The 270,270-nt window shown below is 43.1% G+C and overlaps 2 protein-coding genes across 6 annotated transcripts; both read right to left on the bottom strand.

The window, feature by feature from the left end:
• Positions 1-27,665: 27,665 nt before the first annotated feature.
• arhgef3.2.S (Rho guanine nucleotide exchange factor 3 S homeolog) lies at positions 27,666-206,148 on the bottom strand. 3 transcript variants are annotated; one of them, XM_041561862.1, is made up of 12 exons: positions 205,499-206,148; positions 148,677-148,743; positions 117,217-117,285; positions 46,690-46,797; positions 43,733-43,903; positions 40,349-40,411; positions 39,370-39,466; positions 39,200-39,276; positions 33,165-33,422; positions 31,904-32,074; positions 28,685-28,871; positions 27,666-28,385 (listed from the first exon to the last, which is right to left on the bottom strand). In XM_041561862.1, exons 1-12 carry the CDS (start codon positions 205,528-205,530, stop codon positions 28,045-28,047), a joined length of 1,641 nt encoding a protein of 546 aa, XP_041417796.1. In that variant the 5' UTR covers positions 205,531-206,148; the 3' UTR covers positions 27,666-28,044. The 3 variants fall into 3 exon arrangements, with proteins under 3 accessions (XP_041417796.1, XP_041417795.1, XP_018096676.1); XM_041561861.1 differs by lacking the exons at positions 148,677-148,743; positions 205,499-206,148 and adding an exon at positions 132,945-132,989 and having other exon boundaries at positions 27,667-28,385; XM_018241187.2 differs by lacking the exons at positions 117,217-117,285; positions 148,677-148,743; positions 205,499-206,148 and adding an exon at positions 66,465-66,764 and having other exon boundaries at positions 27,670-28,385.
• Positions 206,149-210,980: 4,832 nt separating this feature from the next.
• On the bottom strand, positions 210,981-267,006 carry il17rd.S (interleukin 17 receptor D S homeolog). 3 transcript variants are annotated; one of them, XM_041591134.1, is made up of 14 exons: positions 266,882-267,006; positions 260,301-260,511; positions 226,344-226,401; positions 226,003-226,128; positions 222,262-222,380; positions 221,955-222,075; positions 220,380-220,424; positions 220,017-220,168; positions 218,337-218,402; positions 218,056-218,110; positions 217,805-217,915; positions 217,461-217,645; positions 213,659-214,574; positions 210,981-212,905 (listed from the first exon to the last, which is right to left on the bottom strand). In XM_041591134.1, exons 4-14 carry the CDS (start codon positions 226,112-226,114, stop codon positions 212,805-212,807), a joined length of 1,983 nt encoding a protein of 660 aa, XP_041447068.1. In that variant the 5' UTR covers positions 226,115-226,128; positions 226,344-226,401; positions 260,301-260,511; positions 266,882-267,006; the 3' UTR covers positions 210,981-212,804.
• Positions 267,007-270,270: the final 3,264 nt, after the last annotated feature.

The raw sequence follows: 270,270 nt of genomic DNA, 5'->3' as shown, positions 1-270,270 counted from the left end.
GAAGGATGTAAATAATACTACCAGGTTACTGATATTTTTGTGCTTTAAGATCTTGGATTTATTTTCATATAAACATGTATAGAAGCAATCGCCAAATTGCTGCAAAAGAGGTGGGTTTAAGATATCTAACTTTAAAGGATTGAGGTGGCAACCATACAGGAGAATATTGGAAGTATAAAAAAAAGTTGTCAATAGTACAGGTTATCTTAAAACTGGATTATATTTATTGCAGTTAAATATATTTACAAAGATATGTTGTTTTAGTAGTTGTTTTCAGAGGACGCTTATTCCATATTTGGGCTGAACTACTGACATTTTCTGTCCATACATAAAGGACGATATCGGCAGCTTTAATCTGCCTTTGTATGGCCACCTTTAAACTCTCCATACATGGGCAGATTTCACCTGCTCATTCACTCCCTGCAGACTGAGTCGGCGGCTTATCTGTCCATGTATGGGCCTTCCCCAATGTCTTATTCGATAGATAGCTGCAGAACGCTTCTGCTTAGGGTTTTATTATATACTCTACATTTTTTGTATGACATGGACCCTTTCTGAAGTGTAACGGGTCCATGTGATCTGAAACATGTCTTGTATATAATAAAACACTAAGCAGCAGCGTTCTGCAGTTTGTGGCTTCCTTCACCTGTTTGATGAATCCTGGGTCTGTGCGGTGTGACCTTTGGAAGGTGAGCCTACTACTACGAATATTGGGGATACGCTGATGTATAGATATTTCTGACTATAGATATCCGGCCAGATATCTATTGGGCAGGTTTAAAAGTCCTACTGGGTGTCTACCACATTGGTGCACTGATGTGGTGATCTCCTGACTGGTCTTTATAGTCACCCATTAAGAGTCAGTCTTTGGCCCATAGGCCTAACTGCTTGATTTGTCCCAGAATGTTCGTAGATAAATTGGGCAATGTCCTCGCCAAACAAGCCGATTTTATTGTGTGTTACCAACTTTGATGTTCTGTGATTCACTAAAACCTCTCTAACTTTGTTTCCATTGCTGGGAATGCAGAGCAGTTCACATAGTTCCCTCAGTCTTCCAGATACATTATTTGTCAATAGATAGGAGAAGGGGAAAAAGAATCACAGAAATGCAAACTCCACCTCTGTGTTGCATGAAAATTCTGTCAGCTATTTGTACAAATAGGCGCCAGAACACAGAAGGAAAAACGCACAAAACCACCATTGAAATTTGCTGAAGATAAATGATGTGCCTACAAGTAAATTCTTAGCAAAAATGCAGTCAGTTGTGGGGTTGGGATTAAGTGCAAGTATCTAATAAAGTATTTTGGTTGTTAATGTTGGATGTAACTGCATATGCTTTACTAAGGCTACATACACAGGGTTGTACTGGGCCAGTGGGACACTTTGAAAAGGGCGCACGAGTTGAGAAGGATGGTTATTAACAGCATGGGTTGTGACGCAATGTCAACACAACTTGGCATATGTGTAGGGGTAGATGTCAGCAGGAGGGCCCTGTTGGTTGCAAAGAGAACCTTTGGTGTTCCAGCCAAGTCCGATGATGTAGTTACATCAGATTTGGCTACACAAGGTGACTTAATCTAACATGCAAGTTTGACCTTTCACTATATATTAATAGTTTTTATCTTGGAATTTCTACTTGATTGAATATTAAATAATGATCTTCTTCTGACCACCAGATTAAAATCTTTTATGCAAGATGTGTATGTGGTAACCCTCAATATGTTGCAAAATAATCAATTCTATCAAATGATAGAGTTGATGTAGTGACTGACCTTATCAGTCATACATACAAGAATAATTAGATTACTATGGTTAACTAGAGCTCCCGAATAACATTGCTTCTAATAGTTACTTTTATGATACATTCTATGTCACTTCCCACATACTGCAGCTCTATGCGAAGTAGATACAGCCACCCACTCACTTTACAAAACAGCACAAGTATAGACAAGCAGTTAAGTGAATGGTATATTGACTGTTGCTATTTTGCAAGCTTAGTGCTGCATGTTATGGACATTAAGCTCTCAAATCTGATTTTAAGAGGTGAGTTGAGTGGCAGCATGTTGTTTTTGTTTGAGATGGCCAAAGCCAGGCAGATGTAAGCTCTCCTTTTGGCCTCTTCAGATTGAGTTGGCAGTTTATATGCCCCTGTATGGGTCCTCCTTATCAGATATGGGGCCAAAAATTGGGCAGATGTCTCTCAGGCTGGCCTACAAATCTTGTGTGAGGATCATATCTGCTTGTTAATCCTGTTACTTTCATCTCTGTAGAATTGCATAGAAATCTGATTTTCCTACAGTTAGTGGGATACAAGTTATATTTTTGAATGTTAAATGGACATGTTTGGGCTTTTATTCATTTCAGTTCTTAAATTGGACCTTCCTGAATTGTGGCAAATTCTTACCATCATAATGTACAGTGTAAAGTCCATTTGACAGTTTAGTGCTGCATTTAATCTTTTAAATCTGCAAACGGCATATCATACAAAATTAATGTACATTTGTCTGAGACACACAAGCTTATTTAACTTTTTATCATATGTAAAATGTGTAAAATTATTCTTTTGTAAAAATCCTCAAATCGAAATATTGATGGGGCAAAAAAATGCACCTTCCTAAAACTCATAACCCATAAATATTTTTTTTTTCACCCAAGCGCAGCCACATTGGTTTGATAGCTTTATAGTACATTTTCATGGTGGTATATACTTATCTGCATGCATTTATTTCCCAAAGAGACCTATTCTCAGAAGTGACTACGTAATGGAGACCGTTAATTCTCTTAGAAAGTGATGAAAGATATTTCAACACGTTGCATCATTCCTTATTTTTCAAAACCAATTAAAAACTAGTGTTTTACCATAGAGATTCAGGAATTAGCAAGCACATGAGGGTATAATTGAAAAGGTATTCCCAAATTTAATTTACAAATTTACTATACAATCACATTTTGTCACTGCCATTGCAAAAAAGGCCATGCAAAGGTTTTCATGTGTGATTCAGAGGAAACATGCACAATTAGGAGGTTCATTTTCTCTCACTTATTTATTATTTTACTCTCAACCCCAATTCCCCTTAATTTACCAATACAAATTTTCCAAAAATGGGTGCAAAAAAATGAGAATTACTTTAAATTGTGTGACACTTTTGAATTGTCGCTCCAAAAACTTGACTTTATTGAATTGTCGCCCAGAAAAGGTGAATTTATCAGATTATCAACAGAAATATGATAAAGCCTGAAACGATCGAGAATCCTGAAGGTAAGAAACATGTTCCATTTGTTAAAGGGTCCATCCGCCATTGCAAAAAACGTTACCAAATGCGTTTGTCAATGCGCCAACATTTTAACGTGCGACAAATTGCTGAACACATTTTTTTACCCATTTGAGTCTGACCGTTTTTTTAGTGGGGGAAAACTGGTGAAAGTATTTTGCTCATCACTACCATTGATTTCTACATGATTTCAGCTAGAGTAGTTTCGGATTCAGAGTAAAATCTTGAAAAATTCAAGTTTTTTTTTTTTTCCCTCTAAAAATTTTAGGTTTTCTTCATTAAAAACTTGACCAGAAAAATTTGAGGGTTATAAAAAGGCCCCTTAGAGTTAGTTTAACCATGGATCGCTGGTGATTTTATTGGTGGCTGTATTTAGTTTTGGAGTCACACAGAACCTAAAGACCATAAATATGGTGGTAAAAGGAACAGTCCAGTTCTTGTGCATGCAGTCTTTGAGTTTATGTTCCAGGGCATCTAGCAGGGTCTGTGCAGAGGTACAAAGTGACACATGCCTGAAACCTGTGCAGGTACAAAGTCAAAATCCTCCATTTATTCAATGTGCTTGTTCTTTTTGCTAAACTAAGCTTGAAGCCACGTTTTCTCAAAGTCTTTACTTTGTCAGTAGGGAGCACTAGAATGAACTCCATAACATCTTTGATGAGCTTGTGGGTAATCCCTGATTTCCATAATTCTGGTTGACTCCCTCCAGCTGGTGCTTTCTTTCAAACTTTGTAACATACAGCTTAAACTAAAAGCTAAACTACACAGGAGATTTAGTAGGATGGTGTCGGATTGACAGATGAGATCCTACAAGTCGGATATAGTCGCACGGGTCAAGATATAATGAAACTGATGAAAATTGCACTGAAGAAAATCTCCGTTATAAACTACTTGGAAGATTTGCCGTCAATACACCTGTTCTAAGGGAATGCATGATGCATCTGTATTCCACTAGATAAAAATCTGATGGGGTTTGAAAGACTTTCTTCTCATTGAATTACTTTAAACATTGAATGTAGATGCAATGACCAAACACACTGTCCAATTTTAAATTATTCGACTTGCATTACAGATGTGGGTTCAGATTTTGAAAAAACCCAACAGAATTTTGTACTGTTGCATGACAAGCTTTTTGTGGGTCAGATAAAAAAATAACCATAAGACACAGCAGGTTGAGTCTTGGGATGATTTTATAAATTCACCATGATTACTTTATTCTGGCAGGAGTCCCAGAGTGACAGTGGAAGAGCAGACCTCTAGATCCAGTTAAAGCTGCTAAATGGTGGGACTCATCTTAATATGCTATTCACATGATGAGAAATCTAATGTTAAACTTTTATACAAGCTGGATCGTCTGAAGAGTTGCTCTTAAAGATACATACTTGATTGCCAGAATGACTGCAGCAATGTCAACTCCGCATTTGTGTGCATTTTGGCCTTGGTATGTGCCCTGTCAAGTCGCCATCCCTGCTCAGCACATCCACCATTGAGGTAAATTTGTGAGAACCGTAGTACCCAAAATAACATCTCCAAAGTGAAATTGGGTGCAAGATACAAGTCAGAGAGCATGGATCCCCACTGAAGGTGACATGAGAGATCATGCATGCGTTTATGAATATACGTGAGTGAAAAGCAGACCATTGTTCCTATTGGCATATACAGACAAAGCTCTCAATTGAGGTTGTAAAACTGCCCCTGTGCTATACCTTTGTAAGACCATACTGTGATTATTTTAGGTAATTTCAGATGGGGGGTAAAGGTTTTTCCAGCCTTTAATTCTTTAGTGCTTAGGTGCCTCGTCACTCAACCTCTTTTATCTCCTAGTCATTTATATCTACTTACTATATTCTTACATTATTATGTATTTTCCCCATAAAGAAATAGGGAGTGTCTGGATACTGGACTGGATGATTAGAAGCAAAAGGGCCCACTCACAGACACTGAGCTTGTTTCCCACTTGCTTAAGGAAATGGTTCTGGAGGGCCTGGAACAGTAGGTGAAGTGGCAGGAAAGATGTGTAATAGCTCACTCTAATAGTGAGAGGCAGGGAGAGGGTAGCTAGCACTGAGGATTGTTTCATCAAAGCAGTGAGTACTACCAATGGGTGTTGTCACACTATGCTTGTGTTTGAATAACATTTGATCTTAGGAAGTACTTGAAGCTTTTGCTAATTTATGATCGTTGGCACACAAACTAGAGTAATAAAGATCCTGTGTACCCCCTTGTCCCCTCGATGGAAGCCTGGGGCTGAAGTAAGCGCCAACCCGAATCTAGTCTGGACAAACGACTTTGCACGCACAGGCAGCCTGCAGGAGAGAGAACCCATCAGCAGGTTGGTGCCAGAGGGAGCACACTGAACCCCTTTAATACCTGGGGTAGCTTCCTTGTCCCCAGTGGCGTCCCAATATTCCTCCATTATAACAGCCACCTTTAAAGGAGCCCATTGGTGCATGATAAGAGAGGGCCCCACAACCTGCCTGATTGCTGCCCCCTTTTATAACGCAGGTGCACATTGCATGTGGTGAGAAAAGCTTTTGAGCTACAAGCTGGTTTCCCTCCACCCGGGAGTACCACTGATGCGACACACCTGCCTGCTGCATACAGCACCTTTCGTGAAAAGCCTGGGTCTACAAATGGCAATTCCTCTATAACTCACCCTGCTTATAACTGAGACATTCAATAACGCTGATATTTGTAATAGTATATGAGGCACTTTGGTAGCACTGAGTTTGGGCACAATTTTAAATTAATATATATATATTTTTTTTTTTGCAAGCTACCTGCATCACACTGCCCTGATTGCCCCAATGTCACGCGAAACAGGTGGAAATGTGGATGTGACCGCATGAGACCATAACAATATAGGTGTCCAGTGCATTACCCGCTACTAACTAAAATACACACACCCGAGGGCCTCCACTATCTGGATATATTCACTTGAAATGGGCAAATACGGCCCCAATCAGAGAACATTAGAGCAATTTGCAAAAAGATCTGACAAAGGCTCAAGCTCCCCATCCAGGGACACAGACGAGGGCGTAGGGGATCGTGAAACCCCTTCCCCAGACCCCCCATAGCAAGACCCTGGGGTCCAAATCTTGCTTGCTGCCATAGCAGAATATAAAACAGCTCTGTCTACACAAATTGAGGAATTAAAGTAGATGTCTCTTTACTCCGAGCTGACATTCAGACTGTCAGAGAGAGCGTGAACAACATGTAGGGACACGTTTCTGGGCTTGAGGACAGGTGTGACCCAATCCCAAATATAACAGCTCACTCAACAGCTGCATAACCATGCTGATCTCTTCGACGACTACGAAAATCGCCAACAAAGAAATAACCTGAGAATAATAGCAGAGGGCAACAACCCTGTGGCCTTTATTGAGAGCTGGATCAAGACAAACCTGGGCACTAACGCACTCTGCCTTTTTTGTGGTGGAACGGGCTCATCAGGTCCTGGGTAGACCCCCAATCCCTGGGGTACCCCAGGCCTTTCCTGTTACGCCTTTTGAACTATAGAGACCGTGACGCCATACTGGCCAAGGCGAGAGACAAGCGAGACTTCACTCATGAGGGCAGCAGGATAGCCATATACCCGTACTAATCCTCAAGTCTGCAAAAGAAACGCAACACCTTTGTGGGAGTCAAGCAACGGATGAGGAAGATACAGCTGAAATATGCATTGATGTATCCAGCAAAAGTGAGAGTAACCGACGACTCGCAGGTCCACTTCTTCACCTCCTCAGAGGAAGCCGGAGCATGGTTGGACTGTCGTCCACACCAGTCCCCTCAGGACAGCCCTAACTGCTAAAGGTAATGTGATACCACTCCCGACCTTTAACCTTACAGTACCCTGGGTATATATTACTGCACTGAGGGTCCCTTTCCTTTCCACGACTATAAGGGCTAAGATATTTTAACTATGGGCCAGACACCAACCAATGGGAACCCCATAATCTACTATAGACTTGTTCCCCTTTGTGTACCAACGAGCCTGTGGGGTTCTGTGATGCCATCGATTTAGCATTGATGCATTCCTAAAGGGATATAACAAAGACAAACTATGGTGCAGCTAAAACACCTCCAGGCGTGGGGGTCGGGTGGTAAATTATAATACCTAAGAACCTTAAAACCGATACATTTATTCTCCTGATGGTAATGCCAGCAACACACTTTAAGTTTTCATTACTTCTGTGTATTCATGTGTTACATCAGGTGGAGCACACTCCATGCTCAACTGCAGTTTTGGGAAGAAGCACACCAAGTTGGGTGGTCGGGCAGGGTGGGTTCGGGAAAGTTTAACTGTGTTGAAGTGTTAACTTTATTGTTTCCTCTCTCCTCCTCATATTACTCTACTCCCCTCCCTCCAAGACCGTGGGGATCCTTATGGAGCATATTCTGGGTCACAGGGAATAATGAGAGACCCCAGATGAAAGGAGCCCTCGTTGGCAAAGATATGCATGTCTGTTGGAGGCATGTGTTAACCCGCGGGAGCATATTATCAACAGTACTCATGGCTCACCTTAAGATTATTTCCTGGAATACAAGGGGTTTAAATTCCAAAATTTAAAGGGGACTTGTCTTTCAGTATCTTGAAAAACAGTCTCCAGATCTGGTATTACTACAAGAGAGACACCTTGTGGGCAGTAGGGTCCTGGCACTGAAAAAATCATGGGTAGCCATGGTACTTCACGCCTCCTATTCTACATACTCCCACGGGGTGGCCATCCTCATTGGTAAATCTGCTAATATACTGATTCAGCACATATGTACTGACCCACAGGGTAGATATGTTCTCATGAGGTGCCTATGGGGAACCAAACCTTACATTATTTCCAATGTTTATCTTCCTCCACCAGCTAAAATTAGCAGCTGGGACCCAGCACCGCTGATACTAATGGGCGACTTAAACCTAGTCCTGTCCCATACATTGGACAGGCATAACAGATGTGACCATTAGCTCACCAACCAATTGGTGCAACACATATAATTTTATAGACCCATGGAGACATAAATTTCCAACCCAGAAAGTGTACTCATGCTACTCAGCCTCTCACAATGCAGCATCTAGAATTGATCTTGCTCTAATTTCCAAGCCCTTATTGGCAGAGGTAGCCAGTACCGCTTATCTTCCAAGCGGTATATCAGACCATGCCCCCCTCTCGCTTACTCTACGGCCCCGGGGTGAAACCAATCCAGTGCAGTGGAGACTACACCCCAAGTGGTTACAGGTCCCAGAGTGATTAAAGAAATGGGGAATACTGGCCACTAAATGAAGGGTCAGTTTTTTACATTAACGGTGTGGAAAGCTTCTAAGGCATATTTGAGATGCTCACGTATTATGGCTGTATCCAGCCACAGAAAACGGCTCAACCAAAAATCAGAGAAGTTAGAGGCGGCCAAACAATTGGCAGAAGGGGAATTTGCTAGAGATCCCTGTCCAAATCACCATCTACAGGTGGCACAGGCTCATAGACAGTATTATCTTCACATACTTGACAAAGCAAAAAAAAAAGTTATACACTAATCACTTCCTTTTTGAAAAAGGTAATAAGGGGGGCAATCTGCTGGCCTTTTTACTTAGGGAATCCACTGCTCCCACCCCAATCACACAGATACAGTCTCCTATGGGTGATCTGCAGGATACCCCTACAGGCATTAACAAAGCCTTTGTATACTATTACCATAACTTCTACAAATCCACAGTCACTATGACGCACCAATCCCTAAGTGGTTTTCTGAGTAACATCGCCCTGGAAACCCTGACACAACATGAAAGTCTCTCACTGGAAGAGCCGTTATCAATCACCGAAATTATGGATGCTATCTCATCCTTCCCTCCGGGTAAGACGCCAAGAATGGTACAAGCTCGATCTAGACAATATAGCCCCTAGATTACTTCGCCTATATGAAATTGCACCAGAGGCCAGTATGCTACTCCATCTCTTAGGGAGATACTTATAGTTCTGATACCCAAAAAAGGTGGTGACCCACTGGACTGTGCAACTTATAGGCCCATCTTGCTTCTATGTAATGACGTTAAAATCCTGGCAAAAGTGCTAGCCAACCGCCACACCAAAGTAATCTCCTCTGTAGTGCACCCCGATCAGTGGTTTTATGCCTGGGCGGGCAACCAATATTAATACATGAAGATTATTCACCAATATTGACTTACCCCGACTGGGTGGCTACCCAGGAGTAATAGTCTCCCTCGATATAAGGAAAGCATTTGATTCGGTTGAGTGGAATTTTCTGTGTGGTGTGCTGGCAGCCATGGGCTTCAGCCCCAAATTTATAAGTTGGATACAACTGCTATATGCTAATCCGTCAGCTAAAATCCGAACTAATAAGTTGGTCTCCAACCCTTTTGGTTTAGGCAGAGGTACTAGACACCATACCTGTTTGTGCTGGCTATAGAGCCTCTGGCAACCTTGATACGTGCATGCCCACACATCACAGGCTTGTGCTTTGGTGGGGTGGAAGAGCAGATATCCCTGTATGCCGATGATGCTGTGGTGTTCCTAGCAGATGCTAGACAGTCACTTGGGGCCCTACTCCCCTGTTACGCCACTTGGGGCCCTACCAGTTTGGAGAATCCTCAGGGTTACAGGTCAACTGGCAGAAATCTACCTATATGACCATAAATCGACACCAGTCCTACCTGCAATCTACATCTGCTGAGTTGAAATGGGTAGAGACATTTAAATATTTGGGAATATGGGTATCGCCAGACCCGTACAAGTTTAAGGAACTAAACATTGACCCGGTAGTCCAGCAACTGATTGTGAACCTTACAAATTGGTAGGGACTCCCACTTAATCTGTTAGGGCGCATCAAAATGGTGGTACTTCCCAAGTTACTGTACCTATTTCACAATTCTCAAGTCCCCCTGCCCCTCAGCCTATTTACCAAACTTGACTCGTTTACATGCACTTTTATATGGAACAATAAACAACCCCACATAAGTCTCAAAAAAATTGACTGCCCCTAAAACACTTGGTCTGGCTTGCCCGCACTTTCTTTTGTATTATCTGGCGGCTCAACTAGTGTATGTAGCATGGAGCTTTAACCCATCAGCTGAGAACGGTGCTTTCCGTATCCTGGCACTCACCAATACTGTACTCCGGGAAACTACCCATAGGGGTTGTCCCCCCTCAACTCTAAAGATGCTATCTCCAATATGGGAAACAGCACTCAGGTATGACAAAACACACCAAATTGATGTCTCCCCATACACACCTGTATGGTGCAATCCTAAACTAAGACACTCTCTGACGATACCAGACCCAGTACTCTGGCCAAGATATAATATTAAATACATTGGCCAGCTCTATGACAATTGGGGATTTAAATCATATGCGGACCTGGCAACAGAATTTAACCTTCCTAAAAACATGTGCTCTCTCTCTCTCTCTCTCTCTCTCTCTCTCTCTCTCTCTCTCTCTCTCTCTCTCTCTCTCTCTCTCTCTCTCTCTCTCTCTCTCTCTCTCTCTCTCTCTCTCTCTCAATAAACAAAGGGGCAACCCTTATGCACAATATCATAATAAGTGGGTGCAGGACATACCACACTTAGACCTGGATGACTGGGACGATATTACACACTCATATTTGCTTTCAGTGATAGGTAGCAAAGACATCTTAATACAATATCGCATGATACATAGAACATACCTTACCCCAGCAAGGCTGCACTCCATGGGCCTTAAAGCTTTAAATGCAGGACGGAGCCAGGCACTTATCTCCACACCTTCTGGACGTGCCTGCAGATGGTTAAATTCTGGGATAAGGTGATGAACTTCGTAACACAAACTCTCAATATACCAAGTGTGCGGACACCGGAGGCATGCCTTCTGGGTCTGGTTGAAAACATTACACCATACATGTACTAATGTGTTTTATTAAGGTTGCTATATTTCTATGCAAGGAAGGCAATTACCCTAGCCTGGAAGATGCCCAGAGCCCCCTCCTTAAAACGTTGGAAATCCCTAGTAAATGAAGCTCTTCCCCTATATAAATTAACATATCTGAGTAGAGGTTGCCCAGACGAACTTGACACTGCCTCTGTGCAGGACAAAGTTTAATGTGTTACAAGCAAGATGTACTGCGTCACTTATGATGCACTGCCCTAGGCCTGCCCCCCCCTTTTCCTGTTACCACTCCATCTGTTAACACTGTTACCCTCTGTTAAAAGGGTTAAAAATGCTTGATCTATCTATGGCTGTCCCAGTGTAGGTCGATAACACGGTTGTGATAACTATATTTGAACTGTTTGTTACTGTTCATTATTATTCGTTATTGAGCTTGCATGTTCACTTTTGTAGAACACAAAGCAGTAAATATCAAACCTGTGCAGTTCAAGCGCTTCTTGAAGGTTTAGTCTTTGGTAAAGGTTTCCCATATTGATATTCCAATAATAAATTGGTTTATTTGTGCACTACTCAAACTGAATCAATGGAGGGCAGCAAAAGAGCAAACACTCTCCAATTTTGTTTAATAAAAGATAATAAGGCTTTATTGTCCCCCATGTCATAATACCTCCTGAATCCAAAGATCTACCATGTGATGTGAGATAAGTATCACCTCTTTTTGCCAATTAACTTGCCTGCTTGGTTTACTACTGACGACAATGCCCAGTCATGTGAGTAGATACCACTTGAGATTAAGTTTTAATTTATTCCCAGGACTGCTTCCTTTTCTTACCCTGATTCACTAACCCTGAACTCTTTTAATTTTCCTACTGCTTCCAGTCAAATGCCCCTCCAAGCATTTATGCTCCGTTGATCCATTGACTAAAGCATTGTAAAGTCAACTGGAGTCCACCAACACCCCAATCAAACCGTAAATAATACAATGCTCTAGAGTCTAGACTTAAACTCGATGTAACTGAAATCCCACAGTTCCTTTATTGAAATAATGTGTTAGGACCCATAGCTGCATATTTTTCATGGCTCATGCAACAAGTATGAAGCCCTAGAATGTTCTTATTGTCTACAGTACTAGATAAGGGCAGACATGGGGAGGCCAATTTATCAAAGGTCGAATTTTGAATTCATGTTACTTTTTTAAAATTCAAATATACTTACAATTGGACTGGGAGGTTAAGAACAAATTGAATGCCTAATATTCGATCGAACGGTTCCGACCCAAAATTTTCAATCGTATTCAATTCATACAATCTAACTTTTCTCCCGAAAAAAAAACTTGAATGTCAGGAAGGCTATTAACATCTCCAAATGGCTTCAGTGGACCTCTGCCATTGACTTGTACATGAGGACTGTTGACTCAACAGTCCTCATGTACAAGTCAATGACAGAGATCCACTGAAGCCATTTGGAGATGTTAATAGCCTTCCTGACATTCAAGTTTTTTTTTCGGGAGAAAAGTTAGATGGGATGTAGCGAACTGTTCGCCCGCGAACTAGTTCGCGCGAACTTCGACCGTTCGCGTCCGCCGATTGTTCGCGAACGTTTGGGAACGTTCGCAGTTTGAGTTCGCGTTCGATCGTTCGACCATTCGACCATTCGAATTCCTTCGACCGATAAAAATCGAACGATTTCCATTCGTTCGAACGATTGTAAGCATTCGATCCAATGAAAAGCATTCGATCCAATGGCTTCGATCGTTCGATTCGAATGAAAATCCTTCGATCGAACGATTAAAATTCTTCGATCGTTTGAATCGAACGATTTTAGCGGTGTTCGAAGTTCGCGAACTGTTCGCGAACGTTCGCATTTTTTGCCGGTGTTCGCGAACACCAAATCGGCAGTTCTCTACATCCCTACTGTTGAGGTGTGGTAAATCTCCCATTTGATTTCACATTCAAATAGGGGGGATTAAAATTCGAATGTGTGAATTTTTAAACTCAAAAATTAAAATTTGAATTCAAATTGACTATTCGACCCTTGATAAATCTGCCCCTAAGTGATACTTAGCAAAGTACCACCACAGAACAAGCATTCATACTGCCATGTACTGACTAATAAACCCCTTCAGATGGCCATTGCTTCCTCCAAACTCAGTGAGTGTCTTTTTAATCCCATCCCATACGCCCAATATGAACATGTCCACTCCAATGTCATGTGTATGCCATCACCTTTCCATCAGCCTTCAGTTTCCATCTGCATTTCTGTATGTCTCCTCTCTAAATCACCCTCTTGCCTTACAAAGGCAGACATGGACAATATCACTTTTATTGTACTTCTCTCTTGCTTCTAGGTCTCTTGTGTACTGCCATGTCGGAGGGGGTGATTAACTACAACTACTCTTTTATCCGTTTTCGGAAAAGTGTTTGTAATCCATGTTATTTTTGTGGCCTTTCATTTGTTTTCAGGCCCGGATATCAGCCTGGGGTGCCCCTAGGCCACATGGTCCTAGTGCCAGAAGCCCTCTCGAGCGCATCCCCAATGCTCCTTAGATTGCGGCTGGATGGAATCCAAAATCTTGCTTCCCTAGGCCCAGGCCTATGTGACCTCACCATAAATCCAGGCCTGATTGTTCTTTGTGAGACTGCCCTAAACCACTAGGACATCAAGTAGTGTAGTGATTGTAGTGATCTTCTGGCACATATTGATCCCACACCAATGTGATGCATTATCCCAATCACTTTATGATTACATGTCCCTCAAAGATGCCTGACAGTGTTTCAGATCTTGGGGTGGGGCTCGATTTATTTATTTAATTTCAGATCAATAGATCTGGAATATTTATTTATTTAATTCCTGATCTGTTGATCTGGAATTAAATAAATAAACAAGAAGAAAGAGTTGTCTGAAAACATGAACTAATCACATGGCCCAACCATGGCATCTTGGGCTCATACTACACAAATAGGGAAGATTTGACATAGGATTTAGAGGAGTTTCTTTTGTTTAAGAACAAAGTGTGATGTAGACAATGACATTCTAAAACCATTTGCAATTATTTTTTATTTTTTGTGCTTTTGACTTATTTAACTTATTGCTAGGGTCCAGTTTACTCCAGGCAGTGTTTTTATTTCAAGAGAAAGGGCCTGAATGCTCAGACAAATAATAAAGGGTAACAGTAACAATACAATTATAGCCTCACCCTAGTCATGTTTTGACTCTTGGAATCGGTAGATTTGAAGTACCAAGTTCTGCAATGTAATCTAAACTAGCCTATAATCCATTTTGGTGTCTGTGACAATACCAAAAATTTTGTGCAGGTAATTAAAGTCCTCGGTTTTCTAACTGGAACCCCAAAGTTTGCCACTACTCACTGAAACGTGCAAATCAATCATCATAATAAATTACCCTCCTGTTTTATTCTTTTCATTCAGTTATTTATTACATTAAGGTTACATAAGAAATAATTGTTTGTTAAATATTGCAATATTTCTCATAAATCAATATTTAAGTAATATTTTCCATGGTACAGAATGCTAACTATTCTTTTATGGATGTAGATCAGTGCTGTCCAACTTCTATGGTACCGAGGGTCGGAATTTTTCAAATCTACATGGTGGAGGGCCGATAACGGAAGCCAGTGTTAGCCACTCCCTGTTTTTAGACCACACCCACTTTAAACCACACCCATGTTACCGCAAGACCATGTCCACATTAAAAGCACACCAAAAAACCAAATGGTTGGTGCTCACTGCAGGGATCAGGGCTGGAACTAGGGGTAGACAGAGTAGGCGGCTGTCTGGGGCACCATCATTGAGGGGCGCACTTTTAAGGGGATTTTTTTTCGTTTTTTTTAAGCGTTTATTTAATAATTCGTTTCGGTAATCATGGTCACCCAGTTGGGTGGAATTCATCTCCTTCACCTTCTCCCTCTTGCCGGCAAGTAATAGCTCCTTCTGTGCGGTGCAGCGCGATGTGCGTATATGCGTCACTGATGTGTTGGGGGACAGAGAGAGGCAGAGAGCTGGGGGGCTGCTTGGTGTGACTCTCGCTGCTCTCACACTTGCACAGTTACACTGAACTGAAGACTTTCTTTCTATTACTGTAAAGTGTGAAGCTTCCTGCTGGCACAGCCACGTACAGATTTGGGGCCCATATGTTGCTGTTGTTGCTGGCACAGGTACATAAATACTGGGGGGCAATATCATGTGATCAGATTTATTTTTTGCTGCTGCTGACACAGGTAAAGATTGGGGGCAATATGATGGCTGCTGGAGGGCTGTATAATGAATGGCTGCTGAGCTTGCTGGTACAGGTACAGGGGGCAGTAATATAAATTAAAAAATGTTTTACACTTTCTTGATCTCTTTATTTAAAAACCATCATGGTAAGGAGGGAAATGGTAATGCAGGACAGGGGGGCACCGAGTAAAGCTCTTGCCTAGGGAGCCAAAGTCATATAAGACATACCCATAAATCCATATGCCTCCTCCTCCCCTGTGTATAATACAGTACCCCAGCATATGATTAAACACCTTAGGGGCCACTAACAATAATTTTCAAATGCTAACAAACCCCCAGAACAAATACCAAAATATTACACACACAGGGGTGATCCTGGACCCTCCGCCGCCTGAGGCAGCAGCAGTTGCTCTTAAAGTACCAGGAGCAGCATTTTTGCCGCCCCTGGTACCTAGTGGGGCGCTGCCGCCTGAGGCGACAGCCTCAACTTGCCTCATTGGTAAAGCACCCCTGGACACACACAGGAGCATAGGGCAGACGAGTATGGGACACACAGGGAGCATAGGGAAGGCAGAACAGAGCAGGAGACAGGAATCAGGAGCAGTCTAATATGTACTACATACAGTGACATAGTGCTGGTGCCCCATTAGCATTTTAAATAAGGTGTGAACAGGTGAACAATGTGGCAGTTTCAGTCTGGGTCTCAGGTGTAAACAGTACAGGGCTGTGGGGGTGTGCACAATAGAGGTGTCACAAGTGTGAACAATACAGGGGGGATCACAGGTGTGAATTCGAGGTTTAAACAATGCAGGGGCCAGTCAGTCTCTGTAGTAATACCTTTTAAATGTTACATATGGTAAGTAGACACAGCAGGCAGACTTTGATGTGGAGGGCCATAAAAGGGGGGGGCGCGGGCCGCTAGTTGGACAGCCCTGATATAGATCATAATAGGACAACATGACTTAAAGTAGACCTCGCATTAGTAAAGTATGGGCACTCGTGCTGTGGGGGATCTGGAAGAAAAGGACCATGGGGGTGCTTTGGGAGATACTTGCACTGCATTGTAGGGTTAATTATGGACTGTCAATGACCTGATTCCTCACCCCATGTATATATTTTTACTGAGTCTCTGATCTCAGGGCTTTGTATGGGCTTCTCTTTTTATTTGGGTCCTTGGAGGGACAGATGAGGATGAAGTCGTGTTTTTCTTGTGTGGTTTTTTTTCCCCTTAGGATCTGACTTTTTGCAAAATTTCATCCCAAAATGGTAATTGGCTAACTGCCACCCTGGTACGTGGGGAGCACCTGTATTCTAGGTTTATGCTCATTGGTGCACCTCTGTCTGTTATTGCCTGGAATACCCCATTGCGAAATGCCTCCCTTACCTTCCTCTTTTCATTTTGACTCATTCCCAATACTGCTTACCTTTGCTACCCAGAATTCAACAACCACTGACCTAACCCCTTTCATAATTCCTTGTCTATTCACCCCTTCATATTGTTGTTATGCTTCTGGTAGAGTCCTGCGCAGAAGCAATTAAGACCCGGACACGACCCGAACTGCAACCCGCATATTTACCCACTTTGATCCGCTACCTGACCCGGACCGGCAACTGCCTGACCCGCAACCCGCCGACCACCATCAAACAGAAAGTGATGGGGCTGCAAACCAGAAGTGACGTCACCAAAAGTGGGTGGGGACAGAAACAAGTTTTGTAAAACTTTAAAAGGAGTAAAATATAGACAATATTACATAAGATAAAAAATTTAGATGATACCTGCAACCTGATCTGCAGACCCGCAGCTATGCCCGCACCTGAAAATCCTCTCCTTATTCCGCAGGGTGCCCGCTTTTTTTGCCGGTAACCCCCGGGAAGATCTCTAAAGTGCTGTTTGGGTAGGCTTTACTGTAACATCATAATACCAAAAGTTTAACTTGATGAACTTGAAGCTTTATTTGAACCACATCTGCTATTTGACTATGTAATGACTATAAGTGGACATATGTGCTCATCACTCATTTTTAAACCATTAGGAAGGGGTGCAATGAGGCTGTGACCACAAATTTCATATATAAGAGGTCCTCTGCATTCAACCCATTATCAATAAAGGCTGTTGTTTCTCCTACTCAATGTAACTGAATGTGTCTCAGTGGGACCTGGATTTTTACTATTGAGTGTTGTTCTGACATCTACCAGGCAGCTGTTATCTGGTTACCTTCCCATTGTTCTGTGTTAGGTTGCTGGGGGGGGGAGGTACAGCAGTAAAGTGACTGAAGTTTATCAGAGCACAAGTCACATGAATGCACGACCTGGGAAACAAACAATATGTCTAGTCCCATATCAGATTTAAAAATTAAATATAAAACAATCCGTTTGCTCTTTTAAAAAACAGATTTCAGTGCAGATTTCTGTTGGACCGGCACTATTAGCTGAGGCGTTTTGGAGAAAAAATGTTTTCCCATGGCAGAATCCCTTTAAGGACATTGAGAATTTTGTTACCTAAAGCTACTAGAAAAATACCTTACCTTTAAACAAAACAGGGATTGTTTGTCCATATATTGCAATATATTTAAGATGGCCAACTACCTTAAATTCATCATTCCCTTGTGTCTCTACTTTCATCAGCAGGCTGGCACTTTGGCACCTTGTAAAGAATGGGTGTGGGAGCAAAGTACTTTTGAATAGCGCCAAGCATGTCGTTTTGCACCACTGTAGCGCTTTGCACTTGTGCTGGTGAAAATTTTATCTCATTTTTATATTTCACTAAAGAATAAAAACATCCTTCTACAAAAATCATTCATGTAATCGCCCTTAATGGGTCCTGCTTCTTAGACTTGTATTCAACTTTAACCTGCTCAAGGGCATGAAACAGCAACATTTAACAAGACGGCTTCCATTGAAGTGTGTCTAATCCAGGGCACATGCAGCCACAATCAGCTAATGGGCCAGAGTTTAACAATATCCTTGTTTAGCAGCAGGATTTATATTGAATATCCTGGTCACAATGATTGATGCCTTTGATGTAAGTATAAACTTAGCCTGTGCCCCAATCAATAGCTGCCTTCTATATAAAACAAATGGGGTCAGATCTCAGCCTGCACGCAATATTCCTATTAAAGGGTAACCCTCACGGCAACAAACATGCACCCAAATGACTGTGCGTAGATTTGGAGGATATGTTCTCAGCCGAAAACTTTGAAAAAGTTCTTTAAAAATTATTGTAATATCTTTAAAGGGACTCTGTTGTGATTTTTCTGGTGTAGTTGCTGCAAATAATTCACTCTATCATGTAAAATTTCATTCCTGAACCAATAAGCAGGGCTGTATTTGCGCTGAATTTGCGCGATTGGTGTCGAATTTGCGCGATTCGCCGCCGGCAAAAAAATTTGCAAAACGCCTGCAAAAATTAGTCGAAAATTCACAAATTTTTCGGCGAAGCGAAATGGCGCAAATTCGCCCATCACTAGTCGCAATGACATCACGTGTCTGCACGCTGATGTCACACACCGTATGCAATTACATCACACGGCGCGATCAGCGGAAGTGCCGTCAGCACCGTCAGCACCTTCACTTCTGCAGTCTTCCTCGGACCCCCTACCCCTCACCCAGGGGTGATCCTGGCCCCCCTCCTCCCCCGTGCGCTTACCTTTTTGCGCCTGAAGGGGTCCACAAGGGCAGCAGAGAGGGCCAGTGCACTAGCGCTAGAAGAGCCGAATTTCTGGTTTAAAAAACGGAAATTTGGCTCTTAAGTACCAGGAGTGGCATTTTTGGCGCCCCTGGTACCTAGTGGGGTGCTGCCGCCTGAGACAACAGCCTCAACTCGCCTCATTGGTGAAGCGCCCCTGCCCTCACCCCTTCAGCTCCGTCACCGGAGCGTGGGGAGTTTTTTTTTTTTTTTTTTAAAACCAAAACCGAAAAAATAGGCCGCCCCGCACTAGGCACGTGGCCTATATATAGATATGGCCCTGCCAATAAGTGTATTTTTTTCATAGTTGTAATATTGGTGTGTAGGTGCATCTAATGTCTTTTTGCCTGGTCATGTGCTTTCAGAAAGAGCCAGCACTGTTTCTCCTACTCAATGTAACTGAAGGAGTCACAGTGGGACAGTGTGAAGTTTATCAGAGTACAAGTCACATTACTGGGGGCACCTGGGAAACTGATAATATATCTAGCCCCATGTCCGATTTCAAAATTAAATATATAATAAAAAAAACAAATTTGAAAAATATATTTCAGTGCAAAAGTCTGCTTCAGCAGTATTAACTGATGCGTTTTTTTTTTATAAAAAAAAAACATTTTCTCATGACAGTATCTCTTTAAGCACCAACCTGTGTGACCAGGGCTGCATTTACATAGCAGACGCCCCTAGGCCCGCTGTCATTCGTCACCCCTCTCCCCTCCCATTTATTGAATCAAATTGTCATCATTGGGACAAGAGCAATGGTGATTGGCGTACAGGAAATTTTAAAAACTATCATATTTCCTATTGTGTTTGAAGGAAGGATTTAAAAAGTACAAGGCAGAGGATACAGGATCATATTTTAGGACCTATACATATTCCAAGAGCTTAAAAGCAACCGTCAAGAAGGTAGAGATTGAAAAAGAACAATTGGTTGCTTCATGTGCAGAGACCAATTCCAAAATATTTGTAAAGTATATAAACAGTGCATTATGTCACTCACTCTCTAGTAGTAGAGAAAGCTTAGTGCAGGCTGACAGATAAGGAGTAGGTTCCATATAAACAAACCTTTAACATGATGCTGACAATTGTATTCTGATAAATGTTGTTTGGTTGCTAGGGTCCAATTTACGCTGACAACCAGGCAGTGGTGTGATGGAGACATTGTAGGAGGAATAGTAGAGGTTCTTAAAGTGACAGTAACACTAAAAAAAGAAATTGTCTTAAAGTAAATAAAATATTATGTCAGGTTTCCCTACACTTGGTCTTGACTCGAGGCACATTTACTTAGCTCAAGTGAAGGAATAGAATAAAAAATCCTTCGAATTTCGAAGGTTTTTTTTGGCTACTTCGACCATCGAATTGGCTACTTCGACCTTCGACTTTGAATCTAATGATTCTAACTAAAAATCGTTCGACTATTCGACCATTCGATAGTCGAAGTACTGTCTCTTTAAAAAAGACTTCGACCACCTACTTCGCCACCTAAAACCTACCGAACCTCAATGTTAGCCTATGGGGAAGGTCCCCATAGGCTTTCTAGCCAATTTGTGATCACAGGAAAATCGTTCGATCGATGGATTGAAATCGAATAGCTCTGATAAACTTCAATCACTCTTTGCTGCTGTACTGCAAGTTGGAGTGATATCACCCCCTCCCTCCCCCCCCCAGCAACCAAACAAAAGAACAATGGGAAGGTAACCAGATAGCAGCTCCCTAACACAAGATAACAGCTGCCTGGTAGAGCTAAGAACAGCACTCAATAGTAAAATCCAGGTCCCACTGAGACACATTCAGTTACATTGAGAAGGAAAAACAGCAGCCTGCCAGAAAGCATTTCTCTCCTAAAGTGCAGGCACAAGTCACATGACTGGGGGCAGCTGGGAAATTGACAATATGTCTAGCCCCATATCAGATTTCAAAATTGAATATAAAAAAATCTGTTTGCTCTTTTGAGAAACTGATTTCAGTGCAGAATTCTGCTGGCGTAGCACTATTAACTAATGCGTTTGGAAAAAAAACAAGTTTTCCGATGACAGGATCCCTTTAAGAAGAAGAAATCAAATTTATTTATTTGGCACCACTGACGTTTTGGCTGGGGCACCAGCCTTTCTCAAAGTTGCAAAGGCTGATGTTTCGGCTGGGACACCAGCCTTTGAGAAAGGCTGGTGCCCCAGCCGAAACGTCAGTCGTGCCAAATAAATAAATTTGATTTCTTCTTCTTAAGACCTGTGAGTGTGGCTTTGTCTTTGAACTTTATATATATATATATATATATATATATATATATATATATATATATATATAAAAATGCAATAGTTGACAGCACTCCAAGGAAAATACACGATGCTTGAATAATCAAATAATGGAGGTTTTATTGAAATCCAACCTCCAACCTGCCTTCGTCAGGGAACAAACACACAGTGCACAGAACAGAGTTTAAATGAAGCCAAAATGGCGCCAAAACAGCAGGCATGAGACGCCTGTCAATCATCATTAAGAGGTTAAAAACAACAAACCAACTGCCATTTGTATGTATACCTTATGTATGGGGCCATTGTGTACGAGAGACCATGGGTGCGTCCTTCTATCCCCCTGTGAGTAGCCGAATGCCGTCGCTCTCCTTGGAAGTACCCGTCCTTCATGCTGAAGCGGTGGACCGGAAACACTGTGTTCCGTCGGGCTGCCGAGAGTAGACGCTTCACGTTGTTGCTAGGCAACCCAGAGCGCGCAACCGTAGCGGTATGCTTTGGACCCTAGCAACGCAACCAGTCCGACACACGGACTCCTTGCTTGCCAGGTAGGGTACAGGTTTGACAGAGGCCATCAGCAGGGACAAGTGGGGCAGACCAAACTAACCAATACCGCACCGGCTTTGATTTAGTCGGACCTTAACCCCACTCCCTCTGGCTGCCATAAAGTTAAACTAGCAGATAGGCACGGCGCTCTATTACTCAGGTGCCAGCATAGTAAACGCTACACTACCTCTCCTCTCTTAGGCTTTGTCCACATACAGCATTGGGTTCTGACAGGTCCTGTTATGCCTGCGGGGATTAATCGCTGTTACTTGCACCACCTGGTCATAGGGTAGGGAGCACATTTGAACCTGCTGTTTTGGCGCCATTTTGGCTTCATTTAAACTCTGTTCTGTGCACTGTGTGTTTGTTCCCTGACGAAGGCTCCTGTGTGGAGCCGAAACGTTGGATTTCAATAAAACCTCCACTATTTGATTATTCAAGCATCGTGTATTTTCCTTGGAGTGCTGTCAACTATTGCATTTTTGTATTTTTGACCCACGGACTAGCACCCAGGTTTTCTTACTATTATGGGAGTGCGTTCCATTCTGCTTGCTATATATATATATATATATACTGTACATGTGGAAGATTCCAGCCAAACACTATGGCGCAAATTAATCAAGGGTTGAATTTCAAATTCAGTTTTTAATACTCCCATAAACTCGAAATTGACCGATCTATATTTATTTAAAAAAATAGATTTTTCAAAAGCCGGGTGAATAGGATCGACCCCAAACCTCAAATTGAATTAGATTCTAGTTTTAACGACTCGATTTGAGTTTTTGCTCAGAAAAAAACTCAAATGTCAGGAAGGTTGCAAACAACTCTAAATGATAAATCTCGAAAATCGAATTTGAATTTTTTTAAAAAAACTCAAATTTAATTTTGATAATTTCCTAGTCGAATTTGATAGTTTTGGCCATAAAAAAAAGTCGAATTCGAATTTTCACTTCGACCCTTGATAAATCTGCCCATATGTATTTTTATATTATGTTACTCTATATTATGATTTTATATTATGTAACTTTGAGAATGGCTGGGGGTACAGCCGAAACTTTAGTGTGTCACTTATAATAAATTAATCTTTGATTTTGTAAGCCCTGTGAGTGCAACCTCTTCTACGAGGTATGATTGGTTCATGCACAGACTGTATTACGAGGAGCAGTGGAGAAACTGATGTTACTGGGCCCCACAGCAAATTCAGTGTAGGGCCCCTAAATAAGTGCGCTCCTTTTGCTTGGCCACGCCCCTTCCACAACATCATAGTGGGGACGGATTGGGTTCTATAAATTCGGAAGTGAGCCTGGCTAGGGTCGGGTACGGATGGTGGAGCAGCGGGTTAGGATCGGGGGTGCACATCACTTGCTGCTGCCCATGGGCTTTCGCCACTACGAACACATATGTATAAGCATAAGAACTTCGCCAATAGAATGACTCGCCAAATTAAATGGGTGGCCCAGGTGCTCCTGCCCCAGGCCCTCAGCTCAAGGGAGCGGACAATCCGTATGTAGAAAAACAAAATGTTGGAGCAAGGCACTCAAGTAGGTCACGCATAGGTCAGACATAGTAGGGAAAAATTAGAAATATATTTGTATAAACAACTCATGCCTAACGCGTTTCGCGTCATGGGAACACTTAGTCATAGGCTTGAGTGTCCCAGTGACAAGAAACGCGTTAGGCATGAGCTGTTTATACAAATCAAATATTTCTAACTTTCACCACAACACCATGTTACATTCTTGCTGGTGGTATAAATAGGGGTGACTCCCGCAAACCTCCCCCGTAAGTCTATCTCAGGCGAAGAAATGAGACAAAGAAAAAAAAACTGTTGAATGTGATTTATTTTTGCTTCCACGGTAACTTGAGGCCTTTATACAAAATATATATATAATTTCATAGAAAATATACGTCTTTTCCCACTGAACATGCATTTTCCTTCTGTACGAGACCTTTGGCAACATAACAGCACCTCTGTGTTCTATTACCTGTCCTAAACGTAACCAATCTAATCCCCAGAATCCAATGGGAAACCGTGCGACCGTTTAACTGTAATAGAAGCGAGCGCATTGCCCCATTTGCAGCACTCGGTGCAGACTCTGAAGCTAATAAACCACAAACCAATCACCAGATGCGTTTTTCACTATAAATAGAACATTCTAGAACATGTAAAATAAAGCACAATATTGTTGGGGTTTTGTTTTTTGTAAGGTGTTTTTTTTAGGGATGCACCGAATCCACTATCCACTATCCCCGAATCCTTGGTGAAACATTTGGCCGAATACTGAATCGAATCTGAATTTGCATATGCAAATTAGGTGCAGGAAAGGAAAAACTGGAAAAAAATCTTCTTTTGTGATGAAAAGTCACGTGATTTCACCACCCGCCCCTAATTTACATATGCAAATTCGGATTCGGTTCGGCTAGGGACAAGGGTTTCGGGCGAATCCGAATCCTGCTGAAAAAGGCTGAATCCCGAACCGAATCCTGGATTCGGTGCATCCCTAGTTTTTTTTAAAAAAAGCGCAACTGGATGCTGCGTCCGTATAACGGTGAAGTTGTGTGTTTCTTTGGTGTAAACAAACAGCAGTAGATTACGACAATAATTTTCTGCCACCAACAATAACACAGTCTCAGCTAGTGCCATAACATTATGCTTATTTACAATTGTTTACAGTTAAGAAATAAAACCCTTATTCCTGTGGGGCTTTATTCACAATCATAGAGTTCTGTTTTAGCCCACTGAATATATAATATTTATATTTATTTATGCCTGAATCCGCCAGTGTTGGACAGCAGAGCACCGAGCCATGTCTACTGAATTATAAGTGTACAGGTCAGAGATTTAAGAGAAGGAAAAAGTGACCCCAAAGTCCAGAATAAATGATTCATTCACAGTCTCTGGAAACACAACTTAATTCAAATTAATGCCACATTATATATAGAACCAGTGGAGCTAGAACCTCTCCCCTTCAAGGGGGCAGATTTACTAAAGGGCGAAGTGACTAACGCTGGCGACGATTCACCAGCGTTACCGCTTTCAGGTACTTAGCCGATTTAATAACGGGCGCAGGCGTAACTGACAGATGCTAGCGCTCATTCGCGCTCTATCGCCAGTTGAATTTTCGCTCTGGCGAATGGACGTTACTCCTCAAATTCACTAAGATGCGGATTTTACTGACCGTTACCTCTTTCGCCAGACTTGCCGTCACCAGCTCAGACCAGAAGAAGTGCATTGGAGTGCACAGATCTTCCTCATTCTTCTGTCACTTACATCATATTTTTAGTGGAAAAAAGTCCCAAAAAAGCTGGCGACTTTTCCTTTTTTCAGAGTGATAGGCTGCAAAAGTCCTTAAAATTTTTTTTGGGTAACCGGGTTCCCCTTACATTTTCTAACATACAGAACATTAACTATACCGTGAGCTCATGTGTAGGGCAATATAACAACTCTATTGTCTTTATTAAGGTTCCCTGGACGTGTGTAATGTAATGTATTTGCTGCAACATATACGTCCATTCAACTTTATCATTTCTTGCCTGAGTGAAGACCTCTAACAAAATCGCTCTAGGTATAATTGAACACTAGAGCATCTTTGCTTTGATTGCCGAAGTAACGCAAGCGAAAATTAGGCAGCGTTCGGCGCCCTGGACGCAACTTCGCATTTTAGTAAATTAGCATTGTCTGAGCGAATTATCGTCTGGCAAAGTGTTTCGATGGCTGCGAAGCCGTCGCTGGTGAATTTTCGCGGCTTAGTAAATTTACCCCTAGGATTGTACAAATGAGCAGACAACTGTTTACGGGAGGTTTGGAAAAAACTTCAGCTTGAAACCAGCATATGTGCTGTACCAGTTTCTGCCAACAGGTGGCAATGCAGAGCTGCTCAATTGGCCATTTCAAGCGTACGCAGCCTGCAATGAGTTGTTTTGTAAAGGTGGCCATACATGATACAATTAAGATCTTTCCCATGACCACTGATCGTACGAAATATCTCTCATCCACTCTACTAACGTTAAGAGCTGAATCATCAGATATGCAGGTAAAAACAAAAAGAATGCTTTAGCTCTGTTTGATGATTCAGCATTAACGTTGGGGAACCTTCAAAGGTGTCCGATCAAAATTGTCAGTCCTGCCCGTTTGACGAGACGACCAATATCCAAGGTCTTTACTGATATTGGTCTCCCACCATACACGCACTGATTAACGTACGAAAGATCTTTCGTACAAATAATATTGGTGCATCTATGGCCACCTTAAAGGGCATGTAAAGCCTAACATAGAATGAGGCTAGAAATGCTGTATTTTGTATACTAAACATAAACATGAACTTACTGCACCACAAGTCTAATTAAACAAATTATTTATACTTTCAAAGTTGGCCACGGGGGGTCGCCATCTTGTAACTTTTTTATACATCTTTGCAAGACCAAGACTGTGCACATGCTCAGTGTGGTCTGGGCTGCTTAGGGATCTTCTGCATGGCTGGGAAGTAAGGCGGGGGCTCCCCCTGCTGTTCATAAGTATGATTGTTTCCCTGCAGAGCAGTTAGGGACCGTCTGACAATTCCTATCCACAGCAGTAAATGAAGGGAGAATTTCACTGCATACAGTCAAGTTTCTTATAAAAACGGTAGACATTTATTAATTAAAGTATATTGGAGATAGATTTCTTTTTCATTAAAGAAAGTAAAAATGGGATTTTATTTTTTTGCCTTTACATGCCCTTTAAGAGCAATAAAGTGAGAGACCCTGCTGCACGTATTTCTAGCCAGGCTTGCTAGGTTGTGTAACATTGTATCACACAATTTGCACAAAGAGAACGGAACCAGTGACGCTGTTTATCATGGAACTGCAAGATTTCCCCAATATACTATACCCCAATATATTCCATTAGCTGGAAGAGCCCACATCCAACTTAATGCTTTGGATTTTTTTCTTTACTTTTCATTCCAAAATTCACCCTTCCTGAACAGAAATCTTTTCTCTCTCCGACCATAAGAGGATTAATATGAGAACCTTGTTTGGTATGCACCGAGCAGATTGTTAGCCTTAATCTGTTTTCTTCTAGACTTTATCTTATGACCTAAGGGGATTTTGCTTCCACAATGTTCCCGCTGTTCCTTATTCTGTATCATTGTGCCATATTAATAATTAATAGACCAACAGTCCAACAACTGGGCAGCAGTTAGGGACCTTTCTGACACTGAACATGTGGACCAGAACCTTCTTTTAAGACACAGTGTTAAAGGGATACTGTCATCGGAAAACATATTTTTTTCAAAAGGCATCAGTTAATAGAGCTACTCCAGCAGAATTCAGCACTGAAATCCATTTCTCAAAAGAGCAAACTGATTTTTTTATTTTCAATTTTGAAATCTGACATGGGGCTAGACATTTTGTCAATTTCCCAGCTGCCCCTGGTCATGTGACTTGTGCTCTGATAAACTTTAGGAGAGAAATGCTTTCTGGCAGGTTGCTGTTTTTCCTTCTCAATGTAACTAAATGTGTCTCAGTGGGACATGGGTTTTTACTATTGAGTGTTGTTCTTAGATCTACCAGGCAGTTGTTATCTTGTGTTAGGGAGCTGTTATCTGGTTACCTTCCCATTGTTCTTTTGTTTGGCTGCTGGGGGGAAAGGGAGGGGGTGATATCACTCCAACTTGCAGTACAGCAGAAAAGAGTGATTGAAGTTTATCAGAGCACAAGTCACATGACTTGGGGCAGCTGGGAAATTGACAATATGTCTAGCCCCATGTCAGATTTCAAAATTGAATATAAAAAAATCTGTTTGCTCTTTTGAGAAATGGATTTCAGTGCAGAATTCTGCTGGAGCAGCTCTATTAACTGATTCATTTTGGAAAAAATGTTTTTTCCCATGACAGTATCCCTTGAAGGGGTTAAATGTTTGCTAACAGCTTTACAGTAAATACATTTCATGTACAATACACCCATTGACAGTAGTTTCAAGACGGAGCCAAAATGCAATTTAAATCCCTTGTCATCTACTTTGGATGAAGTAGGATCAGTGGCCCATTTTGACTCCCAAAGTCGGTAGTGACTGCGTTCTGATCAGCAGACGATGTAAGAAAAGACAGAGCTGATATCTTCAAAGTGCTTCTCTAACGGCAACACAAACGGAATGAACAACACTATACAGGTAACATGTAGGGAGGCTTCCACAATATGGCGGCTGCCGCGTCAAACGTTACTTTCCACCTCTTTGTTGTGAGAGTTTGTTTGTTCCATTTGCTCACAGTCCATGCTGGTTTCGCTTATGTCCATGCTGCAGTCTGAAACACTGTCTGATTGGTCCATTTGCTCAAACCGCGCCGCCGCCTGAGAATCACAGGTCCCATTGGCAGATATCAATAACTGTCCGTCTGAGGTGGACGCGTCATCTCCCCCAGAGCTCACAATCGACTCTTTGGCTTGCCGAATACAGTTCAGCCATTGTTGTTTGTTGAATGTGTCGTTTGCTTGCAGACAGTGGCCTTGGCTGTGGGATCCATTTTTTAAACCCACTCTAAAAAAGTTCTTTACTGTAAAACAAAAAACATGACAATATTATGAATCTGCCTTTATTCTCTTATTATTCTTATTAGAACATTGTTTCTTCCTTCAGTTTCCTTTGACTGGTTAATCTGTATTTGGAAACTGTTACAACCAAAGCCCCAAACTGATTTTACCTACCTGTCTGTCTGTCCTCCGCCCGACTAAACCATTTTTAGGGCTTCTGGGAGTTGTACTTCAGTAACAATCACATGATCTGGTTCTGGTTCTCATCCTGGTTCTAAATCCTGCACTCTACACTACAGTATCCATTACAATTGAAACTTACTTCTCTCGTTGTTGCTAAAGGCACCACGAAGCGACCCAGCCAGGCGCACCTCCCCGTCCTGTAAATCGTCCAAAATGAGATCTTTTACGGGAATCGGTTGCCGATATACTTGATATTGAAGTGCCTCATTCTGGGTAATGGTCCTTGTTATCACCAAAACATCTTGTAAGAGGAAGACGTGAAATTTCTAGAAAGAAAAGAGAGAACTTTTGAAATGAAAGACCTGGAATTTGTCAGATCCAATACGATCCTCCTCTGCTTCAATGTCAGTATTGGAATTTGTTTTCAATATTTAAAATATCACAGGAACTTAACAGCTACATATGGTGACAAACTCCAGTACCACCATGTGCCACCAATACCACCTACGGAGAATTATTTGGTTAATAAAACATCACTTAGTAGTCAGATCATTTACAACGACCATCTCTAGTGTTCCCAGGCAGCTTGGTGATAAGGAGTTCAAAGGCAGAAGCTCAGAAGAATGAAAGGAGCTGATAATGTATCTTCTGTACACAGAACCCTATGGTCTTGTAATAAAACCTACCTGCCCTGGTGGTCTAGTGGGGGCGGCGGGGACGCCTGCCGCGTGGTCCTCTTCCTGCGCCATCTTGCCTTTCTTAGGGAGCCGCGGCGCGCCTACGTGTTGTTTATAGGCGCAAACACGCTAGCGCGTTTTGGCGCGAATGTGCACGTTTTTGGCACAAATTCTTTCCCCTATAAAAGGCCCATTCTGACTGCAGACAGATGCCTGTGATAGAACTTGGTTTCTAGTGGTTTCCTGAGCCTTGTGCATCTGATCTGTATCTGTTTGATTACCCGTGTTTGACCCAGCCTGTTCTTGACTACTCTGCATTCTGTATCCAGACCCTGCCTGCCTACGACAACTCTTCCAGCTTAACCCCTTGATTGACAACCCGGTTTGACCCTTGCCTGCCTGACGATTCTGATATCCGCCTGCCTCGACCCAGCCTGTCTGACCATCCTTCTGCCTAATTCTTTGGTACCTTGACCTTCGCCCAAAAAGACTTTGCTAACAGCCGTGCCCCTTTGCCAGCCAGAACATCTCGCCTTGTACCCCTCGTTAAGTCCAGGTGGCACCCAAGTAAGCTGAGGGCTCCTCCCCGAAGCCCAACGGTGGTCACAATACTGGTGAAGCTTGGCACTTGTTCTGGTATTGGGTGCCGGTCGTGACAGGTCTGGTCTACATGAGTGATTAATCTCATGGCATTAACTGTACAATTAAAGTATAATTATGCGTATGAGTATTTCAAATGGCATGTTACCCTAGTGGTTACCTCCAGCTGCTGACTGAAATAGCAGAAGGACTAATGCAACGTTATGGCTTGCCAACCCTACGTTATAACCTATCCAGTTCCCCGACTCAAGCTCTGTTGGAAGTATACAGAGATAGGGGTAGACATCAAGACAACATCAATGACAACTGCCTCTGTTATTTTAGGAATGCTAGTACCCAAGGCTGGCTGTCCCTATTCTAACTGCTTGCAATTAAATTGCCGTTACCACTTTGTTGTCACGTCAGATGTTTCTTTGCTGTAGTCATTCTGTTTGCATAAGACCAGCCGACGAGGTCCAGGAGCAAACCAGTCACCCTGATGTCACTGTTTACTTGCCATCACTAATGTAATCGGTACATGAGACAAAATAAACTGGTGGAAAGACCAGAAGCCACAAAAGTGCGTGATCAAAGAGCTTCTCTTCTGCTGCTGATTGTTCTCTGCTGCTGAAAGGTCAGGGAGAGAGGGTGGGGGTGCACCCTGAATCATGTGAAACGAGCAGGGAGAAATACAGAATGCAATGGTCTGCTGCTGTCATGTAAAGGCCTAACACATGGAAAAAAGGCTACTGACCTCTGCCGTGCCCCTTTTAAGCCGGCCATAGACGCAAAGATCCGATCGTACGAATCATCGTACGATCGAACTTCCCCATCTCCCGACCTGCCACTAACCATTCAGATCAAATAAAGTAGAAAAGAACAGATGAGCCGATGTTCTGCCCCTGACAATCGTACGATAGTTATGTCCGACCAAATCTAGTGACAGTCTCCCTCTGAAAATCGTACGATCGGCAATACACGCAGAGATATTATCGGCAGCCGACAGAAATCTTTTACCCTGTCTGATCGACCAAACAACCGACTCTCCACACACGGTCTGAACTCAAATGACTAGTGATGGGCGAATTTGCGCCATTTCGCTTCGCCGAAAAATTTGCAAAATTCGCAAAACGGCGAAAAATTCAGTCTCCCGTTTTTGACGCCGGCGCCCGTTTTTTTTACTCCGTTTTCCGAAAAAAAATTTTGACGCCAGCGAATTTTTGACGCGAATTTTCGAGAATTCGCGCCTGGCAAATAAATTCGCCCATCACTATAAATGACCATTTGAGTTCATCCTGCAGCCTATCTGCACCCACTGCCTCCATCTATCCTCTATTAATCATTACCCTTTTGTATTCCGCATATCAAATGTCATGGGAGGTCCTGGCCAGATATCAGATGGGCAGGAAAATCCCACTGGTGTAAGTACTCCATGCCGAGTTGAAGGGGTCCTGTTCCGATGGGCCTCTGTAGGACCCTGTTATGATCAAATACTTGGCCAAGGGGGCCAAACAATCAGATTATCCTTATTGGGCCCACTGAGTTGATGGCACAATCAGTTAAAAGCTCATTTGGTGACCTCACTAAACGAGCGGACCTTACCATGCATGATCAGCTCTACACAATTTCTTTCATCCCACCAACTGTGAATATCAAAGAACAGGTTGTCTGAGTTTAACTGGGGCTTTTTAATCTTTGGGTCAGGTTCTAAAAAAGTAAAAGTTGTGTGTGCTTCAACTACCTTGTTAGAACTTGTGAAGTGGGTGCAAAGAAGACTGGAAACCCTTGTCAGGGGTTACATAGACATCCAGGAAAGAAATACAGAAACATTGCCTGGTTGTCTGACCTAATAAATTTAATTTTTCACTTTTACAACTACAAGGTGTTGCAGTGGTATTTTTCTTCCAGGATCCAAAAAGGAGTCCCTTTGCTTTGTAGGTTCCTATGATCCTCATGAATGTATTCTCCTAAAAAATCAAATAGTAACTACAATGAGGTTTTGAAGTCTGAACCATTATTTGGGGTCCAAAGTTGATCCCCTGACTCCCTTAAGAAAAAAAAACCTATGAATCTCTGATAAAAGAGGTCAGTATTAGACTTACCGCTCCCCTGTTGTTCTTGAGCTCCCCGTGACAGCACAACGCTCGAGAGTTATCGATAAGAGGGTCTTTTTGGCATTCATCGAGGTAAATCAGTCTCTCCTTATAATAGTGGCACTCGGACTCGCCGGTCTTTATGTTGATTTCTGCCACAATCCCTTGGATGATATTAATCTGGCAGGGACAGAGAACTGTCATTAAAAGTTTATATGTGGCTGTTTCCATGATTAAGACCTCAGCGTATTCATAATTCATGGGGAAAGAATGTAAAATAGGCACATCATCATAAATCCTCTAGGGATAGAACAGGCGAAATGCAAGAACTCCACGTATATATTAAATATTTAAAAACAACAATTCAGATGATGACAGCATTTGTACGAAAGTTATGCCTGACAAATAGTAGTGACAGTCGCCCATTGATATGGTCAGATAGGCAATACATGCAGAGATACTATCCTAAACAACTCATCACCATAGTAAGAAAAATGTTGGGACGATCCACAAACCTTTGTTATGTATGACTTAATCTTTGCATCTATAGGCAGCTTTAGTGTAAGTTAGAGTAAACTTGAGTAAACCCTGACTTCTAATGGGAATTCAATATGGCCGCCACCTATAGATACAAATATACTGAAGAGGAATGTTCTGGGCACACAATAAGCTATACCCTCATACTGTACTGTCTAAGGGAATCAATATGGCACCTCCTCCTCCCATATGTATAAATACAAATATACAGAGAAGGAATGTTCTGGGCACACAATAAGCTATACCCTCATACTGTACTGTCTAAGGGAATCAATATGGCACCTCCTCCTCCCATATGTATAAATACAAATATACAGAGAAGGAATGTTCTGGGCACACAATAAGCTATACCCTCATACTGTACTGTCTAAGGGAATCAATATGGCACCTCCTCCTCCCATATGTATAAATACAAATATACAGAGAAGGAATGTTCTGGGCACACAATAAGCTATACCCTCATACTGTACTGTCTAAGGGAATCAATATGGCACCTCCCTCCTCCCATATGTATAAATACAAATATACAGAGAAGGAATGTTCTGGGCACACAATAAGCTATACCCTCATACTGTACTGTCTAAGGGAATCAATATGGCACCTCCTCCTCCCATATGTATAAATACAAATATACAGAGAAGGAATTTTTTGGGCTGTATGGCTACAAAAATGAAAAACCACCAGTCCAGCCAACCTTAAAGTTGAGCCAATCTGGCACATAACCATCACTTACGGCTTCTTCTAAGTGCTGCTGATCTTGGTGGCCATTAGGCGTATGCCTCAATATCTCTTTTAGCAACAGATGATACTTGACCAGGCGACTTCTGGGGATGTCAAGGAAATTCCACAAGTCTAGTTTACGACTGAAGGGAGATTCTAGGCACCTCTGCAGAAAGTCTTGCACTCGGTGGTCTTGTTTCTTATGATCCAGAAGCGCCTTTGCCGCCACTTGATTGCTACAGTAGCTGTCATAGGAGTTCAAACAGGGGAGCTAAAGGAAAACCAAATAAAAAGGGAAATAAAGTCACAACATAAATAAGTATATTTGGAAAAGTTGCCAAAAAATTAAATTATGCCGAAATACCCAAAGAGATGTCCTTGTATATGGAAACCAATTAAATATTAAATATTGAAATAATATGACTACTGGCTAATATAAAGCAGTTAAAGTGGGTGCCCATGGGCAGACTCATTACTTTTGCACAGGACAAAAGTCAGCAAAGACTCCTGTCCATGACGTTCATCTCTTTCAAACAGAGGAACGTTGAAAACAAACCCCCATCTGAATTTGTCTCCAGGCAGGAAAAGTCATGAAAGATAAAGCCGCCCAACCACTGATATCTGGGGAATATTCAGGATGATCTGTGCAAATTTGCATCTAATCCTTTCAAACACCCATCTCTGAACAAACACAATTGCAAACGTAATTATTTCTGGACTAGTCAATCTGCTAATGCGTCTATAGCAAAGTGCAGCCTATAATACGTGATTAGAATTCTACTGAAATCCAACATACAACAAAATAATAATAAAAAAAAAGACATTTATTATTAGGTACATCAAACAGGCTCAGATTTATATTCAATGAGTAATTCATGTCATTCTCAAATAGTTGTAAATATCTTGCAGTAAAAGCGACAAACAATCCATATTCTTGTTTTACACTTTACAAAATCGTCCTGAGTTGCATTAAATGAACAGTAAATATGCTGAAAACCGAAGGTTAAAGGGATCCTGTCATCAGAAAACATGTTTTTTTCAAAACACATCAGTTAATAGTGCTGCTCCAGCAGAATTCTGCACTGAAATCCGTTTCTCAAAAGAGCAAACAGATTTTTTTATATTCAATCTTGAAATCTGACATGGGGCTAGACATTTTGTCAATTTCCCAGCTGCCCCTGGTCATGTGACTTGTGCCTGCACTTTAGGAGAGAAATGCTTTCTGGCAGGCTGTTGTTTTTTCTTCTCAATGTAACTGAATGTGTCTCAGTGAGACCTGGATTTTACTATTGAGTGTTGTTCTTAGATCTACCAGGCAGCTGTTATCTTGTGTTAGGGAGCCGCTATCTGGTTACCTTCCCATTGTTCTTTTGTTTGGCTGCTGGGGGGGGAGGGGGTGATATCACTCCAACTTGCAGTACAGCAGTAAAGAGTGATTGAAGTTTATCAGAGCACAAGTCACATGACTTGGGGCAGCTGGGAAACTGACAATATGTCTAGCCCCATGTCAGATTTCAAAATTGAATATAAAAAAAACTGTTTGCTCTTTTGAGAAATGGATTTCAGTGCAGAATTCTGCTGGAGCAGCACTATTAACTGATTCATTTTGGATTTTTTTTTTTTCCCATGACAGTATCCCTTTAAGTGTTTGGCCACTATTTTCTGTATTTTTTAGTGGATAATTGAGTGGAGCGGGGTTAAGAGCAAGTCTGGCGGCTAGTTAGCACATGTCAGATGGTTAAACTCTCATAACCAGCTCCTTATAAAGAATGTTATGTCTAATTTATAAACCCTTTTAAAAAATGGATGAGGGTCGTGGAGATCAAAGGGAAATGTCTTGGAGAGAGAGAGAAAGAAAGGTTGCTGCTAATTCCAGGCTCTTTTTCTTCTCCAGATGATAATGTTCTGACATGTTTCATCAGTGACAGACTATAAACACATTGTCACCGGGGCTAAATCAAAGGCCCCCCCCTTCACCCTCCTCTCCTTTCACAATGTGAGTAAGAGGATCTCCACAAAGTGAGCCTGACAGCCCCATTCAATTCCCATGAACTGGCAAAACCCCACCGACCAGTGAGACACACTTTTGTGCACACATTCATTCAGAGATGGAGCCCTCTCATCATCCTTCCCTGGCCTCTTAATGTTTCTTTTCTTTAGCCAAGGCCCATTAGACGTGATGTTGGCTTTGCCAAAAGTATTTGCAATGAGAGGGCAAGTCACGTCAAGGATAACCCCACTTAGAAGACTGAGTTGATCCAAATTGCGCACTTGAGCCGCAGGGGTTTCTTGGATTTAATGAAAGGCAAAATTTTCTCTTAAAGGTGACAATAGATGTTTTTCTCTCCCTAATGACTAATTTTAGTGCGATCCAACGAATATGTCAAATTATCATTAGTGTGCACCTGAAGGTTTTTCGTGCGACAAAAAATCAATTGGACAGGTTAGAAAATGTGCATCGTTCACAAAATGTTTCCATTGTCCAATAGTTTGCAGGCCAGGCAGACGGCTACCCACAGTTTTCACAGCTTCAGCCAGATGATATCACTTGGATAAATTGTACATTTAGGGCAGAGACACACGTTCAGATTCGGGGAGATTAGTCGCCCGGCGACAAATCTCCTCTTCTTCAGGGCGACTAATCTCCACGAACTGCCTTCCTGCGGCTAGAATGTAAATTGCTGCTGGGATGGCACTCGGATCGCCTCGTTTTCCGAAGCCGTCCGAATTAAGGAAACTTCGAAAAACGAAGCGCTCCGAGTGCCATCCCACCAGCGATTTACAATCTATTGGTGAGAAGGCAGTTCGGGGAGATTAGTCGCCCTGAAGAAGAGGAGATTTGTTGCCAGGCGACTAATCTCCCTGAATCTGAACTTGTGTCTCTGCTAGGGTTGCCACCTGGCCCGTATTTTACAGGCCTGGCTAGTAAAAATGATGGCTGACCCCAATGTTATTAATAGGGAAAAAAGATAAATATATAGGAGATATATACCAGAAAACGTGGCAACCCTAGTCTCTGCACTTAAGCTTTGTCTTAACAAAAATATCTTTTAAAAATCTTAACATCTACGGCCACCTTCAGATGCCCATTTATCAACATTCCCATTTTAGTGGGTTTAGAGGTTTTTCTCTAAACCCACAAATGTCATGTAATTTATTAAACGCATCAGTTAATAGTGCTACTCCAGCAGAATTCTGCACTGAAATCCATTTCTCAAAAGAACAAACAGATTTTTTATATTCAATTTTGAAATCTGACATGGGGCTAGACATATTGTCAATTTCCCAGCTGCCCCAAGTCATGTGACTTGTGCTCTGATAAACTTCAGTCACTCTTTACTGCTGTACTGCAAGTTGGAGTGATATCACCCCCCTCCCTTTTCCCCCCCAGCAGCCTAACAACAGAACAATGGGAAGGTAACCAGATAACAGCTCCCTAACACAAGATAACAGCTGCCTGGTAGATCTAAGAACAGCACTCAATAGTAAAATCCAGGTCCCACTGAGACACATTCAGTTACATTGAGTAGGAGAAACAACAGCCTGCCAGAAAGCATTTCTCTCCTAAAGTGCAGACACAAGTCACATGACTTGGGGCAGCTGGGAAATTGACAATATGTCTAGCCCCATGTCAGATTTCAAAATTGAATATAAAAACATCTGTTTGCTCTTTTGAGAAATGGATTTCAGTGCAGAATTCTGCTGGAGTAGCACTATTAACTGATGCGTTTTGAAAAAAACATGTTTTCCGATGACAGTATCCCTTTAAAGGAAAACAAATGCATAAAATAAAAGGACTGAGATACAGGTATGGGATCCGTTATCCAGAAACCGGTTATCCGGAAAGTTCCAGATTACGGAAAGACCGTCTCCCATATACTCCGTTTTATCCAAATCTTTAAAAATTATTTCCTTTTTCTGTGTAATAATAAAACAGTCGCTTGTACTTGATCCCAACTAAGATATAATTAATCCTTATTGGAGGCAAAACCAGCCTATTGGGTTTATTTCATGTTTATATGATTTTCTAGTAGACTTAAGGTATGAAGATCCAAATTACGGAAAGATCCGTTATTCAGAAAACCCCAGGTCCCGAGAGTTCTGTATAACAGATCCCATACCTGTATTGGAAATCCTCTAAGAAATCAGCAGGAAACTTCTCTTCTACACAAAACTCAATTTGGACTGTTAAAACGACCTTTCCCCCTAAACTCAAATGCCGGCTGCACCCGCTATGGAGATATGCCAATTACATTAAATGCTGATTCAGCTCGCCCAGAGGAATGACTAATTACAGACTTCCTTGGAGGTAAAGACTTGTTATTAATGAAACTCCTTGACAAAGAACAAAATAGAAAAAGGTAAAAAAAAATCTAACTATAATCAATATATATTCATAGGCTGGAGAGGAGGCGTATTCACTTGCTGGTGCCGTGAGATGGTTCCTAGAATACGGAAGAAGCCCTGTTCCCACATCTATGCATATGCAAATTAGAATTACAGATGAAGGTAATAGGAACCTTTCTCTGAACAATGCAGCCCTAGGGGGGAATTTCTCAGAAACTGCATTCACATCCTAATCTTGATCTTATCAGGTTCTTTTCAGTCCAAAAGAGGAAACTAGAGCTATAATTTGCTCTTGTGTAGAGAATACGGGTCATACAGGCACTAGGGGGTTTTATCTAACGGCTGCTCCCTGCTGCTTCTTTCTGCAAAACCGAATGTAAATTGCACTAAAATAGATGAATTTGATGCAGGAAGCTTCTGGGCCTCTCACAATTCCTAAATGTGTTAAGGCGGCCATAGACCTAGAGATCCGCTTGTTTGGCGATGCCGGTTTGGTGGATGTCTCCCCGATATGGGCGATATTGGCTTGATCCGATCGTGGGTCCTAGGGCTCAACAATTGGATCATAATGGTAGGATCACGATAGGTAGGATCGTGGGACTGGATAGACGCACAGATTTTAACCTGCCTGATCAAGATCTGGCCGACTTTCGGTCAGATATCGATCTGGGAAGCCCATCAGATGGCCCCACACAAGGGCCTATAAGCTGCCAACTCGGTCTGTCGGCAGCTTTTATCGGCCCGTGTATGGGGGCCTCTACTCATTTAGCAGAAAGCACTGATGTGGGACTCAGTTCACTGATCTACTAGTCAGACAGCACCTTGTTCATGTAAAACCAGCTAACGCTGTGTTTTCTAAACTGGGGAGCTCAGCCTAAAAGCTTGTTTGGTTGAAATTTGGGGAGAAATCCTATTCACTCCTTTGGATTCATTCAGAAACCCAGCTTGAAGGTCAGCTAGTGTGAGATTTGGGATGAGCTCTTATTTACACCCTAGACCAGGGATCCCCAACCTTTTGAACCCTTGAGCAACATTCAGAAGAAAAAGGAGGTGGGGAGCAACACAAGCATGAAAAATGTTCTTGGGGTGCCAAATAAGTGCTGTGATTAGCCATTAAGTAGACCCTATGTGGATTGTCAACCTACATTGAGGCTCTGTTTGGCAGTGCACCGGGTTTTTATACAACCAAAACCTCCAAGCCTGGAATTTATAAATAAGCACCCTCTTTGAGGCCACTGGGAGCAACATCCAAGGGGTTGGAGAGCAACATGTTAGTCACGAGCTACTGGTTGGGGATCATTGCCCTAGACATTCTTGGAACAATGGCCAGTGTAAGTGTGGGGGGGGGGTCCTGAGCGCAGGTTAGATTACTATTGGAGACTTGAACCCAATAAGTCTAAAGCTTAGGACAAATGGGTCACTGGTGCGAACAGTGGTGGTATGGGAAATGTCTATGGCAGAACAAAGGTGCACATTGCATTTCTGAGTGGCATCTGCCTGTACATGTCTGCCATATGCAGTGGCTCCCAGGTGATGATGATGATGCTGCTACACAGAAATGGGTTGACCCTACCCACCCAACTTGAGAAGTATATAAACAACTTCAATTACAGATCTGTGTCTCTCCAACACCCTTTTTGTCATGTTCCAATGGCAAAATTATCCAGAAGCCATTACTGAGCATAAGGAATATTTACTTACCCAGCCAACTAAGATGTGGCCAACATTCTCTGTGGAACCATCCGGCTTCCGGACCTCACGGAGTCGCCTGAGGAGATCTGAGACAACAAGATGAATTAACAAAAATGTTACTCACTGGAAACCAAAATGTTTATATAACCACATTAAGATGAGGGAGACTGAGCTAGTACCTTCATGCAGAGGAATAAGTGAGTCCAGGGTCCCAAAGATTTGGGTTAACTCTTGTTCTGTCATTATAGAGAGCTTCAGCATTGGGTCATGATAAGCCTGAAGGGAAACAAAATCACAATAACACATCTCATACTGGAAACCGGAAGAGCCAGAAATATTCAGACTGAGTTGGATAGCGAAGGTCGAATTCATATGTTTTGTCTATACAGCCAGTCAGGCAAGTGTCTCCAGTGTAATGTCAACAAAAGCCAACGTCATGGCACTTGTCACATCATATGGAATCCGCATAACAATTAGTTGGTGTAAAGAGTGTCGGATGTGGCCATTGACTAGTCCAGTGATCCCCAACCAGTAGCTCACAAGGAACATGTTGCTCTCCAACCCCTTGGATGTTGCTCTCAGTGGCCTCAAAGCAGGGGCTTATTTTTGAATTCCAGGCTTGGAAGCAGGTTTTATTTGCATAAAAACTAAGTATAGTGCCAAGTTAAGCCTCCTGTAGGCTGCCAGTCCCCATAGGGGCAACCAAATAACTAATTACAGCCATTATTTGGCACCCAAGGGACTTTTTCATGCTTGCGTTGCTCCCCAACTCTTTTTACATTGGAATGTGGCTCAAGGGTAAAAAAGGTTGGGGCCCCTGGACTAGTCTGACCATTTGCTTTCAGACTCAACAGGCTGCCAGGCAGCTTCTCCATGAAATCCAGCAGCTGGAAGAACTTGGTTGACACTTGGTAGACAGTTGAAATAATTATCATTAATCCATTTTTCTAATGGTAACCTGCCAGATGAACCACAGTGTTGTGTATCTAGTTTCTCCCCAAGGCAAGGGAGCACCACTGCTTCCTTATGTTCCTCTGGGGGGCGCTGTAATGTGCCTTTAAACCCCATCCTGTCTCGTCCAATCACATTGCAGTTCTGTGGCTAAGGTAGCCCTAACTTAACACCAATTAAAATACGAATACAATTTCACATACAAACCTTTTTTGCTAACTTTAAATCTTCAATTAAGTCTTCCTCTCCCTGTGACAACTCGAAAATGGCCTGCGGAAGAAGAAAATAAAATATAAATTAAATTAAAATCGAAGTTGTCTTTAAAAACAGTGCTGGAACCTTCCCTTTTCCCAGGAAAGTCTCAAATAGATATTTGATCATTTTAATGCGCGGAAACCTGGCAGCATTTAAAGGCGAAAAAGCAAAGATCAATCATATTCAGCTGAGAAAATACCCGTGAAATCTGTTTTTTGTTTTGTTTTTTTACATTTTTTCTGACATTTGTATTTTCCCAGCCAATGAACGAGTAAAAGAAAATGTAAAAAGTATTTCAGAGGCAGTTTAGTAATGAAAACAAAAATTATAAAGAATATTCCGTGTGAAACACTGTTTTGAAAACGGGTTTCTTTTTAATGTATTACAAACACAACTTGACTCCCTTTCTGAACATTTTCTGTAGACTAAAGGTAAAAATGAAAGTGACTTGCAGACTAGAATGTGGTATTTTACCTGCCCCAGCTTCTGCCAAACAGATGGAGCCCATGAAAGGTCTCGTAACTTCGATTTGCTTGGCGAATTAACGCTAGCGCAACTTCGCAACCTTACGCTTCCCCTGAGCTCAACTTCGGATTTTAGTGAATTTGCGTAGCGCTGGCGAAAATACACCTGGCGAAGTGCGGCAAAGCGGATGCTGGCACAACTACGAATCTTAGTGAATTTGACCCATATGTGTTTGCCAGATGTTGGCTTGTAGCTGGGTTTCTTTGTGCAGGTTACAAATGTTTTAAACATCAAAATAAGGATATTTTGCTGAATCTCTGAATTATTGCTTGGTAGTTGGTCAGTCTTCTATGCAAAGGTCTTCGTTGCTTGTAAGGAAGTGAATGTTGTGTGCAGGGCCGCCATTAGAAATCACGGGGCACCGTACCACAAAATTTTTGGGGCCCCCTGGGCCCCGCCCACACTCACGACCAAGCTCCACCCCATATGCCGCCCACTCCACAGTTAAAAGACCACACAGACATCAGCGCTTAAAAAGTAACCCCCCCCACAAGTTATAAAAAGCTATTGATGGTCAGGGCCCCCTTATAAGTTAAAAAAAACTTGGGGCCCCAACAAAAAACTCCCAAAAAAAACAAACTGGTGCCAGGGGCCCCCTTATAAGTTAAAAACAAATTGGGGCCCCAAAAAAAATTTAAAAAAAAAAGTTTTTTCAAAAAAAAGTGGCAGGGGCCCCCTTACAAGTTAAAAAAAATTGGGGCCCCAAAAAAAATGTTTTACAAAAAGATTGGTGGCAGGGGCCTATAGAATATTAAAATAATACATTGGTGGCCAGGGGATTAAAAAAAAAAAAACACAAACTGGTGTTCAGTAGAATTGAACTCATGGCTTCAGTACTTCAACTTTGCCTCCTTTCGTGACTTCGGGTCTTTGCGCCGCTTCAGGACTTCGGCTTCGGCTGTTTTCGTGACTTCGGGTCTTTTCGGCGCTTCGTGACTTCGGGTCTTTTCAGCGCTTCGGGACTTCGGCTTTTTTCGTGACTTCGGGTCTTTTCGGCGCATCGGCTTCGGCTTTTCGGCACTTCCGCATTCGGCAACGCAGAGGGAGGACGTACGGCTCGGGAGCTCGTAAGGGGGGCCCGGATCTTCAAAAAATGCAGCGCTGCCGGGCCCCCCTTCATGCCCGGGCCCGGTACGCTTGTCCCCCCGTCCCCCCCTGATGGCGGCCATGGTTGTGTGTACGGTGAACAAGGTAACAAACAAAAAGATCCCAAAGAGAGTAGGGGGTTGTGTTAATTCCTGCTCGAACTGGGCACCGAGGTCACAGTTGTTGGAAATCCGTGCTTGTGTTCTAATGCCAACAGTACTGCGTTTAATTGTCTAGCGATACCATCTATAGTTTATCCACAGGTGGTGGCGCTGTTTTGTGGCTGTCGATGGCCGAGGTTGGCTAATGGAAACAGTTGAGAGGCGGTACTGCAACTGACACAGTAATCCTTGAATTACAAAGAAACCTCAGAAATTGCAGGTTTCTCACTGTGGGGTAAATTTATCAAAGAGTGAAGTTCCGCCACTAGAGTGAAATTCCGCAGCTCTCAATTCATTTCTATGGGATTTTGAAAGGCGTATTTATCAATGGGTGAAAGTGAAAGTTCACCCTTTGATAAATACGCCTTTAAAAATCCCATAGAAATGAATGGGAAGTGGCGGCATTTCACTCTAGTGGCGGAACCTCTTTGATAAATATACCCCTGTGTGTGTTCTGCAACTAGTGTTGATCTCAATTAACAGCCAATCATATGTCATGGTTGGGAAAGGCCAAATTGGGAGCCTTTGTGTAAGGACACCTCTACAGGCTGCAACAGGGAACAAAACCAAATCTAGTAGCCACAAGTACATATCACTTAGGTCAGTGAAAGCTACTTTACTATTAACACCAAACTTGTGCGTCTCTCACCACATCTCTGCTAACTAGAATATCTGCTCATCTTGCTTTAAGTTCCAGGAAAGCTGAGTCAAACCAAAAGATATCGTGTCTACCTTTAACTTCCTCTCTTTCACTCCTCGGTCGTGGGAAACTTAACCTGCTAGTAGGGACTTCCCCACCCCTGTAACTAAAAAATCTCCAGTAATTCATTGGAAAGGGGGGGAAAAAAAACAAAAAAGGGAGGTTGTTAGACTTTTTGAGATCATTGCAAGTTATGATTCCTGAAGATTACCAGCAGATACAGTCTAGTGATCTGTAAGTGCCCAGGGATAAAGAAACAGAGGGTACTGTTTACCCTGTATAGAACAGAAGCAAGAAAAGAATTGGGCACAGCAATGGTATCTGCAAGACTTACCCCATTGGGTATTCTTCTATTCTTGGATACCTCTGGTGAGCCCTATTCATGGGTTTTCTACCAAATTAAGATACCATTGATGAAACTTAGTGTTGGCTATTCTTCCAACCTTGGATACCACTGACGAGCCCTATTGTTGAGTATTCCTTTGTTCTCGTATACCATTCGTTTGCCCTATTGTTGGGTATTATTTTCAATCTTGAATACCATAGGTGAGTCCTACTCTTAGGTATTCTTCCAATATTCCATATAATGGTCATGAAACTCCAAGACGACTTCCAATATCCTCATTTTCCTTTATAATATTCATGTTTCAACGAGTCATCTGCTGTTAGAGACGGCACTAAAGCCTTATTTTAAGCAAACATTTCTTATTTTGCAAGTTATTCATGGCTTTTGTGTTTGATGAATGTCAGAGAAAACTGACGGTTTAAATTGATGTTCTCCTCTAATTCCAGCTGCCACTGATACAGGCTAAGAAACCTACTTTAAGTTTTCCTTAACAAGAAGTAATTCATTGAGGAGCCTACCTCCTGTCTCTTGATCTCTTGGGATGTGAGCACTTGATTGACGCAGACATCAAAGGTCTCGCTCCAGAGCTTGCTGTCTCTTCGCTTGGTGATAGGAGGGGGTGCATTTCTTGACCAGGGGCGCGGGGTGAACAAATCAGGCCGGCTGTCACTTCGGAAACTGATGGAGCGCTGGAAATGTAAAACAGTGATTTGTTGAGCATGTATAATGAGGCAAGCCTTCAGAGCCGGACTAATTGGCTGCTACAGTACCATGCGAACATACAAAGTATGGCTGGAAATTTAAGTACATTTCTTTTTTATTCTTGGTATGTTGCTGTTTTTTATGGTTTCTGATTATACAAGTGTTAAACAGAACAACAAGATGTAAACAGGACTGGAGTTGACATTGGGGCCCAAGATCTTTGCTGGAAGGCTGGGGTCCCAAACTAAGGGCAATATAAGTCCAATTGGCATCCCCCTATCTGTGTAGACTACATCTCCATAAGTCCTACCAACAGCTGAAGGTTTATTATCTCCCCAGTTGGGTGGAGGTGGGGGAAAGGTATTCTGAAGATGAAGGCAAGAAGGAACGCATAGACCACAACCCACCGTGGCCATGTCCCTGTTATGTCCCAACAATGACCAGTGTATCTGAGTATACTTGAGGTGCTTTTGGATGCTCAACCAGCTACAGTTCAAACCCAACCATGCAACTATTTTCAGTTTCAGGGCTGCACAGTTTAATATGTGACTTCTCCCCGGGCCGTACAAATGAGCCTTGAAGCAACGTGCACACTTGGCCACATGTTCTCAGGCTGCTGATTGTAAGTGAAAACAGATTTGGGAAAATTGCTCGCCATGAATACGTCTACTTTAAATCCTTAGGAAAAAGAAAACCATGGTGCGGGGCCCAGAGAGAACAGCTGTATGTGTGACGTTGCAGGGAAGTCTAGTCAAAACATCATTTGCTGAGTACACTAGGGGCTCACAACTGTAACTAATAAACTCTTTCTTTCAGAGGAAGGCATTTGACCACTTCAATAGAAAAGGATTAAATGGCAGGTCCCCAAACGGCAAGCTGAGAGGTCAGAGCTGGAGAAGGTGGAAACATTACAAGCCATTGAGAATATAACTCCTGCTGTTCTTGTCACGCAACCAAGCGCTCTCCCCATTAAACAAAGGCCGGGATGAGGTCAGCACCGTCCTGCCCCGACCGCTCTTGTATAAATGTCGGCTTTGTACAGCCCCCAAGAACACAACCATATGGCGCACAGGGATACTCGAATCCAACAAGCCAACCAAGGTGTACACTAAATTAAACACATCACAGGACCCACGGCTTTATGGGATTTCTCCCCCTTCACAGAAATAAGCTCAGTGAAACACTTGGTAAGATTTAGTCAAATGCTTCTGGCTTCCACTTCTGGCTGAAAACGAGACGTTATTTCATTGTGTATAATAAGGGCATGGCTGTGATCCTAGTGTTATGCTTAGCAGAGATGTTAAAAGGGGTTCCAAAAAGGGGCCCTGCCACAGGCCAGCAAGTAGACTGTGGGATAACAGGTAGGGAAAGATAGACCAGTAGGTCAGGAAAGTGACAGTAGCTCTAGACAGGAAGATCAGGGGACATAGCAGGACAAGATGGAGACAGTAGGATAATATGGAGACAGTAGAGCAAGATGGAGACAGTAGGGCAAGATGGAGACAGTAGGACAAGATGGAGACAGTAGGACAAGATGGAGACAGTAGGACAAGATGGAGACAGTACGATAATATGGAGACAGTAGGGCAAGATGGAGATAGTGGGGCAAGATGAAGACAGTAGAACAATATGGAGACAGCAGGCAAGATGGAGACAGTAGGGCAAGATTGAGACAGAAGGACAAGATTTAGACAGCAGGGCAATATGGAGACAGTAGGACAAGATGGAGATTGTGTGGCAAAATGAAAACAGTACGACAAGATGGAGACAGTAGGGCAAGATGGAGACAGTAGGGCAAGATGAAGACAGTAGGGCAAGATGAAGACAGTAGGGCAAGATGGAGACAGTAGGCAAGATGAAGAAAGTGGGGCAAGATGGAGTTAGAAAAGCAAGATAGAGACAGCAGGACAAGATGTTGACAGTAGAACAAGATGGAGACAGCAGGGCAAGATGGAGATAGCAGGAATAGATGAAGATTTAGGGGCAAGATGAAGACAGTGGGGCAAGATGGAGACAGTGGGGCAAGATGGAGAAAGCAGGGAAAGATGAGGGAAGCAGCACAAGATGGAGACAGTAACAGTAGTGGCCAAACAGGTAGAGAGACATAGAGACTTTCGGACAGATATCGATCTGGGAAGCCCATTGGAGGGCCCCACGCACAGGCCAATAAGCTGCCGACTCGTGTATGGCCAGTTTAAGATTATCACAGTTGGTCAACAAGGTCAACAGTGGGACAAGATGGAGATTGTAGGATAAAATGATAGTAGTGGAAGATTGTGACAGTAACATTTGATATCAGTGACACCCAACCTGCAGCATTTCAGTTGCAAAAGTACAACCTAAGACAAAGGGGCTGCTGTTTGCCCCAGGAGCCATGGCCCTGAAGACCCTGAAAATACTTGGGTGTGCTTGGAATTGTAGTTCAAAAACATCTGGAGGGCTGTGCTGTCAGCTATAGTTACCAATCAGTTGACTTGCTGCTGAATTATGAAAAACTTTGCACATTTTACTAAAACCTGAACAAGGTTATATCTAGTAACCCACAGCAACCAAACAACCGTAAACCTACAAGGACCTGGTGCTGTTAGAAGAATATAATTAAAGATCTGGTTCGTTGCTATGGGTTAATGGGCCAGGAGATACTTTTCCCCATTGGTTGCTGGGGAGAAAGGAGCTTGTGTTTCTTTGTTCCCATTACTCTGTTGTTGTCTCTAGTTTCCTCCGTTCAGTGTCCACATAAAGAATCTCTGTGCAGCCAACATGTGTTACTCACCTGGAGAGACTGGCTGAATCGTTTCAAGGGTGTCGGTTTCACAGGTGGGATAAGGTTCGCCAGAGACGTGACCCTTGAGAGAGGTTTAACCCGTTTTGTGCTTGGTTCCTAAAAAGAAACAAGGAGCAGGTCAATATACTGGCAAACACCAACAATTAAATTTGTCAAGGGAATTGACAGGACAGAACATTTGTAACAGTGAGACCTATCTCAAACCAGAGGACTAAAACATGGAACAGCAGATATGATGGAGACTTAAGGCAGCTATACACTGGCCAATCCCCTAAACTGTATGACTAAATGGCCCAAGAGGGGCTACACGCTACCTTTGTGTTATTCAAATCATGTGAGCTCTCTGAACAGTAGTAAGTAAAGCTAGAGCTCCTCTCTCCTTCCGCATCTGCTCATGCACCTTGTCCTGGTTGACTCTCCCTCATATGCCCAAGTCAGCAGCTTATTGTCCCATTTGTAGGGGCCCGCCTGATTGATATCTGCCCAGAGATCAGTCCGATATTGGTTGGGCAGTTTAGGGCTAGGGCTCCATCAATGTGTTGATGCATTTCTTCTATGATCCAATCATTGGCAACTCAAGCCAAAGGGGACCACAGGGGATGCCGAAGTATCTGGTGATCACTGATGTTTCATCTCACATCGTCATTAGCCTTACATGGTCATGAGATGCCTTGGTGACTTCTAATATTTTATATATAACAAAAATAGCCACAGTAGTCCTACTGTATATACATATTTATTTTGGCAGGAACCTGGAGAGCTCTCTGTGTACCAGCCGTCCCCACACTGTTGAGAAGGACAAACACGCTCTACTCTCGTATTGTTTCCTGGCCAATTTGACATTTAATCTTCAAAGAAACATTGTTTGCTGCTTGGTTTCCTTTCCAAGAGACTTCACTCCAGCTCATACATCTAGAGCACTGATCCATTCATGTGTCCGGCACAAGGACAGACTCCTTGGCAATTCCTCTTCCGACATCTCCGTAACTTTGTTTGATGAAGATAACGTACCCAACAACAAAAGAATGAGCCATGAATCACATGAAACCTGGAGCTGACGGTGCCCAACATCAGCCAAGCAAAGACAAGAGCGTAGATTTGTGCCCTCACCAAGCTCTTATCTTTGACCTCAGGACGCATTATATCCTTTTCCTTTGACTCATGAAAAAGCTCCACCTTTGGAGATGCTCCAGGAATCATTGTTCTTCAATGTTTCCTATTATTGTCTCAATTCATACTTTCATTCATTATGGCTTTCGATAATAGCTCCAGAGCAAATTTCTAGTTTATTGCCAGTTTGAAAGGCAATGTACACAAGTGGGGGAATACTGGTTCCTATGCAGGCATTACTGGTCTGGGCCTCCTAGAGCCCATGAGATAACTTGATATCTTGGACCCGACCCACCATATACTCTGCTTGGTATAAAATATACTGGATTAAACAGCTCTGTAATACAAATTATGGCATTTGTTTCAAGTTAGGCCCATCAGGATATTCCCTGGTATCCTGGCACCCCAGTCCGACCCCGGACACTGACTGTTTTCTGATGCAAGAGCCTCATGGCAAAAACAGCATTGAGTACCTGGATAGGGATAGAAGCTTAGGCTTTGCTTCTATAAAATGACATTAATTAAACAGAAAATGCATTTGCCTTGATGCCATGATCATGGGAGGTTGATTTGATTATTTTGGCGGATATTTGGGTAGCAATAGAGAGATCAACAAAGGCCAGAGACTTTTAAAACTCCCTTCTGTGTGAGTGACCTTCTATGAAATGACAGAAGACAAGCGTGAGATTTGTAGTTTCCTGTGGGAGAGGGGCCATGGGGGGAACCTGTTGCTCTGGGGCTGTTCATGCCCAAGTCTGGTGTATGATGGTGTGATCTGTAATACAGCAGCATCTGGGGACTCAGCCCTGATTTACATAACCCCTTATACAAATAATTACTTTGACACATGCCCCCATATCTCATTGAGCTGCCCCTGCAATGCCCTTCCCTTTGCCTGATCTATAGATACTCCTTGGGCCCATGCCATCAAACGCTTGGCTAGGGACCCCCTTTAGCTTATTAATACAAGGTCACAGATTGTGTGACTGTACAATTTGCCATCAATCACCCCATCTGCATCCTCTGCCTCAGGGGGGAATCTTCAGCCTCACAAACTGGGAACTTCTGCCATAGATATTTACAATTCAATACTCTGCAGCGACAGATTCAAATTGATGGGGGACCCATCCCCTGATTTCCATCACAAGTGCCAGCATGCCCAATAAAAGGCTCCCCCCCTTCTCATCTGTTTGCCCAGCAAGAGGTTCCACAGGGAGATGCAAACGAGCGCATGTTTAATTGCCATTCTTACACCATTTATTTGCTAATTCCCTTTGCAAAGAAGATGTCACATTCCATAAAGTGTCGGAGCGACACTTGCCTGAATTAACTGGGCAAATAGATGGGAACTGGTTACAAAAGATCTGCTAATGTATTCCAGACACCTAGGGTGCAGGGATTACCGGGGGGGGGGGTCCTTGTACAGATGTGATGTCTGCAAACACAACTGCCCCTAATCCACACAAGAGCTGATTTTGTCTAGGGAAGCACAATGTAGCACAACAACTCTATAATAAACCCTAGGGGAACAACTGGTGGCTGAAGAGTAGGTGCAGGGACATACTATATAGAGGCTACCTAGCCACATGAAAATAAAGCCGCATGTAATTAATAAAAGAATTGCCCATGGGCTAAATGACAATGCATCTCTTACAGGCCATGAGCATTGTGGGGCACCCAACAGGCACTTAAGTGCTTTGGGGGGAAGGGTTATTAGCTGGAAGCAAACTGTCAGCTCGGCTAAAATCACTTTCTCGTCACATTGATTGGCTGTCTATTGAATGTCACCCACCCCGGCCCACCCACAGCCTCCAATTAATGCACGCTAATGGAGAGCACACTCCACTCAAAGTCAAGTTTGATCTTGTTCCCATAAAGAAAAAGAGATGAACTCTGGCCCTTTCCTATTGTCTGTGGGAATGGGGAAAGCAGTGACCTTGATTAACGAGGGAATAAGCGGCCGGCCCAGGTGCCCCATTGTGAATCCAAGCTTTTCTCTTTATCCACCGAGTCAGTCAAGCACAAAGACTTCATTGGAGGCAAAAAATAACAAAGTTGCACTGATTGTCTGCACGGCTTTATGTTTCTAGTGCCAACACTTCATCGTGGGCCCCAGAAGGGCATCACTGAGCTGGTCGAACCACAAAACTGCAAAGTGAGTAATCAGGGAGTGCGCTCAGTAATTGTGTATCCCCAAAAATGCCACAATCAGTGACCACACACTTTTGGGGAGACAAAAAATGACTCTGTCCCCTAAAATGCACAGCACAGTGGGTGGCACCGAGTTTGATTCTAGCCAGGGCTCCTGGTTGCCCCTTATGTGTGTGAATGTATTAGGGAACTTAGATCGTAAGCTCACTGGGGCAGGGACTGTGAAAAGGACCTAAGAAAGGAAATGTGAAAGGGAACTTAGATTGTAAACTCACTGGGGCAGGGACTGATGAAATGTGATAGGGCCCGTAGATTGTAAACTCACTGGGGCAGGGACTGAGATAGGGACCTTAGATTGTAAACTTACAGGGGCAGGGACTTAGATAGGGAACTTAGATTGCAAGCTCACTGGGGCAGGTACTGATGGGAATGAGACAGGGACATTGGATTGTAAATTCACTGGGGCAGGGACTGATGAAATGTGATAGGGCCCGTAGATTGTAAACTCACTGGGGCAGGGACTGAGATAGGGACCTTAGATTGTAAGCTTACAGGGGCAGGGACTTAGATAGGGAACTTAGATTGTAAGCTTACAGGGGCAGGGACTTAGATAGGGAACTTAGATTGCAAGCTCACTGGGGCAGGTACTGATGGGAATGAGACAGGGACATTGGATTGTAAATTCACTGGGGCAGGGACTGAGATAGGGACCTTAGATTGTAAGCTCACTGGGGCAGGGACTGATAGGAATGTAATAGGGACCTTAGATTGTAAACTCACTGAAGCAGGGACTGATGGGAATGTGATAGGGATATTAGATTGTAAGCTCACTGGAGCAGGGACTGATGGGAATGTGATAGGGATATTAGATTGTAAGCTCACTGGAGCAGGGACTGATGGGAATGAGATAGGGATATTAGATTGTAAGCTCACTGGAGCAGGGACTGATGGGAATGTGATAGGGATTGTCATGAGGTCACTACTAGGATACCTGGGAAAGTCCAGGACGGAGCTTATTTATGCCCCAGGTTCCTAACAGAGTGGTTCCGGGACTGCTAGTCCAGCCCAGGTGTTTTGAGTTGTACTGAGGTATCTCAGGTGGTTAATTAAAGAGGCAGCTCAAGCCAGAGTGGAGAGTTCCTGGCTGGGAAAAGACACAGGAAAGCTGTATGTGTGAGAGGGATTGAAATCACCAAAAGGTTTGGGATTTTGTATATTCCTGTATGTTCTTTGTTTTGGGGAGACAGGCGGTAGGTCTTCTCCTGGTTAGTTAGGAAAACGGACCTGTATTAGTTAGAAGCCCATTAAGTGGAAAGGATTTTATTTTGAATTGTTTGTGTTGTTTTGCTGCAAGTGAAAATAAACTGCCAGAAAGGAACAACCCCGTTATGAATTCTGATTGTGCCGTGGGCTGCTTTACCCCCAGAAAGCTGATCCCAGCTACCTAAGTCCTTACAGGATATTAGATTGTAAGCTCATTGGAGCAGGTACTGATGGGAATGTGATAGGGATATTAGATTGTAAGCTCATTGGAGCAGGGACTGATGGGAATGTGATAGGGATATTAGATTGTAAGCTCATTGGAGCAGGTACTGATGGGAATGTGATAGGGATATTAGATTGTAAGCTCATTGGAGCAGGCACTGATGGGAATGTGATAGGGATATTAGATTGTAAGCTCATTGGAGCAGGGACTGATGGGAATGTGATAGGGATATTAGATTGTAAGCTCATTGGAGCAGGGACTGATGGGAATGTGATAGGGATATTAGATTGTAAGCTCATTGGAGCAGGGACTGATGGGATGCTAGATATCCATATAAAGCGACACTGATGGTTATTGATGTAAATGGGAAGTGTCTGGAGGCAGAGACGGGTGTTTGATGGTGGGACGTCAGTCACAAATGCCCAAATGCCCCGGCCTAACCCACTTCTCATTGTTGTTTTATTACCTGTATCACTAGAGTTTGTAACTACAACTTACAGACTGAGCCGCCAACCCCCCCCCCCCCCCAAAACCTTATTTGTGTTAGATACAGGGAATTCAATGCCTATTGGTTGGGGGGCTCACTATTTACAAGTCTAAATTTAGATCTTGTTAATGACTGGGGTGGGTGGGGTGCAGCGCCCAAGCTCTGGTTCATTCAGTCGGAGAACAAAATCGGGGTCAGAATGAATGAAGAAGATGTTATTTAACCAAGAGATTGGGTTACGGGCCAGAAGGAGAAGATAAAGGCGGGGACAGGAGGAGAGAGGTAACGGATCAGAATACAGAGGGGGCCCGGGCAGGACCACACCTTCCCCAAATATACACTCACTGCTGTTCTATCTCCCACGAGTGAAAGTCAAAACCTCACGGAAAGTCCTTAAATCTCAGAATGTGCAGAAGGCAAAGGAGAAACATGAGGAGGGGAAACCTCACCAGGTCCAGTTCCAACCTATTGCCAGTGTTGGACTGGGCCAGTGGGACACCGGGAAAAAACATGGTGGGCCCCGCCGGCCCAGACCCGCTTTAGTCCCTGCTGCCCCAAAATGCCTCCTCCTGCCCTGGTCCCACTTTGCAGAGTTTAAAAGCGCGCGCATGGGGGCGGGTAAGAGTGTGGGGTCGTATATGGGCCAGGGACCCAGAGGGGGCTTTGTAGTATGGGTGGGGGTCGGAGGGGGGCCCCTGAGACAGCAGCCCTGGGCCCCCCAGTCCAACCCTGCCTACAGCACAGGGCAATTGGTTCCTATCTCAGCTCTGATATGGGTTCTGCCCCCAGTATAAACAAACACCCCCTGATGTATCCAATCACCCCTCCCATAACTACTGCTCCTCCACAGATTTACGACTGGCCCACCCCACCCGGATACCAGGAAAAATCCCGCTGGGCCCAGGAGGCTATTTCATGGCCATTCCCTATTTCTTTTTGGGAAACAGGCTGAATAATGGAAGACTAGAGTATAATAAGTAGATATAAAAGTCTAGCCCTCATATGTAATAAAGGCACTAAGCTTGCCCAAGGGTAGTAACCTATATCAACCAATAAGATGCTTGCTTTAAAGCATGTGACTGGTAAATTCTACATGCTGATTGGTTGCTATGGGTTACTGCTCCTGGGCAAACTTAGTGCTAGCGATGGGCGAATTTGCGCGATTCGCTGGTAGCGAATAAATTCGCGAAACGCCTGCGAAAATTCACGGCAAAAATTCGCCAAAATACGTCAAAAACGGGCGCCGGCGTCAAAAAAACTTTTGCTAATTTTTCGCCGTTTCGTGAATTTCGCGGCGAAGCGAAACGGCGCAAATTCGCCCTTCACTACTTAGTGCATTTTATTACATAACCCTCTAGGAGAATAAAGAGGTTGAGTGAGGAGAGGAGGAATACGAGTTTGGATACCCGCGGTCTAAGGTTTTCTGGTGGCCCCTGTCATCCGACACTGCTCGTCCAGCTGCAACTCCCAGTATCCCCCGTGTTCCCGGCATGGGGTCAGTAGCGCTAGTGGATTGTAGGCCCAATAGATTGTTGTTGGGTGGCTGGGGGTTGAGTCAATTGAGAACAAGTACAAATGACCGTCCTTTGAGCACCTTGTTTGGGAAACACATCTGTCAGTTTTCCGAGGGCTCAGGTTTCAGTTCCCCTGACATTTCTTAAGCTCCTCATGTAGCGCAAGGCTGTGTATGAACATGGAACTGACGCTCAGCCCAGTTGGCCAATATTCTGGCAGCCGGGGATGGATAAAGGCACCAGATTTAGGTGAAATAGAGAAAGAGAAGTTGCTGTATTTAGTTGCACCTGCCCTAAACCCTAAGGGTAAGGTCACACCTGGAGATTCGGGGAGATTTAGTTGCCCGATTTGGGGCGACTAATGGGTTTCCTCACCAGTAAACTTTGTGCGTCTTCGGAAATCGAATCGGTGCAAGTGCATTGGCGCAGGTGTTTTTTTCATTGAAGCAGACGGAAGACACAGGGAAGCAGTTCAGGGAGATTGGTCGCCCCAAATAAGAGGCGATTAGTCGCCAGGCGACTAAATTGTCCCAAATCCCCAGGTGTGACCTTAGTCATTGCATTGTTGGGAGCCAATTATAGGGCTGGGAGGGGGGAGCAGATTTCATTGTCACTGAGCAAAGGGTTAGTGGGAGAGGTTCATATTAAAGGGGCTGGGGGGCCGGCAGACTGTCAGTTTTATGGGCAACTCTTTGTTTCACCAGTTCAAAAGCTTCTCCGTTGAGCCGTGGCCGGAGATAATTAGTGGCCGGGAGTTGTTTGAAGTCGTCTGTGTGAAAGGACAAGGTGCCGGCTCTGTGCACAATATATTGGAGCCTCATAATCGGGGGCGGGGGATATGGAAATCTGGGGGTGCTGAGATGTGGGATTCCATAACCTTATATTTACTAAAGGGGAAGTCGGCTTAAAGGGGAACTAAAATGATTTAAATATAAGCTTCCTCATACTGAAATAAGAAACTTTCTAAATACAATCAATTAAAAATTGTGTATAATTTCTGAAATCAAGTTTATATTCACTATTCCTCTCTCAGCATCTGTTTCTCTTCATTCTCTCTTCATGCAGCAGTTGGGTGTCAGATATTCATTGACAGTTAGATCCAATATATCTTATAGGGGGGCTCCTTTCCTAGCAGATGTATTAGAGATCACTCAAATAACTGATTCCAGTACAAACAAAATCTAACAAAATAACCGCCTTTTGCACAATTCCTGCATGTAGAGAGACATGATGTCTGGTGAGTTTAATAGAGTGACCTCTAATACATCTTCTAGGCAAAAGGAGCCCCCCTATAAGATATATTGGTTCTAACGGTCAGTGAATATCTGACACCCAACTGCTGCATGAAGAGAGAATGAAGAGAAACAGATGCTGAGAGAGGAATATATAAAGGTACAGAATATTTAATTGGTTGTATTTAGAAAGTTTCTTATTTCAGTATGAGGAAGCTGATATTACATTTTCATTTTCGCAATAGTTCCCCTTTAATATAAAATCATTCTATTTTATACCATGTCCCTGTCCCCTAGTCACAGCAGACATAGAAAAGATTGGGCTCCGTTTATTTTATAACTCCCTGCTGCCCTTTAAACCTCATGTACCATTTTTAGCCTTTCCGTGTGATCACTTTGCCTGTTTCTGTATAAATTCCGCATTCTCTGCAGAATAAGGGGCCAATCTGTCACCCCCAGACTATTAATAGCCAAATCCCTCCTGTCCCTGTTTGTTCTCTACTGCAGGTTCTATGAGAGGTGCTGATGGATCCGTCCTTCTGTGCCGTGTCTTTATCTGGATATGAAAGTGCCGGAGTCGCCTGCTTCCCTCTGGGAATTATCCTTTCCACTTGCTCAATGTGTGTAACTTGCAGCCTCCCTGCATCAGCCACAACTCCCTGCCAGCCTGAATGAACTGCACCTCCCTCCTCCCATATGTATAAATACAAATATACAGAGAAGGAATGTTCTGGGCACACAATAAGCTATACCCTCATACTGTACTGTCTAAGGGAATCAATATGGCACCTCCTCCCATATGTATAAATACAAATATACAGAGAAGGAATGTTCTGGGCACACAATAAGCTATACCCTCATACTGTACTGTCTAAGGGAATCAATATGGCACCTCCCTCCTCCCATATGTATAAATACAAATATACAGAGAAGGAATGTTCTGGGCACACAATAAGCTATACCCTCATACTGTACTGTCTAAGGGAATCAATATGGCACCTCCTCCTCCCATATGTATAAATACAAATATACAGAGAAGGAATGTTCTGGGCACACAATAAGCTATACCCTCATACTGTACTGTCTAATGGAATCAATATGGCACCTCCTCCTCCCATATGTATAAATACAAATATACAGAGAAGGAATGTTCTGGGCACACAATAAGCTATACCCTCATACTGTGAGGTTGTGTTTTTGAGTGTGCTGAGAGAGAGTGGAAATCCCCAGGCCCCGGCGGGTCTGGGGGTAGTTTATACGGACAAGTTTCTGTCCTTTATCCCTTCCTTTATTTTTCCCTCCTTTCCCCTCCCCCCCGGTGTCTTTTGTGTTACACAAATACACTTTATTTTTGTTTTTTGGACTTTATTTTTCTCTGCGAAAATGGGGAAAAAAACAAGTGCAAACACCACAAGCAATGCAAACCAGAGCACCCGCTTAAGAACAGGAAGAAGGTTTTCCGACGTGAGTATGGTAGTACCTGAAGAGAGAGCGAAAAGAACTGCAAAAGTAAGAGCCGAAAGACTAGCACCAATGGAGAGCGATCCCTTGCTTACAGAGGAAGCAGAGGAAGCGGCGGAAAGTCATCCAGTACCGGATCCAGACGCAGGAGTGACCGCAGGGAGCTGCGATACGACTGCGAAGGAGCCGAACCCGGAAGTGATGGAAGTCTCGTTGGCGAGCGGTGAGCAAACCACACGAGACTTCGGATCAGACGGAGGAATGGAAGACACAGCCGGCAAGATTGCGCTAGAGGTGGCAGAAAACACGCTGAAGGAGCAGGAAAGACCCATACAGGAAAACAAAGCGGTGAGTGACTATTTTGCTGCTGGAGATACTGAAAACATTGCTAGAGGGGAGGGGAGCCCAGAGACTGAGGTGATAGAGGGAACTTTTGGCGCCAAAATGAATGCTAACACAGCACAAAGGGAGAAAGGAGAAGGAAATGTTACAGATAAAAGCAGCAGCATTTGCAGTGATGTAACAAACAAAGAATGCATGGTGATCGAATATGATAAAATAATTGGATCATTAAATAAACTTAAATGTTTAGAAATCAGACACGCAACCTTAATAAAAGGTATTGATACACTAATTAAAGATTTGAAACTAATAAAAGGATCAAAGAGAACTGATGCAATAAAAGACTTGGCCTATTTAAACAAAGACTTAAAAGAAGTGGATGATCAAATAAAAAATAGTTTGGAACTGATTAAACCATGGAAAGAGTTATATCACAATAAAAAACGTTTTGAAGATATGGAAAAAAGGGGACAAAAATACGGAAGAGGAAAGACTGCAAAAAATTTCAGAACTGCTTAAGGAAAATATTACTGAAAATGTTTCCCAATCTGTTTTCCCTATTACAGAAAATGTCGAAAGCAATTTCTCTTTAAACAATGATTTGCCAACTAATGTTTCTTTGCCTAATGTGATATTTCCCGTACCTGAACAAATTAGTGATTTTTCTTCCATGAATGTCTCTATACAACATACCAAAGTCGTTAATCTGGTAAATGAGAAAGCTGTAGACATACTCTCAGCTGGTGGCAATCCTGCTCTCAATGAGTCCTGTCTCAACGAGAGGGGTGTGGTTTCTCCTTCTCTTTCCCTCCCCCCTAAGCATGTTACCAAACTTTCCTTTTCTGAAGCTTTGACCTCCGGTCATAAACAATCTAATGATAGCTCAGAACAAACTGTTAATGGTTCAGAGTCAAGTAGTAAGAAACATTCTTCAAATTGTGATATTACTCCTTTAAATGTTTCTTCCAGAGGGGATGTTCTTATTTCTCAGGGGGAGGGGGTTTCTTTTTCTGAACAGGTTAACAATGTCTCTGGAAATGGCCTTTCGGGGGAGGATGCCTCCTTTTCCAGGGTGGTGGGAAGTAGTGTGTGGGGAAAGAAAAAGCTTTTTGATAACTCACAAACAGGGGGACAAGAGGAGGATGATTATGGTAAACGACAAAATGCTGTAAAAATAAAATGGATTGGTGAAAGAGAAAACTTTCCAGGCAGGAAATTTGTGGCAAAAATTCTGGTGAAACAGGTCTTAGGATTCACAGTAGATGATGTCTATGCTATGCTTAGCTATACGGATATTGAATTTGACTTGAGCTTTAAACTAGCATATGGGCTGGAGGAATTCTGGAGACGTTACAATCTAACAAAACAAGCTAAAGAATGGAAAGATTTTAAAGTCACGCCCATTTCTAAACCCGAACTAAAAAATATCACAATTATAATGAAAAATGAAACAGTGCATCCTGAAGATGTTTTGATATGGCTTAAAAGACAATGTACAGTAATGTCTCCACTTGTTAAAATTTACGATGAGGAAGGATTCTGGATAGGGGGCTATAAAGTTCAAGTCAAATTGAATACAGACAGTTATTCACAAAAACACTTGCCCACATCCTTTTTCATCGGCAGAGATAGGGGTGTCTGCTATTATGTGGGACAGCCCAAGCTCTGCTTTAAATGTGGGGCAAGAACACACTTAGCAGGGAATTGTAATAAAAAAAATGTGCTTTTTGCGGAGAGATTGGACATATCAGTAAAGATTGTGAAAAACAGATTAAATGCAATCTATGTTTGGGAATAGGCCATGCTTTTAAAAATTGTCCAGAAGCTTGGAGAAATATTAAAAAATCCTGCCCAAATATAGAAGAACAATTGAAAGAAAAAATGGCTGACACAACTAAAGTAATCCCTGAAATACAAACACAAAAAGAAAATAGGAAAGACAGTAATGTCAGGACTAAAGAAAAAACACCCCCAGTAAAAGAAAGTGAATGGATATCAGTAGGAAAGGGAGCCAGGAAAAAGACAGGAAAAAAGGTAACTGGTGTAATGACTGTGGTCAGTCAAAATAGATATGAAATTTTGGGGAAAAAATCATGGGGGGATGAAGTGGAGAAAGCAGAGGAAATAGAAAGAATGGAGGAAGAAGAGGAAAGAGAAAAACGAAAAAACCAAGCCCAAGACACCAGCCGTAAAAAAAGTAGGAAAGAACCTGATAATGAGTCATTAGATTTAGAATGGGAATCGATAGAAGAAGAGGAAATGGAGACAAATCTATACCCTAAAATACAGGTAAAACGGATAGGGGATGAGAGTAAGGTTTCAAGCAAAAAAATCAAAAAATGAATCTATCAATTGATTTCTTAACCATTAATGTGTGCAGTATAAAGAATATTAAGACCAGATTTCTAGCATATGATTTCCTAAAAACAGTTAAAGCAGATGTCATATTTTTGCAGGAGACAAGACTTTCATCCTTGGGGGAAATAAGAGAAGCAAAAAAGGAATGGAGGGAAGGTTTATCCTTCTGGTCCTTAGCAACCAAACCTGCAGAAGGAGTTGGTATTCTATTCAAAGGAGACAAAAACATAGTAGTTAAAAAAACAGTAGATATTTCATTAGGACGATGTCTATTGTTAGACATAATGATAGAAGGAAAACTAGTGAGACTCATCAATATATATGGGGCTCACACAATTTCAGAAAGAAGGTCCATGCTAAATGATGTCAAACCTTTCCTTTTTACATCTATTCCAGTTATTTTTTCAGGAGACTTTAATCAAGTATTAGATGGGAAAGATAGGACGGGAAAAATAAATAAATATGAAAGTTTATTTTTTAGAAATTTGATTAAAGATGCAGGTCTGGTAGATCTAGCAACATACAATGGTAGAAATAGCCTCCACACATATAGATGTGGAACAAGGAGTAGCAGGATAGACTTCATTTTCATAAAAAATGGAGAAATCTTTTCTGGTTTTAAAGAAATTGTGGTTGAATTTTCAGATCACCTGGGACTAGCCTTCCACTACGGTGGAACAGGAGGTATGGGAGTAGGTAAAGGTTTATGGAAATTAGGAAAAGAATCCCTAGAGGGAGAAGAGATACAAACAGCTTTTCAGAATTTCTATAAGTTACAAATATCGAAAATTGATTTTTTTGACTCTGTTGTGGAGTGGTGGGAATCGGCTAAGGATTCTTTCCGGACTTTTTTCGCTTCTGTCTCTTTTAAGAAGGGGAGGGCTAAAGAAAAAGAGAGTCAAGCTTTAAGAAGGAAACTTGAGATCTGTATTTCGAAAGGGGAGGGGGGAGAAAAAGTAAACCGACTTAAGTACTTGTTGAGACAGCATCAGTACAACCGGTTTAAGTCCCTGGTTCTGGAGAGGGATTATGGGACCACGTGTTCCCCTGACCCTTGCCAGAATTGTAAGGAGATGGTTAAGAGAAAACTGGTTGAGGGCCTTTATAACCTTCAGGGTAATTTAGAAGTAACAAGGGAGGGTATTCTGGAGGTTGTGAGGTCCTACTATGCTGACCTCTACAAAGAAAGAGTTTTGGAGAGGGAAAAGACTCAAGAATTCCTAAGGGTAACCCCAGTGTCTCACATTGAACATTCGGACTTATCCCCGTTGGTGTCAGAAATAACAGAGGAGGAAGTGAGGCAGGCAATTGAAAAACAAAAAAAAAAAAGGCCCCGGGACCAGATGGTTTGACAGCAGAATTTTACATCACCTTCAAGGAAGATCTGGCCCCGGTGTTAACCCAAGTCTTTAATGCCTGCCTAGCAGAAAGACATTTAGCAACATCTATGCAGTACTCCTCTCTAGTTCTGATATCAAAGGGGAAGGATCCAAGGCAGATTGGGAATTGGAGGCCGATTGCCCTTCTCAATTGTGATAGAAAGATTCTGGCGAGGGTGCTTGCACAAAGGTTGGGTGAGGTGGCTGGCTCTCTTCTTTCTGACTCACAATTCTGTTCATTAGAAGGTAAAAGTATATTTGGAGTGGTCCTTTCACTAAGAGAAGCACTAGAAAGGTGTAAAACTTGGAGATGGGGTAAATACTTTCTATCCTTAGATCAAGCAAAAGCCTTTGATAAAGTCAATCATGAGTATCTATGGGCAGTTTTGCTTAGATACGGCATTCCGGAAGAATTTGTAACTTGGATTAGAATTCTATACGAAGGGGCAAAAAGCTTCCCATTGATTAGTGGTTGGAAAGGTGAAGATTTTCTGGTGAAGGCTGGCGTGAGACAGGGATGCCCTTTGAGTCCACTCCTGTATGTGTTCTCCTTGGACCCGTTCCTAAGGGGATTGCAGAATAGTGGGCTTGGGGGGGTTCCTTTTCCGTTAAGCAGATCCTTTAAGTCCATAGCCTACGCGGATGATGTCACTCTTGTAATATCTAAACCTGAGGAGGAAGGTGAGGTTTTGGAGTGTATCAGAAGCTATTCTGAGGCCTCAGGGTCTCAGATCAACCAAGAAAAATCGGAGGCTTTTTGGACTTTAGAGGAGGAACCAAGCTTTAAGCTTAAAAAATTTCCAGTGGCCCCAGACCTAGTTAAAATACTTGGGATAAAATTTGGGAAGGGTGATCTTGCTAAGGCAAATTGGGAAGAGAAATTGAATGCTGGTCAAGCAAAAGTTCAGCGATGGAAGGCATGGAAGCTGACCTATAGAGAAAGAATTGACATTATCAAGACTTTTCTGATTCCGATATTTCTCTTTGTCTCTTATGTGTTTTTGTTACCAGAATCTTTCTATACCAGGATCCAGAGCCTATTCTTCCAGATGCTTTGGGGGAGTAGGCTCAACCCAGTAAAAAGGGGAATAGCGTTCCTGCAGAAAAGAAGGGGAGGGTTAGACATGCCGTGTCCTGTGGGTTTTTTCTGCACCATCTTCCTGAAGTTTAACTTTGGGGGGGTAGTGCAGGGAAAAGAATCTCTGTGGGAAATCAGTGTGAGAGACTGGGCATTACCCTTTATTAAAGATTGGCTACTCGGAGGCAGAGTGAAAGAAGTGCGGATAAGAGGAGGCCTTGTTCCCACATATCTGCGACAATCAGTCAAAATTCTTAAAAAATGGAACATTAGTTCAGATGAATTAAGAAACTTGCTGAGAAAAGCCTTATATTGGAAAATTCTGGAATCCCAGTTCATAGTAAAACCAGCTGTAAAAGATTGCCCAGAAGAAGAGCTGGAGCAAAGCATAAAAATGTTAAATGATAAAAGACTACCAAAGAAATTCTGGAATATATCTTGGTTATCCTTACAAAATAAACTGTATGTAAGAGGTAACTTAAAGTACCTAAATGTGGTGGATAGGAATTGTCCCTGGGGATGTGGAGTGGAGGAGTCACAGGAACATTTCCTATTAGACTGTAAAATATCATGTTCCTTAAGAGAAAGACTGGCGGACAAACTAAAACTAAGCTTGATAAAAAACTTAGATTTTTCTGAATTTACATATGGCACCGTCAAAAATCATAGACTAATAGGTAAAGATAAAATGATTATGTACATCATTATAGCAGTGATACGATATCATTTGTGGCACATGAGGTGCAGACTAACCACAAGTCAGATCAGCCTATCTATAGAAACAATGACCGAGACAATATGTAGAGATATCACCTTTATTAAAACAAAAGAATGTGAAGTATCAGAGTTACATAAAAATGCTTGGGAATATTAATTATTGAAAACTTTACTCTTTGCATAATGTAAAAATGTAATAATGTAAAAATGTAACATCAATACAGCTGTAAATGTATACGTTAATTCCTTGTTTTCTGCTACGATCATGGAAATTGTATAACCGTTTATATTTATTGTAAATCTGCATATTTTAAATAAAATCCCTCCTCCCATATGTATAAATACAAATATACAGAGAAGGAATGTTCTGGGCACACAATAAGCTATACCCTCATACTGTACTGTCTAATGGAATCAATATGGCACCTCCTCCTCCCATATGTATAAATACAAATATACAGAGAAGGAATGTTCTGGGCACACAATAAGCTATACCTTCATACTGTACTGTCTAAGGGAATCAATATGGCACCTCCCTCCTCCCATATGTATAAATACAAATATACAGAGAAGGAATGTTCTGGGCACACAATAAGCTATACCCTCATACTGTACTGTCTAATGGAATCAATATGGCACCTCCCTCCCATATGTATAAATACAAATGCATGGAGAATTTAAGGCCACATTAACTGCCGATCACTAGCCAATGAACTGTAGAAGTGATATAAGGGGGTGGCGCATTGCACTAAACACGGAGACTTAGACTTTTGTCCGTTTATCAATGTGTCCCACCGCAGATAACAGGAGAGCGTGTGGTTAATATCACAAACACAGATAAGACTTATTATTAGCCACACGGGTGATATCAGGGGAACACGTTTATAGCACGACACGTGGTCTCCCCACCACTGGCCAGACATGGCCCCGGCACAGGCCAAAGATGGGCAGCCTCTCTCCAGATGTTGCTGAACTACAACTGCCAGCCATGACTAGTAGCTGCTACCAAGAGTTCAACTACTCCTGGGGGGCAGACACAAGAGACATTCACTGCACAACAGAAGCTTGTTAAGACACACAGATGCATTTGCCCGTAGTGCTGATAAACTGCCAGCTCTGCAGACACAGGAATGTTGCCTCCTTGGCTCCAAATACCTTCCTGAAAAACCTGTTGGTCCCTGAGACCTGCCGGCTGCTGCTACATGGCTACTGCTACACGTCTTCTGCTACATGTCTGCTGCTACACGTCTTCTGCTACATGGCTACTGCTACATGTCTGCTGCTACACGGCTACTGCTACATGTCTGCTGCTACACGTCTTCTGCTACATGGTTGCTGCTACATGGCTACTGCTACATGTCTGCTGCTACACGGCTACTGCTACATGGCTACTGCTACACGGCTACTGCTACACGTCTGCTGCTACACGTCTTCTGCTACATGGCTACTGCTACACGTCTTCTGCTACACGTCTTCTGCTACATGGCTGCTGCTACACGTCTTCTGCTACATGGCTGCTGCTACATGGCTACTGCTACATGTCTGCTGCTACACGGCTACTGCTACATGGCTACTGCTACACGGCTACTGCTACACGTCTGCTGCTACACGTCTTCTGCTACATGGCTACTGCTACACGTCTTCTGCTACACGTCTTCTGCTACATGGCTACTGCTACACGGCTGCTGCTACACGGCTACTGCTACACGGCTACTGCTACACGGCTACTGCTACACGGCTGCTGCTACACGTCTTCTGCTACACGGCTACTGCTACATGTCTGCTGCTACACGTCTTCTGCTACACGGCTACTGCTACATGTCTGCTGCTACACGGCTACTACTACACGTCTGCTGCTACACGGCTACTGCTACACGTCTGCTTCTACACGTCTGCTGCTACATGTCTGCTGCTACACGGCTGCTGCTATATGTCTGCTGCTACACGGCTACTGCTACACGTCTTGGAGCACTGGGGAAGGAGGGACAGAAGTCGTTCTGTTTCAGAAAGTCGTTGTGCACAGTGGGTCCAATCACAAAACCCAAATGTATAACAGCCTATCGGTTGACACATTAATAAGAGGGGGCGGAGCAATGATCCAACCAGTCAGGTAAGTGCAACCGGCATCTGATTGATGGAACGGCCCAGGGGAGTCATAGAGACGTTATATAACTGTTACTTCTCCTTATATTACATACAAAGCAAGGGAACAGTTATGTAATTACTGTAATGCTTATTATACAACCTCCTCATTGGTCACATCATTTCTCCCCGGCTGGAATAAAATAATCTTAACCCGTCTCTCCAGTTTGCCCCAAAGCACAGGGGAAAAATGCCTTTCTGCCTCCGCAAGGCAACAAGACCAGTCCTTGGATCAATACTTAACACCAGCAACTTTATATTTCTCGTTTGGTAAAAAGGGCATCTGACCCTTCCTTGAAGCTGTCCAATATATCCGCCATTATAACGGCTTTCCCCAGAGAATTGAGCCGAGCAGCAAAGCACTGGGAATCATTGAGTGGAATTGTGTATTTGGGTGACATTGTTGCACCGGAGCCCTAAGATGTTTATATATCGACTGGCAAGTACAGGGGAAAAGCAAATGATTGTGGCAACCGAATCAGCTGACTGGGCACAAGGGAGGGGCAAATATTCCCAAAAGCCCCGGTGATGCAATTCACTTCCTAGGGGCACAAGCGGCATTGAGGTGCACCCTAAATAATTCAACCCCAAACACCAGTTCTGAACAGAAGAAGCACCCCACTTTGAATGTATTTGAGGGGACACAAGGTGGGCTCCTATTAACCCCGTGCGTGTAATGGAATTTCAGTAAGAAGCATAGTGGGACCCTGAACATGATGGGAATCAGCCAATGACACCCCAATAGTGTCACCTCCATATATCCATGGTCTCTACTGTGCCCCGACTCTGATGATCCCGCTGTGCATGGAGGGAATGTGGAACACAAACACTATGGCAGCTCCCTCGCCTATAAAGAAAGTCAATACACCTTTATACCCAGTAACAACCCTCAGGTCTCCTTGTAACGAGCCATTTGCAGCTGAATGCAACACAGACTGTAGTGCAGGTAATAATGCATCAGCGGTGGCCGCGGGCAGGTAACATTACTCCTGTACTACTCACAGGCCACAAGGTAGAGTAACCCTTTAAGCTGCTGAGCTGTTACAATAACCCTGCACCAATCACAGGCGGGAGAGGAGACCCTGGACCAATCGGACAGAAGGAAATCCTCTAGGAATTCTCCTGACAAGTCTAATCTCCCCAGTGATGTGTTTGGGCAGGATTGGTGTTGCCCCTTCATATCTGAGCCTCAAGCATCACAGGGGTCCCTTTAGTAAGGATGCTGGGAGTTGTAGTGCAGCGACAGCTGAAGGTTGAAGATTTCTGAATTTTGTCATGGTGGGGGGGGAGGGGACCTGCATATTATTCTGTGCAGGAGTCGGGGCAGTGACACAGAAGCCCAGGCATCTGCTAAACTACAACTCCCAGCTAAGAACGTCATTATATTCCTGTTCTCTACCTCGAGTCTCCATAACCAGTTTGGAGATGTCTCATTTTACAACTTAGCATTTTTATTAAATTCCTGCATTTTTGTTTTGGTTTGAAAACTCAATAAAAACATTTAAGGGAGCCAGCACACGGGCAGATTTGGGGCGAGATTTAGTCACCTGGCGACTAATCGCCTCTTCTTCTGGGCGACAATCTCCCTGAACTGCCTTCCGCCTGCTAAAATGAAAAAAAAAAACGCCTGCGGCAATCCACTCGCTTCGATTTCCGAAGTCGCCCAAACTTTCAGATTTTTTTCATTTTAGCAGGTGGCAGGCAGTTCGGGGAGATTGTCGCTCTGAAAAATAGGCGAATAGTCGCCAGGCGACTAAATCTCCCCGAATCTGCCCATGTGCTTAACCCCTAAAGCACAAGAAGGCAGCTCAGTGGCCCCTGTGATTGTACAAACGGTGTTTCTATCAACCCCTCCCCTGCCAGTCCTGGGCCCCAGGGCAAATGCCTTCCCTTCCCTAATAGCAAACTGAGCCCAATCACAACAGCGCCCCCCATGGTTAGAACTGGAACAGACAAAACACTTGCTGAGCTTCACTGAGCAACAACATTGGGGCAAAGCGTCCCCCGCACATGGGAGTTCTCTGAGAAGCCACATTGTTGACTAAGTCCATAATGATTGTGTCTAATGAATGTGGGTTAATTATAAGAGTTTATTAGGGGCTGGAGGCTCATCCAGACTAACAGCCCAGACACATTGACTCATTCATTGCTGATTCCAGTTTGGATAGAGACGTCGGGCTCAGGGGGTCCCTGCTAGGAAGGTGCCTCTGTTTGTGGCTACACAAATCCTTCATATAAGGGGGGCAAGTGAATGAAATCGGACCCTGAATGGACAGTCAGTGACAGTTGAGGACATAGTCACTTACCTCTATCTCTTTAGTGGGGGTCCGAGCCGTCTTCACTTCCACAGTCAGATTCACCCGCTTGACAGTCAGATAAAAGGGATAATCCTTGGCCACCATTGTGGCTTCAGGGCTCGCAGGTTCACTGGTCACAATTAATCCCAAGTGTAAAAATGTCACTGGTTTAAAATTCCTCCTGTGCCCCAATCTCCACTGCCAGAGACCCCCAGACTGAGCGCTGCCTCCTCAGCATTACACTGTGTGACTCCCAAGCACAGAATGAGCAGAGGAGCGACTGAGAGGCTTATGTGTCAGCGATTGTAACTCTACTCCACACTCACTACACAACACCCTCCTACTGTGCAGGGGGGGAAATGGGCGTGATCTGTATCACTGGAAACCAGCCCACTACACAAACACACACACATCTATATACTCACATCTATATACTCACACATCTATATACTCACACATCTATATACTCACACATCTATATACTCACATCTATATACTCACATCTATATACTCACACATCTATATATTCACATCTATATACTCACACATCTATATACTCACACATCTATATACTCACACATCTATATACTCACATCTATATACTCACACATCTATATACTCACACATCTATATACTCACACATCTATATATTCACATCTATATACTCACACACATCTATATACTCACATCTATATACTCACACATCTATATACTCACATCTATATACTCACACATCTATATACTCACATCTATATACTCACATCTATATACTCACACATCTATATACTCACATCTATATACTCACAGCTGTATACTCACACATCTATATACTCACATCTATATACTCACACATCTATATACACACATCTATATATTCACATCTATATACTCACACATCTATATATTCACATCTATATACTCACACATCTATATACTCACATCTATATACTCACACATCTATATACTCACATCTATATACTCACATCTATATACTCACATCTATATACTCACATCTATATACTCACAGCTGTATACTCACACATCTATATACACACACATCTATATACACACACATCTATATACTCACACATCTATATACTCACATCTATATACTCACACACATCTATATACTCACATCTATATACTCACACATCTACTGTATATACTCACACACATCTATATACTCACATCTGTATACACACATCTATATACTCACATATGTATATACTCACACACATCTATATACTCACATCTCTATACTCTCACATCTATATACTCGCACATCTGTATACTCGCACATCTGTATACTCACACATCTGTATACTCACAGCTGTATACTCACACATCTATATACTCACACATCTATATACTCACACACATCTATATACTCACACACATCTATATACTCACACACATCTATATACTCACACACATCTATATACTCACACACATCTATATACTCACACACATCTATATACTCGCACATCTATATACTCACACATCTATATACTCACACACATCTATATACTCACATCTGTATACTCTCACATCTATATACTCACATCTATATACTCACACATCTGTATACACATCTGTATACTCACACATCTGTATACTCGCACATCTGTATACTCGCATATCTGTATACACATCTGTATACTCTCATCTGTATACTCGCACATCTGTATACACATCTGTATGCTTGCACATCTGTATACTCACACATCTGTATACTCACACATCTGTATAGGCGCACAACTGTATACACATATGTATACTTGCACATCTGTATACTCTCATCTGTATACTCGCACATCTGTATATACATCTGTATACTCGCACATCTGTATACTCGCACATCTGTATACACATCTGTATACTCGCACATCTGTATACTCGCACATCTGTATACTCGCACATCTGTATACACATCTGTATATGTGCACATCTGTATACTCGCACATCTGTACACACATCTGTATACTCGCACATCTGTATACACATCTGTATATGCGCACATCTGTATACTCGCACATCTGTATACACATCTGTATATGCGCACATCTGTATACTCGCACATCTGTACACACATCTGTATACTCGCACATCTGTATACACATCTGTATATGCGCACATCTGTATACTCGCACATCTGTACACACATCTGTATACTCTCACATCTGTATACACATCTGTATATGCGCACATCTGTATACTCGCACATCTGTATACACATCTGTATATGCGCACATCTGTATACTCGCACATCTGTACACACATCCGTATACTCGCACATCCGTATACTCGCACATCTGTATACTCGCACATCTGTATACACATCTGTATACTCGCACATCTGTACACACATCTATATACTCCCACATCTGTAAACTTACACATCTGTATACTCGCACTTCTGTATACACATCTGTATACTCGCACATCTGTATACTCGCACATCTGTATACTCGCACATCTGTATACTCGCACATCTGTATACACATCTGTATATGCGCACATCTGTATACTCGCACATCTGTACACACATCTGTATACTCGCACATCCGTATACTCGCACATCTGTATACTCGCACATCTGTATACACATCTGTATACTCGCACATCTGTACACACATCTATATACTCCCACATCTGTAAACTTACACATCTGTATACTCGCACTTCTGTATACACATCTGTATACTCGCACATCTGTATACTCGCACTTCTGTATACACATCTGTATACTCACACATCTGTATACTCGCACATCTGTATACTCGCACATCTGTACACACATCTGTATATGCGCACATCTGTATACTCGCACATCTGTACACTCACACATCTGTATACTCGCACATCTGTATACTCGCACATCTGTACACACATCTGTATACTCGCACACCTGTACACACATCTGTATACTCGCACATCTGTACACACATCTGTATACTCACACATCTGTATACTCGCACATCTGTATACACATCTGCATACTCGCACATCTGTATACACATCTGTATACTTGCACATCTGTATACTCGCACATCTGTATATTCGCACATCTGTATACACATCTTGTAAACACATCTGTATACTCACACATCTGACAGTTTCCCTGCCCCACTGAGCTTACAATCTAAGGTTCCTTTCACATTCTCATCAGTCCCTATCCCATATATTATAGTTCTCTGTCATTGTGTCTGTCCCTTTCTCTTCTCTGCACTGCTGCTTCTGACTCCTGATACAACTTCCTAATATCCATTCATTCCTCATTCTCACTGGGTTTATAGTTCTGTGTAACTGTCATTGTGTCTGTCCCTTTCTCTTCTCTGCACTGCTGCCTCTGACTCCTGATACAACTTCCCACTATCCATTCATTCCTCATTCTCACTGGGTTTATAGTTCTGTGTAACTGTCATTGTGTCTGTCCCTTTCTCTGCACTGCTGCTTCTGACTCCTGATACAACTTCCCAATATCCATTCATTCCTCATTCTCACTGGGTTTATAGTTCTGTGTAACTGTCATTGTGTCTGTCCCTTTCTCTGCACTGCTGCTTCTGACTCCTGATACAACTTCCCAATATCCATTCATTCCTCATTCTCACTGGGTTTATAGTTCTGTGTAACTGTCATTGTGTCTGTCCCTTTCTCTGCACTGCTGCCTCTGACTCCTGATACAACTTCCCACTATCCATTCATTCCTCATTCTCACTGGGTTTATAGTTCTGTGTAACTGTCATTGTGTCTGTCCCTTTCTCTTCTCTGCACTGCTGCTTCTGACTCCTGATACAACTTCCCAATATCCATTCATTCCTCATTCTCACTGGGTTTATAGTTCTGTGTAACTGTCATTGTGTCTGTCCCTTTCTCTGCACTGCTGCTTCTGACTCCTGATATAACTTCCCAATATCCATTCATTCCTCATTCTCACTGGGTTTATAGTTCTGTGTAACTGTCATTGTGTCTGTCCCTTTCTCTGCACTGCTGCTTCTGACTCCTGATACAACTTCCCAATATCCATTCATTCCTCATTCTCACTGGGTTTATAGTTCTGTGTAACTGTCATTGTGTCTGTCCCTTTCTCTGCACTGCTGCTTCTGACTCCTGATATAACTTCCCAATATCCATTCATTCCTCATTCTCACTGGGTTTATAGTTCTGTGTAACTGTCATTGTGTCTGTCCCTTTCTCTGCACTGCTGCTTCTGACTCCTGATACAACTTCCCAATATCCATTCATTCCTCATTCTCACTGGGTTTATAGTTCTGTGTAACTGTCATTGTGTCTGTCCCTTTCTCTGCACTGCTGCTTCTGACTCCTGATACAACTTCCCAATATCCATTCATTCCTCATTCTCACTGGGTTTATAGTTCTGTGTAACTGTCATTGTGTCTGTCCCTTTCTCTGCACTGCTGCTTCTGACTCCTGATACAACTTCCCAATATCCATTCATTCCTCATTCTCACTGGGTTTATAGTTCTGTGTCACTGTCACTGTCAGTTCTCTGGGTCTGACTCTTGACACAAAGTAGCAGAACTAATTCACGTCTCCTCCTGGTAAGACAAGTATATTATTCGTTTGGCTTGTGCTATATTGTTTCACACGTTCTAATGACCAGAGAGCAGCCTGGGACACAATGGAACATTTACAAATAACTTCAAAACCACTTAAGATTTGTAAGTGGAAAAACAGGTTTTCAAGAATTCCAGCAAAAGTTTCTGGGGAAGCCGCAGCCCCTCGCAGAACAGAGTTGTTGTAAAAGGCAACAATAAGGTGCATGGGTGGATGGGCGGGGCTTGGGTGGATTGTGGGCAGGGCTTGACATAATGGGCGTGGCTATAACTGTGCAAATCATGTTTTTTTCATTTTGGTGCCATCCTTTTTTTTTGGCTGGCGCCACTGCCCGGAGGTCTTGTCTAAAGAGCTGATAATTAAAGCCCATGCTGCTAATGTAGTACTGAGCCCACTTAAGGGCAGGACTCAATGATGCGTGTTACAACCACATTGATCCGACTATCGGATGAAAACTCAGTGTAGTTGTTTACGTGCGATTCTCCTTCTCTTCCGTTTTCACTAAACCATCTGACACGTCACATGCGTTTAGTCGCATTGCGACGTGTCGGGTCAAAACGCATCATCGAGTCCTGCCCTTATACTAATGGTAACTCATTTCATAGCGCAGGCAATATGGCAGCTCACACTAGTTAATAAATCTGTAAAGTGAAATAAAACTTTCACCAATATACAGTGAATTACGTCCTCAGATTCTCTTATACTGATCTGCGCCCACATGAGCACATTCATACGCGTCTTTATTAATATTATTTCTCATGGGTTTTTTCTTTGGTGCAGTCGATTTTGTTTAAGATTGTAAATAATGAGTAACAGGTGAATACAGTCTGATTAATAACAGTGACTGCCTTGTGACTGGGAGTTTGGGATTATTCAATCAATAAAATCCAGGTCTTGTACAGAATGTGTCACCCAGACATAAAGAACAGGAGGCTCAAATAAACTACTTAGCACTGGGGGAAATCAGACTCAATTGAGAAGTCCATATGTGCTAATTAGCCTGCTGAGGCTAAGGCTTTATATGGTCAGAACAACCCCTCAGTGACTTCTAATATCCTTATCATTTACAGTAGGGGGTACATTATCCCTTATAATACATGAGTGATACTCAGAGTTCCCTGTATAACTCAGTCTGCAGCCTTGTGCCTTTATATGGTCACAGAACAACCCCTGAGTGACTTCTTATATCCTTATCATTTACAGTAGGGGGTACATTATCCCTTATAATACATGAGTGATACTCAGAGTTCCCTGTATAACTCAGCCTGCAGCCTTGTGCCTTTATATGGTCACAGAACAACCCCTCAGTGACTTCTAATATCCTTATCATTTACAGTAGGGGGTACATTATCCCTTATAATACACGAGTGATACTCAGAGTTCCCTGTATCAGTCAGCCTGCAGCCTTGTGCCTTTATATGGTCACAGAACAACCCCTCCGTGACTTCTAATATCCTTATCATTTACAGTAGGGGGTACATTATCCCTTATAAAACATGAGTGATACTCAGAGTTCCCTGTATAACTCAGCCTGCAGCCTTGTGCCTTTATATGGTCACAGAACAACCCCTCAGTGACTTCTAATATCCTTATCATTTACAGTAGGGGGTACATTATCCCTTATAATACATGAGTGATACTCACAGTTCAGGACTGGCCCACTGGGATTTTGAGAAATAACCTGGTGGGCCCCAGTCACTGCTCTCCTGGTCCCACTGAGCCTGCCCTCCTCCCTCTATTTTGGCTCAGCCAACCACCACTGATCTGTCACCTCAGTTGAACCCCACCTCATGTCCTTGTCCTGTTGTTCGCTACCTTTTCTCCCCTTGTGGAGTGAACAGAAGTGAGAAAAATAAAAGATGGCCGTGCATTCCACTGTAGAACACACGGCCATCTTTAGTTTTCCTTCTGCCTTCCTGAATAAAATAACAACTGAAGCTTGGGAGAGAATACAGGGAATCATTCAAGAAGCAAGTCCAGGGCAAGTGCTTGTGTCACTGACGAAGTTACGGAGCCTCAGGAAGACTTCACTGCTGCATTTTACTTTTGTTGAGAACAAATACTTTGTTGGAATTTTTATTTAAGGTAAAATAAGGAAATAAAAAAGAGATTCAAATAATATAGTCCGTATGGCAGGTTCCCACAGAGTAATGTCAGGACAATTTATGGCAAAAAAAAAAATATACGGCTAAAATAAAATGGCAGAAAATTACAGACCTCTGAGCAGGTAACTGTGTGTGTACGTCTACATAGACTTCTATACGTTTGGTTACTAGACCTCTCTTTCAGTCAGAATTATATTATTATATTGTATGTATGTATTGGGTTAATGTGCTCCTAATCCGTATCTGCAGTGATCCTATTGGCATGTTGCTGGTTAATATCCCCAGTGTCCTTTTCTGGAATGATCTTGCTGGCATGTATAGGGTTAAGGTGTTCACAGGCCATTTCTGCAGTGATGTTACTGGCATGTCTATGGTTAATGCCTAAGAATTCATTTTCTGCAGTGATGTTACTGGCAGGTCTGGGGTTAATAAGCTCATTGTTACATTTCTGCAATAATTATATGGTCATGTCTTGGGCTAGAGCCTAAAGATGGGGAAATGGCTCCTATATAACCAGAGTGCATTTTTGGGGGGTCCCAAGTATAAATGTCCTTTTAGCACCCACATTTTCTCACAACACCCCTGTACATCTGTGTATATAGTGGGGGAGTGAGGGAGTTGCAGAAGCTGTGAGGGGTGGGGTGAACCCCTGAAATGAGGTTCTCTGGGGGCCCCAGGTATTCTGGTGCATTTTGGAGTCATTAGTATCAGGCAGGGCTGTTCTTGTTTCTTGTAGGCGGGGGTATTAGCCCATTACTATTACTCTAGTCTCTATACACCGAGAGGCAACTGAGCTGTAACTACTTGTCACTGGGCCCAAAAGACCCCGAAATCCTTCTGCCTAAACCTTTACTGGATTTCTTATCAGTTGGTTCCCCAATGGCCTCCGACAAAGTCTGTTTCCACTATAGTTCTGCCTGTACTGATATATATATCCATATAGATACATATTATAATGCCCAGGACACAAGAGATCTCACCATCAGCATAGGAAGGGGTTCTTTACTGTAAGGGCAGTCAGGTTATGGGATTCCCTACCAAGAGAGGGGGAATGAGTGATTCATTGGTGGGGAGGAAAGGAGATCTCACCATCAGCATAGGAAGGGGTTCTTTACTGTAAGGACAGTCAGGTTATGGGATTCCCTACCAAGAGAGGGGGAAATGAGTGATTCATTGGTGGGGAGGAAAGGAGATCTCACCATCAGCATAGGAAGGGGTTCTTTACTGTAGGGACAGTCAGGTTATGGGATTCCCTACCAAGAGAGGGGGAAAGAGTGATTCATTGGTGGGGAGGAAAGGAGATCTCACTACCCTTGTTCGAAGGGTTCCTTACCCCCAGAAGGGGAGGGGCTTCACCAGAAATGGGCAGGGTTTCAGGCAGTCCACTGTTATACCTGCCCACAACTGGGCGTGACCCTAATTATCTGTTGGTTGGTATGCGGCTGAACTTGAGGAAGGAGTTGACCAAACTGATTGTGGTTCTGCAGAATATGATGTGATTGGGCAGGTGCCCGGGTAACAGTTTAATGCCCTCGTCAATGAGCCCCGGCAGGGGCATCAATCACAACACACAGACGGACTCGATTCGTACGATAGGATCTTTGCGTCTATGGCCACCATTACACACAGATGAGATGGAGAGAGGGTCGGACTGGGCCAGTGGGATGTCTGGAAAAAACCTGGTGGGCCTCATTACCCCCCCGCTCCAATAAATGGAGGAAATGCAGAAGAACAGCAGGTATTGGCTGGAGGGATGGGGGAGGCGGGTGGAGGAGGGCTGCATTTGGCACTGGGGTGGCACTGAAGTTGGCGGGGGGGTCTGGCCTGGGGTCACCATGTGGGGCCCTTGTTGTGGACTGGGCGCCCCCAGTCTGACACTGGATGGAGGGTTGGAAGTAACGTCTCCCCATGTCATGTGTTACTTCTCACACTCGTGTAGATTGTCCCATAGATTTTGGGTGATTTGTCTTCCCTTGGGGGGCAGGCTCCTCTACCATCAGATGATTAATACTGTGGGATTGTGGGAAAGTTTGGGTTAGACAGATGCCAGGAGAACACTTTGTGGAACACTTTGGGGGGCCCTTTCCTGCTTAGTGCCCCCCATACTCAGAGCCAGGTCCATTAGCAGATGAGTAGTAGAATGGGTTTGCTGAGTCCTCAACCCAACTGAACTCCTGTGGGATGAATTGGAACCCCGACTGTGAGTCTGATCCCCAACATCAGGGCCCAACCTCACTCTTGTGGCTGAATGGAAACAACTCCCAGCAACAGACAGACAGACAGACATACATTTTCTCATTGCTCCTATTTGTTTTTCCGCCCAGTGAAATGCGACGAGGCCTCAGGCGCCTGAAATCACTTGTCGTCCAATTTCCATCCGACAGGTGAGAGGTCCCCCCCCCTCACTCAATCTGTTTAGAACTAATTACAGAGACAAAGGAGCCCCCCGGGAGTGATTAGCAGGTTGGATTAATCCTAATGAACGAGGTGTCGCCTCATTGTACAACATAACGACGGAGACAAAACCTTTACTGGGACAACGTCCAGCCGGATCCGACCTGCGATTCTTTTAGTCTCTTTATTCGATGGGAGGAGACAGAAATCGTTTTATTTAGTTGCCATATTGACTAGTAATGGAACAATGAATCAGAAGTCAGAGAAGAACAAGGAATAAAGTGTAACCCACAATCCTCTTCTCTCATTTGTTAATGTTCCATAAAGCAATTCCGGCTCCACGGGAATTCGACCAAAATCCATCTGAAACCCCCTGATTGGCGGGAGATTATTTCCATAGGACTCTGGATAATGGGGAGTAAGAGAAGAAGCGCAGAAGATACAAAACCCCTGTCTGGGCTGGGGGGGGGGTATCTCTATGATTTGATCTTGTTCATAAAAGTACAGAGCTTTATGTATCCCCATCCCTCATGCATCACATACGGCCGCAGCTTCATTTTATTTAACATTCTATGTCTGATAATAAGCTCGGGATTTTAGTATATTGCAGCCCCACTTAAAGGAACACTAACACCCCAAAACTTGTTCATGTAAAAAAAATATAGGACACTAAGGCAACTCCCATCCATAGGTATAAATGTAAATATACAGAGATAAAAACATTGGGGTGTTAACTTGCTATAGTTCTAGGGGTACCCAGGGCACAAATAAGCACTCACCCCAAATCTCCCCCTAACTGACCTTCAGACTGGGCCCCCTTAGCTCATAAAAAGGTTACAGATATAAAGAAACATTGGGGTGTCACCCTGCTATAGTTCCAGGGGTACCCAGGGCACAAATAAACACTCACCCCAAATCTCCCTCTAACTGACCTTCAGACTGGGCCCCCTTAGCTCATAACAAGGTTACAGATATATAGAAACATTGGGGTACAGTCACCCTGCTATAGTTCCAGGGGTACCCAGGGTACAAATAAGCACTCACCCCAAATCTCCCCCTAACTGACCTTCAGACTGGGCCCCCTTAGCTCATAACAAGGTTACAGATATATAGAAACATTGGGGTGTCACCCTGCTATAGTTCCAGGGGTACCCAGGGTACAAATAAACACTCACCCCAAATCTCCCCCTAACTGACCTTCAGACTGGGCCCCCTTAGCTCATAACAAGGTTACAGATATATAGAAACATTGGGGTGTCACCCTGCTATAGTTCCAGGGGTACCCAGGGTACAAATAAACACTCACCCCAAATCTCCCCCTAACTGACCTTCAGACTGGGCCCCCTTAGTTCATAACAAGGTTACAGATATATAGAAACATTGGGGTGTCACCCTGCTATAGTTCCAGGGGTACCCAGGGCACAAATAAACACTCACCCAAATCTCCCCCTAACTGACCTTCAGACTGGGCCCCCTTAGCTCATAACAAGGTTACAGATATATAGAAACATTGGGGTAACAGTCACCCTGTTATAGTTCCAGGGGTACCCAGGGTACAAATAAGCACTCACCCCAAATCTCCCCCTAACTGACCTTCAGACTGGGCCCCCTTAGCTCATAACAAGGTTACAGATATATAGAAACATTGGGGTGTCACCCTGCTATAGTTCCAGGGGTACCCAGGGTACAAATAAACACTCACCCCAAATCTCCCCCTAACTGACCTTCAGACTGGGCCCCCTTAGCTCATAACAAGGTTACAGATATATAGAAACATTGGGGTGTCACCCTGCTATAGTTCCAGGGGTACCCAGGGTACAAATAAGCACTCACCCCAAATCTCCCCCTAACTGGCCTTCAGACTGGGCCCCCTTAGCTCATAACAAGGTTACAGATATATAGAAGCATTGGGGTGTCACCCTGCTATAGTTCCAGGGGTACCCAGGGTACAAATAAACACTCACCCCAAATCTCCCCCTAACTGACCTTCAGGCTGGGCCCCCTTAGCTCATAACAAGGTTACAGATATATAGAAACATTGGGGTGTCACCCTGCTATAGTTCCAGGGGTACCCAGGGCACAAAGTGTTCTGGGGCCCAATTATAGTTGAAAGTAGGACTATCTGATCTGTGTTTGTAAGTTGTTGTTAAATTACAGCAGCCATTCCCTATGACTTCACCTCGCTCAGCTTGGTGGGTTCTGAGCATTGCACTGCACCTTGATCTGCCTTCACCATCTTGTCCTATAGTTGCCACCTTAACCTACTGTCACCAGCTTGTCTTTCTATCTCCATCTTGCTCTACTGTCTTTATCTTGTGCCTACTGTCCTCATCTTGCCCTGCTGTCTCCATCTTGCCCTGCTGTCTCCATCTTGCCCTACTGTACTGATTCCATCTTGTTTCTACTATCTCCATCTTGCCCTACTGGCTCCATCTTGCCCTACTGTCTCCATGTGGTCTATCTATCTCCATCTTGCCCTGCTGTCTCCTTATTGACCTACTGTCTCCATCTTGTCCCACTGTCTTCATCTATCTCTACTGACTCTTCTCTTGTCACAATCTTGTCCTACAGTTGCCATCTTGCCTTAGTGTTTCTATCTTGTCCTTCTGTTGATATATTGCCCTACTGTTTTTATCTTGTTCCTACTGTCCCCATCTTGCCTTTCTGTCTCCGTCTTGTCCTGCTGTCTCCAACTTGCCCTACTGTCTCCATCTATCTCTGTTTCTATCTTGTCCTACTGTCTCCATCTTGCCCTACTGTCTCCATATTTCTCTGTTTCTATCTTGCCCTGCTGTCTCCATCTTGCCCTAGTGTCTCCATCTATCTTTACTGTCTCCATCGTGTCCTTCTGTATTCATCCGGTCTTCATCTTGTCTTACTGCCTCCATCTTGCCCTACTGTCTCCATCTTGTCCTTCTGCTTCTTTTGTGTTCTACTATTTCCATCTTGCTGTAGAGTCACCATCATAATGTTTGAATCTTGTCCTGCAGTTACCATTTTTCCCTACAATGTTGCTTAGGTCCCCCCAGGAAAAATGGCTAACATCTGATGGACCTGAAGAAAGTAAATTGATTCTGGATTCTTTTTAACTTAGTATGGATCCATACAGGGGCGATCCTGGCCCCTCCGCCGCCTGAGGCAGCAGCAGTTGCTGCTGCCCCCCTCCCCCGGAAATTCGCTCTTAAAGTACCAGGAGCAGCATTTTTGCTGCCCCTTGTACCTAGTGGGGCGCTGCCGCCTGAGGCGACAGCCTCAACTTGCCTCATTGGCGAAGCACCCCTGGATCCATATGTTGCCCTGATGGGTGTGATTCTACCAGATACCCCAATAACACACTGTTGATTATTTGTGACTAATAGTTGGCAGGGAATGGCTACATCCTGGGGTCAACCTCTATCATTTTCCACCTTTTAGTAGTAGAAATTGGTAGTAAAATAAAAGAGATTGCAGTACTTTGATTTTCTGATTTTCTGTCTGTCTGAAAATATGGATTCACTTCCTGAGTGGATCCCAAGAGACAGAGGAAACAGGTGGCTCTGGTGCCAATTTTATAGGGCGACTCCTAAAATTCCACGGGGCATCCTCGTGGCTTTGAATTATGAAGACGAGTTCCTGGATCACTTAATATTTAATAGCTATTATACTGAAATCTTCTATTTTGGAACCTGGTGAGTCACACGGCAGCGCCCTACCATAGACACGGGGGGAAACCCTGCCCCGAATTATTTGACAAGTAAGATGATGGAAGTGAAACAGCAGGAAATTGAAGAGGGGGCCTTCTAGGCGTCATAAAAGAAACTGATGTCATCTCCATAGAGACAAGAAGAAAGTATTAACAGGGTTACCTCCTGCTCTGGTTCGTTACCTAATATATGAGGTTTTTCAATCTTTTTTTCATTGAAAACTTACAAGGAAATATTAACATAACTCAGACCGACATGCCGGCTAATGGTTTCCCGCTCATGACCAACCAAAATTCCCCCAATCAAGTCCAGTGGTGAGGAACTTGACAGTGGGACAGAGACAGTCTCAGTCTGATCAACAGTCTATGAAGAACGAAGAAGGACGAAGAAGAAGTAGAAGTAGATACATCCAGAAGAATTTGATGCTCAGGGTGGCCTGAAGGAAATCCAATGTGTTGAGCTTGGCCTGTCGCATGTAAGGACAAAGTCTAACACCTAAAGTATAATATAGGAGAGGCCTAATTCTTACACTTAAATTGTATTTCTGTGGTCAATGCCCCACTGCAAGTAAATATAATTTTTTTGGGCAGATATTTTGGTGGAACTATTATAGCAGAACGAGTCCAGGAGCTCATGGTGCTTATGGAGCTTTCGTCAGGGCCCCCCAGCTGTTTCCCTGGGCCCAGTAAGTCTGGTTAACAGAAAACTGAACACAAACACTCTTCACGTTTGGGGAATATGTTCCCTTTAAGACAGAGAGGAAGCCCAGCCGCACACATAGGAAATGCCTCGTTTTTGTTCTCCTGTAAATAAATTGTTCCATTGGGTTGGCAGAGGGGAAACCAGGAACAGAACAATCCCCGTCTCTCTCCATAGAACGATGAAACACAATGGAACATGGTTTGTAGTGAGATTACGGAGAGGTCTCTGTTTAACAGGGAGGGGTGCAAAAAATATAGAAAAACATACAAGTTTATTGCCGTAGACACCACAGTTACTGCACATGCCTATGTTCCCAATTTTTGACCCAAGGCCGGATCCAGCGTAACCACCTCTTGCGTCTTACTGGTGGTCCCATCCCTTCCTCTCTTTATATGGCACCAACATATTCCACAGCGCTGTACAGAGATTATACATCATTCCCATCAGTCCCTGGCCCAATGGATTTTACAATGTAAGGTCCCTATAACATTCCCAAACACTAAGGTCAATTTGGGGAGAACATACAAAGTCCCTGCTGATAGTGTCCTGACTGGAACTGAACCTTGGACTCCAGCACTGCCAGGGAACAATACTAACACTGATGCATCATTCTGCCACCACGAGACTGCTGGGAGATATAGTGAAATTATTCCAGCCCTAATCTGTTCTTCTTGTTTTATCGAGACTTATTAACATGGAGGTGATGGGAGTCCCAGAGTAATACTTGTTTGGGGAGGGGGGACATTTATAATATGCTATGGTAACGGGATACCCCATGCGTAGCCAGCATAAGCCCCTCCCTTTCCTGTAGAACAAGGTTGGATAATTGCCTCTGTATAACAAGCCCTTCCCAACCTCTGTGCTATCTGGGCTCTCAGCCACAAAGAGGTGTTTACAGACTAACTAAGGGTTCAGGGCACACAGAGCAGATTCGGGGAGATTATTCGCCCAACAAATAATCACCCCTAACTGCCTCCACTTGCACTCGGAGCGCTTCATTTTCTGAAGTTGCCTCATGAGGCAATTCGGACGACTTTGGAAAACAAATCCATCCCGACAGCAATTTACATTTTAGCCAGCGGGAAGGCAGGGGAGGCAGATCGCAGAGATTAGTCGCCCAAAGAAGAGGAGATTTGTCGCCAGGGAATTTATCTCCCCGAATCTGCCTGTGTGCCCTGACCCTAAAGTGGAGAGTTGAACCAAAGTTTTTCCTTTCCTCGCACAATCTTTAGAGCGCAGGCGGAGGGGACATAGAAGAAATACGGAATGTATATTTAAAAGATACAGTCAATTTTTTTTAACATTAAAGCAATTAGTTTTATAGGGTATTGGTTAAATTGAAATCTCCAGTTCCCCTTTAAATACACTGTCTGAATGTTCCACAGAAGGTGAATACCCACAAGAGCATCCGGAATAAAGTCCACCCGGATATCACTGGGGAGAGGCAGCCAATAAGCAAAGGGTGTCCCTACCTGTATTCATTATTCTCCAAGGGACAATTGAGAGAATCCATTCAGCATCTGTATCAGAGTCTGGTCTGTGCCTTATATTCACATTATACAGAGGGTTAGAGTTTCTGTTATATACAATGGAAAGAAGTGACATGTTGCACAATTATAGGGTTAAACAGCAGCCCCAGCAATAACAACTGACTAAAGCAAGACCAAGTGCAGAGCCGGCCATACAGGCCCAGATATATATAAATATTTGTTAGGCACTGGCCCAGGGGGAGTTGCAGAACAAGGTGTGAAAGAATTGTTTATCCCATCGCAGTTGGGAATGTTCTCGGTTTCAGAGAGATTATGTTCCGGCCAATTCCTCCGCAGATGATTATCTTACTATAAACAAGGCCAGAGGGGGGAACATGGGCTCATTTATCCCCAACCGTCCCGTGGAAATATGAGAAGGAGAAGGTGAGGAGTTCAGTCTCCCAGTAGATAAGGTCCCATCATGCCCAGACCCAGGAAAGGCAACCCATTTGGCTACTGAAGCGGCAGGACATTGGTGGCCCTCCGGCTGTTGTTAAAGAACAACTCCCAGATTACTGTGTGCACAATAACTCTTCTATCTATATCTATATAAATTCAAATCAATTACTCTTTCAGCAACTTCGGGGTTAACTGTATACAGGAGCTGACACTCTAAACTTCAAAGTGTACTGGTGAGCCAAAAACCTGGAATTAGCAGTCTAAAACTGCCAATATCTCAATGACCACTAAAAAGGGAAAAGTATATGAATTTATTATGGGTTGGGGGGTTACAATTCCCTTTAATAACCTGGTGTCCTGAGCTTTTGGGGAGGGGGAGGAATGTAACAATCAGAGGGAGAATAAAAAAAAAAGAAAAGCATTTTCAGTGCATATAAACAGTGAAAGGTAAATCTGACCCATTTCGCTTCGGCAAAAATTTACGGAATGGCAAAAAAGTCGCCAAACGCATGAAAGTCAATAGGTGCTTTATCATGCAACAATTTTTGAAACTGCAACCTTTTTTTCATATCCAATATAGTCTGTGGGCGTTTATTTCGGCACCAGGCTGCCTTGAGGCGACTTTCCCAATGCTGCACCCCTTGCTCAGAAATTTGGTGTTGGAGCAGGTTGAAAGGGGCAGCTTTGTTCTCTCGGCACTAGAATGGATGAATTTCTGCTTAAATAACTGGAATTGCCCGTCTGTAGCACTGACATTATGTTACCAACTATTTATACAAAACAGTCCATTAAGAAACTGAAAAGTACAGAAACAGCAACCAAATTCATTAAGGGAATAGACACGTAAGGCTACACTATGAGCCTTGACAAGGCCAGTCCATCGTTTGAGATATACGGAGGCACATTTATTAAAGTTCGAATTCATGTTTTTCTAAACTCTATTAAATTCAAAATTTGAACGGGGGTTATTTTTAAAAAGAAATTGAATATCCCCGAAATAGACCTGAAAACTTTAATTGAATTCAAAAAGGCGATGTCCAAATTGGTCCTTGGACCTCTCCCATTGATTTTTTACATGAACTCGGCAGGTTTTAGGTGGCGAATAGTCGAATTCGAGTTCTTAAAGGGCCAGAGTATGATAAATCTCAAATTTGAAATAAAACTTGAATTGAGTTCAACCCTTAATAATTCTGCCCCTAAGGGTCAGATAAATCTCAGTACAGAGGGCAGTCAGACCTGGTAGAGGGGGGCCCTTTATTGCCCTTCTGTCCAGAACCCCAAGTCCCAGCAAGATACATCAGCCCCCCGTAAATATAAACACACAGATCAGCGCTGAATCTCCACACGTTTCTCTCTGTTGAAGTAAAGCTCAAGCTGCTTCTGGGATCTCATTTTCCCCTGGCACCTGTTTGGGGAACAATATTTACCAAATACCAGTAAATGTCAAACAAACTCTCGGCTTAAAGCTCATAAATCCCTGGAATTGTGTCCCTGGTGGCTCCAAAAAACCTCTCTCCGATTCTGAGTTTATTTAACCAGAACTGTCTCTTTTCACATGAGGAGGTTTAGAGAAAGAACTGGAGCCGGATAATAAAAACGACCTGAACCTGAGCCGGAATTTGGAGGGGATTAAGGTCTCTCAGTAGAAGCCAACGAGAGGCAACATCTCAGCACAATTCTATTGTTCTTCATTGTCCAATAAGTTTCATGTGTCCAGCGTTGTGTGTGGCTCTCATTAGCCCCCGGGCTCGAACAGACACTGCCCCCCCCAGGTGGGAATTTATCAGATTTCTAACAAAATCCAGAGACGGGAGTCTGACGGGAGAAGGAAGAGATACAACTAGTTGTACCATCACTAGGATTCCATGCACTGAGCCTCCTTATATGGTGCTTTATGCTAATAAAAATTTTAAGCCTGCAGGTCACCTCCTTTTCATAAGATAGGAAAGGCCCCCAATTCTCTAAATTCTCTAAATTCTCTAAAAAAAAACCTTTTTCAGACATTCAAAGCAGAAAAAGGAGAAAAGACACAGGATACACATGAGATAACAGATAAGCTCTGCAGTATACAATGGGATTTTTCAGAACTTATCTGTTATCTACTGTGTATCCTGTGCTTGAATGGCCTCCCCCATGGCTACACAGCAGCTTGTTTATATAAACTATAGTAGTACTTATCTGTTATCTACTGTGTATCCTGTGCTTGAATGGCTGCCCCGTGGCTACACAGCAGTTTGTTTATATAAACTATAGTAGTACTTATCTGTTATCTACTGTGTATCCTGTGCTTGAATGGCTGCCCCCATGGCTACACAGCAGCTTGTTTATATAAACTATAGTAGTACTTATCTGTTATCTACTGTGTAGCCTGTGCTAGAATGGCTGCCCCCATGGCTACACAGCAGCTTGTTTATATAAACTATAGTAGTACTTATGTGTTATCTACTGTGTATCCTGTGCTTGAATGGCTGCCCCATGGCTACACAGCAGCTTGTTTATATAAACTATAGTAGTACTTATCTGTTATCTACTGTGTATCCTGTGCTTGAATGGCTGCCCCCATGGCTACACAGCAGCTTGTTTATATAAACTATAGAAGTACTTATCTGTTATCTACTGTGTATCCTGTGCTTGAATGGCTGCCCCCATGGCTACACAGCAGCTTGTTTATATAAACTATAGTAGTACTTATGTGTTATCTACTGTGTATCCTGTGCTTGAATGGCTGCCCCCATGGCTACACAGCAGCTTGTTTATATAAACTGTAGTAGTACTTATCTGTTATCTACTGTGTATCCTGTGCTTGAATGGCTGCCCCCATGGCTACACAGCAGCTTGTTTATATAAACTATAGTAGTACTTATCTGTTATCTACTGTGTATCCTGTGCTTGAATGGCTGCCCCCATGGCTACTTTGCTTGACAAAGGGGTGGAGCCCCGAAACGTTGCACCACCGCAGTAAAAATCTTTTGCAAGGGCTTGCCCTGCAGACACAAGCCTCGTGTGCCGGTGTTGTTCTTTTTGCCCCCATGGCTACACAGCAGCTTGTTTATATAAACTGTAGTAGTACTTATCTGTTATCTACTGTGTATCCTGTGCTTGAATGGCTGCCCCCATGGCTACACAGCAGCTTGTTTATATAAACTATAGTAGTACTTATATGTTATCTACTGTGTATCCTGTGCTTGAATGGCTGCCCCCATGGCTACACAGCAGCTTGTTTATATAAACTGTAGTAGTACTTATCTGTTATCTACTGTGTATCCTGTGCTTGAATGGCTGCCCCCATGGCTACACAGCAGCTTGTTTATATGAACTATAGTAGTGCTTATCTGTTATCTACTGTGTATCCTGTGCTTGAATGGCTGCCCCCATGGCTACACAGCAGCTTGTTTATATAAACTATGAAACAAATGACCAGATTCAGCACATACAGCTCATTCCATTAGTGTATAAGTTAGTGTGGGCTGGGGGGGGGTTAGCTCTCTCATTAGACAGACCTGAGCCGTGTCATTTGCCCCTGGGCTACAAGGAGAAGCCTGGAGATGTCACGCAACCCCGGCCAGACAACCTGATGACTTCATAGAACGACTACACTAATCACATTCTCTGCTACTCATCCCGGAATTCTGCTTCTCATTAGGGATGTAGCGAACGTCGGAAAAAAAGTTCGCGAACATATTCGCGAACTTGCGCAAAAACGCGAGCGGTTCGCGAACGGTTCGCGAACCCCATAGACTTCAATGGGAAGGCGAACTTTAACATCTAGAAAAGACATTTCTGGCCAGAAAAATGATTTTAAAGTTGTTTAAAGGGTGCAACGACCTGGACAGTGGCATGCCAGAGGGGGATCAAGGGCAAAAATGTATCTGAAAAATCTGCCTGTGTGTGCTTGGAAGAGATAGTGTAGGGGGAGAGCTGTTAGTGATTTCAGGGACAGATGATAGTAAGTTTGCTGGCTAGTAATCTGCTTGATACTGCTCTGTATTGGAGGGACAGAAGTCTGCAGGGATTTGAGGGACATTTTAGCTTAGGTAGCTTTGCTGGCTAGTAATCTACTGTTCTCTTTAAACAACTGCCATACGTTGACCTTGTAGGCATTGTTTGCCCAGTTTTTTTGGACGCAGCCACTGAAGCACAGTTGCCAGAAAAAATATGCCATATAAATGCTGAAAATAGTCATTTTTCGCCATACGTTGACCTTGTAGACATTGTTTGCCCAGTTTTTTTGGACGCAGCCACTGAAGCACAGTTGCCAGAAAAATTATGCCATATAAATGCTGAAAATATAAATTTTTTTGGTTGCAGCCACTGAAGCACAGAGGCCAGAAAAATTATGCCATATAAATGCAGAAAATATGCATTTTTTTGGTCGCAGCCACTGAAGCACAGTTGACAGAAAAATTATGCCATATAAATGCTGAAAATATAAACTTTTTTGGTTGCAGCCACTGAAGCACAGAGGCCAGAAAAATTATGCCATATAAATGCAGAAAACATGCATTTTTTTGGTCGCAGCCACTGAAGCACAGTTGACAGAAAAATTATGCCATATAAATGCTGAAAATATAAATTTTTTTGGTTGCAGCCACTGAAGCACAGAGGCCAGAAAAATTATGCCATATAAATGCAGAAAATATGCATTTTTTTGGTCGCAGCCACTGAAGCACAGTTGCCAGAAAAAATATGCCATATAAATGCTGAAAATAGTCATTTTTTGCCATATACGTTGAGTCAACGTATGGCAAAAAATGACTATTTTCAGCATTTATATGGCATATTTTTTCTGGCCTCTGTGCTTCAGTGGCTGCGGCCAAAAAAACTGGGCAAACAATGCCTACAAGGCCAACGTATACACTACTACAGCGGTGGATACGGATTACGTAAAATATATGAATGCTGCTTGAAAAAAGTGACTCCGGTGTTTTTTCTGGAGACGGTAATATTATGGATATTTAGACAGAATGGGAACAAGGTCACACAGCTCGATGGCGGGTTGAAGAAAACAGTGTGCAAATAATGCCTACAAGGCAAACGTATACACTACTACAGCGGTGGATACGGATTACGTAAAATATATGAATGCTGCTTGAAAAAAGTGACTCCGGTGTTTTTTCTGGAGACGGTAATATTATGGATATTTAGACAGAATGGGAACAAGGTCACACAGCTCGATGGCGGGTTGAAGAAAACAGTGTGCAAATAATGCCTACAGGGCAAATAATGCCTAAAAGGTCAACTTATACACTACTACAGCGGTAGTAAAATAAAAAAAGTAAAATAAAAAAAAAATTAATATTAAAAAAAAAAAATTAAAGTTGGTGCTGCTGAACTACTAGGAGCAGCAGATTAGCACACCAGTCCCACTCCCCAACACTGCTAGACTAATAGCACTGGGCTCTTATAGTAGTAGTAGTAGTAGTAGTAGTAGTAGTAGTAGTAGTAAAACAACAAAAAAATAAATAAAAGCAGTCCTTACAAGGACTACTGTTATTGCAGCAGTCAGCAGATGAGATCAGAAGCAGGACAGCTGCCCACTGCAGCTACATACAGAGCACTGCAGTAGAAGGTAGATTACTAGCCAGCAAAGCTACCTAAAGGGATACTGTCATGGGAAAAAAAATTTTTCTCGAAATGAATCAGTTAATAGTGCTGCTCCAGCAGAATTCTGCACTGAAATCCATTTCTCAAAAGAGCAAACAGATTTTTTTTTATTAAATTTTGAAATCTGACATGGGGCTAGACATTTTGTCAATTTCCCAGCTGCCCCAAGTCATGTGACTTGTGCTCTGATAAACTTCAATAACTCTTTACTGCTGTACTGCAAGTTGGAGTGATATCACCCCCTCCCTTTTCCCCCCCAGCAGCCAAACAAAAGAACAATGGGAAGGTAACCAGATAACAGCTCCCTAACACAAGATAACAGCTGCCTGGTAGATCTAAGAACAACACTCAATAGTAAAAACCCATGTCTCACTGAGACACATTCAGTTACATTGAGAAGGAAAAATAGCAGCCTGCCAGAAAGTATTTCTCTCCTAACGTGCAGGCACAAGTCACATGACTGGGGGCAGCTGGGAAATTGACAAAATGTCTAGCCCCATGTCAGATTTCAAAATTGAATATAAAAAAATCTGTTTGCTCTTTTGAGAAGTGGATTTCAGTGCAGAATTCTGCTGGAGTAGCACTATTAACTGATGCGTTTTAAAAAAAACATGTTTTCTGATGACAGGATCCCTTAAGCTTAAATGTCCCTCAAACCCCTGCAGACTTCTGTCCCTCCAATAACAGAGCAGTATCAAAACGATTACTAGCCAGCAAACTTTCAACTGTCCCTGAAATCACTAACAGGCAGCAGCTCTCTCCCTACACTATCTCTTCAGCACACACAGGCAGAGTGAAAAAACGCTGCAGGGCTTCGGTTTTTATAGGGAAGGGGAGTGGTCCAGGGGAGAGCTTCCTGATTGGCTGCCATGTACCTGCTGGTCTGGGGTGAGAGGGCAAAAAAAAGCGCCAACAATGGCGAACCCAAAATGGCGAACGTCGCGCGACGTTCGCGAACTTCCGGCGAGCGCGAACACCCGATGTTCGCGCGAACAAGTTCGCCGGCGAACAGTTCGCGACATCTCTACTTCTCATCTGCAGCCAAGACTGGTGTGTAACACGGGGGCCAGAGACGACACTGCTTGGGGGCCCGGCGGGGCTCTGACTGATGTGCATGTGAGTCAATACAAGTCGTGCTTCTTTTTTTTCCTACAATTTAAGGGAGGGCTTTAAAAGGTTGTAACCCCAAAAGGTTGTGCAAATTGTGTATCTGCTGCTGAGGCACAAGCTGTGTATTAATAATGGTGCAAATTTGCATTGCAAGTTCAATCAGTGTGGCTGCTCCAGGACACCGTCCCCTGTTCTGAAACTGGTCATTAGTTTGGGGGGTGCAATACTGATGGAACCCCAAACTGACACCATTCTCAGGGGCATGGGAGGAGGCTAAGTCTTCCCAAATCTGCCTGGTCAGCCAAATTCAGCTACAAAACCAGCCCAAAACTAGCCAAGAGGATCTTCAAAAGTAGCCCAAAAATAGCACAATATGTGCAAAAGTCTAAAAAATTCATGAAGATATGTTGAAAATATGCTTTTTTTCTATTTTTCACTGTTTTGCAAATTTCTCCATGAAGTAAAATGGAACAGATTCACCTGTCAGTAGGGTCGTAACTACAGAGGGGGGCCCAGGAGTTTTAGGGGCCACATAAGGCCTAATACATAAACAATTTCAATAAATGTTGGTAAAACAGCTCAAACTCTAGACGTTTTGGTGGCCAGCTGATTTTTGCCACAAAATTGTCTGAAATTGAGGAAAGTCACCGGAAAGAGTGACGGGAGACTGGGGTACAGAGCCCAACATCTGGGCATGCTGGGTATTGTAGTCTTAAATGATTACATTTGTTATGTAAAAACTACATTACCCAACATGCACTGGGAGACACAGGCTCGGCACAAAAAAAACATTGTCCGGTTTCCAAAGTACAGACAAGACAAAGGCCCAAAAAGTAGCCCAAATCAGTACCTTGGACAGTTTGTACTTTCAAAACCAGCCTGGCCTTTCAATTAGTAGCCCAATTTGGCTGGAAAATGTAACTGTTCCTGGGTTGTGTGGGTCAGGGCAGCACCCAGGTACCGTTTTATCTTTATTCCTTTGCTTTAATTCCCTTCTGCCCCTTTCCCCACCAATCTGGTAACAGTAAAAAAAATAGTAGCGCTAGGGTTTTCCACCTTTTAGCCAGTGGAGACCGGACAGGGGGCGAGACGCAGATAGGGTTGCCAGCTGGCCGGTATTTTATTTCCAGAAAAGGTGGCAACCCTAGACGCAGAGGGGGTGGGCAGTGCTGTCGGCGGGGGGTGGGGCTATGACGCGGTGATTGGCCAATCGTTGTGTCAATCATAGGGAACCCTGCACAGTTTTCCTAATTTAGAAATCCTAGCAGGCAGTTTTGACCGGGTTTTTGAAGGGCTGTTCAGGTCAAAACTCACTGCCAGGTTTTCTAAATGGCAGGATTCCCTATGATTGACGCAGCGGGGGTGGGGCGTCATAGCCCCACCCCCTGATGGCAAAACCGGACAGGTGATAAGGTAATAAGTAGAGCATGCATATTAAGTTAGGGGAACATAGAGTCCGAGCGCAGAAATATGGAGGGGGAGCAAAATGCAAGGTTACTAGTCTGAAACACAAAGGGACCTGAGAAGAGATTGAAGAGAAAATGGATTGGGTAAATGAGAAGAAACAAGACAAAAGGGGGTAAAAAATAGAATCATCGTCTTTTAATTATATAGCAAGATACGCAGAGCTTTAGAATGTACAGGTATGACATGTTTAGTGTTTATAGGACACAAGGAAAGAGATAAAATCAAAGCATGCTGGCAAGGAATTGGTTAAGTGGCCTTTCTAAACACAAAAAACAGCCTCCGCCGGTGCCCAGGGGCAAGTTTTAGGTGGGGCACCCTGGCACCTATAACATTGCACTTTGCACCTCAGTTACACTGCGACTAAGGAATAGAAAGACTCATATAATAAACCCCTGGGCACAAGCACAGGAGCCCTAAATAAAGCAAATTTGCGCCCCATAAGACCCATCCATGGAGAACCTGCACCCACGGGAATTTCTGATGTAAGATGCACAATGCTCACGGGTGCCCCGTATTTAATGCCTCCCATAGGCCTGTACTGCTCCCTTGTCTATTGCACCCATAGTGGCCAAATGCAGACCCTTCACACAAAGTGCTGCACCCACAGGAGAGGCTGCAAGTGCAAAAAATCTGCACACCCTGTGGCACTTTGTCCCCGATTATTATGTTAATATAGTGAATAAAGTACCCCCTATTGTAAAATATACAGATATTATAAGTCACCTCGGAGTTCCATGTCTATTGCTTTTATACAGGTCATGGAACTCCGAGGTGACTTCTAATTACGGATGCACCAAATCCAGGATTCGGTTCGGGATTCGGCCAGGATTCGGCCTTTTTCAGCAGGATTCGGATTCGGCCGAAGCCTTCAGCCTGGCCGAACCGAATCCCGAATCCTAATTTGCATATGCAAATTAGGGGCAGGGAGGGAAATCCCACATCCCATAACTTTTTGTCACAAAACAAGGAAGTAAAAAATATTTTCCCCTCCCCACCCCTAATTTGCATATGCATATTCGGTTCGGTATGCGTCCGAATCTTTCAATAAGGATTCGGGGGTTCAGCCGAATCCAAAATAGTGGATTGGGTGCATCCCTACTTCTAATATCCTCATATTTGCCAACAAGGGATCCTTTATTTATTATAATACATACGTTTCAGTGAGTCATGTGACAAAAATGACATCACTACTCACCGTTTATAACTGATGACATCACTAGTCACCGTTTATAAGGATATCATTTACAAGATATTCATGGCTTTTGTGTATTATAATAACATCAATCTGCTTTACAGTTGGGGGTATATTTGCCTCTTTTATTTAATAGTCCTTTGGATAATATATCATTAAAGGATCCGCAATCTCCAGGGGTGTCCTTTGTGTAACAACAACCTTATAGTTGCGGGTTCCTTTAATGGTGACCCTAAAATGACGAGGCGACAAGTCCCACACGCTGATCAGCTGCTCCTGTTAATGCCCCTGCGGCTGCCAGTGACTCGTGCGGGGAGCTGACAGTCACAAGCTGTAATGTTGACTTTGTGCAGCAGACAGAGCTTGTGGCTGGAAATGAGGAGCTGACCCCAGACAGATAAGCAGTACAGTATTTTCAGGCACAATGACTTCACCCTGGGCTGCTTCTCATTACATTTCCTTTACTGTCATAATAACGGCTCTGGTGCTTTATTAGTGCAGAGCGCTCAGCCCCTTTGTGCTCCGCAACAATCACACAAGCTATTTGGGGATCAGGGGCCCCTAGAGAATAAGTCACTTCTTTTTTATTCTAGGAAATTTCTCCACCAGAAGGAACAATGGATCTTTTTTTCCTTTGTTTTAGCTCATCTGCCTTTCATATAGACTACAATCAATGTGTAATTCCTAGGGTTGATTTTAGCCACTGGGCCCCCGATATTTGAGGGCCCAATTGGGGAGAGAACATGCATGAAAGTGGCAGATAGCACCCATGGGTGCATGCCAAAAGAGCTGTGCCACCGTTGCCATGGATACAGAGTTGCATTCATGAAGGGGGGGCAGGGGTGGCATGTGGGCATTTGCCCATTCAGACACAAAGGGTTAATGAGACCTGTACTTACTGTATGCCTCACATTAGAGTCCTGCAGTGGGTCGGGTACCCGTGGGTAGAGGTTCCGAGTGCAGGTATAGACGCGGGTCGGTGGTTCTGCGGGTTTTCGGGTCGCGGGTCTTCTCAATTGTGATTTTTACTCATTTTTTCTGATCATGTCTACTTCCGATGATGTCACTTCCGGTTTACAATGACAGCACTTCCTGATTCTTGATGGTCAGCGGGTCGCGGGGTCCGGGTTGCGCATAAGGTACTTGTGGGTCGGGTAATGGGTCCAAGAGGGTAAGAATGCGGGTTGCAGGTCCGGGTTGTGGATTGCAGGTTGCAGGTACGAGTCGGGTACGGGTTCCAAAAAATGGACCCGCGCAGGACTCAATCTCACAGTCTTGCTTTATGGCATATACACACAAGACTGAGCACGTGTCTCATTGGCACAAACATATCACTATCAGGCCTGAATGTTCCATACACTGTCCTATACTAGCAGCTCCATTTAGCAACAAGCGGCAGTCAATAGAGCGTCAGCCCACCCTTAATTAATTACTTTATTACAGAGGCCATGGCTGTCAGTGCTAATTAGTCTCTGTGATTATTAGAGCCAGTAGAAGCCTGATAATGAGTTATTTAGGTTAACCGCTTGCCTGTTGGGCTGAGTGTGTAATGTAGGGGAACCACACTCTGTTCTCTGGATTCTAAGGACCCCCCCCCCAAAACCAAAACCATATCAATAGAAGATTCCTGCACTTTGGGGTGGGGACCCAACCACTGGCAATTAAAATGCAATCTATTGTATGGGAAATATGCTAATGACAATATTGTTTCTATTCAAATACATGAACTTTAATTGCACTTTTATGTCTATTCGCATTAGTCACGTCCCAGCGCCCCAAAACCTAAACAGCTAAAAAGCAGTGGCACCCAAGGGACACCGCATCGACACCCATTTTATATGTTGCAAGTTTGGGTTAAAAAAAAAAGAAAACAATCAGGTTCTGCCCTTCCAGCATCACTGACCCACATCAGGCACAGAACTGAGTAACCGCAGAGTATTTATATGACAAGTTCATCTGGAATCAGAGATATGTTACTGATCGCTTCCCATGTACAATGAATGTATCTCTGCCCCCCCCATGCCAAAAACAGCCTGCGCGGCACCAATGGGCAGCACCAACTTGGCTTCCTGAGGTGTCAGTGCGTTTCTTGTACGTGAAAGAGATTAATGCTCTGAATGCTACGACTTCCTTCCAACAAACTGCAGGAAATGGGTTCAGAGCATTGCATTAACCCCATGAATGGCAGAAAGGTCAATGCAGAAAATGGATTCACAGCATTGTATTAACCCCAGGCATGGCAGAAAGAGCAGTGTAGAAAATTGATTCAGAGCATTGCATTAACCCCAGATATTGCAGAAAGGTCAATGCAGAAAATGGATTCAGAGCTTTGCATTCACCGCAGGCATGGCAGAAGAAGCACTGTGTTAACCTCAGACATGTCAGAAAGATCAGTGCAGGAAATAGATTCAGAACAGTGCATTAACCCCAGATATGGCAGAAATATCAGTGCGGGAAATGAATTCAGAGCATTGCATTAACCCCATGAATAGCAGAAAGGTCAATGCAGAAAATGTATTCAGAGCATCGCATTAACCCCAGGCATGGCAGAAAGAGAAGTGTAGAAAATGGATTCAGAGCATTGCATTTACATCAGACATGGTAGAAAGGTCAATGCAGAAAATGGATTCAGAGCTTTGAATTCACCACAGGCATGGCAGTAAGATCAGTGCAAGAAATAGATTCAGAGCATTACATTAACCCCATACATGGCAGAATGTTCAGTGCAGGAAATAGATTCAGAGCATTGCATTAACCCCATACATGGCAGAAAGAGCAGTATGATAACCTCAAACAAGTCAGTAACTCAGTGCAGGAAATGGATTCTGAAAATTGCATTAACACCAGCCATGCTAATAAGATCATGATAGAAAAAGGATAATGCAAACTACATTAACCACAAACATTGCAGAGAGATAACTGCAGAAAATGGATTCTAAGCAATGAATCAACATCAGTTAAATCATTAATACCAATGTCACTGCAGCAAATAGTACGTAGGGTAACCAGGAAAGCCTTCCAATGGTTCAAGTCTAGGGGTCGACGACTGCTCACCTTGTATAAAAGTGCTTTCTATTTTTCGATGCATCACAATTCATATTGGAAATGGTTTCTTTGTAATCACAGTGCTAGTGACTGGCAAGTAGGAACTCTGACATCTCCGTGCTACTCGCCCATTGGAGTGGAACATTGAGTAGCAACAATAACGCACTGATATATATCATTTCTTTTCATACCTCGGGTACAACAGCAACAGACACAACTTCCAGTGTAGCCACAATTACTTTGGAAATCTCTGAAAAATCACTGCACTGTTAGTTTTGGCCAATTTGGGGTCGGCCAAAAGCTGGTTAAGAAGGATCTGATCTAAAGGCAGGAGTTGATGGTTGTAAACTCAACTATAACATAACAGCTGGAGGGGGGCATAGAGTCGCTGGTTTTGTTGGGGTCCTTGCTTGTCTGCACTGTGGGCCCCATGTCTGACAGTTATAACTACAAACCCTCCCTTTTTGGGTCAGTTCTTGCCGTTCCTGGCAATATAAGGCAACCGCAGCCAAAACTTCCCAGAAAGTGCTTTTATTACAGAGGTTTCCTGAAAGCGGGACAGGCTGGCTATATTTATACATATATATAACATTAAACTGCCAGACTTCATATTTAGCTGTTATCACCTTTTGTGAGGGGTTCAGTATGGAACAGCCCATGTCAGCACAGAGCAGAGACTGAGCCAATAAATGAACAAAAGACTTGCCGCTCTGCGGAATAACGGCTCCCCCCCAACCCTGTACCATTGGCTGGTGCCCAAACTCCCTGCACCTCACCCACCCCCGCTCACTTCTCCTTCACGTTTAGATGAGCTGCTGCTATTTCTATAGACTGGGAATGGAAGCCTAGAATAAAACCGATCCTTCTGCTTTCATTAAATGTTCTGCTCAGTTATCACTGAAATATTACAAAATACCTGGCCATAACGAGTGTCTCTATATGTGTCTCTATATATGAAATATCTGTAAGGTACCAGAGAACTTGAGCATTTGGGTCCCTACCAATTGAAAGTAAGCCCCCCTGTGTGCAGGAATAAGGGTCCCTATGTAGGAGCTGCCACTGAGGCCCTACTGTGCCTCACACATTTCAAGTTCTACGTATCTCTCCAGTGTCTTTCCTCTAAGGGCAAAGAGCTTTGGGACTCTCTCTTCCTTTAGAGATGACTATCTTTTGTGTGCAGGGTTGGCTTCATTACAGCCATGATGGGGCTAGAGGATTAACTATATTGGGCCCTAAAGGTGCAAAAAGAAAAGAGCAAATGTCTTGGAGGACATTATGCCCTACAGTCTCCATCATGTCTAAGTGTCTCCATCATGTCTAAGTGTCTATTGCTACTGTCTCTATATTGCTCTACTGTCTCCATTTATCCTTACAATGTCCATCTTGCCCTGCTGTCTCCATCCATCTCTACTGTCTCCATCCTGCCCTAATAATTCCATCCATTTCTACTGTCCCCATCTCTCTATACTGTCGCCATTTTGTCCTACCGGCTTCATCTTGCCCTACTGTCTCCTTCTTGCACTACTGTCTCTATCTATTTCTGCTATCTCCATCTGTCTCTACTGTCTCCATCTTGCCTACTAACTCCATCTATCTTTACTGTCCCCATCTCTCTATACAGTTACTATTTTGCCCTACTGTCTCCATTTTTACACTGCTATCTCTATCTATCTCTACTGTCTCCATCTTGCTCTATCTCCATCTTGCTCTACTTTCTCCATCTTGCCCTACTGTCTCCATTGTCTCCTACTTTGTCTTGTCCTACTTTCCCTATCTTGTCCTACTGTCTCCATCTTGTCCTACTTTCTCTATCTTGCCCTACTGTCTCCATCTTGAACTGATGTCTCTATCTATCTAATCTATCTTCATATATCTCTACTGTCTCCATCTTACCTACTAACTCCATCTATCTTTACCATGTCCATCTCGCTATACTGTCGCCATTTTGCCCTACTGTCTCCATCGTGTCCTACTGTCTCCATCTTGCCCTACTGTCTCCATCTTGCCCTACTGTCTCCATCTTGTCCTACTGTCTCCATCTTGTCCTACTGTCTCCATCGTGTCCTACTGTCTCCATCTTACCCTACTGTCTCCATCTTGCCCTACTGTCTCCATCTTGCCCTACTGTCTCCATCTGGCCATGTAGTCTTCATCTTTCCCTAAAATATCCATCGATCTCTGCTGTTGCCATCTTGCCCTACTGTTGCCATGTGGTTGAAACTGCCATCCTCTTGCCCCACTGTCAGGCCTGGCTGCATATGACATTTAATCCCTGTGATATCATGAGATTCTTATGACCTGACTCATGTTGGCTTTGTGTGGTCCTTCTCAGGGAAACTGGGTGCTGATTGCATTCTTTTATCTGATTCGGTTTCCCCTGAGCCTTATTCCAAGTCGCGGGTATCCACTGTACAGGGGAAGTCACCGCTATTTAATTTCTACTTATGTTCTCGTCAGACCACAGACTTCCCAAGGAGGAATGTAAAGCCCTGCTTAGCCTTTAATCTGTAAATAATAGAATCCAGCGGGCAGGGCGCCAAGGATCCATAGTAACGTTAAAGGCAAAATTCACCCTGTTTTCAAAGTTGACATTATTTTGAGGTGTAGGCGATTGCTATCCTTATATTATTACAGGTGCCATACTGAATGGAGATAGACTTAAGCACTTCAAGTCAATAACAAGCTACACCATAGACAGAATTACTGGGTGGGCTGGCAGTGCAAATGTGCCCCCCTATGTCACCCGCTGGGGATATACTGGTTCAATGTAAAATGCTGAGGTAACTGAGGGGTAGTTGGTACAGGGTTGGGGAGGGCCGGTGCAATGATAAGGCTTTTGTTGTGCTACAACAAAGATGGCGCCCATCATTCCTCTGCCATTAGAAATACATCAGTGGAGGAAATGCCTGGTGTGCCATGAGCTGTAGCATCTTATTTTCTCACTCGATTAATTGGCATCCATCCCTTTCTTAAAACTATTGTATGTATCTGCCATTATAACAGGGACAGAACGCCCCATCTTTATGGAGGGGATGATGTCAAAGCTGCCAGAAAGATACATGATCAATTCCCAATCAGATATTGATTGGATAAGCCATCAGTTTTCCCCAAATATGAACCAATAAGGAACTGACTCAGTGTGTAGTAGGTATGCACCCAATCCACTATTTTGGATTTGGCCGAACCCCCGAATCCTTCACAAAAGTTTCGGCTGAATACCGAACTGAATCCGAACCCTGATTTGCATATGAAAATAAAGGGTGGGAAGGGGAAAATATCTACCTCTGCTCCAACTGTCACTATTTAGACTCATCTATCTCTGTAATTGAGATCCTAATTCCCTTTATTCATTCTGCACTCTCTCTAGCTCCATCGGGCTTAACACGTACAGGAGAGACCAGACTGCTAGCTCTGTGGCCAAGAATTGAATGTCCTATGCTCCTGAGTGGCTTTCCTTTATAACAGAACAGTTTGAGAAGGGTAAATGAAATGATTTCTGTTAATTTCGCGCTTGTCTCACAGTGGTGTAAAAAGACGGAAATTAAATTAAATTAATAGGGGAATTTAATTATCTCTCCTCTATTCAGAACACAGGCGGGAGCACAGATTGGCCACATATTAATCACACAGATATTTTAAAGTTTCAGCATTTAATAATTTATAGAGAATTTAATGAGCACAGAGAGGAAAGAGAAGACACAGGAGGAAAGGAAATCAGATTTCACCTGCGGAGAGGGGTCCAAAATACTCATCTGCTGTTGAACTACAATTCCCACCAGGTCCAGCAGTCAGGTGATGCCTTAAAGCTGAACTAAACCCTAAAAATTAATATGTCTAAAAATGGCATATTTTATATAGTGAACTTATTGCACGAGGCTAAAGTTTGATCTTGTCAATAGCAGCAATGATCCAGGACTTCAAACTTGTCACAGGGGGTCACCATCTTGGAAAGTGTCTGTGACACTCACATGCTCAGTGGGCTCTGATTGGCTGTTGAGAAGCTAAGCTTAGGGCTCGTCACTAATTATCCAGCAGAAAATGAGCTTCCCTGGCTGTAATATAAGCTGATGCTACAGGTTTGCTGATTATTCAATTCTGATGCTAATTGCACTGGTTTCTGTGCTGCCATGTAGTAATTATGTGTATTAATTACTAATCAGCCTTATATTGTGACATTTCTATTCTATGTGTACTGTATATTGTGAGTGGCTCCCTAAGCTCAGTAAGTGACAGCAGCACAGAGCATGTGCAGTGAATCAGCAGAAAAGAAGATGGGGAGCTACTGGGGCATCTTTGGAGACACAGATCTTTACTGCTAAAGGGCTGTGGTTGCCTTGGGCTGGTACAGAAGCACAAAACATCATGTACAACATTTCTACCTACTTCTTTAGTTAGGCTTTAGTTCTCCTTTATTTTAGGACTCATTTTCTTACTGTAAGGACAGTCAGGTTATGGGATTCCCTACCAAGAGAGGGGGAATGAGTGATTCATTGGTGGGGAGGAAAGGAGATTTCACCATCAGCATAGGAAGGGGTTCTTTACTGTAAGGGCAGTCAGTTTATGGGATTCCCTACCAAGAGAGGATTCATTTGTGGATAGGCCATGTTAAAGGATTCCTTAAGACTATGTATATAAGTATATTTTTATTTATGTATTACTACTCATATCCATTCAAATAATACCCTGATATCACAGATAGGACAATACAACATATATACGACATATAAATATATACGACATATATATATATATATATATATATATATATATATATATATATATATATATATATATATATATATATATATATAATTCAACAAAGAAGGTCCGAACTCACAGGTCTTAAAAATCAAAAATGGTTTATTATAAAAAAAACTAACGTTTCGGCCTCTCTGAGGCCTTTCTCAAAGTACAGATCGGTATACAATGAAAGCTTTAAATACCCTAGCTGGCGGGAAAGGTTAATTAGCTGACATCATTCTCGTCATCATCATCATCATCACTAAGCGTCAAGTACTAGAGTTGTGAAAATACACATATAAAACACATTCAAATTCAAAACACTTTTATATTAAAAACCCCAATTCTACTGAATAAGGAAATAAAAACATACTAAGTAACAATATTGTTTGTAACTTCTTATTATGCTACGCACAGTCAACCTGGCTGTATTGTTAATGTTACAAAGTATAAAATCTGAGTATAGGTGAAAGGTCTGTTTTTCAAGATCCCCCAATTGCAATAAAATATAGATACATAAAGTCTAAAACATGAAAACTAGAACATGAATGCAATCCCTTAAGCAGGTCCGGTATTCGTACTATAACTTAATTAATGTAGCACAAGCCCTCTCACTTCAGTATGTCGTTGTATTTTTAAAATTAACCCATTGTTAATATATACACAAGATACAGATTGACATGTCCCGCTACAGCGCTGCGTCCATACTATGGCGTGTGAGTATTCTAATACCTGGAGTCGGCGATCATTGGTGTCCTTGGATGTGTCAGATATACCGGGTCCCGGTTGTCCTGTGTGGTAGGGCCGCAGTTGGCATCTGCTCCCTGGTCGAGATGCGGCATTCGAATTCCGTGGTGCGGGTTGGAGGAGGCGGTGCTGCCCTTGCACTGCGGGAGGTCCACTCCTTACTCCGTGTGACGGGAGTCGAGGAGTGTGTACTGTTCGATCTGCTAACATGTAATGTATCGATGTGCTAATATCCACCCTTGCAACAACTACAGTCTCGACGCCCACAAGTGCAAGCCACTTACCATAATAACCCAGAAGAAAATACTTATTTCTATTAGATGGTTGTTTGATTATATGAACTTTTGGACTGAACAACATGTCCCACAAATTTTGGTGATTTTCTTTACACAGTATGGTGACTTTTTTATTTATATATTTTTTATTTATTCTTTATCTTTTGGGTATTATTTTTATGTATTTTGGATGTATTATCTTATTCTATACACGTTTATAACTATTGAATATCTTACTAGATATACATCTAGTCTGAATAACGCTATATTTTTAATTTGTATGCACACATTTAGTATATATGGCCGGTCATAAAATCTATGGGACAGAATGAAAACAGGGGGAGTGGCCACACTAAGGGTTAATATCCCCAACATTAGGGGTTATATAACAGACACTGGTAGTCACATTATAGAAACACAACATACTTTTAACGATGGGAGAATGGCTATCTTATAGGCACTTACACTATATATTAACAATGGGTTAATTTTAAAAATATAACGACATACTGAAGTGAGAGGGCTTGTGCTACATTAATTAAGTTATAGTACGAATACCGGACCTGCTTAAGGGATTGCATTCATGTTCTAGTTTTCATGTTTTAGACTTTATGTATCTATATTTTATTGCAATTGGGGGATCTTGAAAAACAGACCTTTCACCTATACTCAGATTTTATACTTTGTAACATTAACAATACAGCCAGGTTGACTGTGCGTAGCATAATAAGAAGTTACAAACAATATTGTTACTTAGTATGTTTTTATTTCCTTATTCAGTAGAATTGGGGTTTTTAATATAAAAGTGTTTTGAATTTGAATGTGTTTTATATGTGTATTTTCACAACTCTAGTACTTGACGCTTAGTGATGATGATGATGATGACGAGAATGATGTCAGCTAATTAACCTTTTCCGCCAGCTAGGGTATTTAAAGCTTTCATTGTATACCGATCTGTACTTTGAGAAAGGCCTCGGAGAGGCCGAAACGTTAGTTTTTTTATAATAAACCATTTTTGATTTTTAAGACCTGTGAGTGCGGACCTTCTTTGTTGAATTGTAATTCTAAATATTTTGGACACTGCACCCAGGCACGCTTATACCTTGTTACGTGAGTGCTGACTTCCCTATGGATCGTTATATATATATATATATATATACATACAATAAGAGGACATATACAGTATATAATGCTACAGCCCAGTATTCCCCTGTAGGTCACAGGGACATTAAACAGGAGGGGAATATACACATTAAAAGGACACAGATTGGACAAATCTCATATATTTAGGAATTTTCCAAGCTCATTGAGATACAAGGAGAACATGATTAAAGGGCATGTAACCCCTCCCCGCCACCTTCTCATCCCACTGGAGACTGACAATTCTCTCCTTTGTAGTTCAGCAACACCTGAACATCTGAAGCAGCACAAGTCGGTTCTCACAGACGTCTCTGCCAATAGGAATCCAGAGAAGGTTTAATAGCGACTGACTCAGCACCAAACAGATGTTGTGCAGCCGCCGGGGGCATTGGGAGAAATTAAAGGGCAACTCATTTGCATTTTAACCCCTCCTGATTTATGGCTGAGGATGAACTGAAAACCTGCTGGTAACGACTGCGCCTTGGATTCCAGCAGTGACATCACCGCGTTTGTTTAGATATGATGTCATTGTGATTCTTACTAAACCCCCGAGTCCCACCAACCTTTATAATTTGTCAAAACATTTCCAGTTATTTATAGCAACAGAGAGAGTCAAGTTAGTAAATGTGTCGGGATATATCTGTATATAAAGAGGTGCTATAGAAGGTTCAGCCGGAGCTGCCAAATGATAAACAACTTCATGCGGATCTGATGCAGATGTTCCAAATATGATACAGTATCTTAATGGCAAAATATTTAGGATTTAAGGCTGCGCAAGAGTGAGATGCTCATAACGTCAGTACTGAATAAAAAGAGTATAAATATACTATTATACATAATATAACTTTATATGGCCCCAGAACAACCCCTCAGTGACTTCTAATATCCTTATCATTTACAGTAGGGGGTACATTATCCCTTATAATACATGAGTGATACTCAGAGTTCCCTGTATAACTCAGCCTGCAGCCTTGTGCCTTTATATGGTCACAGAACAACCCCTCAGTGACTTCTAATATCCTTATCATTTACAGTAGGGGGTACATTATCCCTTATAATACATGAGTGATACTCAGAGTTCCCTGTATAACTCAGCCTGCAGCCTTGTGCCTTTATATGGTCACAGAACAACCCCTCAGTGACTTCTAATATCCTTATCATTTACAGTAGGGGGTACATTATCCCTTATAATACATGAGTGATACTCAGAGTTCCCTGTATAAGTTAGCCTGCAGCCTTGTGCCTTTATATGGTCACAGAACAACCCCTCAGTGAATTCTAATATCCTTATCATTTACAGTAGGGAGTACATTATCCCTTATAATACATGAGTGATACTCAGAGTTCCCTGTATAACTCAGCCTGCAGCCTTGTGCCTTTATATGTCACAGAACAACCCCTCGGTGACTTCTAATATCCTTATAATTTACAGTAGGGGGTACATTATCCCTTATAATACATGAGTGATACTCAGAGTTCCCTGTATAACTCAGCCTACAGCCTTGTGCCTTTATATGGTCACAGAACAACCCCTCGGTGACTTCTAATATCCTTATCATTTACAGTAGGGGGTACATTATCCCTTATAATACATGAGTGATACTCAGAGTTCCCTGTATAACTCAGCCTGCAGCCTTGTGCCTTTATATGGTCACAGAACCCCTCAGTGACTTCTAATATCCTTATCATTTACAGTAGGGGGTACATTATCCCTTATAATACATGAGTGATACTCAGAGTTCCCTGTATAACTCAGCCTGCAGCCTTGTGCCTTTATATGGTCACAGAACAACCCCTCGGTGACTTCTAATATCCTTATCATTTACAGTAGGGGGTACATTATCCCTTATAATACATGAGTGATACTCAGAGTTCCCTGTATAACTCAGCCTGCAGCCTTGTGCCTTTATATGGTCACAGAACAACCCCTCGGTGACTTCTAATATCCTTATCATTTACAGTAGGGGGTACATTATCCCTTATAATACATGAGTGATACTCAGAGTTCCCTGTATAACTCAGCCTGCAGCCTTGTGCCTTTATATGGTCACAGAACCCCTCAGTGACTTCTAATATCCTTATCATTTACAGTAGGGGGTACATTATCAGTTATAATACATGAGTGATACTCAGAGTTCCCTTGAGCAGCCTTGTGCCTTTATATGGTCACAGAACAACCCCTTGGTGACTTCTAATATCCTTATCATTTACAGTAGGGGGTACATTATCCCTTATAATACATGAGTGATACTCAGAGTTCCCTGTATAACTCAGCCTGCAGCCTTGTGCCTTTATATGGTCACAGAACAACCCCTCTGTGACTTCTATTATCCTTATCATTTACAGTAGGGGGTACATTATCCCTTATAATACATGAGTGATACTCAGAGCTCCCTGTATAACTCAGCCTGCAGCCTTGTGCCTTTATATGGTCACAGAACAACCCCTCAGTGACTTCTAATATCCTTATCATTTACAGTAGGGGGTACATTATCCCTTATAATACATGAGTGATACTCACAGTTCCCTGTATAACTGAGCCTGCAGCCTTGTGCCTTTATATGGTCACAGAACAACCCCTCTGTGACTTCTAATATCCTTATAATTTACAGTAGGGGGTACATTATCCCTTATAATACATGAGTGATACTCAGAGTTCCCTGTAAAACTCAGCCTGCAGCCTTGTGCCTTTATATGGTCACAGAACAACCCCTCTGTGACTTCTAATATCCTTATAATTTACAGTAGGGGGTACATTATCCCTTATAATACATGAGTGATACTCAGAGTTCCCTGTATAACTCAGCCTGCAGCCTTGTGCCTTTATATGGTCACAGAACAACCCCTCGGTGACTTCTAATATCCTTATCATTTACAGTAGGGGGTACATTATCCCTTATAATACATGAGTGATACTCAGAGTTCCCTGTATAACTCAGCCTGCAGCCTTGTGTCTTTATATGGTCACAGAACAACCCCTCAGTGACTTCTAATATCCTTATGATTTACAGTAGGGGGTACATTATCCCTTATAATACATGAGTGATGCTCAGAGTTCCCTGTATAACTCAGCCTGCAGCCTTGTGCCTTTATATGGTCACAGAACAACCCCATGGTGACTTCTAATATCCTTATGATTTACAGTAGGGGGTACATTATCCCTTATAATACATGAGTGATACTCAGAGTTCCCTGTATAACTCAACCTGCAGCCTTGTGTCTTTATATGGTCACAGAACAACCCCTCAGTGACTTCTAATATCCTTATCATTTACAGTAGGGGGTACATTATCCCTTATAATACATGAGTGATACTCAGAGTTCCCTGTATAACTCAGCCTGCAGCCTTGTGCCTTTATATGGTCACAGAACAACCCCTCAGTGACTTCTAATATCCTTATCATTTACAGTAGGGGGTACATTATCCCTTATAATACATGAGTGATACTCAGAGTTCCCTGTATAACTCAGCCTGCAGCCTTGTGCCTTTATATGATCACAGAACAACCCCTCAGTGACTTCTAATATCCTTATCATTTACAGTAGGGGGTACATTATCCCTTATAATACATGAGTGATACTCAGAGTTCCCTGTATAACTCAGCCTGCAGCCTTGTGCCTTTATATGGTCACAGAACAACCCCTCAGTGACTTCTAATATCCTTATCATTTACAGTAGGGGGTACATTATCCCTTATAATACATGAGTGATACTCAGAGTTCCCTGTATAACTCAGCCTGCAGCCTTGTGCCTTTATATGGTCACAGAACCCCTCAGTGACTTCTAATATCCTTATCATTTACAGTAGGGGATACATTATTCTATATTAATGAAGTGCAGGAGATTCACTTGGCACAAGTAACACAGCTCAAAGCTTAGGGGCCCATTCATTAAGTTCGAGTGAAGGAATAGAAGAAAAAATACTTAAATTTCGAAGTGTTTTTTTGGCTACTTCGACCATCGACTACGACTTCGACTTCAAATCGAACGATACGAACTCTAAAAATCGTTCGACTATTCGACCATTCGATAGTCGAAGTACTGTCTCTTTAAGAAAAAACTTCGACCCCCTAGTTCACCACCTAAAAACTACCGAAGTCAATGTTAGCCTATGGGGAAGGTCCCCATAGGCTTGGCTATCTTTTTTTGGTCGAAAGATAATGCTTTGATCGATGTTCAAATCGAACGATACGAACTCTAAAAATCGTTCGACTATTCGACCATTCGATAGTCGAAGTACTGTCTCTTTAAGAAAAAACTTCGACCCCCTAGTTCACCACCTAAAAACTACCGAAGTCAATGTTAGCCTATGGGGAAGGTCCCCATAGGCTTGGCTATCTTTTTTTGGTCGAAAGATAATGCTTTGATCGATGGATTAAAATCCTTCGAATCGGTCGTTTCGAAGTATTTAATCGTTCGATCGAACGATTATTCCTTCGATCATTCGATCTAACTATTTGCGCAAAATCCTTCGACTTTGATATTCGAAAGTCGAAGGATTTTAATTCCTCAGTCGAATATCGAGGGTTAATTAACCCTCGATATTCGACCCTAGTGTTGTTTTGGCTAATTCCAGCAGGTCATGTACAAGCCCCTATGTTCACAAATTAACCCTTATGTCTGAGCAGTAGAAGTACGACACAGAGTGTAGGGGGGCAACTTCTACCCCCACTCAACCATAAGCCAAACTGGTGTTTCACCTAAATGATGCCATTGAGCCCAGGAATTGTGCCATCACTGCTCATTTTATATTCAGCGGAGGCACAACTTCCCCTTTGTTGTTCCAGCACTGGCCGGGACTCTCACTTTAACTCCATCGTGATTTCTTCCCTTATCGCTGATAACATTATATAAGGACTATCAGGGGGTTGGTTATCTGGAGTTCCCGCAGTACCGGCTGCAACAAAGGACAAACTAAAACATACTAAGGTCACTTACTCCATTGTTGCCGGAGGAAGACTCTGCTCTATCTGCCTTTACTTCCTATGAACACAATTTCTCTTCCAGCCCCTCAGCCCTTATCTTCGTGCAAGGAAACAATTCCGTCTGCTCCTTGTGTTAATGATTCTTTTCATTTCATTAAGTCCCCCGGGTATGTCCTTGTTATCTGCCCCAGCCGCAAGTTCTTCCACACTGAGTACCTGGGGTCCAACAGGGGGAGAGAATGGGGCTGCACTTACCTTCAAACACTTGTTTCAGGGAGTTCACCAGAAATAAAGACTTTTTCCAATTACTTTCTATTTTCTATCTGTGACCGTTTATTATCATAATATATTATTATATTGAAGTGTAAAGTGTCATTTTTCACCTTCTAAAGCAGCTCTGGGAGGGGGGGGTCGCCGACCCTGTAAACTGTTCTAAATTGATACATTTAGTTGATCCATTTCTTATCTTTGTCCCTGCTGAGCAAAATCTCTGGGTTTCATTACAGGCAGCTGTTAGACTTGATACAATAGTTGCTAATTCATAATTATGAGATTTAAAGTCATAATTCACCATAATCTTTTTTGCTGGCCCCAGTGCTCTTCCGTAGAAAACAATTGAACTGAAAAAAGTGTTTGGAAGGTGAACAACCCCTCTAAGTGAGAATTTTTTATGGGCTTTAGTTACCCTTTAGGGTAGGGGCACACAATGCTATTTGTGGGAGATAATTCGGCCAGCAACAAATCGCCTCTTCTTCGGGCGACTAATCTCCCCGCAATGCCTGGCACTTGGAGCGCTTAGTTTCCGAAGTCAGCCGAAATTTCTTTGTGAGGCAACTTTGGACAACTTAGTCTCACGAAGAAGAGTCGATTTGTCGCCCGGCAACTAATCTCCCCGAATCTCCACGTGTGTCTCTGCCCTTAAGTAAAAGTGGTTCAGTGATTTAGTGAGATTTTTGCACTGGAACAACATCAATATCCCCATTAGACAAGTGTCATTGCTGTTACGGCTTTGGGCCTTGAACGTGAGCCAACAGGGAATATTCCACTTGGGCCCGAGCAAGACGAGGCTTAGCCATCTCACGGGTCAGTAGTCAGGGACCACTAGATATCACTGGACAACACAGTAAAATTATTTTTCAGGCACCAAAAATGTCTAGAGGTTGAACTGTTTTACCAATATTTATTAAAATTGTATATGAGTTCGGGCCTCATGGGGCCCCCCAGCAGCCGCAGGGTCTGCTTTCTCTGTAGTTACACCCCAGAACAGGACGGGGAACAGCAGCACCGACTCCTTAGCAACAGCATTCTAGTGTGAGCAGAGTAATGTGTAATGGGAAAATGTAAAGGGGAACTATTTAAAAATGAATATTGCTAGAAATACAGTACCGTACTGTAGCCCAAAGGTTCAGCAGCCTTATAATAGTTGCCCCCAGCAGCTCCCCATCTTGGATCCTGTTAGGCATTGTGTGTCAGTGGCACTGCACATGCTCAGTGGGCTCTGGGCTGCTGGGGAGAAGCTAAGCTTAGGGGTCGTGGGAAATCATCACAGCATTAGCACAAAGCGAGGTCACCTCTATCATTGAAGTTGATGCTACTGTGCCAGCCAGTTGGGGGGCAGGACAAAGAGCGGAGGATGTTGGGGAGTCCCAACCAGGAATGTGCAGTCTCATAGATTTGTCATGTTTTCCTCCCCTCTGGAACGCGGGGATATTAATACATACAATGGAATGTGACCCCATATGCACAGGCGCTATAAATACTTTTCCTGGTTTTGTTCTGGGTTTTACTTCCCACCTCCCCAAAGTTCTAAGCCAAATAAATCCCCCTGCCCCCCAGTTATTTCCACTTCCCCCAGTTATTTATACTGCCCCCCAGTTATTTACACTACTCCCCTCACTACAATCCAACTGGAATTTTATGGAAAATGAAGCAAATTGGTACAGCTAAATTATCCTATTGTCTTCATTTATATGTGTTTTTTATTTCAATTTAGCTTTTTGTTAAGCAGCCCTCCAGTTTGGATTTTTGCTCTAGACCCTAGGACATTGGAATCTGGTTTCTAGGGTTCAAATTTCCCTAGCAACCAAGCAGTGGTGTTATACTGTTTTCCCAATATTGATCATTAACACAATTATAGTTACAGTTATAGCTGGATGTCCCCAAACAACTCTTACACCAACCAGGCTCCAAAACAGCCAACACATCTAATAGTTCATGCACCTCAGCTATTGCCCCAACTAACATCACTGCCAGTGAGCAATGACCCCAAATTAGAATTCAATACCAACCAGCATTCCACCAATAATCACTGCCAACTATCACTCCTCCAACCAATAAGCAGCACTCAGTAATCACTGGCAGCTTGAGTTCCTCCAACCAACAATCACTGGCAACTAAAGTTTCTATACACCGGCAGATGTCACCAAATGAGCAGATCTCTCCCTGATTTGCCCACATTGAGCTGGTCGATATCGGGCTGATCCGATTGTGGCCGGATGGAGAATGCAGGCAATACTGTGGTTAGATTGTGGGACTGCATCAATGAACAGATGCGGCCGCCATCTGACGGGATTTTTTACACTGCCCGATCGCATCTAGACGACTTTCAGCCAGATATCGATCGGGGATGCCGGTCGGATGGCCCCATACATGGGCTGACGGCAGCTTTAATTGGCCCATGTATGGGGGCCTTAAATATCCGCCAACCAATAATCCCTGCCAATCAGCACTCAGTAATCACTGACAGCTACAACTCCTCCAACCAACAATCCCTCAACCAATCATCTCTACCAACGAGCACTCAATAATCACTGCTGACTAGAGCTCCTCCAACCAGCAATCACTGCCAACTAACAGCCCCCCAACAAGTAATCACAGTCAACCAGCATCTCCCCAATAATCAATGGTGGTTAGCAGCAACAGCAATCCCCCCAACCAATAATCACTGCCAACCAACAAACCCCAAACCAGTAATAACTACAAACCAGTAATTGCTGTCAACTAGCCACCCCCAACCAGTAACCACTTACAGACTGAAATCCCCCTTAGGGCTCTCAAGGTGGCCATAGACTCAAAGATCTGCTCGTTTGGCGACATCGCTAAACGAGCGGATCTTTCCCCGATATGCCACTAACGGCATGGCTATATCGGGGGTAATTCGAACGTTTGGCCGTATGGCCAAACGATCGAATTACGATGCGCCAAGGGGCTCCGACGGGTCGGTCGGGTAAAAATCAAACCTTCCCGATCGATATCGTGGCCAGATATCGATCGGGAAGACCCGTTGGAAGCCCCCATACACGGGCAGATAAGCTGTCAAATTGGTCCAAACGACCGATATCGGAAGCTTTATCTGCCCGTGTATGGCCACCATTACTCACGAGCGGTTTTGTAGCTGCACTTCCCTGTGTTCCGTTTTTCTGCGTTCAGCCGCAGTCGAGCGCAGGAATAGACACATTACATTTTTTCCAAAGGGGCTGTACTCACACAGGCGCATGTAGGCGCCGAACGCAGGAAAAATGCAGCATGTTGCGTCTCAACCTGCGTTCGACGCCTACACGCGAGTAGAGCCCCTTTGGAAAAAATGTAATGCGTCTATTCCTGCGCTCCCTTGTGGCTGAACGCAGAAAAATGTAATGTAGGGAAGCGCAGCCACAACCGCTCGTCAGTAAAAGCCCTTAAAGCAGTGATCACTAACAATTACCTCCAAACAGCAACTACTGCTAATCAACCGTCCCTCCAATCAGTGATCACTACCAGCTAAAAATTCCTCCAACCAGTTCTCAAAGTCAGACAGAAATCAGCAACAACGAGTAATTGTTACTCAGAACTAAAAGGGGCCTAAAACAAACCAGGGGGAGCGGCAAAAGGCAAAACGGATCCTGGACTCAAAGATTTTGAAAACCTCATTTGGGTGGAGCTGGGGGTCCAACACTTCAACAATTCTCCCCAATAAATTGGCTCGTTATCAATAAGTGATAAGAAAAGAGATGAAACCCAAGTGATATTTGTCTTTATTCTGCCGTTTCATCTGCTAATTACACAATAGTGTCAGATTAATGTCAGAGCAGATCCATCAGCCAATGTCAGGGAATTAATAGCAGGAAAAGCTCAACTTCCTCCCAAGCCCAAATCCTTCACGTTACAACCGGCTCTTATTCCCTTTTTCCCAGAACCAGTCACATCTCATCTCCACTGGCTGAGACTAGGGATGTAGCGAACGGCGGAAAAAATGTTCGCGAACATATTCGCGAACTTGCGTCAAAAATGCGAACGGTTCGCGAACGTCGCGAACCCCATAGACTTCAATGGGAAGGCGAATTTTAAAAGCTAGAAAAGACATTTCTGGCCAGAAAAATGATTTTAAAGTTGTTTAAAGGGTGCAACGACCTGGACAGTGGCATGCCAGAGGGGGATCAAGGGCAAAAATGTTTCTGAAAAATACATTGTTGACACAGCGCTGCGTTTTGTGCTGTAAAGGGCAGAAATCACACTACGTCACTCAGGTGATGTTTCTGGACACGGAATGTGAAAAAGCTCACACAGCTAGGTGGCACTTGGTTAAAGACTGGGCAAACAATGCCTGCAAGGGCAACGTATACAGAAGTGGATACGGAATATATTATTGCTGCTGTAAAAACATCACTCAGGTGATGTTTACGGACACGGAATTATTATTGTTATTTAGACAGAATGTGAAAAAGCTCACACAGCTAGGCGGCAGTTGTTTGAAGAACACACTGGGCAAACAATGCCTGCAAGGTCAACGTATACACTACAGCAGTGGATACGGAATATATTATTGCTGCTTGGAAAACGTCACTCAGGTGGTGTTTCTGGAGACGGTATTATTATTGATATTTAGACAGAATGTGAACAAGCTCACACAGCTAGCTGGCAGTTGTTTGAAAATGAAGAACACACTGGGCAAACAAATTGAAACAATGCCTGCAAGGTCAACGTATACACTACAGCAGTGGATACGGAATATATTATTGCTGCTTGGAAAACGTCACTCAGGTGGTGTTTCTGGAGACGGTATTATTATTGATATTTAGACAGAATGTGAACAAGCTCACACAGCTAGGTGGCAGTTGTTTGAAGAACACACTGGGCAAACAATGCCTGCAAGTGCACTACTATTGGTGCACTACTATGAAGAACAGCAAACAGCACTGGACACGTTAAAGAACAGTAAGATAAGTAAAATAAAAAAATATATATATGTATATTAAAAAAAAAAATTACTCTGGTTGGTGCTGAACTACTAGGAGCAGCACACCAGTCCCACTCCCCAACACAGCTAGACTAATAGCACTGGGCTCTTATAGTAGCAAAGTAAAAAAACAAAAAAGAAAATAAAAGCAGTCCTTACAAGGACTATTGGGTTACAGGCAGCAGTCAGCAGATGAGATCAGAAGCAGTGCCCACAGCAGCTACATACAGAACACTGCAGTAGAAGGTAGATTACTAGTCAGCAAAGCTACCTAACCTAAACTCACTGTCCCTCAAATCCCTGCAGAGTTCTGTCCCTACAATACAGAGCAGTATCAAGTAGATTATTAGCCAGCAAAGTTACTATCAACTGTCCCTCAAATCACTAACCAGCTCTCTCCCTACACTAGCTCTTCCAAGCACACACAGGCAGAATGAAAAAACGCTGCAGGGCTTCAGTTTATATATGGAAGGGGAGTGGTCCAGGGGGTGTAGGGGTGGTCCAGGAGGGAGAGCTTCCTGATTGGCTGCCATGTATCTGCTGGTCTGGGGTGAGAGCTCAAAAATAAGTGCCAGCTAAGGCGAACCCAAATTGGCGAACGTCGCGCGACGTTCGCGAACATTCGGCGGACGCGAACAGTCGATGTTCGCGCGAATTAGTTCGCGGGCCAACAGTCCGCGACATCCCTAGCTGAGACTGAACCGCACAACAAACAGCACCGGAGATACAACAAACAGTCGCACAGCTTTTCTCTTTCACTGTTCCCTCCATCACTCGGATCAGTGTCGGACTGGCCCACTGGATACCAGGAAAACTCCCGGTGGGCCCAGGTGTCAGTGGCCTCTTGCTTCTATTTGGCCTATTTCAGGGTCATTCCCTATTATTAGTCTTCATAATGGAAGAATAGATAATAGTTTGGAAAGTGGCCCATGGTGTAAGGTTTTCTGGTGGCCCCTGACATCCCAGTCCGACACTGCTCGGAATAAATAAATCCTCATTCCATATAATGCTGCAAATTGCCTGGAGAGGTGATCCAGGGGCATCGTTACCATGACGCCGGGTGAGAATCTGGCCTCCAGCATCAGCACCCCAACAGTTACCGGGGGAGGGGGGGGATAAACAATCCTGGTAACTTTAAAGGCCAAAACTGAATTTCAGCTCTTCCAATGCAGAGAGTGTAATTAAACTGTAAGCAATATTAGTGCAGCCCCCCCCCCCTGATCTGCTCAGAAGCTCTGGAGAGTAAGTACAGGAGGTAAGTAGAAGCTTCTTTGTTTCCACTGGATGTGGTATTTCTCCCATCAATTTTTATAACCTTTGTGGTCAGTTCCTGTACCTCGTCCTTGGTACTGGCAATCAATTGAAAGTATAGTTGGTGGAACAGACCAAGGTAGACGCAGACAAAGGGCATTTTTGCTCAAAAAATCTAGTGTCAATAAGATGATTTTTTGCAGCAAAGGTCTGCGTCTACCTTGACCTGTTCCACCAACTATACTTACAGGAGGTAAGTACAAGGGGCAGCATCAGAAAAAACTCGTCACATAGTAAGACCTGATACTAAGACCTGATAGTAAGATCTGATAGTAAGACCTGATAGTAAAACCTGATAGTAAGATCTGATAGTAAGACCTTATAGTAAAACCTGAATGTAAGACCTGATAGTAACACCTGATAGTAACACCTGATAGTAAGATCTGATAGTAAGACCTTATAGTAAAACCTGAAAGTAAGACCTGATAGTAAGACCTGATAGTAAGACCTGATAGTAAGATCTGATAGTAAAACCTGATAGTAAGGCCTGATAGTAAGACCTGATAGCAAGACCTGATAGTTTATATCACCCACAGACATCAGCAAAGTTTGTAACACAATAGCCTGCGACTAAATGCCCTTGTTACTTTCTCACCAGCCACCAGCAAATATCAAATCTTCTTATTATCTGTCAGCCCTGCACTGTCAGTTCCCCCTCTCTCTCTCTCTCTGCAGCCTACTCTTCTCCTGCTTCTGTCCCACTCCCCCCAACCTTCTCTCCAGTGCTCACCTGTACCAGTCCTACCTCCACCAACATACCCATTACTCATCTAAGCTGCATTCCTGCTACATTCTCTAATACACATTAACTCTTACTTACCAAGCCTAATTATTTGCGGATAAGAATCCCTGTACTATGTAACTCTGCCATAATATTGAGGTGACACGTAAATCCTTATCATTTACAGTAGAGGGTACATTATCCCTTACAATACATGAGTGATACTCAGAGTTCCCTGTATAACTCAGCCTGCAGCCCTGTGCCTTTATATGGTCACATAACAACCCCTCAGTGACTTCTAATATCCTTATAATTTACAGCAGGGGGTACATTATCCCTTATAATACATGAGCGATACTCAGAGTTCCCTGTATAACTCAGCCTGCAGCCTTGTGCCTTTATATGGTCACAGAACAACCTCTCAGTGACTTCTAATATCCTTATCATTTACAGTAGGGGGGTACATTATCCCTTATAATACATGAGTGATACTCAGAGTTCCCTGTATAACTCAGCCTGCAGCCTTGTGCCTTTATATGGTCACAGAACAACCCCTCAGTGACTTCTAATATCCTTATCATTTACAGTAGGGGGTACATTATCCCTTATAATACATGAGTGATACTCAGAGTTCCCTGTATAACTCAGCCTGCAGCCTTGTGCCTTTATATGGTCACAGAACAACCCCTCAGTGACTTCTAATATCCTTATCATTTACAGTAGGGGGTACATAATCCCTTATAATACACGAGTGATACTCAGAGTTCCCTGTATAACTCAGCCTGCAGCCTTGTGTCTTTATATGGTCACAGAACAACCCCTCAGTGACTTCTAATATCCTTATCATTTACAGTAGGGGGTACATAATCCCTTATAATACACGAGTGATACTCAGAGTTCCCTGTATAGCTATGACAAGATATATTGAATATTAACAGCCATTTCATTTGCAAAGTGTAAAAACACTTTATCTTCACACTTGGGCGACAACTTCCATTTCATGCTGGGGCCCCTGCTAGACACACACAGGATTGCACTTGCACTGATTTCCTATTAACTTTGCACTAATGACTCAGCGCTGACCTCACTTGTAGTTAATGGACTGATTTGACTCACTGCCCTGAGCCCACCAGGGTTCTGTAGATAAAAGACCAAGTTAAATGCCAGGGCTGTAAATATACTGGACTCCTACACATTAAAGTCTGGTTCCTGGAAGACATCACATGGGCCTTTTAAACCTTTTATGTGCAGGACACCTGCCCCTTTAGCCTGGGAACACACACAATGGGTTAAACCTCCTCTGGTCTGGGGGAGTTTATTGACTATTTTCATAATTATGGACTGACAGTTTCCTTTGTTCCCCATGTAACCATATATTTCTATTAATCTGGGTATTGATTTGTCTGCACTGCTGGTTCTGACTCCTGTAGCAGAATTTAACTGATTAAATAACCTGGAGAGGAGAACTGGCTTCTGCTACATAGTTTCAGGAGTCAGAACAAACAACACATATGGACAGTCACAACTTTCAAACCAGTGAAGGTTTATAGTCCAGGGCTGGTGGGTTCAACAGGGTCCTGACCCCAGACAGGCCTCATTTATCCTCATCTTTAGAGAGGAAAGTGCAGAATAGTGAATCTGCCTCCCACGCTTGTCACTTACACTTCTGTTTCTGCACTGATTCCCCCGGGGCAATTACGCCTGTATGTCAGGTCCATTCAGCAGGGGCCCCAGGCTGGAGAATGCAGAAGAACATTTTGTGAAGAGCTGGTTTGGGCCCTGGGGTTCTTTATGTGCCAATCTTGTTGTTATGTGCGTCACTTATCCAAACACAAATATCCAACTTGCTCACCTTACAATTCTCCCTTTTCCCAAGGGGCCGCTCTGTTCCATAAATAGGAAAAACCCCTGTCCTTAAAGGGATACTGTCATGTGAAAAAAAAGTTTTTTTCAAAACGCATCAGTTAATAGTGCTGCTCCAGCAGAATTCTGCACTGAAATCCATTTCTCAAAAGAGCAAACAGATGTTTTTATATTCAATTTTGAAATCTGACATGGGGCTAGACATTTTGTCAATTTCCCAGCTGCCCCCAGTCATGTGACTTGTGCTCTGATAAACTTCAGTCACTCTTTACTGCTGTACTGCAAGTTGGAGTGATATCACCCCTCCCTTTCCCCCCCAGCAGCCTAACAACAGAACAATGGGAAGGTAACCAGATAACAGCTCCCTAACACAAGATAAAAGCTGCCTGGTAGATCTAAGAACAACACTCAATAGTAAAAACTCATGTCCCACTGAGACACATTCAGTTACATTGAGAAGGAAAAACAGCAGCCTGCCAGAAAGCATTTCTCTCCTAAAGTGCAGGCACAAGTCACATGACTTGGGGCAGCTGGGAAATTGACAAAATGTCTAGCCCCATGTCAGATTTCAAAATTGAATATAAAAAAATCTGTTTGCTCTTTTGAGAAATGGATTTCAGTGCAGAATTCTGCTGGAGTAGCACTATTAACTGATGTGTTTTGAAAAAAAAATGTTTTCCAATGACAGGATACCTTTAAAGGAGAAGGAAAGCTGCCATAGCAGTTTATTACCAATAGATCAGCCACAATAGTGCAAGCTATAACACTATATTTATTCTGCAGAATGCTTTACCATACCTGAGTAACCAGCTCTAGAAGCTCTCTCTGTTTGTTTAGGATAGCAGCTGCCATATTAGCTTGGTGTGACATCACTTCCTGCTGGAGTCTCTCTCTGCTCACTCATAGCTCTGGGCTCAGATTACAGCGGGGATGGGGGAGAGGAGCAAACTGAGCATGCTCAAGCCCAAGCCCTGGAGGTTTAAGCTGAAAACAGTAAGTCTGATACAGAAGCCCATGAGTACACAATAGAAGGAAAGAAATGTGGTGTTTCTTTTGACAGAGGACTCAGAGCAGCATTACTTTGAGGGTTTACTGGTGTATTTATATAGACCTTTCTCATAAATCTTAAGTAATTTTAGCTTTTCCTTCTACTTTAACATTTGGATGATACAAAGTGGTCGTCAGTCGCCAGGAGCCAGAGTAATGAGTCGGACGCAGGGGCTGCCATATTGATTTGCTTCATAACTTATTGTTTTCTGGGGTAGAAAGCTCCATGAATAAGGGGATCATTTACTGGGTACTGAGCAGGGTGCAATGTGCTTTGTTAGTTGTACTGCTTTATCTCAGGGCACATGAAAGAGGCACAAGGTACACTTATACCAGCAGGATAAGTTCCAGAAAGTTCCAAATTACAGAAAGGCCGTCTCCCATAGACTCCATTTTATCCAAATAATCCACATTTTTTAAAATGATTTCCTTTTTCTCTGTAATAATAAAACAGTCGCTTGTACTTGATCCCAACTAAGATATAATTAATCCTTATTGGAAGTAAAACCAGCTTATTGGGTTTATTTAACGTTTACATGATTTTCTAATAGACTCAAGGTATGAAGATCCAAGTTACGGAAGATCAATTATCCGGAAAACCCCAGGTACCGAGCATTCTGGATAACAGGTCCCATACCTGTATACAAACTATATGTCCCATTGGCTGGCAGCTAATATAATGAGTTATACATTCAGGGTCCACCAATCAGGATGCTGCATGCGTTGTTCCTGCCAATTCATTCATAACATTGTTCCTCATACTGCGCTTCTCTTTATATAGGTGTCACCATTATTTTATTCTTCATTTACCCGTGAGACTTACCCTTTATACCCAATAACGAGAAGCTTAAACCTCTAGATACACAGATATATATATATATAGATACAGTATTTATTCACTGCTGTGTAACTGAGCGATCGCATGCAATAAATCCAGACAGAGGAATATTATAGAAATAATGACTCACGTCACTGGCGTCCAGGCTGCACACGCTGAGAACTTCATCTTGCTCATTGCAACTCTGCTTTCTTTTCCTCTGCAACAGACACAAATAGATCCACTTACTGACAATGTAATTATGAAAACAGCAACATTGTAGCTGCTACACACAAACTGCATTTCCAGGGCTTTTTCATTTATTTCTAAATATAATGACTACATATAAAGGCACAAGGCTGCAGGCTCTATACAGGGAACTCTGAGTATCACTCATGTATTATAAGGGATAATGTACCCCCTACTGTAAATGATAAGGATATTAGAAGTCACTGAGGGGTTGTTCTGTGACCATATAAAGGCACAAGGCTGCAGGCTGAGTTATACAGGGAACTCTGAGTATCACTCATGTATTATAAGGGATAATGTACCCCCTACTGTAAATGATAAGGATATTAGAAGTCACTGAGGGGTTGTTCTGTGACCATATAAAGGCACAAGGCTGCAGGCTGAGTTATACAGGGAACTCTGAGTATCACTCATGTATTATAAGGGATAATGTACCCCCTACTGTAAATGATAAGGATATTAGAAGTCACTGAGGGGCTGTTCTGTGACCATATAAAGGCACAAGGCTGCAGGCTGAGTTATACAGGGAACTCTGAGTATCACTCATGTATTATAAGGGATAATGTACCCCCTACTGTAAATGATAAGGATATTAGAAGTCACTGAGGGGTTGTTCTGTGACCATATAAAGACACAAGGCTGCAGGCTGAGTTATACAGGGAACTCTGAGTATCACTCATGTATTATAAGGGATAATGTACCCCCTAATGTAAATGATAAGGATATTAGAAGTCACTGAGGGGTTGTTCTGTGACCATATAAAGGCACAAGGCTGCAGGCTGAGTTATACAGGGAACTCTGAGTATCACTCATGTATTATAAGGGATAATGTACCCCCTACTGTAAATGATAAGGATATTAGAAGTCACTGAGGGGCTGTTCTGTGACCATATAAAGGCACAAGGCTGCAGGCTGAGTTATACAGGGAACTCTGAGTATCACTCATGTATTATAAGGGATAATGTACCCCCTACTGTAAATGATAAGGATATTAGAAGTCACTGAGGGGTTGTTCTGTGACCATATAAAGACACAAGGCTGCAGGCTGAGTTATACAGGGAACTCTGAGTATCACTCATGTATTATAAGGGATAATGTACCCCCTAATGTAAATGATAAGGATATTAGAAGTCACTGAGGGGTTGTTCTGTGACCATATAAAGGCACAAGGCTGCAGGCTGAGTTATACAGGGAACTCTGAGTATCACTCATGTATTATAAGGGATAATGTACCCCCTACTGTAAATGATAAGGATATTAGAAGTCACTGAGGGGTTGTTCTGTGACCATATAAAGGCACAAGGCTGCAGGCTGAGTTATACAGGGAACTCTGAGTATCACTCATGTATTATAAGGGATAATGTACCCCCTACTGTAAATGATAAGGATATTAGAAGTCACTGAGGGGCTGTTCTGTGACCATATAAAGGCACAAGGCTGCAGGCTGAGTTATACAGGGAACTCTGAGTATCACTCATGTATTATAAGGGATAATGTACCCCCTACTGTAAATGATAAGGATATTAGAAGTCACTGAGGGGTTGTTCTGTGACCATATAAAGACACAAGGCTGCAGGCTGAGTTATACAGGGAACTCTGAGTATCAGTCATGTATTATAAGGGATAATGTACCCCCTAATGTAAATGATAAGGATATTAGAAGTCACTGAGGGGTTGTTCTGTGACCATATAAAGGCACAAGGCTGCAGGCTGAGTTATACAGGGAACTCTGAGTATCACTCATGTATTATAAGGGATAATGTACCCCCTAATGTAAATGATAAGGATATTAGAAGACACTGAGGGGTTGTTCTGTGACCATATAAAGGAACAAGGCTGCAGGCTGAGTTATACAGGGAACTCTGAGTATCACTCATGTATTATAAGGGATAATGTACCCCCTACTGTAAATGTAAATGAAGACATGAGCCAGAGGTTGATGGGGGTGAGTGGGGGCAGGGAAGGAAGAATGTGGGAGTGGGGGTGATGGCTGAAGACAGAGCATATTCTATGGGGGGCAATGTGTGCCCCAGTATCCCATAGCAACCCATTTACTGGGCACCTGTGCGACACATCTGAGCAGCTGCCATTGGTCGTCTTGGTCGTCAGGGAGATTTCTAAGATTATTAAAGACAGGAAGTCAATTAAACATATAAATGACGGTTAGATTATTAAGTTATAATACACAAAAGCCGTGAATATCCTGTAAATTATATCCTTATAAACGGTGAGTTCTGATGTCATCAGTTATAAACGGTGAGTTCTGATGTCATTTCTGTCACATGACTCACTGAAACTTATGAATTATAATAAATAAAGTAACCCCTGTTGCAAATATGAGGATATTAGAAGTTACCTCGGAGTTCCATGACCTGTATAAAAACACTCGGCCTTCTGCCTCGTGTTCATGGTCATGAAACTCCTTTGTAACTTATAATATCCTTATATTTTACAAGAGGGGACACTTTATTCACTATATAATACACAAAGGCCATGAATATCCTGTAAATTATATCCTTATAAATGGAGCTTAGTGATGTCATTTCTATCCCATGACTCACTGAAACGTGTGTATTATCATAAATAAAGTATTTCTTGTTGGAAACCATGAGGATATTAGAAGTCACCTTGGAGTTCGGCCTCATACTTTTATATGGTCATGGAACTCCTCGGGGACTTATAATATCCTTATATTTTACAAGAGGGGGTACTTTATTCACTATACAACATACACCAACCGCATGTAACCTACATCCACGTCCTTGTAAATGGTGCTTAGTGATGTCATCTGTTATAATTGGCCGTGGGTGATGTCACTTGTGTCACATGACTGGGCGGGGCTTATTTAGTGGAGCAAATAATAATTAAAATAAATAATAAGGATTAGATATTATTAGACGCTCCATAAAACTCTCTGTTACATGAGAGCGAGGAGCCGGCAGCTGAGAACACGCGACTGACACGGTTCTGTCCAGACTCGCTCTCACCCCTTCAGTTTGTTCCAACAAGGGCCCCGGGGCCCCGCAGAGCAGCACAATCTCACTGTACCTTTATGTCTGTACTGGGAATCCCAGCATAGTTAGCGTGCCAGCGTCCGACCAGATGTTGCTCCTTGACGTAACCCCCATATTTTATTATTATCATTATGTGCCCACGGGCAAGGCCTTTATTAACTGAGACGGGGACAGACAACGATACTTGAAAAAGCATGAAAAACTTATTTAATTAACGTTTATGCTGGAGATGCAACGGCTTTGCAGTTGGTCTTTGTTTATTATTATTGATTCATTTTTATCTGCCTCTTGGTTCTATTTCTATCCAAAGTGTTGTTGAATAAACATGTTCTGAGTTGTAGTTTAACCAGAGCTGGAGGGTTGGATTTGGGCCCAAGTGTCTCCTGTTACCTGAAACGCCCAATAAAAAGGATTCCCCTGAAGGCACCTGCTCTATGACTAACAGGCCAGGAATGAGGTGTCTCTGCGGGTGGGCTGAGGGTGGAGGGGACGGATCTTATGGGTCAGCACTTACACGGCAGCTACAAGGGAGTCGGGTGCGGGTGATTGAGTTTATCTTTTGCAACCCTTGGACTGTCTGAGTTAAAAGGGGTTGTGCACCTTTAAATTAACTATTAGTATGACATAGATGGTGATATTTTGAGACAAATTGCAATTGGTTTTCATTTTTTATTATTTGTGGTTTTTCAAATTATTTAGCTTTTTATTCAGCAGCTCTCCAGTTTGTAATTTCAGCTATTTTGTTGCTAGGGTCAAAATAATCCTAGCAACCATGCACTGATATGAATAAGAGACTGGAATATGAATAGGAGAGGCCTGAATAGAAAGACGAGGAATAAAAAGTAGCAATAACAATACATTTGTAGCCTTACAGAGCATTTGTTTTTAGAAGGGGTCAGTGACCCCTATTTTAAAGCTGGAAAGAGTCAGAAGAAGAAGAAGAAGGCAAATAATTAAAAAAAATTTAGAAAATAAATAGTGAAGACCATCTGGCCAGTCTATAACATCCTAAACGATAACTTAAAGATGTATCACCCCTTAAAGAGGAAATGTGCCAATGAAAGCAGAGTTTACAATCTGAAATCCCCAAACTACAACTCCCACCACCCTCTATTATTAAATCAGTGTTAAAGGCATGCTAGGGGTTGTAGACCAGGAAACAGAATAGAAACACTTTTTTCACATAAACATACCAGGTACAAGGGACTGGCCTATTGAGTAAAGCAAAAGTAAAACTCATGGACAAACTTTTGTATACTTCTCTGCATTTTTACCCTTTGCAAACCTCATGTAAAGTATTTACATCTAAAAACAACGTCAACGGAAACGACCAGAGCGGCTTAGGAAGCACCGCGACTACTAGAATTGCATAGGAGACATATAGGGTTATGTAATAAAAGGTTGCTATTGGTTACTGCTCCTGGGCAAACTTTGTACCTTATATTACATTTAGGGGATAAGCTTTTAATGCACCGATAAACACTTTCATAAACATGCCCATTAAACACACAGCAGCACCTTCTCTCCCTTCTAAACAATGGTGCGCTGTGGGCTCTGTGTGCGCCAGATGCAGCAGGAAAATTTGCAGCATCTGTGCACAGAGCCACCTGCTGGTTAAAGAGAGAAATGCAGCTGAAATGCTGACTGCTCGACTTCTGCACCCTGACTTGCTGTTTCTTAGGGATCTTACACACGGGCGGTTTTCCGGTTCAGCCGCAGGGGAGCGCAGGAGTAGACGCAGTCAATTATTGTGAAGGAGGCTGTACTCACACAGACGCATGTAAGTGCCGAACGCAGGTGGGACGCAGCATGTTGCATTTCACCTGCGTTTGAGTACAGGCCCCTTCACAATAATTGAGTGTGTCTATTCCTTCGCTCCCTTGCGGCTGAACGGAAGTAAGCGCAACGCAGGGAACACAGGAAAAATCACCCATGTGTAAGAGTCCTTAAGGGCAAAGAAATAAATTGATTGGGCAAAACAACCGCTGCAGTCAGCTGCACACAGACACAGAGACTACAATGTAAATCAGTTAAATATTGGCGTCATTTCATGAGACTTTGGGCTAAATCCAGTTTTTTGTGGTCAGACCTGGCGATATTTCCCATTCTTTATTAATTACCCACAGATCAAGGAATCCAGATCCAACAGGGGAGCTGTTTTGAGTAACAGACTCCATTCCTGCCAACATCTGAAAAATGTAAAGAGGGACAAAATAATCAGGAAAAAATCTGACCACGCCCATTTTATGGACACACCCCCTAATTTCCATGTCCATGTTACCAAATTTGGCAGGTTATGAAAGTCTGAAAAAAATTTCTTGAAGTTTTAGGTCCATGTTTTAAGTGTTAAGGGCTCTTACAGATGAGCGTTTTTACCTGCGCTCCCCTGCGTTCCGTTTTTCTGCGTTCAGCCGCAGGGGAGCGCAGGAATAGACGCATTACATTTTTTCCAATGGGGCTGTACTCACACAGGCTCGTGTAGGCGCTGAACACAGGTTGAGATGCAACATGCTGCATTTTTCCTGCGTGTGAGTACAGCCCCATTGGAAAAAATGTAATGCGTCTATTCCTGCGCTCCCCTGCGGCTGAACGCAGAAAAACGGAATGCAGGGGAGCGCAGGTAAAAACGCTCATCTGTAAGAGCCCTAAAACAGTTTTGCTAATGAAGCTGAAATTGCCCTTTAAGCTGTGAGTCAGAGTTTCCCCAAGAGACCTGCTTATCTTGTCTAGTTACAATTGTATCTTGGCTTATCTTAAATTGTTACAAATGTATCGAAGGGCAGCTGCTTCGTGTTCTGGGCCAAAAACCCTCTTATTTTAATTAAGTTTCGGAAACTTTGTATCTTTTTTCTGGCTGTTCAGCGCAGGAGATCAAAGAGAAACTCGGGACATTTCAGTAACAATCCGGGACTGTGGGCTGAGCTGTCAATATCGGGACTGTCCTGCAGAAAACAGCCTCCCATCATTTGTGTTGTACATGTTGGGGCGGTGGAAGTAGGTGACTGGGCTTGATGCATGTGGAAAACAAAACCAAAAATCACAAGTTTGTGCTGATTTATAGGGACCCCCCAATTTCTAAATAAAAACACACCAGGCCAATGAATACTCCTATCCTTTCAATATTAAAAAGTGAGACACTTTGATTTGCCCCAAGTATACTCATTAGCATCCAGCCCCCAATCTGCCCCAAATTTGCGCCCCACTATCTGTGATATGGTACGTTCCCTCCCCTCCCCATATTATGTGTATGGGGCAGCCTGGCATAATACAGTGGGGCACCAGAAACTTCAGACTTGCAGCCCTCCTCCCATAATCTAATCTGGAGCAACCTGAAGTCCTTCCATTGTACTGCAACTCCCAGATCCCTGATACTGACATTCAACTCCCATGATCCTCTTAATGTGGAATCTCAGGCGTCCTGGGGAATAGGGTTGGCTTAATGGAGAACTAAAGCCTAATATGGAATGTGGCTAAAAATGTCCTATTTTCTATAGTGAACTTATTGCACGAGGCTAAAGTTTGAGCTTGTCAATAGCAGCAATGATCCAGGACTTCAAACTTGTCACAGGGGGTCACCATCTTGGAAAGTGTCTGTGACACTCACATGCTCAGTGGGCTCTGATTGGCTGTTGAGAAGCTAAGCTTAGGGCTCGTCACTAATTATCCAGCAGAAAATGAGCTTCCCTGGCTGTAATATAAGCTGATGCTACAGGTTTGCTGATTATTCAATTCTGATGCTAATTGCACTGGTTTCTGTGCTGCCATGTAGTAATTATGTGTATTAATTACTAATCAGCCTTATATTGTGACATTTCTATTCTATGTGTACTGTATATTGTGAGTGGCTCCCTAAGCTCAGTAAGTGACAGCAGCACAGAGCATGTGAATCAGTGAATCAGCAGAAAAGAAGATGGGGAGCTACTGGGGCATCTTTGGAGACACAGATCTTTACTGCTAAAGGGCTGTGGTTGCCTTGGGCTGGTACAGAAGCACAAAATATCATGTATAACATTTCTACCTACTTCTTTAGTTAAGTTTTAGTTCTCCTTTAAGGTTGGGGCAAAATAGCATTTGTTTCCCAGAATCCTGCCCCATCGCTGTATCGCAGCCCAACAGCCCCTTGTCAATGAGCAGCAGATGCAGAATGCAGGCCCGGATTTGTGGAAAGGCCCGGGCCTAGGGCGGCAGGATTTTAGGGGGGTGGCATGCTGCCCAACCACACCCACATTGGTCCAGATGATGAAAATTTGCATGAAAAAAAGGGGAGGGGACAGGGGCGACAAACGGCAGTGGGCCTAGGGGCGGCCACTATGTAAATCTGGCCCTGTATGGCATTTCCCAAATGAGGGTTCATGCAGGAACAGCAGTAGAAACATGTTATGAGGCCGACACGACAAGTTTAAGACTATGGGTAATGCCCTCTGGTCCCAGGGGGACACACGCAGGTGAGAAGCAGCTTGTCCAATGATCCAGAAGCTTTACAGGTAAGTCTTTATACTGGGGTCAGGCTCACCTGCCACTCACAGCACCTGACAAATGGTTTGGGAAATCAAAGGCAAAGTACCAGAAATAGTTATAAAATATTGGAAGAGGGCTCCGCAAACCATACAGAACGCCCGGAGCTGACGCCAGTAAAACCTACTCCGACCCAGCTAAATGTACTGTCTAATCTCCTGCTAACACCTCCGTTGAAGCCAAGTAATAAACGACATAACTATGTAGCCAGTGTCGGACTGGGATGCCGGGGGCCCACTAGAAAACCTTAGGCTGAGGGGCCCACTTTCTAAATTATTATATTATTATTGTACCTCCTCTCCTCACTCAACGTCTTTATTCTCCTAGTCTCTTTTCTCTACATATTTTACTCTATTCTTCCATAATTTAGCCTCTTTGTTCCCAAGAAATAGGGAATGACCATGAAATAGGCCAAATTGTTAGAAGCAAGAGCCACTGACCCCTGGGATTTTCCATTTTTCAGTTTTTGAATGGAGCTCCTCCGTTTGTTTTGGGGACCTTTCTGATCACCCTCAAAAGTTTAGTGGACCCCACAATGTAGCGGAAGTCAATAATTTTGCTAATTAATCAGGATTCTGATGTACTCCTTAGGGTGGTGGCAGATGAGGCTACTGGGGGAGATTAGTAACCCAGAGACAAATTGTCTCCTTTTCGGGCGACTAGCCTCATCTGCCCTCACCCTTAGAATACAATGCCAATTCCAAGTACAATACCCCAGAACACAGGGAAGGATAAATACATCGCCAATTCTATACACAAGTATGGGACCAATTATTCATAATGCTCAGGACCTGGGGGTTTCCGCAGAACGGATCTTTCTGTAATTTGGATGTTCTTCATACCTTAAATCTACTAGAAAATCATATAAACATTAAATAAACCCAATAGGCTGGTTTTGCTTCCAATAAGGATTAATTATATCTTAGTTGGGATCAAGTACAAGCGACTGTTTTATTATTACACAGAAAACGGAGATCATTTTTAAACATTCAGATTATTTGATTATAATCAAGTCTATGGGAGATGGCCTTTCCATAATTCGGAGCTTTCTAGGTAACAGGTTTCTGGATAATGAATCCTATACCTTAGAACCCACGGCAGAATCAATACAGGGCCAATTCCATGTACAGTATAATACCCCAGAACACACGGCAGGATAAATACAGTGCCAATTCCATGTATAATACCCCAGAACACACAGCAGATAAATACAGTGCCAATTCCATGTATAATACCCAGAACACACAGCAGATAAATACAGTGCCAATTCCATGTATAATACCCAGAACACACAGCAGGATAAATACAGGGCCAATTCCATGTATAATACCCCAGAACACACAGCAGATAAATACAGTGCCAATTCCATGTATAATACCCCAGAACCCACAGCAGATAAATACAGGGCCAATTCCATGTATAATACCCCAGAACACACAGCAGATAAATACAGTGCCAATTCCATGTATAATACCCCAGAACACACAGTAGATAAATACAGTGCCAATTCCATGTATAATACCCAGAACACACAGCAGGATAAATACAGTGCCAGTTCCATGTATAATACCCCAGAACACACAGCAGATAAATACAGTGCCAATTCCATGTATAATACCCCAGAACACACAGCAGATAAATACAGGGCCAATTTCATGTATAATACCCCAGAACACACAGCAGATAAATACAGGGCCAATTCCATGTATAATACCCCAGAACACACAGCAGATAAATACAGGGCCAATTCCATGTATAATACCCCAGAACACACAGCAGATAAATACAGTGCCAATTTCATGTATAATACCGCAGAACACACAGCAGATAAATACAGTGCCAATTCCATGTATAATACCCCAGAACACACAGCAGATAAATACAGGGCCAATTTCATGTATAATACCCCAGAACACTCAGCAGATAAATACAGGGCCAATTCCATGTATAATACCCCAGAACACACAGCAGATAAATACAGTGCCAATTCCATGTATAATACCCAGAACACACAGCAGATAAATACAGTGACAATTCCATGTATAATACCCCAGAACACACAGCAGATAAATACAGTGACAATTCCATGTATAATACCCCAGAACACACAGCAGATAAATACAGTGCCAATTCCATGTATAATACCCCAGAACACACAGCAGGATAAATACAGTGCCAATTCCATGTATAATACCCCAGAACACACAGCAGATAAATACAGTGCCGATTCCATGTATAATACCCCAGAACACACAGCAGATAAATACAGTGACAATTCCATGTATAATACCCCAGAACACACAGCAGATAAATACAGTGACAATTCCATGTATAATACCCCAGAACACACAGCAGATAAATACAGTGCCAATTCCATGTATAATACCCCAGAACACACAGCAGGATAAATACAGTGCCAATTCCATGTATAATACCCAGAACACACAGCAGATAAATACAGGGCCAATTCCATGTATAATACCCCAGAACACACAGCAGGATAAATACAGTGCCAATTCCATGTATAATACCCAGAACACACAGCAGATAAATACAGGGCCAATTCCATGTATAATACCCCAGAACACACAGCAGATAAATACAGGGCCAATTCCATGTATAATACCCCAGAACACACAGCAGGATAAATACAGTGCCAATTCCATGTATAATACCCAGAACACACAGCAGATAAATACAGGGCCAATTCCATGTATAATACCCCAGAACACACAGCAGGATAAATACAGTGCCAATTCCATGTATAATACCCAGAACACACAGCAGATAAATACAGGGCCAATTCCATGTATAATACCCCAGAACACACAGCAGATAAATACAGTGCCAATTCCATGTATAATACCCCAGAACACACAGCAGATAAATACAGTGCCAATTCCATGTATAATACCCCAGAACACACAGCAGATAAATACAGGGCCAATTCCATGTATAATACCCCAGAACACACAGCAGATAAATACAGTGACAATTCCATGTATAATACCCCAGAACACACAGCAGATAAATACAGGGCCAATTTCATGTATAATACCGCAGAACACACAGCAGGATAAATACAGGGCCAATTCCATGTATAATACCCAGAACACACAGTAGATAAATACAGTGCCAATTCCATGTATAATACCCCAGAACACACAGCAGATAAATACAGGACCAATTCCATGTATAATACCCCAGAACCCACAGCAGATAAATACAGGGCCAATTCCATGTATAATACCCCAGAACCCACAGCAGATAAATACAGAGCCAATTCCATGTATAATACCCCAGAACACACAGCAGATAAATACAGTGCCAATTCCATGTATAATACCCCAGAACACACAGCAGATAAATACAGGGCCAATTCCATGTATAATACCCCAGAACACACAGCAGGATAAATACAGTGCCAATTCCATGTATAATACCCAGAACACACAGCAGATAAATACAGTGCCAATTCCATGTATAATACCCCAGAACACACAGCAGGATAAATACAGTGCCAATTCCATGTATAATACCCCATGCTTTGTATGGCAAAAAAAATGTTGGGCATTGAATCCCCAAATCTTCCTTGTTGTTGATAGGAGGCGTCAGCTAATACTTCTATCCTGCCCCAATGAAGCCCTGTTACTGGCTGTACTAGTGAATACAGAGAAAGCAATAATAATCAATGATCAGTTATCATATTTGACTCTCTATCCACTATTTAATAGACCAACGCTGTCAACTCTAATCATTTGCATAAGAGCATTTTGGCTTTTGGTTTATTCTGTGACAACTTTGTATTCCCTATTTTAGTTTGGCTGATTGGTTGAAGCTCCGTACTCCCAAACCAAATGGGACAGTGGAAGCAGATCATAGGGAGCAAGTGCTGCTGATTGGCAGATACTTATGTTGCCCCAATGGTGTATTTTTATTATTTTTAACAACCAATAAATCTGTGTATATGAAATTGCCCTTGGGAATGATTTTTCTGTGCTTTCTCCAAAGCCACTCACATGAGGGCTGTAAGACAATCCCGGCCCAAGAATGTATCACAAACAAATTCTGTGCACACTATGTTTTTGGCAGGGCAACAATGAAGTCAGGGAGTGAGGAGAAGCTGGCACAGGGGAATGGGCACGGTGGGCAAGAGTCCAATGGAGAGGTAGGGGAGTGGGGTCAGTGCAGCCAGCAATCAGTATTTTCTAAAACAAGAGTCAGTAAACTGAAATATCAGACAATGGAGCGCAGCCCTAAGAACTCAAACTCGTACGAATTTGTACTTGGGGCACGACACAGTAGTAACGTCATGTGACACATTGACTGGTGCAACCTTACAGTTTTTTTAATGAATATATGGGGCACATGTTGTAATTAGTGATAAGCAAATGTATTATGAATTCCGCACTTCACCACCTACAACTATTTTTGCAAAACTGCAACAAAATTTGCTGCAGAAAATTTGTCCACGTTAAAATTGTTGCAGAGACAAAGAAATCTATTGACTAATGCATTTGGACAAAAAAGTCACAGAGACAAAAAAGTTGGCCAGACAAAAAAAGTCACAGAGACAAAATTGTCACTGAGACAAAATTGTCACTGAGACAAAAAAGTCCCCATAAGAAAGAACATCCATTTGCCCTACTGCAGTGATCTCCAACCAGTGGCTCATGAGCAACAGCTGACTCACCTAACACTTGGATGTTGCTCCCAGTGGCCTCAAAGCAGGGGCTTGGAGGCAGTTTTTGGTGCATAAAAACCAGGTGTACTGCCAAACAGAGCCTCCTGTAGCTGCCAGCTCCACAACTTTTTTACATTTGAATGTGGCTCTCACCATCTTGCCCTACTGTCTCCATCTTGCCCTATTGTAACTATTTTGTCCTATTGTCTCCATATTGTCCTACTGTCTTCACCTTGTCCTACTGTCTCCATCTTGTCCTACTGTCTCCATCTTGTCCTACTGTCTCCATCTTGTCCTACTGTCTCCATCTTGCCCTACTGTCTCCATCTTGTCCTACTGTGTCCATCTTTCTCTAATCTTTCCATCTTGTCCTCAGTCATCATCTATTGCTACTATTTCTGCTGCCCATCCTGCTCTAGTCTTATCTACCCTACTTTCTCCATCTTACCCTATTTTAACCATCTTGTTCTACTGTCTTCATCTTTTCTCTCATCTCTTTCTCTAATCAACTTGCCTTTCCATCTTGCCCTCAGTCATCATGGATTGCTACTATTTCTACTGGCCATCTCACTCTAGTATCATGTTACCCTACTTTCTCCTTCTTTTACTAGTGTAACTATCTTGTCCTACTGTCTCCATATTGTCCTATAGTCTTCACCTTGTCCTACTGTCTCCATCTTTCTCTAATCTTTCCATCTTGCCCTCAGTCATTATCTATTGCTACTTTTTCTACTGGCCATCTCGCTCTAGTCTTATCACCTTGCCCTACTGTCTCCATCTTACCCTAGTGTAACCATCTTGTCCTACTGTCTCCATCTTACCCTAGTGTAACCATCTTAGTTATCATCTTCCCCTAACCATTTTGTCCTACTGTTGCCATCACACTCTAGTCTTATTATCTTGCCCTACTGTCTCCATATTACCCTGGTGTAATCATCTTGTCCTACTGTCTCCATCTTACCCTAGTGTAACCATCTTAGTTATCATCTGCCCCTAACCATCTTATCCTACTGTTGCCATCTCACTCTAGTCTTATTATCTTGCCCTACTGTCTCCATATTATCCAAGTGTAACCATATTGTCCTACTGTCTCCATCTTACCCTAGTGTTACCATCTTAGTTATCATCTACCCCTAACCATCTTGTCTTACTGTTGCCATCTCACTCTAGTCTTATCACCTTGCCCTACTGTCTCCATACTACCCTAGTGTAACCATCTTGTCCTACTGTCTCCATCTTACCATAGTGTAACCATCTTGGTTATGATCTTCCCCTAATCATCTTGTCTTTCTGTTACGATCTCACTTTAGTCTTATTATCTTGCCATACTGTCTCCATCTTACCCTAGCATAACCATCTTGTTTATCATCTTTCCCTAACCATCTAGTCCTACTGTTGCTATGTCACTCTAGTCTTATCATCTTGCCCTACTGTCTCCATCTTACCCAAGTGTAATCATCTTATCTTACTGTCTCCATCTTACCCTAGTGTAACCATCTTGGTTATCATTTTCCCCTAACCATCTAGTCCCACTGTTGCCATCTCACTCTAGTCTTATCATCTTGTCCTACTGTCTCCATATTGCACTAGTATAACCATCTTTGTTATCATCTTCCCTTAACCATCTTGCCCTACTGTTGCCATCTTGATCTAGTCTTATTAACTTATCCCACTCTAATTATCTAGTCTGAATGGTGCCATCTTGTATTGGTAACTGGTGACATGTTGTTTTCCTGTCTCCATCTTGTCTTACTGATTCTGTCTTGGCCTACTCTCATCTTGCCCTCTGTCATCATTTGTCCTACCATCACCATCTTTCCCTACTGCCTCCATTTCACCCTTATCTCATCATCTTGCCCTCTGCCATCATCTACGTTCCAGACTTTTGTTATAAAGAATGTACTTTTCCATTATATGGGTTTATTCAATAAGAAATAGATCATTTAGTTTATAAAAAAAAATTACATCTGGAGGGGGGTTAAATGGGGGGTAATATAATACTGTGGGGGGGGGTACTGGACCTTGTGCAAAACCTGTGACTTTTATGACATTATTATTATTAATGTCAGTGATATTTCCCCCACAGTAACACACATTTCCAGTCCGCTTGTCACATATAAAGGTGCATAACACAAGCTCCAAGCAAAGTCTTTTTGTAAATTCATTGAGTCTTTCATTAAAGGGCATGTAAAGACAAAAAAATAAAATCTCATTTTTATTTTCATTAATGAAAAAGAAACCTATCTCCAATATACTTTAATAAAAAATTGTCTACCGTTTTTATAAGAAACCTGACTGTATGCAGTGAAATTCTCCCTTCATTTACTGCTGTGGATAGGAATTGTCAGACAGTCCCTAACTGCTCTGCAGGGAAACAATCATACTTATGAACAGCAGGGGGAGCCCCCGCCTTACTTCCCAGCCATGCAGAACTCAAGCAGCTTTGTTTGTTTCCCTGTAGAGCAGTTGGCGAATGTGTAGAGATTTGTATTGGATTTTATTTTTGCCTTTACATCCCCTTTACTGTTTCCAACTCCAGCTGCAGGGACAAAGATCATGGAGCCAGATTTAAACAGATAAACTGGGATTCTATTTGGAGGATTATTTTGCTGCAGCCACTGGTTCTGCAGAGTTGGAGAAAGTTTGTATTAAACAATACAAAATCTATATAATCCCCATTAGATTACATGACAACACAGGACCCAGTGCAGTCTGTATATTCTGATTATTAATCAGTCTTGTTGTATCGGCTTCTGGCAGATATTATTTGACTTGTGCTGTTTTGATCAATTATGACGATCCCTAAGCAGCCCAGACCACACTGAGCATGTGCACAGTCTTGGTCTTGCAAAGATGTATAACAAAGTTACAAGATGGTGACCCCCTGTGGCCAACTTTGAAAGCATAAATTATTTGTTTGATTCGGCTTGTGGTTCTGTAAGTTCATGTTTATGTTTAGTAGACAAAATACAGCATTTCTAGCCTTAGTCTATATTAGACTTTCCTTGTCCTTTAACATGTACCAAAGGGGATGCTGGGAGATTTAGTTCTACAAATTCTGAATTTGGAGGGCTACGGTTGCCAGCCCCCTTCTATATATACCCTGCTATGTGTGTAAAGGGTTGGACTTGGTGGTTGCTACAACTTCAGCCACTTTGTATATTATATCAAAGATTTGTAACGTGACTTTGTATCAGCAGCTCTTTCACCAAATACAAAGGGACAAGTGAGAAAGAGTTTTTATGCAACTGATACAAAAAGTTGTGGCCATACAAGGAACACACACACATATGTGCCTAGTCATACACAGACACACTTCTAGCTGTGACTCAGGGACCCCACTAGTGACACAAATACTGTCGTTAGGAACATCAGGACGAAGCCATAGAAATAACGGAGCTCCGGGCAGGACCTTACCTGAAGCAGAAAACAGCAGCACCAGACCATGGGGGACAATGGGCAAAGCAAAAGCACAAGCAGATGTTGCAATCGGCCGAATCCCTGGATGCCGAGTAAAAGCAGCATCAGACAGTTACATTTGCAGCAGCAGCAGTGGGACCTTATGGTTTCCTTTTGGTGCACGAGACCCCTCCCAGAGAGCGGCTGCATGACAGGAAGTGTCTCGTGGTGTCACAAACCTGAAATCAAGATGTCTCATCTGAAACGCCCTCACCTCTCTGCGGTCAATGGTAGCCATGAAGCGTGCGAGTGACAGGGGCATGCTGTGGGCACAAGGTTACCCCCAAGGGATGTGCATGGGCTTCATGAGCAGGGAAGGGGGCAGCAACAGTTTTCTTCTTAAAGAAAATTTACATTATGAGTGAGAATAACTTCTAATGAGATTGGAACCATCTCCAACACCCAGGTATTCTCTATAGACCAGAGGCCACCCAACTTTTTTATCTGTGAGTTGGGGAGCAACATAAGCATGAAAAAAAAGTCCTTGGGGAGCAAAATAAGGGCTGTGATTGGCTACTTGTTGCCTCTATGTGGACTGGTCACCTACAGGAGACTCTGTTTGGCAGAACAAATATTTTTTATGCACCAAAACAAGTCATAAATTCAAAAATAAGCCCTGGCTCTGAGGCCACTGGGAGCAACATCCAAGGGGTTGGTGAGTAACATGTTACTCATGAGCCACTGGTTGGGGATCACTGCTATAGACTATAAACCTAGGGCCCTACCATGCTTGTGGGGCAATTTTGCACCCAATGAGGACTTGGGAAAGGTGTGGAGAAGTTATTTTGATTGGTTTGAGGTGGGGCAGGTAGGAAGGTGAACTAAACCCTAAAATGTATTTAGCTAAAAGTGCCATGTTTTATATAATGAACTTATTGTATGAGGCTAAAGTTTGAGCTTGTCAATAGCAGCAATGATCCAGGACTTCAAACTTGTCACAGGGGGTCACCATCTTGGAAAGTGTCTGTGACACTCACATGCTCAGTGGGCTCTGATTGGCTGTTGAGAAGCTAAGCTTAGGGCTCGTCACTAATTATCCAGCAGAAAATGAGCTTCCCTGGCTGTAATATAAGCTGATGCTACAGGTTTGCTGATTATTCAATTCTGATGCTAATTGCACTGGTTTCTGTGCTGCCATGTAGTAATTATGTGTATTAATTACTAATCAGCCTTATATTGTGACATTTCTATTCTATGTGTACTGTATATTGTGAGTGGCTCCCTAAGCTCAGTAAGTGACAGCAGCACAGAGCATGTGAATCAGTGAATCAGCAGAAAAGAAGATGGGGAGCTACTGGGGCATCTTTGGAGACACAGAAGTATGCAGCATCCTGATGTAGCTAAGGTCTGGCCAAATTAATTGTTTGCTCAGTGGTAGGTAACACTGCTTTGATCCAGTTTTGAGACCTTTCCTGCCCAAGTTTCCTTTTACAGTCAATATTGTGGTCAGGGCTCGTCTTATAACAAGGTTACGGACCTAGAGATTCACTTCCTGTTGCCTCCAATGTTATTTAGGTCAGCAAATGTTTATATTTAGGTAATATTTAGGTTCACCCCAAATCTCCCCCTAACTGACCTTTACTATGGGTCTCCTTGAATATCTGGACATCTCCACAAACCCACAAAGTCACTTCTCGCAGAGTTATCGGCCAAATGGACCCTTCACGGCACCAGTTTGGGGTCTGTTTAGTACTTTATATTTAAATTGGGCATTGGACAATATGTGCTGTAAATATCCCTGGGGCCCCCAGCAGAGATGAATATGTTTCACCTGGGTCCCCGGCTGTCCTAGTGAACATAAGGGATGTGATATCTATAGTAGGTACGAAAAATCTATAGTAGGAACATTCTATATGTTTTATTACTTGAACCAGCATCAGCTGTTAAGATGTTTACAAACACGAATATCTCAGTCCAGGTTGAGGGCCGATATTTCCTTTGCCTTCTTCACTTCCTGTTCTGGTTTCCACTTAAATGGGCAACTTCCTGAGACAAAGACAAAGGGAAATTTCCTCCCACTGCCTCCTGGAAAACAACTTGTGAAATGAAATATTACGTCACTCACACATGGGAAACCATTATGTGTATTTAATGGAAGTTATTCTGATCCATAGTATCCGACAGTGTCTCCATGGGATCCAATATGTGTATATTTAACTTTCAGCCATCCCCTTAGTACTATAGGCACCATCTCTCCCTACTATACCTGCTATCCCACAGTCACACTCCCTTCCCAGAGACTATTATCCACTGTTACTATAGGCACCATCTCTCCCTACTATACCTGCTATCCCACAGTCACACTCCCTTCCCAGAGACTATTATCCACTGTTACTATAGGCACCATCTCTCCCTACTATACCTGCTATCCCACAGTCACACTCCCTTCCCAGAGACTATTATCCACTGTTACTATAGACACCATCTCTCCCTACTATACCTGCTATCCCACAGTCACACTCCCTTCCCAGAGACTATTATCCACTGTTACTATAGACACCATCTCTCCCTACTATACCTGCTATCCCACAGTCACACTCCCTTCCCAGAGACTATTATCCCACTGTTACTATAGGCACCATCTCTCCCTACTATACCTGCTATCCCACAGTCACACTCCCTTCCCAGAGACTATTATCCACTGTTACTATAGGTACCCATCTCTCCCTACTATACCTGCTATCCCACAGTCACACTCCCTTCCCAGAGACTATTATCCACTGTTACTATAGGCACCATCTCTCCCTACTATACCTGCTATCCCACAGTCACACTCCCTTCCCAGAGACTATTATCCACTGTTACTATAGGCACCATCTCTCCCTACTATACCTGCTATCCCACAGTCACACTCCCTTCCCAGAGACTATTATCCACTGTTACTATAGGCACCATCTCTCCCTACTATACCTGCTATCCCACAGTCACACTCCCTTCCCAGAGACTATTATCCACTGTTACTATAGGCACCATCTCTCCCTACTATACCTGCTATCCCACAGTCACACTCCCTTCCCAGAGACTATTATCCACTGTTACTATAGACACCATCTCTCCCTACTATACCTGCTATCCCACAGTCACACTCCCTTCCCAGAGACTATTATCCCACTGTTACTATAGGCACCATCTCTCCCTACTATACCTGCTATCCCACAGTCACACTCCCTTCCCAGAGACTATTATCCACTGTTACTATAGGTACCATCTCTCCCTACTATACCTGCTATCCCACAGTCACACTCCCTTCCCAGAGACTATTATCCACTGTTACTATAGACACCATCTCTCCCTACTATACCTGCTATCCCACAGTCACACTCCCTTCCCAGAGACTATTATCCACTGTTACTATAGGCACCATCTCTCCCTACTATACCTGCTATCCCACAGTCACACTCCCTTCCCAGAGACTATTATCCACTGTTACTATAGGCACCATCTCTCCCTACTATACCTGCTATCCCACAGTCACACTCCCTTCCCAGAGACTATTATCCACTGTTACTATAGGCACCATCTCTCCCTACTATACCTGCTATCCCACAGTCACACTCCCTTCCCAGAGACTATTATCCACTGTTACTATAGGCACCATCTCTCCCTACTATACCTGCTATCCCACAGTCACACTCCCTTCCCAGAGACTATTATCCACTGTTACTATAGGCACCATCTCTCCCTACTATACCTGCTATCCCACAGTCACACTCCCTTCCCAGAGACTATTATCCACTGTTACTATAGGCACCATCTCTCCCTACTATACCTGCTATCCCACAGTCACACTCCCTTCCCAGAGACTATTATCCACTGTTACTATAGGCATTATCTCTCCCTACCCAACACAATGCCCCTTCTAAATGAATGTGAGAGTAACAACTCCGGGTCTATATCCAGAGGTTGGCACGGTGCCCTGTTTGCCGCCAGCTGCATGTTGCTAAAAGGGATGGTTTCCTTAAACACTGAAACGTCAATAAAATACAATGACTTTGTTGATGGAGGGCACATTGGATTGGGAAGGAATCGGAGCGGCAGGAAAGGCAGATATATGAGCTGCAGACAGACACCTGGCTGAATATGAAAGGGATTGGGAGCAGTTTACTCAGCAGATTGCACAGATAACAAATTGTAAAACTGAGAGCAATAATAATACAAATAATTTTACAGTGTTTATCACTCTCTTTGATCTTCGGAGTCTGCAATGAATCATCGCCCACGGGAGATCGGGCAATTCTGCCATAACGACTTTATGGAATCTCATAAAGTAACGGAGAACAGGCCAATGCGCTGCTAATGGAATCCTGATGTCAGTCACGTGCAACTGTAACGGTCACATGGCCAACATTAAGATCAGTTGCAGATTCCTTGCTGTGAATGGACATGGATGTGCTAAGTGTTAGAGATTAGGAAAAGAGTCTCTTGCACTTCTATCTCAGGTCTTCTTAACTCTACCCAAAGACTCCCTTCCCCTCCCCCTGGAAGCTACCATTAGACTGTTCTAGCCCCACCCACTCCCTGAGTCACAGACTCCCTGCCTCTCAACTGGAAGCTGTTATAATTATAAACACTGGGTAAATCTGCACCTGGGCAGTAACCCGTGGCAACCAATTAGGGATGCACTGAATTCCTATTTTCAGGATTTGCCTGAACCCCAAATCTTTCTGGAATGACTGGGCTGTATCCCAAAATGAATCGGAACCCTAATTTGCATATGATAATTAGAAACCAAGAGGGGGGAATAATTTTAGTAAACCCCCCTTAATCATGTGACCTAAAGTAGTGGTCCCCAACCAGTGGCTCACAGGCAACATGTTGCTCAAAAGACTAAGCACCATCCAAAGAAAATCTTCTTAAAAGCCTTTATTAAAGGGGTGGTTCACCTTTAAGTTAACCTTTAGTATGTTACAGAATGGCTTATTCTAAGCAACTTTACAATTGGTCTCAATTATTTATTTTAGTTTTTAAATAATTTACCTTCTTCTTTTGACACTTTCCAGTTTTCAAATGGGGGTCACTGACCCCATCTAAAATACAAAAGCTCTGTGAGGCTACAGATTTTTAGTTACTACTCCTTTTTATTGCTCATCTTTCTATTCAGGCTTCTCCTATTCATATTCTAGTCTCTTATTCATATCAATGTATAGTTGCTAGGGGAATTTGGATCCTAGCAACCAAACTGCTGAAATTGCAAACTGGAGAGCCGCTGAATAAAAAGCTAAATAAGTCAAAAACCATAAATAATAAAAAAGGAAAACCAATTGCAAATTGTCTCAGAATATCCCTCTCTACATCATACTAACAGTTAATTTAAAGGTGAACAACCCCTTTAGGCCCTACAGGGACCCCGGGTACAAGAAGGAGCGGAGAGGCCACATTTCCTGGTAACAATAACACTTACACATCCCTCCATCCTTGAGACCAACTGTTACAATACAAAGCCCCTCATACTCTTATTTGGGCACAAGGAAAAAAATTAAAAATAGATTAGGGATTTGGCCCCAGAACTACAGGGGCCCCTGGGGGGGGGGGTTATAGAGAACAGCACAAAGGGTGTAATACATTATGTAACAATTGTTAGTAAATCCAGGGTGTCATATTGTGGCTTGCACCCACCTCTCTTTTCCTTACAAATATGAGTCTGGACCTTTCCTGGGTTCTTGTTTGTGATCAAAAATAACTCATCTGGGAACTGCAAGTGGCTCATTCCTGTGTTCTGTTCTCACGAGAAATCCCAATAAAATGCTCCGCGCTGAAATGTTTCCCACTTTGTATATCTGTGTTTGTCACTGGGGTCAGAAAGGGGACATTTGTATTAATCAGGGCTCTCTCGACTGTCGCTGAACTACAGCTCCCAGCAGCCCCAGGTAGCCAAGTGGAAGAGGGATTTGTAGACTTATCTTAGTCTCTGTAGCTTTAGCCCAGAATCTCCAGAATAATCACCAAATACTAAGGTGCAAACCATCCACAGAGATCCCATGTCCCCTAAATTATTCCTGCAGAAAACATTGCATAACGCAGCCCCCACGGGAAACTGATTTGATTAATAAAAGTGACATCACAAGCTCCTCTCCCAGCAGTAACTTCCAGTAATATTTCCACTTTATCCTAATCCTTCCGGCCAACATAGGAACAGACATAAACTGAACGTGCCATTTAATCAGAACTGAACAATACATAAAGAAACTGCCTAGAAATGCTGTACTTTGTAAATCAAACTTCTGGTAACATCAGAGTTGCCCCCAGCAGCTCCCCATCTTCTGATCTTGTTAGACATTCTGAGTCAGTGGCACTGCACATGCTCAGTGGGCTCTGGGCTGCTGGGGAGGAGCTAAGCTTAGGGGTCATAGGGAATCATCAAGCAGAAAGTGAGGTCCCATCTGTCAGAGAAGCTGATGCTACAGGGCTGATTATCAATCACTGCAATGATTTCTATGCTGCCATGTAATGTGAATCTGAATTCTGCGCTAATCAGCCTTGTATTGTGCCTGTTGTATTGTATATATATATATATATATATATATACTGTGTATGTCCCACCCACATCTTTAACTACAAATACAAAGGGCAGCAAACAATAAACGATATCATCATAGTGTATAATATAGGGGGTTATATTAGTGCACATAGATGTACATGTCATGCAGGACAGGTCAGTTTCTCAAAGAGCTTTTGATCATTGCTCACAGTTAAATGGGATTATTTGAACCAGGGTTGGACTGGGACACCAGGTTTGGGCGGGTCGCCCTAATACCCGCGGGAACCACGGTAAACCTGCAGGTCGGGAGGGTTTGGGTCGACCTCGCTCCCCCATTTGCGACCTTACACTGCCGGCTTCTGGTTTTATTGGCTTGCGCTTGTCTGCTCGCCCCTTTTGTGACATCATTGGAGGGGCGGGAGGCTGAGGTCTATAAAAGGAAGGCTGAAGTCTTCTAACAATGAAGCCCTTCCAGGATCAGACTGGGCCAGTGGGACAACGGGAAAAAACCCGGTGGGCCCTGGTACCCAGATCCGCAATTATGCCTCCCTTTGTCAGGGCAGTCACGGCAAAAACATTGCACACACACACGTGGAAGGGGCCCTGGGGCAGGGGCCCCCCAATATGACTCTGAGCCCTTCCCTATATTTCATCTCTGATCTCCAAATACTCTCCTTCCCCCCAACCTTCGCTCTGCTTCTGATCTTCACCTCACTTCTCCTCTGATCACTTCTGCCCATTCTCATCTACAAGACTTCTCTCGGCTTCTCTCCGGAACTCTCTGCCTCCAGCTCTCAGACTTTCTCCTTCTTTTTTAAATGCTCCTTAAAGACCCACCTGTTTAGAGAAGTTTATTCATTGTACCTGAATTAATCAATCATTGCTGTAAAAAATCCCAAATTTGTTTCTATAAACTTAATGTCTCAATTGAACCCTAACCTTTAGTTTGTAAAGGACTGTATCTCTTGTTGGTGCTATATAAATAAATGATGATGATGATGAAGTGGGGTGCATACGGATTAGGGTCGCGTGTGTGTGTCGAGTTTTTCTTGAGGCAGAAGAAGGTACGTGCATGTGTGGGGCTGGGCTTAAGGGGTGAGCGGTAGGGACGGGGGGCTCCTGAGACAGCAGCCCCAGAACCTGATTGGAACTAGTAGATATCTATTTGCATTGCCATTCTTGGCTCAGTTGGATCAGTTGCAGTCGGCAGTACCAAGCCAAGAACTGAGGGAAGCCTGTACCAGTCTGGGAGAGGAGAGAGGGATCCCCTGGCCGGGCCATGCCAATAAAACTAACACTCACCCCCATCTCTGCCCATCCCTGCACCACACACGGACCCCACCTTTCTCAGAAAATCTCAACTGAATTTGTTCCCAGAATTCCTTAATAAATGGAAAGCACTGGCACTGCCCAGTCCAACACCTGTGGATGAATCATTATGGGTAACTGCCAGTGCAACAGAATCCCATGTATTTAGTGCATTGCCTTTTCCTATGAATGTTCTGTGCACCCAGTGATTATACATCTCTGTTATATAATGTTATTATTATATCAGCAGTCAGTGCCATATGCAGTGGTGCAACTTCCATACAGATTACTCCCTGATTCACATTAAGGCCACTGTGCATGATGCCTCTTCCCTTTGCCCATGACCCAAACTGGGAATAAGTGAATACAGTTTTGCTGAGTAGTTACTACACACATTGCCCCACCACTACGGCCCTTCCCCAAAAATGGGAAACATTTGTGGAGCTCTATGAGCTGGATCAAGTAGTATTGCACCCAAGGTACCACCTCTACCCCTGGCCTCTGCACAGAAACTGATCCAACTACCCCACCCAGTACTCTCTGCTCATTCACTACCCCTTCTGCTTGCTCCCCCCACCTGCCCCATTTATTTGCCTCTTCTTATTTACCCATTTATTTGCCTTTTCTTATTTGTGATTGGAGACTGCCCATTGCCAAAGAATATTCAACAACCTGAATGTTTCCATTTTTTTTTCCAGTAAATATCCATATAAGTTTAAGTGTGCCCTAAGAGAGCTGAGTGAGTGACCTTTGCAGCAATGTCATTTGGCAAGGATGTAACTGCTATTTGCTTTCCAGCTCATGCGCCACCTATTGGCAGAATGCAGAAAAATTAAAGAGGTTGTTCAGCCTTGAGTTCACTGTTAGTATGATATAGAGAGGGATATTCTGAGACTATTTGAAATTGGTTTTCATTTTTTATTATTTGTGGTTTTTGACTTATTTAGCTTTTTATTCAGCAGTTTGCAATTTCTGCCATCTGGTTGCTATGGTCCAAATTCCCCTAGCAACCATGCACTCATTTGAATGAGAGACTGGAATATGAATAGTAGAGGCCTGAATAGAAATATAAGTAATAAATGTAGCAATATCAATAAGTTTGTAGCCTTACAGAGGAATGGGGTCAGTGATCCCCATATGAAAGCTTGATAGAGTCAGAAGAAGGAGGCAAATAATTAAATAAATAAATAAATAAATAATGAAGACCAGTTGAAAAGTTGCTAAGAATTGGCCATTCTATAACATACTAAAAGTTAACTTAAAGGTGGACCGCAGTATACAGTGGATACATCAAGAAACAATTGAAATAGTATCACACTGTAAGGCCAGTAAGTGGCCACATTTAGGCATCAAAAAACCCCCAAAAAACTCCCATTTGCCTCCAATGAAGCATTTACAGGCACCAGAGGGCAGGTGTAAATATTCAGCAGTGCAGAGGGGTCCCTGTTATTAGACAGAGGGTAACAGAAATATAAGTGTAGGAGAGCAGCAGGGATCCCTGTGCGCCTATAATGTGAGCAGAGATACAATCTACCTATATGGGCAGAGACCGGGGAAGATTCGGGGAGATTTAGTTGACAAATCGCCTCTTCTTCGGGCGACTAATCTTACAAGGAAACTTAGACCGACTTTGGAAAACGAAGTGCTCCGAGTGCCATCTCACCGGCTATTTTTCGATTCTAGCCAGCGGGGATGCAGTTCGGGGCGACTAATCTCCCCGAATCTTCTTGTCTGTCTCTGCCCTAAAGGAACATGGACATACAGCAAATGATTTATTTGTGCCTTTCCCCAGGTCCGTGTATTTCCCTTGCAGAGAGTCCCTGCCCTACTCCCCCATGTGTTCATTTATCAAACCCAAGGGTGTCAGAATTAAAGAGCGCGGGTTGCACAGGGAACAGAGGCTTCCGGAGCGGCACAGACAGCAATTTCCAGCCCTTTCCGCATATTAATGTGGGCAAGGAGTGGGATTTATGGTGCCCCTCCTCACAGCTGGCAGGATGTCTGAAGCTGGTTAAATCACTGCTCAAAAAATAGACTCCGAATCAACAAAGAGAAGAGATTAAAATACCGGATAGCAAAGTCCAATGAATCACGGCAGGTAGGGCTCTAATATTAACTGTCACCCGATGCATCTGCCAGCTAAATGCCACACCTACAAGGCTTGATAAAGGGCCCGGAGGGGTCCAAAACGTTGCCTTGTTTGTGAAACATAACCTATGATTATGTGTCCTTGGATGACACAAAACGCGTAAGGCTGCTTAATTTTAAACATAATTTAAAATAAAAGCTTTTTGTATTTTTTGTATTTTGGGTATTTTGTGGTGTTCCGGTTTGATGCCAACCCCCAGGGGGAGCCCCACTATTGTTAGGTGTACAGGTATGGGATCCGTTATCCGGAAACCCTTTATCCAAAAAGTTCTGAATTACGGGATGGCCATCTTCCGTTGACTCCAGTATAATCAAATAATTGGAAGTGATTCCCATTTTCTCTATAATAATAAAACAGTAGCTTGTACTTGATCCCAACTAAGATATAATTAATATTTACTGGAGGTAAAACTAGCCTATTGGGTTTTTTATTATTTTATATGATTTAAGGAAGAGAGATCCAAATTAAGGAAAGATCCCTTATCCAGAAACCCCAGATCCCGAGCATTCTGGATAATGGGTCCCATACTTGTATTAATAAACCTTACAATAACCAACAGGAGTGAGAAGTGGAGCCAAACTGGTAGCTACATGCATGGCACCTCCACCTAATGGGGTTCAAGGGATACACCCCAAGGGAGCCCCACTAGGAGCAAATATACTGATACAACTAACAATAAAAATTAAGCATCAAGGGCCACGGGATAACCAGAGCTGCACGGGACCTGGTTTTTCCGGATAACGGATGTTTCCATAATTTGGATCTTTATGCCTTATGGGGCATATTATCAAGAGTCGAATTTCGAATTTGCAAAAACGTCGAAATTCGAATTTAAAAAGACCAACCGAAATGAAGTTGAAGTGTTTTTTTTTTCGAATTGGTCCGTATTCGGCCAAATTCCAATCGTATGAATCGAATTTTCCAAAAAAAACTTAGATTTTTCAAAGTCCACCAATTGACTCCAAATAGGTTCTAGGAGGTCCCCCATAGGCTTAAACAGCAATTCGGCCGGTTTTAGATGGCGAATAGCCAAAGTCGAATTTTTAAAGAGAAGGACACGATAAATTTCGATATTCACATTTTTGAATATTTTTCAAATTCAAATCAAATTTGGACTATTTCCTAGTCGAAGTACACAAAAAATAGCTTGAAATTTGAATTTTTTGAATTTGAAAATTCACCTCGACCTTTGATAAATCTGCCCCCACTAAAAACTCATATAAACATGAAATAAACCCAATAGGCTGGTTTTGTTTCCAATAAGGATTAATTCTATCTTAGTTGGGATCAAATAGAAGTTACTGTTTTATTATTACACAGAAAAAGAAAATCATTTTTAAACCTTTGGATTTTTTTGGATAAAATGGAGTCTATGGGAGACGGCCTTGCCGTAATTTGGAGCTTTCTGGATAACGTGTTTCCGGATAATGGATCCCATGCATCTTTAGTGGTGCAGAGCAGCCCATACTGTTTGTAGAGAATAAATCCTCTGTATCCTCACATTACCCCTGCGCTGCTCAGTAATATTCCCTGAGTGCTGTCGCTGGCTTCCTGATGAAAGGCTTGTGGTCTCTAAATGATGGCAGGCCTGCTTATTCTCCAGGTAGCCGCATCTTTGTTCTGCTTCCAAAAAGCTAACGGCCGCACAGACGAGACACTTGCCTAGAGCCACGTGAATCAGAGACAGCTGTTCATAGTCACTGGGAGTTTTCCCTCTCAACTGACGCTTCTATTAGATCAGTCTGTGTGACTTTTACTAATAGAATTACATGGAACAGATAATGTGGGTCTGCAGAATTTCACTTAAACAGGAGGTTCGCCTTTAAATTAACTTTTAGTATGGTATAAGCGACTATGTAAGCAACTTTACAAATAGTCTTCATTATTTATTTTTTATAGTTTTTCGATTATTTGCCTTTTAACACTTTCCAGCTTTCAAATGGGGGTCGCTGACCCCATCTAAAAAACAAATGCTCTGTAAGGCTACACATGTATTGTTATTGTTACTTTTTATTCCTCCTCTTTCTATTCAGGCCTCTCCTATTCATATTCCAGTCTCTTATTTATATCAATGCATGGTTGCTAGGGGAATATGAACTGTAGCAACCAGACTGCTGAAACTGCAAAATGAAGAATAAAAAAAATAAAAAAACACATAATAAAAAATGAAATCGAATTGCAAATCAGAATATCCCTCTCTACATCTTACTAAAGGTTAACACAAAGGTGTACAACCCCTTTAACTACTCATGGCCACATAACTGGAGGGAGCCCAGTTTGCAGAGTGCAGGTCAGTAGGGCCCCACTTTATGACAAATCCCATCAATCTCTTGTTCTGTAATACAGATACCATTAATTACAGGTATGGGATCCATTATCCAGAAACCCATTATCCAGAAAGCTCTGAATTATGGAAAGGCCGTCTCCCAAAGACTCAATTTTATCCAAATAATCATAATTTTCAAAAATGATTTCCTTTTTCTGTGTAATAATAAAACAGTCGCTTGTACTTGATCCCAACTAAGATATAATTAATCCTTATTGGAAGCAAAACCAGCCTATTGGGTTTATGTAATATTTACATGATTTAAGATCTAGTAGACTTAAAGGGATTCTGACTTGATTTTTATGATGTAGTATAAATTTCTAAATGACACTGCAAATAATTCACTGTACAATATAAAATGTCATTCCTGAACCAGCAAGTGTATTTAGTTGTAATATTGGTGTGTAGGTGCATCTCAGATCATTTTGCCTGGTCATGTGATTTCAGAAAGAGCCAGCACTTTAGGATGGAACTGCTTTCTGGCAGGCTGTTGTTTCTCATACTCAATGTAACTGAATGTGTCTCAGTGGGACCTGGATTTTACTATTGAGTGTTGTTCTTAGATCTGCCAGGCAGCTGTTATCTTGTGTTAGGGAGCTGCTATCTGGTTACCTTCCCATTGTTCTGTTGTTAGGCTGCTGGGGGAGGGGTGATATCACTTGCAGTACAGCAGTAAAGAGTGACTGAAGTTTATCAGAGCACAAGTCACATGACTGGGGGCAGCTGGGAAACTGACAATATGTCTACCCTTATGTCGGATTTCAAAATTAAATATAAAAATATCTGTTTGCTCTTTTGAGAAACTGATTTCAGTGTAGAATTCTGCTGGAGCAGCACTATTAACTGATGTGTTTTGTAAAAAATAATTTTTCCTAAGACAGTATCCCTTTAAGGCAGTGATCCCCAACGAGTGCCTCATGAGTAACATGTTTTTCACCAAACCCTTGGATGTTGCTCCCAGTGGCCTCAAAGCAGGAGCTTATTTTTGAATTCCAGGAAAGTTTTAATTGCAGAAAAACGAAGTATAGTGCCAAGTAGAGCCTCCTGTAGCTGCCAGTCCACATAGGGGCTACCAAATAGCCAATCACAGCATTTTCATGGGCCTTTTTCATGCTTGTGTTGCTCCCCAACTCTTTTTACATTTGAATGTGGCTCACAGGTAAAAAAGGTTGGGGACCCCTGCTTTAAGGTATGAAGATCCAAATTATGGAAAGATCTGTTATCTAGAAAACCCCAGGTCCTGAGCATTCTGCATAACAGGTCCCATACTTGTATATCTAATGGTGCACACAGTTGACCCAAGATGTCAGGTTCTCCCTTGGTCCACAGAAGGTCCAGTCCAACCATGGTGAATGACGGCAACTCCCGGCACTGGACACACTCAATAATGAGTCAGGTCTGCAGCCAGAATCCATTATTTTCCACTAAATCAGACAAATTATTTAAAGCAAAGGCAGAACACTCCTCGGGATAAATGCCCGTGATACAGTAAAGAAATGCAGATTTGTGCAGAGCCGGCATCTCATTGGCTGACGCTCGGTGACGGGACTTTCTGTAAGTTCTACGCCATGTTTATCTCTCGCGGGCGAATAGTTTATGATTATTGCCAATGATTATTGTCAGGCAGAGATAGCGCCTAAACACTGAGGAACAGCCACTTCCATATCTGAAGTTTTACGTATAAACAATTGTTTCCAGTCCCATATCGGAAGCTCCTGTCATCATTATCATTCCCATTAATCCTGCTCTATTTTTACTTCTCTTCTTACTTATTAAACATGACGGACGTTGTACAGATGATACCGATTATCTCACCTCGAGCCCCTGAGCCAATCATTTTCCAGCTAAATGTATTTCCCGTTATAGACAGCCGGGCTGTGATTGGCTAGTGCCTGCCCACAACATTCCTACTATGCACATTCACATTTATACATTAGACGTTATAGTTGCGTCACTTCTCATTTATTGGTTGAATCTATTTGGGGGGGGCAGATGGATAAAAACAGGGACTTGTGGGCCCTCAATGACCCAGACCTGCTCCCCTTCTGTCCTTTTGGGGATATGGGCCCCTTCCATTCCTGGTCTACCCCCAAATCTGTCCACATCCTTCCCACACTATAATAATACCCACCCGTTAGGGTTGCTGCCACCTGGCCTGGCTGGTAAAAATGATGGTTGATCCCAATGTTATTAAAAGGGAATAAAGATAAATATATAGGAAGGCCAGTGATCCCAATGTTATTAATAGGGAATAAAGATAAATATATAGGAAGGTCAGTGATCCCAATGTTATTAATAGGTAATAAAGATAAATATATAGGAAGGTCAGTGATCCCAATTTTATTAATAGGGAATAAAGATAAATATATAGGAAGGTCAGTGATCCCAATGTTATTAATAGGGAATAAAGATAAATATATAGGAAGGTCAGTGATCCCAATGTTATTAATAGGGAATAAAGATAAATATATAGGAAGGTCAGTGATCCCAATGTTATTAATAGGGAATAAAGATAAATATATAGGAAGGTCAGTGATCCCAATGTTATTAATAGGAATAAAGATAAATATATAGGAAGGTCAGTGATCCCAATGTTATTAATAGGGAATAAAGATAAATATATAGGAAGGTCAGTGATCCCAATTTTATTAATAGGGAATAAAGATAAATATATAGGAAGGTCAGTGATCCCAATGTTATTAATAGGGAATAAAGATAAATATATAGGAAGGTCAGTGATCCCAATGTTATTAATAGGGAATAAAGATAAATATATAGGAAGGTCAGTGATCCCAATGTTATTAATAGGGAATAAGATAAATATATAGGAAGGTCAGTGATCCCAATGTTATTAATAGGGAATAAAGATAAATATATAGGAAGGTCAGTGATCCCAATGTTATTAATAGGGAATAAAGATAAATATATAGGAAGGTCAGTGATCCCAATGTTATTAATAGGGAATAAAGATAAATATATAGGAAGGTCAGTGATCCCAATGTTATTAATAGGGAATAAAGATAAATATATAGGAAGGTCGGTGATCCCAATGTTATTAATAGGGAATAAAGATAAATATATAGGAAGGTCAGTGATCCCAATGTTATTAATAGGGAATAAAGATAAATATATAGGAAGGTCAGTGATCCCAATGTTATTAATAGGGAATAAAGATAAATATATAGGAAGGCCAGTGATCCCAATGTTATTAATAGGGAATAAAGATAAATATATAGGAAGGTCAGTGATCCCAATGTTATTAATAGGGAATAAAGATAAATATATAGGAAGGCCAGTATTTTTTTCCAGAAAAGGTGGCAACCCTTCTACCCGTCCCCTTCTCAATTAAAAAAAAAAAAGAGGCGGGCCCTGATATAATCTCTTGGCCGTGCATTGGGGGTGTAAGGGTTAAATCACAAAAAGTCTTACCCCTCGGAAGTTCCAGTCTTTTGGAGAAGGGAAAAGGGAGAATTTCTTCTTCGGTTGCCAATTAGGCCTGAAAAACAAGAGCTGGGGGTGAGACAGTGTTTATGGTAGAGACGCCCGTCATTCCTCACTGTCACATACACATGTCACACTCCCATCAGGCCCAGGGATTTCCTGCTACTCTCTCTATATATATTTATATATTTGGGGTCACATTTTCTCTCAGGTAAACACCATGTTCACATAAATGGTCGGTAATGGAAGTCTTGTGATACCCAATACCTACCTGCAGCCATAAACTGCTCTATAACAGAGACTTGAGTAACTGCAACTGCTCCATTCACACAGGAACATAAACAAGAGATTATATCAACTCCTCAAGGCTCATTTACAGCTTAATCATCAGCTAAATAATAACAGAACCATCTGTAGGGCCCACAGACTGGCACCTGCTCTTCCCAATTGGTATGAGACGACTAATCTCCCTGATCTGCCTCCCCTGCCTTCCCGTCAGCTGAAATGTAAAGCGCCAGCCTCACAAGGAAACTTCGGGCGACTTCAGAAAACAAATCGTGCCGAGTGCATTTTAGCCGGCGGGAAGGCAGGGGAGGCAGATCAGGGAGATTAGTCGCCACGAAGAAGAGATTTGTCGCCAGGCGACTAATCTCTCTGAATCTCCCTGTGTGCCCTGACCCATAAAGCGAATGTCACACGTAATACAGGATAATGTAGTGACAACGTATAAATTCTGCGTCTGAGACCTTCCCTAACAAACACAGAATAATGGCATTTATCTAATCTGCCAGGATCCCTTATTTACTCATCGGCTGTGCCACATTCACCCAGGAGGCCGCACTTAAAAACCTTGCGCAAACATTAAGGGGCCCATTTACTTAGCTCCAGTGAAGGAATAGAATAAAACAAACTTCGAATTACGAAATGATTTTTTTTGGCTACTTCGACCATCGAATTCGCTACTTCGACCTTCAACTAGAACTTCGACTATTCGACCATTCGATAGTCGAAGTACAGTCTCTTTAAAAAAAAAACTTTGACCCCCTAGTTCGCCACCTAAAACCTACCGAAGGCAATGTTAGTCTATGGGGAAGGTCCCCATAGGCTTTCTAAGTATTTTTTGGTTGAAGAAAAATCGTTCGATCAATGGATTCAACTCCTTCGAATCGTACGATTTTTTGTTCAATCGAACTATTTGTGCTAAATCATTCAACTTCGATATTCGAAGTCGAAGGATTTCAATTTGGCAGTCGAATATCGAGGGTTAATTGACCCTCGATATTCGACCATAAGTAAATTTGCCCCTAAGATAAATAACTCTGTTTCTTGGCATTAAAGGAAAGTAGAGGCAAGGCCAAGCTAACACGACTTACAGAGACACAGAGGGATTTAAAGGGAAAGTGCAACTACTAATAAACCCAATGGCACCCCATGCTAAGGGCACAAAGATTGCACCAGGACCAATGGATATGTAAGGGCCAGAACAATAGCATTCCCTATACTCCCCTATACTATTCAGTGGGAATAAACAGGGAGCACCTATAGGCACAACATACAAATCAACAGCAATTTTGTGCCTAATATGTGCAACATTTTGCCATTTTGGAAGGATTTTTTCCCCTCTGAGGCAAATTGGAGAGGCTTCAGATGGGGTTTTTTTTTTGCCTTCCTCTGGATCAACTGGCATTTAGGCAGGTTATTTATAGACTTAAAAGGCTGAACTTGATGGACGTGTGTCTTTTTTCAACCTAACTTACTAATTTACTATGTTACCTGTAGTAAGTGTGTGCATGGCCGCCATCAGGGGGGCACAGGGGGTACTACTGTACCGGGCCCGGACCTGAAGGGGGGCCCGCAGAAGCGTCCACTGAAAAATTTTCAGGTGGGGAGAACAGACGCTCCAGCTGCGTGCGCTCTCTCTCCTAAGGAAGAAATGCAGACTCGCCTCTACTCACTGATTTACGAGGCTGCAGTGACAGCTCTGTCCGTGCTTCAAATACTTGCTGAGTTGCAAACTCCCTCCTCGCTCGATCCTCCCTCCTCAGCTCAGCCCCTCCCCTCTTAGCCCTCCTCCGTGCTCAAGGCTGACACGAAAACCCGAGCTCACAAGCTGAACACAGAGCACGGAGGAGGGTTAAGAGGGGAGGGGCTGAGCTGAGGAGGGAGGGGCTGAGGGCTAAGGAGGAAGGATCGAGCGAGGGGGTTGTTTGCAACGCAACAAGTTTTTGCAGCATGGACGGAGCTGTCACTGCAGCCTCTTAAATCAGTGAGAAGAGGCGAGTCTGTATTTCTTCCTTAGGAGAGAGTGCAGCAGCCCCCTTTTGCCCCTATGTACAGGGCCGGACTGGGGGGACCACCGGGACTGCCATCCAGGGCCCCCCGGCCGGCCGTCCAGGCCCCCCCTCTCCACCCTTCCTCCCCATCTCACCTATTGCAGTGCCCAGGGTTGGACTGATGGGCCTGGGGCCTAACAGGACTGCCGTCCAGGGCCCCCCCCACCCCTCCTCACCTATTGCAGGGCCATCGGGCACACAAACGCTGACATCGCTGCCCAGCACACCGCGCATCACTGTGCATGCGCGCACGTTGCCACACGTCAGGAAATTTTTATTTTTAAACTGGGATTGGGAGAAGGGGATCTGGCCGACGGGGGCCCATGAGGGTTGGGGCCCACCAGGTTTTTTTCATGGTGTCCCGCCGGGCCAGTCTGACCCTGCCTATGTGTGGATGCCCACTGGAGCCCAGCTATGCTGCCCTTTTTGAAATAGCAGGGCCCCCCTTGACCACAGTGAAGCAGCGCCACCTCTTCCATCTGAAAAGCCGAATAGCTGAAGTCCTGAAATTGGCGAAAAGACCCAAAGTCCTGAAGTGGCGAAAAGACCCGAAGTCACGAAAGAAGGTGTAGTTGAAGTCCTGAAGCCACGAGTTCAAATCCCCTGCCTGCCAATGTATTATTGTAATACTCTATAGGCCCCTGCCACCAATGTTTTTTTAAAAATATTCTCTGGAGCACCAATTTTTTTTTTTTACTTTTATGGGGGCCCAATGTTTTTTTTAAAAAAAACTTTTATGGGGGCCCTGGCACCAATTATTTATTTTAACTTGTAGGGGGGCCCTGACCACCAATTTTTTTTTTTTTTAAAAAAAACTTTTTTGGGGGCCCTGGTGCCACAGTTTTTTTAACTTATAAAAAGGGGCCCTGACCATCAATAGCTTTTTATAACTTGTGTGTGTGTGGGGGGGTCACCTTTTTTAGTGCTGATGTCTGGGTGGTGAAGTGGGCGGGATCTGGGGTCGGCCGGGTCCAGGGGCCCCCGAAAATTTTGTTGTACGGGGCCCCGTGATTTCTAATGGCGGCCCTGAGTGTGTGTCACAACATCAAAGGAAAGAAAAACCCCATTTTTGAGCTCCAGAGTCTTTAAGAAACCCCAGAAACAACGGCAGAACTGGAAGATCCTATAATGTTGAGGGGGGGGGGGTTAGAGAAGAAGAATTAATCAGGCGACCTGCCAATGATTTAACCTCTCACTGGGGCGGCTCATCGGCTTCTCAGATTTGAGTTATGGGACCACCTAGCCAGGGACAGGGGGGGATCCAGATGCTCTTGACTCCCTGCGCCTTCTCATTGCTCACACTGAATGTTTATATTTGCTGTTTACAACTCCCAGCAGGGCTCCCATTAAATATAATCAGGTCACAATGAAAGCAGACTTCAGAATGCTGTCCAGACTTGGACAGCATTTTGTGCCCTGTTGAGCTGATCCCCAGAGCTGACACTTTAACCTAAATGACCTCCTTCAAACTATGCTGCTGCTTTCAAAAAGTGACCCATGAATAATATTGGGCGAGTGTCTGGGGCCCACCCTGCTATAGCTGCTACGTTAAATTAGAGACAAGTAAGCCAGGCAGGCTCTGGGCTTATTGACCCAGGAGAGGAAATACTTGTATGTAACAAAATTGTTGTGTATGTGTGCAGGGCCGGCCTTAGGCCTATTGGACCAATTGGGCCCAATAGGGCCCCGCACCTCTGGGGGCCCCGCACCACAGGGCAGCACAGATAATATTTCCCCCAGCACATGATGCTGCCTGGCCTGCCCCCAACTTTGAGAGTCCAGCCCATCCCCAAACAGCGCCGGATTTGCTCTCCGGCCGCCCCTAGGCCGCGCGGTCCGACCAGGCGGCCGTGCGGTCCTAGCGCCGGCGCAGCTGATGTAGTTGAATGGGGACGCGAACGTCCCCATAATGCGGCTGGGCGGCAGGCCGCCCCTATTTTTTGCCGCCCTAGGCCCGGGCCTATGCGGCCTTGCCGCAAATCCGGGCCTGTCCCCAAATCCATAGGTCCAGCCCACCCCCGACTCTGATAAACCAGATTAACCCCCAACTCCATAGGTCTAGCCTGCCCCCAACTCTCATAGGCCCAGCTTTCCTCCAACCTTGATAGGCCCTGCCTGCCCCCAATCCAACCAAGCCTGCTCCCAAGCTGAATCGGCCCAGCCTGCCCCAAACTAATTGGCCCAGTCCACTCTCCTATTTCCTCCCTCTCTCTCTTACCCTGTGTGCCCCTATTATGTGCCCCTATTTCATCCCTCTCACTCTCTTACCTTGTCTGTCCCTTTCCTTTCTATTTTGTGCCTGTATGCCCTTATTTTCCTAAATACTTGGTGTGTCAGTAGCCAGCAACACTTTGTCTAGGGGCCCCGCCAACATGGTCCCAATTGGGCCCCACATTTGATAGGATCAGCCCTGTATGTGTGTCTGTTTGTGTAGACATGTGTTTAGTAATGTGGTGCTGTGTGCCAACTGCTTGCGGGAACCAGAGACCTCCCTTTGCCTATAAGTGCCCTTCCCTGCACCATATAAATTGCTCCAATCTAAACACAGCCCAGACTACTAGTGATGGGCGAATACATTTGCCAGGGGAGAATAAATTTGGCAGGCGCAAATTTGTGGGGAATTTCCAAATGCAAATAATGTGCCTCGTAGAAAAATTCAGGCGTGCGTCAAAAAAAATTGTCGCACATCAAAATTATTTGGACGCCCGTTGACTTTAATGCATTTGAACAAAATAGGCACTCATATAAGAATTGGCGCATATGTCGAAATTGACTTGCATCAAAATAATTTTGACGCCCATTGACTTCATTCAATTCAATTTTTTTCGTTATTCGCTAATTTTTCGGTGAAGCGAAACAGGACAAATTCTCCCATCACAACAGACCAACTAAGCAGCACCAAGGTGGTGGGCAGAGCACAGGGTGTCCCTATGGGTGCATTTGGTTCAAGGACAGAGTACAAATGGTCACATACAGCCTCCCTCATTTAATCCCACTAAGGCTGCGTAACCCCATGGCAGTGATTCCAGCAGTGTCTTGCGGCTTCTCGCTGCAGTCTGTAATGGTTTTCTGTGTGATCGGGGGTTTGTTAGAGCGGAACGTTTATTTCAGGCTCATTAACAGTGAAATAAGAGCAGGTCTGGCGGCCGGGGGACGTGTGAGTGATGGAATATATTTGTATTGAGACCAGGAAAGGGATCCTGGAATAACGCCTTCCATTCCTGGGCACGTCGTAAACTCTTTCCATTCTCAGTCATTAAACTTCACATCAATTCTAAACGGCAACTTATCTTTTAGTTTCACATCTGCTGAGCGTAACTATCTCCTCCCCCGAGTAATTCATTCTTCTCCAGAATATATGGAATAAAATCACATGTTGTTTAGTTAAACTTTAAAGTTTGGCCAATAGTCACTTTTGTGCATCTGTAGGGATAAGTCTCCTTCCTTTCAGTCTCAGAACAACAGTCCTGTCCTGCTTTATGGCAGCTGAGATTCTAGCTATCTGTATAACAGAACATTCTGTCCCAGTGGCTGCACAGATCCTATCTGATCCCCATTGTAAGCAGCAGTCCTGTCCTGCTTTATGGCAGCTGAGATTCTAGCTATCTGTATAACAGAACATTCTGTCCCAGTGGCTGCACAGATCCTATCTGATCCCCATTGTAAGCAGCAGTCCTGTCCTGCTTTATGGCAGCTGAGATTCTAGCTATCTGTATAACAGAACATTCTGTCCCAGTGGCTGCACAGATCCTATCCGATCCCCATTGTAAGCAGCAGTCCTGTCCTGCTTTATGGCAGCTGAGATTCTAGCTATCTGTATAACAGAGCATTCTGTCCCAGTGGCTGCACAGATCCTATCTGATCCCCATTGTAAGCAGCAGTCCTGTCCTGCTTTATGGCAGCTGAGATTCTAGCTATCTGTATAACAGAGCATTCTGTCCCAGTGGCTGCACAGATCCTATCTGATCCCCATTGTAAGCAGCAGTCCTGTCCTGCTTTATGGCAGCTGAGATTCTAGCTATCTGTATAACAGAACATTCTGTCCCAGTGGCTGCATAGATCCTATCTGATCCCCATTGTAAGCAGCAGTCCTGTCCTGCTTTATGGCAGCTGAGATTCTAGCTATCTGTATAACAGAACATTCTGTCCCAGTGGCTGCACAGATCCTATCTGATCCCCATTGTAAGCAGCAGTCCTGTCCTGCTTTATGGCAGCTGAGATTCTAGCTATCTGTATAACAGAACATTCTGTCCCAGTGGCTGCACAGATCCTATCTGATCCCCATTGTAAGCAGCAGTCCTGTCCTGCTTTATGGCAGCTGAGATTCTAGCTATCTGTATAACAGAACATTCTGTCCCAGTGGCTGCACAGATCCTATCCGATCCCCATTGTAAGCAGCAGTCCTGTCCTGCTTTATGGCAGCTGAGATTCTAGCTATCTGTATAACAGAGCATTCTGTCCCAGTGGCTGCACAGATCCTATCTGATCCCCATTGTAAGCAGCAGTCCTGTCCTGCTTTATGGCAGCTGAGATTCTAGCTATCTGTATAACAGAGCATTCTGTCCCAGTGGCTGCACAGATCCTATCTGATCCCCATTGTAAGCAGCAGTCCTGTCCTGCTTTATGGCAGCTGAGATTCTAGCTATCTGTATAACAGAACATTCTGTCCCAGTGGCTGCATAGATCCTATCTGATCCCCATTGTAAGCAGCAGTCCTGTCCTGCTTTATGGCAGCTGAGATTCTAGCTATCTGTATAACAGAGCATTCTGTCCCAGTGGCTGCACAGATCCTATCTGATCCCCATTGTAAGCAGCAGTCCTGTCCTGCTTTATGGCAGCTGAGATTCTAGCTATCTGTATAACAGAGCATTCTGTCCCAGTGGCTGCATAGATCCTATCTGATCCCCATTGTAAGCAGCAGTCCTGTCCTGCTTTATGGCAGCTGAGATTCTAGCTATCTGTATAACAGAACATTCTGTCCCAGTGGCTGCACAGATCCTATCTGATCCCCATTGTAAGCAGCAGTCCTGTCCTGCTTTATGGCAGCTGAGATTCTAGCTAACTTTACAAATGCACAACAAATATAAAGATAACTTGTAGTGAAAATAGGGTAGCATTGAAATCTGTAAATTAATTGCAGCTTCAGAAATTGAATTTGTAAGGAGATTCCAATAGGAAACCGTGGATTTAATTCAAACCTCTCTGTTATGTTTACAACAAACTCGCTGTTCCTATTTTCTAGTTTTTAAAAAGGAAAAAAAATATATTTTCTCCCCCTTTGAAGTTTTTTTCCCCTGCAGAAATGGCCTTTAATGACTTTACTACTGAATGGTGCAAAGAGTAACTGTATAAGACCTTGGCAGTAAATGGCTTTTCATCACTGTTGATTGAAGAATTCACTGGGCCAAGATTTATTTATCGTCTGTGTTGCAACAGCGACAGCTCAACAAGCACAACAACAATGAACTTGCCCACATCACCCACTGGCTCCTTTATACTTCACTAACTGTCTCATTAAACTGCTCATTATCTGTGTCATTTCATTGGGACATTTAGTGCTGAAATCTCGATAAAGGAGAACTGTCATCACTTTCCTTTTGTCCTTTTCATATTAAACTCGTTCCTAATTAGCATTGGATTCAAGGGTAACTAGTGAGCATATTATATATATATTATTTGATTCAAAATACACTAGAATGTTACACTATGGGGGGCATGGGCAGAGCCTCTCTGACAGTCACATGGAAAGCATTTTTATGTAAAATCAGGGAAACGCACCCACTGAAATGCATTGTACTGTATATTGGTGGGATCACAAAATAATGGAGGAAAACTTAAAATCAGGAGATGTAAAATTGAGGTTTTACTGCAGTGTAATATTCTGTTTCAAGTCCCAACGTGGGTTGCACGGCCTTCCTATATATTTAGCTTTTTTTCGGTCAACCTTTATTTTTACTGGCCAGGACAGTAAAATACCAGCCAGGTGGCAACCCTAGTTGTTCTAGTGCCATCCACTGTTTGATTAAATGTTTGATGAATACTCCACCCCCAAAAGTTTACAACAAAGTATTCTACAAGTAATGCCATTTGTTTTTGGACTTAATACGGAATTGGCCCTGTATTTATCCTGCAGTGTGTTCTGGGATATTATACATGGAATTGGCCCTGTATTTATCCTGCTGTGTGTTCTGGGGTATTATACATGGAATTGGCACTGTATTTATCTGCTGTGAGTTCTGGGGTATTATACATGGAATTGACACTGTATTTATCTGCTGTGTGTTCTGGGGTATTATACATGGAATTGGCACTGTATTTATCTGCTGTGTGTTCTGGGGTATTATACATGGAATTGGCACTGTATTTATCTGCTGTGTGTTCTGGGGTATTATACATGGAATTGGCACTGTATTTATCTGCTGTGTGTTCTGGGGTATTATACATGGAACTGGCACTGTATTTATCTGCTGTGTGTTCTGGGTATTATACATGGAATTGGCCCTGTATTTATCCTGCTGTGTGTTCTGGGGTATTATACATGGAATTGGCACTGTATTTATCCTGCTGTGTGTTCTGGGGTATTATACATGGAATTGGCCCTGTATTTATCCTGCTGTGAGTTCTGGGGTATTATATATGGAATTGGCCCTGTATTTATCTGCTGTGTGTTCTGGGGTATTATACATGGAATTGGCCCTGTATTTATCTGCTGTGTGTTCTGGGGTATTATACCTGGAATTGGCACTGTATTTATCCTGCTGTGTTTTCTGGGGTATTATACATGGAATTGGCACTGTATTTATCTGCTGTGTGTTCTGGGTATTATACATGGAATTGGTCCTGTATTTATCTGCTGTGTGTTCTGGGTATTATACATGGAATTGGCACTGTATTTATCTGCTGTGTGTTCTGGGGTATTATACATGGAATTGGCCTGTATTTATCTGATGTGTGTTCTGGGGTATTATACCTGGAATTGGCACTGTATTTATCCTGCTGTGTTTTCTGGGGTATTATACATGGAATTGGCACTGTATTTATCTGCTGTGTGTTCTGGGTATTATACATGGAATTGGTCCTGTATTTATCTGCTGTGTGTTCTGGGGTATTATACATGGAATTGGAACTGTATTTATCTGCTGTGTGTTCTGGGGTATTATACATGGAATTGGCACTGTATTTATCCTGCTGTGTTTTCTGGGGTATTATACATGGAATTGGCACTGTATTTATCTGCTGTGTGTTCTGGGTATTATACATGGAATTGGCACTGTATTTATCTGCTGTGTGTTCTGGGGTATTATACATGGAATTGGCACTGTATTTATCCTGCTGTGTATTCTGGGTATTATACATGGAATTGGCTCTGTATTTATCTGCTGTGGGTTCTGGGGTATTATACATGGAATTGGCACTGTATTTATCCTGCTGTGTGTTCTGGCGTATTATACATGGAATTGGCACTGTATTTATCTGCTGTGTGTTCTGGGGTATTATACATGGAATTGGCACTGTATTTATCTGCAGTGTGTTCTGGGGTATTATATATGGAATTGGCACTGTATTTATCTGCAGTGTGTTCTGGGATATTATACATGGAATTGGCACTGTATTTATCTGCAGTGTGTTCTGGGGTATTATATATGGAATTGGCACTGTATTTATCTGCTGTGTGTTCTGGGGTATTATACATGGAATTGGCCCTGTATTTATCCTGCTGTGTATTCTGGGTATTATACATGGAATTGGGCTCTGTATTTATCTGCTGTGGGGTTCTGGGTATTATAACATGGATTGCCCCTGTTATTTATTCCCTGCTGGTGTGTTCTGGGGTTATGTATACATTGGAAGTTGGCACTGATATTTATCCTGCTGTGTATCCTGGGTATTATCATTGGATTGGCTCTGTATTTATCTGGCTGTGGGTTTTGGGGTATTATACATTGGAATTGGCACTGTATTATCCTGCTGTGTGTTCTGGGTATTATATATGGAATTGGCACTGGTATTTATCCTGCTGTGTGTTCTGGGTATTATACATGGGCATTGGCACTTGTATTTGTCTACTGTGTGTTCTGGGTATTATACATGGAATTGGCACTGTAATTTATCTTGCTGTTGTGTTCTGGGGTATTATACATGGAATTGGCACTGTATTTATCTGCTGTGTGTTCTGGTTAATGAATTGGCATGGTATTACTACTGTTTGGGTAAAAATTGGCACTGTATTTATCTGCTGTTGTTCTGGTATTATACATGAATTGGCACTGTATTTATCCTGCTGTGTGTTCTGGTATTATACATGAATTGGCACTGTATTTATCTGCTGTGTGTTTCTGGGTATTATACATGAAATTGGCACTGTATTTATCCTGCTGTGTGTTCTGGGTATTATACATGGAATTGGACTGTATGTCTTACTGTGTGTTCTGGGGTATTATACATGAATTGGCACTGTATTTATCTGCTGTGTGTTCTGGGTATTATACATGGATTGGCCCTGTATTTATCCTGCTGTGTTTTCTGGGGTATTATGGAATTCACTGATTTATCTGCTGTGGTTCTGGTATTATACATGGAATTGGCACTTTTATTATTGCTGTGTTCTGGGTATATAACATGGAATTGGCCCTGTATTTATCCTGCTGGTGTTCTGGGTATTATACATGAATTGGCACTGTATTTATCTGCTGTGTTCTGGGTATTATACATGGAATTGGCACTGTATTTATCCTGCTGTGTGTTCTGGTATTATATATGGAATTGGCACTGTATTATCTGCAGTGTGTTCTGGGGTATTATACATGGAATTGGCCACTGATTTATCCTGCTGGTGTTCTGGGTATTACATGGAATTGACATATTTATCTGTTTCTGTAATTATATCACTTATTTATCTGCTGTGTTTCGGTATATACATGGAATGGGCACTGTATTATATCTGCTGTGTGTTCTGGGGTTATACATGGAATTGGCCCTGTATTAATCCTGCTGTGTATTCTGGGTATTATACATGGAATTGGCTCTGTATTTATCTGCTGTGTTCTGGGTATATACATGTAATTGACTGTATTATCTGCTGTGTTTTCTGGGATTATACATGGAATTGCACTGTATTTATCTCTGTGTTTCTGGGATTATACATGGAATTGCACTGTATTTATCTGCTGTTGTGTTCTGGGTATTATACATGGAATTGCACTGTATTTATCCTGCTGTGTGTTCTGGGGTATTATACATGGAATTGGCCCTGTATTTATCCTGCTGTGCTGTGCTGGGTATTATACATGGATTGCATGCTGCACTCTGTATTTTCTGCTTGGGGTATTTTACTGCAGCTGGATTATTTGAATCCTTTTATCTGCTGTGTGTTCTGGGGTATTATACATGGAATGCACTGTATTTATCCTGCTGTGTGTTCTGGGTATTATAACATGGAATTGGCACTGTATTTATCTGCTGTGTGTTCTGGTATTATACATGGAATTGGCACTGTATTTATCTGCTGTGTGTTCTGGGGTATTATACATGGAATTGGCACTGTATTTATCCTGCTGTGTGTTCGGGGGTATTATAATGGAATTGGCACTGTATTTATCCTGCTGTGTTTCTGGGTATTATACATGAATTGGCACTGTATTTATCTGCTGTGTTGTTCTGGGTATTATAACATGGAATTGGCACTGTATTTATCTGCTGTGTGTTCTGGGTATTATACATGGAATTGGCCTGTATATCTTCCTGTGGGTTCTGGGGTATTACATGGAATTGGCACTGTATTATCTGCTGTGTATTCTGGTATTATACATGGAATGGCTCTGTATTTATCTGCTGTGGGTTCTGGGGTATCATCACTGTATTTTATTCTGCATGTGTGTTCTGGGTATTATACATGGAATTGGCACTGTATTTATCCTGCTGTGTGTTCTGGGTATTATACATGGAATTGGCACTGTATTTATCTGCAGTGTGTGTTCTGGGGTATTATATATGGAATTGGCACTGTATTTATCTGCTGTTGTTCTGGGATTATCATGGAATTGGCACCTGTATTTATCCTGCTGTGTGTTCTGGGTATTATACATGGAATTGGCACTGTATTTATCCTGCTGTGTGTTCCTGTCTATTATACATGGAATTGGCTCTGTATTTATCTGCTGTGTGTTCTGGGGTATTATACATGGAATTGGCACTGTATTTATCTGCTGTGTGTTCTGGGTATTATACATGGAATTGGCCCTGTTATTTATCCTGCCTGAATGTTGTTCTGGGGTATTATACATGGAATTGGCACTGTAATTTATCCTGCCTGTGTTGTTCTGGGTATTATACATGGAATTGGCACTGATTTATCCTGCTGTGTTCTGGGTATTATACATGAATTGGCACTTATTATCCTGCTGTGTGTTCTGGGGTATCTATACATGGAATTGGCACTGTATTTATCTGCTGCTGTTTGTTCTGGGTATTATACATGGAATTGACACTGTATTTATCTGCTGTGTGTTCTGGGGTATTATACATGGAATTGGCACTGTATTTATCCTGCTGTGTGTTCTGGGGTATTATACATTGGCCCTGTATTTATCTGCTGTGTGTTCTGGTATATTATACATGTACCATCATATGAATTAAAACCACACTCCAGAATATTAAGTGGGGGCTGAGAACTCTGCTGGTGCATTTCACCCCTTCGATGAGAGAATGGAAATATTAATCGGTTCTGACCCATCCGGCCCTGAGCCAAACTGAAGAAACAGAGAATCTTCTGCCCCATGAGCCGCAAATTCTTAGGAAGTATTCAAGGATATAATGTACTTTCATTATATTATTCTCGTGGGTTTGATGTATTGAAGTAGTTTCAGTGTATCACACAAGCACTTCTGAGCAATAACAGTCTGACCTATGAGTGCAACCCGGGTCCAGGCGATTATCCTTTAAGTCACTGCAGGGCATGATGTGCTAAGAAACTTCTTGAGCTTAGTGACATCTGTTGGACCTGCCACATTGCGTATTGTGCGGGGAATTAATTAAAACAGTGCCCCCAATGATAAATTTATTAAAAAACAATTGTAAAATCATTCCTTGCAGTTACCCACTTTTGAAAAAACCAAAAGAGAACTGGCTGGTATGAAGTTTAAGAAGCAGCTGCTATAAATATGCTGGGCATGGGGCTTGTGTATCCCCAGGTGTGAGATAAGGACACAGTGCTACTATTTTAGTATCAGTAGTTGGACAGCATGTGTCAAATGATTGGGGAGTAACTCTGCCCTCCCAGCTGGACTTTGGGATAGCAGGTATAGTAGGGAGAGATTGTGCCTATAGTAACAGTGGATGATAGTCTCTGGGAAGGGAGTGTGACTGTGGGATAGCAGGTATAGTAGGGAGAGATGGTGTCTATAGTAACAGTGGATAATAGTCTCTGGGAAGGGAGTGTGACTGTGGGATAGCAGGTATAGTAGGGAGAGATGGTGTCTATAGTAACAGTGGATAATAGTCTCTGCGAAGGGAGTGTGACTGTGGGATAGCAGGTATAGTAGGGAGAGATGGTGTCTATAGTAACAGTGGATAATAGTCTCTGCGAAGGGAGTGTGACTGTGGGATAGCAGGTATAGTAGGGAGAGATGGTGTCTATAGTAACAGTGGATAATAGTCTCTGGGAAGGGAGTGTGACTGTGGGATAGCAGGTATAGTAGGGAGAGATGGTGTCTATAGTAACAGTGGATAATAGTCTCTGGGAAGGGAGTGTGACTGTGGGATAGCAGGTATAGTAGGGAGAGATGGTGCCTATAGTAACAGTGGATAATAGTCTCTGGGAAAGGAGTGTGACTGTGGGATAGCAGGTATAGTAGGGAGAGATGGTGTCTATAGTAACAGTGGATGATAGTCTCTGCGAAGGGAGTGTGACTGTGGGATAGCAGGTATAGTAGGAAGAGATGGTGTCTATAGTAACAGAGGGATAATAGTCTCTGGGAAGGGAGTGTGACTGTTGGATAGCAGGTATAGTAGGGAGAGATGGTGTCTATAGTAACAGTGGATAATAGTCTCTGGGAAGGGAGTGTGACTGTGGGATAGCAGGTATAGTAGGGAGAGATGGTGCCTATAGTAACAGTGGATAATAGTCTCTGGGAAGGGAGTGTGACTGTGGGATAGCAGGTATAGTAGGGAGAGATGGTGTCTATAGTAACAGTGGATAATAGTCTCTGGGAAGGGAGTGTGACTGTGGGATAGCAGGTATAGTAGGGAGAGATTGTGCCTATAGTAACAGTGGATAATAGTCTCTGGGAAGGGAGTGTGACTGTGGGATAGCAGGTATAGTAGGGAGAGATGGTGCCTATAGTAACAGTGGATAATAGTCTCTGCGAAGGGAGTGTGACTGTGGGATAGCAGGTATAGTAGGGAGAGATGGTGTCTATAGTAACAGAGGGATAATAGTCTCTGGGAAGGGAGTGTGACTGTGGGATAGCAGGTATAGTAGGGAGAGATGGTGCCTATAGTAACAGTGGATAATAGTCTCTGGGAAGGGAGTGTGACTGTGGGATAGCAGGTATAGTAGGGAGAGATGGTGTCTATAGTAACAGTGGATAATAGTCTCTAGGAAGGGAGTGTGACTGTGGGATAGCAGGTATAGTAGGGAGAGATGGTGCCTATAGTAAAAGTGGATAATAGTCTCTGCGAAGGGAGTGTGACTGTGGGATAGCAGGTATAGTAGGGAGAGATGGTGTCTATAGTAACAGAGGGATAATAGTCTCTGGGAAGGGAGTGTGACTGTTGGATAGCAGGTATAGTAGGGAGAGATGGTGCCTATAGTAACAGTGGATAATAGTCTCTGGGAAGGGAGTGTGACTGTGGGATAGCAGGTATAGTAGGGAGAGATGGTGTCTATAGTAACAGTGGGATAATAGTCTCTGGGAAGGGAGTGTGACTGTGGGATAGCAGGTATAGTAGGGAGAGATGGTGCCTATAGTAACAGTGGATAATAGTCTCTGGGAAGGGAGTGTGACTGTGGGATAGCAGGTATAGTAGGGAGAGATGGTGCCTATAGTAACAGTGGATAATAGTCTCTGCGAAGGGAGTGTGACTGTGGGATAGCAGGTATAGTAGGGAGAGATTGTGTCTATAGTAACAGTGGATAATAGTCTCTGGGGAGGGAGTGTGACTGTGGGATAGCAGGTATAGTAGGGAGAGATGGTGCCTATAGTAACAGTGGATAATAGTCTCTGGGAAGGGAGTGTGACTGTGGGATAGCAGGTATAGTAGGGAGAGATGGTGTCTATAGTAACAGTGGATAATAGTCTCTAGGAAGGGAGTGTGACTGTGGGATAGCAGGTATAGTAGGGAGAGATGGTGCCTATAGTAAAAGTGGATAATAGTCTCTGCGAAGGGAGTGTGACTGTGGGATAGCAGGTATAGTAGGGAGAGATGGTGTCTATAGTAACAGTGGATAATAGTCTCTGGGAAGGGAGTGTGACTGTGGGATAGCAGGTATAGTAGGGAGAGATGGTGCCTATAGTAACAGTGGATAATAGTCTCTGGGAAGGGAGTGTGACTGTGGGATAGCAGGTATAGTAGGGAGAGATGGTGTCTATAGTAACAGTGGGATAATAGTCTCTGGGAAGGGAGTGTGACTGTGGGATAGCAGGTATAGTAGGGAGAGATGGTGCCTATAGTAACAGTGGATAATAGTCTCTGGGAAGGGAGTGTGACTGTGGGATAGCAGGTATAGTAGGGAGAGATGGTGCCTATAGTAACAGTGGATAATAGTCTCTGGGAAGGGAGTGTGACTGTGGGATAGCAGGTATAGTAGGGAGAGATGGTGTCTATAGTAACAGTGGATAATGGTCTCTAGGAAGGGAGTGTGACTGTGGGATAGCAGGTATAGTAGGGAGAGATGGTGTCTATAGTAACAGTGGATAATAGTCTCTGGGAAGGGAGTGTGACTGTGGGATAGCAGGTATAGTAGGGAGAGATGGTGTCTATAGTAACAGTGGATAATAGTCTCTGGGAAGGGAGTGTGACTGTGGGATAGCAGGTATAGTAGGGAGAGATGGTGTCTATAGTAACAGTGGATAATGGTCTCTAGGAAGGGAGTGTGACTGTGGGATAGCAGGTATAGTAGGGAGAGATGGTGTCTATAGTAACAGTGGATAATAGTCTCTGGGAAGGGAGTGTGACTGTGGCATAGCAGATATAGTAGGGAGAGATGGTGCCTATAGTAACAGTGGATAATAGTCTCTGGGAAGGGAGTGTGACTGTGGGATAGCAGGTATAGTAGGGAGAGATGGTGTCTATAGTAACAGTGGATAATAGTCTCTGGGAAGGGAGTGTGACTGTGGGATAGCAGGTATAGTAGGGAGAGATTGTGCCTATAGTAACAGTGGATAATAGTCTCTGGGAAGGGAGTGTGACTGTGGATAGCAGGTATAGTAGGGAGAGATGGTGCCTATAGTAACAGTGGATAATAGTCTCTGCGAAGGGAGTGTGACTGTGGGATAGCAGGTATAGTAGGGAGAGATGGTGTCTATAGTAACAGAGGGATAATAGTCTCTGGGAAGGGAGTGTGACTGTGGGATAGCAGGTATAGTAGGGAGAGATGGTGCCTATAGTAACAGTGGATAATAGTCTCTGGGAAGGGAGTGTGACTGTGGGATAGCAGGTATAGTAGGGAGAGATGGTGTCTATAGTAACAGTGGATAATAGTCTCTAGGAAGGGAGTGTGACTGTGGGATAGCAGGTATAGTAGGGAGAGATGGTGCCTATAGTAAAAGTGGATAATAGTCTCTGCGAAGGGAGTGTGACTGTGGGATAGCAGGTATAGTAGGGAGAGATGGTGTCTATAGTAACAGAGGGATAATAGTCTCTGGGAAGGGAGTGTGACTGTTGGATAGCAGGTATAGTAGGGAGAGATGGTGCCTATAGTAACAGTGGATAATAGTCTCTGGGAAGGGAGTGTGACTGTGGGATAGCAGGTATAGTAGGGAGAGATGGTGTCTATAGTAACAGTGGGATAATAGTCTCTGGGAAGGGAGTGTGACTGTGGGATAGCAGGTATAGTAGGGAGAGATGGTGCCTATAGTAACAGTGGATAATAGTCTCTGGGAAGGGAGTGTGACTGTGGGATAGCAGGTATAGTAGGGAGAGATGGTGCCTATAGTAACAGTGGATAATAGTCTCTGCGAAGGGAGTGTGACTGTGGGATAGCAGGTATAGTAGGGAGAGATTGTGTCTATAGTAACAGTGGATAATAGTCTCTGGGGAGGGAGTGTGACTGTGGGATAGCAGGTATAGTAGGGAGAGATGGTGCCTATAGTAACAGTGGATAATAGTCTCTGGGAAGGGAGTGTGACTGTGGGATAGCAGGTATAGTAGGGAGAGATGGTGTCTATAGTAACAGTGGATAATAGTCTCTAGGAAGGGAGTGTGACTGTGGGATAGCAGGTATAGTAGGGAGAGATGGTGCCTATAGTAAAAGTGGATAATAGTCTCTGCGAAGGGAGTGTGACTGTGGGATAGCAGGTATAGTAGGGAGAGATGGTGTCTATAGTAACAGTGGATAATAGTCTCTGGGAAGGGAGTGTGACTGTGGGATAGCAGGTATAGTAGGGAGAGATGGTGCCTATAGTAACAGTGGATAATAGTCTCTGGGAAGGGAGTGTGACTGTGGATAGCAGGTATAGTAGGGAGAGATGGTGTCTATAGTAACAGTGGGATAATAGTCTCTGGGAAGGGAGTGTGACTGTGGGATAGCAGGTATAGTAGGGAGAGATGGTGCCTATAGTAACAGTGGATAATAGTCTCTGGGAAGGGAGTGTGACTGTGGGATAGCAGGTATAGTAGGGAGAGATGGTGCCTATAGTAACAGTGGATAATAGTCTCTGGGAAGGGAGTGTGACTGTGGGATAGCAGGTATAGTAGGGAGAGATGGTGTCTATAGTAACAGTGGATAATGGTCTCTAGGAAGGGAGTGTGACTGTGGGATAGCAGGTATAGTAGGGAGAGATGGTGTCTATAGTAACAGTGGATAATAGTCTCTGGGAAGGGAGTGTGACTGTGGGATAGCAGGTATAGTAGGGAGAGATGGTGCCTATAGTAACAGTGGATAATAGTCTCTGGGAAGGGAGTGTGACTGTGGGATAGCAGGTATAGTAGGGAGAGATTGTGTCTATAGTAACAGTGGATAATAGTCTCTGGGGAGGGAGTGTGACTGTGGGATAGCAGGTATAGTAGGGAGAGATGGTGCCTATAGTAACAGTGGATAATAGTCTCTGGGAAGGGAGTGTGACTGTGGGATAGCAGGTATAGTAGGGAGAGATGGAGCCTATAGTAGCTGGGCTCTGGGATAGCAGGTACAGTAAGTATTGTAAAGAGATTCTGCAGAAAAACACAATTAATTTCTGTTCCTTTAAAATAGAAAATAGAAAGGAGAACTGTACAGAATGCGAGTAACGAGCTGAGAAATAATGGGGGGGGGGGGCATCTGTTTCCTGCAATTCCTTTCCATTTATCCACATGAAACATCACAGGCCATTTCAGGTGAAATCTGGGAATTCTTGGTGCTTTCAGGCCACTTGCTCCTAATGAGCCACATAATGTGAATTGCGCACGATTTATTGCAAAAAAAAAAAGTGTCCGTTACACACAGACAGCCCAGCAGGCTCCTCAGAAGGGAGGAAATTAACTGATACAGTGAGATGAATATGTGGGTTAATATCTGGGTTAATATCTGGTTTAATATCTGGGTTAAGGGAAATAAGGTTATTCTGATCCACCAATAAGGTGCCCAACGCAGGCGACCACTGGAGCAGCAAATCCCAAGCATTCCCTTTGGAGTCAAGAAATTCTATCAGTGACTGTAATGCAATGATTTTTATTTGTACAGAAGAGGGGACCCCTTACAACTGGGGTTTGGGACCCTACTGCTGTTACTGGTGGCACCAGGATTATTAGAATCTGCCCATGTGTAAATAAAATCAGAGCTTTCCCACCTTCTACTGAGCCAAGTCCAAGCTGCAGGCAAAATCTTCTTTAAATCCAATAAACAAGACAGAAATGCTGGAAAGGCTTTGCTGGACTAATGTGTATGTTTAATTACCTTACTACAAATCATTTGACTTCCAATTGATTTCCAACATAAGGCAAATTGCTCTGAAAATGTGCAAGTCTGTCTCATTGATTCTGGATCCAACCTGCAGGAACCCCGGGGCCCATTGCACCAGGAGACATAATTGTGGCCCTTGGAAGCTGCCGTATCAATTCAGGGGGCACCAGGCTGACAGTTTATTTTCAGACTCCGGAGCATTGCACAACCTTTGATAAGGTCGCCATCTACTGGCTGTTCTGCTAACTTCCACAAGCTGTCTCATCATGTATTGCTTAGATGGTAAGCTCTACAGGGCAGGGACTTCCTACTTCTTGTTGTTTTAACACTTGTGCACAAGTAGCCCTGTATAAATTATTTTATATATATATATATATATATATATATATATATATACTGTATCTATGTCACACACACACATGGTTTTATGATGTGGACTACAGCTCCCAGCATCCTCTATTGGGACTTGTAGTCAAACTGCTGAACAACATTCATTATAAACTCTTGAAATGTCTTTAACTTCAAAGTCATAACAATTATCACTGTCATTAAAATACCTCCCAATTGTCCCTTTTTCGGAGGGACAGTCCCTCTTTTGACAGCTCAACCTGCAGTCCCTCATTTGTACTGCAAAGTCCCTCTTTTCTCTGCACTGAACAGCCAGAAAAAGAAACAAAGTTTCTCACTTAATTGGCTTTTAGCAGAGAGCCCAGAACAGCTAACAGGTGCAAATAAGATACTTTGTAACAATTTTGAGACACAAATACACAGTTAAGATAAGGAGAAATATTTTCAAACTTTCATAACCTGCCAAATTTTGTAAAACAAACATGGTAATTAGGGGGTGTGGCCACAGAAAGGGGTGTGGTCAAAAAATTGCTGCGCTACATGTGAAAAAAAAATTTTGTCCCTCTTTTTACTTCCAAAATGTTGGGAGGTATGCAGTAAACGCTCTTCAAGTCGCTCCTAGCAAAATTAGTCACAGGCCTCTAATGTGGTTAAAGGGTAACTGACCCTGCCAGGTGGGTTACTATCGAGTGTATATCATGAATTCCTGCCATAAAGCAAGATGGTGCTGCTTCCAAGAAGGAACTAGACACAGTCACATGATCACAGAGACAAGCACTGCCCCAACACAGAAAGTAAATAAATCTCCACCAGAATAACTTCAACACTACGCACAACACAAAACCACTCATGTTATTTAAAGGGGATCTAAACAAATTTGTAATTTGTATGAATAGTTGTTAAGCCAAAAGCCTAAAACTGCTAACATCTCAAAAATAGAAAATGAGTATAAACTCATCACATCAATTTTTTTTTAGGATCACCTTTAAAATAACAATGCAGACAAAGTCAGTGTCGGACTGGCCCGGCGGGACACCGGGAAAAAACCCGGTGGTCCCAACCCTCATGGGCCCCCACCGGGCAAGAACCCCTCTCTGATGCTCATTTTTTAAAAAAAAAACCCAACCCTGGACAGAGTTTATCTCATCTGCCACTTAGCTGCCCAGACTGGCAGTTTGTGAAAGGGATGCCAAATCCTGGATGGAATTAATTGGCTACATTGTTTTGTGTCGTCCACAAACAAGTACCTGATCCCGTTGCGGTTTTCCTATCCATGTACAAACTACATTACTAAGCCCAACAATTTAGAAAGCAGTTGTTTAAGTGGCGCTCTGTAAAAAGCTTTGGCATAATCTAAAAAGATCCCATCTACTGCTCCCCCATTGTCCAACTCTTAGTTCATCATAAAAATTTCTCAGACAGGACCTATCCTTCATTAAACCATGATTACTGGTCAAAATGCTGTTCACCAGAACATAATCAACAGTGGGATCCTTTAACAAACCCTCTATCACAGCTGTCAGACTTACAGGCCAATAATTGTCAGGCTGAGATTGTTTAAATTTAGAAATTACATCAGCTTTCCTCCAATCCATAGGGACCACACCTGATGCGTGTCTGAGACATTTGAGAGAGAGAGAGACAGAGAGCCTGACCTGATATTGCTGAGCCATCTAAGCCACTACAAAGTTGACACTAAAACTCGGACACATCTATTACATTAATAGACGAAAGTAGCTGATTAAGCACATATAAGCACTTTTCAGAGTCCCCCAAATAACAATTTTTTTTAATGGAGCCACACTTTTCACATTGCTACAGTATATGTATGTAATTAGTCTTTGCCTTTGAAGCAATTAGTTCCTTATTTTCTATCTTTGCCTTCCCCATTGCTGCATTACAACACATACTGGAGTATTTATATTTTCTCCCCTCTGATGGGCAGTGTTTAAACACTTTTCTCTTCATTTCTTACTTCTGATTTGAACCACATAGTGGGTCCTATACTGTCACATTTAATAAATAAATAAGCACAGATTGACTATACGTGTTACTATTCAGTGCTATTGGGAGGCATAGCTTAGGGTGAGGGTAACCATAGCCACACTGTGTATATACATCATGTTTCCCAGTGATCTCATTCTCACTGGGGCTGGGGAATCAATAAAGGGAACCACTGCCAAAATTCATTCCCCTCCCAGCAGAACCTACAGATCTGCCAGGCAGTTGTATGGGACTCGCCTCTGGATAAAGTCCTCACTGTGAGTCCATTCATTCTGATGGGTCCCAACCCCTAACATGATGGGGGGCAATGCTTGTGGCTCACAGAACTGCCAGGATTATTAGGAAGTTAAGTGAAACGCTGAGTAGAAAGCTAAATAACTGGGCACATGCACATTAGGGAACACTATCAGCACAGAGACAGGTTCATACAGAATGGACTTGCTGAGATGGGAAGAACCTGACTCCATAGAGTCCTCAACCAAACTGAACCCCTGTGGGACGAACTTTAACCCCAAATGTGAGATTGATCCCCAACTTCAGTGCCCAACCTCACTCTTGTGACTGAATGGAAGCAACTCCCAGCAACAATGTTCCAACATCAAGTGGGAACCTTCCCAGAAGCACCAGGGCAGTTATAGCAGCAAGAGGAGGGGCAACCCAACTGAACCCCTGTGGGATGAATTGGAACCCCAAATATGAGCCTGATCCCCAACATCAGTGCCCAACCTCACTCTTGTGGCTCAATGGAAGCAACTCCCAGCAACAATGTTCCAACATCTAGCGGGACCTTCCCAGAAGCACCAGGACATAGAGGGGGGACTTCATACCCCTTGGGGTGTCAGTGTCATTTTAACACTTCTGAGTAAAATCCATAATAAGAGCTGTAAAGGAGAAATCAGAGAGGTTCTCTGTCTCAGTATAAAATCGCCACTGCTTCTATAAGGAGGGGTTGTTTAAATAACCGTCATTTCCCTACAATAGTTTCCACTATAAAACCCTGGTGCAGATTCCGACTCCTGAAGTGCATGCCAAGTGGCCAAGTCTCGGCTGTCAGAATGAGTTTATGGAGGGTACAGAGGCGGCTTGGCTCCGGGAAGACCTTTCCAAATGTTCCATTGAGCCCTTGAAAGAATCTGGCACAGGGAAGGCACATCCGTTTCTGGTTATACCGAGTAATCGCATGGCAGGAATTGCTCCCATAAAAACTCAGCGCCAGATGCCTCTATGCAGGTGTAACGGCATTAACATTAACCCACAGGCTGCCAGAGGGGACGTCAGGCCAACATGATGCTTCACTACAATCCCCAGCACAAAAGCTGAATTTCCCTTAGGAGGGAGCTGTATTTATAAAGTACATATGGACAGTTGTTCACTAAAGGAGTGTGTTCACCTTTAAATTAACTGTTAGTATGATGTAGAGAACGATATTCTGATACAATTTGCAATTGGTTTTAATTTTTTATCATTTGTGGTTTTTGAGTGATTTAGCTTTTTATTCAGCAGCTCTTCAGTTTGCAATTTCAGCCATCTGGTTGCTAGGGTCCAAATTCCCCTAGCAACCATGCATTGATTTGAATAAGAGACTGGAAGGTGAATAGGAGAGGCCTGAATAGAAAGATGAGTAGCAATAACAATACATTTGAAGTCTTACAGAGCATTTGCCTTTTTAGATGGGGTCAGTGACCCCCATTTGGAAAGAGTCATATGAAGAAATAAGAAAAAACTACGAAGACCACTTGCTTAGAATTAGCCATTCTACAACATACTAAAATTGAAGTGAAAGGTAAACAACAGTATTGTCTTCACTAATTACCTTGTTGTTTCACAATTAATTCAGGTGGCCATACACGGGCTGATAAAAGCTGACGACAGACTGAGTCGGCAGCTTATTGGTCCGTGTATGGGGCCCTCCGATGGGCTTCCCCGATCGATACTTCGCCGAAAGTCGTCCAGATGTCGATTGGACAGGACTAAAAATCCCATTGGATTGCGTACGCATCTGTTCGTTGATGCGGTCCCGCAATGCGACCACCCGTTAGCCATCGTTAGGATCTGATCGTTGGGCCCTAGGGCTCACGATCGGAGCAGCCTGATATTGCCCACCTCAAGGTGGGTATATCGGAGGGAGATCCGCTCGTTTGGCGACATTGATCTCTCCGTGTATGGCCACCTTTAGTCGCTGGGGGGGAGCAGATTTGGGACTTTTTCATCCCAATTAAATTAACGGCTCATTTACAGGCTTTCCGCAGTAATATCAATTTCAATGGAAATGCAGGAGCATAAAAACCAAACCCAACCCTCGGGGGCCCAACAGCATCAGACGGGGATAATAAGAACCTTCTGCAAGTTACAACGTGACTCATGAATCACTGGCAAATCATTTCTGGTGGATCGGGGAGAATTTGGCGATTCTACAGAGTGGAAAATTCAACAGGAGAAACATAAGGTTTGTTTGCAAGGGAAATATACCAGCAGCTTCTCTATGTAATAATTGTGCCTCGCTGGGAGTTCCCCGCCATTGGGAATCAGGTTATTGCTTGTCAGGCTGCTGGGAGTTGAGTTTGCTTTGTACTCAGTACTGTAGAACTGCTAAACTCTAACCTTGGTGCTGCAATGTAGAGTCCTGCAGAGGGTCCGGCACCCGTTGAGTCCCCCCAAAGAAAGTTGGGTACCCTGTGGAATGAGGGAAGGATTTTCAGGTTACCCTGCGGGATGAGGGAAGGATTTTTTGGGTACCCAGTAGGATGAGAGAAGGATTTTTGGGGTACCCTGTAGGATGAGGGAAGTAATTCTGGGGTACCCTGTGAGATGAGGGAAGGATTTTTGGGGTACCCTGTAGGATGAAGCAAGGAATTTTGGGGTACCCTGTGGGATGAGGGAAGGCTTTTTGGGGTACCCTGTAGGATGATGGAAGTAATTTCGGGGTACACTGTGAGATGTGGGAAGGATTTTGGGGGTACCCTGTAGGATGAGGCAAGGAATTTTGGGGTACCCTGTAGGATGAGGCAAGGAATTTTGGGGTGCGAGGTACAGATGTGGATCCTGGGTCTGCGGGTCGGGTTGCAGGTCTCATCTAAACCTCTTATCTTATGTTATATTGTCTATATTCTACTCCCACTTTTAATGATGTCACTTCCAGTTTGCAGCAACATCACTTCCTGTTTAAAGGTGGTCTACGGGTTGCGGATATGGCAGTTGCGGTTCTGGTAAATATGCGGGTTGCAGTTCGGGTCTCGGGCTGCGGGTTGGGGTCTTATAAACTGGTTCCGTGCAGGACTCTACTGCAATGTACCCCCTACTGTAAATGATAAGGATATTAGAAGTCACTGAGGGGTTGTTCTGTGACCATATAAAGACACAAGGCTGCAGGCTGAGTTATACAGGGAACTCTGAGTATCACTCATGTATTATAAGGGATAATGTACCCCCTACTGTAAATGATAAGGATATTAGAAGTCACTGAGGGGTTGTTCTGTGACCATATAAAGACACAAGGCTGCAGGCTGAGTTATACAGGGAACTCTGAGTATCACTCATGTATTATAAGGGATAATGTACCCCCTACTGTAAATGATAAGGATATTAGAAGTCACTGAGGGGTTGTTCTGTGACCATATAAAGACACAAGGCTGCAGGCTGAGTTATACAGGGAACTCTGAGTATCACTCATGTATTATAAGGGATAATGTACCCCCTACTGTAAATGATAAGGATATTAGAAGTCACTGAGGGGTTGTTCTGTGACCATATAAAGACACAAGGCTGCAGGCTGACTTATACAGGGAACTCTGAGTATCACTCATGTATTATAAGGGATAATGTACCCCCTACTGTAAATGATAAGGATATTAGAAGTCACTGAGGGGTTGTTCTGTGACCATATAAAGGCACAAGGCTGCAGGCTGAGTTATACAGGGAACTCTGAGTATCACTCATGTATTATAAGGGATAATGTACCCCCTACTGTAAATGATAAGGATATTGGCACCATATAAAGGTGCTGGGTTCAGTAAAAGTACCAGAAACTGAAGGCTTTGCTGTTTCTCGTGCTTTTCATTATGAGCTGTAGATCCCAGTGTCGGAGAGAGAGAGAGAGAGTGGAGCAGACAGTTGCAAGAGGGGAGAACACCGAGTACATCACTGAGTATAATATTTGCAGCAGGAGATGAAAGTCATAGAAATTTTTAATCATAAAATCACATAATGCACAATTCCTTCCCCAGAGACACTGTCTCACAGTCACAGCCCCTCCGGCAACAAAATTGGCAACACAAAAACATTGTTATTAAAACACAGAATCCAATAAAAAAGACCACAAAGTGACTCAGAAGGTCAGACACACAATTTCATTAATCCGTTTATATCATTATCAGTGCGGTTCTGTGGTGGGTTCTGGCAAGTAACTGCCTTTTTTGGATTTGTTGATGGTCCATCAAAGGTTTTAAAGTACAATTCTCAGTGCCACCTAATAGCCTGTTGTCTTCTCACGTTTACTCTCCATCTTGCCCTACTGTCTCCATCTTGTCCTACTGTCTACATCTTGTCCTACTGTCTCCCTCTTGTCCTACTGTCTCCCTTTTGTCCTACTGTCTCCATCTTGTCCTACTGTCTCCCTTTTGTCCTACTGTCTCCATCTTGTCCTACTGTCTCCATCTTGTCCTACTGTCTCCATCTTGTCCTACTGTCTCCATCTTGTCCTACTGTCTCCATCTTGTGCTACTGTCTCCATCTTGTCCTACTGTCTTCATCTTGTCCTACTGTCTCCCTCTTGTCCTACTGTCTCCATCTTGTCCTACTTTCTCCATCTTGTCCTTCCGTCTCCATTTTGCTGTACTGTCTCCATCTTGTCCTACTGTCTCCATCTTGTCCTTCCGTCTCCATTTTGCTGTACTGTCTCCATCTTGTCCTACTGTCTCTCTATTGTCATAATATCTCCATCTTGCCCTAGTGTCTACATCTTGTCCTACCGTCTCCATCTTGCCCTATAGTGACCATCTTGCCCTACTGTCTCCATCTTGTCCTTCTGTCTCCATCTGGTCCTACTGTCTCCATCTTGTCCTTCTGTCTCCATCTTGTCCTACTGTGTCCATCTTGTCCTAAAGTCACCATCTTGCCATACTGTCTCCATCTTGTCCTACTGTTGCAACATGTAAAATTGTCTCTATCTTGCCTAATGTCTCCTTTTTGGCCAAGTCTCTCTATCTCTTTACCAATTGTCTCCATATTGACCAGCTGTCTCTATCTTGACCTACTGTCTGCATCTTGTTCAGCTGTCTCCATCTTGCATATTGTCTTGTTTTTCTCTCTCCATCTTGTCCTACTGGTACCATCATGCCCCACTGTTGCCATTTTGCCCTACAGTCTCCATACTGACCAACTATCTCCATCCTGTCCTACTGCGATCATTATGCCCTACTGGTGTCATCTATAACTATATCATCTGCCCTAAAGTCTCCATATTGATCAGCTAGCTTGACTATCCACATGGACATGAAGGCAGTACTGACCCCGTGTTAGGCTGATGGCCCCTGTCTATATCTAATCCTACTGTCTCCATCTTGCCCTACTGTTGCAATCTCTAAACAGATATAACTACAGCTCTGTTAGCCCCCACTTTATTCCACAACCTATGCAGTAACCATATTCGGAATCCCTACACAATCCCACTTTTAAATCCTCCCCAAAGACATCTCTGATCCAATAAATGCAACACATATGGCAGCACTTTTTTCAAGGGCAACTAGGCATAAAACAGACTTTTGGACACAGCTGTGTTGTCCAACTTTTTACATCTTGTGAGCCAATAACCTGACCAAAAAGGAATCTGAGGGCCAAACTGTATTTACATGATGATGGAATTAAGATTATAGGGTGCATGAGCAGGTTGGGGGGCTATTTTAATGCTGACGTTGCACAGGTGCCTACAGAACCACGCTGTACATTCAAAAGCAGGCAGCAGACATATCCAGTACCAATACACTTTTACTCATGTCTGAAATTAAATAACAGCTCTTAACTTTAGCTATTTACATACCCTACGGACCTAGGACTGCGGCTGAACTACATGTCCCATCATCCTCTAGAGATCCCAGATGTAATAAATGGAGCTGAATTGCAGTAAATTTCATTCAAGATGCCAGGAGTAGATTAAATAACATTTATTCCTGTTCAAATAATCACAACTTTTGGTTTCCATGGTGGGCAACAGTCTAATCAGCCTGGGATTAAATATTAACGAGCATCTATGTAACTAAGCCTGGGGCTGAGCTCAGACTTGGCAACGGTGCAGGGCAGGAGTGGTGGGAAGTGAACACACTAATCATTTCAATTAGAGAGACGGCTGCATTGCTGGGCTGGTTGCACTTAGTGCAGGAGATGCCACACTGCAACTCTGCCGCTTGGGCTTTTGAACTTGACACCACTTTATATAAATGAAACCTTGTATTGTGTATTATCATAATGATAAACGAGTTACAAACACAGTCCCTGCCAAAATATATTCATTTGGGGCTTTCAAAAAAGACATGTAAAATTTCCCATTTTAAAAGAAATATCTGCTTATACTTTAAAGTGATTGTTGGTTTTCTGCCCCTTGTCCCATTACCTGGAGCCGCAGGTGCACTCGTGATAACTTGATAACACAGTGTCTCGGTTACATCATGAGCAGACAAGAAAGGTGGAAAATCACAGATTAAGGATGACAAGCAATTACAGGGCATGGCAAAAGTAATTGAGGGCCATGCTAAGGCAACATGAACAATATGAAGACAGTAGGAAAAGATAGAGACAGTAGGACAAGATGAAGAGAGTAAGGCAAGATGGAGACAGAGGGGCAAGATGAAGAGAATAAGGCAATATGGAGACAGTAGGACAAGATGGAGACAGAATGGCAAGATGGAGACAGTAGGGCATGATGGAGACAGTAGGACAAGATGGAGACAGCAGGGCAAGATGGAGACAGCAGGGCAAGATGGAGACAGCAGGGCAAGATGGAGACAGTAGGACAAGGTGGAGACAGTAGGTCAAGATGGAGACAGTAGGACAAGATGAAGACAGTAGGACAAGATGGAGACAGTAGGGCAAGATGAAGACAGTAGGGCAAGATAGAAATAATATAGCAAGATGGAGACAGAAAGGCAAGATGGAGACAGTAGGACAAGATGGAGACAATAGGGCAAGATGGAGACAGTAGGACAAGATGGAGACAGTAGGTCAAGATGGAGACAGTAGGACAAGATGAAGACAGTAGGACAAGATGGAGACAGTAGGGCAAGATGAAGACAGTAGGGCAAGATAGAAATAATATAGCAAGATGGAGACAGAAAGGCAAGATGGAGACAGTAGGACAAGATGGAGACAATAGGGCAAGATGGAGACAGTAGGACAAGATGGAGACAGTAGGACAAGATGGAGACAGCAGGGCAAAATGGAGATAGTAGGACAAGGTGGAGACAGTAGGTCAAGATGGAGACAGGAGGACAAGGTGGAGACAGTAGGTCAAGATGGAGACAGAAAGGCAAGATGGAGACAGTAGGACAAGATGGAGACAATAGGGCAAGATGGAGACAGTAGGACAAGATGGAGACAGTAGGGCAAGATCAGCTAAACAAGGGGGTCAATGATGCCTGGACATCCATGTGGACAATAACAATATTTGGACTTTCAGTGCTCAGATGTTCTGATAATGTTTCAAAATTCCCCTAAATGCCTAAGTTCTGTTACTAAGTAAAGATCTAAGTTAACAGCACATCCAAATCCAATATTTACAGGATTAACAGGTAACAATGAGTTAAAATGAGATCCCTTCTAACTGGCTGATTAATCCCCACACTGACAGGTAAACAGAGCTGATGGTCAGGAATGTGTGACCCCACCTTGCCAGGAATATTCACCTACTAAATGATCCCTTTCATTCCTGCTCTATTAATGAGCTATGATTAATATGATGAGACAGAATTGGACTGGTGCCAGAGAATAACTTGGGGGCACAGGTTCTTATGGGCCCCTAACTATGGTAACTGTTTACTGATTGGTCTGATTGGTCAAACTCTGTGAACATTATAACACTCTGATTGGTCACTGTGACTCCCCAGATAGTTTAGTATTATTTTTAGTATACTTAGTTTGCATGTAACTGTGTTTTTTTGTTTGTTTTTTTTGCAATAGAAATATACATATAAAATGAATTATATTTACATATAACATGTGTCATATCTTCCTTGTGACTTGTTATAAAGAATAAGTCGCCATGTCGGATACCAATCTGGAATTTTTCATATTGCCTGATATCTAAGCACAGTCTCATTCTATTAATGATATTAAACCGGAACATTGTGTCATACCCAATAACTTTGTGGCAGCTGAGATTCTAGCTATCTGTATAACAGAACATTCTGTCCCAGTGGCTGCACAGATCCTATCTGATCCCCATTGTAAGCAGCAGTCCTGTCCTGCTTTATGGCAGCTGAGATTCTAGCTATCTGTATAACAGAACATTCTGTCCCAGTGGCTGCACAGATCCTATCTGATCCCCATTGTAAGCAGCAGTCCTGTCCTGCTTTATGGCAGCTGAGATTCTAGCTATCTGTATAACAGAACATTCTGTCCCAGTGGCTGCACAGATCCTATCTGATCCCCATTGTAAGCAGCAGTCCTGTCCTGCTTTATGGCAGCTGAGATTCTAGCTATCTGTATAACAGAACATTCTGTCCCAGTGGCTGCACAGATCCTATCTGATCCCCATTGTAAGCAGCAGTCCTGTCCTGCTTTATGGCAGCTGAGATTCTAGCTATCTGTATAACAGAACATTCTGTCCCAGTGGCTGCACAGATCCTATCTGATCCCCATTGTAAGCAGCAGTCCTGTCCTGCTTTATGGCAGCTGAGATTCTAGCTATCTGTATAACAGAACATTGTGTCCCAGTGGCTGCACAGATCCTATCTGATCCCCATTGTAAGCAGCAGTCCTGTCCTGCTTTATGGCAGCTGAGATTCTAGCTATCTGTATAACAGAACATTCTGTCCCAGTGGCTGCACAGATCCTATCTGATCCCCATTGTAAGCAGCAGTCCTGTCCTGCTTTATGGCAGCTGAGATTCTAGCTATCTGTATAACAGAACATTCTGTCCCAGTGGCTGCACAGATTATCTGATCCCCATTGTAAGCAGCAGTCCTGTCCTGCTTTATGGCAGCTGAGATTCTGTCCCAGTGGTCACAAGTTCCTACTGAATTGTGCTAAACTGGAACAACCTCCTAAATAAATGCTCATAGCCTGAACATATTGATACTTATTTCACAACTGTCCTGAATTCTAAAATATTGGGAGAAATGTAAGCACAATTAGGAGAAGGAAGTTTTGGGGTTAATTTCCCTTTAGAAGTCCTTTCTGGAATACAATATACATAAAATTAAGGCCGGGGGTATTTTATAACCCAAAACTAAAAGTCCACTTTAACCATAAATGCGTCATATGAAATAGCCCTATATAAGTGAACGGGCAGTTAAATGGCCTTTGGCTACAATGAATTGTAATTAGAACCAAAATACTCATTTAAATTACACGCCGTGATTATGCCACAAAATCCTCTGGAGCAAAGACTGAGCGGCTATTTATGTTGCACATCCATTGAATCACGGGTTTCGCTGTGAGGTATCAGCATTCTGTCAGCTGGGTTCACTTATTTCTGTGCTTGCAAATAGACATTGTCATTTGTGTGTGTATAGCGGTATATTTTGAGATTATTATATGAAACAAATATGGCAATTTTCACTAAATAGGACTGGTATCAGGCTCATTGCACTCACTACATGGGATAAAGAACCCCTAATCCATAGGGATAGTATGAAAAAGACTGAATGATCCATTGGGCACGTGACCCTTATAAACCTCTGAAGTAGCAGAAAAGATTTTGACTCTGTTGGAAATGGAAGATTTCATGAACTTGAAAAGTACAGAGACCAGCAACAAAATGAATTATGGGATTAAAAGCATTTAGGGAAGTGGGATGGCTATAAGATTATAACATGGCTGTTGTTTCTCACATGATTTTTATAATGCTTTAAAGGAGAAGGAAAGTATTTTTACACTTGGGGCTGCCAAAAGTTAGTCACCCCCAAGTGATTGTTTTTACGTAGCTGACACCCCGGGTTGGTGCTCCTATCAGCAGAAAACTGGGGTTCTGCCAGCGAGCACCACAGAGTGATCCTCTTCCTGCTTCTTCGGTCTTCTTGTGGCTGCGCATGTGCAGTAAAGCGACATTCGAATTTTAACAAAAAAGCAGACTGTTTCATTTTACTGCACATGGGTCTGCCCCGGGAAATTTGTAAATAGTGAAGATGATCAGGGTTTGACTGGAGCATTGGGGGCTGACCAGGTTCCAAGCTTTGGGGCCCCTGCGTGCATGCCCAAACCTCTGCATTTGCATGTGCTGCATCATATTTTTCTTTTAGGCCCTCGGGTGGGTCTGGTGGAAGCCCGAGGACCCATGAGGGCTGGGGCCCACCGGGTTTTTTCTTGGGTTCCCGCGGCCCAGTCAGACCCTGAAGACGATCGTTCTGTCATTGATAAGTGGAAAGCTTACTGCCCCTTTGTACAAAGCTGAGAGCCATCTAATGAATGTTCCCGGGTTGCCAAAACGGCCCACAGATATTCATGATCCACTCCATCATAGGCCTTAGCCGGGTCCAGAGTTAGAAAGTAACACCCAGTATTTTGGACTTTGCATAGCTCCAAGGCTTCCCTAATAGTAAGGATCGCCCCAAAGATGCTCCGCCCTTTCACCGTGCAGTACTGGACAGGAGATAATAAAGTGCCTGAAAATGAACTCAATCTAGTAAAAAATATCCGTGCGGGAAGTTTCCTATCAGTGTTGAGAAGGGCAATTGGCCTCCAATTCTCAACATGCTTTGGATCCTTGTCTTTTGACAGCAGGATCAAGGAGGATTCTCTCATAGAGGGGGGTAAGATACCCCCTTCCAGGCAGTCTCTAAAAACTTCGACGAGAACCGGAGCCAGCTGATCTTTAAACGTATAAAATTCAGCTGTAAGGCCGTCTGGTCCTGGAGCCTTCTTTTTAGCGAGGCAGTCGATGGCAGCTTTGACCTTGTCCTCCCTGATCTCAGCTGTCAAAGGCTCAAAGTCCGAATTAGTTACATCAGGCCCTGGGGTTGCCTCCAGGAAGGATGAAGTCCTCCCCTTGTCCAAAGCCTTAGGCCGGAACAGAGAACCGTAGAAGTCTTTCACAATCCCAAGGATGCCCTCCCTTGATGTTTGTAACTCACCCTTGGGATTGATCAGACTGGTGACAAGTTTTCGCCCAACATTCTCTTTGCAGTTTAAAAAGTGGTCCGGTGAGTGAAAACTCCCATAATCCCTTTCCTGCACAAGAGATTTGTACCGGCTGTACTGACATTCTCTGATCTGGGCCTTCAGATGGGCAATTTTTGACCCCTCCACCCCATCCGAAATAGAGGACTCCAACTTCTTTAAAAGAGTCAGGTACTTCTTATACCTATTTCCCTCCCTACGTACAGATAGCTTACGGAAGAAGGTCCGGAATGAGAATTTGGCATCCTCCCACCATGATGACACAGAGTTGTAAAAATCGACTCTATCGAGCTGGTGGCAAAGAAGAGCCTCAAAAGACTGTTGAACTGACTCACCCTCCAGGGAATCCACACTCAGCCGCCAGACCCTTACCCTTCACTGGAATAGATGAGGATCCCACTGTGAAAGAGAGTGTCAAGTGATCAGAGTACTCGACCCCAACTTCCTTCACATTAGTGAACTCCTCACCAGCCCTGACAAAAGCCATATCGTGACATCCAGTAGCAAACAACGGCCCACCTGGATCTCAAGCAAACGGTGTACTGTAATATTGAGGCCACCCCGAAACAGTATTGCTACTCCCCCACATGGTTCCTCTGCTATAGACCAGAAGGAAGGTCCATGTCGCCAATCAGCTCTTGCCTTTCTAAGATCTGCCTGGGTAGTGAGTCGGGTTTCCTGAAGGAAAAAAACCTCAGCATCTGAGTTTGCTAAACTTTCGAATGCCATGAATCTTGTACGAGGCAATCTCACACTGCAAACATTAGAGGTCAAGAATCTTATTGTAGGCTGCCCCATCATGAATGCTTGTGAGGATGTTTTTTCTTACCCAAACCTACAGCCTCCTCCCCATATCACTTGACTTGAGGACCACAGCGAGATCTCATTCCATCCTCAAGACAAACACTCTCTCCGTCCTGATCACTGGAATGTTTTGCACCTACACCTTTCTTCCTGACAGTCTGGTCACTCCCTTCCCTTCCTCTTTTTTTTAAAGGGAGTTGGATTTCCATTTCTTCTGTATTTCCCTGTTCTAGTTCGCTCTCTTCTTCTCTCTCTATTTTTTTTAGTTAAAAATGGTTTTGCAAACTCTGGTTCACTTTCAGAAGTGGCCGGACTGTTGGAGGTACTGGATCGGGTCTGGCGCCGCCCAGTAGTAGGATGTGGATACGCTGCTTTATAACCAGAACGCATTGACTCAAGCCTTTGCTTGTTCTGATAGATTTCTTTCCACGGCCCGACTTTCCCATACAGTTGGTTTATTCGCTGGTCAATGCTGCTCATTTCATCAAACAAACTGTCTTTCTTTCTCCTGTGAAGCTCAGTTTCCTTCCCATCAGAAAAGGATACGAGGTTATTCAGACACTTTATGGATATCTGCAGTTTTTTCTTTTCATTTTGTAATGTTTGCAGCTCCTTTAAGGCTTCTGCAACCTCCTCTGCAGTGATTGGCTCGTCTTTGCCTTTAATCTTGCCTTTGCATGGAATGGCTCCTTTGCTTGGCTTTGCCACTGTTGCTTTAAATGTTGGCTCCTCCCCCTTCTTCCTCACAAGCTGTTCCTCCTGCACATTGTCTCCCCCTGGTGATTGAGCTGTAACATTGGCTGCACCTGCACAGGTGAGAGGCTCAGTTTGACTGACAGGAGCCTTTGTGATGTCATTGCCGACGCCCCCAACTCCTTGTGCAGTGTTTGCCGACGCCATCTTGGATTCCCCATGCTGAGACTGCAGGTCTGCTGCAACTGTCAGTTCACTTGGCTTCCCAGACTCTCCCAGCTCCACAACACAGACACCTCCCTCCCCAGGGGCCACAGACTCCAACTCCATGTGCATCACAGGGTCTGACAGGGGGGGATCACTGTGTGTTTGGGGTGCAATAAACTTGTGCATTTTATCAGCAGGTTTGTCAGGTGTTTATTTCTTTTGCAGGGTTTTACTTTCAGTGTCAGTGCATTTACTTAACTCACTCACTGCTGTAACCTGCAGCTGCTGCTGTTTATTCTCTGCACACACAGGGTCACATTCAGCCTTTTGCTCTTTCTTCTTACCTTGTTTCCCTGGGGGTAATGCAGGATTCAGCTTGGATTCTTCCTGGGGGGGTTTCTCAGTGGGAGCCCCACGCCGGCTTCCAACTTCCTGGGCCCGAGCCACTTGTACATTCCTTTGTTTTTGTTTTCTGATCTCAGCCAGACTTTTCTCCATCTCCTCATCACTCTCACTGCTGTTTCTCCTCCTTGATCTGGGGGTTCCCAAAGAAGAGGAGCGTAGCTTTGGCCTTGTATGTTCAGCCGGAAGGCTAGGCCCCAAAGCCTGGGCCTCGCTTTGTCTGGTAGCCCGACCAGCCCTAGCAGGGCCTGGGCTTGTTCTGGACATTGCTGAGCTCTCTGACACACGACTGCTTGCAATGGGGATCAGATAGGAATTTTTATTTACATAGATCATAAAAACCCTTTTACAAAATAATACACAACTTCAAATTACTAATATGAAACATAAGCTAATTCGTGAGAGTCCATTTAGGGCGGTTCATGTAATATGTGACCCACACCAACACCAAACCACCCGATCCACCTTCCAGAGGACAGTCAGCTTCCATTGTCCAACCTCTGTCCATACTGATACCCTCCCCTCCCTATAAGAAAGGACCTACATAATCAAATCCAGAGTCTTGAAATGTCCTCATGACACACTCCCTCCACACTAACCCTGTCCCCCACCCAAAACAAAGGACCCCCAAAGACGTAGTCAGTCTGGTCTCTTGCAAGAAGATGAAGTCAGCTGAGGTGCGGCTTAAGGCTTCACTTTAATGCTTGAAGCATTCATTGAAATAAACCTGAGGGGGCAAGAAGCCATAGTTAAGTGGTATTAGTTTTCTTGTGCCTCCTCCTCCTTCTACTCCTTCTCTCATCCTGACTATGATCTTGATCACCGATCAACTGTAAGGGCTGGGAAAAGGTTGAGGCCATAGAAGAAGTGGTGAGTACAGCAGAAGAAGATGAAATGGAAATTAAAGGGGAAGTACTTAAAGAGGTGGTACAAGGAACAGATTGTATCCATAGGCGGATGGTGATTTTTTTGTTGGGGGAGGCTAAAAAAAAATTTAAGTATCTATATGCAATAAGTCAACAATAGACTTAACAACAATTCTTTTATAATTTTGTGTCATACATAAATGTTTTTTTACTTTAAAAGTACAACAACATTTTTTAAACCTTTTTAAAAGAAAGATGCACTTTGTAGCACGGCAAGGTGATATAAAATATATTATGCACATGCGTGTGCCCCAACATGGCCCGATTGTCAGGGCCACCATTAAGGGGGGGGGACAAGTGTCCCGGGCATGAAGGGCCCACTTGAGAGCACCAAAGCCGTGCGGCCATTTTCTAAGTCCCGAACAGCTGAAATGCGGAAGTGCCGAAAAGCCAAACAGCCGAAGGACCTGAAGCCACCAAAACAGCCGAAGCCGAACTCTTGAAGGGGCAAAAAGACCCGAAGTCATGAAAACAGTCGAAATTGAAGTCCTGAAGCCACGAGTTCAATTTTACTGAACAATTTGTGTGTTTTTTTTTAATCCCATTGCCACCAAGGTATTATTTTAATATTCTATAGGCCCCTGCCACCGAAGTTTTTTTTTTAAAAAAAATATTTGGGGCTTCAATTTTTTTAACTTGTAAGGGGGGCCCTAGCACCAATGTTTTTTTTAAAAGATATTCTTTGGGGCCACAATTTTTTTTAACTTGTAAGGGGGGCCCTGGCACCAGTGTTTTATTTTTTAACTTATAAGGGGGCCCTGACCATCAATAGCTTTTTATTGTGTGTGGGGGGGTTACTTTTTTAGCGCTGATGTCTGTGTGGTCTTTGGGCAGGATCTGGCTTGGGCACCAGTGGGGGCAGGGTCCAGGGGGCCCCGAAAAATTTGTTGTATGGGGCCCCGTGATTTCTAATGGCGGCCCTGCTGCTCGTACCAGGAGCTCCCTCCCGGTGCTGGTGGCTTTGCGATGGCGGGGGAATTTAAAAAAAACAAATGTTACCCTCAACCGGAGTGTTAGCCCATACCTTGGGCTATAATATTATTTCCCAACAGGTGCCCTTTAATATTAGATGAATTCAATACTCACAACTACCTTACATTCAGCTCCCAGTATGTTATTTTTTTCTTTCCCACAGGGACCAGCAGGCCCAGCCCTCACATCACTTCCCCACACTTCATTTGCTGCATTTCCAAAACTTTTTAAGCCCCCAAAATAACCCCTCCAACTAAAACATTCCCCCATAAATCCCAGTAGAATTCATATTCCTGCCTCCCCACACTCCATTCCCAGCAAGATTAACTCTTACAGCCACAAAAGACTCTCAACCTTACACTTGTGTCTGTAGTATTTGGTATTCTAGAAATCCGCAAACAACTCCTTCAGCTCCCATATACAACAAAATCATATATAAAGAAATGCAGCCACATGTAATGCATGAATAGCAGGATGATTATTATTAATAGGTAATTATATTCCACACCTTCTGCTGCTCTGAGCTTCAGTTTTCCTGCGCTGTAGATTTAGCGCCGTGTAGCCCCTCCCCCTGCTGGCCAGGCAATTGTTCTTGGAAGCAGGGCAGGGAAGAGCAATAGATTTTGAGCCTAGGAACCAAGGAACAACTCCTGAGACAGCAAGGTGGAGTATATCAGGCTTGATTGTTACTGTCTTACTCATCACTTCTCTATCACACCCATCCCACGGAACTTTGCCAGTGCCAGTGCTAGATCAATCACTTTTGATTTTTAGTTAGAACCTTCTCCAGCACAATATTTCAGACAAGGTAGGGTACATTTACAATGGACAAAGGTTTGGGAAGGCTTAGCCTTCCCAAGCCTTAATTAAAATCCGCCTATGATTGTATCATTGGCCAATGAATTTGCATCTTTGTTGACTTCATAAAGATCACCAAGCACAGATTCCACACACTGCCTTGCAACACTTTCACTGATGTCTCCACCTCCGCACTCCATAACATCACTTGCATTCACACAGTCTGCTCCAGCCTCCACTCCATCCACTCCATCCTTTCCAGACTCTCCCACACCGGCAGCTGCCGTCAATTCCTGCTCACTCAGCTTCCCATGCCCCAGTGCCAAGGACACTGCAGAAGTCTCTGTATTATTGGCTGATGGTTGAGTGAAGGTCTCGTTGGATGCTGAGGGCTGATGGGCACAGTCATTCTGGGAAGTAGAGGGAAGGGAGGGAAAATCCTGTTCTGAGAAAACAAAGCTTTCCTCGTCCTTATGAGCAGATTGCCTTCTCTTTCCCATTTTATCTTCTATATTATTTGCCTCATCCAAGCTGAAGATAAAATTGGGCGCATGTATCTGAGCAACAACTGATTTCTTTGGTTTCAGCTGGCCAATCCTTCTAGTCTCCTTGTCACTATCAGAAGTAGATGAAGCAGATGCAATTTGCCTCATGGACCTGTATTTAGCCGGCTGTTTAAGAGCTTGCCGAGAGTCCTCAAACCTTCTCCTGTTTGTATAAACTTCAGAAAGGGGACCAATTTTTTATTATTCTGAAATTGGGGTGAGAGGCAACGCCGTCACGTGTAGCGCAGAAAGTAGCCGGTAAGCTACAGGATACGTGTGTGATACTACTTGTGTGTGATACTACTTGTGTGTGATACTACTTGTGTGTGATACTACTTGTGTGTGATACTACTTGTGTGTGATACTACTTGTGTGTGATACTACTTGTGGCCTCAACAGTGCAGATCAGAGTATGGCGACCGTGTTTGCGGCGGTGCAGAGGTTTTTATGGGCGTTCTCCAGATGGAATGCGTTGCGTTTCCGCAGGTACCGCTAGTACATTCGTAGTTTTCCGTACCTCTAGTGGTGGCGATAGATCCCGATATTTGAAGCCGCATACAGACTCCCGGCAGATGACAGGTGAAGGTACCTCCCCCACACACCAACTTACTATCGGGGGGTGCTTTTATTTTTAATTCTAACTACATTTCCTTTTATAATCTTAATCTTTCACGATCGCAGGATCAGGGTGTTACTTTTCTTAAATACACTTATTTCACGTTGAGATGTTTGCCCCTATTAATTACTCATTATGAGGTTAGAGTTCACGATGGTTCTGATTGGGTGAACTACACTTATGATGTAATAGGTTCATACACGTCCACTGCCTAGTCATTTTTTTGAATCACATTTGGTGCCTTTTCTGTACACCTATATGTATAAATATGTATGTTTGTGGTTTGGCTTGCACCTCCTGATGACGGCTCACGCGTAAGAGCCGAAACGTTGAGAATAAAAAATGTTTTGCTTTTTTGCACAAGACCTATGAGTGCGGATCTTTTGCTGTTCTAATATCGGTATCAAGGAGAGTCCGCACACACAGGACTTGAGTGAGAAAAAAAGTTGTCGTTTATTCACCGTTTTGGCCCAGTCACATGAGCCGTCTTCAGGAAGTGAAGGTGCACCAATGAACATACAGATATTTATATTTACACATTAGCAAAACATAAAGTCGCCAAACTACAAAGATAAAAAGGTAGTGAGAGACATGTGTGTGTGTGACGCTTGTGGAGATGACGTCATTTACTGGTCAGACCCGCCAGGTAAGTGCTGAGCGGCCACACATTGTGGGATAAGGAGCGCACACCCATCTCTGTGGCGTGTAGATATGTTAATTGTGAGTAAAAGAGGTGTATAAAAACAAGCTAAAAAAATCGGGAGGGTACCCCCGCCATTAACAGGACCGACCTGCATTCTGCGAGGCACATGAGGAGCAGACAACGAATATCGCCACCGATAACAGGTATGGGCACAGACGTATGGAAAGCGGCAGCTCCTGCTTCCGTGTACATACTTGTAGCCATTTGCCCGTAGGGGCCAGCGTGTCCAGTGCGATCTCTGGGTAGCACCAGGGAAAACGCACGTTCTATCGGTTCGCACGCGATAGTGGCGATATTCGTTGTCTGCTCCTCATGTGCCTCGCAGAATGCAGGTCGGTCCTGTTAATGGCGGGGGTACCCTCCCGATTTTTTTAGCTTGTTTTTATACACCTCTTTTACTCACAATTAACATATCTACACGCCACAGAGATGGGTGTGCGCTCCTTATCCCACAATGTGTGGACGCTCAGCACTTACCTGGCGGGTCTGACCAGTAAATGACGTCATCTCCACAAGCGTCACACACACGTCCCTCACTACCTTTTTATCTTTGTAGTTTGGCGACTTTATGTTTTGCTAATGTGTATAAATATATGTATGTTCATTGGTGCACCTTCACTTCCTGAAGACGGCTCATGTGACTGGGCCGAAACGTTGAATAAACGACAACTTTTTTCTCACTCAAGTCCTGTGTGTGCGGACTCTGGACTCTCCTTGCTACATACATATATATATATATATATATATATATATATATATATATATATATATATATATATATATATATATATATATATATATATATATATACACCAGTGATCCCCAACCAGTAGCTCGTGAGTAACATGTTGCTCTGCAACCCCTTGGATGTTGCTCCCAGTGGCCTCAAAGCAGGAGCTTATTTTTGAATTCCTGGCTTGGAGACAAGTTTTGGTTGTATAAAAACCAGGTGCACTGCCAAACAGAGTCTCAATGTAGGTTGACAATCCACATAGGGACTAACAAATGACCAATCACAGCACTTATTTGGCACCCCAAGAACATTTTTCATGGTAGTGTTGCTCCCCAACTCCTTTTACCTCTGAATGTTGCTCACAGGTTCAAAAGGTTGGGGATCCCTGATATACACAGTGGTGTGAAAAACTATTTGCCTGATTTCTTATTCTTTTGCATGTTTGTCACACTTAAATGTTTCTGCTCATCAAAAACCGTTAACTATTAGTCAAAGATAACATAATTGAACACAAAATGCAGTTTTTAAATGAAGGTTTACATTATTAAGGGAGAAAAAAAACTCCAAATCTACATGGGCCTGTGTGAAAAAGTGATTGCCCCCCTTGTTAAAAATAACTTAACTGTGGTTTATCACACCTGAGTTCAATTTCAAAGGTTATAAAGCCATTTCTAAAGCTTTGGGACTCCAACGAACCACAGTGAGAGCCATTATCCACAAATGACAAAAAATGGAACAGTGGTGAACCTTCCCAGGAGTGGCCGGCCGACCAAAATGACCCCAAGAGCGCAGAGACAACTCATCCGAGAGGTCACAAAAGACCCCAGGACAACATCTAAAGAACTGCAGGCCTCACTTGCCTCAATTAAGGTCAGTGTTCACGACTCCACCATAAGAAAGAGACTGGGCAAAAACAGCCTGCATGGCACATTTCCAAGGCGCAAACCACTTTTAAGCAAAAAGAACATTAAGGCTCGTCTCAATTTTTCTAAAAAACATCTCAATGATTGCCAAGACTTTTGGGAAAATACCTTGTGGACCGACGAGACAAAAGTTGAACTTTTTGGAAGGTGCGCGTCCCGTTACATCTGGCGTAAAAGTAACACAGCATTTCAGAAAAAGAACATCATACCAACAGTAAAATATGGTGGTGGTAGTGTGATGGTCTGGGGTTGTTTTGCTGCTTCAGGACCTGGAAGACTTGCTGTGATAGATGGAACCATGAATTCTACTGTCTACCAAAAAATCCTGAAGGAGAATGTCCGGCCATCTGTTCGTCAACTCAAGCTGAAGCGATCTTGGGTGCTGCAGCAGGACAATGACCCAAAACACACCAGCAAATCCACCTCTGAATGGCTGAAGAAAAACAAAATGAAGACTTTGGAGTGGCCTAGTCAAAGTCCTGACCTGAATCCTATTGAGATGTTGTGACATGACCTTAAAAAGGCGGTTCATGCTAGAAAACCCTCAAATAAAGCTGAATTACAACAATTCTGCAAAGATGAGTGGGCCAAAATTCCTCCAGAGCGCTGTAAAAGACTCGTTGCAAGTTATCGCAAACGCTTGATTGCAGTTATTGCTGCTAAGGGTGGCCCAACCAGTTATTAGGTTCAGGGGGCAATTACTTTTTCACACAGGTTTGGATTTCTTTTCTCCCTAAATAATAAAAACCCTCATTTAAAAACTGCATTTTGTGTTTACTTGTGTTATCTTTGACTAATAGTTAAATGTGTTTGATGATCAGAAACATTTTGTGTGACAAACATGCAAAAGAATAAGAAATCAGGAAGGGGGCAAATAGTTTTTCAGACCACTCTGTATGTATGTATATATATATATATATATAAATAGTCCAATATGTTCAGCACACCACTAAACAAATGAAATAAACATCCGACCCAGGTGCTACCATCCAGATGCCGCATACAAAAATCCAAAAAATGAGGTGCACACTGGGAAAATTTATAAAGATATATATATATAGATTTTTTTACCATGCTGAAATAAAGTACATTTTTATTCAAGTCCCAGGAGTGCGCTACCGTTCTTCCTTATACACACATATATATATAGTGAATAAAGTACCCCCTCTTGTAAAATATAAGGATATTATAAGTTACTGAGGAGTTTCATGACCATATAAAAGTACGAGGCCGAAGGCCGAGTGTTTTTATACAAGTCATGGAACTCCGAGGTAACTTCTAATATTCTCATATTTTGCAACTGGGGGTACTTTATTTATTATAATACACAAGTTTCAGTGAGTCATGTGACAGAAATGACATCAGAACTCACCGTTTATAACTGATGACATCAGAACTCACCGTTTATAAGGATATCATTTACAGGATATTCATGGCTTTTGTGTATTATATATATATATATATATATATATATATATATATATATATATATATATATATATATATATATATATATATATATATATAGAAACGTAGTAACGGACAGCACTCGCTTGTAATGCTCAAAGGTTTCTTTATATCAAATCTTATAAAATTACATCACCATATGTGTGCACATATAAAACGCGACGTTTCGAGCCTGCATAGGCTCTTTATCAAGCCATGTGTAGCAATGGTATCAAGAACAAACATAATCCATATGAGTATTTAAGGATCATCAAGGGAAGTGACATAGCAACATATTCCTTATCCTCTATACAGGGTTGATACAATGCATACTGAACACTGGCTGAATTAAATACATAATACATGTAGAAACAGATATAGTCTTTTGCCCTTTGGCAATTTTTTTGGATCGCATTCTGGGACCTTTGGTGACTGAAACTCTGTCTTATGTTAAGGACAGTGGTCATTTTTTACAGAGACTGGATGGTCTTAATATTTCAGATTGTGAGGAAGTGACACTGGCCACATTCGATGTGTCCAGTTTGTACACCTCCATACCTCATGATGAGGGACTGAAGGCATGTGAATGGATGTTACGTGGAAGTAACCAATATCAGGAGTCACAAATTCAATTTTTTCTGGAGGCGTTAGAGATCATATTGAGACTGAATTATTTTGTTTTTCAGGAAGTATTTTACTTACAGTTACGTGGAACCGCGATGGGATCCAATGTCGCCCCGTCATATGCCAATACCTTCATGGTTTGGCTTGAAGAACAGCTCATATATCGCGATGCTCTCTACCAGGAACACTGTGTGGCCTGGTGGAGATATATCGACGATATTTTTGTAGTATGGCGGGGTGACACTGGTTCCCTTTCTCGGTTCCACGATCATCTCAATTGTTTTCATCCCTCTATCAAATTCACGCTTACTCATGATGTTAAAGAAATTTCTTTTTTGGATGTACTAGTCTATAGAGAAGGAGGGCTACAAACTAAATTATACTCTAAATCTACTGACCGAAATCAGATTTTACACTTTGATAGCAACCACCCCAGGCACACCAAGCATTCGATCAGCCAGTTAACACGGGTTCATAGATTGGTTAGTGACCCAGCGATTAGGGATGTCCAAATTAAACAAATGAGACACAAATTTAAAAAGAGGTGGTATCCATCACAAGTATTGGATAAAGCTGAAAAGGCCACAGGACAGTCAAAATCTAAAAAAGTGAAGGGCCCCAGAATTACCTTTGTTACACAATATGGTGGGCTGTCTAGACAAATAAATGGCATCCTACAGAAACATTGGCCGATTCTATGTAGAGCCTATCCTACAGTGAGGGAATTTATTTCCCCTCCACTGATATCGTACAAAAGAGGAAAAACCATAGGGTCCAAACTAACCAAGTCTTCAGTGCCAAAAGAGAAACCAGTTGCAAGCACATTTTTGGGACAACGCAACAGTGGCATGTATCCTTGCCTTGATTGCAAACAGTGCAGACATGTGATTAAAGGCAAATCTTTTCTACATCCAGGTACGGGAGATTCCATTCAAATTAGGGGATACCATACCTGCTTATCACAATTTGTGGTGTATGCGATAGTTTGCCCATGTGGTATGATCTATGTTGGGGAAACTATCCAAAAGGTCAAATCACGGATATCACAACACAAGTCTACCATTAAATTGGGAAATATTGCTTTACCATTGTCACGTCATTTCAAAGAAAAGGGCCATACTGTGGATCAACTACGGTTCATGGTACTAGAACATGTGCCCCCATTAGTTAGGGGAGGAGACTGTGAACTTAGGCTCAAACAACGGGAAGTATGGTGGATTAAAAGATTAAATTCACTTCATCCAGCAGGCCTCAATAAGGATTACAATTTGTATTTATTTTTGTAGCTATATCTGTTTCTACATGTATTATGTATTTAATTCAGCCAGTGTTCAGTATGCATTGTATCAACCCTGTATAGAGGATAAGGAATATGTTGCTATGTCACTTCCCTTGATGATCCTTAAATACTCATATGGATTATGTTTGTTCTTGATACCATTGCTACACATGGCTTGATAAAGAGCCTATGCAGGCTCGAAACGTCGCGTTTTATATGTGCACACATATGGTGATGTAATTTTATAAGATTTGATATAAAGAAACCTTTGAGCATTACAAGCGAGTGCTGTCCGTTACTACGTTTCTAGATTGTGGAGGACTGGCCGGAATCCCCAAGGGACGTGCACCGCTGAACTTGCTGTAAAGCGTGAGTGCTGTTGCTACTTCTTTTTGTACATATATATATATTAACAATTTCCCTAAACTTCTCTACTTTACTAAACATGACACTTTGGTTTGGGGCGCAACATGAAATTCCAAGGTGTAACTGATCCCAGAGTGAGAAAACCGTGTGCTCCAAATGGTTTGTTTTCTTACCCAACACGGATTAATAAGTGTGAATCATCCCATTGTAACCGGCACCTCTCCTATCATGTTACATTCCATGAATAATCAGCCTCAGAGTCCTTACTAACACACCAGTCACTCATTAGTGTGGATAAGAAGACCATTGTGCAGCCTAAATATCTATAATACCCAGATAAACCCACTGCCACAGAGCTGTCTCTGAAGGAGGAGAGATACTGATTTGGGGGCCACCACAAGCCACAAAATCTCTTTTTACATCTTTACCAGACCTCCGCCTCTGTATAAGGCCCATGGCACACCTGGCATGTGGTCTTCAAGCAAAAGGCAGCTGTCTTGCTCTTCATAGCCTGCAGAGCTTACACTCTAAGCCTAGTGCTTAATATACTGAGCATTATTTCAGGAAAGCACTTGTGCCTGAGCCAAGCATGAGCCATATTCTTGTACGCTATGTGTTAGTTGGGCGCCAATCAGCAAATTCCTTGGTGGATTTAGTCTGGAAATTATTTCTTTGCCTTTAAAAATGCCATGCAGTCTAATCCAAGGCCAATGGGAGCTAACAAAGTCCTGTATCCCTTGGCAACTAAAAAACTGTGAATCTTTTAACTGTAAAACATTTGATTTTTCACCTTTTAAACTGCTCCCTCTACCTCAGCCTTATGCACAGAGGTCATTGGCTGGCAGAAGAGTGCAGAGGCCACCCCTTTGTGTGCAATTGAACCTGAGGGTCAACCAATCACAAGCCCATCTTAAATGTACCTTCATAGGATGACTGTATCCCTTTAATACCCAAATTGTAGAGATGTAGAGGGTTCCAATTAGTGTTGACTTTGGCTTAAATGTTTACAATCTACCCGGGATAAAGCAAAAAGGGACCAGTTACCTACAGACATTGCAGATGTTTAGAGGGGTGAGAATCTGGGCAGTGGAGGTGCAACCCAATCAGACCTTTAGCAACAACTAGAGAAGCTTGTGGTTTTGCTACAATGTTTCTTTCTTTCTGTACCTTTCTTACAACTAATAAGGGCTGGGACCGCAAAAGGAGAGTTTGAACCAATAAAAATTTGGAAAATGCTGCTTTAAGTTTATGAGAGGGCTCGACTGCACACGGCACCCATGTATAACAGAAGAAAAGAGAATTGAAAATAAGTGAATAGAACAGAAGAGAACATAATAGGGAACAGAGAATTTAGTGAATTATTCCTAGTTTTGCTAAGAAGGAAAACAAACATGACAAGGTTTCCTATTGGGGAGAGCGGCCAGAAAACCCTTCCCAGAAAGCTTAAATGTTAGAGAAATAGCAGTTTCCTTCCAAGGGTTCAGCTCCCTGACAGATCACAAGCCCAGTCACGCTCGGCCCCTTAATCTTCTCTAAACAATTCCAAAATGCTGCGTTTACTAGGGAACACTGTGCAGAGCCACTGAAAGCCAAGAAAGGTTACTTAAAAAAATCCAAATATCAGCAGTGCAGGTCATTAATGTAATTAGTGTGGATTAAGGGCTCTTACTAACGAGCGGTTGAAGCTGCGCTCCCCTGCGTTCCGTTTTTCTGCGTTCAGCCGCAGAGCTAAAAAAAGCTAAATGCATCTATTCCTGCGCTCCCCTGCGGCTGAACGCAGAAAAACGGAACGCAGGGGAGCGCAGCTACAACCGCTCGTCAGTAAGAGCCCTAAAACATTCATTAATGCAAACTCCTTGTGATTCAATAATATGCAGCGCACCCTGTAGTGGCAGGAACCTTATTATCCTCAGCGCATGTCGTTTTTCCAGGTGGAATCCCAGTGCAGGTGAGACAAATAATGGGGATATATTTGCACCAATAGCTGCAGATGGGGAGCAATGACCTGAAACAAGGCTTGTCACACTGAAACTGTATTGATGGTAAGTAACCCTCGTCACCAAGACTGCCCCCCCCAGCCTAGCTGCTACCCAGGACAAATGCCCCTAACTCTTACATTTTATGGCAAGCAGATTTTTCTGGATTTCCATGATCCCTCTGTGTCCACCATTCATGTCCAGCCCCCCTGACATCCCTGTGTTTCTTGTAAAATGAACTAACTATTGTTGCTCCAGTAAAAAGACATGTTAAATTCCAGCCATAAAGCAAGTGAGGACTGCAGTTTCTGTACCAGAGTTGCACTTAGGTGCTTATGGCAACCAATACATTTTTTAATTGTTCCTCCTGTGGCTGGCTGAAACAGCTAATTACTGGTCCTGAGAGGGGACACCCATGTTCTGCTAATCTTCTACCCCTGCCTTATGCAGCACTGCCGAAAGATGGCAAACAGGGATGACAGTCTCTTGGCCCTGCAAAATAGTGATGAGCTGGCAGAAAAATTGTGGCTTATAAGTAGGGGTAAAAGTGGGGCATACTGTAGGGTACAAGTCAGCGACATCCAATGGCACACAGGTCTACAGGAATTCTTCCAAAATACTGTAGGGCACAGACGAGAAGGGCAGCAAGGGTAGCAGGAAGATCTCAGCCCAAGCCTGCTGAAGGCCCAAATATTTTGTGTATGTATTGTCCCAAACCAACAGGACCCCCAGGTCCCTCAGGCATCACTACTGGACAACTACCCAGGTAGACCCCAATGTAAACTTTTTGAGACTTTAATCCACCTGCCACCAATGGTTACAGGTAGTTTGAATTTCAGCAAATGACAGGGGGCTACTTGACTGGGCAATTATGTGCCATGAGCCTTAGAGGTGAAACAAGGATGAACCAAATATAGAATCGGTCAATTCAGCACATCTGGCAAGATCTGGATTCAGTTATCATCCTAAAGGTGGCCATACACGGGCCTATAAAAGCTGCCGACAGACCGTGTCGGCAGCTTATTGGCCCGTGTATGGGGTCCCGACGGGCTTCACCGATCGAGATCTGGACAAAAAATCCCGTCGGATTGCAGCCGCATCTATTCGTTGATGCGGTCCCGCGATCCGACCACCCGTTAGGATCCGATCGTTGGGCCCCAGGGCCCACGATCGGATCAGCCCGATATTGCCCACCTCAAGGTGGCATATCAGAGGGAGATCCGCTCATTTGGCGACATCGCCAAACGAACGGATCTCTCCATGTATGGCCACCTTTAGGGGCAATTTCCATGCAATTTTGCTGAAACGGCAATTGAGTGTTAAGATTTGGTGTAGTATTTGGCCAAACAGTTATATGCAAAATTGTGGATTTGGTGAACCCCCACCTGAAAATGTATGATACTGATTTTTAAAATAATAAACATAGGAGCTTACTATCTGAAGCATGGGGCCTACCTTAAGTGATGTTATCGTGATCAGACTCTGATGTTACAATGCCACACAAACTAGCACTTCATTGCATTACAACTATTTTGCTGAATTTAAATGAATCCAATCAACCATATAATATGCAAAAAAGTAGAACTCACAATGTATTCCTGTGTGCCTGCCTGACTCTACATTAGTTTAGAAATAAACGAATACTGCTAAATTTACGAGGCAATTAACTAAAAACCTGAATAATAGGAATAACCCAAAAGTGTGTCTGATCTAATGAAGCTTTTTTTTTCCAGACAGTGCTGGGCTCACCGGCTCAAGGTCTACTGATGGAAAAAAACATTAGTGGAAATGCATCTTCTCAATATAAGCTTAATGCAACATTGACTTATGTTTGAACAGCTCGGACTTCTACTGCAACCTAAATATCCCTCTCCGACAGCTCAGACACAGCGGAATTCCATTGTTTCTAATAAGAAAATGAACATCTTGTGGGCACAACTATCCTCTTTCCTATAGGCTGGACAAGTCTCAACTCTATCTTTCCCTTTCACTGATTAAGTGGCCCAATTAGCAAATGAGTGTGCCTCCTGAGTGCCAGGACATCGCTCAGTTCTGCCGAGCAACTACACAATCAAAGGAAGCAGATGAATGGTGCCAGCACCTCGGGGGGATCACTTGGCAAGGTCAATGAGATTCTACATACTGACAGATCAGGGCCAACAATAAGAACTGTCATCCCTGTTTGCCATCTTTCGGCAGTGCTGCATAAGGCAGGGGTAGAAGATTGGCAGAACATGGGTGTCCCCTGTCAGGTCCAGTAATTAGCTGTTTCAGCCAGCACAGGAGGAATAATAAAAAAAATATATTGGTTGCCATAAGCACCTGTCTAAGTGCAACTCTGGTACAGAAACTGCAGTCCTCACTTGCTTTATGGCTGGAATTTAACGTCTTTTTACTGGAGCAACAATAGTTAGTTCATCTTTTAAGAAACACGGGGATGTCAGGGGGGCTGGACATGAATGGTGGACACAGAGGGATCATGGAAATCCAGAAAAATCTGCTTGCCATAAAATGAACCCTGTGGTTGCTGGAACATTTAGTAGAACATTGCTTGTCAGGTATACGGACTGCCATGGGCCCTAATCTATAGCTGTAAGTAAGGACAAGATTATTATTCTTTATAGAACCCACAGCTCTGTCCAGAGATTATACATAATTAGTTTCCAGGCACTGATGGGAATGTGATAGTGACTTTAGATTGTATGCTCACTGGGACAGGGAGTGTTAAGAATATGATAGGCCCTTTAAGGTAAGGTCACACTGGGAGATTTGGGGAGATTTTCTTTCTTTGGGGCGACTAATCTCCCCGAACTGCTTCCCCCTGTCTTCCGCCTGCTAGAATGAAAAATGACCTGCGGCATGGCACTCGCGGCGATTCATTTTCCAAGTTCGCCCGAGGAAACTTCGGGCGACTTTACCCTCAGGGCGAAGACACACAGAGCTATTACTAGCAGCTGTTTTTTGTGGCTACAAAATGCCCCGCCATAGACAATACTGAGAATTGACTCAGGTAAAACACATGTAGCGTCTTAGCAAAGCCAAATATCTGCAATCTGCTACTAGTAGCTCTGTGTGTCTTCACCCTGACACGAGGTCACCCATTCCGATTAGAAGAAAAGAGGTTCCGCCTAAATATTGGGAAGGGGTTTTTTACAGTGAGAGCTGTGAAGATGTGGAATTGTCTCCCTGAATTAGTGGTACAGGCTGATACATTAGATAGGTACAAGGAAGGGTCGGATGATTTATTCACCAGTAGCTCCTCCCAGCAGACAGGAGGGAGCCAATGAGATTAGAGGAGGGAAAGGGGTGTTACAGGGAGAGCTGGGAAATGAATCAGGGGTACAGGCTGATACATTAGATAGGTATAAGAAGGGGTTGGATGGTGTTTAGCAAGTAAGGGAATACAGGGATATGGGAGATAGCTCATAGTACAAGTTGATCCAGGGACTGGTCCCATTGCCATTTTGGAGTCAGGAAGGAATTTTTCCCCCTCTAAGACAAATTGGAGAGGCTTCAGATGGGTTTTTTGCCTTCCTCTGGATCAACTGGCAGATAGGTAGTTAATAAAAAAAAAAAAAAGGTTGAACTCGATGGACATGTGTCTTTTTTCAATCTTACTTACTATGTTACTATGTTACTATGTTACTATGTTACCCTAAGGGGCCTATCACATTCCTAACACTCCCTGTCCCAATGGGCATACAATCTAAGGTCCCTATCACATTCCCATTATTCCCTACTCCTTTAAAGGACAAGGAAATTCTAAAATAGAATAAGGCTAGAAATGCTGTATTTTGTATACTAAACATAAACATGAACTTACTGCACCACAAGTCTAATCAAACAAATGATTTATGCTTTCAAAGTTGGCCACAGGGGGTCACCATCTTGTAACTTTGTTATACATCTTTACAAGACCAAGACTGTGCACATGCTCAGTGAGGTCTGGGCTGCTTAGGGATCGTCATAAATGATCAAACCAGCACAAGTCAAATAATATCTGCCAGAAGCCGATACAACAAGACTGATTAATAATCAGAATATACAGACTGCACTGGGTCCTGTGTTGTCATGTAATCTAATGTGGATTTTATAGTTTTTCTATTGTTTAATATAAACTTTCTCCAACTCTGCAGAACCAGTGGCTGCAGCAAAATAATCCTCCAAATAGAATCCCAGTTTATCTGTTTAAATCTGGCTCCATGATCTTTGTCCCTGCCGCTGGAGTTGGAAACAGTAAAGGGGATGTAAAGGCAAAAATAAAATCCAATACAAATCTCTACACAGTCGCCGACTGCTCTACAGGGAAACAAACAAAGCTGCTTGAGTTCTGCATGGCTGGGAAGTAAGGCGGGGGCTCCCCCTGCTGTACATAAGTATGATTGTTTCCCTGCAGAGCAGTTAGGGACCGTCTGACAATTCCTATCCACAGCAGTAAATGAAGGGAGAATTTCACTGCATACAGTCAGGTTTCTTATAAAAACGGTACACATTTTTTAATTAAAGTATATTGGAGATAGATTTATTTTTCATCAAAGAAAATAAAAATTAGATTTTATTTTTTTGCCTTTACATGCCCTTTAATCTTACAATCTATGTGGTCTATCGCATTCCTATCAGTCCCTGTCCCAGTGAGTTTACAATTACAGGCCCCTATTACATTTCCATCAGTCTTTGCCTACAATCTAGAGTTCCTATGATATTCCTATCCCTGATATCCCTGAGCTAGTGGAAGCTTACAATATAAGAGAGGTCTTTCACATTTCTTTCAGTCCCAGTAGAGCTTACACTCTAAGGGGGCCTGTGACATTCCCATCAGTCTCTGTCTCAGTGAGCTTACAGTCTAATGTCCCTATCACATTCCACTGAGTACCTGAGCTAGCGGAGCTTACAATTCAAGGGGGTCTTTCACATTCCCGTCAGTTCCTGTCCCTGTGAGCTTACACTTTAAGGTCCCTATCACATCCACAACCATTCTATAGCATAAAGGATCCAGCAACAGCACAGGGCTCCAACATCATAGACCCTGAGCTCAAGTCTCGTTCTTAACCCTAGGGCCAACCCTATAATATGTAAAGGGTTAACACTGCCTGATGTCCCCATAATAACACATTAACCCCTCGGTTCCTACTGATTAACTGTAAGACTACATCTGGCTGGGGGCATAATGCCCATTGTAACTTTATACAGAAACGTATAATAGGGACAAGCAGAACCCAGAGGCTGCCGCGTCATCTCTCGCTAGGGGGCAACTCAATAAACCATTTAATTATAGAATAGAATTGATCTGTTCTCTGCCACTTCATATAGAACATACTGTACTTGCTCCTATGTGATGCACTAACAATTGCCTCTCGCTCTCTCTCACAGGGGTAGATTATATACCTCAATGTATTAGTGGATATGATATTGGCAGGGGGTCTTTTCCTTGTCTCTAGCTCCTTTTTATCAGACAACATTTCTAATATTCCCTTTCCTCAACCCCCACTCTAGTTCCTTTTCTGTATTAGACCTGCCACCCCTGCTGGAAGGCTGTTCTCTGTCTCCCCCTTTTCTATGGCATAAGACTTAAATATAAATACAGCCCCCCCCCCCAGCAACCAGCCAACAGTTGATACTTTAAACTAAAAAAGCTGAAAGTATTAAATAGAGAACAATTTCCTGCACCTCCTCTCTGTTCCATCTCTCCTTTATGCTGCTCTTACAACACAAATTATTCTGGGCACTCAATTGGCACATCCCCACCAAACCCCAGATTTGTGGAAAGGCTAAATAGGCCCGGGCCTAGGGCGGCAGAATTTTAGGGGGGCGGCATGCTGCCCAATCACACCCACATTGGTTCAGAAGCACCCAAGCGTCTTGTCCCTACAGAGCACCAATCAGCTCGTCCAAACACAGCCTACAATCCACTTGCCTATTTCAGGTCCCACAAAACACACACGCTAGGGTGCCACAGGGCATTTGATTGGAACAGTCTACTGATGCACCAAGCACCCAAGTGTCTCACCTCCATAGAGCACCCAGTTACCCATCATTTCACCCCCACACAGCACCCAGCTACCCAGTGTCTCGCCCCCCACAGAGCACCCAGTTACCCACTCTCTCACCTCCACACAGCACCCAGTTACCCAGTGTCTCACCCCCCACAGAGCACCCAGTTACCCAGTGTCTCACCTCCACACAGCACCCAGTTACCCAGTGTCTCACCCCCCCAGAGAGCACCCAGTTACCCAGTGTCTCACCCCCCCACAGAGCACCCAGTTACCCAGTGTCTCACCCCCAAACAGCACCGAGTTACCCAGCATCTCACCTCCACACAGCACCCAGTTACCCACTGTCTCGCCCCCCACAGAGCACCCAGTTACCCAGTGTCTCACCCCCCCACAGAGCACCCAGTTACCCAGTGTCTCACCTCCACAGAGCACCCAGTTACCCAGTGTCTCACCTCCACACAGCACCCAGTTACCCAGTGTATCACCTCCACACAGCACCCAGTTACCCAGTGTATCACCTCCACACAGCACCCACGTTACCCAGTGTCTCACCCTCAAACAGCACCCAGTTACCCAGCATCTCACCTCCACAGAGCACCCAGTTACCCAGTGTCTCACCTCCACACAGCACCCAGTTACCCAGTGTCTCACCCCCCACAGAGCACCCAGTTACCCAGTGTCTCACCCCCCCACAGAGCACCCAGTTACCCAGTGTCTCACCCCCACACAGCACCCAGTTACCCAGTGTCTCACCCCCCCCAGAGAGCACCCAGTTACCCAGTGTCTCACCCCCCACAGAGCACCCAGTTACCCAGTGTCTCACCCCCAAACAGCACCGAGTTACCCAGCATCTCACCTCCACACAGCACCCAGTTACCCACTGTCTCGCCCCCCACAGAGCACCCAGTTACCCAGTGTCTCACCCCCCCACAGAGCACCCAGTTACCCAGTGTCTCACCTCCACAGAGCACCCAGTTACCCAGTGTCTCACCTCCACACAGCACCCAGTTACCCAGTGTATCACCTCCACACAGCACCCAGTTACCCAGTGTCTCACCCTCAAACAGCACCCAGTTACCCAGCATCTCACCTCCACAGAGCACCCAGTTACCCAGCGTCTCACCTCCACACAGCACCCAGTTACCCAGTGTCTCACCCCCCACAGAGCACCCAGTTACCCAGTGTCTCACCCCCCCACAGAGCACCCAGTTACCCAGTGTCTCATCCCCACACAGCACCCAGTTACCCAGCATCTCACCTCCACAGAGCACCCAGTTACCCAGCATCTCACCTCCACAGAGCACCCAGTTACCCAGTGTCTCACCTCCACACAGCACCCAGTTACCCAGTGTCTCACCGCTACAGAGCACCCAGTTATCCAGTGTCTTACCTCCACACAGCATCCAGTTACCTAGTGTATCCCCTCCACAGAGCACCCAGTTACCCAGCATCTCACCCGTACAGAGCACCCAGTTACCCAGTGTCTCACCTCCACACAGCACCCAGTTACCCAGTGTCTCACCTCCACACAGCACCCAGTTACCCAGTGTCTCACCCCCACAGAGCACCCAAGCGGTAGACCCCAAAAGACCGAAAAAAAAAAAAAAAGCAAGGTGTCCGACCCAAGAGACACTCCTCGATAGAGAACCAACAAAGGTATTTTGTCTCTGTTTAGAAACCAGTGAGTAAAATGTCTGTTATTGTATAAATGACGTCCCACGAGGATCCCTGAGCAACTGTAACTGGGTGTTTGGTGTGAGGCTCAATGTGCAAAGACTGATGGGGGGCACAGAGGTGAATCACATGACACATGCGACAATCACATGACAAACCAGCACATCCCACATTCTGTTCCAATGAACATGTGTTACTAACTGCCCACTGAGCTATTAATGGCTGGGGAGTCAAAGCAGCAGTGCAGTAAATGTAAAGAATTTTTTTCAGATAGGAGATAATTGATCGTGTTTTGTCCTGTGACAGACTGGCTCTGATCCCTGCCATAAAGCGAGACACAGCTGCTGTTTTCTGCCAGACTGGAAATAAAAACATGATCAGCAGGAAGTTCTCTCTCCCACGTTTGGCTCCGTTTTGCTTAATATTACACAATGTTTTCTGTGGTAAGTAAACAATTTCTATTCCAGCCATTCCCTTTTATACAGTATATTAAAGGAATAGTTCAGTGTAAAAATAAAAACTGGGTAAATAAATAGTCTGTGCAAAATAAATAATGTATCTAATATAGTTAGTTAGGCAAAAATGTAACGGTGCCCAAACGGGCGGTCGGATCGCGGGACCGCATCAACGAATAGATGCGGCCGCGATGCAACGGGATTTTCTGTCCCATCCAATCGAGATCTGGCCGACTTTCGGCCAGATCATGATCGGTGAACCCCGTCGGGGGGGCCCCATACACGGGCCAATAAGCTGCCAACACGGTCTGTCGGCAGCTTTTATCGGCCCGTGTATGGCCACCTTAAGTCAGTGACTATAAGGGGGGCCACATGGGACGTAACTGTTCAGTGAGTTTGTAATTGATCCTCAGCATTCAGCTCAGATTCAAAAGCAACAGATATGACCTATGTGACCCCCACCCAAGTCACTGATTGGTTACTGCCTGGTAACCAATCAGTGGAAAGCAAGAGAGCTGAAAAGCAGGAAGTAGTGTTCTGTTATGTTACACATCCAGTCACTCCAGCCTTTATACATTATATTTTTGTCTAACTAACTATATTAGATACATTATTTATTTAGCCCAGTCTATCTATTTACTCAGGTTTTATTCCCATATCTGTACAGAAAGAGTTAAATAAAAAACAGACTTCAGCTTCAAAGAAAAGAGATTACATGAAAGAAAACATTTGTATCGAAGGTCAAATTAATTGAATTAATTATTGGTGTTACCTGTACTTTACTCTACATTGGTCCCCGGCCCTGGAGCTCTAGCACCCCATCAGAATTCTACAGAATTCTACAACCAAGTCCAGCAGAGCTCTAGTACTCCATCCTGCAGGGCTATAGAATCCCATCTGCAGAGCTCTAGCACTCTATACTGCAGGCTCTAGCATCCCATCCTGTAGAATTATAGAACCAAGTCCAGCAGAGCTCTAGCACACCATCCTGCAGAGCTCTAGCACCCATCCTGCAGAATTCTAGAACCGGGTCCAGCAGAGCTCTAGTACCCCATCCTTCATGGTTCTAGAACCCATCTGCAGAGCTCTAGCACCCCACCCTGCAGAATTCTAGAATCAAGTCCTGCAGAACTCTAGGACCCAGTCGAGCAGAACTCTAGCACCCCATCCTGCAGGGCTCTAGCACCCCATTCAGCAGAGTTCTGCAGGAAGTGAGGAATCTACAAATAAAGTGTCTCCATACACACATTACACTGTATGTCTTGCACTTAATTATTAATTATTTATATCCGACAGGCTCCCCCCACTGCCAGGCTCAAGGGCACATGTTCCCTATGTACCAACATGTTCTATAATAGTCAGAACTGTAGTATTTCTGGATGGAATGGGGACCAATGTGCAGTAATAGACTGTAAGCTCTTCTGCTCTGCTGCAGTGTTTAGGTGGGAAGGGAAAGTCATGTTTGTGCTACAGATTTAGTGACATTAGGTAATTAGCTAATTGGACACAATAAGAACACGGTGGCACATGTCATTAATACTATTGTTACTAATACTCCTGCTCTCACCTCTCTGCATTACTCACTGTCCCACGGTGCATGGGGGTCCGGGGGCTGCAGTTGCTCTCGGCAGATCCTGAGGCAGTGACTCCCCGTATGGTCGTCTGGGGGTGCAGTGGGGTTTGCTCTTGTGGTGCCAGTGTCTCTTAATTGGGGTGCAGCTGTGACAGTTCAGGGGTTACTGATTCTGTGTCAGCACACTGGGGGGGGGCTGTTATGGGGTTTACGCAGTGTTCAACTAATCCTGTGCCAGTCCTGGGGTGACCCTGTGTCAGTGTTGGGGTGCAGCTCTGCCAGTCCTGGGGTGACCCTGTGCCAGTCCTGGGGTGACCCTGTGCCAGTGTTGGAGTAACCCTGTACATGTATTGGGGTGCAGCTGCGCAATCCTGAGGCTACCATGTACCAGTATTGGGGTGCAGTGTGCTGCTGTTCTGGGGTGTCCCACTGCAGGTGGGGGTGATCCTGAGAAAATCCCGGGGAACCTGACAGTCGGGTACAGTGTGGGGTAACAGGGTATTTTCTGTAGTTTGTAAATCCTTGGGTGCGAGTGGCTCTTCTGAGATACAGGGGTGTCAGTCCCAGTTGGGGTTTGTGCCCCCCTTTAGAGGAGTCTCCTGCGCTGCACTCGTGTCCCCTGTGCGAATGTCAAAGGAGCGGAGTTGGGAAGGAGGAGAGAGACCGAGAACTGATTATTCCTCCCTGAAACTCTGCCCGAGACTCACTCGCCTCCCTCCCTCCCGCTCCTCTGGCTCCTCCTCCTGTTCCCCGGGCTCAGAGTCTGCGACCCTTCTGCTTCTTCCCATCACCTCTGAGCCACTGTCATAAACTGCCCCCCCCTGTCACACCACAAACGTATTCTCCTTCCCTCAAACTTCTCATAGAAATATCACCCCCCCCCCAATCAGCTGGAAATTCTCAGTCACTCAAACTCTCATTTAAAGGGGAACTGATCCCACCACTGTGTTTTCCTAATGAAATAAAATCTTATTCCCAATATCCATTCATTCCTCATTCTCACTGGGTTTATAGTTCTGTGTAACTGTCATTGTGTCTGTCCCTTTCTCTGCACTGCTGCTTCTGACTCCTGATACAACTTCCCAATATCCATTCATTCCTCATTCTCACTGGGTTTATAGTTCTGTGTAACTGTCATTGTGTCTGTCCCTTTCTCTGCACTGCTGCCTCTGACTCCTGATACAACTTCCCAATATCCATTCATTCCTCATTCTCACTGGGTTTATAGTTCTGTGTAACTGTCATTGTGTCTGTCCCTTTCTCTTCTCTGCACTGCTGCTTCTGACTCCTGATACAACTTCCCAATATCCATTCATTCCTCATTCTCACTGGGTTTATAGTTCTGTGTAACTGTCATTGTGTCTGTCCCTTTCTCTGCACTGCTGCTTCTGACTCCTGATACAACTTCCCAATATCCATTCATTCCTCATTCTCACTGGGTTTATAGTTCAGTGTAACTGTCATTGTGTCTGTCCCTTTCTCTGCACTGCTGCCTCTGACTCCTGATACAACTTCCCAATATCCATTCATTCCTCATTCTCACTGGGTTAATAATTCTGTGTAACTGCTGCTGCTCATGTGTCATTTAGCAGATGGTACAAATCTTTGCACAGTTGCACTGGAATTCTAGGAAGGAATGTTGCATTGTGGATATAAATCATGATATTTTGCACTTTACACTCATTTAGTAAACCAGACGCAATGTATAGAGTACAATGGATGGGAGAGATTTGCACCTCATTGGTTCAGTTGCTCCCACTCTCTCAGTCACATGACTCTGTGTCCAGGGTACAACAGGCCAATGGCTGGGGCAGAATATAAAGTAACCAGAAGATATTGGGGAGGCTCGGCCATATATAACTTTACTGTTTAAGGGAAATAATCAGAGAAGAAATCTAATAATAAATAGGATATAATTTCCATCCAGCGCAATGAGCAGCACATTAACACCCCCGGCCACACACTAGTGGATTCACAGAAGTGCAGGGGATTCTCTTACCAACAAATGTTCCACCAGCAGCTGCTTGTGCCCCCCCCTGATTCATCTGCCCATCACTTGCCCCCGCCATGTCTGTGCCACCCACACCCCTGTCGTTCCTTATATTAGATACAAAGTACATATTATACTCTGTGATTATTGTTAGATTTATATATAGAATATTCATCAGTCATGTGCAAACTGCAGCCCCCAGCAACTCCCCGCACCCTAATGACAGCTGAAAGCCTTTATGTATGAACTAGTGACCCAGGGGCATAGTCTGACTGGGGCTTTCATAGTCTGTACAGAGAGATCCCATAAAACTATGGCAGCATAGGTATTCCCTGTACTAAGCACAATTCAGCAGGAACAGTCCCTAAATTTGCTCATAGTCTGTACAGAGAGATCCCATAAAACTATGGCAGCATAGGTATCCCCTGTACTAAGCACAATTCAGCAGGAACAGTCCCCTAAGTTTGCTCATAGTCTGTACAGAGAGATCCCATAAAACTATGGCAGCATAGGTATTCCCTGTACTAAGTACAATTCAGCAGGAACAACCCATTTATGTTAATCAGTCACAGGATTAAGATACACAATGTCCATTCAGCCACTTAGCAAGACTGTGTAATTGTGGCAGGTAATTAAACTATAATGTGAATTTCTTGGCTTGATCTCACTGTATGAACCACCATGAGCGACACACCCGACCCAATGGCAAAATCTGCAGATCAGCCCTAGTTATTGTTTTGGTTGGATTTGGGAAGGGCTAATAATCTTGTGATATTTCCAGTGCTTTGATTGGTCACAACCTGGTTAAGTGCTGTAAGTGGTGTATTCTGGGTGGTCCAATGTTCTGGGCACGGTTCCTGGCACAAGTGTGTGAGGTTGGCACCACATAGGGTACAATTGTATAAAGTTACTAACATTGTGTAACGCAATTGGAATCCGGCCATTGCTCCTCCTATGTGGCTACTGTGAGCCCCCGGCACATTGTTATACAGGAGAGATCCCCAAACAGAGACGACATGTACAGGCACGTGCCCAGGGAATCGGCAGCGGCTCAGGACAATGGAGGAAATGTGATCTCCACATCACAAAGCTGAACATGCAGCCGGAGACATTAATAATAATACTTCTATTAATAATAATATTATTATAATAATTATTATAAATAGTGAGCTGGAACTCTGACACAGGGGCCCCTGGGTACTTCCATTATACTTTGGGCATCAGGTGTAGGTCCATGTTGGACAAACCAAAACCAAGCAGCAGCCAGATTAGAATATTTAGAGCATCCAGTAGCCAATCAGAGCACTTTGTAGACTGTTGATTGGAGCACTATTATATTGATTGGCCCCATCAGGCCCTCTACACTTCTTGTCCCTTCAACAGTGACTCGTGAGCCCGAGGGTTTGGGGAAATGGGTGACACCCTACTGCACTGCATGCAGTGATTTAAACAAGAGACTGGAAAATAAATAGGAGGGGATCTGAATAAGAAAGACAGGTAATAAAAATAAGTAATAACAATAGTTGGTAGCCTTACAGAGCATTTGTTTTTAGAAGGGGTCAGCGACCCCCTTTTGAAAGCTGCAAAGAGTCAGAAGAGAAAAGCAAATGATTAAAAAAGTAACAATAAAAACCAATTGAAAAGTTGCTTAGAATTGCCCATTCAATATCATATTATAATTAGCTTAAAGGTAAACCACCCCTTTAAACCTATATAAAGGCTACAACTCCCAGCAAGCCTTCACAGCCAAAGGGCCACACAGGAGCCCCCCATATTTCTTCACTCTCCCTAATGGTTTCTATGGGACAGATCTGAATTTATTCCCATAAAAGACATTACTCAGCAGCGCTGATGACTTCCCACTTAGTCCTTGGGCAATTCTGTAAATACACCAATGTGGCGCTGGTTGCCGGGGTGTCGCTGACCACAGCAACGGAACATGTCAGACAAGACAGAATCAAATGCCCCTTGAGAAGGTTCTATTGACATAGGAGGCCTGAAAACCCTCACATCAGGTTTATCCCTTTAATAAAAACTATAATGTTTTATATTCTTTTATAGTCGTTTATTAAAAACACTTGAAATAACTTCATGTTAATGGCTTGTCTGTCAACCAGTCCAACTAAAAAGTCATGTCCTGAGTCAGAACCCTCCCTGCTGAGCCCCAAACTGTGTCTGGAAGCAGGAAAATCTATCTGAAGGGATTATGGGGGATTTAAAGGGGTTCAGAGACAAACAGACTCAACAACCCCATGTACAATGTTTGGAGTAAAGAGTGGGGTAAAAGCATCGAAACTGGGGCCCCTGGTTACAGAGAAGACTTTAGTCTACAGGGTACAATGACATCCCGGACATTTCCAGGTTTCCTACTCTGTGGAACAGTTTAGGGGGTCCTTCCCTGTTTCAGCACAACAATGTCCCCCATGCACAGAACTAGGTCAGTACAGAATGGGTTTGCCGAGATGGGAAGAACCTGACTGTCCTCAACCCAAATGAACCCCTATGAGATGAACTGGAACTCTGACTGTGAGTCTGATCCCCAACATCAGTGCCCAACCTCACTCTTGTGGCTGAATGGAAACAACTCCCAGCAACAATGTTCCAACATCTAGTGGGAACCTTCCCAGAAGCACCGGGGCAGTTATAGCAGCAAAGGGGGGGGAAACCCAACTGAACCCCTATGGGATGAATTGGAACCCCAACTGTGAGACTGATCCCCAACATCAGTGCCCAACCTCACTCTTGTGGCTGAATGGAAACAACTCCCAGCAACAATGATCTAACATCTAGTGGGACCTTCCCAGAAGCACCGGGGCAGTTATAGCAGCAAAGGGCAACTTCATTTTAAGAGATGTTGAATATATACATACATATTTACATTATTATTATCCATTATTTATAGAGATGCAATATATTCCTCAATGGCTTAGCAAGGGGGGGTTGCAACCCAACTGAACTCCTGTCGGATTAACTGGAACCCCGACTGTGAGACTGATCCCCAACATTAGTGCCCAACCTCACTCTTGTGGCTGAATGGAAACAACTCCCAGCAACAATGATCCAACATCTAGTGGGAACCTTCCCAGAAGAGTAGGGGCTCTATATATAATAGGGATGCACTGAATCCAGGATTCAGCCGAATCCTTTTGCCCAGCCAAACCAAATCCTAATTTGCATATTCAAATTAGTGGTGTCACAAAACAAGGAAGAAAAAATGTTCTTCCGTCCCACCCCTAAGTTGCATATGCAAAATATTCGGCTTCGGCCGAATCCAAAATAGTGGATTCGGTGCATCCCTAATATATAATCCACACCCCATTGTGCCTGTTGAATATACTCAGTATATACCTGCTGTTAACCCCCAGCACCCAGGAGAGTAGCAGGGAGTTATATTCCAACACCCAGTGAAGGGCTGAAGGTTATGAGATTCATGACTGGGACCCCTCACTCCGGCCCTGATACCCCAATACTATAAAGAGACAGAGCTAAGAAAGAAGTTACATTTATTGTACAATAAGTCGGTACCATAAAACAGTACATTGTTGCAATAATGAAATATCAGATTCAATCTCATTTATAAAATAACTCTACGTGGCACAGAGATTCGCTACCGCCTCTCGGGTACAAGTAACAAACGACAATATTTACATAAAATGTTACAAAGGACCCCCCCCTTAAATATTATCATTGGGTTTTGTATGTTGGCAAAGTTACCCTTTAAAAGAAGCATTTTGTTTGTTGATAAGGGACATCATCTAATTCAAAGATTTCTCTTTATGATCCAATTTCTACCTGGTTGCTAAGGTCTGTTACCCCGGCAACCGCAAAGTGAAAGACCGGAAGCTGTATTCATTGTTCTTATATTGCTTATCTTTCTAATCAGACTCTCGGAAATGTACTCATTCAAATGAATGCCTGGTTACTAGGGTTAGAGGGCTTAGCAACCAGATAATATTAAATTGTAGAATTATAGAACATTTTTAGTTCATAATGAAAGCAAAGGTGAACATGTTCTTCTTAATTCTCTTTATACCAGGGTGGTCTGGCCTCATAAAAGGGAAAACTAGTGAGTCACAATTCTGTGATTGACAGGCACAAAGTGTCAACTTGGATCTTATATCAATAAAAAAAAAAGCACATTAAACAGTAATAGGCACATTTTCTATTGATTTTGTGGCAGGGTGATGGAGGATGCTGGGAGATGTAGTTTAACCACAAGTGCAAAAAGTCTAGACTGTAGATTCCCGGAGAGCATACAGTGCTGTAGCCAGGCCTATTTCTAGAAGCATTAGAGGGAAATTAAATGGAAGACAAAAAGCCAGAGCGGTCAGTGATTGGCTGATTACAAACTCATTCTCAGGGTGGGGCCCATACAGCACAGGCTCTGGGTGATTGGCTGCTTGCAAACAGCTGGTCTGATAGAAGTGGAGTCTTCCCGGTGACCGGCACTAGGAAGCGGCTGTGGCTGGTGGGGAATCTTCTCCTGTTCTTGAACCTCTTCCCATAGAGGAATAATGGGGTTTGCTCAAAAGGAGCAGAACCGCAGGGCTGACACTCGTGTAAGTGGACGATAAAGCATCGGGATTAGAAAGGAGATAAAGTTGTGGAAAGACAAACAGCACCAGGAATGTTTATCAGTCGCCGCTGATTTCAAGGGCAAATAGTAAGAGAGTTCTGGTTCCACCGAATGACCCTTGGGAAACGTGCAATACCTGCTGTGAACTGCAGGGGGCAGACATAACATCCAGCCTCTCACTCTATGCACTCATTTATATGATAAAGCCGCTGCATGTAGCGCATGGCTGCAGTTGAGCTGCAGGATAAAGAGCAGCAGCCGCGCAGGGGCAGAATTATGAGGAGATTTAGGAGCAAACACCAAGTTCCAGTAAAGTTCTCTGCACCATTGTATTTGCCCATTACTGGCTCTGGCACCAGGACTTGGTCAGGTTTGGAAAAAGCAGCAGCTGCTGCAGAACCTCTTGAGTTCATGGGCTGCCAGTTTTAATGCACAGATGGTGGGGCCCTTCCTGTGACACAGCACCCCATAATAACCACACAGGGAATGAATTGTACTTCTCATGCCCAATGCCCAGCGGGTGCCGCCCAATCAGTGTCCCTGTCTGGAAAGCTCCAAATCCAGGAAGGGTCAGAGTTGATAATTCAAGTAGGTTCAGGCTCAGCAGTCGCGTCCCACCCTTATTCACAAGCCCCCGGGCTCTCTAAAGTGGCAATGCATATTAACCTCTTCCCTGCCAGGCCGGGCACCCCGTCCCACACATGGAAACGACTGGACCCAGAAACCAGAACGGGCTACAAGGGTGCGATGGCCTGGAGTTCGTCTGTGTGAAGGTGCAGATCCACTTTGCAGATTCCATACACCACGGATTTGGGGATAGACGGCTCCTCCTCTCCTGGAATAGAAAGCAACACATCAGCCCGTGTCATCAATCCTGGGACACAATACGGTTATTAAAGGGGAACCTCACCCAAAAACAATATAGCAGAACTCAGGACTTTTCCAAGTCTGCTAAAAGGATTCTGTGATGATTTTTATGGTGTAGTCTTTATTTCTAAATTACACTGCAAATAATTCACTGTACAATATAAAATTTCATTCCTGAACCAACAAGTGTATTTAGTTGTAATATTGGTGTGTAGGTGCATCTCAGGTCATTTTGCCTGGTCATGTGATTTCAGAAAGAGCCAGCACTTTAGGATGGAACTGCTTTCTGGCAGCCTGTTGTTTCTCCTACTCAATGTAACTGAATGTGTCTCAGTGGGACCTGGATTTTACTATTGAGTGCTGTTCTTAGATCTACCAGGCAGCTGTTATCTTGTGTTAGGGAGCTGCTATCTGGTTACCTTCCCATTGTTCTGTTGTTAGGCTGCTGTGGGGGGGGGGTGATATCACTCCAATTTGCAGTACAGCAGTAAAGAGAGTAAAGTCACATGACTGGGGGCAGCTGGGAAAATTACAATATGTCTAGCCCCAAATCAGTTTGTTTTTTTGAGAAATGGATTTCAGTGCAGAATTCTGCTGGAGCAGCACTATTAACTGATGTGTTTTGAAGAAAAAAAAATGTTTTCCCATGACAGTATCCCTTTAAACAGTTGGCATTGTCTCAAGAGTCACAACCAGCAGTGCAGGAATCAATATATCATACCTAGCCCTGAAGAAGAAGAGACACTTTCCGCAATGGAGGATGTTTCTGCCTGATCTGCCAACAGTCCGTCCATTAAAGGCAGTGAGAGTTCAGAGGAAGGGACGGACGAGTCGTATATCCCAGAATCCCTGGGCATGTCGGCTTGAGTGACAGCTTTAACAGAATGTAACACAGGCTGCAGGGCGGAGCTTACAGTTGGTGCTGCATCTGGCGCCTCTTCCCCGTCGATTTTATTCTGATCGCTCGCCGGCGGCTCAATGTCTATTTTAGCGGAGAGGTCGGTTTCCGCCACCTGTTTCCCCGTCACATCGTTGAGCACCAGCCCGGAGTCGAACTTGTCCATGAGGGGCTCCTGGAAGTGGAGGGTGGGGGAGTGGGACGGGAGGTGCTGCTTCTCAAACCAGTCGGGTTGCTGGTCGATGTACTGGTGCATGTTGCAGATTGCGATGTAGAGCGAGCGGCCGGCCTTGCTGCGGAAGTAGTTGCGCTTGCTGATGTTGCTAGGATACTGCTCGGGGTCCTGCAGGCTCAGCTCCTTGGAGTAAAGGTGGTAGTAGAGCTGGGGCAGGTGGTCCATCAGTTTGTACTTCTTGCTTTTATCCAGGATTCCCGGAATGTCCGAGTCCGACGAGTAATCGAAATAGACGCTGATGAATTTCCCAAGCTCCTCGGGGTTCCCCTCACCCTCGGCAGCGCTCAGTTTCTCACCGATCATCGCCATGGCGCTGACAAAGATCTCCCCATTCCCGGCCTCAGGGGGCGCCCCCTTGTGCTTCCGATTTTTCCTCTCCACAAAGTATTTGAGACCCTTGGAGCAGACGATGATGATGTAGTGGGAATCTCGGATCTTGTGCTTCAGCCACTCGCGCTGCCCGTCCTTACAGATCTTCAGGTTCTCCCAGAGATCCAGCGAAACCTTCAGGACAAAACAGTGTTGGTAAATACTGGGACCCCCTTTAGCCTTTACTGGGGACCTCCTGCAGCCCCACAAGTGCACTGGTCTAGGCTGCTGTATAGGATTCAATGTACATTAGCCAATTCTGTTCTGTCTGGCCACAACTAGGGGCACTTCGGGGGCCACGGGAAGCTGCGGAGTCGTTTCCCAATCCCAAAACGGGAAGGTTAAAGGGGATGTTCACCTTCCAAACACTTTATCAGTTCAATTGTTTTCAGATTGTTCCCCAGAAATAAAGACTTTTTTCAATTACTTTCCATTTGTTACTTGTGATGGGCGAATTTTCGATTCGCCACGAAATTCTCAAATTTCCCAGCGAAAAATGGCAAATAGCCACCGACATTTGACGCCCATTTAGGTCAATGGGCATCCGCTTAATCAACGCCGGCGACGGAATTGTCGCCGGCGTCAATTTAGCTCATTTATTTGCAGACGGCAAAATTCACGCCTGCCAAATAAATTTGCCCATCACAATTTGTTACTGTTTTTTCAAAATGTCGCCGGCGAGAATTTCACTAATTTATCTGCAGGCGGTGAAACATACGAATTCACCACAAATTCGCGCCTGGCGAATAAATTTGTCCATCACAATTTGTTTTTTCACAGTTTTTTCAAAAGGTCGTCGGCGCTCTATTTCGCTAATGTATTTGCAGGCGGCGAAACACAGTTCAGTAATTCAGGCGCAGACTCTGAACCGTTACAATTTTACATTTAGTTGATCCATTTCTCAGCAGCATCTCTGGAGTATCAGTAACTATTGTATCAAGTCTAACAGCTGCCTGTAATGAAACCCAGAGATTCTGCTCAGCAGGGACAGAGATAACAAATGTATCAACTAAACATATCAATTTAGAAAAGTTACAGGGTCGGCGACCCCCCCACCCAGTGCAGCTGAAACCAACTGATCTGAAAAAAGTGTTGGAAAGTGAACCCCTTTAAGGGTCAGAATAAATAATGCAATTATCAGTCTCCCAGACAACCAGAACCCTTTAGGGATTTGGGGTGGTTCACCTTTAAATTCAATTTTGATTACTTTTTTTTATGATGCAAATGAGACAATTTTCATTTGTTCTTCGTTTTATATTTTTCGTGGTCATTTAGGTTTTTGTTTAGCAGCTCTCCAGTTTGGCATTTCAGAAGGTATCAGGTTGCTAGGATCTTATTTACCCTAGCAACCACATAGCATATCTGAATGAAAGACTGGAAAATGAATAGGCGAAAGGCTGGATAGGAATGTAAGCAATAAAATTGTAATTATAATTCTGAATCTTACAAAAAACGCACATAATGGAGACCAACTGCAAGTGGCTAGGAAAAGAATGGTCTATAACATACTAAATGTAAAGGTGAACTATCCCTTTGACAGATTTTTTAAATAGCTCAGCATAATTTTCAATTCCTCCCGGATACAGACTCCCATCTGACATTCAAGCAAACGATTGGTTTCTAGGTTCAGCAGGACAACAAATGAGATACCAGAAAGCTGCACAATAAAGCAGTTCTACTTCCGAACACTAGAGGGCACACAGGTTCCGCATTTTTAACAACTCCCAGAAACCTTCTCTCCAGGGGCATGAGCTCAGCATTACATCGACTGTATCACTAACATTTATATCACTTTGTGCCCAGTTATTTGCCAGCGCTGCTCTGGAATCTGTGACCATATAAAGGCACAAGGCTGCAGGCTGAGTTATACAGGGAACTCTGAGTATCACTCATGTATTATAAGGAATAATGTACTCCCTACTGTAAATGATAAGGATATTAGAAGTCACTCAGGGGTTGTTCTGTGACCATATAAAGGCACAAGGCTGCAGGCTGAGTTATACAGGGAACTCTGAGTATCACTCATGTATTATAAGGGATAATGTACCCCCTACTGTAAATGATAAGGATATTAGAAGTCACTGAGGGGTTGTTCTGTGACCATATAAAGGCACAAGGCTGCAGGCTGAGTTATACAGGGAACTCTGAGTATCACTCATGTATTATAAGGGATAATGTACCCCCTACTGTAAATGATAAGGATATTAGAAGTCACTGAGGGGTTGTTCTGTGACCATATAAAGGCACAAGGCTGCAGGCTGAGTTATACAGGGAACTCTGAGTATCACTCATGTATTATAAGGGATAATGTACCCCCTACTGTAAATGATAAGGATATTAGAAGTCACTGAGGGGTTGTTCTGTGAGCATATAAAGGCACAAGGCTGCAGGCTGAGTTATACAGGGAACTCTGAGTATCACTCATGTATTATAAGGGATAATGTACCCCCTACTGTAAATGATAAGGATATTAGAAGTCACTGAGGGGTTGTTCTGTGACCATATAAAGGCACAAGGCTGCAGGCTGAGTTATACAGGGAACTCTGAGTATCACTCATGTATTATAAGGGATAATGTACCCCCTACTGTAAATGATAAGGATATTAGAAGTTACTGAGGGGTTCTGTGACCATATAAAGACACAAGGCTGCAGGCTGAGTTATACAGGGAACTCCGAGTATCACTCATGTATTATAAGGGATAATGTACCCCCTACTGTAAATGATAAGGATATTAGAAGTCACTGAGGGGTTGTTCTGTGACCATATAAAGGCACAAGGCTGCAGGCTGAGTTATACAGGGAACTCTGAGTATCACTTATGTATTAGAAGGGATAATGTACCCCCTACTGTAAATGATAAGGATATTAGAAGTCACTGAGGGGTTGTTCTGTGACCATATAAAGACACAAGGCTGCAGGCTGAGTTATACAGGGAACTCTGAGTATCACTCATGTATTATAAGGGATAATGTACCCCCTACTGTAAATGATAAGGATAGAAGACAGTGAGAGCCCCTCACCTCGCACCCACAGAAATCCTGCAGGAAATAGGCAAAGCAGTGGATGACATTAATGTGCTTCTGACAATCTTTAGTGGAGTAGCAGAGAAAGACTCGGGGGCGGGGGCGGGGCTTCTCCACGTGAAGACTCCCTGCGTAGGTAGATGATTCCGAACTCTCCTCGTCCAGGTGCGAGTAAATGTTTTCTGGTGGGGACACAAAAACACATGAGGTACAGAGCAAGTGAAAGGTCAGCACGTGGGTAGGAGCTGCCATATTGCTTCCCAGTACAGTACTGTATGGGGGAATAGCTTATTTATAGTACAAGGATAAAGGCTACTATACAGTATGTTTAGGTTACATACCTTGCTGCTTCTTGCGGCACATGACGGTGAATAAAGTGGCAAAGGCAGATATGATGACCAGGGGTACAGTAATGGCGATGGCTCGTATTGGACCGGCCCAAGGGGAATGCACTGTTGGGGAGAGAGAGATTTGGGGAAGGTTACACCTCTGCTTTGCACAATTACGCTTCAATGGCTCCAGTTTGTCACAAGAGAAAATATATAAATTTCTTTGATTATTTCCACCCCTCCCCGGGGCCCCATTCACTTGCCTGGTTTCAGCGAGTAGTGCATGAACTTCCTCGTCGTGTTGGTGTCGTCCACGAGCTGCGCAGAGAAACGAGATCTTTTAAATGTACAGTTGCCGCTGCCACTGCTCAGTGACAAGGACTAAAGGCTGAGGGCAGACAGGGCACAAGCTATGGGGGGCGCTGCTGGCAGTTGGGGTTGATGCCAACATTCCCTTCAACCCGACTTCCTAAGCTTCCTCACCAATAGGAAACATGGACAACAAAGGTAACTTGCTCTGAAGGTTTAGTTTCCCTTTAATTACCTCTATGACATAGTCCCCCGGGGATACGTTCTGGATCAGGCAGTTGGTGAAGTCTGTGTTCAGCACCTACAGACATAAAGGGTAAGTATATTGTTAAAAAATTTCGTTTTTATTTCTAATTTACACTGCAAATAATTCACTGTACAATATAAAATGTCATTCCTGAAGCAGCAAGTGTATTTAGTTGTAATATTGGTGTGTAGGTGCATCTCAGGTCATTTTGCCTGGTCATGTGATTTCAGAAAGAGCCAGCACTTTAGGATGGAACTGCTTTCTGGCAGCCTGTTGTTTCTCCTACTCAATGTAACTGAATGTGTCTCAGTGGGACCTGGATTTTACTATTGAGTGTTGTTCTTAGATCTACCAGGCAGCTGTTATCTTGTGTTAGGGAGCTGTTAGCTGGTTACCTTCCCATTGTTCTGTTGTTAGGCTGCTGGGGGGGGAAAGGGAGGGGGTGATATCACTCCAACTTGCAGTACAGCAGTAAAGAGTAGGGATGCACCCAATCCACTATTTTGGATTCGGCCGAACCCCCGAATCCTTTGCAAAAAATTCAGCCCAATACCGAACCAATTTCACTCCCCGCCCTTAATTTGCATATGCAAATTAGGATTCGGATCAGCCGAATCCAAATCCTGTTGAAAAAGGCTGAATCCTGAACCGAATCCTGGATTCGGTGCATCCCTAGTAAAGAGTGATTGAAGTTTATCAGAGCACAAGTCACATGACTGGGGCAGCTGGGAAACTGACAATATGTCTAGCCCCGTGTCAGGTTTTTAAAATTAAATATAAAAAAATCTGTTTACTCTTTTGAGAAACGGATTTCAGTGCAGAATTCTGTTGGAGCAGCACTATTAAGTAGGGATGCACCAAATCCAGGTTTCGATTTGGGATTCGGCCTTTTTCAGCAGGATTCGGATTCGGCTGATACTCCTGCCCAGCCGAACGAATCCGAATTTGCATATGCAAATTAGGGGTGTGGGGGGGAAATCGCGTGACTTTTTGTCACAAAACAAGTAAAAAGTGTTTTCCCCTTCCCACCCCTAATTTGAATATGCAGATTAGGATTTGGTTCGTCTGAATCTTGTGGGAAGGATCCGGGGGTTCAAAATAGTGGATTCGGTGCATCCCTACTATTAACTGATGCGTTTTGAAAAAACATTTTTTCTCCATGACAGTATCCCTTTAACAAGAGGCAGAGTAAACAAAAGCAAAGTACTCTGACGCAACACAGAGACACCATAAAGAATTTAGTCTGGAGTGAGTGAATTCATTAAAATCTATGTCAGAACCAGGGTAGAAGGGCACAAAGCCCAACCCTCACATACTGGTAGTGCCAGGCTCCATGCCCGTTAATGTCAAGTGGAACAGCTCTAGCCCAGAGCGTCAGTTCTGCAACTGCTCTCACAGAGATAAACAAACAGGGACAATAACTGCGATGGTGGAAACATTGGCACCACTTCACTTCCCAACACTGTGCCACCCTTGCAGTGCCAAATAGAATATATAAACTCAATTGCTAGTGTCTTTATCCATTTCTGTTCTCTGCTTGGAGCTCTTGAAACAGTGTAGCAGAAGCCAGTTCCCCTGTAGAGTTGCTACAATGCTGCAAGAGTCATAACCAGCAGTGCAGACAATGTCAGCAGTCAGACGGATACACTCTGCGCCATAGAGACTCACCTTCCGGCAGATCTTCTGTTTAAAGGAGCCCTCGTGCTTCAGTTTGTAGTTGACGGAATAAGATTTAAAGCCGAAATTCTGCGGGGCGTGGTCGAAGGACACCTGCATGTTGATGCCCTGTTGGGTGACGTTGACGTTTTTTGGTTTCCAGTCTGCGGTGCAACAGAGGGAAGGGTGAGAGGGGGACAGGCAGAGGGGTTGGCCAAGGGGTAATGAGATACTGGTTTAGTGTCCCCCCCCCCAACACATAAAATCCCACCCTAATACGCCCAGCATTTCCAGTGCACCCAACCTCAGTCCTTTTTCATGGACCCCTGACTGCCCCCCCCCCCATTGGCTGGTGGCCCTTAACTGGTTACTTACACGGCCTGCAGGTCAGACTGTCCGGCTGCAACAACGACTCGCAGGCTGCAAGATACACAGAGGAGGCATCCATCAGTACATTAATACTCACACTTGTTACTCTTAAAGAGATAGGAGGACTACAAATCTATTTATACATAAAAAAATTCTTACTTTGCTTCTGACAATGCAACACTAAGGAGGGAGACTATATTCTGGTTTCTGCAGAACTGGCTTAACCCATTATATGCCAATACAGCTACATGGGAGGTAGATGAGGGATAGTCCCCGACACTTACAGGTATAAGACAACAGTTTTGTTGCAGGGTGGCTTCTATCAGTCAGCATTTACTCCAAACTACCTAATTACCTGCCTGCCCAACTCTCTGCCCAACTCTCTGCCCAACTCCCTGCCTAACTGCCAGCCCAACTGCCTGCAACACACATACATATAAAATAACACAGGTACTGAACTGTTTATTTTGTGTTAATTGAAATACCATTATTTCGATGTATCTCTTATATCTGCCCATTGGGGAACAGACTGGCTTCCCATAATAGATACTGTTATTATCAGACAGAGTCAGGGCCAGACACCCGGCTCTAGTTTTGTTGTGGATAATGTTAAACAATACATTCATGGGATGAAAGGATCTAGAGGCCCCGGCCCTGCCAAGATTTCCTCATTTTCTTCTTATGGAAAGGATGAGTTTATGGATTGGGAAAGGCTCCATGGATAATGTTCCTGCCAGACTCTCCCACTCCCCGCAGGCTTCCCGGTATTAACCCAACCGTCTGTCTAATGTTTCTGTGAGAGCCGCACGGACAGAACTCTTGTTGGGCCCCTTCTCATGACCCCAACTGCAAACAGCAGCCAGTGTATTGGAATCGTTACTTCTAAAGGGGGGGGGGCTCCAAAGAACAGTCTGACCCTATACATTCATTCACATACGGTTATTTCCAAATGGGCTGTTAGGGAGTGTGCAGCCTATTGTGTGCCCAGAACATTCCTTCTCTGTATATTTGTATTTATACATATGGGAGGAGGAGGTGCCATATTGATTCCCTTAGACAGTACAGTATGAGGGTATAGCTTATTGTGTGCCCAGAACATTCCTTCTCTGTATATTTGTATTTATACATATGGGAGGAGGAGGTGCCATATTGATTCCCTTAGACAGTACAGTATGAGGGTATAGCGTATTGTGTGCCCAGAACATTCCTTCTCTGTATATTTGTATTTATACATATGGGAGGAGGGAGGTGCCATATCGATTCCCTTAGACAGTACAGTATGAGGGTATAGCTTATCCTTCTCTGTATATTTGTACATTGTATATTGTACATTTATACATATGGGTATAGGTAAGGATATTAGAAGTCACTAAGGGGTTGTTCTGTGACCATATAAAGACACAAGGCTGCAGGCTGAGTTATACAGGGAACTCTGAGTATCACTCATGTATTATAAGGGATAATGTACCCCCTACTGTAAATGATAAGGATATTAGAAGTCACTGAGGGGTTGTTCTGTGACCATATAAAGGCACAAGGCTGCATTATGAGGGTGACCTAAATAATAAGGAAGATACTTACTGCGGGTCCTGAAGAAGAACGGATGGTAATTACTTTCATTTCTGGCGGAGGGAAATGGCACAATTTTTGCAAAATAATCTGTTTCAAATTTCAGGTTGACAAATGGTTGTGTTTCCATTACCTGCAAAGAGGGAGGTAATTAGACAGTTACCAAGTCTCTATGGACAATGTGTGATTCTGAGCAAGGGAGAGAAACTACAACACACTCGCAGGGTCTAGACAATTAGCATTAGTCAATGGAGGGGTAATTGTGCTGCCTCCAACATGATACAGCAGCAGAAGGGTGCTTAACTACTTTCGCACTTACAACTCTTTTGAAGTTTCCATTCAGCTGCTTGGGATCCTTCATCACAATCTGCTGACAGAACCTCCCCTCCGACTTCAACTCTTCCACAACCACCCGGAAGCCTTTCAGGTATTCAATGCCTACGGAAACAGAATGGATTAATTGCAGGAGACAGGTCAGCGTCATTGAAGAAAAGCGTATCAAAAATAAGTTCTCTTCCAGGCCTAGTCATCAGGTGCAACATTGTTTCAGAAGACAGAACCAGCAGTGCAGAGCATTTAAACAGCCAGAGGGACGCAGCCGTCAATGACAGAACTATAAACCCAGTGAGAATGAGGAATGAATGGATATTGGGAAGTTGTATCAGGAGTCAGAGGCAGCAGTGCAGAGAAAGGGACAGACACAATGACAGTTACACAGAACTATAAACCCAGTGAGAATGAGGAATGAATGGATATTGGGAAGTTGTATCAGGAGTCAGAGGCAGCAGTGCAGAGAAAGGGACAGACACAATGACAGTTACACAGAACTATAAACCCAGTGAGAATGAGGAATGAATGGATATTGGGAAGTTGTATCAGGAGTCAGAAGCAGCAGTGCAGAGAAAGGGACAGACACAATGACAGTTACACAGAACTATAAACCCAGTGAGAATGAGGAATGAATGGATATTGGGAAGTTGTATCAGGAGTCAGAAGCAGCAGTGCAGAGAAAGGGACAGACACAATGACAGTTACACAGAACTATAAACCCAGTGAGAATGAGGAATGAATGGATATTGGGAAGTTGTATCAGGAGTCAGAGGCAGCAGTGCAGAGAAGAGAAAGAGACAGACACAATGACAGTTACACAGAACTATAAACCCAGTGAGAATGAGGAATGAATGGATATTGGGAAGTTGTATCAGGAGTCAGAGGCAGCAGTGCAGAGAAAGGGAAAGACACAATGACAGTTACACAGAACTATAAACCCAGTGAGAATGAGGAATGAATGGATATTGGGAAGTTGTATCAGGAGTCAGAAGCAGCAGTGCAGAGAAGAGAAAGGGACAGACACAATGACAGTTACACAGAACTATAAACCCAGTGAGAATGAGGAATGAATGGATATTGGGAAGTTGTATCAGGAGTCAGAAGCAGCAGTGCAGAGAAGAGAAAGGGACAGACACAATGACAGTTACACAGAACTATAAACCCAGTGAGAATGAGGAATGAATGGATATTGGGAAGTTGTATCAGGAGTCAGAGGCAGCAGTGCAGGGAAAGGGACAGACACAATGACAGTTACACAGAACTATAAACCCAGTGAGAATGAGGAATGAATGGATATTGGGAAGTTGTATCAGGAGTCAGAGGCAGCAGTGCAGAGAAAGGGACAGACACAATAACAGTTACACAGAACTATAAACCCAGTGAGAATGAGGAATGAATGGATATTGGGAAGTTGTATCAGGAGTCAGAAGCAGCAGTGCAGAGAAGAGAAAGGGACAGACACAATGACAGTTACACAGAACTATAAACCCAGTGAGAATGAGGAATGAATGGATATTGGGAAGTTGTATCAGGAGTCAGAGGCAGCAGTGCAGAGAAAGGGACAGACACAATGACAGTTACACAGAACTATAAACCCAGTGAGAATGAGGAATGAATGGATATTTGGAAGTTGTATCAGGAGTCAGAAGCAGCAGTGCAGAGAAGAGAAAGGGACAGACACAATGACAGTTACACAGAACTATAAACCCAGTGAGAATGAGGAATGAATGGATATTGGGAAGTTGTATCAGGAGTCAGAGGCAGCAGTGCAGAGAAGAGAAAGGGACAGACACAATGACAGTTACACAGAACTATAAAACCAGTGAGAATGAAGAATGAATGGATATCGGGAAGTTGTATCAGGAGTCAGAAGCAGCAGTGCAGAGAAAGGGACAGACACAATGACAGTTGCACAGAACTATAAACCCAGTGAGAATGAGGAATGAATGGATATTGGGAAGTTGTATCAGGAGTCAGAGGCAGCAGTGCAGAGAAGGGGACAGACACAATGACAGTTACACAGAACTATAAACCCAGTGAGAATGAGGAATGACTAGATATTCGGTATCCATTGCATCCTTCAGCGCTGCACAATATATTGGCGCTCTAAAAATACATGTTAATAATTGCAGTATTTTTTTTAATCTTTAACAGATTAGGAAAGGGAAGTGCAGGGAGGTTACATAAGGATACAGGGACGTCTCGCTAATATCTGTCAATAATACAAGTCGCTCCAACAAACGCATTTTGGCCCCAGTGATGCTGAACTGGATTTTCCATGCGGCCGCCTGCCAGTCCTTCCCGTGCGATGATGTCATTATTCTCGCCAATAACGTAAGAGTCGCATTGTGGACGTGCAGATCACACCCTGGCCACTAGAGGCCCCTGCAATGATCGGGTCCAAGGATGGTTCAGCTCAGCCCAGTGACGAGTGCCTTGGAATTAGGAGTTTAGACGTGATGTCTCGTTGGAGAATGAGCCAGAACATGGGGCCCTTGCCAGGTTTCTAGTGGCACTTCATGCTCCGGCGAGAGGAGCCAGACTGAGTAACAATTCTCTGGGCCACAGTTCCAGCAGTTCAGCCTCACAGCTCCCACAGATATAACACAGACTATAAGTGCAGAACCCTAGGGCACAGGCAGAGGGCACCACATTATCAATGGCCAACCTGCAACACCCCAGGGGATTCTGGGAGCAGTGGTCCAAAAGCAGAAACAAATTGAAAATTTGGGAAAATCCTTGAGTTACCTTGAGTGTACCCCTTTAGTGAGCCCCACAGATATATTGTGCTAGAATGGCTGCCCCCATGGCTACACAGCAGCTTGTTTATATAAACTATAGTAGTACTTATCTGTTATCTACTGTGTATCCTGTGCTTGAATGGCTGCCCCCATGGCTACACAGCAGCTTGTTTATATAAACTATAGTAGTACTTATCTGTTATCTACTGTGTATCCTGTGCTTGAATGGCTGCCCCCATGGCTATACAGCAGCTTGTTTATATAAACTATAGTAGTACTTATCTGTTATCTACTGTGTATCCTGTGCTTGAATGGCTGCCCCCATGGCTACACAGCAGCTTGTTTATATAAACTATAGTAGTACTTATCTGTTATCTACTGTGTATCCTGTGCTTGAATGGCTGCCCCCATGGCTACACAGCAGCTTGTTTATATAAACTATAGTAGTACTTATCTGTTATCTACTGTGTATCCTGTGCTTGAATGGCTGCCCCCATGGCTACACAGCAGCTTGTTTATATAAACTATAGTAGTACTTATCTGTTATCTACTGTGTATCCTGTGCTTGAATGGCTGCCCCATGGCTACACAGCAGCTTGTTTATATAAACTATAGTGGAGTTTCTGAAACATTTTTATTTTTTGGTGTTACTGTTCCTTTAACACTTACAGTCCCTTACCCTGACACCACCTTGCTATACACAGTATGCAACAATTGCAACCCCAGTTTTACCAGTGCAGCCCAACATTACATTATATTTTCAAAACTTTAACTTCACTTCTATTATTTGGTGTTACTGTCCCTTTAAGAAGAGTATAGTGAGGTGAAGCCTGTAAGTATGGGATAGTGGAGTACATGGGCGGCTCGGGAGCAGGACCACTATCAGAAATCACAGGGCCCCATACGACAAAATTTCCTGGGCCCGCCCCCCACCACGCAGCCTGATGGCTGCCCTGCTCGGGAGTAATGACAGTTACTGTGGGACTTACCGATATCATTGGCCGTCCAGAAGACAGAAACCGCCACTTGGTCGTTGCAGGCAAATTGGCTGATGGTTATGTTCTGCACATCCCCAATCTGGTGCTTCCCCCCGGAGTTCATGTAGGCAGTGCAGTCTGCAGCAAGAGGGACAATGGAATCTTCTGTAAACAGGGATTTTAATGCAAAAAGAGCCCCCCCCCAACCCAGTATATAATATATACACATATATATATAGGTGGGAGCTGCCATAGACTTTATTTATTCCCAACAATAAGGACTACGAGGCTCCTATAAATCCTCAAACACAAACTGAAGTCCATAAAAAGCCGACTGTGTGTGTAAAACTTACTGTCATATCGGAAGGTGACGTTGGGCAGCCCAGTGTTCCTGCTCAGCACAGACGCTCCCTAATAAACAGAGAGAGAGAGCGGGAATAAATCTCATGCAAGGTTCATAGATACAATGGAAACATTCAATCTGGGACACATTGGATTCTTATACGGGAGGTTCACCTTTAAATTAACTTGTAGAATGTTATACGGTGGCTAATTCTAAGCAATTGGTCTTCATTATTTATTTATTTTTATGTTTTTTAATTATTTGTCTTTTTCTTCTGAACCTTTCCAGCTTTCAAATGGGGTCGCTGACCCCATCTAAAAAAACAAATGCTCTGTAAGGCTACACATTTATAGTTATTGCTACTTTTTATTCCTCACCCTTCAATTCAGGCCTCTCCTATTCATATTCCAGTCTCTTAATCAAATAAATGCATGGTTGCTAGGGGAATTTAGGCCCTAGCAACCAGACTGCTGAAATGGAAAACTGCTGAATAAAAAGCTAAAAACCACAAATAATAAAAAAATGAAAACCAATCGCAAACAGTCTCAGAATTTCCCTCTCTACATTATACCAACAGTTCATTTTAAGGTGAACAACCCCTTTAAGCAGTTATGTTCCCTGGGTGACAAAACAGCAGCCACTCGCTTATATTCGGAGAGATTCTGTTTCACTATGTTATATGTACGTCATATATTCACATAATTGTTGGACTACAATTCCCAGAAAGCTTCATGCAGGCAGTGAATGTATCCTGGGGGTTGTAGTTCTGCAACTGTGGGGCCCAAGTTTAATATACATGTTAGCTCTGTATCAGCCTTCTCCCATCATTCCCTATCAGCCAAGGGAATCGCCAATCTCTTCCTAAGGGCACACACACATGGTCAGATTCGGGGAGATTAGTCGCCCAGCGACAAATTTCCTCTTCTTCGGGCGACTAATCTCCCCCCGAACTGCCTCCCGACTGCTAAAATGTTAATCACTGGCGGGATGGCAATCAGTGTGCTTTCTTTTCCGAAGTCGCCTGAAGTTGCCTTATGAGGAAACTTTGGGCGACTTCAGAAAACGAAGCACTTCGAGTGCCATCCCGCCGGCGATTTTGATTCTAGCCGTCGGGAAGCAGTTCAGGGAGATTAGTCGTCCAGAAGAAGATTCGATTTATTGCCGGGCGACTAAATATGCCAGAATCGGAGCGTGTCGCTTTAAAGGGGAAATGTGAAATGAATGTATATCTGAAGGTTACCCTTTCATAGAGCAAAGAAATCCGTTCTCCTTTAGTCGAAGGGCAGACGCGAAGATTCGGGAAGATTTAGACGCCCGGCGATATAACGCCTCTTCTTCTGGGCGACTAATCTCCCTGAACGGCCTCCCGCCGGCTAGAATCAAAATCGACGGCGGGATGGCACTCTAAGCCCTTTGTTTTCTGAAGTCATCTGAAGTTTCCTCGTGAGGCAACTTCGGGCGACTTCGGAAAACGATTGCTGGGCGACTAACCTCCCCGAATTGGAGCGCGTGTCTCTGCCCTAAGGGCAAATAAAGAGCACAATGGAAGGCTGCTCCTTATCAGTTTATAATAGCAGCAACATTTCCCAGTTTACCTTGTGCTTTTAATTGATACAATAAAAGTAGCCTTCTCCAGGCCCTGCGTGAGGACAACTCCAGCCCATGACAGATTAACAGTAACGACCCAATTAGGCCCCTGTTCCCCCAGCAGATACAAACTGAACAATATCAATCTTATTTACTGCTGCTGAGCAAATGCAGGTTTCCAAGCCGTCCTGCTAATCCTTGCCGCTCCTAAAGACACGCTCCCAGTTTGTACTCAGCATAAAATCATTGTTCCGGGACCCTTGTGCGATAAAGAATGTTGGGAGATGCAGTTTAACAACAGCCAATTGCTTGGAAAGTCAACTAGAATGACATTTTAGTATGTTGGAAAGGCAAATTCTACACAAATTTTCAATTGGTCTTTATTATTATTATTATTATTATTATTATTATTATTTTTTAATTTGCATTCTTCTTCTTCTCACTCCTTACAGCTTTCAAATGGGGGTCAATGACCCCATCTATAAACAAATGCTCTATAAGGCTGCAAATTAGTGATGTGTTTTGGACCCTAGCAACCTGATGGCTGAAATTGAAAACTGGAGAGCTGCTCAATAAAAAGCTAAATAAGTCAAAAACCACAAATAATATAAAATGAAAACCAATTGCAAATTGTCTCAGAATATCCCTCTCTACATCAGACTAACAGTTAATTTAAAGCTGAACAATCCCTTTAGTATTGCACTTTCTTACCAGGAACAAGTAACAGTGTCCCTTTAAAGGGGTTTCACCTTTAAATTAACTTTTAGCATGTTATAGAATAGCTTATTCTAAGCAACTTTTAAATTGGCCTTTGTTTTTATTGTTTTTGAATAATTTGCCTTCTTTTTCTGACTCTTCCCAACTTTTAAATAGGGGTCACTGACCCCGTCAAAAAAAAAACATGCTCTGTAAGGCTACAAATGTATTGTTATTGCTACTTTTTATTACTCATCTTTCTATTCAGGCCTCTCCTATTCATATTCCAGTGTCTTATTCAAATCAATGCATGGTTGCCAGGGTAATTAGGACCCTAGCAACCTGATTGCTGAAATTACAAACTAGAGAGCTGCTGAATAAAAAGCTAAATAACTCAAAAAACACAAATAATAAAAAACGGAAACCAATTGCAAACTGTCTCAGAATATCCCTACATCAGACTAAAGGTTAACTCAAAGGTGATCAGTCCCTTTAAAAGAGCAAAATGATCTTTTTTTGGGGTTTATATCCCCTTTAAAATGAACAAATAGCAAAGTCAGTGTTCCAATGCCATTCAGAGGAGTTGGCATCAAATAAAACGAGTAACAACAGCTCCTTTGAGGAGAGAGATAGTGAGAACAGAGGGTTCCTATCGCTGTATAAAGAGCAGATAGTGTTTAATTGACACCTTATCTAGTAACGAAGGCAGGTAATTAAACTCCCAGCCGTCCTTTAGGGCTGGGACACACTGGGCGATTTGGGGAGATTTAGTCGCCTGGCGACTAATCGCCGCGACTTTCCACGACCAATCTTCCCCGAATGCTTCCCCTCGCTCTGCGCCTGGCTAAAATGAAAAATCGCCTGCGCTAATCACACGCGGCGATTCGTTTTCCGAAGTCGCCCGAAGTTTCCTCGTGAGGCAACTTCGGGCGACTTCGGAAAATGAATCGCCGCGTGTGATTAGCGCAGGCGATTTTTCATTTTAGCCAGGCGCAGAGCGAGGGGAAGCATTCGGGGAGAAAAGTCGCTGCGATTAGTCGCCAGGCGACTAAATCTCCCCAAATCGCCCAGTGTGTCCCTACCCTTAATTGCTCCTAAATTTCCCATTCCTTTGCAAGTGCCTCATTATGATTGTAGCCCGACACGTATATGCACAAATATTGCTTTACGGAGTACCTTTACAAGTTCAATGACATGACTATTTTTTCTCTGTCTGGCCAGCCGGCCATCAGGGAATTAGGTTACTGAGTGGAGAAGCATCTTGTGACGGCTCTCAGCTCGGTTCTATTGTCGAGCTGCCAGTGAGTTATTGAACGGAGCAGAGATGCACCAGGAGATGCTTCTGACCACTGACCAATGGAACAGAACAGCAGGAGGGGGCACTGCCGTGTCAAATTCACTATGGCAGCAGTGTAAAAATTATATTCATCTGCTTCATGATTTTTAGTTCCCCTTTAAGTTTCCTTCTGGCCATTCATGTAAATACAAGAGTGTAAATATTGAAAGAATGAATTTTCCAAGCAGAGGATAAATTGTGCCCTTTAACCCCTTAATCTCATACCAGAATTCCCTGGTAATATTTATTTTCCCCTGGTGACCTTGTACCCAAAAAAGCAAAGTCATGTGAACAGAGGTCATCAGATGCCAGGGAAGAATGAAGGGCATAGCAGCCTTAGTTTTAGATTGCAAGCTCTTCTGGGACGGGTCCTCTTTACCTTTTGTATCAGTGACTAGTTGCTGTGTGTGTAATTCTGTAATTGTACAACGCTGCGGAATACGTTGGCGCTCTAAAATACATGTTAATAATAATATTACAGGTATGGGACCTTTTATCCAGAATGTTAGGGACCTGGGGTTTTCCGGATAACAGATCTTTCTGTAAGTTGGGTCTTCATGCCTTAAGTCTACTAGAAAATCATGTAAACATTAAATAAACCCAATAGGCTGGTTTTGCTTCCAATAAGGATTAATTATATCTTGGTTGGGATCAAGTACAAGCGACTGTTTTATTATTACACAGAAAAAGGAAATCATTTTTAAAAATTTGGATTGTTTGGATAAAATGGAGTCTATGGGAGACAGCCATTCCGTAATTCGGAGCTTTCTGGATATCGGGTTTCCAGATAAGGGATCCTATACCTGTATTAGTAGTAATAATAATATTAATAATAAGTCACACCAGGCATGAGATGCCCATTGGCTTTACATGGAATCTATCCAGTGCAGAACAGAGAGCCAATATCTGGTGAATATTGTGTGAGAGATAAGGACAAGCAGAGCCAGATGCCCGGCACAAAGTACATTATGAAAATATATATTTTAAATAACAGAGCCGTTTGGTTCATTTGCTTTAATTTTTCCGATTTTATTGGTTGTTTTATGGTTTAATCAGGAGGAGAGAGAAGGCAGCCATTCCTCACACTCACAGATCTCGGGGTGACAGTTGGGTTCTGTGTTTGTTGATACGGAGCAATTTTACATTGAAACATTTCCAGTGTCCAAGGAAGTAAAAGCAGAGCCTTCAGGATGAATAGGTTTAACCCAAATTGTGGCTGAGCATCTCTTGCTGTACTATAATGCTCCCCATAGATGCGACGATTCTTCTTGCCAAACTACCGATTTCAGGGAAGCCCTTCGAAATTATCATGCGGTTAGTGGGATTCGAACGTTCGTACATCTTACGATTTTTCGGCCGACGTCTGTCAGGAAATTGATCTCCAGGTCAAAAAATCTTTGTGGGTCCCAGTGCAATGTATCTATGTTTGCAGGGCCAATCAGGCAGCTCCCCTTTGTTTTCCTGGCAAATTGGTCTTTTTAGTTGATGGTAAATTCGTACGATAGTACCGAGAAGATCGTGGTCTCACGATCAGGATCTGAACTTTTAAAAATCTCAACATCTATGGCCAGCTTAACTCCTAGCAACCCTTGACAACCCTTGAGGGGCACAGATTTCTCCCTCCTATCCCTGCTCCCCCCTGTAGGAAAGAAATAAGGAGAACACTCAGGTGCATATACATTGCACAAGCTAGAGTCCTGCGCGGAACCAATTACTAAGACCCGGACCCGACGCAAACCCGAAGCCCGCGACCCTAACCCGCCTATTTACCCACTTTGATCCGCTACCCGCCCCTGCAACTGCCTAATCCGCAACGCGCCGACCACCATCAAACAGGAAGTGATGTTGCTGCAAACCGGAAGTGACATCAAAAGTGGGCGGGGAAGAAACAAGTTTGGTGAAACTTTAAAAGGAGTAAAATAGTACCTAAGATAAGAAATTTAGATGATACCCGCAACCCGACACTTGCACCTGAAAATCCTCCCCTCATTCCGCAGGGAGACGCTTTTTTTGCGGGTACACGACCGGCTGAAGGACTATCACAAGCCATTTGGTAACAGCCACCCTCCCACTATTTTGTCCGAGAGATCAAGCAGCACAGCGAGTAACAGTGGCTCATTATCTCTTCTTGCACGAAGAACAAGTGGCATAAATGTCTTTCTTCTGCCGAAGGGAAACTACTTCCCAGGTTACAAAAAGCTCATCAATGGGCACAAAAACAATTGTGATGACTCCTCATTCACTGACCAACAGAAATTGCTTGGAATTATAGGTGCACCATGAAATCAGGCAGCTGCCGTTTAAATGAAAGGGAGAGGAATGGCAAATGTTTGGTGGAGCTGCCAACCTGGAACTGCTGCGTGTGCCACTGCTATGGGGAATTCTGTAATAATAAAGAATTTCACTGGCACTCAGGCAGGTCCGGACTGAGAATTTAAATAGGTCCTGGCATTTCAGGTACACAGAGGCCCAATCAGCCCACAAAGAGGCCCAAACAGCTCCCACCAGCCCACTAAATAGTGACTTTCTATGGGACCTTATAGCAGCCCCTCTGGCATTTGCCAGAACCCACAGATTGCCAGTCCGGGCCTGCACTCAGGCCAAATCCAAGCAGGGACAGGCCCTTGCTATGTTTATTTGGTAAACCCCTTTGTGCCAATGAAATTCTTTATACTTTGGAGGTTACCGAAACCTTTTTCACCGAGCACCGGGCATTCACTTTATGGAGAGCCAGGGTGTGCAAGTGTGGTGACATTTCATTATTCCTCAGTGAATTCTATAATAACCCATTCGAGGAAGAGGGGTTCATATAATGATGGGAGCCGGGCTGTTCCTGCTGAGCATATAATGATAGGTGCGTATAATGATAGGTGCGAGCGAGACCCTTCCTCTGTTGGCTGGAGCTGCCAGACATCACAGGCTAATGAGGGGTTTGATCTCGTCAGTAAATAGGTGTTAGAGCCTCCCCGGAGGAAGGGGCTTAGCGGAAGCTCACTAGGGGAGCACTTGGAATAATAACTTCCCCCTAAACCAATGTTCCTTTGAAAGTAACACATTTCGGAAACACTTCAAAGGCTTTATGGGGTCTCACATTAGAGCTGTAACTGCGTCCTGGAACGAGCAAGCCCCATGCAGCAATGTATTGAAATGAATAGAAAACAAACACACCTGGAAATGGATTTCTGCTACATTGTTTCTACAGTCAGAACCCGCGGTTCTGCAAAACTGGACTGATTTTCCCCACCCATAAGCATTTCCGCACACACGGAGTTCAGCATGGCGTGCGAGTCACTGACGTACACAGCAGATAAAGTGCATGTCGGAGTGATAAGAAGGTGTCGTGAGGAAACGGCCTCAGGTCTAGACGTGCCCACATGAAACAGCAGTGCATTCCCGGCCGTCACGCCAGCGCTCATTCCTGGGCTCACACTCGGCTCAGGGAGGTGTCTGAGTGCAGAGGAATGCGTCTCCTCCTCACCTGTGCGTGCAAAAGCTTCTTCTTCTTACGTGACAGCACCAAATTGAAGGGGATATCGTGCCATTTTTGTGCATACCATAGTCAGCGTGCGTGACAACAGGGGACGGTCTCCATTATTATTCACATCAGTCTGGGGCCAACCTTCAGGCCATTGTACTAAAACAGCCAGCTGACTCCAAGAGCTGACAATCTTGAACAGGTCTCATTTACCTATCCCACAGGCACAAGAACCGCAACCCTAAGGACCCATTAACGGAGCACTGACACCTGTGGGATATATAGTCAATAAATAATGTAAAATATAAGGATATTATAAGTCACCGAGGAGTTTCATGATCATATAAAAGTACAAGGCTGAAGGCCAAATGCTTTTATACAGGTTATGGAAATCCGAGGTTACTTCTAATTAGGGATGCACCGAATCCACTATTTTGGATTCAGCCGAACTCCCGAAACCTTTGCGAAAGATTTGGCCGCATACCGAACCCTATCCGAATCCTAATTTGCATATGCAAATTAGGGGTGGGAAGGGGAAAACATTTTTTACGTCCTTGTTTTGTGACAAAGTCACACGATTCCCCTCCCAACCCCTAATTTGCATATGCAAATTAGGATTCAGTTCGGCCGGGCTGAAGGATTCGGCTGAACCCAAATCCTGCTGAAAAAGGCCGAATCCTGAACAGAATCCTGGATTGGGTGTATCCCTACTTCTAATATGCTCATATTTTCCTACAAGGGGTACTTTATTTATTAGAGTACACTAGTTTTAGTGAGTCATGTGACAAAAATGACATCACTACTCACCGTTTATAACGGATGACATCACTAGTCACGGTCTATAAGGATATAATTTACAAGATATTCATGACTTTTGTGTATTATAAGGATAATAACGGTCTCTGCTCCTGGAGTGTGTTGAGCAAATACATGAATACAAGCCTGATAGCTACAGCCAAGTCATTTTGTCACACTCACCCTCACAGTTCATCCCCTGAGAGCTCAGGCAGCACAGTGTGTATCGGTGGCTCATTATCATTACTCGCAATGGGAAAAATAGATCATTCTGTTGCCTGCCTGAGGCCTATTAACTACAGTTCCCAGCATGCTGAGCTGAACATGTAATGGTGTCATTATCTACATCCCTATGATGCAAATTGTGAGGCTCAGGATGCTGGGAGTTGTAGTGTAACAAGATCTGTATGGTTTCCCTGCAATATAACCCCATACAGATGACACCACACAGAAGTCTGTATCACTGGCAGAGCAATATCCTTATATTCCCTTTCATGTGAGAGAGGAAGTGGCAGCCGCCTTCACAAACAAAGCCCGGCTGCTTTTATGGCCCAATAAATATCCTTTTGTCTCTACTCGGCCTCACACCTGTAGCAACACCTGTACAGATAACACATAGTTCAAAGCCCTTGTACAAGTGTGTGAGAAGTGTTAGGTCACGAGGTACCCCCCCCCCTCCTCCAACATCAATAGAAAATCTAAGTATGTGGGGTTCTTCCATATTTGCTACAGGCTGGGGGAAAGGGGTTCATCCTGCTTGTCTTTTACTTGTATCTAACATACCAATATGCACAAAAAGGCCAGTAGAGATGCAATTTGGCAGCTTCCATTTATATGTATAAATACAAATATACAGAGAAGGAATGTTCTGGGCACACAATAAGCTATACCCTCATACTGTACTGTCTAAGGGAATCAATATGGCACCTCCTCCTCCCATATGTATAAATACAAATATACAGAGAAGGAATGTTCTGGGCACACAATAAGCTATACCCTCATACTGTACTGACTAAGGGAATCAATATGGTACCTCCTCCTACCATATGTATAAATACAAATATACAGAGAAGGAATGTTCTGGGCACACAATAAGCTATACCCTCATACTGTACTGTCTAAGGGAATCAATATGGCACCTCCTCCTCCCATATGTATAAATACAAATATACAGAGAAGGAATGTTCTGGGCACACAATAAGCTATACCCTCATACTGTACTGTCTAAGGGAATCAATATGGCACCTCCCTCCTCCCATATGTATAAATACAAATATACAGAGAAGGAATGTTCTGGGCACACAATAAGCTATACCCTCATACTGTACTGTCTAAAGGAATCAATATGGCACCTCCCTCCTCCCATATGTATAAATACAAATATACAGAGAAGGAATGTTCTGGGCACACAATAAGCTATACCCTCATACTGTACTGACTAAGGGAATCAATATGGTACCTCCTCCTACCATATGTATAAATACAAATATACAGAGAAGGAATGTTCTGGGCACACAATAAGCTATACCCTCATACTGTACTGTCTAAGGGAATCAATATGGCACCTCCCTCCTCCCATATGTATAAATACAAATATACAGAGAAGGAATGTTCTGGGCACACAATAAGCTATACCCTCATACTGTTCTGTCTAAGGGAATCAATATGGAACCTCCTCCCATATGTATAAATACAAATATACAGAGAAGGAATATTCTGGGCACACAATAAGCTATACCCTCATACTGTACTGTCTAAGGGAATCAATATGGCACCTCCCTCCTCCAATATGTATAAATACAAATATACAAAGGAATGCTCTGAAATGTACTATATTGCTGTGGTGTGCAGTTCTACTAATTAGGCAATAATCCAAAGTTCCATATAAATTCTCATTTCATCCATACAAGTTTCCCGTTTTTAAATGAAGTAGGTCAAAAAATCATACACAGTAGTCACATCCCAAAGAGAGCCCCCAATCCATGGGTCAAACAAAAGCAAAAGTTGGCAGAGAATTACTGTTACTTGAAAAATAGGAGCCCAAATAATGTATAAAAATTAGAAAATCTTTATTTAGGACATAATTAAGCCTGACGCTTTTCATGCCAAGGGTGAGCACTTACTCATAGGCTGCAGGAATGTTCTGGGCACACATACTTTCTATCACTTAACGTTGATGCTGTATATACTGGGCCCATACTGGGGAAGAACAAAGAGCCAAACACTGTGGGAAAAGAAAGGGAACTATCAATGTGCTGCAGAGCCGGCAGATTATAGGCACCCTATTAATAGCCCAAATAATAAAGGCTTTTGTTTATAATCTTATTTCTAAGCACAGGCTGGCACTAAGCCCCATGTCTCCTGTTGTATAACAGTGCCAGTCTGTACCTAAACTTTGTTCCCACTGGAATTCACGCTGAAACCTTTGTTGTGGGATTCTGAGGGTAACGGCACACTGAGCGATTTAGGGTGTTTCTAGCAGCACAAGGGGAGGAACACAACACAAAGTTAATGGAGGGGTGATGTGGGAAAGGTCTCCGTTGTGGTGGATGGAGGTGTGCTCCCTAACTTGTGCTAACAGAGCAAGTCCACCTTGGACCCTAAAAGTCACAATTATTAATCCCTTAGGGCAGGGGTCCCCAACCATTTTTACCTGTGAGCCACATTCAATTGTAAAAAGAGTTGGGGAGCAACAAAACCTGAAAAAACTTCCTAGGGGTGCCAAATAAGGGATGTGATTGGCTATTTGGTAGCCCCTATGTGGACTGGCAGACTACAGGTGACTGTTTGGCAGTACCCTTGGTTTTTATGCAACTAAAACTTGTCTCCAAGCCTGGAATTCAAAAATAAGCACCTGCTTTGAGGCCACATCAAAGGGGTTGGAGAGCAACATGTTCCTCGTGAGCTACTGGTTGGGGATCACTGCCTTAGAGCTTCAGCCAGGGAGTCTATTTTGATACACAGATGCCACCCACCAGTTATATGCAATCTGAAATCTGTTCTACTCTGAAATGAAAAATACTACTGTGCTTGTGCCCAGGGTCACACTGGCCTGCCCGTGTACAGTGGATCTCCCAGTGGGCCCAGCCAAGTACTATTCCCATCAGCCCTTTCTTATTGGCACCATTGCTGTGAGAATGGGTGCTGGAAGTCAGGTTCTCTGGTGGGCCCTAAGAAACCCTGTCAGGGTTAATTCCAAGTCAGGAGGTGTCCTAAAGATATCAGATCCAGGTCAGGGAATGAGAGAGAGATCTACAATTGGCACAGGAGCCTCCTAGTTCTGTAATGTAGGAACCAACCACAGTGAAACAGAACACTGATCCCTCAGTTGTATGGCGTCAGTTAGAAAACACACAATTACAATGTTGAGGTACTACCCAAAAGGAGACTTGAGTGAAAGCACAAGATGTTTGGTGTTTTCTGCCTCGTTCTATGCACCAGAACCGTGTCACAACCTGGCCCAACCCACTTCTGGTTCTAGTATTTCAAGGAGAAATATATAGTAGAGTTTGTCTGTGAATGATGGGGGGGGGAGCACCTGAAATCTAGATTATCCGATCAAGAAGGATCAGCAGGAGAAGCTTTCCCTTAGGGATAGTCATTCTTTAAAGGGGTTATATGACCCCTTAATAAAGTATATCATCATCATATTTCTTTTTTTTAACGTTTCCACTCGCCTTTTAAGACAATTTCTTGTTGGAGAAACTTCTAAGGTATAGCCATGTCAGCCTATCTAAGCAGCTGCTCAAGCTCCTATCGAGTCAGTCATCTCTAGGCCACAATAACCATATCTGCTCTCATTAACGTCGCCCAGAACTATTCACCCTCAGCAGCCTCTTTATGCGCCCAACGCGGGGGCCCCCATGGAATGCAAAATGCAAGGCCGCATGGGATAAATGGAATCCCCATGAGCCCTTGTACATCACGGCCGGAGCTAAATGAGTTAATTGCACCAAGATTGCATCCGAGGGCCCCGCTCTGTGATGTATATACATTGTACAGATTTCCATCAACAAAAACCTCTTGTGATCTCGGCTCAGAGAGAATTAAAGGCCGTATTCTGGGATCAATTAAAGGGGAGAAATTCAATCCAGCTGGGCCGGGCAGAGCCAAGATCAGTATCGGGGTCCTGCAAATGGTTTCTCGCATCTCTTTGTCCCTCACAACGTCAGGCCTTGGGCTCTTTCTCTGTATCTCAGTCATTAAAATCTTGTCAAACTACATTCATTCTTCCCAGGGTCCTTTGTGCTAATGCTGCCCCCCCCGAACTTGAACAAAAAGAGTATTGTTAGTCTCACGTAGCCTTAAATATGGACTCACTTTAGGTAAAAAAAAAAAAAAAATGTATTGACAAATTCTAAACCAAACTGAGCATGTGCAGCCTCCCTGGCCCTCCAGATGTTGTTGAATACAACTCCCAGCATCCCCTGACAGCTGAAGAGGGTACGGAGACCTGAAGATCAACATTTGGGGGACCCCCCTGATTAGAGGTTATGGGTTACTAAATTTAGTGCAAACAATACATTAGCCCGCACCCCACTTCCCAAAGAGGGTCCAAAATAACCCACAAATATACACAAACATCACACCAGGGACTGAAATGCTTTACAGATTGGGGGTAATTTGGGTCAGGTATTGAAGCCAAGAACAACCAATCAGCTGCTAGTTTCACTTTGAACACAAACATCTGATTTGTTGCCTGGACATACTGGACTGGGGCAATTTGTTAATATATTGTGGGTGGTCAGTGAAACTGGTATTTTTCTGCATGGGTAGAGATGCTACAATTCCCACTGGTGTGCACTGAAAGAGGCTAGATGATTATATAGAAATGGGACCTGTTATTTAGAATAATCGGGACCTAGGGCTTTCCGGATAATAGATCTTTATATCTTACATCTACTTATAAATCATGTAAAGATTAACTAAACCCAGTAGGCTGGTTTTGCTTCCAATAAGGATTGATTTTATCTTAGTTTGGATCAAGTACAGGTATGGGACCTGTTATCCAGAATGCTCGGGACCTGGAGATTTCCAGATAATGATCTTTCCGTAATTTGTGTCTCCATAAGTCTACTAGAAAATCATATAAACATGAAATAAACCCAATAGGCTGGTTTTGCTTCCAATAAGGATTAATTATATCTTAGTTGGGATCAAGTACAAGCGACTGTTTTATTATTACACAGAAAAAGGAAATCATTTTAAACATTTGGGTTATTTGGATGGGACACGGCCTTTCTATAATTTTGAGCTTTCTAGATACCAGGTCTCTGGATAACATCCCTGTATAAGGAACCAGGCAATAAGCAACGAAGTGGGGAATGGGGAAGATCAGGGTGGGTCTATTGGGTATAGGGGCAGATTTGAGGTGGGATTACACATTTTCCAGCAAGTACATGCCCCAGATTTAGCTGGTAATTAGTAGCTGGGCAGGTATATGTCATGAGAGCAAGGGTACATGTGACATATTTATAAATAATAAATGTAGCTCTGGGTAAAATGGAACACACGCTTCAGTAAACCCACTGGGCACTTCAGCCAATAAACACCATTATTTACATTTTCTGCCTGAAGCTCCAATATGCTATTCAAAATCCAAAGTATACAAGCAATGTAGGACCAATGTAGTACAGGGATGCCTGGTGCAGACAGGTGGGGGTTCAGCCACCTCCTAATAATAGTCCAATAGCTATTATGTCCCTTCACTGTCCTAACATAGGGTAAGATTAATTATATATACCCTTTAAGATACGTGATGTAACAATTTCTGTAAATGTCTTGTTTGTGTTTTAGCTTAAATTAAATGGACATTAGTATGGACTTTTTATGCCATTTTTTTTTTCAATACTGAATTATCGGTTTTTAGCACTTTTTTCACTCTATTTATTACTGGACTTGGACACATCGGGGCACATTTACTAAGGATCGAATATCGAGGGTTAATAAACCCTTGCATTTGACCCTCGAGGTAAAATTCTACGAATTCGAATATCGAATTCGTAGGATTTACCGCAAATCCTACGATCGAAGTCCTTTGAATCGAACGATTCAAAGGATTTTAATCCATCGATCGAAGGATTTTCCTTCGATCAAAAAAACCTTAGCAAAGTAATGTGGAAGGTCGCCATAGGCTAACATTGTACCTCGGTAGGTTTAAACTACCGAAGTATGTAGTCAAAGTTTTTTTTAAAGAGACAGTACTTCGACTATCAAATTGTCGAATAGTCGAACGATTTTTACTTTGAATCGTTCGAATCGAAGTCGAAGGTCTATTCGATGGTCGAAGTACCCAAAAAATACTTCGAAATTCGAAGTTTTTACTTCGAATCCGTCACTCGAGCTTAGTAAATGTGCCCCATCCTGTATGATGTTGGATCAACACTGATAATGTGTCATGTTTTTAGGTGTTCGAGTTTAGAAGGGAGACTGTCCCTCTCTCAAAGTTGCGTTATAAGTTACTTATTGGTGGATTAATTATGACACGTTAATTGGATCATTGTTACCCTATTTATATGCACCACTCTGTATGTTCCGTATGCTTGACAAAGGGGTCCGCCTCGAAATGTTGCATTGCACTCCGTAATAAACACTTGAAGTGTTCCAGCAGACCTGTGTGCCATTGGATTTTTCTATTTGGAGTAAAAATCCAAACCCATAGCACAGAATATGATCTGCAGTGCAACAGGTATACTTGGTGGGAAAACCTGCGGTTTCCAGTATGGCAACGAAATTCTCGCTAGGTTTCTTGCCTGTAATGACACAATTATGCTCCTGCAGCTTCTTCCTAGGTGAGGATTCTGGGAAATGTGAACTTCTGAAAATTGCGTTTTGGGAAGACAAAAACCGCCCGGCTGAAAACCCTTGAAAAAGTATAACGGGCATATTTGGTCCAATATTTACATTTTTAAAAATGCAACGTAAAAAGGCCACATGCACTTTTTCCTAAGGGTGGTGACAAACGGGGAGATTAGTCGCCAAGCGATAAATATTCGGTACTGCGGGCGGCTAATCTCCCCGTTTGTCACCACCCTTAAGAAAAAGTGCATGTGGCCTTTTTACGTTGCTTTTTTAAAAAATCTCCCCAAAATGCCTTCCCACTGGCAAGAATGCAAATCGCCGGTGGGAAGGCGTTTCGGGGAGCTTAGTCGCCCCCAATAGACAAGATTTATCGCAACTAATCTCCCCGTGTGCCACCAACCCTTAGCCTGTGGCATTAATAATACCCCAGTTTCCAATAATATTGGAAACTGTGAGCCTTTCTGGTTTCACAGATATAAAGCCTTTCTGAGTATCATTTACCTTTCCACTGTGTTGGACACGTGCCGAGCAGGCAGGGTCACCAAGTGGCCCAAAATTCACTGCAACTATGTGTCCCCCCTTAAGTCTATTTGTTTTTATTGGGCCTATATTAGATTCTGGTTTGAGGCTCATTTGTTAAGTGCAATACTACAACGTCTCTCTTTGGTTACTAGCAGGACATACAGACACGGGAAGAAGTTCTGCAGCCTCAAGATTTATTGCCCCTCCATCGCACCCGACACAGTGGGGTAATAAACATCAAGGGCCAGTCCTACTAAGCAGCGCTAATCCACGAGTCCACCCCGAGGCAACGGGAAACACTGCTCATCCTCGCACCTCGTTTAAAGCTTAAATGGCAAAAACACTTTGAATGTGAATAGGCTGAGCAGCTTTGGGTGCTGTAATGTGTTTTCCAAAAGAAGCGAATGTGCGTCCCGGCTCTGGATCCCTACAGTATAATAATGCAGGGGGGGCACTGGACAATAAGCAGCTCCGGTCTCCCCGCAGAACAGTTACGTGGGACTCAGACCCAGGATTCTGGTTCCTCAATGAGTTTTCCAGAGGTTTCACATTCTATAGAACAAAGGGTCTCTTTGCTCAGCGGAACATGTCCCCCCCCAATCTTCTGCAATAAAATGGGGGGACAGGAGACACATGGGGAACATCCCATGTCTGTAATGCACAACATTATTATAATAATATAAATGTAGTCAATGACATACTGTGACCAGTGGTGTAACTAGATATTACTGGGCCCCACAGCAAATTATTTTTAAAGCCCCTTTAGAGGTTGTCTTGTTTTATCAGTATTTCTTGAAATTGTATATGAATTAGGGTCTCATGGTGCCCCTATATCTCCTGGCCTCCCCCTGCAGCCGCATAAAAAAGGAAAGTCCTTATTACTAAATGGGAATTTGTGCACAATACACCCAGTACAAACATGTCCTGGCAGTCGTGTCCATGGATAATAGAGGCTGTAGCTGGACCTTCCTGTGGTTCATTAAGAAAATAAACATGGAAGTTAATTAGCAGGAGATGCTTCATCTCAATGTTTCCCTTTGATTTGGTGCATTTTCCATCCGTGCACATTGATCACTCAGCAAAGAGCCCGGCACAGTCAGAAACCACTGGAAGGTTTGGTTCAGGCTGCAATTAGCCCGTAATTAATTGCTCCGAGCAATACAGATGGAAACAGGACTGGGAAACAGTCTGCCACCAGATGTGCTCAGCCCGGTATCTGATTATTTATTTCCATCTCATGGCTATAAATTAAGATAATGGGCCTCATTACCAATCCCACAGGCAAATGGACTGGAGCCCCAAGGACCTCTTCCCTGAGCTCCAGCACCCACGGTATTGAAGGCTCAAGCTGCACTTTGAGGTTATAAGAAGAACAACATTGTTGGTCTAAAGACCTGGAGTGACAACATTTAGAAGAAGAGATTGTTATCAGACCTGCAGGCCACAAGCTCTCACAGTTCATCAGTTGGGACAACAATGGACTCACTTCCGTTCCCAAATCACAGAAGCCTGACCGGTTCCATGGCCCCGGGCTATACTGAGTGCCCTGAGCAGGGAATGTTTATTTTCATTATTTATCACTACTTTTCAGGACTGGGCCTACCAGCCACTAACCAGATATGGGTAATTAGCAATGCACAAAGGGATTTCCTACTCATTGCTTTGTACAAACAAGTTGTAGGAGGGCCCCCCCCAGGACCACATCTGCTTATTGCCCTGAGCTGTACAAATACAAGGGAGGGAAAATAAAGTGGCTGTTTGTTTGTGCCTGTAAGTTGTGTGTGCAACATTGTACAAAAGAAAATAATAACATTTCCCCTTTAAATGAACATTCCTTGGCCTTACTATACAGAATTGGGAATTGTGGGAATTGTGCAATTTGCGCTATTCAGTAAGTGACAGGGTATTTTCAGGGGTCGTCTGCAAGGGATCGCAAATAAAGCACCATCACCTTAAAGATGAACTAAACCCTAAAAATGAATATGGGTAAAACTGTCATATTTTCTATAGTGAACTTAATGCACGAGGCTAAAGTTTGAGCTTGTCAATAGCAGCAATGATCCAGGACTTCAAACTTGTCACAGGGGGTCACCATCTTGGAAAGTGTCTGTGACACTCACATGCTCAGTGGGCTCTGATTGGCTGTTGAGAAGCTAAGCTTAGGGCTCGTCACTAATTATCCAGCAGAAAATGAGCTTCCCTGGCTGTAATATAAGCTGATGCTACAGGTTTGCTGATTATTCAATTCTGATGCTAATTGCACTGGTTTCTGTGCTGCCATGTAGTAATTATGTGTATTAATGACTAATCAGCCTTATATTGTGACATTTCTATTCTATGTGTACTGTATATTGTGAGTGGCTCCCTAAGCTCAGTAAGTGACAGCAGCACAGAGCATGCGAATCAGTGAATCAGCAGAAAAGAAGATGGGGAGCTACTGGGGCATCTTTGGAGACACAAATCTTTACTGCTAAAGGGCTTGGGCTGGTACAGAATCACAAAACATCATGTACAACATTTCTACCTACTTCTTTAGTTAGGCTTTAGTTCCCCTTTAAGGCACCCTAATTAGTCTAATGAGAGAGCTTAGATTCTCGCGTGGATAAAACAAGTTGCGGCTGTTTTATTTAATTTCTCCATCGCCCTCAAAAACCTGTTCCTGTTGAACCCGACAGATCTGGCACATTATAAAATAGCTGGTGCAAAAGTGTGCCGGGGGTGGGAATGAGGATTGAGCGTGAGCCAAGATAAAGGTTTACGTGCTGCACCCAAGGTCAGATGCAGCTCCTAATTACAGTTTGTGTGCAGGGATATTTCCTGAGACGAAATCTAATCGCCCCACTTCGGGCCCTCGTCAACACGGTTGTGTCGGTGCACGTTAGTCGCGGCACAAGACCCTTAAATACAACCAGGGCCATCAAAGGGGTATTTGTAGTAGAAGCCGCTGGTTAAAAGACCTGGAGGTAAAGTGACCTCTGCTACATCGTGTCTCTTAAACGAGTTGTTCACCTTTAAAATAACTTTTTTTTAGTATGATATGGAGAGCACTATTCTAAGACAATTTGCACTTCAACAGCTCAACAGCTCTCAAGTTTGGAATTTTAGCAGCTATCAGGTTGCTATGGTTGAAATAAGCCTAGCAACCAGAAATGAGAACTGGAATATGAATAGGCAAGGGCCTGAATACAAAGATAAATCATTAAAAGTAACAATTACATTGTAGCCTCACAGACCAATAGTTGTTTTGGCTGTTGGGGGTCAGTAACCCTTATTTGACAGCTTGGAAGTCAGAAGAGGAAACGCAATAATTAAACTATACAAAAATAAAATAAAAATGAAGCCCAAATGCAAGTTGGTAAGTGCCATCTATTCTATAACATATTAGTATATACTATAAAGTATAGCACCCTCAATTTCTATTACTAGGGTGGAGATTGAGAAAAACATAGATTAGCAAACAAACATATTTTTTATAATAAGGGAAGTGCTGATCTAAAGGGGAAGTTAACCTTTACATGAAGTTTCAGGTGGAAGGAAGTGAAGTCATTTCAATAGGGAAATGGCTGTGGGAGTAATTTACCTCTTTTTCAATAATAGAGAAAGTACCAGGGCAGAGTGTCCGTTGGGGAGAGAATTTTGGCATTGGCTCTCCAGTATTTCTATTCTCACAGGAATATACAGATATAGGATCTGTTATCCGGAAACCCGTAATCTAGAAAGCTCAGAATTACCAAAAAAGGCCATCTCCCATAGACTCCATTTTATGCAAATAATCAAAATTTTTAAAAAAGATTTTTTTTCTGTGTAATAATAAAACAGTAGCTTGTACTTGATCCCAACTAAGATATAATTAATCCTTATTGGAAGCAAAACCAGCCTATTGGGATTATTTAATATTTATATGATGTTCTAGTAGACTTAAGGTATGAAGATCCAAATTACAGAAATATCCTATATCCGGAAAACCCCAGCTCCAGGGCATTCTGGATAACAGGTCCCATACCTGTAGAGATACAATTGTGTTGAACTTATTCAGTGCAGATTTGATTACAATGTCCTTAAAATTTTACTTCATTAATGGCTCACAGTCCCTGCGATATTTAAGGCACAAGTGTGTAAGTGTGTGTATGTCTATGTGTGTAAATAGTTGTTGACTTATAAAAGATGTATATTTAAATATATTACAGTATATGTGTGTGTGTTGCATATATGTCTTCTGAAGCACACTGTGTAACCAATCTCATCTATAAAATGAAACTTAATTCTTAGGATTTATGGGAAAAGTAACAATGTGGAAAATATAGGAAGGGCATTACAATATTTTCATTTGTTTTAAATCCATACTTTGATCACCAGTATTAAAGAAACTGTGCCAAAATAGGTTATATTCGACAAAACCCTCTCTTTTTTAATGCAGACTTTGTCTGGAAACATTAGGCAGACTATAGATTAACTCATTTCTAACCATGGCAGCTGCTATTGCCATTCTGCCATCCCACTGTTACTATAGGCACCACCTCTCCCTACTATACCTGTTATCCCTCAGTCACACTCCCTTCCCAGAGACTATTATCCACTGTTACTATAGACACCATCTCTCCCTACTATACCTGCTATCCCACAGTCACACTCCCTTCCCAGAGACTATTATCCACTGTTACTATAGACACCATCTCTCCCTACTATACCTGCTATCCCACAGTCACACTCCCTTCCCAGAGACTATTATCCACTGTTACTATAGACACCATCTCTCCCTACTATACCTGCTATCCCACAGTCACACTCCCTTCCCAGAGACTATTATCCACTGTTACTATAGACACCATCTCTCCCTACTATACCTGCTATCCCACAGTCACACTCCCTTCCCAGAGACTATTATCCACTGTTACTATAGACACCATCTCTCCCTACTATACCTGCTATCCCACAGTCACACTCCCTTCCCAGAGACTATTATCCCACTGTTACTATAGACACCATCTCTCCCTACTATACCTGCTATCCCACAGTCACACTCCCTTCCCAGAGACTATTATCCCACTGTTACTATAGGCACCATCTCTCCCTACTATACCTGCTATCCCACAGTCACACTCCCTTCCCAGAGACTATTATCCACTGTTACTATAGGCACCATCTCTCCCTACTATACCTGCTATCCCACAGTCACACTCCCTTCCCAGAGACTATTATCCACTGTTACTATAGACACCATCTCTCCCTACTATACCTGCTATCCCACAGTCACACTCCCTTCCCAGAGACTATTATCCACTGTTACTATAGACACCATCTCTCCCTACTATACCAGCTATCCCTCAGTCACACTCCCTTCCCAGAGACTATTATCCACTGTTACTATAGGCACCATCTCTCCCTACTATACCTGCTATCCCACAGTCACACTCCCTTCCCAGAGACTATTATCCCACTGTTACTATAGACACCATCTCTCCCTACTATACCTGCTATCCCACAGTCACACTCCCTTCCCAGAGACTATTATCCACTGTTACTATAGACACCATCTCTCCCTACTATACCTGCTATCCCACAGTCACACTCCCTTCCCAGAGACTATTATCCCACTGTTACTATAGGCACCATCTCTCCCTACTATACCTGCTAACCCACAGTCACACTCCCTTCCCAGAGACTATTATCCCACTGTTACTATAGGCACCATCTCTCCCTACTATACCTGCTAACCCACAGTCACACTCCGTTCCCAGAGACTATTATCCACTGTTACTATAGGCACCATCTCTCCCTACTATACCTGCTATCCCACAGTCACACTCCCTTCCCAGAGACTATTATCCCACTGTTACTATAGACACCATCTCTCCCTACTATACCTGCTATCCCACAGTCACACTCCCTTCCCAGAGACTATTATCCCACTGTTACTATAGACACCATCTCTCCCTACTATACCTGCTATCTCACAGTCACACTCCCTTCCCAGAGACTATTATCCACTGTTACTATAGACACCATCTCTCCCTACTATACCTGCTATCCCACAGTCACACTCCCTTCCCAGAGACTATTATCCACTGTTACTATAGGTACCATCTCTCCCTACTATACCTGCTATCCCACAGTCACACTCCCTTCCCAGAGACTATTATCCACTGTTACTATAGACACCATCTCTCCCTACTATACCTGCTATCCCATAGTCCCAGTCTATAGCAGGGGTCCTCAACCTTTTGTACCTGTGAGCCACTTTCAAATGTAAAAATTGTTGGGGAGCAAGCAAGGACTGTGGTTAACTGTTTGGTAGCCCCTATGCGGACTGGCAGTGTATGGGAGGCTCTACTTGGCAGTATACTTTGATTTTATGCAATCCAGGGGGTTGGTGAGAAATATGTTGCTCACAAGCCACTGGTTGGGGATCACTGATCTATGGTCTGAGGCTTTTTATTCCTACTGATTAAACTCCATTTAAGGGATTATTCACCTTGCAAAAACGTTTTCCAGTCCATTTGTTTTCAGATTATTCTCCATAAACAAAGTATTTTTTCAGTTGCTTTCCATCTTTTATTTTTTACTATTTTCCCAAAAAGTATGTAAAGTTCGTGTCTCTCGTGTTTGAATCTGGCAGCTCAGTGATCCAGGAGCACCTGAACTGTTACATTTTTCCAAATTTAGTTGCTACAATTAGTTGCTACAATTAGTTGAACCATTTCTCAGCAGTATCTGTGGAACATTAGCAACTATTGTATCAATTCTAACAGCTGCTTTTAATGCAACTCAGGGATTTCGCTCAGCAGGGACAGTAAACAAGATATTGATCAACTAACAGATGAATTTAAAACAGTTACAGGGTCGGCGACCCCCCCTCCCAGAGTTGCTTTAGAAGGAGAAAAAATGAAACTTTACACTTCACTATTGGAAAAATAGTCACAAATAGAAAATAATTGGGAAATGTCTTATTTCTGGCTAACTGTCTGAAACCAACTGAACTGAAAAAAAGTATTTGAAGGTGAGCAGCCCCTTTAAGAACATTTCTGCCTATAACAGCTGAGAATGAGAAGCCTCAGTAGAGGTGGTTGTTGCTTTAATGATACTAATAATGATTTTTATAAATACTAACACACAATTAAACAAAGGAGGAATTCGCTCTCTAAAATAACAAAAATAAAAAAAGGGGGTTTAATTATCTTTCTATCTATAGGGACTTGGCTGAAATCAGACCCTGCAGCCTCGGCTCTAATGATCTGAAAGGGAAATATTTCCTGTCTAAGCGCTGCCAGTTTTTGCTCCCAGAGTGATACAGCAGATGTCATCCAGCACAATAAATTCTTTTATTAACCATAAATTTGAGACGGCTTCTGGGATTTGAAGTGTTTGGTTTCATGCTGAAAAAATGTAATGGTATCTACAGATTGTTAGTGTGCGAGGGAAACGCAGGGACACCATTCAGAGCCTTTGATCAGGACTTAAAAAAGATTTTAGAAGAAGTTAGATATCAAATTTTAACTATGTGCCTGCCGTGACACTTCGGGAAATGATCTACAGGTGAATCAATTGGTTGTATAGACGATTGAGAGATTAAAGTAGAGTTATATATTCAGTGTTGGGAACATTTAAGAAAAAAATTTTTTTTCATCCTACACTGAGCTTTAAAGGAGAACTAAAGAAGTACCTTATGTAGAAATGTTGTACATGATGTTTTGTGCTTCTGTACCAGCCCAAGGCAACCACAGCCCTTTAGCAGTAAAGATCTGTGTCTCCAAAGATGCCCCAGTAGCTCCCCATCTTCTTTTCTGCTGATTCACTGCACATGCTCTGTGCTGCTGTCACTTACTGAGCTTAGGGAGCCACTCACAATATACAGTACACATAGAATAGAAATGTCACAATATAAGGCTGATTAGTAATTAATACACATAATTACTACATGGCAGCACAGAAACCAGTGCAATTAGCATCAGAATTGAATAATCAGCAAACCTGTAGCATCAGCTTATATTACAGCTAGGGAAGGTCATTTTCTGCTGGATAATTAGTGACGAGCCCTAAGCTTAGCTTCTCAACAGCCAATCAGAGCCCACTGAGCATGTGAGTGTCACAGACACTTTCCAAGATGGTGACCCCCTGTGACAAGTTTGAAGTCCTGGATCATTGCTGCTATTGATAAACTGAAACTTTAGCCTCGTGCAATAAGTTCCGAATATAAAATATACCATTTCTGGCCACATTCATTTTTATGGTTTAGTTTTCCTTTAACAAAAAATGGTGGGACAGGAAAAAATTGGCAAATACATGTAGTTCTCACCTGATGGGTCACATGAATATCAGTATGGGACCTGTATGGGGCCTGTTATCCAAAATGCTTTCCGTAATTTAGATACTAGAAAATAAATAAACCCAAGAGAATTGTTTTGCCACCAATAAGGGGCAATTATATCTTAGCCGACATCAAGTAAATGGTACAGTTTTATTATTTTAAAAAATGTTAAAGATTTGATTAAAAAAGGAATCTATCCCGGTATGCACACACAAATGATGTCAACTTTCACTACGAAAATAAAAATATATAAATAAAAAAAAAAAGGAATCTATGGTGAATGGCCATTCCACAACTTGGTGCTTTCTGGATAATGGGTTTCTGGATAAAGGATTCCATAGCAGTAAACAGCCTTCCTCACGCAGGTAGGAGAGTTTAACAAATAGCTGCCAGATCTGAGTATTTTTTTGTGCCTCTGAGCACCCAAAATCAACTCGTGTCACTTTGTGAAAATGAATTTAAGAGTAAGAGCTGTGAGGTTGTGACTCTCTCTGCCTAAAGCAGATGTGCTGGCTAATGCGTTAGAGAGCTTTAAGAAAGGGTCGGATGCCTTTTTAGAATGTGGGAATACAAAAGCCTACGGATTAACACTCCTAGCACAAAGCAAATCCAGGACTGATCCCATATGTGATTTGGGAACGTTATTCCCATTTTCTGATACAAACTGGATGCTGCAACAGATTTTTGCCTGTGGATCAGGCAGACATTAGGTAGGGTGGATTTATTTGAGCAAAACTGTTAAACTTGATGTATTTTTTTTTCTAAAGGGGTGATTCACCTTTAAGTTAACTTTTAGTATGTTATAGGATGGCCAGTTCTAAGTAACTTTTCAATTGGTCTTTGTTATTTATTTTTTATAGTTTTATAGTTTTTTTTAATTATTTACCTTTTTCTTCTGACTCTTTCCAGCTTTCAAATGGGGTCACCGACCCCATCTGAAAAAACAAATGCTCTGTAAGGTGACACGTATTGTTATTGTCAATTTTTATGACTCATATTATTCAGGTCTCTCCTATTCATATTCCAGTCTCTTATTCAAATCAATACATTGTTGCTAAGGGAATTTGGATCCTAGCAACCAGATGGCTAAAACTGCAAACTGGAGAGCTGCTGAATAAAAAGCTAAATAACTCAAAAACCACAAATAATAAAAAATGAAAACCAATTGCACATTATCTCAGAATATCACTCTCTACACCATAGTAAAAGTTAACTTAAGCTGGCCATGGATGTAAAGATTTTTAAAAGATCCAATCGTTATCGTGAGACCACGATTATCTCGAAATGATCGTTTAAATGTACGATGTGTCCATCAACTAAAAAGACCATTTCAGGCTGAATGGCAGCAAAACTGAAGGGTAGCTGCTAGGGATGCACCGAATCCACTTTTTTGGAATAGGCCTTCGTGAAAGATTCGGCCGAATACCGAACCAAATCCAAACCCTAATTTGCATATGCAAATTAGAGGTGGGAAGGGGAAAACATTTTTTACTTCCTTGTTTTGTGACAAAAAGTCACGAGATTTCCCTCCCTCCCCTAATTTGCATACGCAAATTAGGATTCGGTTCGTCCGGGCAGAAGGATTCGGCCGAATCTGAATCCTGCTTGATAGGCCGAATCCTGGCCGAATCCCGAACCGAATCCCGGATTCGGTGCATCCCTAGTAGCTGCCTGCTTGGCCCTGCAAACATAGAAAGATTGCACTGGGACCGATAAAGATTTTTTAAAATGGTCAATCAATTTTCTGACAGATGTCTGACGAAAAATCGTAAGATGTACGATCGTTCGAATCCCACTAACGTCACAATAATTTGACGGATTGGTCGGACTTCGCTAAAATCGGTCATTCGGACCTTTAGAGGTGAAAAACTCAACCACTATGTAACTATGAAACTTTAATGATCTCAGATCAAAGTGAGGCCTGTTGAACTACCAAGCCAGATGTTGCTGAACTATCAGAGTCATGAAATGCTAAGAGTGGCCCTTACACAATGACAAGAGGGGCTGCAGCCCTCTAAACTCTAACATGTAATTACTCATTTCATCTGCCCTACAGCCCTACCATTAAGTAAGCAGCTCAGCTTATAAAAAGCCTTCTGCTTCCATTCATTGAATTAGGAATAGTTTCTGCTCACATCCTCGGAGCGCACATGTTCCAATTGGTTATTCATTATAAAGGAGTAGAAAGCATTCCGCACAGCGGTGTCCCCATGACACATTCTAGATGGAATGCTCAAAATCCCTGGAAGTTTCGCTTATGTTCCAATATGAGGATGCCACTTAAAGATTCATGGAAATAACTTTATATTTTTTTCATGACTCATGCATCTTAGGCAGATAACCGCTGCATTATTCATGCCGAATTCCTGGTACAGATGCCATTATATATGGATAAATATGCAGTAAATATAAGTATTCAGAAGGCTCCCCTGCTCCTGTTTGTTCTAGGGACCATTCAGAGAAAAATAAAAATAAATGAGCACTGGGTATATTTCTGAGGTATTTGTCTTCCTGGAGTGGGAAATTAGATTGCCCTTGTGTACAGTTCCTGCTGGTTCTCTGGACTGTATGGGAGTCCTAGTTCATCAACAGCTCATAGGTCACACACACTTACATTATGTAGACTGGTGGTATATATGCTTAGCAATACAGGTATTAAATCTGTGATACAGAATGCTCAGGACCTGGGGCTTTCCGGATAAGGGATCTTTCTATAATTTAGATCTCCATACCTTACGTCTCCTAAAAACCATTTAATTAAAGGATTGTTTTTGAGCTTGTCAATAGCAGCAATGATCCAGGACTTCAAACTTGTCACGGGGGGTCACCATCTTGGAAAGTGTCTGTGACACTCACATGCTCAGTGGGCTCTGATTGGCTGTTGAGAAGCTAAGGTTAGGGCTCGTCACTAATTATCCAGCAGAAAATGAGCTTCCCTGGCTGTAATATAAGCTGATGCTACAGGTTTGCTGATTATTCAATTCTGATGCTAATTGCACTGGTTTCTGTGCTGCCATGTAGTAATTATCTGTATTAATTACTAATCAGCCTTATATTGTGACATTTCTATTCTATGTGTACTGTATATTGTGAGTGGCTCCCTAAGCTCAGTAAGTGACAGCAGCACAGAGCATGTGCAGTGATTCAGCAGGAAAGAAGATGGGGAGCTACTGGGGCATCTTTGGAGACACAGATCTTTACTGCTAAAGGGCTGTGGTTGCCTTGGGCTGGTACAGAAGCACAAAACATCATGTACAACATTTCTAGTTAATTATTTAATTAATCTTTAGTTCTCCTTTAATATGGATTAATTGTATTTTAGTTGGGATACACAATGTACTGTTTTGTTAATACAAAGAAAAAGGATATTTATAATTATTATTTAAAGATCAGGTTTGTCTATGGGAGATGGCCCGCCCGTAATTAAGAGCTTTCTGGATAACGGGTTTCCATATAACAGATCCTATACATGTACTAAGCAATAAGCATCAGACATGGGGCACCCTTGACTTAATCCCCGGAATCGGTAATCTTTTAAGTTCCTTACGATCTTATATATATAAATCGTTTGGGACCCACAAAATGACAAAAAAGCAAAAGGCATATTATGAGCAGGATTCAGGCCCCTTGGGTCATTTTTGAGTGGATTTTAGTTCCCATGAATAACACTGAGCGAAGGCCTTTCACCAGCCGCCTGAATGCCCCCCTATTAACTCCCTGCATGACATTTCACGCTTTCCAGCCTCTACTTAAAAGGAAGCCAAGACGTGAGTGACATGATTACTGAATTTCCCTTCCCAAATGGGAACTATTTGCTGTAACAGGAGCTCCAGCAGCTCGCCATTGTCCCGGCCTTATGAATAAAAGATGACGTGTGTGTCCTATACACTCGACAACAACTTTTCACCTGTTAGGCCGGCGGATTCCGACTCCCTGTGTTTCACACGGACCACTGACTGGATTGAAGAAAGGGGGGGATCAAATCCTATCATGGTAAAGGAACAAGTGCCCATTTAGCCATTGTCTATTGTATATGAGTAATGAGTATCACCACAGGGTCTGAAACTTTCAGAGGCACCTGCAACTGTTAAAATGACACTGACAAGTGGGGGAAACAATACAGAGTCGATGCATTTTGTCAGGCAGCCCCTTATCTGCCAGATTTCTATTCCTGGTAACATTTGAGAAAGGAAGATAAAACCTAAAAAGCAGCATTCACAGGGCAGGATTCACGGATTCAAACGGCTTGGGTACATTGCTAATGATCAGAACTCAAGTACTTGCCACTTGGGGCTACAAAATATGCCCTAGATGTGGGAATGTTTCAGTGGAATGGGGAAACAATAGGCAGCACAGTGTGACAGGAAGAAGCTGTTGCCCTGGCAACCTCTGGCAGGGAAGGAGTCCATTTTGAACTACAGGGGGGCTGCTGGGACAAACAACTTCTACTTTCCACTTGTGTTCACTCCTTTTCTGTGCAAAGGAGCGAGTTCCTCATTATTGAAGCCCCAGGAGTTTTCGCCATTAGCCAGGCTTTTTGCAGATTGACAACAAATTCACAGTCAGAAGCGCAGGAATTTTCTCAGAGCTTTCACCAAAACACAAAACTCAGGCGGGAGGGAGATTACAGGGCCACATTACAATCTCATCAGAAGTGAGGGCCTTACAAATACCTCAGAGCCTTCAAATATAAAAGGGGGGGGGGGGGGTGGCTCTTCTCAGGCCAACCAGCCCCAAACTAAAAACTCCCACTATAGAGGCGTCCCATACGAAAGCGGGGGAAGGAGGGGGTTGAATAGTAAGGACATAGACCCCGGTGTAACAAACTACTAAATCGCCTAATAGATTATACAGGCATCGGATCCATTATCCAGGAACCCGTTATGCAGAAAGCTGCAATTACAAGAAGGCCGTTTCTAATAGACTCCTTCTTAATCAAACAGTTACTTTTTATTTAAAAGGATTTTCTTTTTCTCTGTAACAATAAAACTTAAATATAATAAATCTTTAACTATAAATAATTTAAAGCAGGGCCGGACTGGGCCAGCAGGAAATCGCGGAAAAATCCCTTGGGCCCCGTGGGTCCACTCCCTGCCTGCTACACCCAGCTACAAATAAAAGTAACAGGGGAGCCAAATTTCTGGGTTAAACCCAGAAATTAGTCACTTAGGGCAGAAACACGGCAGATTCGGGGAGATTAGTCGCCCGGCGACAAATCTCTACTTTGGGGTGACTAATCTCCCCAAACTTCCTCCCCAAACTTCCCGCTGGCTAGAATGGAATTCAACTGGCACTCGGAGCACTTTGTTTTTCGATGTTACCCGAAGTTGCTTCATGAAACGTCGGGCGACTTCGGAAAACAAAGTGATGCAAGTGCCATGATTTACATTCTAGCTTAGATTAGTCACCCCGAAGAAGAGGAAATTTGTCAGTGGGCGATTAGTCTCCACGAATCGCAGCATGTGTCTCTGATCTAAGGGATATTTCTATATTATGGATCTCTATACCTTATGCAGAAAACCTTGGGTCCCAAATATACTGGTCCCATTTAGGTTCTTATAAAAATATTTTATTATTTAAAATTCTTTAAATAGAATTTGCATCAAAGAGCTAAACAACGGATTGTTTAGTTCTCATAAAATAGTTTTTTTTTCCCCCTCTCATATTTAACTTTGAGAAGGGAATTATTTAGCTCCACTCTTCCTCGCAGTGCAGGTTGTTCTAATGAGCTCGGTGTGAATGTTGGGAGAAATGGCAACTGTAGGACAAGGGTCCTATAGCAAATGATGGAGAGAAGAACACCTTATATGAGCGTTTGGAGGCCTACAGCAGATCTGAAGTTATAGGTAGAAGAGAGGGAGCAGCAGGCTGGGCAACATGGAGAAAGCAATACTTTGTTTATATCAGTCTAAGTATATATAATAGGAACCCAAAAAGCCTGTTTTGGCTCAGACCCCAGCACTACAAAAGACGGCCCCCACCAGAGCAATCTCACAAGCTTTAATTTATTGAACAAAAACATCAGATTTCCATTTTCTTTTATTTCATTACAGTGGGAAACAGCGACCATATAAGAAAAATCCTGGTTGATTTCTGGCTACAGTGAGCCGAGAGCCCCAGGGTGCACTTATATTTCACAAACAGCTTGTCCCTGCTGCTCAGCTGCCATCTAAACCCAGTCTGATGCTTCACAGACTTAAAGGGAGAGAACACGGCGAAATGACAGCATTTATGTATATATATTTATATATATATATATATATATATATATATATATATATATATATATATATATATATATATATATATATATATATATATATATATATATATATATATATATATATATACAGTTATGCAAGTTCCGCTGCATCCTGATCTCATTTACTTCTGCCTAATAATTATTGTTATTTATTTAGAGAAGAAGCAAAATAGCTCACCGAGCAGATGAAAGGAAACGCTAATGATTAAATCACTTTCACAGGCACAGCCATTCTGGTGCATATGGTGGGAGTCATTCCTATCCCCCCGCCCGCCTGTCTGGCCGATCCTAAATTTGGGGCAAATGCTTATTCCGAAAGGGGCATCTAAAATGTACTGTTTTTGTAGAACATCAGCGTTTATCACAAATTAAGAGTTATTAATCAATATGCGATTATTTTAAGTAAAAAAAATCTGACCCAACTAGAATAGACAATTTGACCTTATTTATTGAAAAAACTCAAAATTGGTTTGGGGAAAAATTCAGGTTTTTGCAGAAAAACAAATTTTTCTGGTTTTCTGCCCAAAACACTCAAATTGTTTGTGAAATCAATCAAAACCCCTAATTTTTTTCAGATTCTTGGCTGAAACTCAGCAAGGACCATGATATCTTCAAATTTGAAATGGGACCTTTGCCACTGACTTCTGCAGGACCCGACAGCTTGGAGATGGAGTATTTTCGGATATGGACTTTTAGCAGCCTCGGGGTATGAAAAAAATCACAAAAAGATTGAGGCTTTTTTCCACTAAAAATGTATATTTTATATTATAAAAAAAACTTGAATTAAATAATATTTACATTATGCGTAATCAGTACACGTGGGTGCCACCATGATGTGTATTTTACAAAGCGGGTGGGTTTCCTGCGTAGTGATTAACACCCTCTCAGATCACTATATTAATGAATGTTATAGGTGCCTCTAGGATACCTGAATGCATATGAATAGATAAGCAGCCTGTGTACATCACCTCTGACATAAAGCAGCCTATCCTATAGGGGTTAAAGGAACAGTAACACCAAAAAAAGAAAATGTATTAAAGCCATGAAAATATTATGTAGTGTTGCCCTGCACTAGTAAAACTGTTGTGTTTGATTTAGAAACATTACTATATAAACAAGCTGCTGTATAGCAATGGCAGAAATTTAAAAAAGTCTATATGCCACAGGTTAAACAGTGGATAACAGATAACACCATTATGTTCTACAGAGCTTATCTGCTGTATAACCTGAGCCTTTTCTCCTTTGAATGGCTGCCCCCATTGCTACACAGCAGCTTACAGTAGAACCCCCATTTTACGTTTTTCAGGGGACCAGAAAAAAATGGTGTAAAATCCAGGAAAATGTATTATGCAGGTGGGACCACAAAAGAACAATGTAAAATGAGGGAAAACTTAAAATGTAAAATTGGGGTTCTACTGTATTTATATATATATATATATTGTTTTTTCCCGGAATAGGATTGCTCTGTGGTGCTCGCTGGAATAACCCTGGGCCGGTGTCGTTTCCTGCTGATAGGAGCATCGGTTTCAGGTAAGTCATTACAAACTCTAAGGGGTGCCTAACATTTGGCACCCCCAAGTATACAAAGCCTTTCCTTCTCCTTTAATATGTAACTTCAACGCCAGCGCTGTAGAATATCCATCCAATAAAGGGTTTGAAACAGGTGGCCTATAAATGCCAGCTGCTGACTGGTTGCTATAAGCAACAAGGCCCATTCCAACTTTTGCACTTTTATTACATTATCACTTTTAAGCCTATCACAGACATCTCTTTACATTACATTAATATTTTATATTTACAGCACTGCTTACTGAAGAGGCCCGTGACAGGTTAAAGCAGGAGACTGGGAAGGCTAAAAATACAACTTTCCTTCCCCACAGCCTGTAAAAGTTTGGGCTCTGAACCTCAGTGGTTTTCCCCTACCCTGTAATCATAGATCAGGAGTAAATTGCGGCCCAGGCATCGCTCTCTGGGGTGAAGAGGTTAATTGCGACCTTGTAAGTTACCGGCTCTGCAGACAAACACATGCGCTGGGAATGGAATTAGCTTTGTATGTTCATGGTTAAGACTCCACTTCCGGATTTTCTTACTGATCCGCTTGAAGGGGCAGCTGTTTAACATTAGGTGCCCCTCTAAATATTCCAGCTTTAATTAAGCGCTGTCCCCATCACGAGAAAATGAACCGACAACATGAGGCGGCCGGGCTCACGCAGAGGGTTCCAAATAAGAACATCAATTAATAATGAGGGTAAAAAAAGTTTTTAGGATTTAACCCTAGGCTACCAAATGGGGCCAGGTCAAAGGGCAAATTTAGCCAAATCCCCCTTCCACTGTGTGTGCCATTTAATTGCTTCTTATACAATCGCTTGTTTATTGATACCTACAGGCGAAAGGGAACATTCGTCCAAGAAACAAACCTTCCTGCTCTGCTGCTGTTTCTAATAAATAACAGAGATACGGGGGAAGAAACCTGTTATAGAAAGGTCTTAAATTAAAGGGGAAGTAAGGGGATTTCGTGTGACAGTCTGCCAGGGGAGGGGAGTTGTATTTCAACAACAGCCAGAAGACCACGGATTCCACCCTTGTTTTCATCTATATATTGCCAATGGAATGGCTAATAAGCATTTAAGCTTTTCTGCTTGATGATTTCTCTAAACACCTAAGCTTAGCTTCTCCCACAGCCCACTGAGCATGTGCAGTGCCCCTGACTCACACTAACAAGATAAGGGGATGGGGAGCTGCTGGGGGCAACTTTTAGGACCCAGATGATTCATAACGCAGCCTGCAGCCTTTATATGGTCACAGAACAACCCCTCAGTGACTTCTAATATCCTTATCATTTACAGTAGGGGGTACATTATCCCTTATAATACATGAGTGATACTCAGAGTTCCCTGTATAACTCAGCCTGCAGCCTTGTGCCTTTATATGGTCACAGAACAATCCCTCAGTGACTTCTAATATCCTTATCATTTACAGTAGGGGGTACATTATCCCTTATAATACATGAGTGATACTCAGAGTTCCCTGTATAACTCAGCCTGCAGCCTTGTGCCTTTATATGGTCACAGAACAATCCCTCAGTGACTTCTAATATCCTTATCATTTACAGTAGGGGGTACATTATCCCTTATAATACATGAGTGATACTCAGAGTTTCCTGTATAACTCAGCCTGCAGCCTTGTGCCTTTATATGGTCACAGAACAACCCCTCAGTGACTTCTAATATCCTTATCATTTACAGTAGGGGGTACATTATCCCTTATAATACATGAGTGATACTCAGAGTTCCCTGTATAACTCAGCCTGCAGCCTTGTGCCTTTATATGGCCACAGAACAATCCCTCAGTGACTTCTAATATCCTTATCATTTACAGTAGGGGGTACATTATCCCTTATAATACATGAGTGATACTCAGAGTTCCCTGAGCTGTATAAATCAGAATACAACTTTATGCATTGCCAATTTGCCATTATTCAGATATGGGTAGGTGAATTTGCCATTCATGAAAAGGAAATAGTAGAACAAGCTAAAATGAAAAAATATATTTCTGGAAATAAACAAAAGTGCAGAAATGGTTTCAAACAACTGGGAAAAAAAAGAAAGCATTTGTTACAATGCAATAGGATAGGCCCCTAATCTCTATATTGCCCTAAACGTTAATACAGCTTTACAGCTCCACATGTTTGTGCAGAAGGGAAGAAACAGGTGGGTCTCATATTCCCCCAATATCCCGCGGCCATATGTTCTCTTTATGCTCAGCACCGGGGCGCAGATATCGGAAAGGAAGAAAAGGATGTGGGTTTCTTTGTCTTTGCTTTAATTGACATGGGAAATTGAACAGGGTCTGGCCGTATTTGGGAACTGACACACATGTTGGTGTAAAGGGGTTATTAAATAGTTTGTAACAAGCACCTGATGAAGGATATGGTTATCTGAAACATGTTGTGAAAAATAAATACACCGAATTCGCCGTGGTTCTCCAGAGTTTTTTTTACGCTGATCTTGTCGGCCATTGCAGAACCCACATCGGGGCACTTTAGAACGTTTTGCAGGGGCGCGGGCTCATCCCCATGTACTAAAACAATTCATAGAGCAGATGTGTAAAATACACAAGTCAGGGCAGTAATCTACAGAATGAAGGGGATGTGGAACTTTCAATCAGGGTTCCGCTTCATGGACTTACCCATTAACTCTTTCATATACCCAAGGTGATGGACAGCTCTCGTTAATAGTAACGGTAACCTCCCCTGTTCATATACATACGATGTGCTGATCCGGTAACACCGTCACTGAGCGAAGCAACAACCTTCCAGGGTTAAACAAATTCTCATCAACAGCTCAATTAAATTTCAATCCCTGGCTGGTTGCTGGGGGAAAGTGAGCGCCTAGCAACCCTATAACAAAATGTAAAATATATCACAAAGACAAAAAGACCAGTGTCTTACTTACAGTTTAACCGCCCGTGGGATACTGGAGTTACATTACCCCAATTAAAGTAGACTTTACTTGTCCTTTAAATGAATACAGACTCTTGGTCATAGGGATATAGATCAGGCAGTTCAGGCATATGGAGCGCATGGTACACACACACCTCCCCGTGCATTTTGGGAATGTATCTCTGAATTTAGTTCCATTTGGAGCCCATACCATGAACAATTCTACTGAACAAGTTCCTTACCAGATGGCACATTTCTCCAACCATAAAAAAAGAAATGACCAGCGGATTTCTACAGACTGACGAAAACCATACGTTGAAATTACTTTGTACCCCCACCCCGAGGTGTCCAGCTACTGCCAGCTGTTGGGAAAACCATGTTACGCCGTAAAACCTACATATCCGAGGGATGGGGCAGTGTGGGAGCCAAGCTGCAAAGCCCCACGTTACAATTAAGTTGGTCTGGAATATGGGGGCATATTTTTTAAACCTTCAGGTTAACCATTAGTATAATGTAGAGAGGGATATTCTGAGATAATTTGCAATTGGTTTTTATTTTTTATTATTTGTGGTTTTTGAGTTATTTAGCTTTTACTCAGAAGCTCTCCATTTCCATTTCAGCCATCTGGTTGCTGGGGTCCAAATTCCCCTAGCAACCATGCACTGATTTGAAGAAGAGCCTGGAATATGAATAGGAGAGGCCTGAATAGAAAGATAAGTAAACAAAATGTGGCAATAACAATACATTTGAAGCCTTACAGAGAATTTGTTTTTTAGACGGGGTCAGCGACCCCCATTTGAAAGCTGGAAAGAGTCAGATGAAGACGACAAATAATTCGAAAAAAATATTTAAAAAAAATAATAATGAAGACCAATGGAAATGTTGCTTAGAATTCTCTATACCATCCTAAAAGTTAACTTAAAGGTGGACTGCCTCTTTAGGGTTAATAGAAGAATAGAAGTTATTGGAATATGCTCCTACGTCAAAGACAATACAGGCATGGGATCTGTTATCCAGAATTCTCGGGACCTGGGGTTTTCCGGATGACAGATCTTTCCTTAATTTGGATCTTCATACCTTAAGTCTACTAGAAAATCATATAAATATTAAATAAACCCAATAGGCTGTTTTTGCTTCCAATAAGGATTAATTATATCTTAGTTGGGATCAAGTACAAGTTACTGTTTTATTATTATACAGAAAAAAGAAAATAAGTTTTAAAAATTGGGATTATTTGATTATAATGGAGTCTATGGGAGACGGGATAACGGGTTTCCGGATAACGGATCCCATACCTGTACCAGTAGTGTGTGCAGTATTAATATAGCGCCAACATATTCCGCCTCGCTGCTGTACAACAGATGGGTGCGCCCAGATTTTTAGGGCCCTCAAGACTAAGGGGCATATTTATCAAGGGTCGAATTTCGAATTGAAAAAATTTCAAAATTCGAAATCAAAAAGACCAACCGAGATTAAAACCTCGAAGATTTTTTTGGGGTCAAATAGGTCCGTTTTCGAATAGGTCTGTATTCGGCCGAATTCGAATCGTTCAAATCAAATTAATAGCACATTCGATCGAATTTGATTCTAAGTTTTTTCCAAATTGAAGATTTTTCAAAGTCCACCAATTGACTTCAAATAGGTTCTAGGAGGTCCCCCATAGGTTAAAACAGCAATTCGGCAGGTTTTAGATGGCGAAAGGTCGAAGTCAAATTTTTAAAGAGACAGAACATGATAAATTTCGATCAAATCGAATCTGGACTATTCCCTAGTTGAAGCACTTACTCACAGGCCTCCTTAGCCCCAGTAGGCACGAAATGCATTAGTCATCTGTATGTCCTAATGAATGATTTGAATTTATAATTATAATTTTGGTTTTTATTTTTGGAGAAAACCCACAACTTTTTGCTGGGGGACATTTCCATTCAAGCCCAATGCAAATGGAGAGGGGAACCTGGTGCATTTCAATCAGCCCCTGCCGGGAGTTGTGGTTAAAGCAGAGGAAATGCAGAGGAATGTTAATAGGGCAAATAGTGGCCTTTGTTTCCTCCAGCAGAGTCACATCAAAAGGAGAGGCTACCCCTGAGCAAACAGTGGCCACTTCATGGATTGACAGGCCCATTCAGATCCCCGGCAGATATAGGGCAGGGGAACCAGTCGGGCAGGTTTGTTCCAAGGAAATATCTGAGATTCTAGGAAAATCCCCCGGTGGCACGGAAAGGCAGTGTTGGGAATGAGATCCCTCACGCGATCATGTGACACAAAACAAGCGCTTTCCACGCATCACAGGGGCCCGACAAAGAGAAGGAAAAGGTGAATGATCCGTGTGATAATGATACCAACACTTCAAAGCTCTGACATACAAGAGATGGGGGGAACCCAAGTCAAATTCTTTAGTTCAAAGCCCCTCAGGGACAATGGGATTCTCTTGCTTTGCCAGAAGTGATTCAGCGACAGGCACCCAACAATATATATCACCTCATCCCTCACATTCCAGAGGAGCATTAAAGGGAAACACATCAGTTAATAGTGCTACTCCAGCAGAATTCTGCACTGAAATCCATTTCTCAAAACAGATTTTTTTATATTCAATTTTGAAATCTGACATGGGGCTAGACATATTGTCAGTTTACCAGCTGCCTCCAGTCATGTGACTTGTGCTCTGATAAACTTCAGTCACTCTTTACTGCTGTACTGCAATTTGGAGTGATAGCACCCCCTCCAGCAGCCAAACAAAAGAACAATGGGAAGGTAACCAGATAGCAGCTCCCTAACACAAGATAACAGCTGCCTGATAGATCTAAGAACAGCACTCAATAGTAAAATCCAGGTCCCACTGAGACATTCAGTAACATTAAGTAGGAGAAACAACAGCATGCCAGAAAGCAGTTCCATCCTAAAGTGCAGGCACAAGTGACATGACTGGGGGCACCTGGGAAATTGACAAAATGTCTAGCCCCATGTCAGATTTCAAAATTGAATATAAAAAAATCTGTTTGCTCTTTTGAGAAACGGATTTCAGTGCAGACTTCTGCTGGAGTAGCACTATTAACTGATGTGTTTTGAAAAAAACATGTTTTTCCATGACAGGATCCCTTAAAAGCTTCTCTAATACTCACAGGAGGGGGCTGCATTCACTGGGGTGGGAAGAGTCTGTATCTTCATGTATGGATCTAGCAATGTCTGACTCTCACAGAGCAGCGCCTCTAGTGGCCACAATTCCAGCAACAAGCCAAGGTTAAAAAAAAACTGGACCTTATTGGTTGCAAAGGCTCCACAGATGTTTCTGGACTACAGCTCCCAACATTCTTCAGCCTATAACAGGGTGTAAAAAAAGCACGCTGGGAATAGGCATTGCCCTGACTGTTACATTACTTATTAAAGGGGAAGCAATGCTACTATGTAACGCTACCGAATTTAGTAACATATTCAAATAAACATATAAAACCCAGAAATATTTGCTGCCAAATTTGTCACCAGGTCAGAGGAATAACTTTCCCCACCCTGATACATTGAGACATATATATATATATATATATATCTCTCTATATCAACGCCAACTGCCTCAACCTGGTGCCCTCCAGTCATTGGTAAAATACAACTCCCAGCACCCTACATCTGGACGTTGTTTAACTGAAACCCTGACTGTTTTTTGTTTTGGGACCCCTCCCTCTTCATTGCCCCACATTCTGGGTAACCTTTTTATCTGCCCGACACCTCCTACTGTTAAAGGATTAAGTCCTGTGATTCCTTCCCACTGCTCCCAGGCTATGGGACATGTTTTAACCCCACCCATGATTTCCTAAAATCCGGAAAGGAACGGCTAATCTCCCCAGCCCCCTCCCCCCCTGTAACCCAAGTGCCACCTGACAAATGGCTGCAGCTCAACAGGTAAAGGGAATGTAAAGTCTGTGTCTGGCAGTTAATTCACATTACAGCTGCAGCTACAGGTGCCCCCTATTTGTATATTCAGAAAATTGATGCCCCTTAATAACATATTTAAATGACATACCCATTACTCACATATTTAAGGCAACGTTGCTCCTTAATTAGACATTATTTAGGTGGGGTGCCCCCTGCTCACATATATTGGGTAAAGGTTCTCCCTGTTCATTTATTTAGGGTACAGCTGCCCCCCTGCTCACTTATTCAGGGTACAGGTGTCCCACTGTTTTCATGATTATACCAGGATCTCTTAACTCAACTCATATACTAAAGTTTAGAACAAAACTCAAAGACTCCCTCTGGGAGCACCTGGATAACAGCTGAACTGGGAACTGGCACTTATATGTGTCACACACTGTAACCTACAGCACCTTAATACCCAAAAGTAGCAAATTATGCTGTTGACACTTGATAAAGGGTCAACATGGATCTGAAACATGTCGTGTAGTAGCCGTCGTGTAGTAGCCTTGAATAAATATAATCACAGCATAATTTGCTACTTTTGAGTGCTCTCCTCATTCTTGGAAATGGCTAAGTATATATCGGGATAGCGGTGTACCCGTGGAGGATTTGATGTATTCGACTATACAGCTGAGACAGTGCGGGGAACGTTCCTATTAATGCAAGCACCTTACTACCCCTCCTAATTGTGTCTGTAAGTTATTTTTTAGACTGCAAGCTCTACGGGACAGGGTGCTCCATCCTTTTGTCTCCTTGAACTGAGCACTTAATCTGTAGTGTAATTATATTTTATATGTATGTGAATGGTATTTCCAATAATGCACTTATTGTTATTAATGCAGTGACCCCTTGTTTGTTGCTACTAATTATAATTTTGCTGTACAGTGCGTTGTCCTCAAGGAGCGTTATACAAATAAAAATATACATACATATATACATAGATACATATATATAGTGAATAAAGTACCCCCTCTTGTAAAATATAAGGATATTATAAGTTACCGAGGAGTTTCATGACCATATAAAAACACGAGGCCGAAGGCCGAGTTATACAGATCATGGAACTCCGAGGTAACTTCTAATATCCTCATATTTTACAACTGGGGGTACTTTATTTATTATAATACACAAGTTTCAATGAGTCATGTGACAGAAATGACATCAGAACTCACCGTTTATAACTGATGACATCAGAACTCACCGTTTATAAGGATAGAATTTACAGGATATTCATGGCTTTTGTGTATTATATATACATACATATACTCACAACAGTGTGACAGTGGGTACAGATGACCCCCATTCACCTACTCTCTCTCTCATCTATTTATCCCCCTCTCACTCTCCATCTATCTCTCTATTGTCTATCTATTTATTGTCTATCTCTCTCTTTATATCTATCTATATCTCTCATCATCTAACTATCTGTCTCTCTCTCTCTCTCTCTCTCTCTCTCATTTATTTAACTCCCTCCCTCTATCATCTATCTATATATCTCTCTCTCTCTCTTTATATCTCTCTATCTATCTCATCTATCTGTATCTATCATCTATCATCTCTCTCTCTATCGTGTATATATGTCACTCTATCATCTATCTATCTCTCTTTCTATCTATCATCTTTATATGTATCTATCGCTAGATCATCTATCTCTAATCGATCTATTATCTATTTATGTATCTCTCTCTATATCATCTCTCTCTCTTTATCCATCTATCATCTATATATGTCTATCTATTTATCTATTTATTATCTCTATACATCATGAATATTCACACACAGTCCCATCCAGCAGTGGCTCAGGTGACCCCTATGTTCCCTCTCATGTCAGGATCAGTGACACACAGACAAGCACAGGGTACCCCAAATGTTACATAGCTAAACCCCAGGGTGAGTGTGCTTGATTAGGCACATATATTAGATATATAGATTAAGGATATAGATTAGGGATAAAGATTAGGCACATATATTAGATATATATATTAAGGATATAGATTAGGGATATAGATTAGGCACATATATTAGATATATAGATTAAGGATATATATCAGGGATATAGATCAGGATATAGACAAGCCAAGCAGAGAATAGAGAGAGGCTGGTACAGGTATAGTCACGCGCATAGTTACAGATACAGATCCTACAGGTGAGTGATGAGGCGCAGGTACACGGGCACACGCACACGGACACGGGCACACGCGAGTTGAAGTCCAAATAAAAGGAGCAGAAGTAAATAATGGCATTGCCTGTCCCCTACAAGTCCCACTGTATAACTGCTGCTGCTGCTGCAGAAGTCGCACAAACACATCACAAACTGAAGCTGAACAAGAAGTGCGGCGGCCCCTGGAAGGAAAGAGACAGAGAGTCCCCGGGGCAGGAGGAGGGAGCGGAGTCTGAGCGAGTAACAGCCGGAACTTCTTACCTTGGAGCCGCACGACTCGCTAACTCCCCTTCGTGTCCCTCCGGAACCTCCCGTCGCAGGACAGCGGTGCAGAAAGGCCGCCAGGGAGATAAGACACAAGAGCGCATCCAGCCGCGGAGCCATCGCAGCCCACGGACAACTTGTCTGAGCCACTAACTACGCATGCGCCCAACTCCTGCACTAAGCCCCGCCCCGTGTACCTTCCTGCATTAGAATTGGGGCTATGCCACACCTCCGGCACACTGGCTACGCCCACCTCTGTCTGATTTGGGATTGTATCGCAATGTTACTGAATATTTACGGAGCATGTCCTGCACTGCGCCTTTATCGTACCCAGAGCATTCCCAATCCCAAGCCTGTGTCTACATCACACCCACAGTATGTCCTATTGTCTTGTCCTTCTTCACCCAACCAGATCTATGTCTGTATGAATACCCAGAGCATGCCCAGCACTGTGCCAGTACAGATACCCAGAGCATGCTGATCACTGTGCCAGTTCAGATACCCAGAGCATGCCCAGCACTGTGCCAGTACAGATACCCAGAGCATGCTGATCACTGTGCCAGTTCAGATACCCATAGCATGCTGATCACTGTGCCAGTTCAGATACCCAGAGCATGCCCAGCACTGTGCCAGTACAGATACCCAGAGCATGCTGATCACTGTGCCAGCACAGATACCCAGAGCATGCTGATCACTGTTCCACTACAGATACCCAGAGCATGCCCAGCACTGTGCCAGTACAGATACCCAGAGCATGCCCAGCACTGTGCCAGTACAGATACCCAGAGCATGCCCAGCACTGTGCCAGTACAGATACCCAGAGCATGCCCAGCACTGTGCCAGTACAGATACCCAGAGCATGCCCAGCATTGTGCCAGTGCAGATACCCAGAGCATGCCCAGCACTGTGCCAGTACAGATACCCAGAGCATGCCCAGCATTGTGCCAGTGCAGATACCCAGAGCATGCCCAGCACTGTGCCAGTACAGATACCCAGAGCATGCCCAGCATTGTGCCAGTGCAGATACCCAGAGCATGCTCAGCACTGTGCCAGCACAGATACCCAGAGCATGCTGATCACTGTTCCACTACAGATACCCAGAGCATGCCCAGCCCTGTGCCAGTACAGATACCCAAAGTAAATCCAGCACTGAGCCAGGACATACAGTCACAATGAGAAGCCTGCCCTCTTTCTATATCCTTTCCTAGTGCAGCAGCAGCAATTGAAGGGAGCGGCATCTGCACATCTGCCTCAGGTCAGCACAGGGTCCCACAATATCCCCTGACAGGTACCACCCCTGTACTGAGTCTCTGCAGCACCTGATGTCTTTCACAGCAACCCACCAATCTGGGCTTATTTTCCAGCACAAAAAAGTCCATTCTGTGGGCACCAAGTACAAATTCCTTAATAATAAACATGTTCCAGAAAATATTTGTACTGATATGTGAGTAGTAAGAGGTGCCAGCCTGATGTAAAATTAATATAAAGTGATAACACTGACAGCTTCATGTAGCAATAATGGGGCAAAAGGCAAAGTGCAAAAATGGCTGCAGAACACCCCAACTTTTGCATGTTGTGCCCAGTGGTGCAGCTCCTTGTGCTCTCAGAATGGAAAAGAGATGAGAGAGAGGTGCTCCCAAGTGGTCCAGTTGAGCTGCATTCAGAGAGGACATTCTGCATGTCCCCTGGGACACCCCCTTGGTTGCATGCCAGGCTAGAGGGCATGGAGGGCAGGAAGATATTGGACTTAAAGGAAAACGATACCACTAAAATGAATACTTAAGCAACAGATAGTTTGGCACCCTGGCACCATCTTGCACCCCGTAGGGATCCAGAACCTGTGCCCGTGGGATTTACAGATAAGGCATTATAATAAAAGTGACCTGTGCATCTCTGCAGCTGGACTGAGCATTATGGGTATTTATATCAATGACTTATCATGTGACTCCCTATGTCCATGGGGGGTGCAACTTGCTATGGGGACCCAGGAAGTGTCATTTCCTGTTGGCAGATATTAATTTCAGGGCTCACTTGTTTCCAGGTACTTTCACATGAATTGTATGAAATACTTTGTTTACAACTGTTGGGAAACGGAACAAGAGAATTTCAGTGTCATGCAAATTAACGTGGGGCGGGGGGAGTTACTGATATAAACAGGACCTGGATTTTTATTCCCCCCCCAGGAGTGGTTCTGGGCGCATATCAATGCCCAGTGTTTATAACCAGAGGAACAGACCCGAATAACAGCGGTCAGGGTGTTTGTGGAGCATTTCCTGGGAAACAAGAGATTTCTCACCTTCTGTTTCACTGCCATTAACACAATGGGCTCCTCTATCTAACGACTTGTCACTCACACACCTCTGTAGCCTCATAGCACCTGCCTCCCCTATACATTCATATTTAAATGACTCTGTATTTTCATAAATAAGTGCTGATGTTGTGAGGAAATTGTCATCCAAAATTTTGTTCTTCTTTTTACATATTTCTGTTTAACTTTCTGATAAGCTCTGGGCAGCCTTTTCTCACTAAATAAATTTGGGTTTAAGCCATAAAGCAGGACAGGACTGCTGCTTACAATGGGGATCAGATAGGATCTGTGCAGCCACTGGGACAGAATGTTCTGTTATACAGATAGCTAGAATCTCAGCTGCCATAAAGCAGGACAGGACTGCTGCTTACAATGGGGATCAGATAGGATCTGTGCAGCCACTGGGACAGAATGCTCTGTTATACAGATAGCTAGAATCTCAGCTGCCATAAAGCAGGACAGGACTGCTGCTTACAATGGGGATCAGATAGGATCTGTGCAGCCACTGGGACAGAATGTTCTGTTATACAGATAGCTAGAATCTCAGCTGCCATAAAGCAGGACAGGACTGCTGCTTACAATGGGGATCAGATAGGATCTGTGCAGCCACTGGGACAGAATGCTCTGTTATACAGATAGCTAGAATCTCAGCTGCCATAAAGCAGGACAGGACTGCTGCTTACAATGGGGATCAGATAGGATCTGTGCAGCCACTGGGACAGAATGTTCTGTTATACAGATGGAAAGTAAGTACAAACACCCAGGCCCAAGTATAGACACAAGAAAGAATAGAAAAGGTACCGTTGGAAATGCAACAAAAACTTAATTTTTGCTTAATGCCTGAAAATATCATTCTAAGCAATGTCCCAATATCTGTTCATTCTAGGTGCTGTGGAAGATGATTTTCGGCTGATCCTAACCCAGTTCCACGCTCATAAGCTGCGTTTGATTTTTCCTGGATTTTACGGTTTTCCGTCCCCTGAGCAATGTAAAAGTGGGGTTCTACTGTATATGTAAATGTCATTGCTATTGAAACCTGTCCCTTTCTGTTTTCTGGTTCTCAACCAGTGTAGCACAA

This window comes from Xenopus laevis, chromosome 4S (assembly GCF_017654675.1).
Source record: "Xenopus laevis strain J_2021 chromosome 4S, Xenopus_laevis_v10.1, whole genome shotgun sequence".
NCBI lineage: Eukaryota > Metazoa > Chordata > Amphibia > Anura > Pipidae > Xenopus > Xenopus laevis.
This window is presented reverse-complemented; position numbering and strand designations above follow the sequence as displayed.

Coding starts and splice junctions, on each gene's coding strand:
- il17rd.S (XM_041591134.1), bottom strand. CDS start 226,114: ATGAACTCCGGGGGGAAGCACCAGATTGGGGATGTGCAGAACATAACC. Junction 217,646..217,804: donor GTGCCGCAAGAAGCAGCAAG/GTATGTAACCTA, acceptor TGTCCCCACCAG/AAAACATTTACTCGCACCTG. Junction 214,575..217,460: donor AGGATTTCTGTGGGTGCGAG/GTGAGGGGCTCT, acceptor TTTGTCCTGAAG/GTTTCGCTGGATCTCTGGGA.
- arhgef3.2.S (XM_041561862.1), bottom strand. CDS start 205,530: ATGCACCGTGGGACAGTGAGTAATGCAGAGAG. Junction 117,286..148,676: donor AAGACTGGAACTTCCGAGGG/GTAAGACTTTTT, acceptor TGTCTGTTGCAG/AGGAAAAGAAAGCAGAGTTG. Junction 40,412..43,732: donor AAGAGATCAAGAGACAGGAG/GTAGGCTCCTCA, acceptor CTTCTTCCGCAG/GCCATTTTCGAGTTGTCACA.